The 254,483-nt window shown below is 41.4% G+C and overlaps 3 protein-coding genes and 1 non-coding gene across 12 annotated transcripts in view; 1 reads left to right on the top strand and 3 right to left on the bottom strand.

The window, feature by feature from the left end:
- Positions 1 to 8,619, top strand: part of GMNN (geminin DNA replication inhibitor) — a 15,397-nt gene extending 6,778 nt beyond the window's left edge. For all 4 annotated transcript variants that reach the window (XM_012741396.2, XM_012741398.2, XM_012741397.3 and 1 more), the window contains exons 4-7: positions 2,763 to 2,910; positions 6,656 to 6,738; positions 7,006 to 7,116; positions 8,207 to 8,619. In XM_012741396.2, the coding sequence (XP_012596850.1) occupies positions 2,763 to 2,910; positions 6,656 to 6,738; positions 7,006 to 7,116; positions 8,207 to 8,368 (504 nt within the window). In that variant the 3' untranslated portion in view covers positions 8,369 to 8,619. The remainder of the gene's footprint in view (positions 1 to 2,762; positions 2,911 to 6,655; positions 6,739 to 7,005; positions 7,117 to 8,206) is intronic.
- A 6,335-nt stretch (positions 8,620 to 14,954) lies between these two features.
- On the bottom strand, positions 14,955 to 26,015 carry ARMH2 (armadillo like helical domain containing 2). Its single transcript, XM_012741406.3, has 2 exons — positions 21,823 to 26,015; positions 14,955 to 15,987 (listed from the first exon to the last, which is right to left on the bottom strand). The coding sequence occupies exons 1-2, from the start codon at positions 22,085 to 22,087 to the stop codon at positions 15,560 to 15,562; spliced, it is 693 nt and encodes a 230-aa protein (XP_012596860.1). The 5' UTR covers positions 22,088 to 26,015; the 3' UTR covers positions 14,955 to 15,559.
- A 2,338-nt stretch (positions 26,016 to 28,353) lies between these two features.
- On the bottom strand, positions 28,354 to 236,155 carry RIPOR2 (RHO family interacting cell polarization regulator 2). 6 transcript variants are annotated; one of them, XM_012741349.2, is made up of 23 exons: positions 235,875 to 236,155; positions 82,657 to 82,783; positions 81,143 to 81,298; positions 80,372 to 80,450; positions 78,518 to 78,541; positions 77,356 to 77,409; positions 73,216 to 73,365; positions 69,596 to 69,659; positions 62,190 to 62,233; positions 60,582 to 60,707; positions 60,117 to 60,265; positions 58,645 to 58,774; positions 58,159 to 58,308; positions 54,257 to 54,928; positions 50,802 to 50,983; positions 48,363 to 48,531; positions 45,705 to 45,840; positions 43,835 to 43,996; positions 42,682 to 42,840; positions 41,249 to 41,451; positions 39,875 to 39,958; positions 34,752 to 34,842; positions 28,354 to 30,066 (listed from the first exon to the last, which is right to left on the bottom strand). In XM_012741349.2, the coding sequence occupies exons 1-23, from the start codon at positions 235,948 to 235,950 to the stop codon at positions 29,966 to 29,968; spliced, it is 3,288 nt and encodes a 1,095-aa protein (XP_012596803.1). In that variant the 5' UTR covers positions 235,951 to 236,155; the 3' UTR covers positions 28,354 to 29,965. The 6 variants fall into 6 exon arrangements, with proteins under 6 accessions (XP_012596803.1, XP_012596799.1, XP_012596795.1 ...); XM_012741345.3 differs by lacking the exons at positions 58,159 to 58,308; positions 235,875 to 236,155 and adding exons at positions 104,230 to 104,378; positions 137,168 to 137,343; XM_012741341.2 differs by lacking the exon at positions 58,159 to 58,308 and having other exon boundaries at positions 235,875 to 236,144.
- Positions 187,898 to 187,959, bottom strand: LOC142876790 (U7 small nuclear RNA). Its single transcript, XR_012923608.1, has one exon. It is a non-coding gene; the product is annotated as a U7 small nuclear RNA (small nuclear RNA).
- Positions 236,156 to 254,483: the final 18,328 nt, after the last annotated feature.

A 254,483-nucleotide genomic window follows, 5' to 3' on the forward strand; every position in this document is an offset into this window, starting at 1 on the left:
TTTTTAAAAGATCTAATGATGTCAAAAATATAAAGATATATGAGTTTTTTCTGTTTTTTTTTTTTTTGTAAACATGCTTTATTTCTTCTCCCTTTTTTTAAAAAATAGATTTAGGGTATATAAGTGCAGTTTTGTTAGATTAATGCAATGCATAGTGGTGAAGCCTAGGCCTTTAGTGTAACAATCACCCAAATAGTGTACATGGTACCCATTAAGTAATTTTTCTTCCCACCCTACTTTTCCACTCTCTTATCCTTTCAACTCTCCAATGTCTACTGTTTCTCTCTATAAACGTGGGTACACATTGTTTGGCTCCCACTTATATGTGAGAATGTACAGTATTTGACTTTTTGTTTCTAAGTTATTTCACTTCAGATAATGGACTCCAGTTCCATATGTGTTGCTGTGAAAGACATAATTTCATTCTTTTTTATGGCTGAGGAGTAGTCCATGGTGTGTGTGTGTATCTGTTTTCTGTATCAAGTCATCCATTGATGGACACTTAGGTTGATTCCACATCTTTGCTATTGTGAGTGGTACTGTGATAAACAAATGAGTACAGGTGTCTTTTTTGATATAATTATTTCTTTTCCTTTGGGTAGATACCCAGTAGTGAGATTGTTGGATTGAATGGTAATTCTATTTTCAGTTGTTTGAGAAATTGTCATATTGTTTTCCATAGAGGTTGTACTAATTTATATTTCTACCAAGAATGTATAAGCATTTTCTTTTCTCTGCATTCTCGTCAACATCTGCTATTTTTTGACTTTTTTTTTTTTTTTTTAAGATGGGGTCGTGCTCTTGCTTAGGCTTATTTCTAACTGTTGAGCTCAAGCAATCTCTCGCCTCACCTCCCAGAATGCTAGGATTACAGGTGTTAGCCACCGTGCCCGGCCTCTTAACTTTTTAATAAAAGCCATTCTGACTGGTGGTGGATGATATCACATTGTGGTTTTAGTTTGTATTTCTCTGATTAATGATGTTGAGCATTTTTTCATATGCTTCTTGGCCATTTGTATGTCTTGAAAAATGTTCATGTCCTTTGCTCACTTTTTTTTTTTGAGACAGAGTCTCACTTTGTTGCCCAGGCTAGAATGAGTGCCATGGCGTCAGTCTAGCTCACAGCAACTTCAAACTCCTGGGCTCAAGCAATCCTCCTACCTCAGCCTCCCAGGTAGCTGGGACTACAGGCATGTGCTACCATGCCTGGCTAATTTTTTCTATATATATTAGTTGGCCAATTAATTTCTTTCCGTTTATAGTAGAGACGGGGTCTCTGTCTTGCTCAGGCTGGTTTCGAACTCCTGCCCTCAGGCAGTCAGCCTGCCTCGGCCTCCCAGAATGCTAGGATTACAGGCGTGAGCCACTGCTCCCAGCCGTTTGCTCACTTTTTAATGGGGTTATTTGTTTTGTTGAGTTGAGCTCCTTGTAGATTCTGGATATTAGAGGTTTTTTGCATGCATAGTTTGCAAATATTTCCCCCATTCTGTAGTTTGTCTGTTGGTTGTTGATTATTTCTTTTGCCGTGCAGATGCTTTTTCAGTTTAAGTCCCCTTTGTATATTTTTGTTCTTGTTGCATTTGCTTTTGAGGTCTTAATCATGAATTCTTTGCCTAGACTAGTGTCCAGAAGAGTGTTTCCTAAATTTTCTTATAGAATTTTTGTAGTTTCAGGTCTTACATTTAATTCCTTAATCCATCTTGAGTTAATTTTTGTATATGGTGAGAGATGTGGGTCCAGTTTCATTCTTCTGCATATGGCTATCCTGTTTCCTAGCACCATTTATTGAACAGGATGTCCTTTACCAAGTGTATGTTTTTGTTGATTTTGTCAAAGATCAGTTGGGTGTAGGTATGTGGCTTTATTTCTGGTTTCTCTTTTCTGTTCCATTGATGTATATCTGCTTTTATACCAGTGCTATGCTGTTTTGGTTACTGTAGCCTTTTAGTATAATTTGAAGTCAAATAATGTGATGCCTCCAGCTTTGTTCTTTTTGCCTATGATTGCTTTGGCTATTCAGGCTCTTTTTTGGTTCCATATGAATTTTAGGATTGTTTTTTCTAATACTTTTACAAATGATATTGGTATTTTGATAGGAATTGCATTGAATCTGTAGGTTGCTTTGGATAGTATGGTTATTTTTTTTTTATTTTTATTTTTTTTTTGAGACAGAGTCTCACTTTGTTGCCCAGGCTAGAGTGAGTGCCGTGGCATCAGCCTGGCTCACAGCAACCTCAATCTCCTGGGCTCAGCGATCCTACTGCCTCAGCCTCCCGAGTAGCTGGGACTACAGGCATGCGCCACCATGCCTGGCTAATTTTTTGTATATATATTTTTAGTTGGTCAATTAATTTCTTTCTATTTTTGGTAGAGACGGGGTCTTGCTCAGGCTGGTTTCGAACTCCTGACCTTGAGCAATCCGCCCGCCTCGGCCTCCCAAAGTGCTAGGATTATAGGCGTGAGCCACCGTGCCTGGCCGATAGTATGGTTATTTTAATGATATCGATTTATTCTACTCCATGAGCATGGGGTATTTTTCCATTTGTTTGTGTCATATATAATTTCTTTCATCAGTGTTTTATAGTTTTCCTTGTAGGTATCTTTCACCTTGCTTAAGTATGTTAATAGATATTTTGTACCTTATTGTAAATGGGATTGACTTGTTCATTAGTTCTCTTTTTTAAATACATGAATGACAAAACTACCCAGCTTTCTTCTTCATTAAATCAAAGTAATATGATTGATAAGTGTTTCCATTATAGTTAACCAAAGGCATATCTAAAAGGAAACATTGGAATGACCAGATAACATCTAAGACTTCCAGCCCTGCAGTTGTTATTGACCCAGAATACAGTGAAAATAAAAATCTTGGAGGAGTCACCCAAGAAGCATTTGATCTTATGGTTAAAGGTATGAAAAAAATATATAACTTTTGTCTTAAAATTTTAAATTATAAGGTAAACTTTGTTAATACTGTTAAGAATTCTACCTATAACTTCTTAATCTGGGGATACTATTTGTCAATACTTTAAAAATTCCTATGATTGTAAATATACAAACACTATAAATTTGAATAGGTGTAACCATTTGTTTATTTTATTTTTTTTTCCTCTACATCAGGAAATAAGTAACCAAAAGGATTGTGATTAATATGGCAGCTTTGATATTGGATTGCCTTGTAAGAGTTTATAAGACCTGGAAATAGGCTTTTTAGAAGAAAAGTTTTTATAGAGTAAATTTGAAGTATGAAAGGAATTTGAATATTCCAGGAGAATATGAAGGAATGAAGCCAATAAAAACATGGATGAGGCCGGACGTGGTGGCTCATGCCTATAATCCTAGCACTCTGGGAGGCCAAGACAGGCAGATCCCTCAAGGCCAGGAGTTCGAAACCAGCCTGAGCAAGAGTGAGACCCGTCTCTACTAAAAATAGAAATTAATTGGCCAACTAAAAATATACAGAAAAAATTAGCCGGGCATGGTGGTGTGTGCCTGTAGTCCTAGCTACTCGGGAGGCTGAGGCAGGAGGATCACTTGAGTTCAGGAGTTTGAGCTTGCTGTGAGCTAGGCTGATGCCACGGCACTCTAGCCTAGACAACAAAGTGAGACTGTGTTTCAATAAAAAAAAACATGGATGAAGTAAAGGGAGTGAAGATGAATGAGAAGCATTATACTTGTAATAAATACAAGTTTTTAATGGAATGGTGGTAGAAATCAAAAAAAGCTAATGTTTTATAACCATTATGAAGCTTATTACTTTTGTACTAATTATAGATCTTTGGTTGATGAGAAAATTGATTTGCTCAATGTCACGGTAACATTTGGGCTCGTTCTGAGTTGCCTGGAAGACAGTAAGGAGGAAGGGCAGTAGGCAGTAGGATTTTCTTTTCTTTTTTTTTTTTTTGAGACAGAGTCTTATTTCTGTTGCCTAGGCTGGAGTGCCGTGGTGTCAGCTTAGCTCACGGTAACCTCAAACTCCTGGGCTCAAGGGATCCTCCTGCCTCAGTCTCCTGAGTAGCTGAGATTACAGGCATGTGCCACCATGCCTGGCTAATTTTTATATATATATATTTTAGTTAGCCAATTAATTTCTCTCTATGTATAGTAGAGACGGGTCTCGCTCTTGCTCAGGCTGGTCTCGAACTCCTGATCTTGAGCAATCCAACAGCCTCGGCCTCCCAGAATGCTAGGATTACAGGCAAGATTTTCTTTTCTTTTCTTTTTTTTTTTCTTCTTGAGACAGGGTCTTGCCGTGTTACCCTGGCTGAAGTGCAGTGGCCCAGTCGTAGCTCACTGCAGCCTTTAACTCCTGAGCTCAAGCAATACTCCTTCCTTAGTCTCTACAGGCCTGTGCCACCAGGCCTGACTGACAGTAGGATTTATTAGGCAAGGTTAACTGGATGGGAGGTTCTTTAATAATAATATAGAATAAACAACAGGATTTGTGACACTCATGTCTGATTTGATTAAAATGAAATCAACAAGGATTGGTTAAAAATAACTATTAAAGTTAAATATCAAAAGAAACAACTATATAGTATATTGCTATTAAAACCACAGATGAAAAAATTATCCCTGTAACTTGAACACAAAACTCTGACCACAGAACCTCAGTGGGATATATTATTAAAAATTAAAAGAACTTAATTAAATTTATTGGCAGTAGTATTTGTAGTAATTTTGAAAAAAATTGTGTAGGATTTTAAGATTGAGCAAATGAGTAATATGTTGATGTTGTTGGGAGCTAGGTTCATATAATAATATGGTGAATAGAAATGCAAATATGGAATGGTGAAGGAAATAAGAAGGAACGGTGTTGTTGAATTGGAATTGGGGTTATCAGTATAAACTGATTTTTTTTTTTTGAGACAGAGTCTCGCTTTGTTGCCCAGGCTAGAGTGAGTGCCATGGCGTCAGCCTAGCTCACAACAACCTCAAACTCCTGGCTCAAGCAATCCTCCTGCCTCAGCCTCCCAAGTAGCTGGGACTACAGGCATTCGCCACCATGCCCGGCTAATTTTTTGTATATATATTAGTTGGCCAATTAATTTCTTTCTATTTATAATAGAGACGGGGTCTCGCTCTTGCTCAGGCTGGTTTCGAACTCCTGACCTCGAGCAATCCGCCCGCCTCGGCCTCCCAGAGAGCTAGGATTACAGACGTGAGCCACCGCGCCCGGCCTGATTTTTTTTTAAAGAAGTACTACATTTGTTAGCTCTGCCACTGAAAAATCCTAGAAACAAATGATACACCAGTAGCAAGGAGCATACTGGGCATCCAGGTTTTGGTTTGTAAACACTGTCTTTCAGTAAAGCTTCTTGGTGAAATTGCTGATTGTCTGGGGCAAAGAAATTATAGGGTCATTCTGTAATATCTTATGTCAGAAAATAAGGAAGTACCCAAAAACTGATGGACATGTTGAAAGAACACAAGAGGCATTTTGAAATGATTCCCACTGACTACATTTGGGAAAATTAGAGCATCAAAATGAATAATGAAGGCTGGGCACAGTGGCTCACGCCTGTAATCCTAGCACTCTGGGAGGCTGAGGCAGGTGGATCGCTTGAGATCAGGAGTTCCAACTCAGCAAGAGCTAGACCTCATCTCTACAAAAAATAGAAAATTAGTCAGGCGTGGTGGCATGCATCTGTAGTCCCAGCTATTTGGGAGGCAGAGGCAGGAGGATCACTTCAGTCCAGGAGTTTGAGGTTGTAGTGAGCTATGAAAACTCCATTACACTCCAGCCAGGGGCAGCAGAGTGAGACTCTGTCTCATAAAAAATAATAATGACAAGAATGAATTATAATACATTGACTTAAAAATAAAGGACTTACGAATCCATACTGAAGTTCTTTTTACAGAATAATGCCAACTACTATATGTTAGAAGGAATTACATAAATTAAAATATTGCTGTTTTTCATCCAAAATAGAAGTAATAGTGGGTAGTAATATTGAAGCCAGAAATGTCAATGTAGTTAAAATTGGGTAAAAAGTTGTTGGAAAGCAGAGTATTTACACAAATTCAAAAGATTTTTACTCTGGGCCGGGCTAGGTTGGTGGCTCTCACCTGTAATCCTAGCACTCTGGGAGGCCAAGACGGGTGGATCCCTCAAGGCCAGGAGTTCGAAACCAGCCTGAGCAAGAGTGAGACCCCATCTCTACTAAAAATAGAAAGAAATTAATTGGCCAACTAAAAATATATAGAAAAAATTAGGTGGGCATGGTGGCACATGCCTGTAATCCCAGCTACCTGGGAAGCTGAGGCAGCAGGATTGCTTGAGCCCAGGAGTTTGAGGTTGCTGTGAGCTAGGCTGACGCCACAGCACTCTAGCCCAGGCAACAGAGCAAGACTGTGTCTTAAAAAAAAAAAAAAAAAAAGATGCCTTTAAAAGGGAGTAATATGGTAGATAATATCTTAATAAAATTTAACATCTCTAGTATTGTGACAAATTGATATGTGCTTCCTGATGATACACTGAGGATACAACATGCTTACACAATATTCCTGCCAAAAACATTTAGTTTGAATCTAATCATGGAAACAGTCCAAAATTAAGGGCAATGTACAAAATAAATGATCTGGACTTTTCAAAAATGTAAATGTTAAATACAAATTTGTGTACTGAAAAACATTGCAAAAATCTTTATTTTAGAAAATCCATCCTCTCAATATTGGAAAGAAGTTGCAGAAAAGCGGAGGAAGGCTCTCTATGAAGCACTTAAGGAAAACGAGAAAGTATGTATTGACTATAATTTGTACCATTTTTAAAAATTACAGGATTGTTTTGCTGTTTAGCATATTTGATTAGAGAAATATAAACTAGCTTTAATATTGGCATAGGAAAAGTTTAAGTAGAAAGGCAACTCTGTTCCCAGAATTATTGTACAGAATGAATCCTTTGAAACATATGTGTATCAGTTATATACGATTAAGCATGTAACTTGATTTATAGCATAGCTATATGTATTCTATGGAATATTGAACTTTATTTATGTTATATAGCTTCATAAAGAAATTGAACAAAAGGATAATGAAATTGCCCGCCTGAAAAAGGAGAATAAAGAATTGGCAGAAGTAGCAGAACATGTACAGTATATGGCAGAGGTAATACAGGTAGGTAATTTAATATTCACCTGATATATAAAGTCATCTTTTTTTCTATAAAGTTGAGGCAGTGTTTGGGTTTTGGAATCAGATTTCCTGGGTTTGAGTCTTCTCTTCCTGCCTAACACCATTAAGTTTGTTGATTAGAGTGGGTTATTTATCCTGTCATGACTTCATTTTCCTCATCTATAAAGTGGGAGTAATGAGGCCTACTTTATAGACTTGTTATGAGAATTAAATGAGTTATAACAGTTGGACAGTTGTGAGGAGTACTTGCAGATAGGAGTCCAATAACTGTTAACTATTATTATTAAGCAAAAGAACCTCTATTTTCTTATAGAGTTATTAGAAGTAATTATGTCTGAAAGATAAGGAAAATTATTTCATAGTTGACGTATTTTTATGTAATTTTTATTTTAACTTTAATACCAGCATTGCATTACTGTCATTTATAAAACTGTTAATTGGCACATTAAATAAGTTTGGTGACTTATATGACTTTGAAAAGTTTGTAAGTTCCCTGGTGGTCTAGTAGTAACAATTAAAGGAAAAAAAGTCCGTAAGTGCTAATGTATTTGTAAGAATTAGCCTGATGACTGTTACTTTAGCAGGTTTGGCCTAAAAAAGGTTTTAAGATTTATTTATATTTGCAAAAAATTCATCTTGCTGATAGGAAAACTGTGTACTGAATTGCAGCCTTACATTTTAGAGCTATGATAGAATTAATGTTTGAAGTTTTCATTTGGAAGTACTATGGCAGCTCTCTCTTAACTGCCTTTAAAGTATTGGTCCTCAGCTGATTGGAAATGTAGAACACCTGGTTCTTCACCTGTAGCTCACTAGAGAAGTACCAATTTAAATTATGCTCTGAAACCATTCAGTGCTTTAAAAAAATGAGTAAATTATTTAACACTGTGACTTTGCTGCATATGACCCTCGCATGGTAGAGATTTAGAAATAACACTGTTTATAAGTGAATTTAGAGGAGCAAGATGAAAAGAATCTCATTACAACATCAAAGGTCATCTATATCAGCATACTGATAATGGACTTAGGTTTTAAAGTTTTTACAAAAAATTTTTTGTTTATTCTTTAAAAGAGACTGAATGGTGAACCTCTGGATAACTTTGAATCACCGGATAGTCAAGAATTTGATTCTGAAGAGGAAACTGGTGAGGATTCTGAAGTGGAAGACTCAGAAATTGGCACATGTACTGAAGGAATCGTATCTTCCTCTACAGATGCAAAACCATGTATATGAAATTCATTAATATTTGACTCTTGAGAAATATACTGCCAAAGTTTATGTCCACCATAGTTCTTTATAGTAGAGTACATAGTTACATAATGCAAACCCTGGAATCAAAGGTCTTTGTTTCAATCTCGGGACCTTATTGTATTAAAATACAAATACTATGTATTTTTAATCTCATGTTTTATGTAAATAGCATTTTCTCAGTTGTCAGATATGACTTGTGTATATGGCTTAATAAACTTCAATCTATTGAACACTGTGTATAACTTGGAATAATGAAAGTATAAGAAATCTGTTTGTAAAATTTATATGCTTTTATATTGTTTTCTTTTTAGTCCTTGCTAATTATCTTGAAAGAGACAGGGTAAAATGAACTTATCCCCATTTAGATTGAGATAGCTGAGGGTTTAAATCCCAAACCTGGTTGTACATCATGCTCACTGTAGGTACTATTGAAATTCTTACCAAATAGTTTTTGGAATGGAGCATGAGAATCTGTTTTCCAAAAGCTTCCCTAGTGATCTGCCAGCTAAAGGCTCGACTGACTGGTAGGGTCAGTCTCTTTTTGGAAGCTTAAAATGATGGGTGATGGGCCGGGCAAGGTGGCTCATGCCTGTAATCCTAGCACTCTGGGAAGCCGAGGCAGGCGGATTGCTCGAGAGCAGGAGTTAGAAACCAGCCTGAGCAAGAGCGAGACCCCGTCTCTACTATAAATAGAAAGAAATTAATTGGCCAACTAATATATATATATAAAATTAGCCGGGCATGGTAGTACGTGCCTGTAGTCCCAGCTACTCAGGAGGCTGAGGCAGGATTGCTTGAGCCCAGTAGTTTGAGGTTGCTGTGAGCTAGGCTGACGCCATGGCACTCAATCTAGCCTGGGCAACAAAGCGAGACTCTGTCTCAAAAAAAAAAAAAAATGATGGGTGATGATCCTCTAGAGAAGCAAAGTAGGGGGCAGGTGAAAGTCCAATGAAGAACCCAGGAGTAGCTGAGAGTTGTGAAAGTTTCCTGTTCGCACATTTCACATAGTGGTATAGTACAAAGTATGTAAAGAAATAAGGAAGAGTAGGGTGAGATTAGGGATTTCCCATAAATACTGTGTTTTTTTTTTTTTTTTTTTTAATTTTTTTTTTCTTTTTCCTTTGAGAAAGCCTCGAAAAATACTGTGTTTTGAAGAAAGGACAAAGTAAGGAACATCCTTTACAAAGTATGAACTCAGGAGGCTGAGACCAGCCTGGCCAGCATAGCAAGATCCTATCTCTTTAAAAAAAAAAGTTAATGTAGTAGCTAAAACTATGAAACTTGAAGGAAATATAGGAAAAATTTTTAGTGACTGAGTCTGGCAAAGAGTTCTCAAATAGTGTTTGTTTGTTTGTTTGTTTGTTTTTGAGACAGGGTCTTGCTCTGTTGCCAAGCCTGGAGTGTAATGGTGAGATCATAGTTCAGTGCAACCTTGAACTCTTGGGCTCAAGCAGTCCTCCTGCCTTGGCCTCCCAAAGTGCTGGTATGAGCCACTGTGCTTGGTCCTTTTTTTTTTCCATTATAAAACTGCAAAGTAGGCCAGGTGCCATGGCTCACGCCTATAATCCTAACCGAGGTGGGTGGATCGCTCAAGGTCAGGAGTTCCAGACCAGCCTGAGCAAGAGTGAGACCCCATCTCTACTAAAAATAGAAATTAATTGGCCAACTAAAAATACATAGAAAAAAATTAGCTGGGCATGGTGGCACATGCCTGTAGTCCCAGCTACTCGGGAGGCTAAGGCAGCAGGATCGCTTGAGCCCAGGAGTTTGAGGTTGCTGTGAGATAAGCTGATGCCACGGCACTCTAGCCGGGGCAACAGAGTGAGACTCTGTCTCAAAAAAAAACCCTGCAAAGTATAATGATAATGCAGATTATCAGTAGTTGCCTAAAGATCATGTGTGTGGTGGTGGTTTTGGGGATAAATTTTTAAAAGAAATGGGGTGGAGGTGTTTGTAAGAAGTAGAAACTGACTCTGGCTGACAAAAAATGGAATTCACTGGAAGAATGTGGTGCCTCCAAAGAAGCAGAAGCCAGAGCTGCTCTCAGGACCTACAACAGGTACTAATCAACATTATCTTGGGGTTCTCTGAGATGATTTTTCTATTTTATTACTTTACATAAAATTCAAAGTTCCCTGAAACAATCCGATTGGCATAGCCTGGCTTAGGTTACCACTCTTGGGGAAAGTTGATTTGCAGTTCTCTTAAGACTGTATACCATGGGCAAGATATTCCCCCCAAATAGTTGAAGTGTTAAGAATTATAATGAGCCAAAAAGTGGCAAACATTCACCACACTGCCTTAGGTGCCCTTGCACCTTTGCTTTGTTTAAAAATTCCCTTCCTACCTTACTACCTTCAAGATATTTCAGTTTCATTTTAGGTTTTAGCTAATTGGGTTGTTAGCTCAATCAAGAAGGATAGGAATTGGTGTATAAATATCTGAGCTTTTGGGACCTCTTAAAATAACCCTGAGGTATGTGTTGTATATTTACCAGAATGGTTCCCCATGGGATTAAAAGTTCCATGTACCTATGGTGGTAACTTCTTCAAAACACATCTTTTTGTTGGCTTCCTTCCCTTCTCTGTTGCTAGTTCCTAATATCACCTCTCAGATAACATCTTTGCATTCAAATCTTTATCTCTGATTTCTTCAGGGAAAACACAAGTGTTAGGAGAGAAGAGCTTAGAAGGGACAGCAAGGAAAATAACTTAAAACTTTGGTAAACTGCTTTAAAATTCAAGGCTTAGCATAAAAATGCCTCAGGGCCCCAATCTGAACCTTGTATTTGACCTCCTTTAACTTAAAAAGGTGCCAGGCCAAAATAGAATTTGAATAAAACATTGTGTCTAGACTGTCTTACAAGCTATTCTTCTGTAGATAAATGTTAACCAAAGTTTCTCTAAGCCTGCAGTCTCCAACCCCTGGGCCATGGACCAGTACCAGTCTGTGGCCCGTTAGGGACCAGGTCACAGAGCTCCCACCATTTCCCACTCTCCACCCGGCCTGTGGAAAAATTGTCTTCCATGAAACTTAGGAATGGGTGGTGGGCCCACAGCAGGGGAGCAGAGGGTGAGTAAGCAAAGACATTCCCCATTGCTTGCATCACTGCCTGAGCTTCACCTCCCCACCCACTCCCAGTCCGTGGAAAAATTGTCCCTGGTGCCAGAAAGGTTGGGGACCGCTGCTCTAAGCATTGTCAGAAGAGAGGCCTTCATCAATTTCTTGTTAAACATGTTAATTGAACATAACTAATTTCCCTCTCTCTAAACTCCGTTAAAATGACAGTAAACTATAAGATACATAATCCCATACTGACAAAGCTGGAGTCTACAGAAGATGAGGAAAAAGTACAAGGAACAGAATAAAGAAAGCCAACAATGTGTGTGCTTATATTGAGAAATGTTAAACATACAGAGGAAAGTTTGGGAATAAATTAGTGATAGGTATCCAGAAAATAAAGCAAAAAACAATGCAACAGAATTCCAGAGAAAATAGTTGTACGAGGAAGGAAATATAATCCCCTACTATACCATGTGACTTGGCTATGAAAAATAGTGAAATAATCTGATTGTTTTAATCAACTGTGACATAATTATGTTGAAAGAGGAAGAGGAGGACAAGTGGAGGTAGGCAAGGGGAGTGTTAGAATGCCAAGTCCTCATCTATGTTAAGCAAAAAGAATCCTAAAATTGAAAAATGTAAAGAATTAGTAATATACGTAAATTATTTAGAAATATAGGGGCAAATACCTGAAGAAACTAAAGAATTCAAATGGTTTCCTCTGGAAGTATGAATGAGGAAGGGGCTACCGAGGACTGGTAGCCTCCCCCTCACTTGAGGCTTTGCATTATTTGACTTTTTAAACTATGTGTATAACTTTGAGAGAAATAAAAATTTAATTTGAAAAGCATTTTAAGAAAGTAATCCCTGACAGTCACCCAGTCTCTAAATGGGGCTTCTGAATTCCAGCCCTTAGTCTACTCCTATCAACTGGAGTCTAGTTGAGAAACTGCATTCCACAATTCACAAAATCCATGAAGGATGGAAACCTATGGTTGCTCAACAGAACCACAGATTTTTCTGGTTCTAAGGGCTGAGAAAATCTACTCCCCATCCTCCTGAAGGGGACCCCATAAGATGATGTTATTAACATCCGTCACAACATTCCTACAATAAATACAAGTGAGGATCACGAAACTACACTAATTTCTTTCTTTTTTTTTTGAGACAGAGTCTCACTTTGTTGCTCAGGCTAGAGTGAGTGCTGTGGCATCAGCCTAGCTTACAGCAACCTCAATCTCCTGGGCTCAAGCGATCCTCCTGCCTCAGCCTCCCGAGTAGCTGGGACTACAGGCATGCGCCATCATGCCCGGCTAATTTTTTCTATATATATTAGTTGGCCAATTAATTTCTTTCTATTTTGTTAGTAGAGACGCGGGTCTCATTCTTGCTCAGGCTCGTTTCGAACTCCTGACCTTGAGCAATCTGCCCCTTTGGCCCTCCCAGAGAGCTAGGATTACAGGTGTGAGCCACCAAGCCCGGCCTACGCTAATTTCTTACAGCCCCCTCTGTGAAAGGTAGAAGCCTAACATTAAAGCACAGCTTAGTCAAAGCAAGGCTGTGAAAGATGAAAGTGCATAATCCAATCCTTGGTGGTGCAGTTAAAGCTAGAGGTAGGTGTTAATGTAGCTGAGAAACAAACAGGTACATATCCCTTAGGCTCTTTTACATCAACATTATTTTATTTATTTTTGAGACAGGATCTTGCTCTGTAGCCCAGGCTGGAGTGCAATGGCCTGATTATAGCTCACTGTAACCTTGAACTGGGCTCCAGCGACCCTCCTGCCTCAGCCTCATGAGTAGCTGGGACTACAGGTACATGCCAGTATGCCTGGCTAATTTTTTATTTTTTATAGAAATGGGGTCTTGCTATGTTGCCCAGGCTGGTCTGGAACTCCTGGCCTCCCAAAGTACTGGGGATTCTAGATGTGAGCTACAATGGTTGGCCAATGTTTTTTGTAATAAAACTTGTGATGAGGCTGGTCAATACAAACATTCAGTGCAGGTGTTCTGTTATGTATTCTCTATCAGCCAAATCAGAGTGAAATTCTTTTTATGAAAACCTAAGAACCCACCCAACTTTAGGTTATCTTTATGTGTCTGAACACATGGCATCTCCATCTCCATCCAGACCTTCCTGCCGGTGGTGTTGAGGGCTGTTCCCACTGAGTGCTAATTCCCCTGAATTTCCAGTCGGCTCTATGTGCAACAAGATCATACTCTGGTAACCAGGCAACAACCTCAGCCCAAAACATGGCAACTGCAGCCTGGGCAACATAGTAAGACCCTGTCTCAAAAATAAAATAATATTGATGTAAAAGTGCCTAAAGGGTATGTGTTACAGCCTTCCCAGGTTAACTCTCCGCTGCTCAAGAGGAAGCAAACACACTGAGACAGCGATGTTTCAGCAGAGAAAGAGTTTAATATCACAGGTGCCATGTGAGGATATGGGAGGAAGTTCTCAAATCCGTCTCCCCAAGAATTTGGCAGAAAGGGTTTTTAATGATAGTTTGGCAGGCAAAGTGCTAGGCAATTGGGTCTGCTGACTGTCTAGGTTTGGGGTGAAACCATGGGGTATACAAATTGCCTTGTGCTGAGTCATTTCCTGGGTGGGGGTTGCAAGACCAGTTGAGTCAGTTCCTTGGTCTGAACCCAGGTCTAGGTGGGTCACTCATTCTGGAATGCAGGGCCTGGAAGATATCTCAAAAACTAGCCTTAGGTTTCACAAGGGTGATGTTATCTATGCGAGCAATGAAGAAAGCTAAGAATCTTCATGTCCATCAGCTATATGATTACTGAGTAGTAAGCAATAATAGGAAAGCAAGCTTGGAATAATGGCTGGTTATATGTATTTCCCCTACCACCATTCCCACTTTTTGGCCCTTTGTTAATTTTATAAAGGGCTATTTTGTATGCTGTTTGTTTCTCCAACTATACTAACACTTAAGTTGCAACTTTCATAGATTGAATTATGTACTTTCTCATCTTTCACAGACTTGCTTTGACTGAGCTGTGCTTTTAAGTGTTAAGTCTTATACCTTTCACAGAGGGGGCTACAAAAAAGTAGTGTAGTTTTGTGATCCTTCAATATCTACAAAAATTTAAAAAAACTAGCCAGGCATGGTGGCACATGCCTGTAGCTACTTGGAAGGCTGAGGCAGAAGAATTGCTTGAGCCCAGGAGTTCAAGGTTGCAGTGAGCTATGATTGTGCCATGGCACTCCAGCCTGGGTGACAGAGTGAGACCCTGTCTCTTATAAAAATATATATATAAAATAAATTTAAAAAATATGACAACTGAAAGTCCTGTACTGAAATAGTGGCTATGGGTTGGGCTAGGATTTGGCATTTCTGGGTGCCTTAGCTTAGATTAGTCATCTAATAACTCCCCAAACACACCATTGCTTCTAAGAGTTATATATGTAATGCATCTTCTGATGAATTCCCATTTTATGAATTTAATTTTTTTTTTTTGAGACAGAGTCTCACTCTCTTGCCCAGGCTAGAGTGCCGTGGTGTCAGCCTCGCTCACAGCAACCTCAGACTCCTGGGCTCAAGCAGTCCTCCTGCCTCAGCCTCCTGAGTGGCTGGGACTACAGGCATGCACCACCATGCCCGGATAATTTTTTCTACATATTTTTAGTTGGCCAATTAATTTCTTTCTATTTATAGTAGAGACGGGTCTCGCTCTTGCTCAGGCTGGTTTCGAACTCCTGATCTTGAGCGATCCTCCTGCTTTGGTCTCCCAGGGTGCTAGTATTACAGGCGTGAGCCACCACGCCCGGCCTGAACTTAATTTTTAATGAGAATTTTTGTTTCCACTTTCAATAGATTTTTTTTTAACCACACAGAAGCAGGTAGTATTATGAGAACCTGTTTCAGCCCAACCTTGCTCACCACCCAGTGAAGGCCAATAGACTGAGATAGCAGGTGCCTCTCAGAAGTTTGGTTATTGCGGTTAACTAACTATATGAAAATTTACATAGAACTCTTCAACTACAAAAGAAAACACTGAAAATTAATATATTGATTTTTTATTATTTATTTTAGTTTTCCAGAGTAATACAATCATAGCACAGATAGTTGTATCATATAACTGGATTTGGAGAAACTAATTCTTGTGAAGACCAATTAGGAAATACAGCACCTCTGCAAAATTCTCGGGCCATCCAAACCAAACTTCATAAGCCAACTCATGCAAATAATATTTTAGACTATTGTGCTCTCTAAGCTCATTTACGATAGACAAGTTGTTGCATGTCATGACAGAGAGAGCATAACAAGTCCAAAATTTAACGAGGCGGTTCTCATTTATTTCACGTTGGTTAGTAGAGTTGGATCTTCTTTCCAAAAAACGGATGAAAGTAGGAATAAGTTGCATATGTTGGGCTTTTTTCTGGCTGACAGGGTTTAGGTAACACCAACATGCTATACTCTGGATCAGCAGGATCTTTATTCTTGGTGTGATTTCTTCATTTTGCAGCAAGTTAGCTACTTCTTTCATGTACTCAGTTGCAAATCTCGAAGTAGGTGGTCCTCCTGTAAAACAGGTATTTGCATTTCCAGAAGTATTTAGTGTATCTAGTAATACTTTGGAGTCTCATGTGTTCATAGATTCTTGTTGCCATATAGGCAACATTTTGGATACTTGACATTTTTATTTCTTTTTCCCCACCTCCTTTGCTGCTGTGAAGATGAGAAAGTACGCATTAATAAGCAGAGTGACATGAAAAGCATGGGAAGGGTTCTGCCTGCCCAAGGTTCCTCCCTGATGGACACTTAGCAAATTGCCCTCATGTCTCATTCCTGACTCTCTGCCTTCAAAACTGGAAAAAATGGAAGGATACCAGAGCATTACAGCAAAGAGCAAATCAAGGCAGAGCAGGCTGAGCCTGGGGGCTCACACCTGTAATCCTAGCACTCTGGGAGGAGAGGCGGGAGGATCATTTGAGGACAGAAGGTGGAGACTAGACAGAGCAAGAGCAAGACCCCATCTCCACAAAAAATAGAAAACTTAACTGGGCGTGTTGGCATGTGCCTGTAGTACCAGCTACTTGGGAGGCTGAGGCAGGAGGATGGCTTGAGCCCAGGAGTTTGAGGCTACAGTGAGCTATGATGATGCCAATGCACTCTAGCTGGGGTGACAGAGCAAGACTCTGTCTCCAAAAAAAGAAAAAGAAAAGAAAAAAAGCAGCCAAGGCCGGGCGCGGTGGCTCATGCCTGTAATCCTAGCACTCTGGGAGGCTGAGGCTGTAGGATTGCTTGAGCCCAGGAGTTTGAGGTTGCTGTGAGCTAGGCTGATGCCACGGCACTGTAGCCAGGGCAACAGAGTGAGACTCTGTCTCAAAAAAAAAAGCAGCCAAGCTAAGATCTGGATCTGGAGAGGTTTTCCTGAGTTGCTGTACATGGCTGTCCCATTCTCTCAACAGTCTTCTGGCCTCAAATCTTTTGCAGATTTGATTTCGAATGGGATCTCAACATTTTTTCTTGCTTTGTCTACTGACCGAGCTTGGTTCTAGACTACTTTCACTATAAATATATACTTGAGCCTTGGAGCTTCTTAGTTCAAATCTCAAGCTCCAACGAGGTATCATGTTTCCCCAAATATAAGACCTACCCATAAAATAAGCCCTGGCAGTATTTCTAAGCATTTGTGCAATATAAGCCCTACCCCGAAAATAAGACCTAGTGATGGGCGTGGCCATGCAGTGTATCTGCACAACACATGCATTTCGTCCAGGAGCAGTAAAGAAGATGAGCAGCCCTTCTCATCTGCCCCATCATGACAGCTACTCTCCCAGAGGTGACCGGAAAGGTGCGGGCAGCCCCACCAACAAGGTCAGCTCCCCCTGTCAGGTCTCAGTCATCCCGTGTGTGCTGCAAGCTGAGGCTTTGAGGGGAAAATAACACATCCCCTGAAAATAAGCCCTAGGGTGTCTTCTTGAGGAAAAATAAATATAAGACCCTGTCTTATTTTCAGTGAAACATGGTACTAACCAAGAAGACACTGATAAAGACTATTTAGATGGTGAGGAGTAGCTAACATGGCTGGTCAGATTCTTGCCACTGGTGTTTTGATCTCACTCGGATTTCTCTTACTACCACAGCCCCATAGACTGAGAATATACTATTCAACATTAAAGCTTTACTTGAAGACTGAGCAGAAGCCCTTTCCCTTGCTTCCCACTAGAACAGCTAAAGCTAAATAACATCAAACTAAAGAATTCTGATCCTTTTATAATTAGCTAGCTCTTTCCCCAGATGGTGAATACAGCTAGACAGGGAACTGAGCCTGCCTTGTGTTGAGGGTACCATCTACCCGTCCCTCATATGGGAGTATCTCCTGAGTTTCCCATCTCCTTTCTAGCTCTCCGCCAGTGGTTCCCAACCATCTTGGCACCAAGGACTCCTTTTACTGTTTTCTTTCATGAACACCCTTCTTTGAAAGATTTAGTCTATCAGACTACATCTAAGTAATTTATTTTCCCACTTAGGAAAAAAAAATCAATCTAAGTCACTTATAGCTGCCAGCCAGAACTTTTATTAGATGTTTATTGAGGACTATAAAATTGTATTACATTGTGAAAATAAGTAATTCAAATCTAAACTGTGGCCTGGCGTGGTGGCTCATGCCTATAATCCTAGCACTCTGGGAGGCAGAGGTGGGCAGATTGCTCAAGGTCAGGAGTTCGAAACCAGCCTGAGAAAGAGCGAGACCCCCGTCTCTACTATAAATAGAAAGAAATTAATTTGCCAACTAATATATATAGAAAAACATTAGCCGAGCATGGTGGCGCATGCCTGTAGTCCCAGCTACTCGGGAGGCTGAGGCAGCAGGATCGCTTGAGCCCAGGAGATTGAGGTTGCTGTGAGGTAGGCTGACGCCAGGGCACTCTAGCCTGGGCAACAGAGTGAGACTCTGTCTCAAAAAAAAAAAAAAAATCTAAGCTGTTAGAAGTTTAAAATATTTTGAACCTTAAGGTAATATGATTATGAGACCCGAGTCACATAAATAGGCAGCTGTAGTGGAGGAATCTGTAACCTTTGTTCCTCTGATTATAGATTAGCCTTCTTCCTACCTACATTGTTTTGTAAAATGTTGTAAATGGCTAAAGGGCACCTGGGAAGACCCTTTTCCTCTTCACTGTTGATCTTCATTATAGATTGACTTCCCTCCTTCCTTTCTCAAAGACTTTATGACTATCACATTATCTAAGATGGAATGTTCATGAAACTCTTTTAAACTAGAAAGGAAAGGAAAATGAGTTGTATGAAAAAGAAACTGTAACTGGTTAAATTGTTGTAATTCATAAACCAGCCTTGTATAAAAAAATGTTATAATCCTACTACATTTCTCTGTCTTTTGCCTATATAAAAGCAAGACCTTAATTTTTAGCTTTGGAGCACTGAACCTGTTAGGTAGATAGTGAGGGATTCCAAGCCTCCTAGGGACCAAAGTGAGTGCTGTTGTCCCCATCTGGTCCTGCCCACCCCTGATTCTTCATACCTGGGGGAGGGGCAAATACTCTATGAATCGGCCAATCAGAACTTGGCATGCCAACTGCAAAAGAATGCAGAGGACTCTCTAGCCCATGGGCCAACCCACATGGTTACCATAAAGTCCAGAAAGTGACCTAGAACCCACATACGTAGTTAAGGCTCAGGTCACGTGACTCCCAACTGTCTAATCAAAGTGGTTCTATGGTTACCTCTGAACCACAAGGGAGGTCTCTATCTGGACACTATAAAATAAGATGCAGGCCATAGCCAGCTCTCTCTTTGCCCTTCTTTTTGCCTGTCCTGCTGTGACAATGGGTCTGGTCATCATCCATGGCATGTGTACCATGCTCTGTAAACCTATATGTTGCTCTTGCCCTTTCATCCTATGTCTCCTCAATAAACCTCATTTTCATGCTTGCCTAACTTTGGTGTGTCTGGTCATTCTTGACCATGGGCACACCAAGAACCAATGGTCTCAAACTAAAACCTAACAAACCGATTATACTGGAATCCATATTTTCCAGATGGCCATCCCCAGCTTTGGGTTTGAATAAACTCTATACTTAATCATATATTCCAATCTTGTTATTTAAGGTTGACAACATATCCTAAAATTTATTAGGAAAATAAAGTGGAGTTTGGACTTGACAATCATTAGAGCAGTATATGTTTAAATGCTTTACTACTTTATTTTCTAGCCAAGTACACATTAATTGTTGCCTTTCACCAATGTACCTTGCCAACTGAAGAATAAAGAGGTTCGTAAATTTGGAAACGAAAACTTTATTTCTCATAAAGGATTGCAGCCTGGGTAGCCAATCTGACAGGCTGGAAAGCAATAGCTTCTAACAGAAACCAGAAACAAATACTTCCAAGGAAAGGCAAGGGAAACAGGAATTTATGCTGAGTGGGGTAGCCAAATATACATATTTTGCAAACTATAGGAGGAATCATGAATATTCATTAAAGGAGAAACTTGTACATATGGAATTGAGTTTCATGCCCTTCATAGGTCACAAGTACAAAAATGGCGGCCTTAGCATGACCTTGATAAGGAAAACCCCCATCTATTGGCACATCAGCCACCTGAGACCCCCACCTCTCACAGAAGACCCGCATCAGTATAATACTAACCTATTACCTGGCGGGCATTAGTCACCTGATATCCCACCTTTTGGACCACCCCAACTTAATACAAGTGGAAAAAATCGGGTAGACGGGTCTCAGAATTTGGTGGCGAGGCCCCTTTGATTCTCCGACTCTCCGTGTGCTGCTCGGGTTGTTCTCGGCACCACCCGCTGTAACACTCGCTGTAACAAGCTAAGGGTGGAGTTTCAGCTCTCTGATGTCAAAAGGTGAAGCAGAGGATACGAAAACCCTTCCTGCACATGCTCTGTAGGCTGGTCAGAAGCCCTCCATGGCTGATGGCCCCTTATCAGGAAGCAAGGCCAGTCATTTGTGCCCAAACCACAAAAAGGGAGGAGCAGCATTAGGTGGCTCATTGAAATCAGTGGTGCAGCAAGTCTTCAAAAGGCTAGCTCTGTTTAACTCATAGGGAAGAAATCCTAATGGTGGTTAATGAGGGTACAACGAGGCATGTCTGACCTCCAACCCCCCATCATGGCTGGGGACTCAGTTTTAAGAGTTCTCTGGGAACCCCTGGGCCAAGAGGTGGTTCATTCAGTCAGGTAAGGGGCTTAGGGGTTTATTTTTATTTCTCAACCTATTGGCTTGCCTAGTAGGTGTTTTAAGAGTATTAAGTTTTTATTGATTTTTCTAAGATATTTTCTGTGTAACACATAAAATAAAAAAGTAAAATATCAGGTCATTTTACTCTGTGAGAATCATATCACTAAGTTGGAATTATACCAACTCAGGATAGCCTCTGGTATATATATTTTTTGAGACAGAGTCTCGCTTTGTTGCCCAGGCTAGAGTGAGTGCCGTGGCATCAGCCTAGCTCACAGCAACCTCAAACTCCAGGGCTCAAGCAATCCTCCTGCCTCAGCCTCCCGAGTAGCTGGGACTACAGGCATGCGCCACCATGCCCGGCTAATTTTTTCTATATATATTAGTTGGCCAATTAATTTCTTTCTATTTATAGTAGAGACGGGGTCTCGCTCTTGCTCAGAACTGGTTTCGAACTCCTGACCTTGAGCAATCCGCCCGCCTCGGCCTCCCAGAGTGCTAGGATTATAGGCGTGAGTCACCGCCGCCCAGCCTAGCCTCTGATTTTTTAAATGTTAATGTGAAAGTTGATAAACTGTTTCTCCCTATATATTTTAATTAATATAAATGTGAAACAATTAGTACTTTATTTTATGGGCACATTCTTTTAAAACATGAGATCTTTTTTTTTTTGGAGACAGAATCTCACTCTGTTGCCCAGGCTAGAGTGAGTGCCGTGGCGTCAGCCTAGCTCACAGCAACCTCAAACTCCTGGGCTCAAGCAATCCTCCTGCCTCAGCCTCCCGAGTACCTGGAATTACAGGCACGTGCCACCATGCCCGGCTAATTTTTTCTATATATATTAGTTGGCCAATTAATTTCTTTCTATTTATGGTGGAGACAGGGGTCTCACACTTGCTCAGGCTGGTTTCGAACTCATGACCTCGAGCAATCTGCCGGCCTCGGCCTTCCAGAGAGCTAGGATTACAGGCGTGAGCCACCGCGCCCGGCCTAAAACATGAGATCTTTGAGGAGAAAATAATTAGTAATATCTTTGGTGGTACAAAGGCAAAAAAACTAATTTAATTGAAGGAAATATTATTGTAATTTTAAGACCAGAGGCAAGAAAAATTACTAAATTACAGTGTTAAAACAAGCAGAAAGACTATGAAACACCTATTTTAGCACAGCTGATTAAATCAGTACCTGTGAAGGTCAACAGTCCAATTTTCCGGGCAGCTTGGGCCCTCTGTTCAAGGGGTCGAGATTTGTCCCTCAATATACGGCCGAATACCACAATTTTTTCTTTGTGAAAAATACTGTTAACCGAAGGGACTTGTTTTTCTTCCTTTCTCCCAAAACAGCCCTTAATAATGAGACTCCAGAAATTGCAGAAGTGCTGACATAGCCTCACAAAACACATACATGTGTTAAGGCAGATTCGGACACAAAAACATGATCTATTAGCCATTGTGCTTCAGGTATGCCACTCGCAGTAACTGGAGTTAACAGTCTAGAACTCTGGACTGCATCGCTTAGCAACATTGAACAATACAATATCCAAATTAGGGGAAAGCGGTACAGGTCTAAATTCTTCAGTCTGGCATTGAAGGCCTTCTCCAATTTGAACTAAACTAAGTTTACTTCCACTTCTCTGGTGTACAAAGCCCCAACTTAAAATGGTTTCCCCTAACACACACTGAACTGATTACTGTCTTTGCACCTTTGCTTAGGCAGGGCCTACTTGGATTTTGCCCATTCTACTCTGACGATTCCAACATGAGATGAACTTCTTTCCATTGATCTTTTTTTTTTTTTTTTTGAGACAGAGTCTCACTTGTTGCCCAGGCTAGAGTGAGTGCCGTGGCATCAGCCTAGCTCACAGCAACCTTAAACTCCTGGGCTCAAGTGATCCTCCTGCCTCAGCCTCCCGAGTAGCTGGGACTACAGGCATGCGCCACCATGCCCGGCTAATTTTTTCTATATATATTAGTTGGCCAATTAATTTCTTTCTATTTATAGTAGAGACGAGGTCTCGTTCTTGCTCAGGCTGGTTTCGAACTCCTGACCTTGAGCAATCCGCCCGTCTCAGCCTCCCAGAGAGCTAGGATTACAGGCGTGAGCCACCACGCCCGGCTCTTTCCATTGATCTTTCATGGTATTATGCCTACTCTGTTTATTTGTTGCCTAATCAGAGTTCTCTACATCATAGATTTACCCTATTTTGCTGAGAAAATAGATGCAATCAAAAGAAGACTTCTGGAACTCTCACAAATGCAGCCACCCACCTACCTGTGTCTATACCTGTATGCTTTTTCCTCCTGCTCCTATAGATACCCTGTGCATCTGTGCAGGTTTTCCTGGGTGACAGGGATCCCCCAGAGGAGGGAATAACACTAGCTGTAACACTTGCCGCAACAGTTTCAATGGACTCCCTCACCCTACTCAAAGCTATTGCTCTACAATTCTTCTCTTAGTAATTTTTTCATCTCAACCAAATCCTTTTTTTTTTTTTTTTTGGTCTTTTTGGAAACACAATCTTCTTGCACTGTTTCCCAGGCTTTTTTGTGTTTTTTTTTGTTTTGTTTTTTGTTTTTTGTTTTTTTTGAGACAGAGTCTCACTTTGTTGCCCAGGCTAGAGTGAGTGCCGTGGCATTAGCCTGGCTCACAGCAACCTCAATCTCCGGGGCTCAGTGATCCTACTGCCTCAGCCTCCCGAGTAGCTGGGACTACAGGCATGCGCCACCATGCCCGGCTAATTTTTTGTATATATATTTTTAGTTGGTCAATTAATTTATTTCTATTTTTGGTAGAGACGGGGTCTCACTCAGGCTGGTTTTGAACTCCTGACCTTGAGCAATCCGCGCCTCGGCCTCCCAAAGTGCTAGGATTACAGGCGTGAGCCACCGCGCCCGGCCTGTTTCCCAGGCTTGACTGCAGTGGCATCATCATAGCTCACTGTAACCTCAAACTCCTAGGCTCAAGTGATCCTCCCACCTCAGCCTCCTGAGTAGCTGAGGCTACGGGTGTATGCCACCATGCTGCGCTAATATTTTTAAAAATATTTTTAAAATTTTAAATATTTTTTAAAAATTTTTTTGTAGAGACAGGGTCTTGCTATGTGGCTCAGTAATCCTCCTGGGCTCAAGTGATCCTCCCACCTCAACCTCCCAAAGTGCTGGGATTTCAGGAGTGAGCCACTACTCCCGACCTTATTTCTCTGCTTCCCTTTATACTGCAGTTGTTTAAGGAGTTGCCATCTGGAATCTTTTTTCATTCTGTCTTGGATGAACTCCAGATAAGATTTTTCACCCTATAACTCCACTGAAATTGCCCGTGAGGGTCTCCGATGACCTTGATTCTTCTGAATCCAATACTCAGTCTTTGGCATTTGAAACTCCTTGAAATGCTTTTTTCACCTAGCTTCCGAGATATCATACTCTCGATTTTTCTCCTACTGGCCACTCTTCGTTTTCCTTTGCTAGTTTCCCCGCTTTTTCATGACCTCTAAATATTGAAGTGTCCCAAGACTCAGTCCTTGCATCTGTTCTTTTTTTCCTTAGTTCTACTTCATAGAGGAGGTAAACTAGTCTCATGGCCTTAAATACCATCCACATGCTAAGGACTCCCTATTTTATATGTCCATATATTTTAACTGGACTTTTCGCTTGAACTCCAGACTCATCAATCACCAGCTTGATATCAATATTTGGATGTCTAAGAGGCTTCTCAAATTTAACCAGTCCAAATCAGTTTCTGGTCTTCCTCCCTAAACCTGCTGCTTCTCAGTTTCTCTGTCTTGGAAGTTGTTGTCATCCTTCTAGTCGTTCAGGTAAAAAATTTTGGATTCATCCTTGGCTACTATCCGTCTCACATTCCATTTCCAACTTATCAACAAACCTATTGGTGCCACTTCCAAACATACCCATCTGGGTGCCATGCCTACAATCCAACCACTTTGGGAGGCTAAGGTGGGAGGATTGCTTGAGCCCAGGAGTTCAAGTTTGTGGTGAGCTATGATTGCACACTGCATTCCAGTGCAGGAGGCTATGTTACCCAGGCTGGGTAACAGAGCAAGACCCTGTTTCTAAAAAAAAAAAGAAAGAGCCTGAGGTATGACAACTAAATTAAAAATGTAATCCCTGGTTGATATACACATGTGTGTGTGTGTGTGTGTGTGTGCACTATAAAGGGTAATACTAGAACAATTGGGGAAACATAGACCTTCCTTGTCCTATAGAGTAGCCATTAGCCACATGTGGCTGGGTATCTGAAATGCAGCTAGGCTGAATTGAGATATGCTGTAAGTATAAAATGCACACTGGATTTCAGAGACTTAGTAAGAAGAAAAGAGTGTAAAATATCTCATTAATAATTTTTATATTGATTACATTTTGAAATACTTTAGGTGTATTAGGTCAAACATTTTTTTTGAATGAAACTTTAAAATTTATTAATGTATCTACATAATTTATAATCTTTAAGCAATGGTCTCATAAATACAGACTACAACTTTACATATGCTAAGCAACAGATACTTGTTTTTCCCCACTAAAATATTTGGGTTAAATAATTAACAGCATTTACATACTTTCTTTACTTTTTCTTTTTTTTAAACTCTCACTAGTCAGTTTGGAACATATGCAATTCAATTTATTCCAGGCAGCTTCTCTACCATCACCATCTTGATCATGAGGGCTTATTTACAAAGGTGTCAATAATGTGTCTGGTGACACATACACGACAGGGTCAGAAGCAAACCCAGAGTGAGCTAGGCACCTACTGTTATCATTGTTAATTTACTGTACGCATCCTAGGCTAATATAATTCTATGAAAAGTGCTTTAGAGATGGCAGAGATGAAATTGTTTCCACCAGTCCTATAAATAACCCATTTTAGCTTCAAATAATTGCCATCTCTCCACTTATGATATCCTATCACATTTTAAATGATACAACAGTGATACGTTGTATCACAAATGATACAACCCCCTCGAACCTTGGTAACAGAAACCAAGGAAATTGCAATTTCCACAAGGTCTTTTTTTTCCCTCGACAACCACGAAAGTGCTAATCTTCCCTTTACAAATGTTACATAAAATCTTGATTACAAAACTACTCAACAACTTAATCCTACCATCCATACAATTATACATATCTTTTTGGCAAGGGCAAAAGCCAACGATGTAGTCCTTTGTACACCAGAAAATTCTTTACATAACAGAAGTCCACAGACTGAAATACTGCTGCAGTCTTCAAAGAGAGACCAGAACTGGTGAATTCTGTGAATCCTTTTTGCATGAAGTCGACTCAAGACCAGCTATGTGAAAACTGTGGCAGGGCCCCCAGCCCTCCGGTTAACTTTCAGGACCACCCACTTCATGACTGAGAGCTCAGTCAACAGCAGCTTCGCTTTGGCTCTGAAGGCCGTCTTCGGAGTTTGAAGCCCTTACCGCCAGATGGCGGGTTGGCGTCGGTGGATGGAATTCTTCCTCTCATTTCTATAAAGAGTTCATTTATGTTTATCACGTTTTTTGTGCTGGTCTCTACAAAAATTGCATGAATGGAGTTGGCGCTGTCCTTAGCATCTCTCTCCATGACTTTTCTTACGTCGATAAGGTCACACTTATTTCCAGCAATAGCAACTACAATAGTAGGTGGGCCATGCTGTTGAAGCTCTTTTACCCAATTCTTTTTTTTTTTTTTTTTTTTTTTGAGGCAGAGTCTTGCTCTGTTGCCCAGGCTAGAGTGAGTGCCATGGCATCGGCCTAGCTCACAGCAACCTCAAACTCCTGGGCTCAAGCAATCCTCCTGCCTCAGCCTCCCGAGTAGCTGGGACTACAGGCATGCGCCACCATGCCCGTCTGACTTTTTCTATATATATTAGTTGGTCAATTAATTTCTATTTATGGTAGAGACGGGGTCTCGCTCTTGCTCTTGCTCAGGCTGGTCTCGAACTCCTGACCTCGAGCAATCCGCCTGCCTGGGCCTCCCAGAGTGCTGGGATTGCAGGTGTGAGACACCGCGCCCGGCCACATGGCTCTTTTTGAAGGCCTTTATACATCCTACTTGCGATGTTCTTGCTAGATATTCCACGTGGCTCATCCCATTTGTTCCTTAGGTCATTCCTCAAATGTAATTTTCTGTGAGGCCTTCTCTGACCACTGTCTTTAACCTTGTGGTCTTTGTCCCCCACATTACCTCTGCCCACCCAACCTCGTGTGTCCATTACTTCCCTCCTCTGCCTGGTCTTCCCTTGGGCAGACAATGGCAGCGATTTTTATGTCTTTTTTTTTTTTTTTGACACAGAGTCTCACTCTGTTTCCCAGGCTAGAGTGCCGTGGTGTCAGCCTAGCTCACAGCAACCTCAAACTCCTGGGCTCAAGTGACCCTTCTGCCTCAGCCTTCTGAGTAGCTGGGACTACAGGCATGCACCACCATGCCCAGCTAATTTTTTTATATTTTTAGTTGGCCAATTATTTTCTTTCTATTTTTAGTATAGACAGGGTCTCGCTCTTGCTCAGGCTGGTTTCGAACTCCTGACCTCGAGCAATCCTCCTGCCTCGGCCTCCCAGAGTGCTAGGATTACAGGCTTGAGCCACCACGCCTGTCGATTTATATGTGTTTTGCTTTTTCTTCACTGCTGTATCTCCAGTGCCAAGAACAGTTCCTGGCACACACCTTATTCTTAGTAAGTATGCAACAAATACTTGTTGAATAAATGAAAAGTTAGAGATTAAATTTTTAGCCAAATAATATTCCCTGCACAAGGTGTATTTAGAACTTTTTTGAAATCAAAAAATAATATTTAACAAAGAAGTACTGTCTCCAGGAAAATGTTAGGGATAAAAGGTTTTGTGTTTTTTGTTTTTTGTTTTTTTCCTATTTGAGTGATTTGTTTTTCTGACATGGTGAGAAGTGCTGATGTTTTCCATTAAATTTAGGTTTACGAGTAACTTTATAATTTTGTAAAGTAACTAAGGCAACTCAATTAAACAGTATAGCCAAAATGTATAGGGGAAAATGTTTTTACTGTTGACTCAGTAAATGCAATCACTGATATTTAATGAACCCCTTGGTAAATACTTTTATGAGTTTGAGAGGTAGGGGGTGCTCTCTTGTGAAGACACTGGGCAGGTTTTGGGCTGGGAATGTAGACGAATAAATGAGGGCTTTTTATCCTCAAGGGGCTCACAGACTCTGCTCATAGATGCCACAACAGTGACACACAGCTCTCTTCTGCCCAATTAGTTTGACAACAAATCAGAAGATTTATTATCCCTATTTTTTTTTGAGACAGAGTCTCACTTTGTTGTCCAGGCTAGAGTGAGTGCCACGGTATCAGCCTAGCTCACAGCAACTTCAAACTCCTGGGCTCAAGCAATCCTCCTGCCTCAGCCTCCCAAGTAGCTGGGACTACAGGCATGTGCCACCATGCCCGGATAATTTTTTCTAAATATATTAGTTGGCCAATTAATTTCTTTCTATTTATAGTAGAGACGGGGTCTCACTCTTGCTCAGGCTGGTTTCAAACTCCTGACCTCAAGCAATCCTCCAGCCTCAGCCTCCCAGAGTGCTAGGATTATAGGTGTGAGCCACTCCGCCCCACCTATTATCCCTATGTATAAAGGAATTTCAAAATAAAAATTTCAAGTTGAGCACACGGTATAGGATGTTGTGTAAATACCACTCCAAAAAGGCATGTGAAAAAAAAATACATCAGGCCTGTACATGAGACTAGTAATTCAAAAATAATTTTTATTTTAACTTACATGACCGAAAGTGATGAGTACAAATGCCACAAAACTAAAAGCACTCCGTCAATCAAACATAAAATACAGAATGAATAGAAAAGATACAGAATTAATTACTCATGCAATATTCAAAAAATAAAAACAAACCAAACAAAAAATCCTGTAGGATCTGTAATTTGACTTTCTATAAAGAGAACCATTTCAACCATTTAACATAGACTATAGACTATAATACTACCTATAGACTGTACAATGTACCTTTAAAATGAAGGATATATGCATATATATAATATTTATAAATATACAAATATGTACATTGTAACTTCACAGTTGAAAGAACTGTTTGCCAGAAGCCTGACAAATAATTTTTACTTTAAAATGAGTCCTTTTTAAAAGTCTTGCTAGAATGTAAATATTTAAAACAACATCTAAATGATATTTCATACAAACATGTCCACAGTACAGTTGATATTCCACAGTTTAAATTACACTCACACATATTGTTTTGATACCTTGGCAAACTCCACCCACTTTGTATATTCTTTAGAGGAAGAAAAGTTATTTAATAAGAGCTACTGAATGGTTTTTGTACTTTGTTTAATGAACTTGCTACTCTGATGTTGAGGCAATAATGAAAACGGTTGTTTTAACTATTTGGCCAGGAAATCTTACCTGGTGGTGAAGATTTATCTGTGGCAGTAACTATCCCTCAGGGCATCCTTCTTCCCAATCTTGTGGTCACTTTTACAGAAGCAGGGACCACTCCTACCCCATTAGCATTCCTCCACCTTTCAGGTTATACCTCAAAGAGAATCAATCACAGCTTTGTCTATCCACAACTTTTGGTTTTGGTTTGTCTTAGCAGCAAAATACCTCTATGGTAAGAGTATCATAAAAAATGGCTCTCGTTAACTTGGGAAAACAAAAAAGCTTAAGAATTGAGTTTTTGTTTAAGAGTACGGGTATAATCTCAATAAGGTAGTTCTTCATCACCTACTTATCTTTTTACCATAATAGAAACATGATTTGAGAATTTTCAGGATGGAGGGGAAAAAAACAAAAGAAATAATGAGAGGTTAAAAAATGAAATAAAAAAATTAAATTCTTACAATGGGTCATTTTGCCAGGTTTCACAGGCAAACTTTTATTTGAAGGAATTATTTTTTGTGCTTTGTATTGAAAGTAAAAATTAGGTAGCTAAGGGGGCCACTCAATCCTGAGAACACGACAGAGGAAAAACTGCAAGGCATAGGATATTTATCGAAGTTATCACATGACTATTTCAAGCTTTTAGAAGAATTTCCAAAAAAGTATAAAGATGGCTATTTTAAAATTTCATACATATTAAGATAAACTCTTTTACTGAGTATTGTCAGACACAACCAATGATGTAATCTACTGAATTATACATAGCCCTATTCTATTGGCCAAAGGAAAAGTAGTTAGGTACTGTGAAACCGGAATTTGAATTCTCTCTGTAACATGTTAAATTTCCAGAACTCTTCAAGTTCTAAACACTTTCCAGCTAAATCACAGCACCATCTGGATGAAAAGGGCCAGATATTAAGACAGTTGTTAGGCAGAGTTAACTTGCAATTAAAAAGCTGTGGCAACTTCGGTTCCATGACGACTTCCAACTTTAACACAGTCCCGAGGAAATTTGTCCAACTGTTCATATGCCAGCCGCCCATCTTCTCCTGGATATAGAACATTAAAACATGAACACCAATTCGAACTTAACCTTTTAATTTATGACTCAAATTAATATCAATTGTTTCAGTATGGATTGCTGTAATTGCTATATTAACTTCACGTAAGGAAAAGTCTTCTTCTGTTATTCTTAATTATGTTATTGTTTTCTAAGTAATGTTTAGAACAACCAAGAACTTTTGAGCTAGTACCAGAGACCAAAAGAATGCTAGGATGTGAAACAAAGTAGAAGTCTTATGGCCATTGATGTTGATAATTTCACATAATAGATTTGTTTCTAAGCAATCACATGGATTATATTTTAAATACATTAGGGATTTCAGTGTGGCTGATCCTTGACGTCAGTGCATTGAAGTTTTACAAAACTTTGACTGGTGTATATTATATATTTATACATCTACATGATCATTGCCAAAAGTGAAATTTAGCCTTTCAAACTTCAGTTAAAAAAAATTACTCTTTGCTATGTAAACGCATGGTAATATCTTCTCTTAGCTGCCAGCTAGTTCAGTTTTGTCCATAGCACCATCTTGAACAGCCAGCATGTATTTGCAAATAATTTTAATATTTTGTTCTATTTTTCCTATTTTAATAAAAATGATTAGAAAATGGGAAAATGCAGTACAGAGACAAGTGATAAGCAGGCTTTCATCCATTTAATATAAGTGAGACAAAGAAATAATTAGTTGTGTTCAATCAGAAGTTCACTGTGAAGGAAGACAAGAGTAAAAAAAGATTCATGAAATGCTGGAAATATATAGGTATGAGTGGGTTTTAGAAAAGGAGTGTAATTATGGGTTTTATAATATATTGTAGTCTCCAGAAATAGAAACCTTCCAATAAACCAGAATTCTGTTGAATTTTTTTTTTTTTTTTGCACATTTAACTTTTTCAGGAATATATTAGATACAAAACCAGAGATTTTCCTGTATTTAAAAGAACTTTGCTGGAAAATTTCCTGTAAGCAAAAGCCCACCAATTTAAAGAGATTTTTGTTAATCTGCATGCCTTGACTGTCCACAGGCAAATGCTATAATATATTTTTCCTAGTGTAATACTTTTCAACTGTTTATTACTTTAGGGTAGAACCCTTATTTAAAACAAAATGTTTTTGTAAAACCCTAATATATAAACAGATTAAACCCAGGACCTTTCCAGTTGAGGGCAGAGGGAGATGGAGAGGCAGAGGGCCTGAGCTAGGCTGTTCACACGCTCCCCTTGTGCCCACTCACACGCAGCCCTGTGGATGCCTCAGGGAGCAAATGCCATCTGAAGAACCACTGATACCCACCAGTTCCTACTTTGCTCAAGAAGAGATTCCAGTATTGAGGTCTTAAGTTCTTTCCCTAGAGTCCCACAGAGTAGAATGGCCTAGAGTGTCAGGTTTCCATCTCAGTGCCTGGCTGTATTTGGGTGTCCATCATAAGTTATACCTCCTCAGCATGCCTTAGTGTGCCCCTCTGTAAAATGGGACTAATTGTGCTTCTTCCTTCATGGGATTTTGGGGGGGGGGACCAAATGAGCTAACCTATGCTGATCCTTCAAAACGGTGCCTGGCACAGAGGAAGTCCTCTACGGGAATTACCCAATATTATTAGTGATACAACTGGGGTGGGCTCTCAGGATGTTTCAGTCTTATTAACATTTAGTTTTCAGTGGCCTTTGATCTATGTCTGTTAGTCCTTTAAAAGCTTTGTGAAGTAGGCAGGGTGTAAAAGGAGGAAGAGCCTGATAATTGGGGATTCAGGTAATGTGGTTCCAAGCAGGGCCGAGGTCTAGCCAGGACACACTGGAATGGCCATAGCCATGATGAAAACTGCTCTGTCCAATATAGTGGCCACCAGCCACATGTGGCTATTTAAATTTAAATGGCAATTATAGATAGTCCCCGACTTATGATTATAGACTGTCCCTGACATACATTTTTTGACTTTACAATGATGTGAAAGCCATATAAATTTAGTAGAAATTGTACTTTGAGTATCCATACAACCATTCTGTTTTTCACTTTCAGCACTGTATTCAGTAAATTACCTGAGACAGTCAACACTTTATTATAAAATAGGCTTAGTGTTAGATGATTTTGTACAACTGTCGACCAGTGTAAGTGTTCTGAGCATGTTGAAGGTAGGCTAGGCTAAGCTATGATGTTTGATGGGTTAAGTGTATTAAATGCATTTTTGACCTAATGATATTTTCAATTTATGACCAGTAATATTGGGACATAACCCCTTCATAAGTCCAGGAACACCTGTACTCAAAATTTATTACAATTGAAACTTTAGTTCCTCAGTCATGGTAAACAAGTTGAACAGCTTGATAGCCACATATGATTACTGGCTGCTGTATCGGACGGTGCACATATAGAACATTTCCATAATCACAGAGGGACCTATGGGACAGCTCTAGGTTAAAATATTGCAATAATTCCATGCTGGTTGGTATATAGTTATAGTCCTGAGGTTTTTTTGAGAGCCTGTGATGACCTTCCGCCCTTTGTCATAGCGTCTCATCAATTCCCATTGAAAATAATATTTTCACTGTATTCAGTCATCTGTATGAGAGAAAAATGCATGAATATTTGTGCACTTGAATTAAAGAAGATTCATGATGTTGAGTTGCCTTGGAAGGCTTTGAAAAGTCCACTGCCGAGCACACTTCAGAGCAATGAAAGCGCAATGTCCGGGCGTGGAACCAGGCATGGGTGTGTTTGTAACCTCCCTGGTGATTCCAACGTGCAGCCGATGTGGAGAACCGCGCACTGGTGGTGTGAACGGGCTGGGCCTGGCGTGCGCAGCGCGTGGGGAGCTAAGGAGAGGCAGGTGTGCTGACTGTTTCTGGAGATCTGCCATTTGTTTGCTCGGCTCAAGTGAATCCTGGGGCATATTCCATGGGGATCAACTTCCTTAGGTTACATTGGAAATAGAAGCTTCATTGGCTATGCTTTGCAAACGCCTGGCTTGCCTTTATTGTTATTTTGGAATACTAAGAGATAAAGGAGTTTTTTTTCCCCCTTCCCCCAGCCCCCAATGGAGTTTAAACTAATAATACCCTGGGTATATTTTTATTTTTATTTTATTTTATGTTTTTTTGAGACAGAGTCTCGCTTTGTTGCCCAGGCTAGAGTGAGTGCCATGGCGTCAGCCTAGCTCACAGCAACTTCAAGCTCCTGGGCTCAAGCAATCCTGCTGCCTCAGCCTTCCGAGTGGCTGGGACTACAGGCATGCGCCACCATGCCCGGCTAATTTTTTTCTATATATATTAGTTGGCCAATTAATGTCTTTCTATTTATAGTAGAGACAGTATCTTGCTCTTGCTCAGGCTGGTTTTGAACTCCTGACCTCGAGCAATCGGCCCGCTTCAGCCTCCCAGAGTGCTAGGACCTGGGTATATTTTTAGAGAATTAAATAATTTCTATGCCTTAACACAGCCATAAGGAATAACGGTTTTATCCTTTAAACAAACATATGCTGGCTAAGATTTCTGTGCAATGAATGATATCTTTAATGCAGAACAAAGTCTCATTAAAGCCTCATAAACCTCAATTGTAAGAAAGAAGGCCTAACAATGAATAGGATTTTCATGGTGATTATAAATGCCATGAGATTCTCTTTTATGTTATTAAGCTACTATAGTCAAACTAGGGTGGCTTTTTTCCAAGTAGTATTATAGACTGGATTATATTTGAGGACTTTCGAGAGTATAGTTTTTACATTTTAAGAATGTGTTGTTGTAGTAAAATTATTTATAACAACTATTTATACTTATTTTTGTTTTAAATTTTAGAGATGGGGCTTGCTCTGTTGCCCAGGCTGTAGTACAGTGGTACAATCATAGCTTACTGCAACATTGAACTCTGGGCTCAAGGGATCCTTGAGTCCTCTCAAGTAGCTAATTCTTCTTATTTTTGGTAGAGACAGAGTCTCTTTATGTTGCCCAGGCTGGTCTCAAACTCCTGGCCTCAAATGATCCTCTGGCCTTGGCCTCCCAAAGTGCTAGGATTATAGGTGTGAGTCACTGCACCCGGTCTTATTTATACTTTTTAATGCAGAGTTAAGAAAGGCTTTCCTTCCCTTCCCAGGTCCCAAAAAAGAATAAAAATATGAAACTTGATAGGCATGAACCTTTATAAAGTAAAGTGAAAAGAAAGGGTTATCTGTACATCCTAGAATAAAATAAATACTCCAATTCTTTTCTTTGGTGTCAGGGCTCAGAGGGGCAGAGGCCAGCAGGGCAATCAGAGGTTAATCTTGGGGTTGGGGTCAGGCTGGGGTATTTCAGGGCTTACAGCATTCCCTGGAGATGCAGCCCTGGTGCCTCAACCAGTCATTGTCCTCCAGGAGTTGCCTGCCCCACCCTGACAGCCCAACCTCGATTCCTGCTGCCTCTGCATTGTGGTTTGACTTCTGTGTTCTTGATTCCAAATAATACACAGATAGACTAATCCATATAGAAAGGCTCCAGAGAACCAACTTCACTCTCAGCATCCAAACAGAACAAGGAGTTGTGGCGAGAGGGACACTGATCGGTTCCTTATACTCTGCGTGTGAATACACAGCCTACGGGCGCAAAATTGCTAAAACAAGGTACATGAAACTTTTCCTTACTGCTCTTTCTAAGAATGTCAGAAGCAAACAATCATGTAAGCAAAGAAAGAAAGAAAAAAACTCACCAAGAGACAAGAGGGTTTCTGAGGCCACAGTTCTGATTTCTTCAGTATCAGACTGACACAATGTCACCAGCATTTTAATGCTTTCAGTAGCCTATAGGGGGAAAAACAGTTTCGGTAGTGATCTGACATTTAGGTCTGGAGTTCCATGAGAGTTGGCATTTCCTAGTTGGTAGGGACTGTAAAACCATCTTACCCAGGCGCGCTCCCAACCCTAGCTGAGAGTTGGGATCACTTAGGGGGCTTCCTTTAAAGTGCAGATCCCTGGGTGCTACTCCAGACGCACTACATCGGGATTCCCTGGGGGGGCCCAGGATTCATACTTGCAGGAGCTCTGATGATCAGCTAACTTCCTCCTCTCACAGAGGACTCCAGACTATATGACTAGCCTGCTTTTCTGGAACAGAACCCATTGTCCCTAGTTTTTTCCACCATATTACACTGATTCCAAAAATAGCTCTAATTTAAGAATTCTTAATATTTAGCTTATATACCAAGATAGAGGAGAATAAAGGTCCATGATGGGAATTCTTCTATTTATTTTATTCTACAAACATTTATTGAACACTCTATGAGCCAGACAGTTCACAGGCATGAGAACTTCAGCAATGAACCAGCCGTGGTCCTAGCCCTCGAGAGTTTAGTCTAGTGGAATGACAGACTGCTAAACAAGTAAAGTGATTCTGATGATGAGAGATGGGCTGAGTCAGGGTGCTAGGGCTGAACGTGATGGGAAACAGAGCCTGCCCTGGTCAGGGAAGTCCTCATGGAGGGAGTGATGTCCTAGAGGAGTTAGCCACGTTTGGGCACATGGTAGGTGCATGTGTGTGTGTTGGGGGGACCAGGGGCATGTTTGGGGGTGTGGAGAAGGAAATAAATTCTAGGCAAGGGAAATAGCTTGTTACAAGGCCCAGCATCCAGAGGTGGCCGAGATGTGTTTGGAAAAGGTGGCAGGGACCAAATTGAGGAGAGCCCTGCAAGCTACATGAAGGGTTGAAGGGTTTTGAATGTAATTCTAAGTCCAGGTCTTTTTTTTTTTTTTTTTTTTTTTAGAGGCAGAGTCTCACTTTGTTGCCCAGGCTAGAGTGAGTGCCATGGCGTCAGCCTAGCTCACAGCAACCTCAAACTCCTGGGCTCAAAGCAATCCTCCTGCCTCAGCCTCCTGAGTAGCTGGGACTACAGGCATGAGCCACCATGCCCGGCTAATTTTTTCTCTATGTATTAGTTGGCCAATTAATTTCTTTCTATTTATAGTAGAGACGGGGTCTCGCTCTTGCTCAGGCTGGTTTTGAACTCCTGACCTTAAGCAATCCGCCCGCCTTGGCCTCCCAGAGTGCTAGGATTATAGGCGTGAGCCACCGCACCCGGCCCTAAGTCCAGGTCTTAATTCATATTTCCTTCTTAATTCTATGATCATGAAAGAGTTTTAAGCAGGATTTGCATTTGCATTTTATTATGAGCATTCTGATTACAGTGGAGAGGAGGAGAGTTTAGACAGTAAGGAGGCAGGGAGGTAGGAAGGTGGCTCTAATCCAGGTGAAAGATGCAGACCTCTGAATAGAGCGGGGACAGAGAAGAGCAGACAGATCGGAAGTGGGATCCACAGGATTGACCAGATGTGGAAGATGAGGGGAGGGAGGAGTCACTGCTGACTTCCAGGTTTCTGGCATGAGCTACTAGGAGTGTGGTACCAAACACTAGCAGTGGCAGGGAGGGTAGCTGAGGTTTGAAGTAATTCCCTAGGCAAGACATCTAACAGCAAGCTGGAAAATCAATGGGAAGGGTAGACCGGGACTGGAAATATTGGGAGTCATTAGCGTGTAGATGATGATGGAATCCACAGGAGAGCTTTTCACCCAGGGAGAACACGTCGAGGAAGAAGAGGGCTCAGCATAGGGCCTTAAACACCACTATTTAGGGCAAGTAGAAGAAAGGAAGTTTGCCTTCCACAAGACAAAATTGCTCCTGCTGAGATTCCTGAGGAGGAGAGAATAGCTAACAAATTATGTTGTTGGTCTTTTTCTGTTTTTTTTTTTTGTTTTTGTTTTTTTTTTTTGAGACAGAGTCTCACTTTGTTGCCCAGGCTAGAGTGAGTGCTGTGGCATCAGCCTAGCTGACAGCAACCTCACACTCCTGGGCTCAAGCAATCCTGCCTCAGCCTCCCGAGTAGCTGGGACTACAGGCATGCACCACCATGCTCGGCTGATTTTTTCTATATATATTAGTTGGCCAATTAATTTCTTCCTATTTATAGTAAAGATAGGGTCTCACTCTTGCTCAGGCTGGTTTCAAACTCCTGACCTCGAGCAATTCGCCCGCCTCGGCCTCCAAGAGTGCTAGAATTACAGGCATGAGCTACCGTGCCCGGCCATGTTGTTGGGTTTTTTCTTGGAGGAAAGCTGTGTTTACGAAGCGGTAGTGGTGGTGCCAGGTGCCAGAATGTGGCACACCTGAGTGAGCAGCCTGAGGACCCTGAGGATCATGGGTTAGTCCAGCTCACTGAGACAGACGGGGCGCCCAAATTGGAAGAACACTTGAAGGCCTTGATCTCTCAAGGTTTTCTCCAAGTTGGTAATAGAAAAAATATGTGGGATGTCTGCTAGCTATCATTAATGTTAATAATTATGGCCCCTGACAGCAGTTTGGGTGAATGAAATTGTGAGTCTGCACTGTTTTTCATATCATGGTGCATGGAGACTTTTTCAGGACATAGAGGGGCCAGGGATGGTTTAGAAAGAGTTCTTTTATTTTATTTTTATTTTTTAATTTTTGAGATAGGGTTCCACTCTGTCACCCAGGCTAGAGTAATGGCATCATCATAGCTCACTGCAAACTCAAGCTTCTAGGCTCAAGTGATCCTCCTTCCTCAGTCTCCAGAATAGCTGGGACTACAGGCGTGCACCGCCACACTCAGCTGATTTTTAAAATTTTTTTATAGAGATGGAGTATCACTACGTTGCTCAGACTAGTCTGGAACTCCTGGCCTCAAGTGATCCTCCTTGGCCTCCCAAAGTACTGGGATTACAGGCGTGAGCCAATGTGCTCAGCCAGAAAGAGGTCTTAGCTGGCACCAATGATGCTATCCTATGGAAGAAAAGGAAAGAGGCAAGAATCTAGTGCTCCCAGACTTGGAATACTCCAGAGTTTAAAATTATAGCCTCTACTTTAAACTTCACAGCATGTAAATCCATGAAAACCCATTCAGATCACTGTATCCTTGTGTCTTTGTTTACACTAAGTCTATATCACCATCACTGACATGTCACAAGGTAGCAGGAGAGCACTCAAATAAATAGCAATCATCGCGGGCTTTTTTTTTTTTTTTTTTTTGGCAACCTGAAGGTAATTTTTTGACCAAGTAACAAGGAAGGCAAAATTTCCCAGAGCTGTTTTTGGTCACAGGTCATTAACTTTTTCTTTTGAGGGTGTTAATCCTTTCCTTCATGTGCCATCAGGCCTGCAGGTCCCTGCCCCTAGTCCCAGGAGCCCATCCAAGATTTTGCCAAGTACTAAGGTCTGGCCTTCTAATTTTGTTTGTTTTTGTTTTTGAGACAGAGTCTCACTCTGTTGCCTGGGCTAGAGTGCCGTGGCATCAGCCTAGCTCACAGCAACCTCAAACTCCTAGGCTCAAGGGATCCTTCTGCCTCAGCCTCCTGAGTAGCTGGGACTACAGGCATGCACCACCATGCCCGGCTAATTTTTTCTATATATTTTTAGTTGTCAATTAATTTCTTTCTATTTTTAGTAGAGACAGGGTCTTGCTCTTGATCAGGCTGGTTTTGAACTCCTGACCTAGAATGATCTGCCCGCCTCAGCCTCTCAGAGTGCTAGGATTATAGGCATGAGCCACCGCGCCTGGCCTTTTTTTTTTTTTTTTTTCTTTTGAGACAGAGTCTTACTCTCTTGCTCAGGGTAAAGTGCCGTGGTGTTAGCCTAGCTCACAGCAACCTCAAACTTCTGGGCTCAAGCAATCCTCCTGCCTCAGCCTCCTGAGTAGCTGGGATGCAAGCATGTGCCACCATGCCTGGCTAATTTTTTCTCTATATATTTTTAGTTGTCCAGCTAATTTCTTTCTATTTTTAGTAGAGAGAGGGTCTCACTCTTGCTTAGGCTGGTCTCGAACTCCTGAGCTCAACCAATCTACCCCCCTTGGCCTCCCAGAGTGCTAGGATTATAGGCATGAGCCACTGTGCCTGGTCCGGCCTTCTCATTCTTTTCTCAAAACAGATTAGACTTATTTGTGGTGATGAGGGTAAGTCAAACATTAAATCTCTCCTGTTGAAGGGGGAAACTCTTCCATGTTGGGAATTCTCAGCCTTCCTTGACTTCTTCCTTGACATTCTAGCTCCCTGCTCGCTGGCACCTCCCTCTGACATGATCAAGATTGGTTCGCTGCTTAATAAAGAGAGTTGATGAGGAAGGACAGGGGAATTGAGTGTCACAGTGAATTTCCGCACTTCTTTGCAAATCTTTTTTTTTTTTTTTTTGAGACAGAGTCTCACTTTGTTGCCCAGGCTAGAGTGAGTGCCGTGGCGTCAGCCTGGCTCACAGCAACCTCAATCTCCTGGGCTCAGCGATCCTACTGCCTCAGCCTCCCGAGTAGCTGGGACTACAGGCACGCGCCACCATGCCCAGCTAATTTTTTGTATATATATTTTTAGTTGGTCAATTAATTTATTTCTATTTTTGGTAGAGACGGGGTCTCGCTCAGGCTGGTTTCGAACTCCTGACCTTGAGCAATCCGCCCGCCTCAGCCTCCCAAAGTGCTAGGATTACAGGCGTGAGCCACCACGCCCGGCTTCTTTGCAAATCTTATTTGTCGCTGCTGTGTGTTGTACACTATAAACATTGGTGAAATCCCCATATGATCTCTCTTTTGGGAGACAATATACTTTTCTCATACAGTCCTAAAAGCAAACTGCCATTGACTGACTTTAACAAAACAGAGTCACATATAGTTCCTGTTTAAGGGAAGACCAGGACCCCAAAACGAATACACAGCACAAAGGAGATGAGAAATACCACTAAAAGAGGTACTTTCACATGCAAAAGGAAAGCTGGTGTCTATAGTTGGGTTAGCCTGGCTCAAAGCTGAACTGCCAGGGGGTTCTGAGCCTGGGCTTTACCTCGAGGGTTTTCAGGGCCAGGCAAGCCGCCTTCTGCAGCTGGAGGTTTGTCTTTGTTAGTGCTTCGCAGTAATAGAGCAAGGCCTGAAAGAGAAGGAGGGACATGGTGAAGGCATTTTGATTTGTTCATAGTTTGAGAGGTATATTATCATTTTTACACCCTGAGATAAACTATAGCATGTAACCAGGCATTTTGCACTACTTTCAGAGCAAAAAAATTTTTTTATTAAAATTCATGTTGATGAAAAGAGCTATTTATTCAATAAATTGATTCCTTATATTCTACTAGGTCATGGACTCTGAGGAATATGAAATTAGAGGATACAAAATTATGATTCTGGCTTTCAAGGGGCCCTTAGATCTGATAGAAATGCTAAAGCTATTTAGAAAGAACTGTAGAGAAGAAATGTATTAGGTGCCATGAGAACGCTACAAGAGGCTAAGTGGGTCAGATAGAGAAGAGAGATCTCATGGAATGCCAAGGGAGTTTCACAGAAATGATGTCCGCACTGGACAGGAAACGATGGGGTAGATTTTAGTTGGGAAGTTGGATGAGAAAAAGGCATCCAGGCAGAAATACGGCAGACAGGAGGAGGTGGAAGTCCCGGTGAGAAGGTCTGGTTTCAGATGGGCTAAGTTTGATACATGGCAAATGGATGCTCTGAATAAAACTCTGTCTATAAAAGTAAATTTTCTTATTTTTGCCAAACTCTTTTCTTCCTAAATATTTAATTTATAAAACCTGTAGTACTTAATGTTAACTCAAATGAGTAATAATCACTATAAGTCATGTTAGTTCACAGGAAATGTAACAGTAATTACTTTTTTAAAAAAATTTATTTATTTTTATTTTTTGAGACAGAGTCTCGCTTTGTTGCCCAGGCTAGAGTGAGTGCTGTGGCGTCAGCCCAGCTCACAGCAACCTCAAACTCCTGGACTCAAGCAATCCTGCTGCCTCAGCCTCCCAAGTAGCTGGGACTGCAGGCATGCACCACTATGTCTGGCTAATTTTTTCTAACTATATTAGTTGGCCAATTAATTTCTTTCTATTTTTTTAGTAGAGACGGGGTCTCTGTCTTGCTCAGGCTGGTTTCGAACTCCTGACCTTGAGCGATCCGCCTGCCTCGGCCTCCCAGAGTGCTAGGATTACAGGCGTGAGCCACCGCACCTGGCCTAATTTTTTACTTTTTTGTAGAGATGAAGTCTTGCTCTTTTGCCCAGGCTGGTTCCTTTAGTTTTAATTATTTTACAGAGTATGCATCACTAATAAGCAGAAGAAATCATTTTATAAAAGAATGGAAGTTAAAACAATAGTAGTAGATGACAGAAAATTAAACAAACTTCTCACTTGATGGCCATGATTTAGTGTCCTACCTTTTCCCTGAAATGCTCATTTTTGGAGGCTGCTGCCAAGAAAAGTGTCACAGCCTCACTAACTTCATTGTCCTCTCTGGTTAATAGCAGAGCCAGAGTCCTGAGTACTTCCTGCTGGGCAGGGAGGTTGCCAGGAGCAAGGTCACTCATGGTCTGTAGCAGTTTTTCATCTCTTAGTGATTGCAGAGTCTGAACCATAGAAACTAGAGGGTAAGAAGGAAACACAATTCACATTCAGACATACTAAAGTAACATGCTCATTAGAAATATAAATAGGACTCAAGTATATATGAAAGTATATATATAACAATAGGCCCAAGTATATATGAAAAATTAGTATATGATAAAGGTGGTGTTTCAAATTAGTGAAAAAAGAATAGATTATTCAAATAACTGTATTGAAGTGAGGGGAAAACCATATGGGAAAAAAGTGAAGGCAGGTCTCTATCCCATAATGGCTGTAAAAATAACTTATATATGAATTAGCCAAATGTAAAAATATACAGTGAAGAAAATATAGCTAAACATTTTTCACAATCTTCCATATATATATATCAAAAATTCCATATATATATATATATATATATAGCAAAAATTCAGTTCCTCTTTTAATCATACCTGTTGACAAAACTCTAATCCTGGGTGAACCCAAATCTGCACTGAGGCACCTGAGCTCTGATGGAGAAACCCACTTAGTTGGTTGGAATATGGAGACAATGTGATCAAAATTCAGGTTTTGAGTCTCATTTGGACAAATTGACCATGTTATAAATATATTTTATTTCTAATATAAATATATAGATATATTATAAATATATTATAATATATATTATAAATATATTTCTAATCTCTAACTAAATATCTAGCATGGGCATCTATTAGTCACAAAAACACTAGGATGAGAGTGTGTTTGGTCAGTACAGATGGGAAAATAAACTCTAAAATTCATGTTCCAACAGTAGAGTAACATCCTTTACACAGTGGATAAATTTATGAATTATCTAGATTTTTTTTTTTTACTTTAATTTCCTGTTTTGCTTGCTGTGGATATTCTGCCAATCTCATAGCTTTGTAAAACCCTAGTGCAAAAAAATGGCCTAGTAAAAACCTTGAGACAGTATTATGTTATTATAACATCCAAATAAAAGAATCACAGAAAACAACCTATGTTGTTTAATAATACAACCAACTACATTAGTATACAGGGATATTAATCTAATAACTAATATAATCTAATAAAAACACAAAGAGTATTTAATAACACAGAATATAATGTCAAATAAAAAATGGGATATAATACTCTGCGAGGAATAATTACAGTTTTGAAATTGAAAACCCACATTCAACTAAAAAATACGTTCAACTTTAGAAGCAGGAGAATGAGAGATTCGAATTGAGCTACCACTGCAGTGTGACAAAAGAGCATGCCCTACCTTGCCCGGCCAGCTGGCTGAGATAACTCTCTAGGTCACTCACACCGTGGCTGGTAAAGTAACTGTGATACTGGAAAACGGTGACGACTTCTGAGGAGAGGCTGGAGGAAAGCAGAGGCTCGGCGTGGTCCAGGATTTGGGACACCAGGGTTCGAAACACTATTTGGAAGGGAAAGATACAAAGCAGCTTAAGAAACATAACCTTTTATTCATTCATTCAATCGTTCATTTGTTTATCTTTCATTGTGGTATAAGAGAGGGAAGTACACAAAGTGAGCTAGTCTTCAGTGTACAGCTGGACGGTCTTTGCACACGTGCATACCTGTGCAACTGCCATTTAGATCACATGTAGAAGATGGCCAGTACCCCATAAGCTTTTCTTGTGCCCTTCCCAGTCTATAGCTACCCGCCCATCCCTACCACAGGTAACTAACAATCTGACTTCTATCGACATAAATTAGTTTTGCCTCTTCTTGAACTTCACATAAATGAAATCAAATAGTATGTACTTTTTGTATCTGGTTCCTTTTACCCAACAAAGTATCTGAGATTCATCCAATCGTTGCTTGTGGCAACAATGTGTTCTTTAAAAAAATTACTGTGTAACACTCCATAATATGAATATATTAAAATTTATCCATCCTTTTGTTGTGGGCATTTGGGTTATTTCAAATTCTTAGCTCCTGTGAATAAAGTTGCTATGACTCTTTTGATACACGTCCTCTCTTGTGAACATAGCACTTATTTCTCTTTATATATTTAGGAGTGGGCTTGCTGGATCATAGGGTAGAGGGTATATTGAGCCTTTGTAGAAACTGCCAAACAAATTTTTCCAAAGTGGTTATATCATTTGACACTGCCACTTTGGTGACATTTTGATGAAAAAAGTATACATACAGAAATAGTAATACACAGAAATTTAGTAGCGTTAAAAGTCACTGCTGATATTTTGAATTAAAACCTGCTCAACATCTTTCTTTTCTTAAATCTAACTGAGTGGATGCTGTTTTCCCTGGAGAGGACACCGTTTTTTCAGAGCTGGCCTTTTGTGTGCCTCCCCCATCCTCAGGCTGTGGGGCAAGGGGTGGGGGACCCATCCGTGCACACTCTCACACTAAAGGACAGAAACTCTCTCTCTGCTGCTGTCTTGTACCTGGGTCCGCAAGTCCTGGATATTCTTTGTTGACGGTTCTGGCAAAGCTGGCTTCCAGCTGCTTAATCACCCTGTCAGCTGAGCTGTGGTAGACACCAACTGGGCTGCAGCACTTGGTCCAGAATGACAGCAAAGACAGCTTTTTGTGAAACTCTGGTATAGCTGGAAAAGAAGAGCAACCCCCATCCCATGACACGTGTTAAAGGAAGCAGATGGAGACATGTACCTGGGTGGGGAAGGGGGGAGTGAGATTGGGGGCCTTTGTGGGTTGTGTTTTTCTACAGGTCTGCAGTTTTCAGTTGGAACTACAAGATTCCTCTGTGGTTGGCAGATGGTCCAAAGGGTAAAGAAGTTATGACGAGGAACTCATGGGAGACCAAAGAAAATGGAAGGAAAACACAAGGTTGTTTGCTTTCAGTGATAAGAAACACAGCAGCTCTACCCTTGGGAGACATTCCAATCATCTCATCCCCTGTAACATTATAGCAAAAATCACGCAGAACCAGAAACCCAAACTTTAGCAGACTTTGCTAAGGGGGGGAATGTAGCAGTAGGTGGCCAGAGGGCTCTCAGACTGCAGTGACTGGACAGCATGGTCCCCGGTAGTGCAGGATCAACATTTCACTTGGATGTGGCTGTGATTGTGAGGAGGGGCCTGGAGAAGAGAGGACATAAGTCACTCGCAGCCTGAGTGTCCTGCCCTTTGATATTCCTCGCAGAGACCTGCCTAGGTCACTTGCTTCTAGTAGGAATGGATGCAGGAGGCAGAAATGTATAGGAAAGGGAGTTTAAGGCTTAATCAAAGATGATCTAGAAGATCTTACTTCCACTGAATATCTGATGTGAAAAGAGACATAAATTCTTGTCTTTACAAAAGTGCTCTGTAGACAGACCACACAAATTCAAAGGTACCTTCCCCATGTCAAGTTCTCTATTTAGAACTCTCAGAAGCAGGGACTCTCCTGGGGCCTTTGAATCTATGCATCTCTGCATTTTCCCAGCAAGGTTTGGAAGCATCTTCCATTTGACGGTCAGTATAGGAGTTGCCATAGCCAGGTCCACGGCACAAGAACGGTCCTGACCTTCTGTCCCTGAAGGGAATCACACCACCAGGAAGTCTGTGAAACTCTGCCTGTTAGGTGGACGCTGTCTCTGGGTCTGTGTCTGACTTCTGGGAGGTGGAGGCCCGATAGGAAAAACTATATGGAACTGGGTGCAGTGACGCATGCTTCTAGTCTCAACTATTCAGGAGGATCACTTGAGCCTGGGAATTCAATGAGACTGGCCTGGGCAACACAGTGAGACCCCTGGCTCTGAAAAAAAAAATACATGTATATATGAAAAAAAGAAATAGCTATGTGTCTGCTGTTTTTTGTTTGTTTGTTTGTTTTTGAGACAGAGTCTCAGTCTGTTGCCCAGGCTAGAGTGCCGTGGCATCAGCCTAGCTCACAGCAACCTCAAATGCCGGGGCTCAAGCAATCCTCCCGCTTCAGCCTCCTGGGTAGCTGAGACTACAGGCATGCGCCACCATGCCCAGCTAATTTTTTTCTATTTTTTAAGTAGAGACGGGGTCTCACTCTTGCTCAGGCTGGTCTCAAACTCCTGAGCTCAAACGATCCACCCGCGTCGGCCTCCCAGAGTGTTAGGATTACAGGTGTGAGCCACCATGCCCAGCCTGTGTCTGATGTTTTGACTCAGAAGGCTGAATTGTAGTGTTAACCAGACCAACTAGTATAGAGATCTTACTCTATTCTATGGCCTAAGATTGCTTTTCTGCTTTTCCAACAACGCAATGAACAGTCACAGGCAGCAGATTGGGCTAGGGGCGTCATCGTTTACATGAATGCTGGTGTATTTGGCAGGTACTTACCTTCCACGACAGAACTGATATTTCCTATGTTCTCATCACTGACAGCTGCGAGTCTCTCCATCACTTGGATCTGCCTAGAAAGCTTCTCTAAGAGATTTCGCGCCACGAATGGGGTTTTGCTTGAGAAAACAATTTGCTGATAAAACAAACAAAACCACTGTTTCAATTATGTTGTTGTCAACAGAGCTTTCCCTAACCAGCCTTCCTGAATGTGGTAATGATGCTAAATAAACTCCTACAATGTTTTTGTTCTAGCTCGGTAATGTTCCTCATTCCACGCAGGTGACAACATCTGATGGAATCAGACATGTTTTTGTTGCTTTCCGTTTTTTCATGCCTGCATAAAGTCTGGCATTTTCTCAGTAGTAGAGCTGCAAGGTTACTATGAAGCTGCCTTCCCTTTTATGTACTGTAAATCTGATCTTCCTTTTTGAAACCTCAAGGGCAGATTTAGGCTGTGTCTCGATGTGTAAGCAGAAAAAGATTTGTTTTAGGAGTATGGAAATTTTTCGCAGTATGGTTTTATTTTTTTGTTTGTTTTCAAGCTGAAAATTAAGAGAGGATTGTATAGTAATCATAATTACAGAGCTATCTCATTACAATTAATGAGCGCTTATAACGTACCAGGCATTGGTCTGAGGCTTATGTGATTTCTCACAACCACCCAGTGAGGTAGGTCCTATTGAGATCCCCATTTTCCTGGTGACAAAACTAAGGCACAGAGAGGTTAAGTAACCTGCCTAAGGTCAGAAAAGCACTAAGCAGTTTTACTTGTGTGTGGGTCATAAGAATGAAGAGGGCTGAGACAGAAAAGGATGTAAGTCACTTGTACCCTGAAAGTTCTACTCTTCTCTGTGTCTCTCAGAGATCTGCCCTGGTCACCTGGGAGGCACGGGTGCAGGGTGCAGCCTCAGACTTCCATGCTGCACTGTCTAATGCATGTGAACTCCAAAACAAACAGGATCTCAGACTCAAAAATCTAGTGTAGCAATTATGTATTAACACTTTTCATGTAAGTAAATACAGTAGCAATGAACTGCTTTATTCAAAAATAATTGTAGCTATTATGAGTCTCAGAGGATGCCCATTTTTATCTCTCTGCAATTATATACCAAGTGAATAAGTAAACTCACAGATGCAGGAATGAGTGCAAGTGAGAAATTAAGTTTCTAGCCCTCGCCCTTTCAATCTACATCTTCATATCCATCTCTTTTGTTTGTCTAGAATTGGTGTTCTCTACCAAAGAGCAGAAATGTTATAACCATGGCCTTATTATAAGGAGAAATACTGCACAGATTACTAGATGCCAATTAGTTCTTGGGAGAAAACATTCACCCCTTATGGAAGAGAATTCTCTTATGTCTCACAAAATAGCTACTTTCCTCTAACAGGTAAACCGATGGTTTGCTCAGCGCAGAGTCAGGCTCAGCAAGGATAAAGAGCTGTGAAAGTTGTGTCACTCATATGGTTGGTGAGTATGGAATAGCCATAAGTAAACAAAAATCCTTGTCCCATTTTGGTCAGAGAAAAAATTGCATCTTCCGCTAGATTGGTTTTCAGAATCATGGTTTTTAACCTCAATACTCGATAGAAGAGTTCATCTAGGGTGTTGGCCAACCAAGTGGCAAGAGTTACAATCACCAACCAGTTTGCACTGCATGTAAGTTGTCTGAGGCTACCCTGAGGTTTTTTAGCAGTGGTGGAGAAGCATGCTCCTCTTCATTTCCCCACCAGGGTGTTACCAAGGAAGCAAAATGGCCCCTCCTGGGGCCTCCCTAGGGCCCCCAGGACTCCTCACCCTGACTCTTGCTTTCCAGCTGGTCCTGCACTCTTGGGAGCACAATTCCTCCTCTTTTTGCACCTTTCCTGCTTGGCTGGTCTCCCTGAAACCATTATTACATTTACTTGCACATTTTCTCCCTGTTCTACGCACATCCAAGCAAGCTGGGAGAAGAACAATATTAGGAGAAGACAAGCTACAAGCCAGGGAGGAAGCTTTCAAGTAGATGCTTGGGGAAAAATGCCTTGTTTAAGACAGAGGAAACCTGTGCTTCAACAAAAGAATTTCAAAAGATTTGCTGCACTGTTGAAAAACCGTAAGTGGTAGACAGCTTGAGATGAGAAGAAAAATCAGCTCTATGGTATTCTAGAATGAGAGCTGACTGGTGATGATAATGACCCAGAGAAGTATTTCTTCCCATTGCTAAGAAGAAGTACTTACTCAAGGTCTGGGAAAACAGTTAGGTTTCTTAGCACTCTGCTTTTAGCTATCCAGGGGCAAAAACCAAATTCATGTGACATGAACATTCCTATATGTTCAGTACTACTGACTTCCAAACTCCATTCGCAGATGGCAGAATACAAATACTGTTAAAAAATTTTCTCAAATTACTCTCATCTACTACCACATTAGTCAAAATTGAGAGCTAGCCATATTCCACCTACCACCTTAAAAAATCTAGGTTTTATGATGAAAAACTCAGGGTTGAAGAGGCATTCACATGCAAATCAGAGTTTTTGAGTTGGCTCAAAGCAAAGCGGGACTGTTCTCTTATTCCTGAAATCTCATTTCCCCAGCAAAACTGAAAAATGAAAGCATACTTTCTTGGTACATAAACAACCCAGATTCTCAAACACAAACGCAGTCGCTGATCCTACCTGAACGAGTTGGGTGCAGTACTGCAGGTGCCTGACAATGGTGATGTCCAGGCTCTCGTTCCCTGTGGTCAGTGGGAGAGGGCTTCCTGCCACACTGGTCCCAACTCCTGTGTCCTCAGTCAGTGCTTCACTGAGATGCCCTCTGGCTTCCGGGTGAACTGACCTATAACTGTTGAAGCAGGAAGGTGGGAAAAACATTAGCTGTTTCTGTGCACAAACCACGGGTCAACTCAACATGGCTCACGTCAGGCCTGAATTGCTCCTGTGATGGTCTTTCACTTTCACTTGCCTACCTTGAAAAATAGAGATACCTTTCAAAAATGACTTAATTCAGCCTGGCTGCCAATTTGCCTAGTATTAAAAGACCATGCAAATTGCTTCCAGAATTCTCTGTTTGCTTCTCAAGCACAATGAACCATTTATGAAGTAGTTCACCAAGAAATCTGTGAAATGTGCCCTCATTTTGCATTTGTCGCACTTTCCTGCTCTGTTGACAGAGTGATCTGCCAAATTCTCTGGGATTAAACTGTCCTCTGTATTTGTGGTTTCTCAAGGGCAATACCATTAAGAAATAATCTGCCAAAGCTTTTTCCTGGCTTCAGATCAATTGCTACTTGAGGAAAAGAAAAAAGGAAAGCTGCCAAGAAGAGAGACACTATGTTCTACCCAGACAAAAGTTAAAAGGGGTGTTTGAATATGTAGAGGCATAGCTTAGTTCTGCCTCTCATGCTTTATTTAAATCTCACTGTTGAACTGTCTACAGTTATATCATGATGAGTATTTATGTTTAAAAAATATGTTGCGTATATTATCTAATTTTATTCTTAAATCTGAGAACTAGGAAGGGAGGGAATTCTAGTCTCATTTCCTACAACTAGCAAGGATGTTAATGAACATATCCTGGTTCACACAGCTAGATGGGACAGGGCAGCTCTTGGCTTCTAGCCTCACACTCCCCAGTGTCTACAATTTATAAAGCTCATTCACCAGAGTTTAGAGGCTTTGAATGCTTTATTCTGATTTACATTTGCCTCCAAGGGGTAAACACTCAGTTTGTGTGTTGGCAGTGAACACATGGCAGTCAATACATATTTAAAACACACACACACACACAAACACACACACGCTTTTCTCTAATACCTCTGATGCCATACCATAAGATTGATTGAATTAGACATATTTAATATGAATGTTTTGCAAAATGTACAAAAGCTGTGGTATTTTTGTTGTTTAAAGGCTTCTTGCAGCAAGAAGAGAAAGAGTTTAAATGGATGCCTGACCTTGCTATATCATGTAACAGCTTACGTTAACAAGTATACAAAACAGTTTTTGGTCAAGAAGCATTTCACAAACCCAATCAAGCTAGAAAAATCTCATTGTAGAATGTAGAAGTATAACTTAAGCAATTACATTCATTTAATAAGTTTTCTTTGCTAAGCCCCCAGTTTGTTTGAGGGGTAATTTCTAGTTCTCATGTTTTTTTCCTGGTTCTATTGTGGAAGAAGAAACCCTCCAGGAACAACAAAAACCAAAAACAATACCATCTCTCACAGAAATATTTGTGAAGGATGAATCATCATGGCTACTACAACTTGAAAAACTATTTATGTGGCATTGTGCCATAGGTAAAGATGGGTGGGCAATCTACCCTTTTCTTTGGGAAAGGGTATGTTTAATCTTTTGCAGCAACTGATGGAGGTATGTTCCATTGTGCTTGTTTTATTCATCTATAATTACAACATGGGCCCCAGGCATTAGCTCTAAAAAAGTGATTTGGCTGCCCAAGGATGCCTGATGCAGAAAGTGACGCTATGTCACCTTCACCACCGCCCACCAAGGAGGTCACATTCTTCACCTAGAGGGTTGCAGATCCAGTGGCAGTTATCAGTCATCAATCATCCCTTCTTACATTTCCAAAGAAAATATGTGCCATGGGACTTAAACCTGGCTTTGACATTCTGTTGATGAGCTTAATCTCATGCAAAGACTCACTGGGCTTAAGCCAACTGAGAAACAGGTAAAGGGACAGGGAAAACAAACCTCCCCAAAATAAAGACCAAGGAGAACCAGGTCCAAACTTACCATCCAGTAGGAGTTCTCCAGAAACAGGGTATACCTAATTAATTTGGAATTAGTTGCATGGGGTCCATTTGTAGACCATGAACCCTATAAGATGTATGCAGATACATACATACAAAATTTTCTCCTTTGTTTATAAAGAAGGAAAGAAATTTATTTTCCTTTGAGCAATTCAAAAGAGGCGAGCAATATTTAGATGTTGTACTTGACAATAAAAAGAAACTGTAAGCCAACTGGTCACTCACATAGGGAGTTTGATCTTCCCTGCAGATGTGTACCAGGTCTACTCTAATGGTAACAAACAACTACTGTACCAGCTATGACAGGAGAAATACAAGGAGACACTAACTTCAGACTTACCTATGTTTCTCAGTCTCAGTGTCTGAAAATACTGAGTCAGCACCTCCTCCGACATTACAAACCTCATCACCATCTTCCTCCTCGTCAAAATCAGAGGTGTTCAGGAAATCAAAGCTTTCTAAAGCACTTTCAACTGTAAGACTTAAACTGGAAGACCTGCTGCGGCTTACTGCTGGCTTGCACTGCAAAGGTAGAAGGCACCAAGGAGAGAAGGCATCAACACATTCAGAAGGAGAAGGAGGACACATGACACTCAGTTGCAAATGCGACACTTCTTTTTTTTTTGTTTTCAAGCTTTTATTTTTTGTTGGCATTTTAAAAAATGCATTTAAAAAATATATCTAAAAAAGAAGTACAACCATGGACAAAATGGCACAACATCTGGGATTTGTTTCAAAATAATCCAGAGGGAAGTGAGCAGGTAGAAGAATAGATGAAACAAGATTGGCCATGAGGTGATCACTCCGGAGGTTAAAGGATGGACACACGTTGGGATCCATTATGGGATGTTCTCTACTTCCGTTTAAAATTTTTATGACAAAAAGTTTAAAAAGAAATGACAACCACAAGCTTTGGGAAACAGAAATGCTATATTCCCTCTGCCTAATGCTCATTCTTAAATAAAATACAACCAACAGACAAATTTTAAGAGTCACTGAATCGATGATGAATCTCTAATTTCAAGACACAACATCTTCAGTGTCCTGAGACAGGTGCTAGCTATCTAAGGCACCTGCTTTAAAAGACTAACACAACAAATCCCCGAAATGGAAAACTGCTCATATTTACCTAGCCCACGCTCCCTAGGTAAGAAGTCCTACATTTTCAGGTTATATTCACAGCATAATTTTTCCTTTCAGTATCATGGAGAAAAAATGAATGGCTTGGGCATCATAAGAACTAGCCCTGCTTTCCCTGGAGCTCTACCTTGAAAGGAACAAGTCCCATCACTTCTCTGACCAGGCCCTGGAATTACGGGAGCAAACCCATGCTATGGCCTGGAGCATTCTCTAATGCTGGGCATAAGCTGAAACATTACAAACAGAACAATGCCAGTTGCTGTGGGCACAGAGACAGAGAGAAATATTTCCAAATATTCAAGAGGACGCTGGGGTGGATTGAATGGGATAAGTCCTGCAAGTAAGAAGCACTAAATGTCCTCCATCCAGTTAGGTGGCACTCCTTGCTGAGTTCTTAGCACAAGGCCGGAAGGGCCTTGTGGGGATTTGTCTCTGACACTCAAGGTGGCACAAAATCACACGGGGAAAACGTCTTTCAGTCTTTTATATCACAGTTGTTTCATTCACTCTCAGTGATCTCCGTCCAAGAGGCAGCATCATTTAGTTTCTGATCCTCAAGATGTTTAGCATCCTAGGAATGTGAAGGAGGGGGGAGAAAAAGAGAAGGCTTTGTCCAGCTGATGCTTTAATTCTGGCTGGATACAAAGCTACCTGTCCCACATCTAAACTCTCATGAAGTTTTCAATCTCGGGGGAGAGAGGGAGCCAGTCTGGACTTAACCCACTTCTAGGGTCCTGTTTCTTAAATAGCTAGCCACATGACTTGATCCTGTACAGTATGGGTGTGTTTAAATACTGGTCATAACAAAAAACAGGGGCAGTTGAAGATTTCAGTAGCAGGATAGTTTTGGAGCAACAGCAGACTGAAATAATACTCTGGAAAGAAATCTGTGACCACCAGGTTTTTATAAAACTAACAGATGATGTGCTTTGTGTTTCCCAGTGGATTGAACTACGCATCAGAATCCCAGATGCTTGAAATAGGAGCTACTATCACTACTGATTTTCTTTAAAGCATTCACTTCAGGTGGGATCAATTTGTGTCTCAGCTCTCTGAAATGAATGCCTTTTGCCCAAAGCTGTCAACTGTGCAGAAAAGATGCTCTCTCAGTGGAGTACCAGATAAGCAACCTCCAGGCACAAACCCTGAGCTGATGCTTTTGAACTTCATTTTAAAGAGAGCAGATTCCGAGTGCCCTTCCCTGCTTCTGGGAGGCTCTGCCCACAGCTGAACTAATCTGTCATGAGCATTCAAGGACCTGAAGAGTTAGAGCCTGAATTATCTTAGGCACAAACATCCTCCAGAGCTAGGTCAGCATGACTGAATAGAGAGATAAGATGGCTAGAAAAGCCTTGGAAATGCAGTTCCAGATGCCTTTGGGAACCACATCTTAAAACAGTCACACAAAGGAATGCAACAGCCTTCTGTGGGTTGGCTCTCAGCTTGCCACTGAAACCTTACTTTCAAGCCTTTTTGTAGACCAGGTCCCCTAAAGAATTGCTCTTTCAAGAAAAAGGATCCAAGTTCTCTTCTATGTGACAATATAAATCAGAGTGGCAAGGCAAAGAATACAGTGAGATTTGAGACAAAAATTCAAGTTCTGACTCCTTGTGCAGTTTTCTTTTCTCTTTTTTAGGTGATAGGGTCTCACTTTATTGCCCATGGTGGAGTGCAGTGGCATGATCATAGCTCACTGTAACCCTGAACTCCTGTGCTCAAGTGACTCTCTTGTCTCAGCCTCTGGAGTAGCTAAGACTACAGGCATGTGTCATCATGCCTGGCTAATATTTACATTTTTTGTAGATATGGGGTCTTGCAATGTTGCCCAGGCTGGTCTTGAACTTCTGGCCTCAAGTGATCCTATAGCCTTAGCCTCCCAAAATGCTGGGATTAGAGGCATGAGCTACTGTGCTCAGCCTTGTGCAGTATTTTTAAAAAATTTAATCCATGTGCCAGGTGAAAACAGATGCATTCTGATAGAGCAATAATGATCTCATTATTAGGACCTCCTGCCTGAGAGGCAATCATCCCTCTCATCCTACCTTCCCACTTCCACCCTGCGCTGTCTGATCACCATGGATTGAGGATGATCTCTCTGGTAGAGGCTGGGGTTCCCTAACTGCAAGAGCGGAACTGATGATTATTCTCTGATGATGAATTGGAGATTCTGACTTGCTGACTTGGGCCAAATCCAGAAGGGAATCCTCCGAGCAGGCAGTGCCATGCAGGGTGGGAGAGGGAGAGAAGGCTGCCGGGGGCTCTCACACTGGCGCTGGCTAACGCTGATCCAATCAGGAATGGGGCTCCCTGCTTTCATGATACCGTGAGAGGGAGCCTACTCGGTGACATCTGTGAGACCATGACGATCAAAGTGTAACCATGTCACATTTGGGATTAGGAGGATTAACTCTGGGACTGGAGGAGTTCTTTGGAGCTTTTAATTTAAGTCCAAATCAATGTAGTTAATCTCCTGTTACCGGGAAAACAAAAATGAATGTGCACTATCGGCATAATGATCAATGGCATTTAAATGATGATTGTGTGTTGATCCCGTGATTGAACAGGCTTTAAAAAAAGATACGCCAGTTTAAATAGAATGCTGGTTTAGGATGCCTCTTTCCAAACCTAATCCAATTTTTCTGAAGAGGTACTTACTTTTAGAATATCATCCAAATGCATGACTTCTTGGTTTAGATCCTGAAACTCTTTATACTGCTCTTTATGTGGTTCTAATGCAAGGAAAAGCCCGTTAAAGGCATCCTCTAAGCTTCCATCTAGAAAGGATCTACAGCCTTCCGACTCTCCACTGACAGAGCCCTCAAAGAGCAGCCGCTCTGTGGCCGCTGGCACCTCTGCCGAGGTGAGCCTCTTGACCAGCTGCTTCGTGATGTTGCCCTCAAAAGTGTCCAGTTCCACAGGCTTGAGTTCAGAGGCCTCATCGGACTCTTGCAGAAGCGCCTCCGCGACATCGTTCTGCAGGAACAGGCGCTCAGCCCCGGCACCTGCAGGCTGGGGGCGGCAAGGCTCGGACGTGGCCGAGGCAGGTCTCCCGGGCTCTTCCGGGTCCTCCTTCTTCGGGTGTGACTTTGGCTCCTGGCCTTCTCCCAAGGAGTTCCTGGAAGATGCCAAGCTGGTATCATCCATGCCCTCATTCTGGGAGGACAGGCCGCTGTGGTTCAGCTCTGCAGGGGTGATGGTAATTTCTGGATTTGTTGAGTTGGGGGTGAGGGTGCAGTCCCCATTGGGCAGGTCACTGAAGCTGAGAGAAAGTGGCATTTTCTCCTCGGCTGCCTTTCCATCTTCAAAGATGTCATCAGGTAGATTCGACTGTGGATAAAAGGCACTTCATTACCATTTTTGATACAAATAATGCATTTGGCATGGTTTGTCTCCAGACACAGAATATACAGCAATTAAAATTTAAAAGGCAGAACCTTCATAATATTAGCATTTTATTTCTTGATGTGTGTGTGTTTATGGCTGGCAAAAGAAAACAAGCCATTAAAAACCATTTCCATTGTTGAATCCAGGTGAAAGTTCACGGTACTATTCTTAGCTTTGACATTTTTCAAAAGAAAAGTTTGGGCGGCGATGGTGCTTGTTTTCTAAATCCCAGCATCTCACAATATTTGACAGCCATAGCTATGAATAATACTACTGATTTTTTTTCTTTTCCTTTTTTTTGGCATTTGTCTTAAAAGACTTTCCAACATTCATGCTATTTCACTCCACAGATGTGATGCTTTGTTCTGCTTCAATTACTCAGTAATTATTTTTTTTGAAAATTTCTACCCACAAATCCCAAGCTCTTGAAAATGTTTTATTAATTTAGTAACCATGCCATAAATAATTCAAGGCCAGCAATGCATTTGCATAGTTTCTCTAGAAATAAGAGAAAAAGACTAATACATTGCACATCTATCTTCCAGGGGGCAAACCCCAGGGCCCCAGTGTGTCTGCAAACACTGAGCCTTCTGCCAAGCAGACTCGGCCTGTGTCTCAGGTGTGCTCTGTGCTTCATGAAGCAGAACGCTGAAGAAAGAGGTCAGAAATATCCAGGTAACCAAGATAATTTGTTTATTCAGGCATTACAATTTTGAAGTCAACTTTCCTTGCACTGTGGAGTCTGTGTATAGTGTCTAAATGCCAAATGTTGCTTTGTGGAAATGGTTTTCTAGTTGTTTGAGATTAATTCCATCAAAACCGGCTCATTTTTCTTGGATTCCAGATTATTTTTATTTATTTATTTTTTTCTGCCTTAGCCTCCTACAGGCATGCCCCACCACACTTGCTAATTTTTCTTATTTTGGGGTCTTGCTATGTTGCCAAGCTCATCTGGAACTCCTGGCCTCAAGTGATCCTCCCACCTTGGCCTCCCAAAGTGGTGGGATTCCAGGTGTGAGCCACCGTGCCTGGCCCAGATTAGATTTTTAAAGTAAATGGCAAGTATTAATATCAAGCTAATGCCTATTTTAATCACATATGCAATGAAGAATTCTCACAATAATCCTGGGAATAAGCCAAGCACACAAAAGTGTTACAGCAAGTGAAACGGGTGCAGACAGAAAGAAAAAGTCTGCGTGTCCTCCTCCAGCCATGTCCTGGGTCCCATGGCTGCAGGATCTGAGGCCACTAGATCCCGACACATGCAGTTAGTTCCACCCAAACTGTCCATTCTAGTCTGGTGGCAAGGGATTTACTTCAGCTGCAGGAAGAGTAAAGTGGCGTGTCACTGAGACACTCAAGTAACCTCTATGAGTGCGGGCTCTTCACTTCTAAGACTGAGAATGTTTCCTTCTATTAGCGATTATGAAACTGTGCTCCCCAAAGTCCTTGAAGTGGTGAGTTCTGGTGTTCATCTTCTTTTCCTCCAGCTTGTTTATATTAGTTTCTTCCCTCCCCTACTCGCACACCCTCCCCCTACGCCTGTGCCTCTAGGAGAGAGAAAAGGGGGAACTGCCATGGAGGGATAGGGGAGGCCTGGAGTCCTGTGATCTGAACCCCTCCATGGGGGTCGCTTAGGGATCTCGCAGAACCCATGGGGGCTCCGGGTGGTCCTGCCCAGCCTCATCCGGTCTCCTGGGCCCGCCTCTCATGGCAGCACAGGGGTGAGGTGGGGGGGATGGCGGGGGTGGAGCTGGGGTTGGGGAGGCATTGGTGGGAGGCAGGGGGATTGAGTAGTCACGAGTCTTATTGAAATTCCAAAGTCCTCCCCAGCCAATTCTCTTGAGTTCCGATTCTCAAACCCAAATCTGCACCTACATAAGTGGCGAATATCGGGTTAGAATAAATTGAGTCTGCCCGAGGAGACTCACAGTGTACCAAGGGAAGGAGTCTATCCACAGCGCACGCAGCGGTGCAAGGGCATGTGTGCTGTGGGAGAAGTGTGTGTCGTGAGGGGAGGACCCCAGCAACCAGAGGGCTGCTGCCTGAGAAAGAGCTGGTGCTGGAGCTCAGCCTCAGAGGAGGGTGAGGCAGTGGGAGGAGGTGGAAGGGGAGCTTTCTGGAAGGAACAATGTGTGCAAAGACATGAGATCCTGAAAGCATGTGGTGCCTTTGGAGGACACTGAGAAGCTCGGAGGGGCCGGAGCAGAGGACAAAGAGTGGAAAGGTGAGTGATGGGCCGAGCTGGGCTGTGGCCAGATGGCAATGGCCACTCTGAGGACCTTTGTGTTTACCCAGAAAGCTACGGGAAGCCATCAAGTCTTTTTCTAATCTTAACTGTGTTTAAATTATGCTATTACACCTCTACCAACTCTCCCCCATAACCCTCTAACCTGCGGCATATGAGCGTGAATGTACACATTATGGTGACAGCTACCTATGCAACTGCACTAGCTCTACTATGTTTTGGTATGTGTGAAATTCTATTCGAGTTTAGCCTGGTCTTTTTCACCTGAATTTTTTAATTCAATGAATAAGATGCAATCGTTATTATTATTAGCCAAAGACTTTTAGTCCTTTCTTCTCTGGACATTCAAAGATTACTAAAGTCTGTGAAGAACAGGATATTGTGTGTGTGTGTGTATTCTCTGGTGACATGATGTACAATACATACAGTGTAGGTTACCTATTGTGTTCCTGTGAATTAAGGGTTTCTTTTACCAAGGTAGTATAAAATTAACAAACACTACAAAAAACTAAGACTGAGAACTTCTTCAAATAGAAATAGCTCTAGTGAAACTGGTTGAAATCCTTCTGAGTTCCTTGAGTTTTGGAGAGGCTTAAGCTTATTTACCTTCTGAAATAAAATCTCCTTTGGCCTTAAGTGCGACAGTAGTTTTTAAAAATGAAAATCTTGTTACCATGGATATCTTTGCCACAACGGAGAAAAATCACAGCACAAAAACAGGAATCATTAGAAGAGAAGGATAAACCGCCTCTCTAACAAAGTTGCATGCACGGCCAAGTTTCCCACCCCGAGGACAGGACAGCTGCAACCATGACCCGGTGACCCAGTGAGCAAGACAGAGATGACGAAAGAAGAGACATGCCGAAGCACACATGCCACAAGCCCCTGAAGTCAAGCACTCCACACCCGGGCAGGCCACACTCACATAAAACTCTAGCACGGCCTTGGGCCTCAGCCTGAGGGAGGGCAGGTCACTGAAAGAGCGGCTGCGATGCAGCTTGGCAAGGAAAGTGTCTTGCAAGGCACTCAAGACAGACAGCCGCCGCGGCTTGTCTGGTGAAGGATGCAGCCACCTCTTCAGAAGTCAAAGCAAGAGGGGGAGTTAGTGGGAAGAACCAGGTTACCACGTGCTGTTGGCTTTCTAGCAAGCGTTTCTGATTAAAACAAGCAGGCCATTATTTACAGCCACTTCTTTAAAAGGCTGATCTTAGAGAACGTTGGAAAAAGTCTACACATCATCATCAAAGCAACAGGAAAAGTGGGTGCAGGGAGAGGAAAGACAGAGGAGGCCCCCCGCCTCTGATGGAATTACTGAGAATCCCTGGCACCGTCTGGGAAGCACTTCAAATAACGAGGTGCAAGCACTTGCTCAGACTCATCGATTCTACTCCAGAAATCACACTGAACTTACAAAGAAGGAGTGATCTTTGAAGGTGGGCGTTTCCGGGGTACCCTGGCTGTACATGGACATCCTCCTCTGCAGGGCTGCCGCCTTGTTCCCGGCGCCTGAGGACGGGGTCGTGTCCTCCACGTCGAACGGACTGCAAAACAACAGGTCCCCATGTGCGCACGTGTGTTAAAATCACCTACAATCAGCGGACCGCAGGCCAAGGGAGCACCTCATTATACTAAAGTAAACTCACTCCAGTGGGAACTGGACTGGTTTGGGCTAAATTGGTATGTCAGAAAATAAACCCAGATAAAAAGCAGAAAACTAAGTCTAGACCCACCCAAGGGACCGAAGATGATTATCACAGCTTTAAGTACAATTTATCTGTACACCTAGATGTGTCTGCTTCCTCACTGATATTAGAAACATAAACATATGAATGCCTGCCCCAACAGCACAAGATGTTAGAAAAGCCTGCAAGAAATTCTTTGAGCTTTGTAGGACACTTTAACAATATAAGAGATTAACAGACTATTGTGCAGTTCTAAAGAAAACACTCAAAAATAGAATCCCATTCATTTGAGTTGACAGAGCCTCTTGTGTGATTTAGAAGAGACTAACAGTCTGCCCACAATGATGCCACCTATCACCATGATATCCGATTCATCCAGCAAGAAGAATGATCTTGCATTTGAGATGTCAGCGCCTGCAGATTATGAGGAAGGAAGGGCTGGGCAAAGGGTGCTGGTGTTATTTCAACGACAAGGTGACGACATCTTTGCTGCTTCCACACCTGGCTCCATTGTAAAGGAGACTCTGAATGTTAATACTCAACATGTCATATTTACTTGGTAACATGCCAGGAAAATAATATCAAATGTGAGCTACCAGTGTTAATAGCGTATCATGACCTTTCTCAGAGGGTGACTTTGGAAAACCACTTTTAAATTCATTGCTTTGACAAAAGATGTCTCTTGCCCTTTGGAAATACTCTATTTCAGTAAAGAGAGTGTGGAGGAACTAAAGATATTCATAATTTTCCAGAGCAGCGTGAAGTATATAAGATAAAGAGGGTTAAGCGATTAAAGCACTATAGCAAGAATTAAATTACAGGAGCTTTTTGAGGACAATATATCTCATATTGGACACTTATTTTCTTTCAAGTTAGTTTACTTGAGAAGGCGTATTTCTTCATATATTTAAAAATAGAGAGGGAGGAAAGGAGGCAGAATGAAATATTTTAAAATAGGAGGAAGAGGAGCGTGAAATGACCCAGGTTTCTCCAACTCTCACCCGTGTGCACATCACCTGGTGAGTCCGTTAAACAGATTCTTGGGACTGAGAGATTCTGACGCGGTCGGTCTGGGCTGGGGCCGGACTCTGCCTTCCCGACAAGCTCCCTGGTGCTGCTCTTGGGCTATGCCCCAACTTTGAACAGCACTAGCCTGCAGCATATATTTTCACATGATGAAGTAAAAAAAATGGCAACTTACTACCAGGTGATCTCCAGGTTCAGTTTGATGGTGCCCAGGTCGTTGATGTCGACAGCCACCACCTGAGGCCGGGCCGCAAACAGCTCTTTGGTCTCGCAGGTCACGCTGCCCACCAGGAGGTGAGTTGCCAGCCCTTTGAGCTCCGTGACCTGGCAGAGGGCGAGGGGGGAAGGCCTTACGTCACAGCACAGGAGAAAGCTAGGATACTTTTTTTTGTTTTTTAGGCAGTTTGGTCATTTCTTTCAGAGTCCTATCTGAAATCACAGGTGGATGGTTCAAAGGCTCATCTTACATTGACTTTGCCCACTCTGACGTGACAGCAGCTGTCTTTGTAACAGACTGTACCGCAGACGAGTGTGCAGGACAGGGGGGCGGGCAGGCAGAAGTCACAGGTAAAGTCCCCCAGCACGAACCATCCGCCCATGGTGCCAGGAAAGATGTGAAATGGGAATGACAGTACTGTACCTTGATGGAAATGAACCCGACTATAAGGGGCAGGAAAACCGTTTCTTCTCCATCCCAGCTCTGCTTGCCGTTGACTTCTATCTTGCCCTTCAGTTTCCACCTCTGCCGGCCATACTTCATGAAAATCTGGAGAGGAGACATTCAACGGCCCTCATGTTCCAACGCCTCCCATCCCAACACCAAGGTCAAAAGGGCAAGGACAGGCCGGGCGTGGTGGCTCAAGCCTGTAATCCTAGCACTCTGGGAGGCCGAGGTGGGCGGATTGCTAGAGGTCAGGAGTTCGAAACCAGCCTGAGCAAGAGCGAGACCCAGTCTCTACTATAAATAGAAATAAATTAATTGGCCAACTAATATATAGAGAAAAAATTAGCCGGGCATGGTGGCGCATGCCTGTAGTCCCAGCTACTCGGGAGGCTGAGGCAGAAGGATTGCTTGAGCCCAGGAGTTTGAGGTTGCTGTGAGCTAGGCTGATGCCACAGCACCCACTCTAGCCTGGACAACAAAGCGAGACTCTGCCTCACAAAAAAAAAAAAAGGGCAAGGACACATGCGACTTCCACTTCTCCCTTCTCCATCCCCTCACTCCTGGGTCTTGGGAGAGCTGATGTTAAGAGGGGAAGAGACTTTTCAAAGGGGAGTAAATTCTGCCTCTCTAAGGCAGAGGGGTGGAGGGTTTTCTTAAGGTCACAGCTCTGTGCCCTTCTGCTCACTCATGTCAAATGGTTCTCTTGCTTGTTAGTTCTGCATCAACAGAGCAGCCATTGGGATTAATTCTCCACGCACCTCAGCTCCTTTTGAAAGACAAGGAGCCACAAACTGTAACTTACTTAGCAGTCAGAAGCAAGGAGGAGAAACATCCTTCCTCAGGATGAGAGAGATGGGACTAGACAAGGACTTCTTATCCAACCTACTCTGCGGAGAAGGTGTGCAGTCTTCCCTCGTGCAGACAGCTTTAATGTTCGTGGGAAGATACACCCCCACCCCAACCAAGAGGTAGGATTATAGAAGTTCCGGAGGAGATAGTCAGATGAAATATTATAGAAGTTCTTTTTTGAAGGAGGAAAAGATCAAAGGCTTTATGGAATGTATTTTTTATAAAGAAAGATCTAGATGTTGTTATTCTTTAGTCATGATTCTGGATTGGATCTTAGATCAGAAAAAACCTACTCCAGTGTTGGGACACTGGCAAAACATGGACATAGACTGTACATCAGGTGACATTAACTAAAGTGCCAATGTTGAATTTGCTGGTGTGGAGGACTGTGCAATCTTATGCGAGACAATGTCCCTTCATTCTTAGGACAAGAATGTGGTGGGGATGAAGGGTCAATTGTCTGCATCTTGCTCTAAAAAGGTTCAGTAAAATAATAACAATGACAACAGTAAGAATAACAAAGCAAATGTGGCATAGTGTTAAAAAGTGGTGATGAATCTAGATGAAAGGTATATAGGAAGTCTTATATCAATCTCCAAACTTGCTCATTGGGTTAAAATGGTTTTCAAAATTAAAAATTAAAAAGAAAGAGACAACTTAAGAAGCAAAATAATGACAACCAGCTCCTGTTCTTCAAGTCCTCAATTCCAACACCTAGACCAAGACAATACTCACCTCATATTGGTCTCCAGGACAGAGGCGAGCAAAGCCGGCCAGACCTGCAAGAGCAATTGGAAAATGAGGCGTAGAACACATCTCCCCTCCTTATCCACCCACACCTCCACGTGCACATTTAAAATTCAAGTAAAGCGTCAGACCTTTGTGTGAACTCACACAACATTTTTTGGGGCCATCTGTAGGAAATAGCTTTTTTTTTTTTGGAATTCCATCTATCATAGCTAGAGAGGATATTTCTTTTCTTTTCTTTTTTTTTTTTTTTTTTGAGACAGAGTCTCACTTTGTTGCCCAGGCTAGAGTGAGTGCCCTGGCGTCAGCCTAGCTCACAGCAACCTCAAACTCCTGGGCTCAAGCGATTCTGCTGCCTCAGCCTCCCAGGTAGCTGGGACTACAGGCATGTGCCACCATGCCCAGCTAATTTTTTCTATATGTATTAGTTGGCCAATTAATTGCTATTTATAGTAGAGACGGGGGTCTCGCTCTTTCTCAGGCTGGTTTCGAACTCCTGACCTCGAGCAGAGCAATCCACCCACCTCGGCCTCCCAGAGTGCTAGGATTACAGGCGTGAGCCACCTCGCCCAGCCCAGAGAGGATATTTCTTGATGGGCCCAGGGAAGAGTGGTTTCTGGGGCAAAGAAGGCTGTGCAAATGGGAACTAGTGCTCTGTGCCTTTGGCCAATTCTAGTCCAACCAGATTCCAGGATCAGAAAGAGACACTCATTTATTTACCCAACCTATCCCCATGAAAATGAATTGATCTCCTGGTTTTCTTTCTGTCCCAAGAGTTGTGATTTCTAAGTGCCTCCCCATTGGGTTAAGATTCCATGTTCCCTCTCCCCAGTTCACTCATCCCTCTGTTTTCCTCAAACTTTTTATCTGACATAGTGATACCACCATCTATTGTGTTATGAAATCTCTGAAAATGGATTTTTACACAAAATTAGTGATTAAGGAACCAAATAATATTGAGCCAACCAACAAAATGACAATAACCCAGACCCCCACAATGAAGATGTGACTTTTCTTCCACTGTGCCACCCAGCAAGTCATTTCTAACTGGATCTGCTCAATTTGAGATCCAGGACAATATCCATCTGGTGCATCAGCAAAAACAAATCTAGATGGCCACCATCTTGGGACATCTCGGGAACCCCGGGGTCTGATATGTTTTTTTCTTTTTTTTCAGTAGGTATTTACTGAAAGCCCACTGTGTATGATGGTCTATGCTAGGCACTGGGGTAACAGCTTGGAAATTAAGAAAGATTTTACAGATACCCATAATATAGAATACAATATGATTAAAGCACACAGGAATGAAACAGACAAGGACCTGCAGACAGTAAGATGGAGCTAACCTTGAGGTTGATTTCTGTTTTATCTATCAGCTAGCCTAGAGAATTTACTTAACCCCATTTTTTTTACCTTTAAAATAAGGATAACAGTGTCCACTTTGTGGAATCATTTACAAGGACAACAGAGGGCATTTAACGCATAATTGGTACTTAAAACATAGTAATGATTATATATCCAGGAGTAGGATAATATTATTTATTGAGCACATGCCTGTCTTGAAAGTTTTAATTAAGGAAATTAAAACAAGTTTAATAAAAAGGGGTGAAAAATCTATCACATTTTAATTTTTTGATGAAAAAACCCAATAAAATTTTCTGATAAAATTTCAAATTAAAAGAAAAGGCAGGCCGGGCACAGTGGCTCACACCTATAATCCTAGCACTCTGGGAGGCTGAGGCAGGTGGATCCTTTGAACTCAGGAGTTTGAGACCAGCCTGAGCAAGGCCCCGTCTCTACTAAAAATAGAAAGAAATTAATTGGCCAACTAAAAATATATAGAAAAAAAATTAGCCGGGCATGGTGGTGCATGCCTGTAGTCCCAGCTACTCGGGAGGTTAAGGCAGGAGGATTGCTTGAGCCCAGGAGTTTGAGGTTACTGTGAGCTAGGCTGATGCCACGGCACTATAGCCTGGGCAACAGAGTGAGACTCTGTCTCAAAAAAACAAAAACAAAGGCAGGACCCAAAATATGTAGACTATGACCTAAACTACATATAAACATATCCACAGGAAAAAAAGTCTGGAGAAACATACCAAACTGTTAAAATAATTAGCTCTGGTAGGGTAGGATTATGGAGAAAGTTAAATTTTTGACATTGTTATAATTATTTTTTAAAAGATTACGTATTTATTTTGTAATAAAAAAGAAAAAAAGGCATAAAAAAGATCACATATGCTGAAGGCAGCATACATACAAAGAAAAGCTGGTTGGATATTTTTGATAATTTTAACAAAATTCAGTACTGGGTAGAATGATTATGGATGACTTTATTTTATTTTTTATATATCTCAGTACTATTAAATACTTTCAAAATGCCAAAACAGAGATTCAAGAAGGCATAAACAATCCTTCCCTGTTTACCCAGTGATTTCAGAGAGGCAGCCGAAGAGGAAATAATTTTAATTAGCTGGTATAAAAACAGCCCTCTGATTTTAAAGATTCTTTCACAGACACACAGACATCATATGACAAACTGATTCCTTGGCTCCTCAGCATACTCAAGTTGCCAGAACCTTTGAGTTCTGGGTTGTTTTCATTATATATTCGTTTAAAAAAGATTTTACCCATATAAAGATGAGGGGGATAGTGTCACACAATGTGTTTTTCTTTCTAAGAATAGCCTTGTAATAAGTTGAAAGACTCTGGCATGAATTAATCTGCTTTCCACCTGACTTGATGGACATTGCCAGGGGGAAATGACAGCAAAGGGCCAGGAATGCTTTTTTAAAAAAAAAAAAAAAAAAAAAAAGCACCTGCTGTTACCATTACCTGTCAGTAGATGGCAGCAACTCCTCAGTTCCTCATACCTTCCTACCCACAGACCAGTCCATTTTAGGAACAGCTTTCACTAATAATTAGAACATAAGCCACTTACAACTTACTGAAATAAGAGCAGAATTAAAGAAGCCTATTTTCACTAATAATTTCCTGAAGCATTTAGTCTTTTAAAAATATATTTCTGAATGAAAGCACAATTAACTGGTTTTTATAAACCCCAAACTGGACATGCTAATTCTAATACAATCCAAAATGCTCATTAAAAAAACCTCTGCAAAATTAGTTCAGCATTAATCCATTGCCTGTTTATCTGTGTAATTACAATGGAATGCTAGTTAAAAAGAAAATAATCTGGTGGTGTTGCTGGATAAAGATAAATAAAAGGGAAAATGCTTTGAAGGTTTTTCTTCCCCTTTCAAAATTACCAGAAATTTCATATCTGAAGAACTTAACCAAATGGGGGAAGGGTACTTGGTAATGATGTTTTGAGCTTCGCATTCCATGTTATTAAAGCAAAATTTCTTGGAATTGCTATAGTGGCATGACTGATACTCTCATTATAGCAATCATGTAGCAAAATAGCAATATCCAGCCAAAAACTGTTCGGGGGCTGTGTTTCTTAAAAATCTATCTGCCGTGTAAGCCGCTGTGTGCTGGCCACAGTTAGCACAAACGGGCAGCAATGACAGTTACAGCCTGTCTTTGAGGCCTGGCCAGGTCTGGTCTGGGGGCCTGCTTGCATTTCTCACCAGTTTTGTGACTACTGTTGCATGATCTAGAAAGCTTCCATCATGACCACTCAAGAAACCATCACAGGAGTTACCTCTGAGGGCAGGGTGTGGGAGTCAGGAGACTACTTTTCCCCTGGCGAATCTTCTCATACCTTTTGGATGTTTTCTGGTGCTCACACGTTACTGACATAACAGCCCCTCCACAGCCTCATTTGGAGGGCCAGGTGCCACCTTGTGCAGCTGCCAACCCTTGCCTTCCTTTGCTCAGACACCATTCTGCCAGAAGAATGCCCTCCAACACTTTTTCCAGTTCTGTGATGAGCTTCCTTTCCAAGGGTCACACTTCCTACTCGAAGGAAAACAGCCAAGTAGCTACACAGTCAGGGGGTCCTATTACAGGCCTCACTGATGTATTAACCAGACATAAATCATGCAGGGTGACCAGCTCACAGGTAGCTCTTCCTTCTGCAGAAGCCTGACCTGTCCTAAAAGCCGTAGGGGCCAGCACGAACTTCTGGATATACACACTGCCTGGAACTTAATTTGAACAAAGTAATAATTGAAAGAACAACCAGTTTTCCCTAAGAGACCACATCTCTTAACCTCCATCCTGTTTGACAGTTCATAGATCTAGTGCTCTCTCTTTCGCCTGGTATTCATGTCTTCTTACGTTCAGGCCCCAGCTAACTTCACAGCTCTTCTCCCAACAGCCCTTGAGCCACACCGGTCTACCTGTCACTTTCGGACATGCCTTCCCCTCTTTGTTGAATGCTAGTCCAGTGCTGTTCAATTGCCCCAGTCATTCTAATGCAAAGGTTACAATGGGAAGCCTTTCTTTTTCCTGTTCCCCTCCTCCCCAGACAGGTGAGTGGCCACCTTTTTTCCCTTTCCCCTCAGGTTTCTGCAGCAATCTGGTCATACTACTGGTCCAGGTGGTCATTCATTTTGTTGAATTAGGATGCACTAGTGCATGTGTCCATTTTCTCCAGCAGACTGTGTGACACTCAAGGACAGGGTCGATTCACCAGGATGCAGCCTAGTGCCTGGCCAGTAGCAGGTGCTCAGTAAGCATTCGCTCTGTCTCGTTGTCATCACCACCTCCTCCCCTCCCCCCATACAAGGTTGTTGTTTAGTGTTGGGGACAGGGCAAAAAGGGAAGTGTGGAAGGGTGTGGCAGGCGGAAGTTAGGGGTTGCCAGGTCTGAGAGTATTATGAAATAGTCTGTTTGTCAATATATATGTTGAGAGGAAGATTTACCAGAATAAATAACAGATAAGAATGCAACTAATTGCAAAGACATGCCATTTCTTGGCAGCATGAGAGGGTTTCCCTTTTTATTTATGGAGAAAGAGAAAGATTTCCACAGGGGTGTTACCCTTAAAAGGTTTCACAGATGTCGTTTCTGAGTCTTCACGCTATGTCAGGAAAGTGGAGGTGACAGAAATCTATCAGTGGGATAGGAGAATCAGGTTCAGATCTGAGAGACCCCATGGGAGAAACCCTGAGTTCAGGTGGGAGCTAAAGAAGCAGATCAGGCAGGAAAGAAAACAGAGGGTAGATATAGAAGAGCAGGAACTACAGAAAGTTCCGTCAGCCCATTAGTATAATCCATTATACCCCAGTGCTATTATTTAGCTGGGTGGCCAGGTCCCCCAGTGGATGGCAGGGCCCCCAACGTCATCTCCTCTCTGATCTCCAGGCCAGAGGCTCCAGATCTTGTGGGTGGGCGGTCCCCTTTCCTCCTGCCCCACTTTCAGGGGGCTTGTGTGCTAGGTTGAAGAGGATCCTTCCATAAGAGAGACCATTTTCTGAGCAACAGTTTTTAGTATCAGCTCTGTTAGAACTTCTCTCATAATGTGGGGTTGGAGGGGGGACTGCATTAGGAGCCATGAGCCCTGGAATTCTGTTCCAAGTTTGACTTTAATTTACTGTATGACTTCTGGGACAAGCCATTTAACCTCTGTGGGCCCTCATTTCCCATCTATAAATGGGGAAATTATTACCCCATCAAAAATAGATGCACTTAATGATAGTGAGCATCAAAAACAGAGGAAGTACAGGACTTTTTGTATCAATGATAGATGTACATGATTTGAATTCCTCTTAGGCTGCGAGACTCTATGACTGTGCTAGTCTGCACGGGTGGTGCCTACACTGTAGGCAGAAGAGGGAAGTGTTTTCTGCTAACCATTGATTCAGGGCAGTTATTTTCCAGAATCAGTTTGCTGATAACAATCATTCTGAAAGTTTTAAAGATAAATTCCATGGCTGGGACTGTGGAATAGGGCTTGCTGGGATGGAGGCACAGCCCGAGCAGTTTTGGAACCACTGACTCCAGTGAGAACCCAAAATGATGAGAACAGACTTAAAAAAACTGGAAAAGCACAGATGCCAGACTCCATAGTAAAGTGTTGAGATTTAACACTGAATAATAAACTGATTCCCTACGAGATCTGCTGGAAAAGAAGAATGCAGCCTTTGGGGCGCCTAAGGAGGGTCAAGGCTGGTTTTATTCCAGGTACACTCATTCAGAGAGGCTCCTACATGTCCTGCGTAGTACTTGACAGAATAATTTCCCTCCTGAGTTAGATGACTCATTCAAAAATGAAGCTCTCCTGTTGAGCCCTTTTAAAAAAGTCCCCCTTCTTTACTCCCTTAATTGCAGAAAGTAGACAAGAGGGTAATTAAATCCCCATTAGCAACCCAGGGATCAAGCTGCTAAGAAACCTCAGAAAAAGCAGTGCGTGAGTACCAGCCCTCTTTGCCACTGTCAAATGGGCCAAAGCGGGGAAGAGAAATGCACTTGCTGGACGGCTGCTTATTTGACAGCCCTGCCTGGCCACTGAGCTGTGAATCTGACAGCACCTGCAGGAGGCTCCACTTTCTAAAACCAGCTCCTTTCTGTTCTGAAGATGCTGTGGTATTAATCAACAATGCTTCTAGATTGGAACTTTCTGGAATAAACACCAGAAAGGCACTGGGAAAAAGAAGGGATAACACACAGTATTCTGTGAGTTTAACACCAAGATAAAAAAAAAAAAAAGGTAGGTAGTTTACTAGAAACATGAGGGATAAAGCACAAATGACACCACGAAGACGCCAACAGACAAGTCTAGAATGTGGGACATTCTACACAACAGTGGTTTCTACATCAAGTCAGTGGTAGAAGAAAAAGGGGAAGGGGTTTGTTTTAGATTAAAGGAAACCTAAAAGAGATATGTAACAACCAATTATAATACTTGGGCCTTGTTTGGCTCCTAATTTGAACTCACCAACTATACAAAGCATTTTGGAGACAAGTGGGGAAATCTGATAAAAGGAATGTGTTAATAACAAAGCCTTATTATTTTTGTTAGATGTGAGAACGTGACAGTGCTTGGCATAGTGGTTCTGTAAAAAGATGGCCCTGTTCTTTAAGAGATGCAAGTGAAGTATGCAGGGGCAGATTGACACATCTGGGTTTTATTTCATCCAATGACTTCTCTTTCATCAAAGGAAAAACAAAAGAAAATAGATGAAGCAAATGTGGCAAACTCTTGCTAATTATTAAATCTAGGTGATAGGTTTATGGGGGTTCATTGTAATGTTCTCTCCGCTTTAATGTATGTTTGAGATTCTATCATAATAAATATATTTTTTTAAGTGTGCAGGCAAATCTCAAGATGAGAAGCATCAATAAACTAACTTAAGCAGGGAGGGCTGGGAGTGGGCAGTACGGTGTCTTTGCAAGGAAAATAAAAATAGCGTGTGTTCTCAAACTTTAGGGAGCTCTGTGCACCACAGAGATGGCTCCTTACTCTCTCCTAGCAGGGAAAAGAATACCTTTCATCTTGATGGAGAATTCTCCCAGCAGATTCTCCAGCTCCGCTTCGATGGTGCACATATTCTGTGAAGAGGACAGGAGACGGGCATTAGAACTAGCTTTCTTTTACCCAACAGTTCAAAGCACATGATGTTTTAATAGCGGCACACAACCACTGCATGAACAACAGGAGGCATTTACTTGTTTGAAATGAGTTCCCCAGTATGAGCTATGAAATGTTCTTGACAAAATGTTTAATCCGAGTCTAAGCAAGCCTTCTAGCATACAGGAAATTTCGGGCATAGATGAACACGTTAAATTACATCGAAAATAGTCACACAAATCCAGAATGTGGGATGTTCTGAAGAAGTGGCCTGGAATCTACAAAAAATCAGTATCATGGGGGGGAAAAATTCTAGAGAAAGAGATTAAAAAGACATAATAATCAAATGCAAGGCCTTACCCTTGACGACGTCCTGATTTGAAAGACAAGCAAATAAACCAAAACAGTTATCAAAGACATTGTTGGGCCAAAAATTTCAAAATGGATATTAGATAAGTCTATAGGATGATTATTAACTTTCTTAGTTGTGATAATGGTATGTGGTCATGTAGGAAATGCATGTTATTATAGATTACTACAATATCAGGAGATCCACGTTATATGTTAAATAGCTTGATTTAACCATTGCACAATGTATATATATTTCAGGACATCGTATTTGAACACCACAAATATATACAATTTTACTTCTTAATAAATACATTTTTAAAAAGATCCATGCTAAAATATTTATGAGGTGAAATGTCATGATGTCTACCACTTACTGTCAAATGACTTGGGGGAAAAATTGAGCATATGAGAGAGAGGGAAAGCAAATATGGCAAAATGATGCCAATTGGTATATCCAGATAAAGGCATATGGTGTTTAATATACCAGTCTTTCAACTTTTCTGTAGGTTTGAAATTTTTCTTAGTACAAATTGGGGCCAGAGGAGCACAGGGGCTGGGTTCTGCTCAAGTGAATAAGGTAGACTTCTTGTGCCATGCCATGGCACTCAAAAAATCATTTCTGGGTCTGGCAGGGGTCCTCTCCTCAATCAGATATTGAGGGATCAGTATAGGCAGAAGGAACACCACCATCTACACACATGGGTAGATGCATAACTACCCCGGGCTACTTCCTCACTGTCTGAGGACCTAAATGGAGCCATTGGTGTTAGAAATCAAAAAAGGGAAAGGGCTGGTGGCCAGGGGCCATCCTCAGTGAGGCCCTTCTCCTGTTTGGCCAGCTTACACTTTGGGTGTCGCCTCTGTCATACTAAGCAGCAGTCTCCACGGAAGCCTGATGCAGGGTGGCATCTGTAGGCTTCTCGCTCAGCAGCCAGTCTCCATCAAAGCTAGGGGCCATAGAGTGGCCTCTCTGTCGAGAGCATGCCCAGTTCAGTGAGTGCAAGTGGGTGTTGCTTCTATCTGAATTCTGTGTGCTGAGGACCTCAGGCTTGATTTGTGAAGCTAGAGGTTCTGATTCTTATTTGTTCCTTTGTCCTGCTCCAAATGATCACTGTCTTGGAATGCAAAGAGTACGGCATTGCCTTTTTCTTGGTAAGTTCTTGGTGCCTCAAACAGCTCAGCTAGACTGGGGGAAACTTCCTCAAGTCTGAGCTCTGTGCAGCTTGAAAGCCTTGAACAACAAAGCTTCCGTATTCTCAACTAATTTACTTCCTCAGAGTGTCCGCATCTCTGAAGAACACATTACAGTTTCCAGAAATATCTACTATGTTATTGTCAATATCAAGATTGCTACCAGTATCTCTGAAAAACTTGGGGACAGCTAGTTTAAAAGTTGAGGATATCCATGGTAAAAATTTTCTCACCCACGCAGCCATTGTTGAACATTGCTACACATGCAAAAGTACCCTGAGCCATCTTGTCCTTATTAAATCCTCATTTTAAACCCTCATTGTGATAAAATCCTGGCTTTTGTGGGTATGGGAGGATAAAAAAAAACCACCTGCTGTCAAGTGAGATACGAAGCTACAGAAGTCCTGGATTTCTTTCTTCTCGAAGGCAGCCCTTCCTCTTACTGAGATTGCACTCTGTGTCTTTGAATTTGTGAGCAAAGTCATGATGCCATGCCCTGGCACTTGACCAAGGGTGGCTATTTCTGAAACGAACTGTAAATTATTCCAGGACAGGCAGCTCCTGCATGCTACTGGTCAGTTATCTGCTTTTGTACCATAAACAGCTTCTATAATTAGAAATGCCTCTTTTGGTTCCAGAGACCTGTAGAAATGGGGTCTTGTGAACTAGGGTTGCTTCCAAGCCAGGGGTTCTCAACCTGCCAAGTCCTTAAACTCGTACTGGGGGGAGAGTAGGAAGAGTCTGATCTTTAACCTTTAACTGAAATTAAACATGTCTATGTATCACAAATATAGAAAACAAGCCATAGAAGTATTATTATAGTAATACCTGTGATATTGAACTAATAGAAATCACATGTATGTTCATGTCATATCATTTGGTGCAGATTACTTTAAAAAAATTTTATACTTTTCACTACTTTGAATTATCAGTAGTTATTGATCTACTAGATCTAGATCTTACAATCTGCTAGATCTTATAATTTGATATAATAAAACAGCAGCATAGTACTATATCCCACATTTGACTTTTAAAATATTTTGACAACTGTACTGACAATGTTGAAATAACCATTTCAATATAATATTTGCTTCCAATTCCTATGTATTTTATTTAAAATTTTTTTTTTATTAAAATTTTGTCCTCTTTTTTATTTCCCCGCTTATCATGAAGGACATATTTTATGCATTTTAAAAACATTATTCTGAAAAGAGGAATTTAGATAAAGCAGCCCCATTTTAAGTCACGAAAAGAGACAAACTAGGTTTAGGCAAGAGGCAACACTGGGGTGTACACACAAAGCATCTGAATGCAAGTCATCCAAGAGGTCCCTCGGTCCCCGGGCCAAGACAGATGCTCAGCTCTGGGAATTGTCCAACAGCCCCTCTTGAGATCGATGACTTCATTCATGAAATTTGATCTTCAAACAAAGACTCGTGGGATAGTGAGAAGTGCTGCTTTAATAATTCAGCCATTTCATCAAAGACATTGGTATTAGGTGACCCCAGGAGGAGTGAAGACCTCTCTGTGTCAGATGCTGGGGCCCCAGGGAGTCAGAAACCAGGAAAGCACACTTGTGTTCATGGTTCTTTATCTTGTCCTTTTTAAGATAAAAATTTCTCACACACACACAAAAACCCCCAAAAAACCAAAAAACTGTAGGCAGGAAGGTTACTGATAAACAACACTGACATCCAATGTAGCTATCCGAACCACTGGGTCTCTTCAACTTCCAGGGATAAAACTAGATTGGATCGTACGCTAGAATATTTAGAAGTGCATTCAAATGACAAAAATCAGGGCACTGTGCCTTGCTCATTTTAAACAATCCTGCTGATTGCCTCTCATGCATACTCTTGAGGCTAACAATAAAACTTGTCTCTCTAGAGAGTAGAACGAGGCTGTGGGTTGCTGTTCGCCTCGTTCTTGGCAGCTATGGACAATTCACACCAGGCCAGGTGGGGTTCAGCAAGTGAGCAGGTAAGCAGCTTATACCTCTGTGTACTCCTTGAAGCTCCGATTGATCTCCGACAGGCTCTCCCGGGCGGCTTTGCTGGCAGGCGAAGTTGCGAAGGCTTGTTTCATTTTGCTGGCACCATCTTGGAGGCGTCGTTGGATACAATAAGCTTCATAGAGTTCATCTACCTGCCAGAATCAAAACAGGAAACAGAAATATGAATATTTGTTCTGCTTGAAAGAGGTTACACAGACCGTTGTTATGTGCTTAAGGTACTTTATGGTTTTGACCTCTACAAAAAGAATCTTGTAAAAGTGCTATTCTTTTAGATAGAGACCATTTTTAATTTAGCTACTGTGATCCATTTTCTGTCTGAAAGCAGATTTCACTCTGATCCTGTTTTCACATTATACAAAATGAAAATGCCTCTCTTGCATTTTTTTTTTTTGAGGTTATTGAGGTTTTGTTGGTCCATTGGCGGACTGGTGTAGGACAAATATTAAATAATGAAGACAAGAAGCTTTCTGTGTATTGAGCAAACACTGAAAGAGTTTATATAGTTTCACGATAAGGGAAAACTTTGTAGTGTAATAGGCTATTATCACTTTCTTTTAGGAGGTATTGTCACAAGGTGGTATTTACACATCCAGATTTAGCATTTCTTAAAAGAACTTGGGGCTATTTATTTGTAAAATCTTAGCTGAATAATAAAGACAGGAAATGGAGTTATTCTTAAAATTAGGGTAAAACAATTGTCAAACTTATCAAACCGAATACTTAAATGTGAACTCTTTCTTATGTAAATTACACCATAATTAAAAAATAAAAATGAAGCAATATGAACAAACTCTTTTCCTGCTACATCTCTATACTTATGCTTCTCAATAATATACATTTTTAAAATGATTATTAATTATACTCATCATATAAGCCTGATAATCACTTAATGCCTCTAAGGCAGTGACTCTCTATCAACCCAAGGCCATCTTGATTCCCAGGGGTCCACTGGCATCTCATAGGGGGAGGCCAGGGATGCTGCTAAAGTCCTATAATGGAAGAGGACAGCCCCTACAACAAAGAATTATCCCCAAATATCAATAGTGCTGAAGCTGAAAAAAAAACCTGTTCTAAAGTTATTCCCTCTTTTTTGGAGACAGAATGTCGCTCCGTTGCCTGGGCTAGAGTGCTGTAGAGTGAGCTCAGCCTCTTGAGTAGCTGAGACTGTAGGTGCATGCTACCGCACCTGGCTTATTTTTTCTATTTTTAGTAGAGATGGGGGTCTCACTCTTGCTCGGGCTGGTCTGGAACTCCTGACCTCAAGTGATCCTCCCACCTTGGCTAGGATTACAGACGTGAGCCACTTCACCCAGCCAAGTTATTCCTGATGATATCTATCTCTATGGTTTTGTACTATTTTCCGTTATCAACACACTTAGCTGACTGTAGTAAACTACAGGAATTTTCAGGCAGGATAACAAAGGACAGTGTCATTAGGCACTGACAAAAGCAAATGAAACCTATTGCTTTGGGGAGGCAGTTACCTTCCTAGGACTATTTGAATTTTTATTTCAGTACAAGCTTTGTTTCTTCAAAAAAGGGGGCTTAAGCTATAGATTCAGAAGAAAGTGGAGATGCATACACTGGATTTCAGAGTTTAAGATTTCCTTTTTGTTCTGAAGGAAAACTTTTGGCTCCTCACTAGAAAGCATTACTCTGATGCAATTTAGAGTGATGCAATTTTCCATAATTGCTTTTTCTATGCAGATGTCAATGACACTTAGGTCACGGCCACTTAGAATGTGAACAGTAAGAGACTAAAAATTATTCTCTTGATCAACAGATTCTTTGTTGCTATTTAGTTCAACAATTCACTCAACTTTGCTGAGCGGAATTCCCAAACTCTGAAAAGAATAGTCTTTGATCTTCAGGGTCAATGGATGTATCAATGATTAAGAGGGAGAAATAAGACTCAAGAGGTGGCAAATCTGCTGAAAAAAATCTTTTGGTTGGTGATTGGTGGAGAACGTGATTTCCAGACTTTGAAACTAGCCAAGACTCACCTGGTGAGCTTGTTAAAATGCTGATGCCCAGGCCCCACTCTGGGGTGCCGAGTCAGTAGGTTAGGGCTGGGCCAGGAATCTGAAATTTTAAATAAACATTGCAGATTGCCCTGGTATGGGAGAGCCCCACAAAACTTTTAGAGACACAAGTGCCAATGCCTCATCCAATGCAGAGCAGGCTGTGTCACCCATGTGGGCTTCTGGGAAACTGCCCCTTCAATCCTTTCCCCCACTGTTGGCTACTCCGAAGTCTCTGAGATTATAATCCTCTCAGTAAGGGGTCAGTGCTCACTGGGCCATCAGTATAGCTGTAATGACTTAATCTATTACTTTGCATAGAAAGAAAAGTTTATCCTTTGTTTTCACTTCAATATCAACCTATCCTGGCCAAATGGAGTTAAACTTTAGGATAGAGGATACCTATGTACTTGCCTGAGCAGAAGAAGGTAGCCCGTTTGTAGGCAAGTTTTTGTCTTACCTACTAGTCAGCAAGCAGTGGCTCTCATTAAATAAACTGATTGACTCATTCAAATTATTAATATATAATTTGTTAAGCATCTTGTAGGTAAGGTGCTGCAAATACAGAACCACCAGCCTTTGAAAACAATTAGGATTATTGTATCTAACAACTATAGACATAAGATGGAAAAATAAATGCTTACCTAATACTGATTTTGTTTTCTTGCTGTTTTTTTTTTTTTTTTTAGACAGAGTCTCACTTTGTTGTCCAGGCTAGAGTGAGTGGCCGTGGCGTCAGCCTAGCTCACAGCAACCTCAAACTCCTGGGCTCAAGCGATCCTCCTGCCTCAGCCTCCCGAGTAGCTGGGACTACAGGCATGCGCCACCATGCCCGGCTAATTTTTTATATATATCAGTTAGCCAATTAATTTCTTTCTATTTATAGTAGAGACGGGGTCTTGCTCTTGCTCAGGCTGGTTTTGAACTCCTGACCTTGAGCAATCCGCCCGCCTCGGCCTCCCAAGAGCTAGGATTACAGGCGTGAGCCACAGCGCCCGGCCTTCTTGCTGTTTTTTGAACTAAGCTGAAAAATTTGTCGAAGCTTGCCTGCCACAAATACCATCTGATGAATGTCATTGTTTTATTTATTGAGTTTAGCAGAAATAACGGCAATTTCAGATTTGCCTAGGTAATAAATATGTTTCAAAGTGGGAAGGTACAAAGGCAGAAGCATATACATATGTATACCTACATATGAATCATCATAGAATTTTACACTGGAAAGGATTCTTAGGATCATCTAGATGGGATACATGCAACTCCCCAGCCCCGTCTCACAGAGAGGAAAGCCAAGGTCCACACAGGTGATAAAGCCAGTGAGTACATGGGAGACCTGGGACTAGAACCTAAGGCTGCTTAGTCTAAGGAGAGAGATCTGCTAAAACCCATCTTCCCATTTAGAAGAGAGGCTGATGAATATTGATGCAAAGAGGAATTGCTAATGGTATGATTTAGCTGCCCCCAAAGGAAAATCTTCTTTAGGGAGCACCAACAACTCCTGATAGAGTCTAGAACAGGGAGGTGATAGTCCCATCCACACTAGGCTCATTGGCCCACTAATGAACTATTTACAGAATCCAGGGCTGGATGTCAGGAATGTTGACAAACTGGTGGTCTAGAAGCAAAGAGGATGAAAAGGCACCTGGAAGCCATGTCACAGGAGCAAGAGTAGGAGGAGCCAAGGTCTTTCAGTACTTAGACCTTCATGAAGAAATTTATGGGGCACCAAACTGTATGTGGAACCAGAGTGTAAAGTTAGGTAAGTATGAAGATTTTTGTGGGGTTAGTTTCATTTAATCTCTAGGCATGCTACAGTGAGACCGAGCCCTCCACCAAGCACTGTGCATGCTACTTAACACTTAATACATATTAAGTATTAATATGCAGAACTGAAGTGAGCCCAAACTGTGTTGTATCAGACCTTCCATTCTTCTTTTACTTCCATCTTTACTGCCTGTTTGAGGACTTAATTGTTAATTTACTTAAGAGCCAATTAAATAAGAAATTCTCCATGGACTAGATAGTATGCTCAAGCCAAAGGTATATTGACTAGTAACTAAAAACTTAAAAATGGGCAAAGACAACAGGAACTTCAATTACCTTACTAATGTGAAACTCCAGGCGTCTCATGTATCTTTCAATCGTTTTAATTTGCTGGAATTAAAAGAAGTTTGAAAAGGTACAGTCATTTACATTTCAATTGACTTAGGCTTATGAGAATATTTTTTTTATTATGTCATACTCAAAAGTATCAGAAAATGCTACATATTTCCCCCTTTTCTTCTATCTTTGTTCCTATTTTAGAGAGTCTCTACTATCCATTTGGAAAGTATTTTTTAAAATATTCAGTAAATATTCTGAGAGATGAACTCGAGTTAGTTATGAGAATCCCTGTGTTTAACATCCAGGTATCCAATCCAATGGAATTCATTAGATTTCTGGCAGAACATTATCTATTATATTGGAATATACACAAACTTCTGTATAATAATATATTTAATTTGTCCTAAGATAGGCTTTTTATCCCTTCACATTTTAGTGTCTTTGAAATTGGGGTGCGTCTTACAATGGCTAATGGCCAAGTGGTACAATATAGCTGCCTATACGTGCTCACAGATAGTCACAGTTGTTCGTGTGTCATCTATTTGAATTATAAATATTACATGCATTTAAATTAATTGCCCTTTCAAATATCTTCAAAAAGTCTATATTGTTATTCAGCATTGAAAAAAAATTATTGTCTTCTCAGAAAGGCATAGAAAGAAAGCGGCATCATATATAAAAAAGAAAAAAAAAACTGTGTCTAATTAGGTTTAAAAGAGTTTTCTCAGTAAGTATAAAATACAAATTTCAAGTGAAAAGAAAGAACTGTCAGAGTTTAACTGGAATCATTTTTTTTTTTTTTTTAGTGGCACATAAAGTAATGGCACATTTTCCAATCAATGATGACTTGGAGTTGATGAAGTATGGTACTTAATAGTCAAGAGACAACACAGGCAAGGGCCTCCAAACACTTGGAAAGTTTTTAAACTTTCAATACACTGAGAAACCCTACAACCTAGTGACATTTTAATGGAAACGACCTTAAACACTTTTCTGAATCTATAGATGATAGTACTTATTCATTATCCTCATTAGACAAAATAATGAATATTTCCAGAATTAGAAAAACCATCAGTTCTCTAGGAGTTTACACTGACTTCCACTCAAGGATACACAGTTTTATTTTGTAATAACACCCCAGCACAGAATGATAACTTACCTTGTCTAGTTCATACAGCACACCCTAAAATAAAAAAAAGGAGTATCTGGATTAAAACATCTTCTCTCAAAATATAACCCATCTTAATAGAATGATACACCCCACGATCTGTAAATAATAATCAGTCCTGCAAAGTTCCACTGGATTTTTGACATTTGCTTTACATGAGTAAAAACCTGGATTATTTTAAATAGCAGCAAGAGTACTTTTAAGAGCCAATATTTATTTATGCTCTGTGTTTCCCCAATTAGACCCAGTCTCCTCTGCCCCTTGGGAGCACTAAGGTTTTCATTTACTTTGAGCTCTCCTCTCCTACATATTGAGAGGCACCTAATTCATGCTCATTCAAAAAATTAAAAAAAATAAATGGTACTGACATACAATGTAGCAATGGTAGATATGTTAAAAAATACTTGCCTTCCTCTTTAAATAGATAAAACTGGGATTTTAAGAAGAGTTCTTGAGGATGGAGATATGCTTTTCACAAATTATTTTTAAAGCAAGCTCATTTCCTGTGTGTTCACAGTATCACAGCACAATTAGGGCACCAACCCCACATCCCCCATCTGAAGGATTTTTAAGAAACATGAGGTCCTAGTGGATGTCCTTCCATCAGCCATTCTCCAAGGTGGAACATTTTAGCGCTCAAAGGTCAAGGCCATTTAAAAGCTCTGAAGGTCATCCCAGAAGTAGGTCCACATAGATGGGGCAATTTATATTCTAACCTCAGTACAATATAAAACCTCTTAACCTTGATAACACTTTTAATCTCAAAGCCTTTGAAAAGGACAATATATAAACATATCTCCTAAAAATAAAAAGATTACAGCTATGAATGTCTAGCTGCACCCTCCTAGGTATACATACAGTTTTCTTGGGCTTTCTGATGCCTGGAAACATTAAGGTGTAATATCATTTAGAACTGAATAAAACCATGTAAAATAGTGTAGACACTGGAACCACTCTTCAACCACAAGTCTTCACAAATTCATTAGAATAAAGGAAATTTGCAATATAATTTGTACTCAAACTGGCCTAAGAACTCCTTTAACTTCTCGTGTTTTTTGTTACCTCTTTAAGCCTCCTTTCCCTCTCAGATTTGTTTATGATCTATTTTTAAAAAATTGGAGATAAAGTAAAAGTTCTGGGTCCCCAAATCTGTATGTACTAACAATATGCAAGGAAAATGCCAACTTTTTATTTCCTTATATTATTTGGGATGGGGGTACAGGAAATGAAAAAATATATATATTTTCCTGGCCAGGTGCGGTGGCTCACGCCTGTAATCTTAGCACTCTGGGAGGCCAAGGCAGGTGGATCATTTGAACTCAGGAGTTTGAGACCAGCCTGAACAAGAGCGAGACCCTGTCTCTACTAAAAAAAATAGGAAGAAATCAGCTGGACAACAACAAAAATATATATATAAAATTGGCTGGGCATGGTGGCGCATGCCTGTAGTCCCAGCTACTCAGGAGGCTGAGGCAGTAGGATTGCTTGAGCCCAGGAGTTTGAGGTTGCTGTGAGCTAGGCTGAGGCCATGGCACTCTAGCCCAGGCAACAGTGAGACTCTGTCCCCCCACTCCACCCTCCAAAAATATATATATATATTTTTTCCTAATTATAAAGTTTATCTGTATAAACATGTTTAGAAAATACTGTAAAGTATTAAGAATAGAGCATTAAGAAGAAAACTTAACATTCTTATTCCCAACATACACAGCAGGATGCAGATTGTACTTTGCCCCTTGGATTTACTTTTCTTAAACATTCTTCCCCAGTCCCATGTAGTAAAAGATTATACTTAGCCAAAAAAAGAACACCAGGTTAGCATCCCAATGACTGCACAGTACCTACCAGGCGAGAGTTTCTTTTCATATCTTTTAACTGAGCTGTCAACTTGTCCAGCTCTGTCTGGTGAACCTCCAGATACTCACTGCAAAGATAAGACAAGATGTAACAGTGAACTCGGTGCCTGTTAAGTGGAAGCTGTGGCTGGCCTTCTCCTTCTCAAAGGGCATTAAGAATTGAGCCTTTCTCTGTAGTTGGGAAAGGGAGGAGGAGGCTTTGCATTTTCCCAGTCTTTCAACATTTTGGAAGTTCTAGCAGTCGCATCAGATACTATCTAGCTAGTCAAAAAGGAGAACCCTTGTGCTGCTGAAAGTCCAGAGAGGAAAAACCAATGGGGTCGGGAAAGTGGTGCCAACGGTCAGCCCTGGGTCTGAGCTCTCAGAATTCTACTAGCTAAATATAACACTGACTGTGAATGTCCCACTGCACACTAGGACAGCCTTATTCTGGGCACACAATCCCTATAACATACTCAGGAAGGTTTCAGAACTCTCCTTTAGCAATCTCTAGAATGGATATGCCCATCCACTGTTTAAGTGAAATTCAACACGACGCAGTTTTAAGTTTCCTTCAATGTTATGGATAGGATGTGGAATCCCAACACATTTCGTATCCTTGGGACTCACTTAAGGTTTCCCTGATTGTGGCACAAGAATAAAATACATCCTATAGAAATGGACATTTAAAAAATGATCTCATAATTCTAGCTTTTCTCTGAAACTGCCCCCGCCCCCCACATCATTCCATAAAGTGCATTATCAGGATCAAGGTTCTTACTCAAGTCCATTTTTCAATGCCCTGTAGACTTCTTCCACCCTTTTAGGCTGAGGCTCTTTTGGAAGGTTGTTGTTTTTGTGACCTAAATTGTGCATCTTCTTCAGTTTGGCCTGAGGCTTCTTGAGAGCAGAGGAATTTTCAATGAAGGAGTTACACCTGTGAAAAGGAAAGAAAGAACACAAGAACTTATGAGCCTCAGGCACCCAAAAGGATTTGACTAAAGAAATGTCTTTTTAATCATCTTGTGTTCCTATTAGTGTCTATTGTGGAAGGTAATGTTCCCTCATACACTAATAGATCTGAGCCATCCTTAGTTTCTCAGTATTAGATTTGTTAACTGCTGAAGTCAGAAAGCTTTGCTGGGCAGAGGCTACCCAGAGTCAAAGTCTGGCTTCAGGTAATTGTACTCTGAGTGAAAATGTATTGCTTCTCTAAACCCTAATAGGAAGCCAAAGACCAACAGTTCTAGGTGGACATAATGACTAGAAAGAAGGATATAATCCAACTAAAAAATAAGTGCACTATGCAAGATTAGGTGTAAACAACTATTAAATTCAACTAGGATGGGAAGGAAGCCTTTCTGATAAGGGGCCATGAGCATGCCAAATGGCTCATTCTATATGACATTAAAGAAAAGCACACATATCTCTTTAAAAAGCTTTATTTTTATGGAATAAATTATGATTAGGTATAACATAAAAATTCATCATCTCTAGTAGTGTCAGGGATGCAGCTTGCAGTGGTGAGATGGATGCCTGACACCTTAAACCCAAAGTACTGATCTGATTAGGAGATCCAGAGGCTGGTCCATTCGCTGACCCGGCTATCAGCAGGAAAGCTGAGACCTCCACAGCTGACAGGTGACTGTTGCACCCCTCCCAGGCTGGTTATTTGCTATGCTCCTCTGCCATCCCCGCGTGCACCAAATGGGACAATACAGGTCGAAGCACACAGGGCCCCTCGAAGGGTAAGACCTTTATGAAATCAGAAAAACTGAAGACAAACTTTATTCCATGTTACCTATCCACTATCTGTTCATTCTTTCTTGAGTTCTCCTAAGTCCTGTTTTAGATGAGAGGAGATTCCAAGGAAACTAGAAGACTAACTTTGACAACCCCTGTCTGAATGGCATCTACTTCCTGGAGTCAAACTGCAGAGGCACATTCTTTATGCACTGGATGACTTGGTACCGCACACAGTCTCCCAGATCCAAGTGCAAGGGAAAATGTGTTTCAAAACGGGGTGGAGCTGTGGAGAGGTCTAGACATGCATCACTAGCTTATCCTAAATCCTCAACCATCCTTTTTGCAGGAGGAATTCTAAATGGTAGAAATTAAATTACAGTACTTAATTTTTGGTACATCCTTTCTGTGAAAAAGATATTAATATAAATATATAGAGAGTGTGTGTGTGTTTGTGTTCGGCGAGGCTGCACGCACAGAGACCCTCTTCAGGACATCAAAGCTCACTTCCTTTTCAAGCTGCATCCCAGGGGAGAACCACACGCTACTTGCCTGGATCGCCTTTCCTGAAGGCCGCTGAAACCCGCAAAGGACTGGCTTCTAATAATCCCATTGGGCCCTCCAGGCGAAAAGGACTGGGATCCTACCAACATGATTTCCGGGAGTCTGGTTGGCAGTCCTATAAGAAAGAAGAAAGGTTATGACAGCTTACTTGCAGGCAGATGCAGACAGAAGATAGGCGAAGCTTGTCAACAATGATAAAGAGCTGTGAGCAAGGTGAAGCGAGTCAGAGGCTATGTTCTTTACTATGGAATTCTTTACTATGGATTGGTCTTTACTATGGAATGGTCTTTTTTACTATGGAATGGTCTTTCTAAGCCAGAGGTCCTCAAACTTTTTTTTTTTTTTTTGAGCCAGAGTCTCGCTTTGTTGCCCAGGCTAGAGTGAGTGCCGTGGTGTCAGCCTAGCTTACAGCAACCTCAATCTCCTGGGCTCAGCGATCCTACTGCCTCAGCCTCCCAAGTAGCTGGGACTACAGGCATGCGCCACCATGCCCAGCTAATTTTTTGTATATATATTTTTAGTTGGTCAATTAATTTCTTTCTACTTTTGGTAGAGACGGGGTCTCGCTCAAGCTGGTTTCGAACTCCTGACCTTGAGCAATCCGCCCCTCTCGGCCTCCCAAAGTGCTAGGATTACAGGCGTGAGCCACCGCGCCCGGCCTGTCCTCAAAACTTTTTAAACAAGGGGCCAGTTCATTGTCCCTCAGACCATTGGAGGGCTGGCAAACTTTTTAAACAGGGGGCCAGTTCACTGTCCCTCAGACCATTGGAGGGCTGGACTATAGTTTAAAAAAGAACTATGAACAAATTCCTATGCACACTGAACATATCTTATTTTGAAATAAAAAAAACAAACAGGCAAAAATACCCGCATATGGCCCGCGGAAAATAAAAAAAACAAACAGGCAAAAATACCCGCATATGGCCCTCGGGCCGTAGTTTGAGGACACCTGTAAGCCAAACAGTTCACCTCTCAGGTGAATAAAAAATATACTCACTTGCCCAGACAATAACAAATATAAGTTACACAAAATTATGAATCATTTTAGATTTCCTTCAGGAATGTTTTTTAAACAGAGTTCAACCATACCTTTAAAAACATGCAAACTTTTGCAAGTTTACTTCTGTCCAACAACAATAATAAAAGCACACAAGTAGGTCAAGTCAAAGCTTCAGATAAGTCCTGCATCAAATTCAAAACACAGGTCTTAAGGTGGAATTCTACACTTGGAAGTCATAACATTAAAACACTAGGTTTCTTTAGAGATGAACTTACTTAAACTTGTTCTCCCTTTGTATCCTTAAGTATATTTTGAAAGCTGTGATTGTGTCACTACTGTGACAGTGCCAAATAAGAAGCATAGAGGGAATGCTCACAAAAGAAGTGATAAACTAGGTTAGATAACAATGCAAGAGAGGGAAGAAAAGGTAAGAGGAAAATGCAGCAGAAAGTACACAACCCCAGTTTCAGCTGCTTGCTTGGCTTTTGTGAAGACTCACCCTGATGGACCAAGATGCATTGTCAAAGCACAACTTAAGCTGGACAGAGGCCCAAGACTAGTTACCCCAGAGGATTACCCTAGAACTATTAGGTAATTCTATTCCCTTTAGATCAGCAAGAGTCAAAGCACATACCATTGTCCTAGCAGGGGACTTCGGTCCAGAGAGCAGGATGTGCTAGCAGGAAAAATATGACAGCTACTGCCCAGACTGAAGACTTCCAAAGTGCGCAGACATCAAATTGTCTTTTAAAGACCCAGCAAGAAAGACAGCTAAACAACAGCAGCAGCAGAACTCTCTCGTAGTGCATCCAGATGTAAGGAAAGGCCAACTTCACTAGCCCCCACTCAAAGCTGCATGAAGCAGTTCAGCAAAGCAGGAGATTTGAGTGAGTTACTTCCCCAGAGAAAGAAGGGCAAACAGCCCATCCCCCACACTGCCCCAGGTTTTTAAGTCCCCTCCCTTCCTCCCTCTCCAGGAGAAAGCAGCCCTGGGGTTTGTATGCATTCTTGCAGCCTACAGGTACTGACTCACATGGCCACAGGTCTGGCAATAGGCTTGCTCTTTTATCTGGGTGGGATGCAAATCCCATACCAGCTGGGGAGGAGAAGCTTAAATTTTAGAGCATTCTCTAGTATTTTTAAAGTAATGAAGAATTACGCATGAGCAGTAAATGTAATATGGATCGCACAAACGGCTAGACAAAATGCAGGTGTGGATTCAGCTCTCTCTGGTTACTTCTCCCTACCCCCAAGGCTCAAAAATAACCCTAATTCCTTTAAATCCTTAATGAGGCTCTTCTACATGTTCTCTAAGCACTAAGGGGTCTGTCTACATTTCATTAAGGACCCCTTCCTTGGGTTTGTAAAGCTTGTCTAAAGCTATCACTGTATAACATACAAACTTCTAATAAACATCAAGAAAGCATTGTAATTTATGCTCTTTCTGCACTCAATAATACGATAACCAAACAAATTAATGGAAGTCTCAACTGGACAAATATTATTAGTATTAGATCTCATTGAGTAAATTATTGTTCAATAGGTCTATTGTATCATGGACATTCTTTGATTCCAGAAAAAGACTTTGAGTATTTAAAATATTTAACTGTATTATTGTCTTATACCTCCTAGAAATTACATTTTTTAAAACAAATTTTTTTTCTCTTATCTGTTGAATCATTAGTTTAAACTACTGATGCCTGGCTCCCATTTCAGGTATTCTGTTTAATTAATGTTGGGTATCACCTGGGTATGGGAATTTTTTTAAATGGTCCCCAGGTGATTTTGATGTTCAGCAAAGTTTGAGAGCCACTGCCTAGGAGAAGTTTTGATTGAACAATCAGTTGCACTAGTGATAGGCAAAAAATAAAAATAAAAAATAAAAGAGAAAGAGAGAGAGAGAGAAAGAGAGAGAGAGAAAAGAAAAAAAGATGCCAGGTGCCACGTTGGTTGAAAATTTAAAGCTTCTGTTAAAATAATCTGTTACAATTCATCAAATCCAACTTTCTCATTAAATGAATTAAACGTTTGAGAGTAAAACATATGTACCTGATTGTGAAATAATTTTCCTTCTTCCTCTTTTTCTGTAACAGGTAAGCAAGATTCTCAAGAACAAAACAAATGTTTGTTTGGCGTTCTAAGACTGTAAAATGTTTGGGATGGGGGAAAAAATCTTCAGAAAGTTTTCATTAAATTTTGATGTGGACTATATGGCCACTAGGAACGTGACTGGGGTGAGCATTCTGTCTGCCTTTGAGGTCTTAGAGATGATCATTATCTATCAGGAAAGAATTTGGCCTAGAGCTGGTTTAGGCTGAGATCTCTATCCTGCCATCAATCCCCCTAAAGGCTGACACACCGCCAAATGAGAGTCATAAAGCAAGCGAGCACACACGTAGAGTCAGACTCCTGGAGAAATAAAACGAATGGGTTGGGGCAGGGGAGTAGGGGGTATTAGGGATGAAAGTATACAAAACACCACGCTCCAATCCCAATCCCAGACCCCACAAGTCTGACATAAATATTCTTCCAGTTTCTCTAGCCCGTCCCCAGTTGCAAGTTATCTTGTGCCTCTCCGTAATCATCTTCAATTGTCCTTATGACCACCCTACCCAACTCCTACCTCTTAGTGTCTTAAGTCTTCAGGTCACTCCCTGGCTTCCTAGGAAGTTCCAAGGACCTGCTTTCTTCCCAGCTTCCAGAAAAACAGCTCCTAACATTTTCAGGTTTTAAGGACTTAATTGCTCCTGCTGGAGTAATTTGCATTGCAATAGCAGGTGCTCCAAAGGACCAAAAGCCTTAACCTAAAGAAAGGACTACAGGAAAATTGCAGTAGCACTGCTGATGGGGGGTGTAAAGTGGTATTAAAATTTTGTAGGACAAGTTGGTAGTATCTATTTAAAATACAAGACATACTTCTTTATTTTTATTTATTTTTTTGAGCAGAGTCTCGCTTTGTTGCCCAGGCTAGAGTGAGTCCCCTGGCATCAGCCTAGCTCACAGCAACCTCAAACTCCTGGGCTCAAGCAATCCTCCTACCTCAGCCTCCGGAGTAGCTGGGACTACAGGCATGTGCCGCCATGCCCGACTAATTTTTTCTCTATATATTAGTTGGCCAATTAATTTCTTTCTATTTATAGTAGAGATGGGGTCTCGCTCAGGCTGGTTTCAAACTCCTGACCTCGAGCAATCCGCCCGCCTCGGCCTCCCAGAGTGCTAGGATTACAGGCGTGAGCCACCGCGCCTGGCCGAAGACATACTTCTTTAACCGGGCACTTCTATTCTTTGATATCTTCTCTAGAGAAATACCCAAATGCACAAAGAGGCACATACGAGGATGTTCATTACAGGCAATGTTAATAATAGTGAGAAGGCGGAAAATGATATAAATGCTAGTCATTACAGGAACTGGTTAATACCATGCCGCATAACTATGGTGATGGAATACTATGTAGCAGCTAAAAACAGTATGCCCACATAGGAAGATTCCACAGGACAAGCTGCAGAACAAACCAGAGCAGGATTCCAGGAATGTTAAAAACTATATTACACTACGTACACAGATAGAAAAGTTCTTAAAGTATACGCAGATGGATGGCCTATCATAACTCTATATAGTTGTTTGTAAGTCTTCAGGAAGACAAATATGACTTCCAAGAAATAATGTATTAGGTTTCATAAATTCTGATTACATCAGAACAATTCAGATTCCCTGATGAAGTCCTTATTATGAGTTCTGACTTGTGTAACAATTTTATTATTTTCATCTGCAAAACTTTTAAAGCAGGGCCTGTACTCCTGGTAGTGTGCGCTATGCCCGATACACACCTCTAAGGCTCACCAAATGCCATATCTAACAAGCATGAAATTCCATATAAAAGAAACTTGTCTTTGGATGCTGCTACTTAGAACTGTTGGAGCTTTGAAAAATGTTTCCAGTGTCTAATTCATTGACTCCTCACCTGGTCTTTCCAAAAATTCCAGCAGAATTAACACTCATCATGTGTGTTAAATCCCAGAAAGGTTTCAAATCTTATGCAACCGGTGAAGATGCTATGGTTTGCTTCTAACTTTGCATTGTTGCAGGAGACACTGGCTGTCATACTGGGTGGCCAGCCCTGCTCTGCCATTTTATAACGAATGGGAACAACAGGATCTTTCTGGAAAGAATCCCAAGCACCTTGACCAGGCATCCTCAAACTACGGCCCGGCCCGCGGGCCACATGAGGGTGTTTTTTGCCCGTTTGTTTTTTTACTTCAAAATAAGATATGTGCAGTGTGCATAGGAATTTGTTCATATTTTTAAACTATAGTCTGGCCCTCCAACGGTCTGAGGGACAGTGAACTGGCCCCCTGTTTAAAAAGTTTGAGGACTCTTGACCTTGACTAAGCATTGAACGAACCCTGCTGTTCTGAGCTGAGCCTCTTGGCAAAGAAAACTAGGAGCCTCAGCTGTTTCTCTTCCTGATTCTTCATACAGTGAAAACCGCTGTCTTCTCCCCGGCTATGCAGTGCTGAGTCCCAATTGAACACATCTCAGGGTCTTTTGAAATCATAAGATTTTACATGTCCTGTGGGTGCTATGAGCCACCTCCCAACCTGAATACCATGTGTCTGTTTAAATTAGAAGGTAGTTCACCAAATCAGCACACAGTTGTTTTTTTTTTTTTCTTGAAACAGAGTCTCACTTTGTTGCCCAGGCTAGAGTGAGTGCTGTGGCATCAGCCTAGCTCACAGCAACCTCAAACTCTTGGGCTCAAGCAATCCTGCTGCCTCAGCCTCCAGAGTAGCTGGGACTACAGGCATGCGCCACCATGCCTGGCTAATTTTTTCTATATATATTAGTTGGCCAATTAATTTCTATTTATAGTAGAGACGGGGTCTCACTCTTACTCAGGTTGGTTTAGAACTCCTGAGCTCAAATGATCCGCCCGCCTCCCAGAGAGCTAGGATTACAGGCGTGAGCCACTGCGCCTGGCCTAGCACGCAGTTTTTGGACAAGAACTCTGAGCCTGGAGACAGAAGGGGAATAGGCTGAGGCAGATAAAAAGAAATCAAGGGATCCAGGGATCCTCCACCACCCCCCTTCCTGGTCTCAGGCGCTGATTGGACCAGAAATAAAAGGTGGCATATGATTGCAGTTCAGAGGGAGAAACTGGCAGCTCCCTGGAGAACCTGGAGATAACTTGAGTCTTAAAAATAAATGACAGGAATCAACCTTGGAGGGCTGCTTGGAGGATGGGCAGTGAAGGACACCTGCCACATAGCAGCCCACGCAGCAGGCCCTAAAATGAAGCTTGTGGTAGGGCTGCCAGTGGAAGTGATGGGAAAATGTTTGGCAAATCCAATCTAAGTGATAGTTCTACTTCTCATTATATTTTTATAAACAGGCATCCTGGCTTATGCTTTCTTGTGGATTTGATTAGCTTGAGTTAACAAGCCTTTCTCCTCAAATTTTAGCAATTCCACTATTCCACAAATTTTAGCAATTCCACCTGTAAGGCCAGGCACGCTAAAGGTAAGGAGCTGGGTAGCCCAGCAACCTGCCAGCCTCCTGTCAACACCTGCCAGGTATGACTCTCCAAGCTGACTACTTCAGAGTAAAAGTGCTATTGGCATTGATTAACCTATAGAGAACTGGGCAAACCCACCAGTCAGCTAGAAGGAATGTTAATATTGATTGTTAGAGTTAAGTATACTGAGACTCATGAAAGGACACATGATTCATTAGATTATTTTTAGTTTTACAAGCACAAAAGTACTCTCCTTTATTAGGAAAATACAAAAAAGTAGGTAGAAGGCAGGGGAGGGGAGAGAAGGACCATACTGTTTATACTACTCAAAGACAACCACCAGTAGAATTTTGATGTGTTTAATTTTATTCAACTCTTCTCTTTCCATATAAAGCATAATAATTTGCACATACTGCATGCTACATTTTGTATCCTGCTTTTTCTATCAGATTCTTTTTTTAGAGCTATGCCAAGGGGTTTATAGATTAGCTTTTCTCTTAACCCATCTTTAAAAGGATACACAGGTCTACCCCATATTCCATGTGCTCCTTTGGATAATAAAAGGAAAACTAACCACTCTACATTATAAATATGCTTTTTATTTCGGATTTTCAGATATGGCAGGTTTGGCCACAGGCAAAGGAAACTTCTGCAAGGATGAGACTAGAGCTTTTCTATGGGACACAGAGAGCATGTGAGCATTTGTACATGCTTGAGTTGCAGGACATCAAACATCATGACATTCAAAATATAAGAACACAATAGCTGGATGGTATGGCCTTAACCTTTATGGTGTTTTCCTTTTTTATTTAACCAAATCCTCTAAATAAAAACACGAACAGGTAATTCTGAAAGATCTTTATTGATGATCGAAAATATGAGAGACATCTGAGATTTCTGAATGAAATGAGTAAGGATATCTCAGTTCTTGTCAAGGCCTTTCTTATGGGGGCAAAATGTCAACCTAGAAACCAATAGCTGTCACAGTCACAAAGGTATGCGGTCCGTAAGACAGACTGAGAGGAACCCTCTGAGACAAGACAACTGATCAGCAGATCGGTTGGCAGGTTGCTGGGGCAATGGTGCTGCCAAATGTAAAAAATTCTACAATCAAGGCAAGTCCTTTGTCTGAGGCCAGGGATGGGAGCAGGGAAAGGAACCGGGAGACCTTTTGGGGGGAGGTGGGAGTGTTCCAAAACTGAAACGTGGTGACAGTTCCACAACTGTATAAAAAAATTCAAACTATACCCTTAAGTAATTTTTTTTTTTGAGACAGAGTCTCACTTTGTTGCCCAGGCTAGAGTGAGTGCTGTGGCGTCAGCCTAGCTCACAGCAACCTCAATCTCCTGGGCTCAAGCGATACTATTGTCTCAGCCTCCCGAGTAGCTGGGACTACAAGCATGCACCACCATGCCCGGCTAATTTTTTGTATATATATATATATATCTATATCTATATATCTATATATATATATATTTTTTTTAGTTGGTCAATTAATTTCTTTCTATTTTTAGTAGAGCCGGGGTCTTGCTCAGGCTGGTTTCGAATTCCTGTCCTTGAGCAATCCACCCACCTCAGTCTACCCAGAGTGCTAGGATTACAGGAGTGAGCCACCGTGCCTGGCCGCTACCCTTAAGTAATTTGATGGCATGTGAATTTTACATCAATAAAGCTGTTAAAAAAATCATTATCAATTTTTGGAAAAAGTCACCATTCTTTCTGTAAGAAAAAGTGCCCAGAAATCAGAACTTGGAAAGGAAAAGCTGAATCAACAAGCAAGTTGCTTTTGTGATTTGATCCTTTCTCCCAGGCAGGCCGCGGAAGATGCAGCACCGAGCCCCACTGCACTTTCTGAGTCATTTCTTCAAGCCCAATTTGGGTTTCTCCTTTCTCCTTTCCTAACCATGCCATCCTGTTTGTGCTCCCCTACATCTTGGTCAAGAGCAGAAGTATAATTCAGTTGTCTAGAATAGGCATGTGGGCCAGATGTAAATAGCCTACTAGGATTATTTAAGACAAATCCTAAAAATAGGCATCTGCTTATTATATGGTTATAAGGTACCCATTACAGAGCAGTTGGCTAATCTTTTTTAAAAAGTAGATATATTTAAGTCATTGGCTATTTTTTTTAATGTATGGCTGCTTTAAAATAAATCAAGGCAATGCTAATATTTGCTTCTCAGTTGTCACCATTGTTTGCTAATGAAATGATAAATATATGCATGATACATTATGCTGTTTGACTAGGACAGGTGATGTGAATGGATGAAAAAATTTATAGAATAAACCAACACAGCCTCACGCCTCAGCAAGGGGGTGGAAGAACCAAGGTAAGTTTCTATAACTGTTTTCTTGGGCAAGTTCTAAACTCAGTGAACCCCAGATTCTGTATCTGTAGAATAAAGGTGCTAATTCCTCCCCATTTTAACAAGCAAGCATTGTAAGGTTCAACTGAGACCACTGCGTCATTCAATCTTACAATCACCAGGCTACTTGGACAGCTTCTAAACTGACTTTCCACTATTCGTGTAGGTGGCTGGACTTCTGCTTTAAAACTCACAGAAAATGAGAAAGTACTTTCTAAAAGGTAAAATGCCTGAGAAAGACAAAGATTACTATAATGAAGACCTAATTTCCACTAACTTGAAAGAAAGAAACTAATTTTAAGAATCCTTGGAAGCTGACATCAATGATTTTCTTTCCATGTTTTCTAAGAGTCCATCAATCAACACATAATTATTAAGTACCTATTATAGGATCAGCTCTGGCAGGACACTATGTGTTGTTCAAGATCCAGAGAGAACCTAAAAATGAGCTCTGCTTTTATAAAAACTTTAATAATCTAATTGGAGAAGAGATAATGTGACTGTACATAAAGCAGATGGGAGACAATTTTTGATCTAAGAAATAACATGGAGTGAAATTGTAAGGGGCACCTATTTCCCAATGCTCCAAGGAAAGCAGCAGAGCCAGGATGATAAGAATTTGGACTTTAGGATCGGATAAATCTGGGCTCAGTTTGAGTTCTACATTTCTACAGTTTGAAATTAGGTGCATTATTTAACTTCTCTGAATCCCAGTTTCCTTGTTTGTATAAAAGGACTAATATTTCAGAGGATTTTTGTAAGGTGCAAATAAGGCAATATACACAAGACCTGGTATGTAGTAGCTGCTTAATAAACCTAGCTGTTCATAATAATTTAAAATAACAAAGAGTTTTCTTATAAGAGAGGGAGATAAATGAGACAGAAGCAGCCAGGAAGTTTAGGTAAAAGCAAGGGAACCTAGGAACTAGCATCTTTTTGGAGATAACAATTTTTAGATAATTAAAAAACACTGACCGATAAGGACTATAAACATGAGTACTTTGGAAGCCTAATTCAAAAACAATTAAAAAATTTTTTTGATTTCAAAATACTCATCTACTCTTTACCCAGATTCATCATTTGTTGACATCTGCCACATTTTACTTTGTCATTTCCCCTCCACATATACACAATACATATTATTTTTCTTGAATCCTTTGGGAGTAATTTGCATATACATATTTATATACATTTCCTCCCCCCAACCCACTGAGTAATTTGCAAATATAGGATGGGTGCAGTTCCTTATGCCTATAATCTTAGCACTTTGGGAGCTTGAGGCAGGAGGATCACTTGAGGTCAAGAGTTCGAGACCAGTCTGCCTAGGCAATAGCGAGACCCCCCATCTCTACAAAAAGTAGACAAATTAGCCATTTGTGGTAGTGTGGCCTGTAGTCCCAGCTACTCAGGAGGATGAGGCAGGAGGATCACTTGAGCCCAAGAGGTGGCAGTGAGTTATGATGATGCAACTGCACTTTAGCTGGGGTGACAGAATGAGACTCTCTCAGAAAAAAAACATTTTTTTGCAGATATGATGCAAATTTACTCTTCAATAATGTGTATTTCCTAAGAACAGGGACATTCACTGACATAACCATAGTCCAGTTGTCCAGTTATCAATATCAGGTAATTTAACATCAATACAGTACATTATCTAATACACAGACCTTATTTAGATTCCACTAATTGTTCCAATAATGTTCCATATACTGCCCCTTCTCCCCACATTCCAGGAGCCAATCCAGGATTATACACTGCCTCTTTTGTCATGTGTCTTTAGTTTCCTTAATCTGGAACAGTTCCTTGGCCATTCTTTGTCTTTGACATTGGCATTTTAATAAAGTTCAGGCCAGTCGTATTGTAGAATGTCTCTTGATTTGTCTGCTGCTTTCTTATGAAAAAATTCAGGCTATGCATGTTTAGCAGTGACACCACATAAGTGGTCCCGTCCTTCTCTAGCCATTGCATGAGAAGCACAAAGGGTTGGCTGGTCCCATTACTGGTGACATTAACTTTGATCAGTTGGTTAATGTGTTGTTGGCCAGTTTTTCCTTTGTAAAGTTACTATTACGTATTTTTGCCTTTCTAATTGATAAGTAGTTGGTAAGGAGAGTACTCTGAGGCCGTACATATACCTCATTTCTTTGACCCAGGAGTTTTAGCATCCATTGATGATTCTCGCTTAAATCAATTATTACTATAATGGTGGCAAAATGGTACTCTGAACTCCTATCATTTCTTCTACTGTAAGAAAGAGCTTTCCCTAATCCTTTTATGCATTCAATTGTGTATTTCTTTATTATTACTATGGATTCAAAGATTACTATTGTATTCAAGGGATTATAATCCATTATGATTATTTGGTGCAAAAGCTGGCTGTTTCTTGAAGCATTTTCTGAGCAGCACAGCTAGAGGGATCTCACCGTGTGAACTACAAAACATTGAATTACTGGTGGGAATCAAGATCTTCAGGGACTCACTTGTATTACAGTTATTTTACTAAATGTCTCATTCCTTTAACCAAGCTATACCTTTCTCGAAGGTACCAGCTGTCTTTTGAAACTTCTTTGATGCTCAGGATGGGGTAAGATAGCAACAGCACTGGCTCTGGAGCCAGGTTGGCTTAGGCTTCACCCAAGTCACCTGTCCTCTCTAAGCCCCAGTTTTTGTTGTGAATAACATGATAATAATACCTAAGTCACCAAGGTTCTTTCAAAGAACCTTGAGAAAATGAGGTAACATGTAAAGGGCTTAGTGTGGAGTAATGGTCTTTCCTACTAAAACTAGATCTTGCAATTTGAAGAGCTATCTGACTTTTATTAATCAAATGGGATGTACTAATTATAAACTCATACACATTTTACAGGTTAGGAAATACGTAGAGATGAAATAATTTGACATTACTGCTCTCCCCTTTCTCTGTCTTTTATTCTCCCTCAAAGCAATGACAGCAGAGTATGTTGGAGCTATTTTAAGGATCTGGCTGAGTCATTTGAAGAGTAAGGAAGAAATGTTAATAGCATGTCTATTCACTGGGACAGTCAATTGTAGAAACTTCTAGATAATTGACACCGTTTCAGCCCTGGGGAAAATGAAAACTCTGTTTCTTCTTCCATTCTGGTGGATTAAATAAATGCAGGGAGTAGCAGCTGGCCTCACGATAATTAGAAGAGAAATGATTCAGGACATAAAACTCGCTGAAATCTCATGAGGGGTAGGGTTGATTTTTGACTAATGTTGTCGTAACTCATTTTAAAATTCATAGTCTAGAACACTTGTAGGCCTTCATTTGGTGCACACTACACATCAAACCAGGACCAACTGTTTCCTGGTTAGAAGGGAAAAACATTTTGCACTTAAACGAAGGTTGAGGATGTTTGCAATAATAAGTAAATATACCTATTTTTTAAAAAACCAGCAAAACCCATGCATATCAAAAGGGGAACATTTCTTGGGAACATGATCTTCGGTGACAGCTTGGCTGATCCTGCTGAGAGAAATATACACCCACCAGGAGCCCTCATTTTCTGATCACCAGATTCTAAAAGAACACTCCAATATAGAAGAAAATGGCCCCTCGCCTGGCATTATCAACTCCTTCAGGCATATTTGCATGCAGGCTGTTTATTCCTAGAGCTTGGCAAATCATTTCTAGCTAGTAGTGATTGTTGCATCTTTATTTCAAAACAGCATCAAAATGATCCTGACATTCTCTCTTCTATTGCTATTTGACTTTACTAAAATTACCATTTCTATAAGCTTATATTTTTTATTGTTCTCACTAGAATCAAGCTACATCTTTGGAAATCCGAAACAGAAAAAGCCATGAGGTTCTAGGAAAATGTACCCAACAGTATGCTGGGAAGTATAATTACACACCATGTGTCTGTTCCCTTGCCCATGATGTGTGACTAATGCTGGTATTTATTAGTGGGCATGAGAGCCAGGTAGCAAATGGAATTGAGTCTTATAAATGAAGCTACATGCTGTATTTTATCTTAGAGAAAGAATAAGAAATTATCTTAAATGAAAGCTTTTCAGATATGGCCTATGTAATTAAACTAACAGATTTTTCATATGGCTCGTTAATTTCTTTCTGTCCATCCTAACAAGTAAACTGAAGTCATCGAGAATCGACTGGCAATTATGTGATGGCAAAGATAGCTAAAAAACACTGATTCAATCAAGGCAATGTTCTATGATCATGGCCTTTGAGCTAGGTCACAGTTAAACCCTTGCAACACGAAGGTAAAGCCATGGACTTAAAACTAAGTCAGGGAGTCCTTTCAAACTCAAATTACAGTCGTCATTTTATTCCTGTTGTTATGACAACACTTTTAAAAGCAGCACTTCAAATGCTTAGCATTCAGGCATCTTATTATAGACTTGAAAATAATACACGAGGGTATGAAATGCTGTTCCTAGGGGCTTAAAAATGGGCCTGGTGATCTTTAAAAGATGCAGAGGTAGAACACCTGGACTCCTTTGTGGGCTTTGGCCCCACAGTTCCCTAACTTTGCTTTTTTGTACCCTTGAGGGAGTGAGAGCTTATCCATGGGAGGGAAGCTGAAAGGATTTATGTGGGAAGACACATATCATTATTCACTAATCTGTGGCTGTATGTGGACACAAGAAGTTTCTTCATGACCTTATGTATTTTATGGTCTTGATTATAGCCTGTGTCACGTAGTTTTTAGAAGTCTGTGAATGATGATGTGTTCTGATTGATTTTAGTTGTTTATTGTTGGCTATTGGAAAGATTCATTTATGTAAATATAATTTTATAGAAATATTTCAGAATTATTATGAAAATTAATCATTGATAAAGGGATACTGGTGTTGGAATGGACCTGTTACATGAATCAGTGACTGGTTGTGTTTGTACTGTAATCTGATAAAAGCATAGAAATGTTTGTTAAATTTAATATTTTAATTTTTTAAAGCAACATACACACAGGAAGATGTTTTTACTAATGAAATGAACTAGATGAATGTTGACACTTTTCAGTCATTATGTATTAATAGGTTGAAATTTATCTGTTGTGTTTAATTCTGTCTGCCTTGAAGTAAATTTCTCTGATAATTTTACCTTGGTCTTCCTAAATCTGTGGCATTTTGTATGATATCATGTGAATTATTACTGAACAAAGTATAACTGACCAAAAAAAAAAATTTAGGAAGGAAACATTGACAAATGGATTCATTGCAGAATAACCCAGTGTCAGAGTTATTCTAGAATCCTAACAAAGTAAAGCGGTGCTATATATGCATGTGGCATCATAGCCAGCAGTTTCAAAGTTGAGTGGCTTCCCAGAGGCCTGTACACATGTTCTCTGCATGGTAATTTTAGCAAATTAAACTGCCATAGTAGGGATAGTGGTTTCATTACTGGTCTTAGCTGCTGCATACCAAGAGGTGGCCACATGCATAACATCTGCTGAATTATTTTTGGTTGCCAAAACCAAATAATTTATCATCGGAATGCAAAGCAGTTAGATATAGCTAGACCTAGATTATCAACAAAGCAGAATTATATTCCTTTTTACTATACCTCAAGAATTTTTAATAACTTCTTACCATCCTTTGCTTCAACCAAAGGATTTGAAGCTATAAAGGCAGTAATGATGCAAAAAGTCCACCTAATTCTTAGCTTTAAGTACAATTCAGTGTAAAAAAAGAACAAATGTTTAATTATCCAACACTTGATCCATCAACATATGGCAAGTTCTCAACACCAAAGAGAAGGGAATATATTAGAGGCTGATTTGTACACATGTGAAATGCCATATTACTTGTATTCTGAGCCCAAAAGGCACTGTCACACTGTTTCTCCTTTCAGCTGCCCACATAACTCCTGTGATCACACCAAGCTCTCTCTCAGGCTAGTAAGTGAGCTTCCACGCTTAGCTGTCTATGGCCCTTTTGCCTGGTTATTGTTCTTAGCTAATTTACCTAGAGTGGAGTCATGTCCATTTTTATAGAGCTGGAAAATGAGGGCTGGAAGACTTTTCCCAAGACTCTGGTTTCCCTTAAGGCATCACTCCATCACCTTGTTTCCACCAGTTGTAAACCCTGTTCTCTTCTGCAGCATTCTTTAAGATCATGCACAGAGTGTACTCTAGCCTCTGGGTCCACCAGAATTGCTTGAGGGCCACTTATTATTTTCTGGGACTCAACACCCCACAATGTTTGGCCTTGTTTTAGTGCTTGTATTTTCAATATTTTCTATAGTTCACTGGGGAGAAAGTGGTTTTTACTCATTTTCTTGCATCCTCATCCCATCAGCCTGGGTGAACGCATAAACAGCAGAGTGAGAGGTGTTGGTTCTTTGGACAACCTGGGAGAAATCAGGCAAGGAAGAGACCTTCTCTGGACAGATCTTCACAGGGCCTTAAACTCCTTATTCAGCAAATAATTTATTCATGGGAAAAAAGGGTAGAGGAAGGACAAAGAGACTCAAGAGACACATCAACCAGATGCAATGTGTGGACCCTGTTTTGATCATGATTACAAACCAACTGAAAAATCATTTTTGAGATAGTTGGGATGTTTTAATAAGGATTGGATAGATGATATTAATGAAGTAGTTGCTAATTTTGTTAGGCATGAAATGGCACTAGGGTTATGCAAGAAAATGTCCATACTTTTGAGATGCACATAGAGATGAGTGAAACGACATGAGGTCCGGACTGGGTTTAAGATGCTTCAACAGCAGCGATAACCAATGAGATAGATGAAGAAAATATGGAAAAATCTTGCTAATTTTTGCAACTTGGTGATGGATATTCAGGGAGTTGTTGTTCACTCTAGTTGTGTGTGTGTTTGACCATTTTATTTATTGGGTGTCTACCAGCCCAGTGCTGATAGAAGAAGGCAACTGCCAAAAGCTTATGCGTACCAGGGCACTCATCTAGCATAAAGCAGACAAATATTGCCTCAGAGACAGTAATTCTTAACCTTTACCCCCTTTATGGAGCCCTTTAGGATGCAGTGAATGTAAGAGTGGGGGATGTAGAACGAAGGCAATACATGAAAATCCTTGTCCTCCTCAGATCTTGGTGCAGATAAAGGTGGGATTATAGAGAAGAGAAATATGGCTATTTTCTCTAGAAGAAGGAAATTTGGTTTGGCTTTTAGCTTGGTGGGTCTACCCTATTCCACTTCAAAGCAACCAAGGAGCTTATAATTTGACCACACTGGTGCTCAAATTAACTTGCTTTAATAAGTTCCAGATCTACCTAATTTTCCACTCCACTCAGGCCAACATCTGTGTAAACACAGAAACCCCAAACTGGGGACTCTCTCTTGGACATGGAACAGACCAACAGGGAGAGGGAACTGTCTTGTCAGGGAGCCTCAGATTGCCTCTGTCCTCTGGTTTATGGGGAGACGCTTGTGGGAGTATTCTGGGAATTTCACCATAGACAAGGGGACTGAGAGATCTCGTGCTGTCAGGACCTGAAGAAACAAACAAATACTTTGAGCAAACTGGAAACATTAAGCTAGGTCACGTTAGTCCTGCCAAAATGAAAAGATGAAATAACCTCCATGTAGGGAAGTCAGGTGTTCAAGGCAGTTGGACAGAGGCCTTCTTCACCATATGGCACGTCCAAAGAACTTAGTAGTATCAGGTGCTACTAGGAGCAGGTGACTTTTTAGAGATCAATATCCACAGAAATAATGCTTCATATTTTGGTGGCTACATAATTGTTTGTATCTCAAGTATCACTTAGGCACCTCAAAGAAACACCTTTATTGGTGAGGGAGATTCATAAAAATATTTCATGTTTGCAGATTGCACTTTTCCAAATGCTTTGACATCTACTCTATATCCTGGTAGCAACCCTGTGAGTTAGGTAGCACAGTGATCATCATTCCTGTTTTGTAGGAATAAGATGAGGTCATAGAGATGGGAACTTTATCTCTATTCTGAAACCGACCTGTAAGCAACTGTTCCAACAAGATTGTTGGCAGAGGTGGAGAAGAATCAAGGTTTCTACCTCCCAGATGAGGTCTTGTTACTACACGTCTCTGTTCTTCTTTAGCTGAGAGAGCAGAATTCCCCTACTAGTTTCCTTTTCCTATTTCTTCATGTGACTTTTCATAGCTTAGAGTGGAGGGTCATCAGTACTCAGAATGCCCCATGGCCACACAGACACCATCAATCAGTACTAATTTGGTGCTCATAGGGTTTAAGAAGATTAACTGGTGTCTCACCATCACTCCCATTGCCCTTTCCTTCCTTATTTTATAACCATTCCTTACCCTGAGGTGCTCATTAAGGGTCAACAACACAGCATAATGATAATAACATTTTAGATTCAACAAAAATAAATGGGCAATCACTGCTATTCAGGGAGTAACCCTGTACCTATACCCTTGTGGTTAAATCCACAAAGTCATGGCCGCTGTTAGAAATTCATTGATTGGATTGATCTGAAGACATCTACTACATCAAGATAAATATTTATCCTCCTTCCAGCCTCTGCATCTTCCTGTTGATTAAACTATAAATAACCTCTAGAAAGAGCCTAATATAATGCACTAATTGTGGGGTTCTAAAACCCAGTTGCATACTAGAATTACCTGTGAAGTTTTCAAAAAATGTCATTGTCTGAGATTCATACCCAGAGAGTCTGACTTAGTTGATCTGGTGGGGCCCGGCAGTAGGCACTTTTAACAAAAATCTTCCTAAGGTTTAAGTTTCCTGCATGCACACAGTATGCAGTATTCATTTGTCACATTTGCTCCCTATTCTTCTGATATATATATAGCAGAGTCATTCATGTTCTTTTGTTGCTTGACTCCAACTTTGCTACAAAAAGATAATTAAAAATGGTATTGTAAGTCTTTACCAGAAAAAACAGGATAAAACTGTATCTCTAGTTTAGTGGCACACAAGAAATGAGAACCTTTTCCATTGCATCATTGACTGTGGAGACTTAGAAGTAGCCACATGTCAAGATTGGAATTTGTGGTCATCTGTTCCTCTGTTTTCCAATACTGCACTAACACACAATGTATGCCGTCCACTTCAGGGGTGTTGAAACCAAAGAATCCAGCCTGCCTGGGTTTGTGGCCTCACGGCACCATTTTATCTTGTGTGGTTCTCACAGGTTGCTTAATCTCTCCAGACCTCAATTGCTTCATCTGCAAAATGGGAATTATAAAAGGACCAAACTCATAGATTGCTGTGAAAATTAAATAGGTTAATGAATATGAAGTGATGAGAATACTGAAAAGGTTCATTGCTCTTCCTCACACATGAAGATGTATTATCAAGTCAATCCCAGTTTACTAAGGTCTGGATTGAGACTTCTTGTGCATCTCCCAAAGGAAGAAAGTTTGAAAGAAAGGTGATTTCATGAGTTTTATAATGTACTCAACTCTCTTGAAAGTCGAATTAGTAAACTGAGCTAGGTTTCAAGACCATATAATATCTGTAGAGAAGGTTGAAATGGTTCTTCCTACTCAAAAAACACAGTTGCTATTAAATGTGGTGCAGGATCCCAGGGTATTTTACCACCAAGTAGGCATTTTTAAGAGTTGATTTTATATGGTATGATCTGTGAGCTTTTCAGCAAACACCCTCCAGACAATCAGCTGCTCTGAACATTTTCTTTTGTGAAGGATGCTGTTCACACTGGATGTTTCTCAAACCTCATCGCAAGACTGGAATTGAAAGCACAGAGAACGTTGAATGTGGGTGTTGAGTATAATCAAGTGGGATGAGCAGAATTCAAAATGTGAACTAGGCAATGTCTTTCAAAAATGACATGCATTCACATAAGAATGTATTTTGATCCCAAGGAGGGCTAGGATTTTTCTCTGCACCAAAAATATATCATTTGGCAGGACGGGTCTATTGTCTGTGAGTCAGCAGTGCGGGTGTTCCAGCCCCAAGAGCAGATGCCCTCCAACTGTTCAGACTGGGTATTCAGGGCGAAGGGAGAAGGGGGCCACAGCGTGGACAGGTGGCTGGACACAGCCAGTCACTGCATCCCTCCCCTTCTGCCACTCTTTGGAGTTGGATTCCGGATTACACTGTGTGCCACAATTAATATTCACAGCAGGAAACAGCAAGTATCAAATTTACCAGTTATGTTTCTGTTAGCACTTCCAGAGTCAAGGAAAATTGTTTAAGTAAAAGCATTTGTCTTAGTAAATGAAAGTCCTTCTAAACTTTACACGTGTATGTATTATACGTTTCCTGGGAGGTGACTGAGAGACAATTTCATGCCATCACAGCTCTAATTAATAGAGGGCCTTAATTTACATAGAATCTTAGATATTGTCACAGCCAGTGTTTTTAACAAGGGGTAGCAAGTAAAGGCAAGGAAGTAGAAGGATCCAGAAGCTTAAACACACACACACACACACACACACACAGACACACACACACACACAGACACACACTCAAATACGTAGACATACCAAATTGTGTGGAATGCAGTCAGATTACTAGTTTACAGTCACACAATGGGTATGAATCTCCTCTTTGGAACAATGACCTCTGCTTGGTTTCCTCTTCTGTAAGATGGGGATCATAACATTTGCATCCCAATATTGTGAGGATTAAGTGACATCAAGCCTATAAAGTATAACGCTAGACACAAAGTATGCACCCAGTTAAACCGACACCTTATATTATGTCATATTATATTTTCCTCCTCATTATCAAGGTCAAGGATAAAAAGACAAATGGCCTCACCTAAACAATGAATGTTCTGTGTTCTTATGCTTTACTACATTTTGCTAATCAACCTAAAATCTGAAGTGATAAATTCTTACACAGTAATAAGATTATTATAAAGTTATGGCTCAACTGTCTAAGCTGTACTCCCCTGAGAGGGGGTGTGGGGCATGGGGTAAGTCATTCCCAACTCACCCTGCTAGTGTTTTCTAAAGACAAAATCTGACTATGGCATGGAACCTTGCCTTAGATAAGCTGTATCACTTTTCCCCCCAAAAAAGGACAATTGAGGGCCAAATATAGATGTTTCTTTTTTTCTGCATGAAATCACCTTTGGTTGTTCTTTTTGGATGTTTAAGAGAACTTGATGGAGGGACAAGAAAATAAGAAGGAAGATCAACTTGCACAGTATTGCCTTTTGAACATCGCTGCAATGTTTTGGGTTAACTAGCTCAATTTAACCTCCTGTGTATACATTCCCATATAAGACATATTTTTATATATATAATTCATTGCTAGGGGAATTTTCCCTTTGAGGAACTGCTGTATTTTGTACATCCATCTCTATGATAGCAATAACTTAGATGATAACTTATTATGTTCCCATTTTTGCCTGGCTACAAGGAAGCTCAGAGTAAAATAGTGCTCAGTCATAGCAAGAACACTGATTCTTCAAAGTTAGCATATTTGCTTTCTCTGGCTCCTCCCTTTGATACTGATTTTCTCTTTTTTAAAATTCTGCATCATTGTAACCTGTCTCAAATCATCATGGATAAAATGTTTTCAGTAAACTTTACCCACGTCTTAGTCTTCTCTCAACTACCACGTGTGAGTTCAAAGAGGCCTTAGTAGCTATCTAATGCTCACAAAAGTCATGAGCAAATTTTCATCTAGGTCCATTCATTTCCCCATAATTCGTTCCAGATGCTTGTTTTAGCTATACTTTTTGAAAGCCACTGAATCATGGAAGTTCAGGGATAATGAAGGAACTAGTAATGTGATCATTACTACAGATCGCCCATAAAGCTTGACAAAGGAAATAATCATCATTCCCACTGAATTATCTCCATAAAAGAAATTATACTCAGGCTGACATGGGGCCCATGAAGATGACTTCGCTTGCACTGATTTGAAAAATGGGCACTTATGGAAGAGATCAAACATGAGTTAAGTCAGTGAATCACAGCTATTGTTCTGGAAATGACATTCAAATCTAGTCAGTCCAAATCTGAGAACTCTTTGTGATGCAAATCAAAGGGAAAAAATACCTTGGCTTAACAAACCAATGCAATTTTGCTTATCATTCAGACTGGTTACTGCTTTAAATCTTTTCCGATAGCTAGATAGAAGGGTAAACCATGCGTGGATTAACCAAATCTGACACTGTTCATTTTTCTTTCACTGCAGGTAATTATCCTGTATAATTCGTCTATGAATAAATTAAAACCATATGAATTGACAATGATCTTGTTTTCCTATATTCAGTAATTAAGACAAAATTGATCAAGGGATGTTTTACATGTGGGTATGGACCAGACAATAGTCCTCCCAAAAGAAAAAGAATGATTCCTTTTATCTCTCAAGTTTGTTTTTTCTCCATCTCCTTCCCCTTCCGTGTGGTTGTTCAGATCTCTGAGGCATTGTAAGAGACAGTCGTTTGCAAGAGGAAGAAGGAGAAGGTTTGACATGGTTGTTTATCAGGATGCATTGCTTACTGAGAGGAAAAGCACCCATTTCATTTCCCAGCGATAGAGCACCTTTGCAGATATAGTGCTTACTCGGCTGGAATAATGAACCTTTTGGACAGATAATGTGAAAAAGCTTATTCTTGACTATGACAGTCCTGAAGAGTCTCATTAATGCCTCGATATCAACTGAAAAAACTCAGCCTGCATGGACAGTCCCTGAGTCACTAAGCCAAAAGATCTGGCAGCCACAACCCAGCTAAGTTACGTGGGAGAACGCAGGCTTATTGAACATGCTACTCACTGGCAGTTGCTGTGGGAAGTGTGGCTCTGAATCTGGAGTCTTTGTGTGTTTACATCCTCAGCCACAGCCAAGACTCCGGTGCCAGACGGCTTCGGTTTAAAGCCGAGTTCTGCCTCTTACTAATTTGGCATGGGGCTCGATTCTCTCATCTATAAAATGGAGATGATAAAACTAATTACCTCAGGTTGTTGTGAGGACTCAACGAATTGCTACATGTGCCTGGCACATTAAAAATGCCAATGAGTGATAGCTATTATTATTATAATAATATAAAAAGGTTTTACTTAGCTAGAGTGTTTTACTACATGAGAGGCTTTATGACAATATGCAATGAGAGATATATGTGTACATAACTGTCATTCAGAATTTGCATTTAATATTTAAAAAATTTAAAAAACTGCAATGACTTCAGACTCCCCTTGTGCCCAGGAAGGCCTTGCCTCTGTACCTGCACTCAGGATGCCATGATTTCCCTAATGGGAGATGACAGAGAGAAGGCCACTTTTGTCATATGTGGAATCTTACGTCTAGGGCTTGGCCAGGTCTATTTTCCCCCAGTTGGGTTATGAAGGAGTGAGACTAGTCACTTACATGGAAAACTATGCATCTCCTCAATATGCATTTTTTTCGGTACCTCTAGCTGGATAATTGTATATTCACATTCATGAAACATCTTGAGCTAATGCAGCCCCAGCCTCTCCTTGCTTTGGCTATTTTCTTCCATCATGGGGAAAGAGTCATTTTGTGACAACCAGAGAGCCAGAAAAAAAAAAAATTACATCTGGAAAACATCTTAATGTGAAGAAACACGCACTAAGGATCTAAAATAAATAAATAAACAAATAACCCTTGAAAAAGAAACGCCACATGTCATCTCCATCCTATTTTAGGCCAAAGAGCATTATGACAAATTTCAAAGGGCAAACTTTTTTTGGAATGTCATGGGAGCCAGAAAGAGGAACAATTCCTGACCTTTCTTATGTCATCATAAGCAAATTACTCAACTGAGGGCATTAGTCAGGTAATAAGAGAAAATAGTCACGCTCAGGCCCCCTAGTGAATTTTGCCTTCCGATAGGCCAAACTTTGGTGATGGAAAGGGAAGGGTGGGCAGGACAAATCTCCCTTCCTCTCGGGCTCAACACTGCTTTTGCTGCAAAGGCTATTGGAGAACACCTCCTGGGGAGTAGAGCCGGGAGGGAAGAGTCAGAACACCTCAGTGCTAACCTAGTCCCATACACACTAGCACAGCGATCTTGGATAAACCAGTTAATCTCCCTAATTGGTGAAATCAGGGACATGGATGTTACATGGCAGGGTTGTTCCGTGGTTTAAATGACACCATGGTTGTGAAAGTTGTTGAAAACTGCAAAAATCCACAGAAATAGGAGGTACCATCACGTGGACTAAAGTATTTTTATATACTTTTCCCAATGAGACCTAGACCTTATACTTGAGGGAGGAACAGCAGACTCTAGGTGTCAAGGAAGGAGGCGTGTGCAGAAGAACAGTGGTAGAAAAGGAAACACCAGCAGTCGGTCAGTCAGCTGGGGAAGTAAGGGGTCTCCAGCTATGGCCAGCTGTGCTTCAGGTGCCAGATCATGGTTGTTGGTCCAGTTACTTCCTTCTCTTTTTCTCCACCTCCTAAGTGGGCCTCCGATTTGAGGACACTAAAGGTTTGCATTACCTATATTTGCTACAATGAGACACCTCTGCTTTAAAAAGAAGTTCTTTGGGCCGGGCGCGGTGGCTCACGCCTGTAATCCTAGCACTATGGGAGGCCGAGGCGGGCGGATTGCTCGAGGTTGGGAGTTCGAAACCATCCTGAGCGAGACCCCGTCTCTACTAAAAATAGAAAGAAATTAATTGACCAACTAAAAATATATATACAAAAAAAAAAAATTAGCCGGGCATGGTGGCGCATGCCTGTAGTCCCAGCTACTTGGGAGGCTGAGGCAGGAGGATTGCTTGAGCCCAGGAGTTTGAGGTTGCTGTGAGCTAGGCTGACGCCACGGCACTCACTCTAGCCTGGGCAACAAAAGTGAGACTCTGTCTCAAAAAAAAAAAAAAAAAATAAAAAAAAAAAAAAATAAAAAGAAGTTCTTTGGATTTTTGCTTATTCACATTCCAGATTAGCCAGTTTGAAAATCCTTCTTAATGCTCCCAATTCCACATTCCTAAATCCTTCCTCAACAAACAAACCAAAATGTGCTACAGTTTGCTTCTGACGTAAAATTTAAGAGTGCACGTCTTTGGCCTCTACAGGAGGATGAGGTGGGCTTTAGACTAGCTCATTCTATCCCCAACTATTGTCATGTTGTTTACCTCACAGTGAAGAAATTTGATAGGAATAACACAAGGCTGTGGTCTTCACTGACCTTTTGCTGTGTCTGACTATATAAACCAATCTAGTTATTTATTGCTTTGTGACAAATCATTCCAAAATGTAATGGCCTGAAACAACAACAGTGAGTCAGGGATTGAGAAGGGCTCTGTGGGACAGTTTTGGCTCAGGGTCTCTCATCAGACAGATGATGGCTGGCCAGACACCTTTCTCTCCTATAGCCTCAGTTCTCTCTGTGTGGTCAGGTAACTTGGGCTTCCTCACAGCATGGTAGTCTCAGGATAGTCAGACATTTTACATGGTGGCTGATTGCTTCAAGAGCTAGCATTCCAGCCAACAAGGTAGACTTGAGTTATCTTTTATGATCTAGCCTTAGAAATAACATTCTCTATTGATCAAGAAAGCCACAATTTTGAGGGGAGGGAACACAGACCCCCATCTCTTGATGGGAGGAATATCAGAGTTACTTTGTAGGAAGATCATGTGTGGTGGGTGATGATGTTGAGGGCATCTTTGGGAAATATAATCTGCCATACAGAAGTTAAGAGTTAAGCTGTAGAAAGTTAATGTTTATCCCTGATACTGATACTTAATATATAATCTTATATATACTTAATATATAATCTCTCCTTAATCTCCAGATAGTAACATCTTTTCTTTTCTTTTCTTTTTTTTTTTTTTTGTTTGAACTGTTACCCAGGCTAGAGTGCCGTGGTGTCAGCTTAACTCACAGCAACCTCAAACTCCTGGGCTCAAGCAATCCTTGTGCCTCAGCCTTCTGAGTAGCTGGGACTACAGGCATGCACCACCATGCCCGGCTAAATTTTTCTGTGTATTTTTAGTTGCCCAATTAATTTCTTTCTATTTTTAGTAGAGACAGGGTCTCGCTCTTGCTCAGGCTGGTTTCGAACTCCTGACCTTGAGCAACCCGCCCGCCTCGGCCTCCCAGAGTGTTAGGATTACAGGCGTGAGCCACCACACCCGGCCCAGATAGTAATTTCTAATGTGGTAAAACAGGCAGCTATCTTGATGCCTCCTCCTCCCCACTTCCCCTGTGCCTTAATGAAAAACACTTGTTAAAGTTCCTAAAAATCTCAGGCAGCCACTTGTGTTCTGCCACATGCCCTGTCCCTCAGCAAAAGATAGCTGAGTTCAATGTGCATGTGCCTGTGGCCCCCCAAGTGCCTCATGACTTCCATGGCAGCAGCTCTGGATACACTTGACTGGCATTTGACGCCAACACCACCCCCTTGGTTGCCCTTCTGTCCTGACGTTGGGAAGCTGAACACCACAGACCCCAGAACCCCTGCAGCTAGGATTCCACATGTGAGGCGGGAGCCTCGGTCAAGTGCTCTTCCACAAGAGTTGAAGGTAGAAGAGCTGGGGAGGCTGTGTGTACTAGTTTCCTATGGCTGCTGTAACAATCACCACAATGTTAGTGGCTTAAAGCTTACAACAACATACATTTGTTACCTTATGATTCTGGAGGACAGAAGTCTGAAATGGGTCTCACTAGACCAAAATCAAGGTGGTGTTGGCAGGGCTGTGTTCCCTTCTAGAGGCTCCGGGAGAAAAACGGTTTCCTCGTCTTTCCTAGCTTCAAGACGTCACCCACATTCCTTCCCTCGTGTCCCGTCCTCCATCTTGAAAGCCCGCAGTGTTACATCTCCCTGACCCTTCCTGCACGGGCACACGTCCTTCCGACCACAGCGAAGGAGTGTTCTCTGCCTTTAAGGACAGATATAATTAGACTGGGCCCAACTGAGTAATCCAGGATACTGTCAAGTCCTTGACTTAATTATATCTGCAAAGTCCCTTTTGCCATGTAAAATAGTATATTCATAGGTTCTAGGGATTAGGACATGGGCACCTCTGGTGGGGGTGAGTGGGAGTAGACACTATTTTGCCTGACACACTGGGCTTCTGCTTCTTTTCTTGTCACTGCTGGCAGCCACCTTCATGCAAAATCTGGGTTTTTTAATTTTATTTTTATATTTTGGTGGCTTCCTGGCTGGCTGTTTCCTGACCATGGCGGTGGTAGCCTCATTCTGAAGCCAGTAGCTTCTCCAATCAGCAGGCAGCTTCTTGACTATGTATTGGGCGGTGGCTCTAGTAGCCCAGTTTTACAATGTATCCTTCAAAGTTGTTCTAGAAAGTTCAACCTAGAGTGTGTTTCCTTAGCCTTCAACCTAGGGTATGTTTCCTTGGCCTTCCTGATGCAACAATTCTGCAAGCCATTTTATTTTATATGCTTTCACTGAGTGGATTCTGTTCTTTGCAACTGAGCCCTGATGAATGTTGGATTTCTTGTGTGTGTCCATTACCTTGGTTTCATCCCTCTCTTTTCTAAGCTCCACTTATTTTTGAGAAGGAAGCATCACCAAGACAACACTAAATTAGATTCGAACTTGGGAGGATGCAGAGCACATCAAAGCAGCTAAAATACTACCAAACCCTGCAAACTAAAATTATGGCATTGCTATTCGAGGGTTGCCGGCTGGTGGTTATCCTGGAATCTTCACATAGGGTAGGTTAACCTTGAACTTCCTCATATCAGCAGAGCACCTAGTGTGGGTATGTATTGATTGGAAGGTAGACTGTCACAGTAGAGGCCAAAGCCAAGTCATTCTAGGACTTCATACGTAGCAAAAAGTGGAGAAATCAAATGTCATACTGGGATTAACCTCTTGGGAATTGAACTTGCTCCAGGAAACTGTCACTTTGAATTTATTCCTCCTAGTAGTAGGAGGGAAAAAGCATGTGCTCTTTGTGTTTACCTGCATTGCTTTGTATTTCTAAGGTACTTTACCCCCATTCCTGCCTTTGCCTTCCTTCCAAGAGCTCTCCTGGAGGGACACTTTGAAGCAAGAGACAGGCTTGAAGAAAATGGAGTCATTGTTTCCTTAGTTCCTTCCTGAACAATGTGCTTGAGAAGGAAGAGATCGCTTCCAGGGCTAAAGGTGAAGGTCAATAGCATTGAACTCAGAAGATAGGAGGCAAATATAAGAAAGAGCCAGAGACATTCTTTTTCTGTATATAAGTTTGTTTTTTGGTATGGCTATTGGCCAACCTTGTTCTAGTATCGTCTTCATTAATAGTAGCCTTATTTCACAATTGTTGCTATTTGATCTTCCCTGCAAGGCATGCCTCTTCACGTCAGTCTTGAGTTTAAATCTAGGTTCACAGGCAGTTAGTTGCCTGGTAAGTCTTCCCTTTTCCTTTCCATTCATCGGTTATCTTAGAATAGGCACATGAATGAAATCTTCACTGACTACCCCAATCACAGCCTTTGTCCTATGACCTCCCATAGCCCTTTTTTCTAGGGTGACCGTATGACTTATAGTCCAAACCAGAACACTTCTGAGTTAAAGGGGGTGCTATTAATATGGATGCTACCACAATAGATGTATCCGGGACAAGCCAGGACATGTGGTCACCCACAGTACACTGTCTAAGACAGTTGGGTGCCTCCTGCATCTCTAGCAGACTGTGCTTCCTAGAAGGCATAATCAATATCTTACACTTTTATGTTGAATGAGAAATCTAACTTTGGCCAGATCCTGGAATAGTTGTTCCATGAACACATGCTTGAGTTGAAAAAAAGTGATATTCTCCTAAATTATATAACACTGCAGACTTAGACTTAAAATCCACTTCAGAATTAAAAATGATTGTTAAGCAGTTTATTATATTTTAGAATGCTGAACAGTGTCAAAAATATTTCCCTTAAGACTCATCCCTCCTTGGGCTGGCAGAGAGCTCATTTTGATCTTATGAAACACAACATATAAATATTACACCTCATTTGCTTTCACTGTAGAAAAAATCTATTATAATTTCCTTTTTAATTAATGTAATGAATGTGTGAAAACATTCATCTCCTCCACACAGCGACCATCAGTGTCATGTAAACAATTCACAATAAAACAAATGGGAGCAGCTTCGTTTTTTAATGGTGTCCTGGGTTTCCTTCGAGGGAAGTGATTCCAGCATGGGGCCATGTGTAAATGATCTTTTCTAGATAGCCTGCCACACTCAGGAAAATATCTATTATTTCTGGGGAACATTTCCAACCTAAGTGAGATAAGCTCACTGTGACCAAAGAACAAAATGAAACAGACAAAAACCTGGACCATTAACCCAGAGAGGAAGTTGGTGGCTGCACAGAAGGAGTACAGAAGAGGGAAGAGGACATGTGGGTGTTTCAAGATTAATGCATTGAAGGTACTTGATGTATTGAGTGATTTCCTTAAGTCGAATCGACCTCAAGCCTTCCATGTACAAAGCAGTGATGCTTTCACTTTTAGGGGGAAAATGTTGTTTTGAGAAATTGCCTATAAGAATATGAAATGTAGAAACAAAGCCAAAAGAAGGATCCTTTCAGATGAAAAGGCACATAATGATAATTGTTCTTTTCTGAACAGATCTTCCTGATAATCACGTTGTGGGGTGTTTCCATGACGCCTGCTTTATGACACCATTCTACACCTAGGTTCTCCTTTGGGGAACCAATTATGCCCTGCTGGGCTATCCATATCTCCTCTCCCCACCCCCACGCGATTCCCTTGCTCCATTGTCTGTTTTCGGCTGGTATTCTTTTCTGGTTGAATGGCCACAAACACAAGCTGTCTATCTATCTCCCCCAGCTCACAGAGCTCAGCTTGGCGGATGAAAATAACCCTGGAAAAGGAGCTGTTCACAAGCACTAGGCCCTGCTCATGGGCCACCAGAGCAAAGGAAGCCCAAGTGGAAAGTCAAATCTGCCATTGCCTCAAGGGGCACACATTGTGTAAATAAAACAGACTTTCACTTCTATCACCACTTCCTCCTAAGGAACTGTTTTTAGACTTCTTATTTCTTTTCAGAATAAAAACAGACAACTTTTTATTTTTTTCCAATCTATTGAATGCGATAAATGATTAAATAAAACACTGATTTGCAACTCTTCAACACAGAGGACTGTTGTTTGCAGGATCTGAGCATTTAAATAGAAATCTGAAAGCCGTGCCGTTTACTCTCCACAGCTGCCTTTGTCTGTGTTTTAGTCTCTTGACAGAGGAGTGAACCAATAATCTGTGAATTAACCCAAAATGCAACAGAAGTGGCTTGGTTCCATCTAAAGGTGGGTATGTGGTTGGTATCACAGGTGGGCTGTGGGGTTTTACATAGTAGGGCTGTTTTGACTTCAGTTACCTCAGATTTAGACACTTGGCAGTTATCAGCAGGGCCCCAAGTCAATGGGCTTTAATACTAAAGAATAGAATTTTTATGTGAGTTTAGCTACCAAGATCCACAGATATAAATATGCCTTCCATAGCCTCCTTGGCTTCTCCATGTAACTCTTGAAATGGGACAGATCCCCTCTCTGCTAGAAATTACTTTGCAGATACCAAAAAAAAAAAAAAAAAAAAAAGGGAGAGCATTTTTTAGAATTGTGTTTGGATAATCAGAATTCTATGCAAGTCCTTAGTGCATGCTTTCAGTTTCCCCCTCTCTAGTTTGCTATTTCTTTATATTTATACTGACGATAAAATATTCAAAGCAAAATCTCACATTAGAGTGTCAGAGGAAGAGGGAAGCAACACCACTTGGGGGTCTTTTGGAAAAGCAACATATGCAATATGTTTTTACTAAACAGATTCTCCAGTGTTCAAGTTTTCAGATGTCTGGATGCAGTACATTTTTGGACAGACAAATGCATTACCTTCCTGGGGAAAAGCCATGATTTGCCTTTATCTTATCTGAAGGGGCAGCTGAGCACAGAAAGCTGATCCTGAGGGGGGGGCTCCTCCTCAAGCCACTGTTACCCTAAGTTGACACACCCCTGCTGCAATTTGTTCCTACAGAAAGAGGGTAGCTCCTGCTGCCTCCTAATTAACCCCTGGAGAATAGCCGTGATGATGCCGGGTCTTGGAGAGTGCATGGCTGACATGCCCTGCTTGTGACAGCTGCTAAAATACAGTTTGATGGAGGTAGATGGTGTGAGTGGTAAGCTCAGAGGCTGGTCCAAAAGGCTGGAGGTAGCAAGGGGCAGAGGGGAAGCTTGGAGAAAGAATACTGGGGTGAGGGTGGGAAGGAAGAAGGGACATTCTCAGAGCCAGACAACCCTGACAGAAAATGAAAAGGGAGAAATGATTATGTGTCAGGACACAATGGAGCAAATGCTCATGCGAAATACCCAGTCCCGTAGAAAGGGCAACATACAATTTTTTTGGGAATGTGGGCAACGATTAGTCACAGTCCCAGACCTTCTACCAAGTGCATGGACATGAGAAGTGGAGAGCAGGGAGAAAAAAACAACGTGTTTTCTGAGACAATCACAACTATTTTCCTGGACAAAAAGCTTGAACATTTTTCCTCTGTCACTCAAGCAACATGCAGGTACCGCCGAGGCTAGGACCCAGGAGGCTGCCAGTCTCACTGCACCCCCCCCAGAATCAGCCGGGTTCTCTTGGTTTTCCACTTGCTCTCCTGCTCCCAAGGGAGCTGTCACTTGGCACAGTGCTTCTGCCACCTTAACACTTGGATGGCTTCCTGGATAATTTCTGTTTGAAATTACTTAATTCCACACAGCATCTACTTCTTACGAAAGTGAGGTGTCTCTACCCTCCGCCCACACCCGTGAGAGGGGGCTAAGAGGTTATAGTCCCAAGCAACAGAGCCGCGGACCCTTCTCTTCTCAGCCCCTCCCGCCACACACCTGCCAGGGCGCTCCTGTCCTCAGGTGCCTCCCGTCCCCTGCCTTTCCTGACACAGGTCGGACAGCAAGGCAACATATTTCCCATTTTTTGTCCCTTCTCCCAATTCTCATCTGCCCACCCCACTCGGCCAATTTGGAATCAGACACGCTGAGGAAGACGCTGGTTCACAGCCACGCTCAGTAGGGCAGCCGGGGGCAGGTTAAGACCTTACAGACCTAAATCCCAGCCCTGAGCTGGATTCTCCACCGGCGCCCAGGGTCGTTCTGTAACAGGGGCCACCCGGGGCCCCACCTGGACGCGTTCGCACGCACACCCCTCCTGGACTCCCGGCACGGATCCTCTGGCCCAACCCTTCCTTTCCCCAGAAATGCCCCCACCCCCACTGCCGGGGCTCCTCTAACCTTGGCCGGTTCCTCCACTCTCCAGGGCATCCTTCAGCCCTGTCAGCGAGCAGTGCGCGTGCCCCTTGCTCTCAGCAACTTCCCTTCTCTACGCTGCGAGCATCAGCATCGGATGCCCGAAGCCCCCAGGGTGGAGGAAACCGGGGACGCTCCAGTCTCCACGGCTGCTTAACATGCAACGCTCATTCAAGTCGCGGACACCCCTCCCTACACAGACTTCGCCGGGTTGTACGCAAAATCAGAAGCAAAAAAAAAAAAAAGAGAAAGAAAGAAAGAGGTGCACCTACCTAAAGACGAAGGCTCCTTGTCATGTCAGGGGACACTCCGTGCTCTCTGGCATGAAAAGCCTCGGTACCAGCGCAATGCCCGGGCTGCCGGCACGCCTGGCTCTGCGGACAGCCTGAGCTCGCTCACTTGGGTGGAGGGGGAAAGGGCTGCAGGAGGCCGGCGGGTCCCCGCGCGCTGTCCCCAGCGCGGCTGCCCTCCCGCGTCGGCTGGCGGCGGCGGCGGCGCGCGGGGCGAAGTTGCGGGCCGGCGCGCGAGGGCGGCGAGCGCGGAGAGAGCAGGGCCGCGCGGGCGGAGGGGCGGGGAGCGCGAGCAGGGGGAGGCGCGGGCGCGGGGGCCGGCGGCGTCACTCGCGGGGAGGGGAGGGCGGGTGGAGACAGCTGCTTGACAGTCACTTCAGCCTGGGTGCGTGCCTCCAGCTGACCGCCGGCGCGCCGGGCTCCTTTGCGCTAGCTGGCTGCGCAGCCTTGGAGTCGCGCCGGGGAGCGAGCGTGGACCCGGCGCGCTGGAGGGAGAGGGCAGGGGGAAGAGCCGAGGCAACCGACGGCCCTTCCAGCTAACACTTTGGGATCTCTGATAGAGAGCCTGGGCTGTGCACTGGAAACAATACGGTGGTGGGGTGCGGTGGGGGAGGGGGCGATAGGGGGGGCGGGGAGGGTGGCTGCCCATGGCAAGAGTTGTGCTGGACCCCTCCCTCCCGCCTCCCCCCTCCCCGCTGCTTCCCGGACACTCTGCTAGGCTTATTTAGACACAGCTCTCATAATGATGGGGAGAGTTGTTTTTTATTTTGTTTTGCTGGATTTGAATTATACATAAAGGTTTCCTCTGGGAAAGCATGGGTTTGCTTGATAGACAAAACATTCCACAAAAAACGGTCTTTTAAAGTGGAAATTGTATGGAACTGGGACTCTGCAAGGACCCAGGGACTAGGTATTGACTCTGCTTTCATCCTTAAATAGAGAATCCCTGCTATGCCTCAGTTTCCTCATCTATAAGGTCACCATACTGAGTAAACTGTGCATTTAGAATAAGTTAAATAGTACAGTATGGCACGGTGTATCCATGCCTCCCCCCACCCCCGAACTTGGGATTCAGTCACTCTGTGAAGGAGTTAGTAAGAATCATTGAGGCTGGACGTTGATGAAAAGAGGACATCCCGGGAGAGGGTGTGAACACCGGAAACACCCGCATCCAGAGGTGGTGAGGGGACTGCGTCGTCAGGCCTGGAATATAAGCCGCGAGAACCATCGCCCCATCAGCCCCGGCATAGCCACCTAAGGACACAACAAAAAGATGCCTAGAGAGAACACCCGGGAGCAAACACCAGTCGCTGTGTTACTGTCATAGACCACGAGGGTGGCCCGAGCTGTGCCTTGACAGTCTGAGCCCTTCTTTACAGCTGGACTTTTCCAGAACCCTCCCCCACCCTTCTTCCATCTTAACAAAATGATTTCTGACAGCGCCCAGTCCTTTCCTGTAGGCATTCCTTCAAGGGAGAAAATGTGTTGAGCACATGATGTGGATATTCCAGCCTGCCTGGCAAGTTATTCTTCGTATGTTTTCAATATGGGGAATCCGGTCAATACGTAAGTCTCTAGTGAGTTTGATTGACTTGAATGGGTCCTACTCGCCAAGGGGCCTTCCCTGACCACATCTTTAAGTTCACCCCCCCCCCCCAGTTATTTTCTTTTTCAATACTCTGTGTTTTTATAGCATCGATCGGAAACTATAAAGACTTTATCTGCCTTTTTGCTTGTTTCTTGTCTCTCTCGGGACCGTTCCTGCCTGATACGCTGCCTGCCCAGCACCGAGCAGGTACACCGCAAGGATGTATTGAACGAAAGATGGATCACCCTGTCATTTTGCAGCACCCCTTTACTCTCCCATTGATCCTTTTATTTCCCTTGTCAACCCCCTCCCAGCCTATCTCCAACTACATAGACTTTGCCCAGCTCTGAATAACCACATCTATTCAACAAAATCCAGCATCAGTACCCCAGTCTGCATCCGTTTTTCCCCATACCCTCACCTCTTTCCTTGCCCTCTCACTTCAGAACTTTTTATAGTATCTTAGCTTATTCTCGAGATGCCTGGCACCTTCCACCAGGTATCATGGCTATTTGTGTGGAAGCTGATAGTTTCAAACATTTCTCCACTTACTACATGTTGGAGAAAGAGACCTGGAAAGAAGCATAGATTTATGCAGCCGAGGTGTGGGTGCAAATGGGCAAAGAGCTACGGGGGATCAGCACCAGTGCTAACAGGCTGCACGGGACAAGTGTGGAGGGAGGGGCAGGGCCTAGCACCCACCCTGGACAGAAGCAGCCTTTCCACTTCCCCACCTTTCCACCTCCACTGCCTTCCTGACTCAGTAACGGGACAGTTGTGATGTATAAGTTTTATGGGCGGGAGGGGGAGGAGGATGAAAAGAGAGAAGACGTGGATGATGTTAGGTATTTTACAGGCATTATCTCACTTAAGCTTACAAGCTCTGTTTCGATTAATGTCCCCATTTAAAAGATAAGAACAATCATACTCTGATAAACTAAGCAAATTACTTGCTTATGATCACAGAAGTGAAGCTAGTATTCAGTCAGGTAGGATTCCAAATTTAATGCTCTTTTTAAGGTAGTATAATCCACTCCCCACCCCAAATTCCCCTTTTGGCTGAAGGGTATCTTGCTGAGGCTTGGGCATGACTGGGGGTGGGGAGGAGGAGGTGTGTGTGTGTGTGTGTGTGTGTGTGTGTGTGTGTGTGTGTGTGTGTAGAGAGAGAGAAAGAGAGAGCAGAGACCAGAGACCAGAGAGAAGCATGGAGTGGCTCCCTGGATTGCCACCTTTGGGTTTTCATTGAGTTTGCCCCACTCAGCATCCTGGATTGAGGACTGTAGCACTGAACAGGAAGGAAGGGGGTGTAATGAGCTGCATCCACATACACCTCCCACACCCCTGCTGGAACTAGCCCCCTCAGGAAGGGAGCACAGCGTGTGGGGTATGGAAGGTGAAGGGTCAACACAGGCCCAATTTCCCTCGTTAGACTCTGAGCTCCTGGAGATGAGATCTGTGCTGGGCGACTTTGTAGCCCCCACAGTTTCTTGCAGGAGCATTCCTAGAGAGCAAGCACATGCGCGAGTGAGGGACCAGGCAGCACAGGTCTAAATCTTTATCGGATTGTCTGGTCCAAATTCCAGAGAAGTAAGTGATTTGTCCAAGCTCACGTAACCAGATAAAGAGAAGAGCCCACACCCATTCTCCTGGTGCTTGGTCTTCACACTGCCTCTCAAATCACTGCCTTTGCTGTGGTCACTGAAGTAAGTCTTCATTCCTGAGTGGCCAATTTCTCCTTGTCTCCATTCTCTCTCTTATGACACTGTTTACTTCCTTCTAGGTTCCTACCACTTTCTAAGCAGGATTCTTCTATCCCTAAAACTTCACTGAGCAGAGCATTCAGAAGCCTTGGCTGAGTCCTTGTAATCTCATCCAGGGAAACCGTGAAGCCCAGAGCTTATCAGCACTGGGGGTGCAGATGCTATAGAAAACCCCCTGGTATGAGATTCTTGCCCTGCTCTTTCATGCCAATGAAAAGGAATGGTTCCTTCTAAAGAAGAAACAGTTTACCATACTAGAGTTTTTTTCTCCTCCTCACACATCAATCTTAATTAATAACATTTATCAGGTGTTGGGTGGGTGGGAGGGGGAGGAGGGGATGGGTATATACAAACAATGAGTAAGAGGTGCAACGTTTGGGGGATGGACACACTTGAAGCTCTGACTCGAGGGGGGAGGGGGGCATGGGCAATATACGAAATCTTAACACTTGTACCCCCATAATACGCTAAAATAAAAAAATATATAAAATAAAATAAGTGCGAAATTAAAAATAAAGAAAATACAAATGGATTCCCTATGTCACCTTCTGCCAGTCTATGTGCCACAAATTTATTACAGAAAAAAATTAAACAAATTGTTATTCTCAAAAAAAAAAAAAACAAACCCAAAACCAACATGCCTAAGTGCAAATGATAGCTATTTCAACACATAATTGAGTGCAACTCAGGTGCCAGGCTCTCTGCTAAAGGCAGGAGACAGAGGTGAGCTCAGTAGTCATGAAACCTGCCTTGTGGAGTCTGGCATTGAGGACAATTGTAAATAAGTGAGGTGTATGTTGCAGAAGAGGAAGTATTATGGGTGCCATGGGAACTGTGGTTATTTTGTGTTATTTTGAACTTCAGCAGCACTGAAAATGGTCTCTTTCAATCAATGAGCTGTATCCTATTCTCCTGTCATGGGTATTTTTTAAATAAGTCTTTGGTTTAAGCCAGTGAGGAACATAATTGGCCAGGCTGGCCCAACTGTTCTTGACTCCATCAATCAATCCTAGTAGATACACAGTTCATCAGAAGAAAGCAGAGGAACATCCAAAATGCAACCAATTTAGTTTCCTGACTTAGAGCTTCAGATATGTAATATAGAACTTCGAACATGCCTGAAGAATCACTGCTATGAAGAAGTGAAATTGATGCTCTAATCAGATGGTCTCTTAGAGATTTGGTTGTATCTACTGACTGCCATGTATTCATATTTCTATATCTACCCTGTGCTTATGATGCTGGTGAATTCTGGCTTCTACTCTTGGCCTACTTGACTAGTCCTGGAGAGAGGTAACCAGATACAACTGAGATCGAATCTCTCTTCATAACTATGATGTTCATATGCATATGGATGGCGGATCTAACACCCTGATTTTGAAGTACCTTCTCTACTCTTATGACCGTTCCCTATAGGTAGGTGGCCACCCAAATGCATGGCCAGATTCTGGCCTGGAAGGCTGCCAGTTGTAAGATTTTTGGACTCCTTTCTCATACTATAACGTTTTGCCCTCCGCCTTGCTCACATCTATTGACTTCTTGCCCTCCATTTGCTGCTCTGACCAATCTTTCTCCCTCTTTCTTTATTTTTAATTTTCTAGTTCATGAAGTGCATAAGACTCACTCTGGGAAGGAGTTTAACACGCAGATTTTCAGGTCACTTCCTCCCCATGTCATTTTAACAAGCACACTGATGGTTCTGGCACAGTCATCTCAGAACACACTTCGGGAAACACTGGTCTGAATAAAGTCCAAAGAGGCGTCCAGCCCCTCAGCACTGCGGTGCGGCTCCAGCGGCATCACCACCGCTCTGCCGCGCGGCTCTGAGCTCTGGCCCTTCCCTCTGTGTATCCAGGGAACAGCCCTGGAAAGAGTCCTGGATTCAGAGTCGAGACGTGTGGGTTTTTATTTTCATGATGCCAATAAAGAACTCGGTGCAAGTCTCAACCTTTGTGGATTTCCTCATTTATCAGATGAAGAGTTTGGATAACCTGACCGCCAAGCTGCCTTTTGGCTTTAACATTTGACAATTTCTGCTCCAGTGTTTCTGCTCAGGCCATTTCTACTGCCTGGAAATTCTCTGCTGTGCCCTTGCCTGCCACTTTTTCTTCTACCTTTGTGAGTTTGTCTCTAAAATTCCTGCCCGGCCTATGAAGCCTTGTTCAAGCACTACTTCCTTCAAGGCACCTTCATTGGCCATCCCTGAGTCCTCCTATACATCATCTGTTCCCCTAATACAGACCCAATCAGACACCTTCCTTCTGTGGTAGATATTTAATATACTTCTCTTCACTAGTTTATAAGCTCCCTGATGTCAGGACTATGCTTTGAACTGTGTATATACTATAGTAACCTCTATATTAATGAGTGTAGATAGAGGATCGTAAATAAATATTGACTGAATGAGAAATGAGAGCACATAGTGCCCCTGCTGGCTTCTGCCACCTTTTCCCCTGGAAAAAGAGCATAACATGCCTGCATTTATTGGCGTCTTAGCTGCAGCCAGGGAAGCATGTTTCAAATGACAGCTGGGCCTTGCTCACCGCTTGCTGAACTGCTGAGAGCAGGACCCCATTATCCTTTGTCCGTGTCTGGTACCAATGATAAGGTCCTCAGGGGAGTAGACATCTCAGGCTGTTTCCTTGCCATTGTCACACATATCTGCTTGCACAATGGGAATCGTGTTTGGCCAACACTCTTAGCATTTTAGTATGTCCCAAGAATGAATGTCCCAGAGGTGCTGAAATCAGGCCTCTGCACTTGGTCAAATTATCCCAATCCTAAACCCCATCTCTACCTCTACTTTTAGCTTCTGCACCAAGTGACCTGGAAGGCTGCATGGATAGAAGATAATCATTGAAACATTCCGGGGTTGATGGGAAATAAAATGAGCTCTAAATGTAGCAAACAATTGCTGTCTCTCCAGAAATTTGAGATTAGATTTCTCATACATTATTATTATATTACATATAGAGGTCCTTTTCTGCAATAACATAAGCCAGACCAGTAGTACCCAATATTTTTTAGACTTAAGACCCATTTATATAATACCATAATCTAGACCAGCTGTTTGTGAACTTTTTGGTCTCAAGACCATTTTACACTTTTAAAAAATATTGAGGACCTTGGGGACCTCCTGAAAGGTCTTGGGAAACCCCAGGAGTCCTTAGATCACATTTTGAGAACGAGTGATCTAGACTGACAAAAATTTTGGCAAAATGTTCACTTTACAAATTCTTATAGGTCTAAGTCCCATAGGCTGAACACAAATGGCATATATTTAATCAATATGTGTTATTGCACAAAGATATTAAAATGAGTTTAAAAGAATTCAAGGTGAACATAGAAGCAACTGGAAACTCTATGTGAGCACAATGCTAAGTACTTGATATGTAGGCTTTTTAAAAAGTTCTAAATTGACTTGTACTTCCCAATAAATCCCTTCCTTTTTCTCTCATTACCAGGGGAAATGTTAAAAGAAGAGATTCTTCTGTGAGGTTCTCCAAAGTGATTTATTTATTTTGTGTCCCTGGGCCTGATGCAGTCCCTGGCTTGCAGGCTGCCCCATGCTGCACCTTCCTGTCCACTCTCCATCTTTCTCTCTCTGCTCCCTGCCCTGGGGGCTCACCTGTAGGGACCACATCAGTGGCCACCCTGCCCAGTGATGTCCGGTTGGGTCTGGCCCATGGGGAGCTCCAATGGGAGATGGGAGTGAGGTCAGGGTGTGAATTCCCTGGCTCCTCCCTGTGACATCACCTTGGGCTGGCTGTGTCCTTTCATGAAAGAGGACTGCTTCTCTCCAGACAACATAGCTCACTCTCTCCTGGCAGGTTCTGGCAACTTCTTCCTTTCCCATCCTTTGGGCCAGCGGTGATTGTACTGCTGCAGCAGCTGACACCACCATCCCAGTACCCTCCCACCTTTGTAATTCACCTCTTTGTAAATAAATTGTATTTGACTTCTTGTAATTTGAGAGAGCCATCAATTTTCTGAAGTCGGCCTGATGGATACTCATTAATAATTACTTATTGATTATTAAATTTTTTTTAACAATCTGTTTTTATCCAGTCGTTCATATTTTGAAAATATTTCTTCTCGGCCGGGCGTGGTGGCTCACGCCTGTAATCCTAGCACTCTGGGAGGCCGAGGCAGGCAGATTGCTCGAGGTCAGGAGTTCAAAACCAGCCTGAGCAAGAGCGAGACCCGTCTCTACTATAAATAGAAAGAAATTAATTGGCCAACTAATATATATAGAAAAAATTAGCTGGGCATGGTGGCACATGCCTGTAGTCCCAGCTACTTGGGAGGCTGAGGCAGTAGGATCGCTTGAACCCAGGAGTTTGAGGTTGCTGTGAGCTAGGCTGACACGACAGCAATCACTTTAGCCTGGGCAACAAAGCGAGACTCTGTCTTAAAAAAAAAAAAAAAAAATTCTTCTTCAGGTACCTGCTTTAATTTAATTTAATTTTTATTTCTCTTTCCATTTTAGGCCAGGGATATTGTTGCACGTAATCCTGTTTAATTCCTTTCCCTCTCCCTGACCTCAACTATGCAAAGATCTTGCTAAAGGTCAGTTCCTCCCTAATTCATAAAGTTGAGACCCTTAACTTCAGGAGGTGATTTTAGGAGGAATTATAGACCCAGAAGCCCTATCACTTACAACTTTGTCACCTGGCTGTTCATCTTCACAATCTTCACGGACACCATTTTGGAGCTTAATTTACATCTGGAACTGAGGTTCCAGTGAGGTTAAATGAACTGTCACTACTACTCAGACAAAGCTGGGGAGAACTCTAGAGAGTGTCAAGACAGCTTAAAACACAGGGAACACCCCCCTGTCTAGAGGTTCCTCCCGGCTCTGCGCTTCTTTCTCTCAGCAGGGCTCACATTCCTGCTCCTGGCCTCTGAGTCCAGCTGCATGTTAAAGAGGCCCGTGCTTCCTCTGCAAGCCTGGAAACCATTAGATACCCCAGCAGCTTCAGGGTCTAATGCCTCTTTCCTCCCTAAGTCACTCTTTCACAGCCTGCACCTCCCCCAACTAACACATATTTTATGCAAAATCAGGATACTGGATACAAGATCCATCCCCATGGGCCCTGCACAGTTTCACTTTGCAGAGGTAAAAGTGGAAATCTAATTCCTGCAGCACAGCTCGCTCGGCCCACAAAGCCTTCTTTGGCAGTGGGAACCAGGCCCTGGCCCCATTTCCCCTCTTCCCTTCTCTGCTCACACACAATCCTCATCGCTGGCAGCTTTGCATAGGAGCTGTGACAACAGGACAGAGCACTGTCATCCTCCATAATTAGCCAGGCGAGCAGGACTGCTGTAATATCACTAGGTTGACAGTGCTCTCGCACCTAATAAATTATTCACGCCACTGAAGTGTAATCAGCTGTCACGTTCAAAATAGGTCATTCACGCTAAGGCTGCTGGAGGTGAAAATTTCACAGCAATGATAATAAATCCATGTGCTTTGGTTTAAGCAAATCTCCAAAGAAAGTGGCTTCTCTAAGCAATTCCATATTAAATATCTGTTATTGAATCCCAGCGATGTTTCCATTAGCAGCAGCAGGAAGAGGCTGAAACAGCTGTCTGCTGGCAGGACGGGGAGTTGGGGGTGGGGGGCTTCATTTCAGCCTCTTCCTTCACTGACCCTCCCCCAAGAGCCTCAAGGGGCCACTTGAGGAAGATAAATGTGAACACCTGCTCTGGTTTGTTCTCTGCACACAAGACGATGGGTAAGTCAGAGTGAGGATAAGCACCAGACGTTGGCAGGTTCTAGAAGAGCAAATGTACACAAGCCTCTCTGAGATGCGCCTCTCAGCCCTGGGTGCCACATTCACAGTGGAATTCAAGTTCAACAGCTGTAGGCCGTGTGCCCCTGCATCTCATATTCTAATTCACAGACATTTGGGCCTCTTCACTCGCCCTTTTGTTGGCAGCAGATACGTTATTCAACTCAAGTGCCTGGTGGAATACAAATATTAGGCTGGCTATGTCCGTTTTTGGAGAGTTACTGTGTGTTAGTATGTTCTTTTAATGGTCTTTGAGGATACAGAGGACTATCTTATAGAAGGAAGAACAAGTTTTCCCTGGAATTAGAATAAAGAGAAGTGATTGAAGACATAGCTTGTGGGGTTTGAGTTAAAATAAAAGCAAATGTGCAGCCTGCTAGCTACTGAGTGTTAAACGCATGTGTGACTGATGAATACTGATAATTCTCCTCCCTGAAGGGAAAAGGGGAGGGAGCTTAGAAATGGGATTGACTCCTTGCCTGCCTTCTTTGGGGAGCATAGACCAAAAATCTCTTTAGGTTTCTTCCTGCTGACACTCTATGAATGTACAGCCTTGGAGCAAAAGGCCAAGAAATGCAAGCATTGCATGTAGCACCAAATGAAGAAAAGCATGTGAAGATGGAGAGTTCATAGATGTGTTTCCACGATCATCATATTTATCATGTTAACACTGCTCCAAGCATGTCAAGCTCTCACCATCAAATATTAACCTTGGAGAAGCTTGCCCAGATTATTCCAGCCCTTCCCTTCTGATTTTTCCTTTAATCTCCCCAGAGTGTTCTGAACAGTTTGCATTATTGAACTCCTGGACTTACGAAACAGTCCGTATAGGTTACATAGTCGAATCCCCATAAGCTAGAGATAAATGAATAATTTTCACTTATATATATATATATATGCTGCTTTATAGTCAATGTTTCAACAGTTATTTCCTGAGTTCCTGGGTGCTTAGAGTGGGACTTTGTTAAGTCAACCACGATTGATGTGTATGCAATAAACTTTGCTGTCCAGAACTGGGATCCTGATTTCCCATCACAGCAACCCCCTCCTCACCCCAGCCTGCTCCTCTGGGAGTCTCCCCATCTCAGTGAAGAGCAATGTCATCCTTTCGGAATCTTAGGCCAAAGCCTTATTATCATCTTTGCCTATTTTTCCCTGTACCCCTCATATTCAGTCAGTATCAGGCCAGGTAAATATCCCATTAGCTGTCCCTGGACTATGGCAATAGTCTCCCACCTGGCTTTTCTGCTCCAGCCTCCATCTTTCTTTTCCAGACAACAGTCAGAATGATGCTTTTGTAAGGCAAATCAGATTACATCACTTTGCTCAACTGTGGCCGATGGCTCCCCTTCTCACATAGAGTAAAAACTCAAATCATTATGGTGGCCAATATGGCTTTGCAAGAGCTGACTCCCTCAAAGCCTTTCGGATTTCATCTTCTACAACTCTGCCCTGCAAACTCTGTGCTGCAGACACACGGCCTCTTTGCTATTCCTGGAACATTCTCCCCAGACATCCATATGGTCAGACCTTGACTTCCTTCAAGCCTCTGGGCATTTGTCAGTAAAGCCTCCTGACCACCATGCCCTATCCTTCTCAGCCTGCACTTGACTTTTTCCCATATCACCTATCTTCACCTGGCACACAGTATTTTCACATGTTTGCTGATTTTCTGTCTCTTTCCACTGCAATATAACTTCATGAGGGCTGGGACTTTGTTATATTCATTGCTGTATCCCAAGAGCCAGAATAGAATTGAATTTAGCACATGGTAGACTTCCAATAGATACTCTTGAAATGAATGAAAAACTAAATCTTATATCCCCAAATAGTTCATAAGCTCCTAGGGGGACCACATCTTCTAATTATGCTACTCGTCTCTAGAGAAGCTTCAGTAAGTGCTAATCTCAAAGCATTTATGCAGAGATCCTAAAAGTGATTCCCAACTAGACAGAAATTAGTAGCAAGAATCCCGTACTTATCTCTCACATGTGCTGTTATGAAGAAAACAGTCTTTCTAAGATGGTGTCAGATATACCCCATCTTGGTCAGAGAAAGTTTTCCTGAATGACTTGTATCTTTTGTGGAAATCCAGTTCCCTATTGTTAAATTTACATGGCTCAAAAAAAGCAACTACTCTGCACATTTTCAGGAATTGTCTGGTTTTTTCTTGTATTCTGGGTATCCATTCTGAGCTTTTTTCTTCCTCAATGTAGAGATATAGACAATAATTATGATAAAAGATAGATAACATAAAATTTACCATCTTAACCATTTTAAGTGTACAGTTCAGTGGTGTAAAATACATTCACATTGTGCTGCAACCAATCTCTAGAACTCTTTCATTTTGCAAAACTGAAACTCTATGCCCATTAAACAACTCCTCATTCCCTCCCCCCATCCGCAAGAACCATCTACTTATCGTTTCTAAGACTTTGACTACTATAGGTACCCCATACAAGTGTATTCACATAGTATTCATCTTTTGTGACTTATTTCACTTAGCATGATGTCCTCAAGGTTCATCTATGCTGTAGCATCCGTCAAAATTTCCTTCCTTTTTAAGGTTGAATAATACCCTACTGTATCTATATGCTGTGCCATACTTTGCATATCCATTCCTCTCTGTATGGATACTCCACCTTTTGACAATTGTGAGTAATGCTGCTATAAATGTGGTATGCAAGTATCTTTTCAAGACTGATTTTTTGAGACAAAGTCTCACTCTGTTACCGGGGCTAGAGTGCAGTGGTGTCAGCATAGCTCACTGCAACCCCAAACTCCTGGGCTCAAACAATCCTCCTATCTCAGCCTCCTCGAGAAGCTGAGACTATAGGCACGTACCATCAGCCCCAACTAATTTTTCAATTGTTTGTAGAGACAGGAGCTTGCTCTTGCTCAGGCTGGTCTCAAACAATCCTCCCACTTCAGCCTCCCAGAGTGCTAGGATTACAGGTGTGAACCACCGTGCCCTGCAAACACTCTGCCTTTAATTCTTTTGGTATATATCCAGAAGTGGAATTACTAGATAATATGGTAATTCTATTTTTAATTTTTTGAGGAGCCACTATACTGTTTTCTATAGTGGCTGTACCGTTTTACATTCCTACTAACAGTGCACAGAGTTTCCTAACTCTTTTTAATAGTAAGATTTTTCCCCCACAGCAAGTTAAAACTGCTCAGAGATGCCTAATAGAGCTAAACATTCCTGCTGCTTCGAATGTTTAGCAACCAGGAGCCAAGTGGTATGGGTTTGTGTGGCAGTGCTTTTAGATCTTTCCTATTGTGTCTGTTTTGAAAAGCCTTCCTTGTTCTCAAATTAACATGCAGGCTGAGCAGACACATGCTGATCTGCCTTATAGATGCAGGGCAGTGGGCAGGAGCCAGCACTTTTTGCAATGATCAAAGGTCTGCTAATCCCGTGTAATCTCCTACCATAAAGATAATGTAGTTCCAGTTTGTGGTTTCTTTGGGAGATGCTCCACGAGGCCTGGCACTATCACTCCTTGATGAACTGGGAGACTTGTGTGTGTGGAAAAGCCCAGAAGATAGCTTTGAGTCATGCTTACCTATCAGTCACTCATTAGGAGTAGGTCTAAGTGCTTCTGATCTTGGAGATGTGTGCACCCAAAGAGTCAAATGGGGAGAGGGATCCCTTGAAATGATGCAGAGGTATACATGAGAAGGACCCTGGCCACTTCCTGTGTACTATCTTTTTTCACTGGATTTATTGTTGGGCTGGGAGTATAGATCCACAGTCCTACTTTGTTTCTCTTTTTACAGGATGTTGCCTTCATTCCATCTTAGACCACCAATTTTTCATCATCCTTCCAATTGGTATTACAGAGCAATGTAATGTGATGACATGTATTCCCCTTAAAAGAGTATTAAAATAACCATAACAGGGGATAAGTCCCCTCTTACATGGGGATTTAATAATGGTAAGATCCTCCCAGCAGACACGAAAAGGGGAAGGGCAAGAAGAAGAGAAGGTAACAAAACTCTCAATGACCCTAAGACTTGCAAGTTGATGACCTAGACCAGGGGTTGACAGGCTTTTTCTGTAAAGAGCCAGACAGTAAATATTTTAGGCTTTGGGGACCGAGAGGTCAAAATGAGGAAATTATGTTAATACATATAACAAGAGAGAAAACAAAATTTCACATCTTTTTTTAATTGACAGAATTCAAAATATAATAATTGAGCACTTTTTAAAAAGTAGTCTAGTAAGGAAAAGAATGTAGTTCTTTTTCTTTGGAATAGCATTTTGCTTAATTGGGGTACAAGGCTGGTGATCCCCATCACCAAATCTATTGCAAATCTTCCTCTGTAAATACCACTCTTATCTTGCAGGCTGTCTAAACACAGGCAGTGGGCTGGACCTGGCCTGCAGACCATGGCTTGCAACCTCTGCCTACACCAAGAATGGTGCTGAGAGCCGGAGGCTCACTCCGTGCAGTTCTCAGCAGTACCTGGTGGGTCATAAGGGCATAAACACCTGTCTTTCTGGGCATATACTCAATGTTTAGAAGACAAGCGGGGCTTTTCTCTGTCTTCTGTATTATAATCCATGTTGTAAATGACAAGATGTGGTCTTTTCACATACAGAAGACCATGTTTCTAGCTCGTTATCACTTGTCTCTCCAGGAGTGGAGGGTTTGGGTGGATCCATTCCTGGTCTACCCTGCCACAGCTGGGACCGTTTCCAGCCTAACTGACAAGTGATGTGCCTGGTTGTAACTCTTCTGAGTGGTGCTCAATAAATACATGTTGATTAGTTCACAGAGGTTTGATTCTATTCACGTTTTCTCTGCCCCATTTAGTAATATTACTAAGCAACTGAGCTAATATTTGTCCTCTTGTACTTTTTTTATGAAATTGATATATTTACACACAAATACACATAAATCATGCTTTCCTTCAGGAGGCTTTTACCACTGAAAATATTTAACAAGAAATGGAAGTCAAAACAAAAACAAAACACCACTAAGGGGACATTGTAGGGGCTTCATTTAAAAATCTTAATTACTGTCCTAAAATACTGTAACTATATGTACAATTAAAGTTTTCAGTGAGTGCTGTCTTTAAATTAGGAATGTTTTAACAAATACAGAAAGTTCAGCCTTTATCAGATTACCTTTTCTAAAGAACTCTGTAAAGTGGTGAATGGGGATGTGATGTGTTTACCACCAGTAAATATTTACCCAGGAAATAGGTCCTGTGTAAAGAAACTATTAGAGATATGATTCTTCACCTTTAGCATTTCTAGATAAGGCAAGGGCCCCTTTCCCCAAGAAACGTGCCATAGCATGTGTTGCTCTTTGATACCCAAAGAATTTTCAGGTGGAGACCAGATTGATTAAAGTAACAGAACACAGGTAAGAAATCATGTACTTATTCTGGGTCAAGCAGTGGGGTGATTCTGAGCCCTGCCTTGGTCACATGGTGGAGATCAGATAGCTACAAGCCTTGCTAACTCATGAGCCAGAGGTACCTCTATATTCCCAGGAAAGCATTTCAAGTGAGCCGTCTCAATAGCTCTGCTCTAATCAGCTTGTGTCTTTAATTAAGCCAACCCTGCCTGGTTTGTGATTAATGCCAGGAGTAGAAGGGGTAATTGTATAGACGTGGGAGGCTGGGACAACTGAGAAAAATCACAATTAAATAGTAACTGACATTTATGTAGTAAGCGCTTATGATTTTCAATTATCTCATATATTATCTCCTTTAACCTCAGCAATTTTTTGAGTGGACAGTCATCATCATCATCATCACCATCACCACCACCACTATTATCACCACCATCATCACTCTCACCACCACTGCCACCACTGCCACCACCGTTATCATTGTCATTATCATCATCATGACCATCACTACCACCACCATCACCACCATCATCATCAGCATCATCACTATCACCTGCCACTGCCATTATTATCATTGCCACCACCAACATCACTACCACCACCATCATCACCACCATCATTACCATTGTCATTATCATCACCACCACCATCATTATCATCAATTACACGTGAAAAAAGGAAATTGAATCTTTTGAGGGCTTAGATAATTTGCCCAAAGTCAAATAACTAGTAAGTTGAAGTAGGTCTTTTGAGTTCAAATATTTTGTTCATTCTGTGACAAATATGCTACTTTCCCTCAGTTTGGAAATCTGAATAATAGAAAAAGCAAAGATTTGAAAACAACAGTGGCTTTAGAATTTCTGTAGGCAAAGTACTTAATACAGCAATATGGTTGGGAAAGGGGTCTGGTTCTCCTCTGGAAGCTGTTTACAGAGCAAGCACGTGATTTTTAATTCAGATTGTAGAGTGCAGATCACTCAAAATAGTAATGTTTTCTATTTTTAAAAAGCCTTTTACTATGCTTTATATTAAGATTTAAAATTTTAATGTATTTTTCAATTTTTAGAGATGTTAATGGAGATTAATAGGGGCTTGAGGCACTGCCTACCACAAAGACATCCTTGGTACCCTTCAGCATGCAAACTCGAAGTTGGTAGAGAAGAGTTTGCTTTTCCTAATATTTTAGTCATGTGGTTTACCTGAAGGCAGTAAAGAGTATCTTTCACAAATCATATCTGCTTATTTGAATCTTTAGTGTATTTTAAAAACATCATTCTGTCAGTGCATTGTGGTGTTAGAAATAGAAAGAAAAAATCCCATCATAGAAAATGTTTTCATATTTATCCTTTCCCAGAGATTTCTGAGGGCTACTTTTTAGAAAATTAAAAAAATGATATTCAACAGCTCAGCCAACTGACTTGACTTGTGATCCAAAAGGCAAGTTATTTTCTTCTTGTTTATTAGCTCATTACCACTTACACTGAATGAACAGTTTAGAGTGAAGGCAAGAGGGAGAAGGGACCAGCTGGTCTGCCCCTGTTGCTGTTTGAGTTGTGTAGTATAAATATTTAAACTTTTAACTCCCAATAAGCCAAAGACAAGAATAAAAAAATTGCAGTGAAAAGGTGGCCCTATAACTTCACCACTTTCCAAAAGGCAGTAATGTATTTCTTCTCTTTATTTTTCTTAGAAATGATTTTTTTTTTTTTTAGGGCTAAACCTATAATACAGCAGAAGATGAAATATCTTTAGGATCTTTTCTCTGTTTAGTAAGTTCTGTATTAATGAAAGTCCTTACAAAGCTTGAAACAAGTGTTTTTTTCTCTTTTTCAATTGGAAAAGAGAAACCTTGCCCTCCCTAAAAGTTCACATTTTCCTCACGTTTATATTTTAAGGTCCAAGATTTTTACCTTGTATCCATCATTGTCTCCTTAAGTATCTTCCGCCTAAAACGTTTGTTAAATAAGTTGAGGCATTAAAAAGCTTAAGATATAGAAAGTCCACATGTGAAAGAACGATGATATAAATTATTCTTAATTTGCCTTCTGGAGTGAAACTGGACTTTACATCTTGCTTTTGATTACTATCCCAGCGTTAAGTCAAAATCTTCCTTTTAAAGATACCTGAAAAGGGGCTGGGCGCGGTGGGTCACGCCTGTAATCCCAGCACTCTGGGAGGCCAAGGCAAGAGGATTGCTTGAGGTCAGGAGTTTGAGACCAGCCTGAGCAAGAGCAAGACCCCATCTCTATCAAACATAAAAATTAGCCGGGCATGGTGGTGTGTGTCTGTAGTCCCAGCTACTTGGGAGGCTGAGGCAGGAGGACTGCTTGAGCCCAGGAGTTTGAGGTTGCTGTGAGCTAGGCTGATGCTACGGCACTCTAGCCCAGATGACAGAGCGAGACCCTGTGAAGGAAGGAAGGAAGGAAGGAAGGAAGGAAGGAAGGAAGGAAGGAAGGAAGGAAGGAAGGAAGGAAGGAAGGAAGGAAGGAAGGAAGGAAGGAAGGAAGGAAGGAAGGAAGGAGAAAAGTTTCAAGTAGTTTGTTCTTTTTATCTTGAAGGGCACAAAATGAGGTGGTTTTTCAGTTTACATGACCTGATTTGTCTACAACAAGGATTGAGTAGTTGAAGTTGTCGAGGCACCCCTCCTTCATTCCGGGGTGTGCAGATGCTATGGAATCATCACCCTCTGAAACGGTTTGGGTATTTGTCCCCTCCAAATCTCATGTTAAAGTCTGACCCCAACGTTGGAGCTAGCGCCTAGTGGGAAGGGTTTGGGTCATGGGGGCGGGTCCCTTACATCGGGTTTGGTGCCCTTCCTGAGGTAAGGAGTGAGTTCTCGCTTTACTGGTTCACACGAAAGCTGGTTGTTTAAAAGAACGTGGACTCTCTCTTGCTCCCTGTCTTGCCATGTGACATGCCTGCTCTCCCTTCGCCTTCCATAACAATTGGAGACTCCCTGAAGCCTTCACCAGAAGCAGATACCTGCACCATGCTTCTTGTATGGTCTGCAGAGCTGTAAGCCAAGTAAATCTCTTTACTTTATCAATTATTCACCTGCAGGTATTCCTTTCTGCAACGTAAAATGGACTAAGACTCCACCATAGTGAGCCAAGCATATCCACATTCCAAGCTCCCCAGAAACCGGCTCCTGCTACGGCCTGGGATATACTGAAAGTCAAGGCAGTACAAGAGTGTTTAGCATCCCACTAGCACCTGCATTTCTGGTTTCATTTTCTTCTCTCCCAGTGAATGCTAGGACCATTCACTAGTTCTTCATCTTTCTCTCCAACTTTTCTTTGTCCTTCTTCTAAGACTTGAAACAATCACTTGAATTTGGCTCAACTAGTACCTTTTCCATTTTACAAACCTCTTCTGAAATCAACTTAATTTTAAACATCTTAGTTAAACATCACAGCTTTTGGCAAACAATCGATAAACAAAATTTAGCTATCCAAAAATAAATGAGAAATTGAAGAAGCTGACATTTGCTTAGCACAGTAAAATACATGAGGCTTAGTTAAATGGATAAATCACATCTCTTTAATAAATATATTGGCTTGAGTAAGTAAAGTGGCTTTTATCAAGGGAGGGTAGGAGGGCAAAATTCCCAATATATTTCAGTGTTTTGGTAATAAACATTATGTATCTCTTTTTTTAAAAAAAACTGCTACACATACAATGGGTATACATTTAAAACTTTCAGTTTTCAACTTAAGCCTTATAGAAGACACACTGTAGTATGTCTTACACTATTCCTAAAAAGTTAAGACTTTACTGGCTGCTCATAGTGATACTAAAATAAACATTTAAAATGTTTTACTTGTGATATTGGGCCCCTTTTGGCATTGGCTTGATCTAAGTAGGTTACTCTGAGGTCACTAGAGGCCGTAAATCAGAGGGGTGGGTTGGTGAGACAGCCTGCATAGCTTTAGTGCAATGTGCTATTTTAGTTTATGCCCCTGAAATGACACCATCTCTTTGGCACCAGCCAAAGAAAGCTTCCTAGACATCTATGGGAAGAGAATGTTTTGCAGTAATCCAAGGCAGAGGTCACACAGGCATGAATTACTGTGGGGAGGTCTGTGTCTGCTCCAGACCCTGTGACAAATACAGGAGGGAAAATCACTTCCAACCAAAGCATTTATCCAGGAACCCAGGGGTAGAAATTGATCCAAGAAATCTTGGCAAATCGTGAAAGCAAAGAGTGACCAATTCTTTTCAACCTGGGAAACCAGGCCAGCCTCTTCCTGCCCCTTTTCCAATACCATTACTTGGTTTCACTTGAGAACTCTGGATATTTTTTTGAGAAAGATTCAACATAGTTAAATAACACTGCTTGCATTTATTTATGTGATATAAAATGTGGCATAACCAATCAAACAAAAGCTCCAACTCTTTCTAGCCAGGGCTCATACACTTTTATGTTCTATTTCTCTTACTCTTTCCATGGAGGGTCTGACTTTATCAGTCTGAACTTCCAGTATGTATTGGGTTTGTTCATAATCTTAATTTGATCTCTTTTCCTTCTTTTCTCTCTTCTTTTTTTAATTTTGGAAGGGGCAAATATAATTCGGGAAACAGTATCAAAATATACCAGATTATATAATTATTTACTTATTTTTGAAATAAAACACTACCTTGCTTTTGTAAACAGTCTACACTGAAAGACAAAAAGCAGGCATCTATCCTAATTACATGTTTTTAAATAAATGTATTGCAATCTTTTTGCTTTCTCTGAGCTGAAGTTCCCTTTGAAAGGGAAAAAGTGCTAACTTATTTGGTCTGGGGAAAGGTGAGAAGTTTGGTTCAAAAGTGAGTGGCGTATTTTCCAACCAGCTGTTGGTCTCTTGAAGAGCAACAGGCAGCTAATGGTTGAGTGGACTTCCTTTTGCCAGTTCATCTTCATCTGAGAGAGTTCCTCTCCTTTGGGAAGGTGGAAACAACTTTCCTAGACATAGTCATTTAGGATAGAAGTATGCTCATGCTGAGCCGCACTGTGCCAGCTCTGGGGGCCATTCAAAGATCTGGCAAAAGCTTTACAGTTTCTTATGGTCTTTAAGCGAGATCTTAAAAGGCATGTAAGTGTCCGGGGAATATAAAAGCCTGAGAAATACTTTGCACACACACTGTGAACTCATGGTGTTTTATTATTCTAATCATTGTGCTTGACAACAGATTACTGAGCAGAGCTGAAAATGGAAGCATTGAGGGCTTGTGTTCTAAGGAAAGAAGCGACTGTAGTTTTAACATGTGCCAAGGAATAATTTTGGTCAGTCAAAATATTGACTGACCACCACCTGGTGAACCGTTTCTTTCCACACATGAATTCTGTTTTTCTTGAAAATATGTTAAGGACCTACACTGTGAGTGGTCCTTCTTTGTTTCTTTTTTCAATGATCATCACCACCATCATCATTATTGTTATGATTACCATTACCATTATTACCCATCCAGTTATTCCCACTAACATTCACCAGACTGGCTGTCAGGATTGCACAGTGACAAAACAGTTGAAAGCTCTCGAATTTGATCAGTTGGAAACAACAATGGGAAAAGAGTTTCTAATTCTAACTACTGGTTTTTCAATACTTTGATAATCAAATAAATCATTTCCCCAGGAAAGATTAAGTCTACTTGATGGTAACCATTTTCTAAATGACATGATGATGTTGTTGATGTTGTCTGCAAAGCAAACTTTGGGTGTGTATGTGTGTGTGTGTGTGTGTGTGAGAGAGAGAGAGAGAGAGAGAGAGAGAGAGAGAGAGAGAGAGAGAATAAATATTGGGGTTTGTGGTGTGTGGGTGGATGGCTGTTTCTCTCTCTCTCTAACCATATGCAACCCTACTCTAGAACAAGAACAAAGTTATGCACAATGCTTCTTAGTTCTATTTTCCTTAACCACAGAAAACAATAAGCTGAAGCAAACAGGATCTCAGAAAGACAGTTAAAAAAATACATTAAGACTATGATTCATTTTGTTTTCTTCCCAGATCTTTATGTGGCCCATATATCTAAATGGATTTTATAAACACTTTTAACCCAATGAACCTGCATTCTAAATATGCATTGCTCCAGGGGGAAAAGGGACCTTTAAAAATGTGTCCATTGCAAGGAAATATAGTTGCCTTCATAATAAGCTTTTGGGCATTTTCCTCTCTTTATGTTGGAGAAAATTCATTGTACCAAAAGCTTTCTGTTTCTTAGGCATAAGCGGGCTGAAAGCATAGATGAAACCTAGAACAAGCATAGATTTTTCTAGGTAGATATGTGTCACTATGCAGAAAAGACTAGTAGAATGCTGGGGTTTTTAAGAATAAGAATGTGTAATCAACTATCTTTTTCAGATGAAGAATGAGGCTCAAAGAGGTTAAATGCCTTGCTCAGGATCCTCAAGCTACATAACAGCAGAGGCAAGGCCACCAGCCAGGCTCCTAACTTGTCCCATGCTGTTTCCATCACATAAAACCTCTGAAAAACTGAAGTTCTATAAGCAATCCACTAGGTTAAACAGACATGTGAAAAAAGTCACTATCCCATAAATCCATTTTTGTAAAAACACAGTAGGAATTAGTATTTATTGAGCACTGACCATGTTTTAGGCACTATTCTAAACCATCTCCCTGTAATAGCATTTAATCTGCACGCAGTCCTATGAGGTTCATACTCCATTTTATAGGTGAGAAAACCGAGGCTTAGAGAGATTAAGTAACCTGCTTAAGGTCACAAAGTGAAGCTCTTGACTTTTACCCTATACAGAGCTTGCTTAAAATGAGGCATTGGCTGGATAAGCTTTCACATAAATTGTCAAACATAAGCCATGACTCTGAAAACTGAACAAAAACACACTGGATGTGTTGGCCTTGCAAGGATTTTTTCTCTTTAATCTTTGGGCATTAAATTAAGTGAGACGATCAATTTGGAAAGGATTAAGCGCATGACATTGAAGCGTGACATAAATATGATGAATCCACAGTGAAGATAAGCTGTACAACCCGATAGGTGTTACTGTCCATTTCACCACTGAGGAGACCAAAGTTATGTGGAACAGGTAGTATGAGGCGGAAGCGGAATTTGAATCTGAATCTTATCTGACTCCCAACTCGACTCTACCCCATGGTTATTGAGGTTAAAATAATCGTGTTGATTATCATGAAAGCTCAGGAGAGAGACCCTGCAGCTTCTTCCAGCCCTGCTTTGTCTTAACTCTTCTCTTCAGGGTGTGGCCACACGCTTTCCGGGGTGCAGTGTGTCAGTCTGTAGGTGGCGCTCTTGGCACCATAGCTGGATGTCAAAGAGGAAAACACCTTTGGGCAAAGAAATGTGGGCTGGGCATGTAGGAATGTCATTCCTGGAGAGAGGGGTGGACGAATAATTACCAAATTGTCTAGTCTAGGCTTATCTTCATAGTTGTGAACATTTTTGAAACCCTAAAGGGAGTTAGTATCTAAGTAGGTATAACCAGAGAAAACATCTTCAAGTAGAAAAGAAAATTGAAGAATGAGGCCCAAGATCAAACTTCAAAGTAATGGTGGCTCTAAATGCCTGTCATCAAAGCACAGCAACAGCTTGATAATTCGGTAAACAGCAATGGAGCTCAAATATTTTTCAAACTGATTAAAGTTGTGATAAAAACCCAAGCTATGATTTTAAATATTTCTGTGGGTAGCACAAAATAATGGAAACACAGACATGAAAACATTAACAGTGGTTACATCCTAGATGAGTCGATTATGAGAGATTCTTATTATGTGATACTCCTTAATTTTTTTTCAACATATTAAATTACCTGGGTAATCTCACACACACACTCCTTACTATTGATCCTTTAAAAAATTACTGGATAGAGTTTTTTGTTGTTGTTAAAAATTAGTAGACATAGTTTCCTATGGAAGATAACCAAATTCCTGAGGTACCTGAGTCCAGATTCCCATTTGTTTGGGCAGTTCCACGTGCTATAAAAGCTCCTGCCTATGGCCCAGTCTCATAGGCAGCTTATGAACAAGACATCCGTCAATTACTAGATGAGTCATTTCAAATTGCAACCTGGACAGTCAAATCCCACTGCACAGGTCAACTCAGGGAAGGGCAGTGAAGTGAGAGTAGAAAACTAAGGGGTGTCAGGGCTGCAGCATCCTCACCTGGGAGAAAAAGAAAGGGAAAGGGGAATGGAGAGTTGGGGTGTCAAATAAGTGTGATGAACAGTAAGAGAGAGTCAAACCAAGAGAGAGGGAGGGAGAAGGAGAGATGGGAAGTGCAGATTAAAGCAATATGGTCCCGCAGAGAACCCTTCCTGGTCCATTTGGTCCCACTCCAATCCTAGCAGCCCTGCTGTATACAAAGCACTATGACGGGCTTCCCTATGGTGTTAAGACAGGAGATAGCACAGAATAGGGACAAGGAGAAAGACCTCCTATTATTTTCTAACCTAAACTAAGCCTTCATCTAGTCAGGACTTAAAAAAAAAAAGTATTTGGAGGAACCATGCAACTCCCCTTCCCACCCCTTCCCTTCCTTTGGTGCCCAAATTGATACCAACAGCCACTATCTCATTCAGGATGTTTCACTTTCCTCATTTCAAAACACTCAAGTTTTTGCCCAGGCCAGGCATAAGTATCCAGTAGTCTCAAAACAAAGCAAAGCAGATCAGAATGGCTCTTGCCAAAAAGATGAGTTTACCTTCACCAAAAATGTCATCCTCTTCATCGAGCGGGAGCTCCTCAGCATCAAGAAACTGCATTTTGAGGAGGACAGAAGCGCAGACGGCAGGTGCAGCCCCAGCAGTGCCAGCAGCCACACTACCGAGCTAGCAACCGACTGAGTGACCGAGGTGATTTCCTTTCCTGGGGTTGCCCAAGCCCTGGGGAGGGCAGCTTCCGCATCTGCCCTGAAGAGAGCAGTTTCATTCATATGAATAGGCTTCTGGAGCCTTTTGAAGAGTGAATCCCAGGTGGGGTAATTCTCACCCCTGAGAAGAAAAAAACTCTTTGGAAGGGGGCTGTGGATCCGGTTGGATCTGAATACAGATATCACTCAAAGTCGGAGTGCAATGAATTCTATTTCAAAGCGACAACTTTCATATTTTCTCAGGGAGGAAGGTGGGCTTTAATGCTCTTGCTTATGAATTTGAACACAATGGGTAGTGTTGAAAGAGAGGGAGTTCACATTTCTCATATCTTGGTTTTGCTTCAATGACAATTTATCTGAAAGTAAAGCAAGCCTCTCTGTTAAACCAAAGCAAGCATTTGGAAGACAGAGTTTTCATTTCACTCAGTAATAGTTGCATTTTTGTTTTTTTGCAAACCTCTTGTATTTGAGGATTGGAAACTTTACAACATTTAAACCAAATGTAACATAGCTCTAGGATTTCAGTGCCTCAATTAAATCTATAGTCAATGAATAGATAACTGGTTTGGGCCAAACGACTTCCATTTCACAATATTTACTGAGCCCGATACTTCAGACTTTATCATTAAGGGAGAAAGAAGGAAATGAAATTCGAAAAGCCACTCCTCCCAACAGGAGTAACCATTGGGCTTCCACGTGAGTAGCAGTGGCTGGCATCACCATATTGAGATGCCCAAAGTGTGCTAAATTCTGGATGGCTGTGCAAACACGAATCTCTCTCAGTGGGACTGGCACTTCATTTGGGGGTTTCCCAGATGTTTCTTTTGTGTTTATCTCTCAGGCAGTCAGAAGCTTAGAAAATTCAAATGGAGATGGTGGGGAAAAGCTGTTGACTTAAGGCATTTATTTTTGCCACCTTATTTACTGCTTGGTTTTGTTTTGTTTTGTTTTGAGTCAGAGTCTTGCTCTGTTGCCTGGGCTAGAGTGCCAGGGTGTCAGGCTAGCTCACAGCAACCTCAAACTCCTGGGCTCAAGTGATCCTGCTGCCTCAGCCTCCGGAGTAGCTGGGACTACAAGTATGCACCACCATTCCCAGCTAATTTTTTCTATATATTTTTAGTTGTCCAGCTAATTTTCTTTCTATATTTAGTAGAGACGGGGTCTCACACTTGCTCAGGCTGGTCTTGAACTCCTGACTGTGAACAATCCTCCTGCCTCAACTTTCCAGAGTGCTAGGATTACAGGCATGAGCCACCATGCCCGGCCTACTGCTTGGTTTTGAAGAGACTTCCAGTGCTACCCTATAAGCTGAGAAACTGTCACCTCCTTCTGTAACTGAACCCCTGAAATTACACCAGTTTCTCCCAGAGGAGAGTATGGATAATGGGGCTGGAGAAGTCCAGCAATGAGAAAGGATCATCCTAGAGGAATTCAAGAATCAGTCACTAAGGGCCAACTGAGCACCAGCAGTAGGTTCATCCCTGCACTGGTAGTTATGGGGATTCCAAAGACAGTGTAAAGCCTGGGTCCTGCTGGGATCTCTAATCACTCTCAGCCAGGGCTAGAACCATCTTTAAGGGAGAGCCTGGAAAGGTATGGGGTATTTTGGGTTGCACAATGACTGGGGGTTATTGTCTTGGTGCCCAGGGGTGGCAGACTTTCTGCAATGTATGTGAGAGTGGCTCAAAGAAAGAACTGTCCAGCCCCAAATGCCAATAGCACCCCCCAGCTGAGTGGCAGTTAGCTGGAGCTGCCCATTTCTCTTGCTCTCCTTTGCATGCCTCCTTTCTGACCCTTCTATCACCCCTTACCCTGATCTCCACCAGAATGTTTTTCTGGTCAAGGGTTGCACTTAATTAGATAAATCAAATTATTTAAAATGGGCCTAAATATAGGGAAGGTATATGTGAACTACAGGCCCATTTTGTGCAGTTGGGATGAGAGGATGGGTGTCAATTTTGATCACCACTACATTTCTCAACCATTGTCCTGTGTCCTTTAATCTTCACAACTTCCTTCATCCTATCATCCCATTTTACAGATGAAGCAATGGGGGCTCTGAGAGCTTGAATAACTTTCCTAAGACCATATAGCTAATGAGTGGCAGATCTGACCAGCTGGGAGCTCACTTCATTACCTCTTGTCTAGACAGCTTTTGGGAACAAACATGGACAATTTGGGCCACTGTGGCATCCCTCCTCCCCACGTTGGAAGCATCAGTTACCATGGAACCTGGGGCCCAGCTATTCTACTTCAATAAGTTAACATAACCTCTCTAGGCCTATTTTCTAATCTTTAAATGGGTGGAATTGTGTCCCCCATCAAAATTCATATATCAAAGTCCTAACCCCTAGTACCTTATTTGGAAATAGGATCATTGAAGATATAAATAGTTAAGAAGAGCTTATACCACAGTGGAGTAGGGTGAGTTCTTAATCTAATATGACTGGTTTCCTAATAAAAAGGGGAGATTTAGACAAAGACACACACATGAAGAACACCATATGAAGATGAAGGGAGAGATCTACAAGCCAAAGGACATCAAAGGTTGCCAGTAAACCATGGAGCTGGGGGAGAGGCCTGGGACAGTTTCTCGCTCACATCCCTCAGAAGGAACCAGTCCTGCCAACACCTTGATCTTGGACTTCCGGCCTCCAGAACTGTGATGCAATAAATGTTTGTTGTTTAAGCCACCCAGTTTGTGGTATGTTGTTATGGCAGCTTTAGCAAACTAATACACTTCCTCATCTGGCTTGTTTGAGGATTAAATAGGATAATTTATATAAAGAAACTGACATAGTGTGTGGTGCAAAGTAAATACCCAGTTATAATTGTCCAACTAAATCCCTCACAGGGCAGTTTAGTTCATTTCTCTGCTCAAAGCCTTGGTGAGGATAGAGAATGAGCAGTCATCATGCTCTCTACAGAATCTCAATAACCCTTAGGAAGTTCCTCTCAGTCTCCTCTTCTCCAATTTAGATACCATCAAAACACAGTTAAGAATGTCAAAGAACAAATCACAAATGCCACCAAAAACTCCTTTAGAGTAGGGAATATAGAAAATATGGTGCTTGCTCTCCAAAGTTCATAATCACCTTAGAGGGATAAGGCATGCATGCATGATGTGTTAACTAGGAAAGGAAATTAATAAACTATAAATATATGCCTCAACATGGATGCATTTCAAAAACAAAATATTGATTTTCAAAAGGTCTCAGAAAATTATAAATAGTATGATTATATTTACATAAATGTCCAAAATAGATAAAATGAAAATAAATATGTAAATTATAGCTAATACTTTATAGTGCCAGCAACAGTTCTAAATGCCTTGATTTACCTAATTGTTACACCAATCGTATGATACAGGATATTTAATAATTATCTCCATTTTACTTAAGGACCAACAGGTGAAATGACCCCACCAAGGTCATGTGTCTGGTAAACAGTGGAAGAGATGATCCAGGCCTCAGGATAAAGGAATGCCAAGCTATTTGTAGCTCCCCAGCTGCAAGTACTCCAAGCATGGCTCCCTATGCCTGGAAGGCACCCTTCTCCCATCTGGTCCTACCACTAATCTTTTGAGCTCGATCTAAGTAAGGGCTTTCTCCTCCACGAAGCCTTTCTTTTATCCCCAAGTAGAAATACTTCCCACTCCCTTGGGCCACTTATTTATTTATATATCTCTTTCCACTCCTTCCCTTCACTTCTCAAGGGCAGGGGCCATTTCTTCTCAAATGTTGTATCTCTAGCCCCTCAGCATAGTGCCAGGCAGAAAGTCATTGAGCAATGTGCATTTTTTAATGAGTGAATCACGACTAAATGAATGGCATAAAGCTTTGGTGTGAATTGACTATGAGAGAGCAAAAATTCTTACTTAGGAATTACTCCTAGAAACTGTAGGGGAGAGAATAAAAATTTCCCCTTCTCTTAAGTTCTGTAATAGGCACCTGCAAATTAAACTGACAAAAGACAGATTAACAGGAAAAAAAGTCATACAAATTTTATTAATATTTTTACTTGCACAGGAGCTTCACAGAAAAGAAGTGAAAGCCCCTAATAAGTTTTTAGACTTGGGGGCTTCTATGCCATTTTAACAAAGGTGATGAATTCTGAAGAAGTGACTAGACAAAGGAAAAGGGGTGGAGGAATGGGCTCCTAGGGGTGGTAAATTGTGGAAAGGTGATTAGAAATGTATGGTAGATAAGGATTGTTATGCAGATTAATCTCCCATACCAGGAAGAGGAGAATGACTCTTAACTACCAAAGATGGGAGAATGGAACACATTTACAAATGGAAATTAATGTCATCTTTACAAAGGGAAATTTATACCTTGCTTTTAAGCAGAAAGAGGAAGGGCAGAGAGTTCTTCCTCAAAAATAGCTCAAAATAGTACTTATGCGAACGTAGCATATTTTGGGGCTGTAATCTGATTCCCTTCAAACCTATACTAGAAAGGAAAGACTAAAACTCAGTGCTTAGTTAAGGGGGATGAAGGTTACAGAAAATAGTTTTGACTAAGAAGTGAGGAGTGAGTCAGGAACAACAACCAAACGACCTTGCTTTTTAGTGATTGAGGCAAACAGCTCCAATAATGGGATTTGGGAAAGAGAACAGAAGTAAGGATGAATCAGTATGAGACAACTATTTTGATCAAAGGCTGATTTGTGACAACCTGTGTTAAGTTTAACAATAGAACTTCATCAAGGACATACACACAGGAACATGGCAAAGCTTTTATATTCTAAACAGTTGGTGCCCACTTTGTGCCATACTATGTTTGTGAATAACAAAGATATACGAGGCCTTGGCCTTGCTTTGGGGCAATTTACTCACCCATTCCCATGTACATTCATTTGAAAAATAATAATGAGTACCTATTATATTTTAGATACATTGGAAAACATTTAAATAAATTTTTAAGTGACTGTGCGTGTGTTGTGTTGAACATACGAAAGTCAACATAGTAATATTATTTTGTGGTATGAGAATTGAGGTTATAATGATCATTGGTTTATTTCATATTAATTTTAAACATTTCCGCATGTTGCGCTTTTTCTTTTTTTAAAAAAAAAAACAAACCCATCTGTGAAGTGCTTAAAGGGAGAAACCATGCTGGTGGGAAAACATCATCATCCAATATGGTGGGCTTTCATTCCAACAGAAGAGCTTCACAGTCTTCTCTCTGTACTTCTGGAGAACTTCCCACATCCTTCAGAAAGTGTTTTTAAATACTTAATTTCAAGATACATGAACTTCAGAACAGGAGAAAGAATATGAAATATTTAGAGGTAAAATGCCCAGAAACAGAAAGGAGAACAAAGTAGGAGAGAGGAATTGAAACTGTGAGAAGTGGTTGGAATCAAGAAAGAAAAAGAAGGTGAAAGAACCACAGAGCCAGAAATAATCTTATCTTTGGGTAACTTTACCACCAGCAAAGATGCACACAAAATGTGTCTAACTGCAAAATACCATGTCCAAAAAGCTGGGACTAAAGGAACATGATTTTGAAGTGTTTCTGCTTTCATGTTACAAAGAGAAGGTATTAATCCCACAAGATGACAACCCTCCCAGAGCCTTTGGAAGTCTTCCTGCTCACCTCCCCAAGCTTTAGGGCCATTGTTAGGCTGCAGGAGCCACACTCAGGTTCTGGGGAACCCCGTAGGACAAGCTGACCAAAGCTCTAGATGGTTTTCTTCAATGGGACAAAAGGCAGTGAGGGTGAATGCATCTGAATACATCCATTCCTTCCACTTAGGAAAGAGGGAGAAGAGCCAAGCAAGAAAACAGTCCCTGTGGCAAGACTCATCTTGGGTCTGGTTGGCAAGATCATAACCAGGGGCTAAGGGTATGATTGCTGGGAAGGGTTAGTTTGCAGCTCGGAACTTTTTAATGGCATAAAAAGGCACTGGTTCTGAGATTTGACAGGCTGAATTTCACTCCTGGCTTTGCTATTATCCAGATTTTTGACTAAAGTTATTGAATCTGACTCTAAATCTATAAAATAGAATAATAATCAGGGGCTGCGTTAAGGGATGGCTCAGCCCTTTATCCCTATATTGCCCCAAATCAAAATATAATCTATATCAACACATTGTGCTAGCTATATAAACACAATTTCAAGACCTAGTTCCAGTCCTGTATCCTCTATTCCAACCACAATGTAATCCCAAAGCCTATGCAATAAAGAAATCCTATGACTGTCACTGATAACTAAATTTACCTCTTACGGTTTGGTGACATTAACTGAGATGGGAATTGTTCCCTGAAGCAGTACCATCAGCTTTAGAATAGTTCCCAGGGATTATTGTGTAGTCTTCTTCTCATTCCCCCTTTTAACCTCAGGATTACTTTCTTGGTATGGGAGCCACAGAAAGTGACAGAAGGGTTGGAGAGAAGATACATAGGGAAATAAACTTTGGGAAGGCAGAAAGAACACAGTTCTATGTCTGTGAGAGATCTGGGGAGAGTTTAGGGAGAATTATAATTCTTCCTCCCAGCCTGTGACCCTAGACCCAAAAGAACATCTCTGTCCACAGAAAGAAGACCAGACGAGAAGGGATAACTTTTCAATTTTTATAGAAAGGCATATACCTCACCCATCCTAAATCTTATGATGTGAGATTGCTCTGTGGTTTATAAACCACTGGATGCCAAAACAGGGGACAATATGACATATTGTTATTGAAAAGCAAATGACATTAAATGACTGGTACTTGATCCTTTAGCAAATCACAAGCTTTTTAATTATTTGTATTCAAAGAATTGAAGGAAGATCTCACTGAGTTGTTACCAATAGATCACTAAGCTTATTTTTTGGTAATAATTCATTATGCAATTTTTGGCATGTGATTGAGAAAAAGTTCAAAGAATCAGGTTGGATATCAGAGAAATGTGATATAAGAACCTTTAAAAAGCCTCTCTTCCATAAAAATAATAAGAAACACTGGAATAAATGGTCAGTATCAACTTTTTCAGAACTCTGGAAATTAACCAAAGGTTTGTAGCCATCCAGGAAGCATTTATTCAAGAAAAATGGCTAAATCTCAATAGAATGGTGAGTTTTGTAGCATTTTAACTTACTTCCCCACATCTCCCTATAGCTCTGTGGTAGCCTCAAAAACCAACATCTTGCAATCCTGGTGAAAACCAGCAGCCTGGCAGCCACTGGACTGGTTGGAGAATGAGGTTGGAGCTTCTTCAAAGCTCCATTCCCAGAAAATTGTCATTATTTGACCTGTCTGGTGGTTCCCTGGAAGACTTCACTTGTAAGGCTGCCTTTATTTAATCTGACTTAGAGCTACCCAGTGTGAACTGTCTTTACCTGGGGGTGTTTGCTGAAAACAATCAGAGGTGATTTGTGAACATTGCAGCTACCTGAGGCAGTAAAATAATAGTTGAGGGCAAGCAATAGGCTAACTGAAAAGCTTAAAAGGAAGAGCTGGGGAAAGGGTGCCAAAAAGGGGCTTTAAAAAGCTCCAATATATTCCTGGGAATCTAGAAGGCCAAAGATGTGTAGATCTGCGTGCGCACCAGAGCTGTGCACATGCTCAGAAAAGACCTGGGAAGGCCTTAAAGTCTGACCACTGGCTAACCTTGAGGCTCTGCAGAAGCAGAAAGTAAAGGTTACTAAGGCAGAGATATAAGCTGCTTAGCTGAGTGTTAGAGTGTGTCTCAACATGCATACAGAGCCATTTGGCAAAGACTGGAAGATTTACTGATTAAAAGTATCTGAAGAAATTTCTGTCTAATCATTAGCTGACCACTAAGCTAACTTAACAGAGATTTCAGTGCCCACACATGACAGAGAGTATAGACTTTTCAGAACTATTTCACAAAATTCACTGAACAAACAACAAGAACAACAAGAGCAGCAATAAACCTTTGGGAGTAGAGAGAATCTGATTTCCAGAGATGCCATATTATATTATTTAAAGTGTCTAGTTTTCAACAAAAAAATGTGAAACATGCAAAGAAGAAAGTATGGCCTGTACGCAGAAAACAACAGCAGCAACAACAAGAAAACACCTCATCAGTAGGAAGTAGGAACTCCCTGATGAAGCCCAGATGTTTGGACTTACTAGAAAAAAACTTCAAATCATCTATTTAAAATATGTTCAAAGAACTCAAGAAAATCATATTTAAAGAACTAAAGCAAAGTATGAAAACAATGTCTCAATAATAAGGGATATCAACAAAAATAAATTATAAAAAAAAAAAAAAAGAAGAACCAAATACAAATTCTGGAGATGAAAATTATAATAACCGAAATGAAAAATTCACTAGAAAGGCTCAACAACAGATTTGAGTTGGCAGAAGAAAGAATCAGCAAACTTAAGAAAGATCAATTTAGATTATTCTACCCGAGGAACAGAAAGAAAAAAGAATTAAGAAAAATGAACATAGTCTCTGAGAACTGTGGGATACCATTAAACATACCAATATATATAATTATATTAGGAGTCTCAGATGAATAGTAAAGAGAAAAAGGGGCAGAAAAATAACTAAAGAAATAATGGTGGAAAATGTCCCAGATTTGATAAAAAGAAAAATTAATCTATACATCTAAGAAGCTCAATAAACTCCAAGTAGGGTAAACTCAAAGAAATACATACCTAGACACATCATAATCAAATTGGTGAAAATAAAAAACAAAAATGGAATCTTAAAGTATCAATATAGAAGTGACCCACCACATACAAGGGATCCTCAATAAGATTATCTAGTGATTTTTATTACAAACTATAGAGGGCAGAGGGATGAAGAGAAGTTGGTTAAGGGGTACAAAAATACATTTATTTAGAAGGATTATGTTCTAATATTTGATAGTACAGTAAGAAAATTATATTTAAAAAATAATTTATTGTATATTTCAAAATGGCTAGAAGAATTGTAATGTTCCCCAAACAAAGAAAAGATAAATGTTTGAGGTGATGGATACCCCAATTACCCTTATTGGATCATTATACATTGTATACATGTATTAAAATATTACATGTACTCTAAAAATATATGTAACTATGATATATCAATTTTTAAAAAGAAAAGAAAAAACACAGAAGGCAGAAGGCAATAGAGAACATATTTAAAGTCCTGAAAAAAAAAAAAAGACCTGTCAACCAAGAATTCTATGTCCAGCAAGCAAAACTATCTGTCAAAAATGAAGGAGAAATAAATACATTTCCAGATATACAAAAGCAAGGGAAATTCATTACCAGTAGATCTGTCTTGTAAGAAATCTTAAACGAAGTCCTTTAGGCTGAAATGAAAGGATACTAGACAGTAACTCAAAGCCATAAGAAAAAGTAAAGAACACTGGAAGAAGGAACTGTACATAAAAGACAGTATAAATGTATACTGTTTGCAACTCTTTTCCCCCATCTTCTTGAAAAGACAACTGCATAAAGCAGTAATTACAAATCTGTGTTGATGGGCATATAATGTGTGAAGATATAATTTGCATGTCAACAATAGCACAAAGGAGAGGGGAATAAGTAGAGTTATAGAGGACAAAAGTTTTTATATACCGTTGAAATTAAGGTAGTATTAATCCAAACTAGATTGTTATAAATTAAGATGTTAACTGTAATCCCCAGAGTAATCACTAAGAAAATAAATTAAAAATGACATTAAAAAGTGACAAAGAAATAAAATTATATACTAGAAAATACCTATTTAACTCAAAGAACTGGGTGATACTGCTATAACAAATTTCCCTTTATTCTCATTTGTTTATTTATGTGAACTTGGCTTCCCATAAATAACAATTTATGCTTTGTGCTTACACCTATGAAAATAAAACAAGACTATATATAACTAATTCCTGTCTCTCTATAGCAAAAGTAATAGTTATCCATGGTATATGAACTCATTGAAAGAAAATCAACCCCATCTATCTTATTAAAAGGTAAATTCCCAATAAAATTTTGATTTGATGCTGGAAGATGATAATTATTTATTAAAATGTATAATATGTTTATGTTGTTTTGATGAACTGTGTATCAAAAATAATTGTAATTATAATTGTCTGGATATAAATTTTAATACTTAAAACCATTTAGTCACAAGAAAAATTTTTATGAATATACACATCATTTTTTTTTAGAAAAATATGATAGAATACTCAAAAATACTTCTATGTATAATAATACATTACATTATGAGAAGGGATATTGTCCCAGACCTGAGCTGAAGGAGAACTTTTTGGTGTGATGGTATAGTGGTGCTTTCTGGGATGTATCTAGCATTCCTAATAAAATGTATCAAGCACCTAAAAAGTTCATATCAATTTTCTAATAGATTTGAGTGAAATTACAGCCCTTCTGGAATATCGATTTATCCCACTTACCTAACTTTCAGTCTTACACTGAGTCTAATGATCTTAAACTAGAAATTCTTTTTGAAAAAGTCTAGTTTCAAAAAAACAAACTCAAAGTTTGTTCAAAGAAACATACTCATGTTTCTTTCCCCTTAAATGTCTCTATCAATAGATAATATTTACAATGGCTTTCTCAGGAATCTTTCTCTTGTGTCGAGTTTAAAATAAAACTTTATCTGAGAAGCTGCCTTAACTAGGATAACATTCTGTGGGAGAATGAGAATGGAAATATGAATTTGACATGAAAAGGAGTAATGTAAATTTCCAAATCTCAGAGAGCATGTCCATGTATTTCTGATATGGATAATGGTGATTTATATATATATATCACTCCATAAATTACATCCTTTATAACTTTTTTTTTTTTTTTTGAGACAGTGTCTCGCTTTGTTGCCTAGGCTAGAGTGAGTGCCGTGGCGTCAGCCTAGCTCACAGCAACCTCAAACTCCTGGGCTCGAGTGATCCTTCTGCCTCAGCCTCCCAAGTAGCTGGGACTACAGGCATGTGCCACCATGCCCGGCTAATTTTTTCTATATATATTAGTTAGCCAATTAATTTCTTTCTATTTATAGTAGAGACGGGGTCTCACTCTTGCTCAGGCTGGTTTCGAACTCCTGACCTTGAGCAATCCGCCCGCCTCGGCCTCCCAGAGAGCTAGGATTACAGGCGTGAGCCACCGCGCCCGGCCACATCCTTTATAACTTTTAAAACTTATGATAAAAAATTTTAGATATGCAAGGGGTACGTAGTTTTCAAAATTTACTTGGGGTTTTAAAAATGAAACAGTTAAAGACCACCAATACAGATCTCACATTGGGCAGAGTCAGGACCTGAGCAGGCCCTGTAGGATGGTCCTGGGATCAGGGGTCCCTGCGGAGCCTAAGGAAATTAGGAGCATGTGGGGTCTGGCACTGCACATGGCAGGCCTCGTAGCGCCAGGCCTCGTAGCGCCAGGCCTTTGCACATACTCGCTTTGTGGGCTGTGACCCATTCATCTCCTGACTGTTTATTCTTGGCCTCAAAATTTTTTCTCCTTCAGGAAGCAATGAAACAAAAATTTGGAATTTGGGACTTTTTATATTCCGATTTTGGCCAAATGTTTTTGAAAACTCTTCCCAGTGCAGCTTCTCTTCAATATATGTGTCTCAATGACCTTTGACTAGATAGAGGACAGAAAAATAATTTGGAGATCTTTTAAAGACTATATGAAAGTAAGAGAGAAAGAGAAAGTATGGTGGAAGGACAGATTTTTCTGTTGGAAGGAAAATACTTCCAGATTGCATCTGTTTTTTCAAGATTCCAGGGGACCATATACAGAGATACTCCTTGAGTTAAAATGTCAGCCCTCCTGGGAAATTTTGCTATGAGTACCTGTCAATTCTGCAGGGCAGAGGTGGGCCGTGGATAAGGCTAAGAACACACTTAAACTCTCATTTCCAGGTTTTCGGCTCCCCTTGGATGAGCTCCAAGCCTGCTTCGTCAGGCCTGCAGAAAGATTTACATGCATTTGGGTCAATTTGGGTGGAGGAAATGGGGAATTATAGACTAAGAAATCACTATTCCTTCTTTGTGTACAGGCTGGCTTGATCATGAAGGCTCCTTCCTCCTTTAAATGTTTTGTTTTGAAATGTAAATCACAATAAAGACTGGAACAGTGAAAACAAAACTCAGGAGTAAAAGAAAAGGCCAATGTGTCCTACGTACAGAATTATGGAACAATCCTGCCCAGAAGGGAATAAGGTCCTGTGTTTCCCTGATTTTGGCTTCCCAGTATTCCCAACCTATCATTAGCTTGACAATTACTTTCTCAGCTTCTACCACTAAAAAACAGGAGCAATAAAAGCTGCTTCCCAGGCTGGGCGCGGTGGCCCATGCTTGTAATCCTAGCACTCTGGGAGGCAGAGGAGGGCAGATCGCTCAAGGTCAGGAGTTCAAAACCAGCCTGAGCAAGAGCGAGACCGACCCCCCCCCCCGCCCGTCTCTACTAAAAATAGAAAAAAATTAATTGGGCAACTAAAATATATATATATATATATATAAAATAAGCCAGGCATGGTGGCGCATGCCTGTAGCTACTCGGGAGGCTGAGGCAGGAAGATCGCTTAAGCCCAGGAGTTTGAGATTGCTGTGAGCTAGGCTGATGCCACAGCACTCTATCCTGGGCAAGAGAGTGAGACTCTTGTCTAAAAAAAAAAATAGCTGCTTCCCTCCCTGAAAATAATGCAGCCAAAACACACCACCTCGCTGGTGGAAAAAAAAGATGACCCAACTCTTCTCTGATTTTTTACAGCAGACTTGAATTTCAGCAGAAAAGGAAGCTCCCTTTTCTTCTATTCCAACTAAAAGAAAAGGCTACCAAAGAAAGGAGTAGGAGGAGGGGAGGGGAAGGCAAGGCAAGGCAAGGGAAAGGAATAGAAAGGAAGAGAAGGGAAGGGAGGGAAAAAAAATATATATATAAGATGTTGCCTTGATTCTAAAGGTGATAGTTGACTGTGGAGAAACCCTCCAAGCATTAAGGTGATGAGCTCAGATTCCTTTTGTTCACCACTCTCTTTGTTCCTCTCAGATGACTGCACATGGGCGTTTGTATTCATAGCTCTTAATCTCTCTCTCTCTCTCTCTCTCTCTCTCTCTCTCTCTCTCTCTCTCTCTATATATATATATATATATATATATATATATATATACTTTTTTTTAAAATTTTTTCCCCTTTTAAATGTGAGCTCAGGTTGCTGACAGAGAAACATTAGGACTGGCCCCCTTTCTTCCTCTCCATCATGTTCACCTTGTTCCTCTGATTTCTCTTCAGCTGATAGGTGTGAAAAACAAGCTGGGGTTTGTTTCATCTCTGTATATCCACGTCGGTCTCTCCTACCTACCTCTTCAAAACAAGACCTTTGGTTTTTTTTCTTTTCTTAGAACAATATCTAGTGTGATAACAGTTTGAAAAGCGCCACCCATCCTCTCTGCGACCACAGAGCTGAACACAGCGAACCAAGACTTACAAACAAGGGTGTCGACCCAGAACACGCTGGGGCCAGGGGAGGAGACAGCAAGAAGAAAGCACCGTAGCTCAAAGTGGGAGGGGAGTGGAGAGCAACCAAGTACAAGAAGCAAAAACCAAAACTCAGACCTCGTGAAACTATCATGAGGTTGAAGACTTTAAAGTTGCTTTTACTACCGATTTTAGAGACTTCTCCCCTTACCCTGAGGGGCCGGAGAGTTATAAACCCAGATCCTTGCAAGTTCTGTAGTAGAGTCTAAGGGAGGCATTCAATTGTTTTCTCAGTCTCTACAGGGGGAAGGGGCTCAGTGCTGTTCAAGACATCCCTCAGGTCAGGTTTTGTGAAATATTAAGTTGGGCAAGCTTTCCAGGGGCTCTGAGCAAACTTGGAGAAAATGGGGTACTAGCAAATGGCCAGTTGGTTGGTGTGTTTTTCCAAGCAGTGTGAATATCAACTCCGCCCACCCCCATCCCCCAGTATCATGGAAACCTGTGGAGGTGATGGGGCAGGGGGCTTACTAACCACCCTGAGGTGAAGAAGGGGCCCCTCAGAGAGGAAAAGCTGGTTAGCAGAATTCAGGAGGGGAAAGTGCCTGGGGTGCAGCAGCCCATGCCCTGGAAGAGGCAGCCACTGGAGAGACATTAGAATGCCAGTTCAATTATCTTCTTAGACCATTTCATCCACTGTTTTATCAAAGTACCAAAAAGGAAGGTGACAAGTGCGGTGAGTGGGCGGAGTGGAGAAAGCAGAGGGGGAAGGGGCAGTTCTACTCTGCTTCTGTATTCACTGCACATCCTAGATATGACCTAATGTCAAGAACTTTGCAAATGCAACCAGCTGCCTGTGGCACCCATGTGGTTCAGTTGTTGCTATTTCTGGAGTAGTATAAATGTCCCAGTGCTAGTATGAACCGGGGTGCTGAGTACTAAATGTTCCTGAAAGGGCACCTAGGAGTGTATCTTTCACTGGATGGTATGTAATAAAAACTTTATGCAAAAGTAACGTACTGTTATTGGTTGTAGATATTATCTGATAATAATCCTGTCAAGTTCTTGTTTGGACCAGATCACTCTGTGAGGCAAGAAAGTTGGCATGCCTGTCTTAAAAGCGATATTCTTTCTCTTTTCTTTCTCCCTCCTTCCTCTCCAACAATTCTTTCCTCACCCTCAGGAAAATTTGGGCTCTGCATTTGCTCTTGCGCACTCCTGGGAATCTCATGGTTTACTTTATGATGATAACATTTATACCAATAACGACACATTTTTCCTAAGAAACTTAGGAGTATGTGATGCTTGTTCTCTTGTGTTCCTTATGAGGTAAGAGTGTGTCTGTCCTCATTTTACCAACGAGGAGATTAAGGACAGAGGGAGGAGGTGAACAGGCTGTAGAGCACATGACATGACGGGGTCTTTGGAGCAAGCAAACACTTTCGAAGAGCCAGTGAGTCAAAACTGTGGAAACCCATGCCAAGGGAGTTCTTGCAGGGATGACAGAACTAAATGAAAAGAATCTAAATGAAAAGAAAATACATTCATGTAAAAAAAAAAAAAAGCCCCCAAATGCAGGTATCTAACCAGCAAAGTGGGTGGGATTGGGTATGTAGGGGTGGCTATGTTGGGGTGATTTCTCAAATCTTTTCTTTTCTGTGCTGACTTCTGTGCTATGAAGACTGTGTCAGTCTCACAGAACACAGTGCAGGCATTAGATGGCAGCTACAGGATTTAGGTCTTGTTCATCAGTTTTTAAGCCAGTCTGCCCTGCTAGACTGTGAGATCCTAAAACACAAAGGTCAAGCATGAGGCTTGACCTTTGCATGAGGCTTGATGGGAATTAATGTTCCACAAACGTTTCTTAAATGAATGACTAACTAATTCCCAGCAATTCTCTGGGCAACAGCGATCAGAGACTTTGGGAGGCTCCTATCACCGTGGGAGTGGTGGGAAGGCCCCTCCGACAGTAGTGGGTGGTCACCAGGTCACAGGTGCTAGGATGGGTGGGAACACTCCTTTGTCCTACAGTAATCTTTGTCCCACCTCCCAATATGAGGTGGAAAAACCATCACCACACAGGGCCTGATTATGGTTTTTATGTTTGGCAGGACTTGTGCTGTCTTCCAAGAGCTACAGCCCCCAGATCTGAGTAAGAGAGGGGCAAGCAGACATTTTCTCATGTGAACGAATCAGCTAATCCATGAGTTTTGTCCTTGAATAGCTGCCTGTACATGGTGTCCTCCGCCAGCAAACAGAATAGGGGTCTTTAAATTTTATGGACAAAGATAAGGCTTCAGAGAAGGATCCCATTGAAAGCAGCTTAATAAAGAATTCCAAAGCAACATGTTGATAACAATACTAAATGTTTCTCCACCACTTTGTTTACAATTCCTTTGCCTCAGGCTTTTGCCACTACAGTTCTTTTTCCCAGCTCCTCTCCTGTTTTTATGCACTAAAAGGAAACTGTGTAAGACACTTAATAGAAACATTAAAATCTGATAGAAGGGAAATATCAGGGTATGGAACTTTATAAATGTTTAGTGAGAAAAAGAAGTCCAAATATGGCCTCTGGCATTTTCTGGGTAGGATTTTTGCCACTGATCCCTAACATAGAATAATCAGCTTTGTTAATAATATTTAGTTCCCTTTTCTTTAAACTCACTGGGATGAGGGCACATGGGAGCGGAACTTGTGGTAAAGACTACCTTGCCACAAGAGAACCCCACCCCTGCTTACCTTCCGCTGGATCGTAAATATGTAGTGAATGGTAAATGTGGGGCTTCCTGTATTTTGCAGTGGACGTTGCCACACTACTCTCTCCCGTGGAATGTAAAATTTACACCTCTTTTGAAACGTGATGAAGCAACGTAGAATTCAGAAATAGGCTGACCACATTTTTCTGCACTATATTGCACTCTTTTGCACAATGTGTGAGAACACAACAGGAGAAACCCACACAAGAAGGAAACAGAACAATTAAGGTCCTTGGTTGGGCAGGCTGCGAGGTCAAGGGCAGAATAGGAAAGGCCCCACCTAGTCAGCATCCTCTGGCAGCTGTTATTCCTTTCTCCCAGTTTCCACTGCTCTCTCCTCTTCCATCGTCCTCTCCCATCATCCAGCCAGCCAGCCCGGGCACCCTGCCATGCCGGCTGCCGGGGATACTGACTGTGGGTGGTATGCTGGTGAAGAATAAATAACTAGCTCTTAGGTGGGGGGGGTGATTTGTTATGTGCTATGGTTTGGATATGGTTTGTTTACCCTGGTCTCATGTTGAAATTTGATTCCCCGTGTGGGAGGTGGCATCTGGTGGGAGGTATTTGGGCGGATCCCTCATGAATGGCTTGGTGTCATTCTCAGAGAGTGAGTTCTCACTCTTAGTTCCCAAAAGAACTGGGTGTTGAAAAGAGCCTAGCACCTCCTCCTCATCCTCTCTCTCTCTCCCTTTCTGTTCCTCTCTTGCCATGTGATTTCTGCACACGAGGCTCCCCTACACCTTTGCCATAAGCAGAAGCAGCCCAAAGCCCTCACCATAAGTAGACGCTGGCACCATGCTGCTTCTTTCTTTTCTTTTTTCAGACATGGCGTCTTGCTATGTTGCCCAGGCTGGTCTCAAACTGCTGGCCTCAAGTGATCCTCCTTTCTCAGCCTCCTGAGTCACTGGGATTATAGGCATGAGCCACCACGCCCAGCTCGATGGTTCTCATGCAGCCTGCAGAACTGTGATTCAAATAAACCTCTTTTCTTTATAAATTACCCAGCCTCAGGGATTCCTGTACAGCAACACAAGCAGACTAAGACACAATGTCTTGATTTTCACAGTGCACATACCCCCACCATGGTTAATTTCAAGCAACTAACATGACATCATTGAACACGGAGTTGGGAAGAGATGCACAGTAGCTCACCATTCTGTAGTGTTTCCACCAAACGGATACAATAGACGTAAATAGCCTCCAGTGCACAGAGAATAATAAACTGTACTAATTAGGAAAAGAGAGATTTTGAATATTTATTAACATTGTTTAAATATAATTTAATTGCACATTTATATAATTTAATTTTCAATCACAGCTGTTTTAACCAACAGCTCACAACATTTCTGAAACGTTAACAACTGGCTCTCCTAAGCAGGTATGTGGCAGCTCCGGCATATCACTGGACAGAGATAAATACTGCGTGTGGTCTGCTTTGTGAACTTTTTTTTTTTTTAATTTAGAAAGAAAGACACATCTGTGTGTAAAACTAAGTGGTAGTGAAGAGTTGATGTGATAATGCAGTAGAGAAGTGCTGGGTGTGGAACTAGTGGAGAAGCACAGGGAGACCCTGTTATGGACCGAGTGTATGTATCCCCCAAATTCACATGCGGAAGCCCTAATCCCCAGGGTGCCTGTATTTGGAGCAAGGAAGTAATCAAGGTTAAATGAGGTCATAAGGGTGGGGCACTGATCCGATAGGACTAATGTCCTTAAAAGAAGAGCCACCAGAGAGCCCTCTGTCTCCCCAAGTGTAGGCACCAAGGCAAGACCATGTGAGGACATAGTGAGAAGGCAGCCGCCTGCAAGCCAGGAAAAGAGCCCTCACCAGCAACCCAGTCAGCTGTGATGCGGTTCAGGCTCTGCTATGTCAAAATACGGCACCTTGGCATTTGAGAAAACAGCAGAAGCAGGAAGGTGGTCTTCACATTCCCCCTGAAGCAAGTCATGAGACCCTTATTTGAGACATACCTTCCCAATACCTGGAGGAAAGGAACATCCTTTTTTTCTTAAGACACAAGGACAAAGACAAGAATCTGAGCAAGCAGTCCGTGCTACATTTGTTACCATCAGATCATCCCTTTGTTCAATCAATCCTAAGGATAAAAAACACACAGGTTTCTCTATTCCCTTGGGTCTTCATTTCTGAAGGCTCCCATGTCACATAAAACTTATATTCAATAAATATGCATGCTTTTCTCATGTTTATCTGTTTTTTGTTATCGGGCCCTCAGTCACGAATCTAATATGGGAAAGAAGTACCCCACCCCACACAGCCAGAACCTTGATCTTAGACTTCTAGTCTCAAGAACTATGAGAAAATAAATTTCTGTTGTTTTTGCCACCCAATCAATGATACTTTGTTATGGCAGGCCAACCACACAAATATAGAGCCCTAAACTAAAATTACTTTGAGAAGGGACTGATAAATTGGACTCAACAGAAGCACCTGGGAATACACAGAGGTGAGCTGGTTTGCACTCAGCAGGTGGCCCTACCTATTCAGGAATATTTTCTCTTATCACTAGTCAGCTTCTGCAGATGCAAATACCCTGGAACAATTGTCATCCTTGGCAGAGTGTTGGCTGGGCAAGAGAGAACTCTCACATTGGAGCCCAAGCTAAGACACATAGCAGTGTGGGGAAGAATTGGGTGAATCGGGACTGCTCACTACAACAAGAGGACTCATCGCACCTGTTGAACTTTGCAGGCCCAGTCTTTAACAGTGACTTCTTGTGGCACAGAAATAAATAGCACAAATGGGGTTAATAACGTTTTTTCATTCTCAGAAGTCCTAGCATTGATAATAAAATGTATGCCCTTTAGAATGAGAAAGTCTTTGAGATTCTTAGATAATTTGCTGCCTGTGGAGAGCTTAAGGGAGTTCTTCCTAATGTAGTAGATGTGGACATGAGCAAACAGTAAAAAAAATATTAACAGTTGTGATCATTTATATTCTGATCTGTTGAACAGGTAATGACATGTCTACCAAGTATGTGTATAAGTGCTTAGAGAAAAGGACATTGGCCAAAATGTGAGAAGTGTTTATCTTTGGATGATAAGTTTGGGGGGAGAGTTTACTTCTACATATTTGTACTGTTTGCATTTTTAATAATTTCATCTTTTTGCCAAAAAATTAATAAATAATAGCTGTCAATAGTAAAAAAAAAAAAGGCTAGTACATTTAAAGAAGGAAATTAAAAATCTGTCAGGTGTGGTGGTACACACCTGTAGTCCCAGCTACTCGGTAGGCTGAGGCAGGAGGATCACTTGAGCCCACGAGTTCTAGGTTGCAGTGAGCTATGCCAATCAGGTGTCTGTGCTAAGTTTGGCATCACTATGGTGACCTCTCAGCAGTAAAAAAACCACCAGGTTGTCTAAGGAAGGGTGAACCAGCCAGGTCAGAAACAGAGCAAGTAAAAATTCTCAAGCTGATCAGTAGTAGGAGTGTGGCTGTGAATAGCCACCGCGCTCCAGCCTGGGCAACATAGCAAGACCTGGTCTCTTTAAAAAAAAAAAAATCCAACCATGGTCCAAGAGCCAGAAATAACCACTGTTAATATTTTGGTGTAAACCTTCCAGAACATCCGCTCTGTATGGTTTATTTCTTTTGTAACCTCTCATCAGCCTTAAATTAATCTGCCTCCATTTCCTAGACCTGGGCATCTGAGCCCTTGGGGCCAAAAGGCTCACAGCTCACACCATTAAGTTTTTAGTAGGCCCTTCATCCCTGCTCACATTTTTTTGGTTAAATAGGTTATCTCTAAGTAGCTCTTTTCCATTTCCCACAACTATTTCAAAGCTTAAATCATCCTCTGTATCTCACCTCCAACTTCAGGGAACATATAGACCACCAGATGTGACTCTCTTACTTTCTTCTCTTCTACCTTTAAATCTATACTTTCTTTTCTTCCTCCTCTGTTTCAGATGAAAACCCCTATTATATTTACTCCAAGGTCCATGCTGTTTCTTTAAAATAAAAATTATAATTTTTTTTCTGGCTTCGTTAGGAAATATAAAATAAATAAGAAAAAAACACACATAACTCAAACACTGAGACAATCACTCCTGACATTGTAAATTCTTTGTTTTTTACATGTATGATTGTATATATTTGTACATTAAGTATTTTTTACACAACTGAAATTATTCTGCTTATGTTATTCCATAAATCTTTTTCCATTTACAATGAGTCATGAATATTTTTGCATGACCTCAAATATTCCTCAATGAGATTTTAAAATAACTTTTTTGAGTTAAAAATAGTTTAAAAATTTTTAAGTGGTATATTCTTATTGTAGAAAATTAGAAACTTTGCTTAAAAGGAAGAATACTTATAATCTTATGTCTGAGATATAACCAGCTGACAATTTTTATATAAATCTATTTTATAAAAATATGTTTAGCCAGCTATCTACCATTCTATATCATTTGTGATATACAAACATCTCATTTAATCCTCATAATACACTGTGTAGTTGCAATTATGATGATAATCTCCACCTTCTAGATGAGGAAACTGAGCCCAAAAAAGCGAAGTAATCTGTTCAAGGTTTTGTAAGTGGCAGAGGTGGGTTAGGCAGTCTGCTTCAAGAGGCTGGATTCTTAACAACTCATCCCTGCAGCTTTCAATTTATAGAGAACATCTTCCTGTGTCAATAAATATCACTCTCTGTGCCATGCTTGCAGAGAACTACTCTACTCCAGTATCAAATAAATATTGCTTTGTTTTCTTGTGGTTCTTTTTATAAATTTCAAAATATTAAGGGGGTACAAGTGTTTTTGTTACATAGGTGAATTGTATTATCCTGAAGTCAGGGCTTTAAGTATGCCCATCACCAGAGTAGTACGTTGTACCTGATAGGTAAGTTCTTATCCCTCACCTCCAAACCCTCAGATTTTCTTTTTTAATTACAAGTTGCATGTGAACTTACTTTTGTTTATGCTGTGAGTGGATTCTCATTTCAGTGTTTTCCAAATGGTTAACAAATTATCTAAGTTTTATTTACTGAATGACCTATCATTTGTCCACTAACTCAGACTGCTGCCTTTGTTTTTGCTTTTATCTTCTCTTTCCTTTTTTGGAAACTTGTTTCATTTATTATCCACTGTCTCTCCTGAATCTTAAATATATGAAGTAGCTTTGAGTTATTTGTACATTTGCTTGATTAATTGATTGATGCACTTATTCATTCAATAGCATTTATAGGGAATATAATAGTGAATACGATTAAAAAAACTCTCTTGGGACATAGAGTCTAGAGATGTATAAAACACTTTTTAAAAACATTTATGTTGCATTTATAATGTGCTAGGCACTGTTTTTAGTGGTTTACAAATATTATCTCATTTAATTCTCATAGCAAGACTATGTTGTAATTTCTATTTTTAGCCCCATTTTTCATATGAGGCAATGAAGCACAGAGAGGTCAAGTTACTTAGCTGGTAAGTGGAGGGTTGGGGAAAGTTAATGGGCAATTCCAATTTTATGCAATAAGTGTCATTTACCATAGAGGAAATACAGGGTTCTGCATGGGAGCACTTGGCAAGGGCATTTGATGGAGCTATGGGAGTTAGGAAAGACTTTTGCAGGGGGTGGCACTCAAATGATTCCTAAAGAATGAGGATGAGGCTGGACACAGGCTCGTGAGAACTGTAGTGGAAAGTAGGGGTTAGGGGTAGAAATATTTCACCTAGAGACAGGCCTAGAGAAGAGAGAAAGAGAGAATGTTGCATACTACAAACTGAAAGATGCGAAATGTGGCTGGAATAGAGTATGGGGTGAGGAGGGAGGGTGGAAGATGGAAAGTCCCAGAGTTGGAAGGGTCAACAGAAGCCCATCATCCTGGGCCCTGGGAGGAACTTTAAGGAATTTTAACCATAGTCTCAATATATGAGGAGATACTGAAGGGTTTTAAGCAGGACAGAGATTACGCCAGGTGTTGGCTGAGGATGGATATCAACAGGGCAAAGCACACTGTTGGGGGCTGTTGCAATGATCTAGGTGAGAAATGATATTTCTAACAGCAACAAGAGTGGTAGAAATGGTAGAAATGGGATGGAGAGAAACAAGTGGCTTCAGGCGCTTCAGAGGAACTTGATTGGACAGCAGGTGAAAAGGGAGGAGTCATTGATTAAGACCTGGCTCTTGGCTTGACTGATAATGTTTCCATATTAACATCTAAGGTATCTTAGTCCATTTTCTGTTGCTTATAACAGAATCCATGAAACTGGGTAATTTATAAAGAAAAAGAATTTATTTCTTACAGTTATGGAGGTTGAGAAATCCAAGGCTGAGCAGCTGTATCTACTGAGAGCCTTCTTGCTGGTGGGGACTTTGCAGAGTCCTGAGAGTGCACAGCACATCACAGGGTGGGGGTGCTGAGTGCGCTAATGCACTAGCTCAGGTCTCTCTTCATCTTCTTACATAACCCATTAATCCATTAACCTAGTAACTTATGAATGGAGGAAATCCATTCACAAGGACACAGCCCTCATGACTCAGTCACCTCTTAAAGGCCCCACCTTTCAATTCTGGCACATTGGGGATTAAATTTCAAGAGGAGTTTTGGAGGACACAAATATTCAAACCGTAGCATAAGGCTTTGATAACAATGTTGATAGTAAATAGATGTAATATCTATATAATACACAAAGGAGAAAGAAAGCTTTGCCTACAGTCTAATCATAACATTCCTATGGCTTCCTCCTTCACCACTCACTAAGCCCTCATTAAGGAAGGTCTACAAAGTTTATAAATGTGGCAAATGTTAAGAGTAGTATTTCTGGGTGTGCAATTAATTATAATTATAATAGTTATTTTATTTATAAACTTACTGAGATATATTTCATATACCATAAAATTCACCAATTTAAAGGATATAGTTCAGTGGTTTTTAGAATGTTCATGAAGTTGTACAACCATTATGACATTCTAATTTTAGGACATTTTCAACACCTCAAAAAGAAACACTGTGCCCATTAGCAGTCACTTCTCCTTCCAGTTTTCTTGCCTAACCCCAGCTCCAGGCAATTATTAATCTACTTTCTCTCTCTGAATTTGTCTATTTTGGACATGTTACATAAATAACATCATACAATATACAGTATTTTGTGACTTGCTTCCTTCACTTAGCATAATGTTTTCAGGTCCATGCTCGTTATAGCATGTAATAGTACTTCGTGCCTTAATGGCTAATATTCCATTGTATGGAGGTAGCACATTTTGTCTATGTAGTCATCAGTTAATGGACATTTGGGTTGTTTCTATCTATTGGCTATTATGAAAAAAGTTGCTATGAGCATCCATGTATGAGTTGTGATAGCAATATGTGTTTTTCAAAGTGACTGTACCATTTTACAGTTCCACCAACACTGTGTAAGGGTTCCAATGTCCCTGCATCCTCCTTAACACTTGTTATTGTCTGTCCTTTTTATTTTAGCCATCCTAGTGGGTATGAAGTGTTATCTCATTGTAGTTTTGGTTTATATTTCTCTAGTGACTAATGATGAGCAAATATTCCTGTGCTTACTGGACACTGTACATCTTCTTTGGGTAAATGTCTACCCAAGTTCTTTGCCCATTTTTAAATTGGGTTGTCTTTGTAAGAGTTTCTTATGTATTGTGGATACAAGCCCCTTGTCAGATACATGATTTGCAAATATTTTCTCCCATTCTGTGGTTGTATTTTCTTGATTATGTCCTTGATACACAAAAATCTTAACTTTTTATAAAATCCAATTTATGTATTTATTTTTGTTACTTGTACTTTTTATGTCACATAGAAGAAACCATTACCTAACTCAAGGTCATGAAGCTTAACTTTTATATTTTCTTCTGAGAATTTTATAGTTTCAGTTCTTACATTTAGACTATTATCCATTTTAAGTTAATTTTTGCATATGGTGGAAGGTAGAGGCCCAAATTCATTTTTTTTCATGTGGATATACACTTTTCCCAGTGCCACTTGCTAAAAATACTATTCTTTACCCCATTGAATTGTCTTGGCACACAAAAGTTAAGTTTTATTGTTTATACTTTTTCTTCCCAAATTACCACCCTTCAGAAAGAAAGAAAGAAAAAAATGCACATTCTTTTCTTTTTTTAATGGAAGAAACAGTAGATCATCAGAAATAGTGTATGTACCAAAAATTTCTGTTGAGTTGACTTAGCTGGGTTTCTATTCTGACACAAATCAAACCATTCCTTTTTCTTCAGCTCAGTCAAAACAGCCAGTTTCTTCTCAAGCTCGACTTTAGTTCGTGACAGCAGAACTATTTGGTAAATTTTGCTGCACAGGTGAAGTGAAAGCCTCATAAAAGTAGTAAACAATTTTTCCAAGGACTTTATGTGTCAGGTATGCTTAAGATGTTACCTATGTGCTGAAGCAAGAGACAAATGTAGTTTAATAGCATAGGTTATTTGAATATAATGCCAGTTTCAAAAATGTTTTTTTTTTTTTTTTGAGACAGAGTCTCACTTTGTCGCCCAGGCTAGAGTGAGTGCCATGGCGTCAGCCTCACTCACAGCAACCTCAATCTCCTGGGCTCAAGCAATCCTCCTGCCTCAGCCTCCTGAGTAGCTGGGACTACAGGCATGCGCCACCATGGCCGGCCAATTTTTTGTATATATATTTTTAGTTGGTCAATTAATTTCTTTCTATTTTTGGTAAAGACGAGGTCTCGCTCAGGCTGGTTTCGAACTCCTGACCTTGAGCAATCCGCCCACCTCGGCCTCCCAAAGTGCTAGGATTACAGGCGTGAGCCACCGCACCGGGCCTCAAAAATGTTTTCAAAGTTTGTGAAGCAGTGCCTAATGTTTAGCAGTATACATTTGCCAAATGAAACTTTAACTTAAATCCTTCTGATAATGTTGGTGGTGGTATTGCATATTGGATCAGTCTTTTTTGAGACTATTATGGTGACATGTTAATATACTGTTAATAGTTTGATTCGGTAATGTCTTTTAGGAAAATAACCTAACAGAAGAAAAAACGCATATAAAGATGTGTTATCTATAACAGGCAAAAATAGAAAAATATTCCAGTGCCTCATAATCAGGGAATGAATAAACAAACAATTTTACAATGGAATGTTATAGAACCCTAAATAATAATTATGGTTATGATAGTACAGTATGGTATAATGGTATGTACGAATGCATTTACTAAATAATGTTGACATGAGCAGAGTAGGATTAATATCTACACCTTAATTGAAAATGCTCTAAGGATGGAAGTACACTGACAAAGCTCAAAATTAATTTAGCACAATATGAATATCTATTAGATCCATTTTCACACTCCCCCCAAAAGGCTACTTAAAAGTAACCTAGGGATGGAAGTTAAAATAAACCCGTTCTGGCTGGGCGTGGTGGCTCACACCTGTAATCCTAGCACTCTGGGAGACCGGGGCGGATGGATTGCTCGAGGTCAGGAGTTCAAAACCAGCCTGAGCAAGAGTGAGACCCCGACTCTATTATAAATAGAAAGAAATTAATTGGCCAACTAATATATATAGAAAAAATTAGCCGGGCATGGTGGCACATGCCTGTAGTCCCAGCTACTTGGGAGGCTGAGGCAGGAGGATTGCTTGAGTCCAGGAGTTTGAGGTTGCTGTGAGCTAGGCTGATGCCACGGCACTTACTCTAGCTGGAGCAACAAAGCGAGACTGTATCTCAAACAAAAAAAATAAACCCCTTCTGAAAGACAAAAATAAACATCTTTTTTTTTTTTTTTTTTTGAGACAGAGTCTCGCTTTGTTGCCCAGGCTAGAGTGAGTGCCGTGGCGTCAGCCTAGCTCACAGCAACCTCAAACTCCTGGGCTCGAGCGATCCTTCTGTCTCAGCCTCCCAAGTAGCTGGGACTACAGGCATGCGCCACCATGCCCGGCTAATTTTTTATATATATATCAGTTGGCCAATTAGTTTCTTTCTATTTATAGTAGAGACGGGGTCTCGCTCTTGCTCAGGCTGGTTTTGAACTCCTGACCTTGAGCAATCCGCCCGCCTCGGCCTCCCAGAGAGCTAGGATTACAGGCGTGAGCCACCGCGCCCGGCCAAAAAATAAACATCTTTATATTTTTTCAACACATTTTTTTCTTAGTTATTTCCCAATGCATTGAATCCTTATTTCAGTATCTGGGGAAAAAAATAAATAAACACTGAGCATAAATTAAAGATTTCCTAGAATTTTGCCATTAAAATTATTATTCCCGAGAAGTTAATCAACATTTAACGAGGTGTTATTTCTTCGATGCAGGATGAGCTACATCGGAAATGTGTCTGCACATAATTTAGGGTGAGAAATAGAGCAAACTTTCAGTCTTGGGTATAGGGTGGTATATTAGTTTCCTAGGATTGCTGTAACAAAGTACCACAAACCGAGTGGCTTAAAACAACAGACATTTATTCTCTCATTGGAGGCTAGAAGTCTGGAATCAAGGTGTCAGCGGGGCTAGTTTCTTCTGAGGACTCTGAGGGAAAATCTGCTCCATGCAGATTTCCCAGAGTCTTAGCTCTGGGAATGGCTGTCAATCCTTGGTATTCTTTGGCTGGCAGAGGCATCACTCCAGCCTCTGCCTCCACCTTCACATGGCATCTCCCCGTGTCTCTGTGTCTTCTTATAAGGACACAGTCATATTGGATTAGGGGCCCACCCTACTCTAGTATAACTTGATTTTAACTTAACCAATTATATCTTCAATGATTGTATTTCCAAACAAGGTCAGCTTCTGAGGTCCTGGAGGTTAAGACTTCAATGTATCTTTTTATTATTTTTTTTTTATTTATTTATTTTTTTCTTCAAGTGCACTGGAAGGTACAATGTATCTTTTTAGGGGGACAAAATTCAATGCATAACTGGTGGCCTGGGAGTGAATTTAATTAATATACTATTCTGATGGATTTCTGAATTTCCTCAGAGCAAGACCTGTGACACGAATGACAGGTCCTAGGAGGAACCCCACAGGAAATGGGGTAGATGATGGGAAAACAGTTTCGTGAAAGTAGGACAGGATTGCTCGGATAGACTGCTGACCTTTCTGCCCGGGAGGGTGGCCTCGCTTCTGGCTGACTATGGATGGAATGGTTAAGCCCAGTGGATGAAGACAGCTGGAGACTATTGCCTTGAGTTTATGTTTTCACGTGGAGGAACACACTTTAGAGAAATGCTCCTGTCCTCATCACTCTCTTATTCATCCTCCTCGCCTAAGGGTGACTTAGCCGATTTATAAATTTGGAAGAAGGCTGTGAGCATGCCCCAATCAGGTGATATTTTTATTTTCTTCTCCCTATCTTCTTGTCTAAATCTCAATTGGTTCAAATTCAGGGAGAAAAAAGGAGTGTCTCCTTAGGCTTCCTTGAACCCTCAGAAAAGGATACAGTGAGTTTATTTTTTTGATGCTTTACACTGTAAAAACCAGATATGGAAGAGATACCAAAAAAAGTATGGGGGAACACATATTTTTGTAGCTGTTTATGCTGCTACAATAAAATACCCAAGACTGTGAATTTATAAACAATAAAAATGCATTTCTTACAGTTCTGGAGACTGGGAAGTCCAAGACCAAGGCACCAGCACATTAGGTGTCTGGTGAGGGGCTGGCCACTGCTTCCAAGATGGTACCTTCAATGCTGTGTCTTCAAATGGAGAAGGGATGGAAGGGCCTAGCTGGTTCCAGCCCTTTTATAAGGCACTAATCCCATCCGTGAGAGCCCAGCCCTCATGGCCTGATCACCTTCTAAAGGCCAGACCTAATACTTTTGCATTGGAGATTAACTTTCAAGACGAATTTTGGAGGGGACACAAACATGGCACATGTTATTAATCTCCAACTCCCAAGACTCTTCCCAGAGTCATAAGAATGAGGGGTGGAACATGCTGCAGCAGGAAAAGAGGCGGTGGTGGGAATTAGGGCTCACTTTGTCCATTTCTAGCTGCTTTTGTTCCTATTTATTAATTAGCAAACGTTTGAGGAGTCCACTCTGGGCAAGGCGCCACGCTGGTCCCCGCCGAGAACACAAGGAACCGTAAGGCAAACACAGCCCACCCTTAGTGGATTTACAGTCTTGCTGGCAAAACAAGCCACATAAAAAAGACAAGTTACGATACAAGACAGGATATGGCCAGTGCCAATGAGTTTTATAGGCAATTGAAGTGCCATAAAAATTCAGAGGAGGAAGAGAATACTTTGTGACAGTTTGAACAGATAAGAAATTGGGGGCATACTTGTTGGAGAAGGGAGTATTCCAGGCTAGGGGAACAGTGCGTGGAAAGGACGTGGAGCTAGAATGTTCAAGATATTTTAGTAAGCAATTTGGGCAACATTTACAGAGTCCTATGTGTGAAAAGCCAGGGGATGGATGCACACAGTGTGATGTGGTGAGCAACAGGGCAGCTGTGAAGTCAAACATGTAGAATGGAACTCCAGCTCAGGTTCTTATCCTTGGTGTGCTGTGGGGCAAGCCACTAACTTCTCCAAGCTCCAGTTTCCTTATCTATGAGGCAGGTGCTGTCGTAGGCAGTAAGGATAGAGCAATGAGTAAGAAAAGTCCCTATTTAATTCTGTGCTTACTGTAGGGCACAGGTAGCGTTCTGAGCACTTTATAAATGTTAACTTATTTAATTCACAGGGTAATCCAGTGAGGTAGCTACTTTTATCGTGCTCATTATGAAAATGAAGAAAGTGTGTTCCAGAGAGCCTAAGCACCGGGCTCTAGGTCTCCCAGCTGGCAAGGAGCAGAGGCAGGATGCACACTCAGGCCGTCTGACACCAGAACCTGTGCTTTTCAACATCATGCTGACTGGCCTTGAGGTAGAGGGCTCACGCAGGTGTGCGGCAGTGGGAGATGTCATTGGGGATGTGTGGAGATGACCCCGAACACCAGAGTAAAGAGAATAAGAATATCTTGCAACTGGAATTCTTTTCGGTTTACTGCTTTGCCGCTCGAACAAGTTGTCTGGACTTAAAATTATAGGTTTCGGTGGCCATGGAAGTCTTGCAGTAAAGATAAGTTAAAAGCTATTTTAAGAAAATTATTCTTCTTGTAACATAAATTATGGTTTGAGGAAGAGAAAGTTTGGAGGTAGGGGAGACTAATTAAAAGGAGATGATAAAATCTGCATCTAGGGTAGGGGCAGTGGGAATGGGAAGGGAGGAATAGGTTTAAAAGACAGTACTGAGGGAAGCCTAATAGCTCCATTTAAAAATAGTCAATATTCTAGTCTGTCTTGGTATTTAATGTCATGGATATATCATCTTTTTATTTGGTTTTCATGGTAATATATGCGAATAAATGTGAACCTGAAAGAGCCAATCCTTCAAATAGGATCCCAGTGGCTAACTGAGCATAAATTTAAAATAGAGGCAAGGGGTCATTTACTGATTAGCTGTCACACACAAACTCTGAGTTCTCCCAAAATCCTCACCTTTATCTTTGGGTCGTTCAGAGCTCACCTGAACCAACCAATCAGAGCTTCCCTTTCTTAGCCAATTAGGGCTCAGCTTCATTAACCAATCTGAACTCAGTAAGTTTCAAGTATTTATTTGCATAAACGGACCTGATTGGGACCCTGGGCTAGAAACTTTGCTATAATAATATAAGATCTCCTGCCATCACTATTCTTAATCTCTGGCAACTACTAATCTGTTAAAAAATGTTTTACAACATTTGAGAATGTTATGTGATTGGAGCCATACAGTATATGTCCTTTTGACATTGGCTCTTTTCACTCAGCAAGTTGACCTTAAGGTCCATTCAAGTTTTTGTGCATATCAATGCTTCCTTTTCATTGCTGAGTAGTAGTCTTTGGTTGGATATAGCACAGTTTGTTTAGCAATTCACATACTGAGGGACATTTTGGTTGCTGCCATTTCTTAACTATTATAAATAAAACTACATGGAAATTTGTGTATAGGTTTTTGTGTAAATGTAAATTTTAATTTCTGTAACATAAATGCTGTGATGCGTGATTGGTGGACTGTATGGTAAGTGAATACTTAAGGTTTTGAGTAGATGCCAAGCTAATTTTCAGAGTGCCTGCACCATTTCACATCCACATCAGCAATGTATGAAATACCCAGTTTCTTCACATTTTCACCAGCATTTGGCATTGTCAGTATTTTTTATTTTACCTGTTCTAATAGATGTATATTGATATTTCATCTTGGCCTTAATTTGCATTTTCCTAATAACTAGTGATGTTGAACATCTTCATCTGTTTATTTGCCATCTGTATTTTTTTTGTAAAGTATCTGTTCAAATTTTTGCTCATTTTTGAACTGGCTTTTTATTTTATTTCTGAGATTTAAGAGTTCTTTATATGTTTTGGATTGTCTTTGCCTTATTATCTTTTCTTTCTTATCTATCCTCCATATTGCTTCACTTTTCTTTCATATTTTCCATTTCTTTGTCTCCCTGAGCTGCATTGTTAATGTTGTCTTCAGATCTACTTTCTATTTCACTGATTTTGTTTTCAGCAGTACCTAAGCTACTGATAAACACATCCAGTGAGTTTTTAATTCTATTATTATGTTTCTCATTTCCAGAAGTACTTCATTCTGTTTGATATTTTCTTGGTTGTTCTCTATCGTTCCTGCTTTCTTCCACATATTTTCAAACTTGTGTATTTCTTTAACCATATTAAACATGACCATTATATAGTCTGTGATAATTTTATTATATGAAGTCTCTGTGGGTCTTTCTCTACCATCTATAGTTTCTTTTACAATTGTTTGCAGATCAATGATTTTAAAATATTATAAAAACTTACATAAAGAAAAACACACAAAACAAATGTATGGCTACTGAATTATTATAAAGCAAACTCTATTGTTAGTTACACCTAGGTCTAGAAATTGAATTTTGACAGCCATCCTCCATGTGCTCCATCTCAATCCCAATCAGTAACTTTCAAGATTACTCATCATATGGTGCACACAACTACAGACAAATGCATTCCCTCTGTCTTGCAAGTGTTTCAAACTCTGGAAATCTGTAGGCTGTCAGATGATCACAACTGAATGAACTGAGTCTTCTCAAACACATACAAAATCAACTGCAGCAGGAAACGAAATGATTGCCTCATTAGAAAAACAGAATGGGATTGGGTGAAAAGCATGAAAGAGAGTATATAATCTCTCTTTTGGCTCTGGTACAATTTCTTCTCTTCAGCTATAGAGAAAGAACAGAGGCTATCTGAGCATACTTCCCATCTGAGCCTCTCCTTGCTTTAAATGTGATGCTCAGAGATCTCAGTTTATGACCCCAGAAGTATCAACCAGCACATACTATCAAGCTCTCTGCAGGACTGAAGAATGCATCTTGCAACGCTCCTTTTATAACTATAACTATATATTTCGCTATCACAATATAAAATTTTCATGGAGTATTATTATGTTTCAGCATCCTTATTAATATGGTATTAAGTTTACAAAATTACCTATCCCTTTCCCAAATGTTTTGTTTAATACTGTGTTTTTAATTTCTGTATCAGACAGCTGTGATGCCACATGTTGAGGCCCTGCTGAGTCGGGAAATTATACATTTGACGATTATGAAATTGGGCTTGATTGATTTAATCACTGTAATCATTGGCATTGTGCAGATATGCAACTAGGAGGTTTTCATTCCAACAATTATGCATGATGAAGTCATGTTACGTGGGCGGCTCATCCCTGTGTTTATTTCTGTCTAAATGGGAAGGACAACGAAGAGTGAGACATGATCCAAGGTACAGCACCGCTGGGTGAACCCACATTATGCAGCAGGGAAAGAATAAGGTCGAGTAATGAGCGTAATGAAGTTTCTGCACTGTACCTGGCTCTTTCTGAACTTGGCCATGCAAAGACTTTGTATCTAATTAAATATGTATTTATGCCATTATCCTTCAAAGAGTATTAAAAGGCAGAGTATCTGGCACATGGTAAGACTTTATAGATACTCGTTTCTTTCTCCATAACAAGTCCTTCAAGGGGGTCTGGGAAGCTGTGGAGGGGTGGAGCTACCTCAAACCCATCACTCTCTCATAATGACCCTCAATATCCTGGAGGCAGGGCAGACAGGACAAGAATGTTTTTCTCCCCCTTGGCTCTGTAAATTGATTTGAGTTACTGGCCAGACAAGGGAGTGTCTTCCCATTGGGAAGTGGTACATATTTAGGAGGGCTAGTCAGTCAATCTTTGAAGAAGGGTTTGAAGAAGGTCATCAGGGCCTACACTATTCTTATCTTTATGGAACTTCAGAAGCTGTCTGGGGAAGGAGCATGCTGTGGCTCGGGAAATCATGTGAGTCACTTCCACAGAGCTCTGCGGGTGTGGATTGGAAGGAGGCTGTGTGTGCCTGTGTGGAGGCAGGGAATAGGAAGGACTTTGGGTGGAAGTTTGGTCCAAGATATTGTTCAAGTGCAGTATAAAAGATAAAGGCACGTTGTTGTCCCTGGCCATCACACAAAGAATCACAGTATGGTAGACGGAAGCAGGATCTTGGTACCATCTGCTCCAGCCTCTTCGTTTTGCTGATGGGGAAATTGAGTCCTGGCAAGAGTGATCAAGATCACATAGCTGTGAGAAATTAAGTGGTCCCTACAACTCAGCCCCCCTGACATGCTCTGAGCACCCTTCCCACAAGATTCACTCACTGTCCCTGAGAAATCTGAGAATATGTTTATGACACATAATTGGTCCCTCTTGTAACTAACACAAAGCTTCCATCAGGGCAGAAGTTATAGGATGAATTAAACAATGTATTTGTTGTTTTCCTGTGTGATAATACATAGTCTAATCCTCAAAATGGCCCTGAGAGGTAGGTGTTTTCAATATGTTCTTTTGTGGACAAGGAAATTGAGGTGTAAGAAATTATGTGACTTACAGTCTAAGTGGCTGGGACTTGAGTTGTGGCTGGAGCCCAGGTCTTCAGACCCCAGACTCTGGGCAACATGTCCTGGCTGCAAGACCTCAACCCTATATGCAGTTAACTTTTATGTTAGCCTGTGACCCCTTGACACTATCTTTCAAATGAGAACTTGATTGTCTTTCATACATCTAACAACCAGTGAGCTATTGCTGCTACTAAGAGGGTGGAAAGGGCCTCTCTGCTTGGGGCAGCATCTTCAGGGGCATTTCAGTGTCTGCTCCTGACAGTGTCACTCCCCACTGAGTGGAAACGCCATCTACATCCAGCCTCTGCTTAGAGGTTTTACGGATGAAAACTTGAGTCAAACCCCATGCTTTCCACCAGCCAGTGGTTCTCAGCTGGGACAATTTTGCTCCCCGGGGGACATCTGGCAATCTCTGGAGGCATTTTCCATTGTCAAAAATTGGGGAGGTTGCTATTGGCATCTTGTAGGTAGAGGCCAGGGATGCTGCTAAACAGAGTCTGGATTGGGGTGAGGCACCCAGGGTGAGTGATTTAAGGAGGATTTAAGTGATTTTCAGAGTCCTGAAGATGCCAAAGCTATATTTGCAGGACCCTGAGGGTGAGCGCTTCCTTAAATTGTCTGCCCTAGCTGCCTCCCGGCCTCACCCCAGTCTGCTGCTGCTAAATATCCTACAATGCACAGGACAACCTCCAGCAACAGAGAATTACACAGCCCCAAATGTCAATAGAAACCCTGCACTACATCGTGCTGTTGGTTGTCTGAACTATGTTGAACTGGCTACACTTTTCAGGCACTGTGCCTTTGACAACTGGCTCCTCTGCAGGTGGCTGGTTTAATCAGCTCGTTTGCTTCCCCTGTCTTTTCATTACCTTCAACCACCGTCCTGTCATTAGACAAACTGTATAAAGTGCTTGTGGGAGGGCCATTAGGTACTCACTGTAGGGCAGTGTTTCTCGAATGTTAGCTAGCAGCAGAACCACCTGGAAGGCTTGCTAAACCACAGCTTTCTGCACCCCCCCACCCCAATGTTTCTGATTCAGTAGGCTTGGACTAGAGCCTGGGAATCTGCATTTTGCATGTGCGTCCACATGATGCTGTTACTGCTGGTTTAGATGAGAACCACTGTTCTTTGGCCTAGTTATTCAGAGTGGTCCAAGGATCACTTGGAAGATTGTGAGAAATGCAGTCTTAGTCCCATCACTCCTGAGCCACTGCGGGTGAGAATCAGAATTTGCCATTTAACAAGATCCTGGGGTGATTCATGTGCATGATAAATTTTGAAGAGCTGGGCTCTAAACCAGTGGTTCTCCATTCTGGTTACATCTTAGGATAACTGGAGGAAGCTCTTTGACTTACTGAGTTGAAGAACTTTTTACTCACTTATTCTTCATGAGGAAAGCACTTTCATGAGCCTCTTGCTGTGATGGGGTGTGAGACCCTAAGTGCACACTCGAATTGCCAAGGGGCCCACTAAGCCACTAGGCTACCAACTAAGGTGGGTAAGCCCTGGTAGCCCTGGTGACCAATGCCAGGACACAGGATGAGTTTGGCTGACAATGCTCTTCCTGATTGGTCCTGCTGGGCTCACAGTGTCTCAGAATCTTTATACCTGATGCCCTCCCCATCTCATCTTCACCTGGCTGATACCTTATTGATTTTCAGTCTCAGCCAGATGCTACCTCCTGGAGAGAACTTCCTATAGCCCCTTCTGCCCATCTAGAACAGCTGCCCCACTCCTTTCTCTCTTTCTGTCTATCCCACTGTCCTATTTTATCTTCTTGAAGTACTCCTTCCTCCTCCTACATGAAATTGTCCATTGGTCATGTGTTTGTCATCTGCCTTGTCTACCACAGCACCTTGTGTGTCTGTTCACTGCTCTCTCCCCAGTGCCTAGAGACTTGCCCCACATAGTAGGTGCTCAATAAATATTTGTGGATTAAACAAAGTACTAACAAGTTAGTTTGGGGATAGGTTTTGGGACAGGCAGAATTCAAATGTTCTTTATAGGCGAGGCAAGAGGATTTTGAAGTTCCTGGTGGGAAGTCTGGAAGAACAAGGGACCATGAAAAACAGACATCCAATCTGGATTTTCACCTTGTGAGGTATGAACTCCTTACCCTTTCTTCCCAACAAAGTCTTCAGTGAAGTCTACATCACTCAAGGAAAATTTTGAGGGGTACAGGAAAGGGTTATTTAGGGGGAACTCAAAGAGGTTCTGAATTCTGCATACAGGTTGGCACAGGGCTGAAAATGGAAGGGGCAGGTTTTACCAAGCAAGAGTGAGAACAAGGGAGTTCCACAGCTAGGTGACTTCAAATACAATTTCCTGTGCCATCTCTCACCCTAGCTTGCTGAGCTGGAGTCTCCGGGGGAGGAACCTGAGAACACATGTAACTAAATGTTGTATTGGTGATCTGTGGGGAATCCCAGGTCAGGTTCACATGAATAACATCCTGCTGTATTGAGAGTGTAGGAAGAGCCACTATGGATGGTGGGGGGTGGGGGGGAGGTAGACATTCTGAAACCAGGGAAGTGTCATGCTGATTTTCAATAGAGGGGAAAAAAGGGAAATTTCAATTGCATTTATGTTGTTATTGTCCAGTGGTTAGGAGTCTGCACTCTGCAGTAAAATAGCCTGAGTTTGAATTCTGGTGTCAATACTGATGAGCTGTGTGATCTTGGGCAAATTACTTATTAATAACTTCTTTAAATCCCAGTTTCCCCATCTGAAAGGGGGATAATGATTGTACTTACCTTATAATGTGCTAGTGTGCAAGTTTAAACGAGAAATCCATGCAAAGTATCCAGAACAGTGCCTAGAACATGGTCAAGGCTAGCTATGACATTATCATTATCATTATTATTGTGGTGGTGGTGGTTGAATAAAATACTAAAGTAGACTACTAAAGGGGTGATTCATAGGGACGTAGAAGAGTAAGTGAAGACCACTAGCGGGGAGGAGGGGACTCACCATATCTAATAGCAGTTTCAGCACAGACTCCTTCCATTCAGGGTGGACACTGGCCACAAGCCAACCTGCCATCACTGCTTTATTTGCCAGGGAGACTTAGATCAGGGTGACATGTTGTGTCTGCATTTAGCAAAGTCACTGACAAGCACTTTTAGGCTATCCCATGGAGAAGATGGAGACATAGGTGCTGGCTCTAGGATGAGTGAGCAGATTGTGACTAACCAGCTGAATGCCTACCTGGCAGGGGTCCTCTGCCAGCCTGCTGGACTCTTTTCTGTCACTGGCGCTTTCACAGTTTTGATCAATGGTTTGGGATGGGTGTTTTGCAAATTTATTTTTGGCACCAATATTTTTCTTCCTGTGCATGGTTAATAGAAAGCCCAGGATATGAAACATGAAAGCAGAGCTGCTCTGATTGAGGGCTGGATGACAAGAGCACCCTTCATCTTCTGAAGCAGTTGTGGAACCTTTAGGACTCTGTGGTTTGAAAACTTCAGAGCTAGATGGAACCACGGAGGCCACACTAGCCAGAATCACAGCTAGAAATGCTGGCAGGCTGTCACTTGTTGGGCTCCGTCCACAGCATGCACTGGGCTCCAAAGCCAAGGAGGCAGCGTGGCCCAACACCTGAGAGCTTGGCCTTGGAAGTCAGCAAATATGAGTATGACTTTGAGCAAGTTTATGAACCTTGCCAAGTCTCAGTTCTTCCACTATAAAATGAGGTGGGTGATTGTACCTACCTCATAGGGTGTTTGTGTGATCCAAAATGGAAAAATGAACTTAGAGCTTTTGACACATTGTTATTAATACTATTACCACTAATCATCTTTACTTGATAGAGACAAATTCAGCAAGATGACATTTAGTGGGGTAAATATTAAGTTTTATATCTGAATCCTACAAGGATATGCAGAAATACAAAGATGGAGTTTATTAGCAGTTTATGTAGGAAAGAAAACGTAGGCATTTTAGGTGACAATGAAACTCAGTGTAGAAGTCAACCATATGTAGTCAGCAACAGTGACAGAACAGGGCTAATGCAATTCTATCCTGCATAATCTAGAAAATTTCCACCTTACTTATTCCTGGTCAGTTTACATCTCCCACCTTGGGAGTCACACACTCGTAGGGAAATAAAGGAATTGGACCATCCAGAGAAGGTTGGTGAGGGCCCTGTATGGGAACCATAATGTTAGAAGAACAGCTGGAGGCATTATGATATTTATGCTCAAGAAGAGATGTCTCAGAGGAGGGTAACTTGACAGAGGTTTTCAGATATGTGAGTAGACCTCAGGGGTTCTACAGGGTCTCAAGGGATATTATAAGGCCTCTCGGGGTAGAACTAGGAGGTGGAAGCTTCAGATAGGTAGATTTAAGCTCTCTATATAAAAAACTCTCCAGAAATAAAGTTCTTTGTTCAGCAATACAATGATTGCCTTGGGGGCAATAAATTCCCTGTCACTGGATGTCTGCATAATTTGGCAGGGTATGTTACAGAAGGAAGTCATGGGTGGTTAGGCCTGGATAATTTTTAAAAGCTTTTCCACCCTTGAAAAATCTATGTTTTACTAATAAATTATAAAATGCTGAGTAATGACTTTTTGGGTGGAGACAGGGCTAGAATTTCTTTATAGAAAACATCTGTTAATGTGAATCCCGGACCATTCCCCATGCTAGAGATGGCCTTGCCCACTGCTGAGCAACACAGGCGCATCCGAGCTCTTGTGTCTCTTTCCTTTACTTTATTTGAAAATAAAGTAATAAAGAAAATAAAGTAATGGAAAGAGAGGAAAGAAGGAAGGAAGGAGGTGGGCAGGAAGGAAGGAAGGAAAGAAGGAAGGGAGGAAAAAAAGAAAACATCTGTCAATATATATTCATTATATCTGAATAGACATTTCTTCAAAGAAGATATTTAAACAGCCAATTAGCACATGAAAAGATGTTCAACACCATTAGTCATCAGGGAAATGGAAATCAAAACCACAAGATAATACTTCACACCCACCGGAAGGCAGTAACAAACACCCTGATAATAACAAGCGTTGAGGCAGATGTGGAGAAATTGGAAACCACATTGCTAATGGGAAGGTAAAATGGCACGGCAGCCTTGGAAAACAGTTCGGCAGTTCCCCCAAAGTTACCACAGGGCTTAGCAATTCCATTCCGAGGTGTATACCCCGGCAGGGGTGGCGAACTTGTGGCCATCCGATTTCAAGATTGTTCTTTTTTAAAGCACCAAAGGAGGCAAGAAAAGCTTCATCTTTCTCTGCCGCACCCCTTTTAATAAAAGGATTTGTTCTGTAAAATATGGATTCAGTCAAAAGGCCGCACGTAAGGCCACAGGTTCCGCCCCCCCGCAAGAGAAATGAAAAACATCCGTCCACACAAATACTTGTATGTGAATAATGCTGCTACACAAAAACTTGTGTAGCATTATTCTTGTAGCAGCATTATTCTTTATAATAGCAAAAAAAAAAAAAAGGAGATGACCCAAATGTCCATCAACTTATGAATGGATATATAAAGTGTGGTATAGTCATGCAGTGTAAGATTGGCAATAAAAAGGAAAGAAGTACTAATATATGCTACAGCATTGATAAACCTTCAAAATATTACGTTAAATGAAGGAAGCCAGTCACAAAAGACTACCTATTGTATGATTCTATTGAAACGTAAAGAATAAGTAAATCTATAGACAGAAAGTAGACCAGTGGTTTCCAGGGGCTGGGGAGAAAGAAGAAGTGGGAAGTGACTGCTAATAGTATAAGGTTTCTTTTTGGGGTATGAAAATATGCTAAAATTGATTGTGGTGATAGCTGTACAACTCCGAATATACTAAAAATCATTGAATTATACACTTTAAGTTGGTGGATTGTATGATAAGTGAATTCAATCTCAATAAAGCTAAAATCAATCAATCAATCTCTATCTTCATTTGGAAATTCCACCAAACTACTAACTTTTAACTGTGACAGTCTAAACAAAGGATTTAGAAATATTTACAGCAAGTATAACAAAGGATGGGAAATATCCTTTAATAAATAACTCTTCCAAAATAAATAAATAAATAAGAAAAAGATAAACAGCACAGTAAAAAACTGGGCAAAGGACACAACATGCAGGAGAAGTACAGATGAACTGAAAATTTAGAAAAGCATGGAGGCGTGGGGAAAAGGGGAAATATTGATCAAAAGGTACAAATCTTCAGTTATAAGATGAATAAGTACTGGAGGCCTAATGTACAGCATGGTGACTGCAGTTAATAATATAGTGCAAGCCAAGCTACAATATAATCACAATGTGTTACAATATAATAATATATTGTAATCTTAGCTACTCCAGAGACTGAGGTGGAGGACTGTTTGAACCCAGGAGTTCAAGGCCAGCCTGGGGCAACACAGTGAGACCCCCATCTCTAAAATAAGAATAAGAATAAGAATGTATCATATAATTCGAAATTTGATAAGAGAGTAGATCTCAAAAGTTTTCACCGCAGAAAACAGTAACTATGTGAGGTGATGAATATGCAAATTAACTTGATTGTGGTAATTATTTTACAATGTGTACATATATCAAAACACCATATTATATGCCCTAAATATATATAATTTTTATTTGTCAATCAATAAAGCTAGAAAAGAAAACTTCTGGAGATTGGTTGGTTGCATAACAATATGACTATACTTAACACTACTGAACTGTCCACTTAAAAATTAAGATGGTAAATCTCATGTTATGTGTATTTTGCCATAGTTCAAAATTTGGTAAAAGGAATAAAAGCAAAGCCGAAAATTCATTAACAGCTAAAGAAATGCTAGTGGAAGGGCTAATTGGTCCAGCCTTTTTGGAGGGCAAATTGGCAATATGCTAAACAACTCTCGAAAACATTCATCCTGCAATAATTTTACATCTAGAAAATAACAAGGAAACAAAGAATATGTACAAACATACTCACTATGGCATTACTTATAATGACAAAAATAATTGCTGACAACCAAATGTGCGACAACAAGGAAATAGTTACGTGTATTATAGTACATATATACTTTGATATATTGTGCAACCATTTAAATTATGTTTTTAAAGATGACTAAATTATACTAGAAAATACAAAGTTAAGAAAAAATAATTTAAAACTCACTGCATATACTGTATTTAGCATGGTACCAATTTTGTGGCAAATAAAACCATATATATTAATTTAAAAAATATACCAAAAAGCATGGCAGGATTACCAATGTTTTCAATTTTTTTCTTGAAACTTCTTTGAGAATTCTAAAAGGTCTTCAACAAATAGGTATGCCCCCCCTTTTTTGGTATGCCTTTGTAATCGTAATAAAGGTAAATGTTTAATTTAAAACAAAGAAATTCGGAACACAAGCCACCTTCATTCTTACGTAAGAGCTGGTTCTGATACATTAAAGGAAATCGAGATCAAATATTTATCTCCAATATTGAAATAGAGCATAGCAGTTTAACAGTTTATTGTTCAAATATAAGAAAACTCAGCAGAATCGTATGTTTCATGTGTTAATTAATCAAATATTTACATTTTCTAGTTTTGATAAAAATCCCGATGGGAGGAAGGAGCAAGTTTGGGCACTGGCACATCATTGGTGGGAGGGTAGCTCTTGCTCCTGTGAAAGTCTGCTCTGATTTTTTGTTGGTTTCTAGAAACATCTTTGTTCTTGAAAGCCTAACCATTTAGTATGTAAGCATTTTGAGAGCTGAAGTCATCTGCATTTCAAAAAAGCTAGAAGTGTTTATTCAACTGCTAGGAAACTTCCCTCCTCACCCCCATGTATTAATCTGAAGTGTGTCATCAGCAGTGGACTTTGGGTGGCCAGCCTGAACGTCAGCCAAACCCCACCGACATATGGATAGCATAAGGGCAGTCAGGGCTGCCTGTTTATGTTGAAATGAGCCCATGAAGGGAAAGCAGCACTCAAGTCTGTTAAGCTGTGAGAATCCAAGCTTTGCTGCAACTGCCAAGAAGATATAAGACATAAACTGGGGTTTTGCTATCTCATTAGGATAAGAAGACCTTTTAAAGTGAAAACTGCTCTGAAAACAACTGTATTGCCCAAATATGACTCTAGTGTGAGTGAATCTTTTCCCTTCTGTGTGCTCTGTTTTTCAGGCCAGCATATTGCAGTTTCAGAAATATTTTTGTTAAGCTGAAGGCTGCCACCTGCATGGTTTTAAGCATATCCCTTAACTTCTCTGAGCCTGAATTTCTTCATTTTCAATATGAGGGTGTTTTCAATTTTGAAATTTTATAATTCACTGAAACTACCACTTTTATTCATACCCTCCCCACACATGAATATATGAATATACATTGCTTTAAATAACTAGCTTAGAGTCAGGTTTTTTCTCTCTTTTTGAGACACTCTCTCCCTCCCGGGCTAGAGTACAGTGGTGTCATCATAGCTCACTGCAACCTCAAACTCCTGGGCTCAAGCGATCCTCTTGCCTCAGCCTCCCAACTAGCGGGACTACAGGCACGTGCCACCACGCCTGGCTAATATTTCTGTTTTTTGTAGAGATTGGGGGTCTCATTTGTGTTGCTCAGGCTGGTCTTGAACTCCTAGCCTGAAGCAATCCTCTCGCCTCAGCCTCCCAAGGTACTAGGATTACAGGCATGAGCCACTGTGCTTGGCCAGAATTAGGGTCTTATTTATATCAAAGATCTTCTCAGATTTTAAATGTCAATTGGCTCAACCAAATGACCATGAAAAAGTGGCTCCTTCTCTCCCCATCTTCCATGTATGTCTTGATCCCAGTTAATGCAGTCTCTGAAATCCCTCTTTCAGAGATTTATTCTTGAGGGTCAAGTTTGATCCATCTGCTGTCACTAGTGCTGCACAGTCAATGAAATTTGGGAGTACGTGCTCTGGGATCAGACTGCCTGCATTCAAATCCTAAATTCCACTTAGCTCTGTGACCTTGGGCAGGATCTTTAATCACCTTTTTCTTTAGTGTCCTCATCCATGGAATGGGACAAATATTAGTACCTTTTTCATAGGGTGGTTATAAGAATAAAATCAATAACATATGTGAATTCCCAATGTTCACCATTCTTTCTTCCAGCAGGAGAATTTCAGAGTGATGTGAGCATCTCAGGACGAGATGTGAAAAGGACCCAGAATGGAACTGGTGATGTGATGAAGCTGACATAAACCTTACCTTCTAGATACATTTGCTCAGGCCCGAGGTGCATGCTATTGAGATTTATATATTTTTGGAGAAAGGTTTCCTATGATTTTCTCTATTTCAAACTAGTTCCTTCCCATGCCCAACTCCCTTTTATAATTGACCTCAATATTTTCTATCACTTCTTGTTGGATAATTAGAAACAAGGGGCTTAATTTTCCTCTTTAAGCGGCTGTGCCTCCTACCCATAGGTTGCAAGGATCCTCTCTCTTTTCTATTCCCACTCTATTCCTGGGCCAACCGAGGACCACAGAGGGAATGTGCAATGGTCTGCTAGTTTGAAATGATATAGAATTTTTTTTTTTTGCTGTTTTTGTAGCCCTAACATGACATCTTTTTCTTTGTTTATGAAAGTCACACTGTACATTGACTGTCCTATGGGAGAGACCGTGCCGTCTTCCATCCAAGTCATCCCAAGCCACGTTCACTACCAGGCAGAACTGTCTCCTGCAAACCTGACACAGAGAGCTTCCCCTTTTGAAAAGGTCCTGATAAAATTAGTATGAATGGATCTTGTTCTTCTTTCTGTAACCAGCTATCTGGAGATATGAAAAAAAGACTTGTGCAGAATTCTGGGCAAGAACTAAGATTAATGCGGGTTGATGTTGATGAGAAGCCTCCAGTTCTGCTTTCATTTCTGGGGAAAGGAAAGGCCAGCTCTCTCGACTTCCTCCACAGCATGTTGGGACCCAGAGCCAAAGAAACGGTCCATCTGTCATTTATAGGATGAGTTTTAATTTGGAAAATTATAAGTCTAGTTTGAGCACTGGAAGCCAATTGGTGGTATAGCATGATGATTAAAAGCACAGGTTTTAAAACTGACAGATCTGGGTTCAAATTTCCATTTAGCCACTTACTAGCTTTGTAAGTAACCTGTCTCTTAGCTACGCTTTCCTCCTCGGTATGATGGGAATAGAAACACATGCCTCACAGAAGTTAAATGAAGTTATGTAAATAAGGCATCTGGCATACAGTAGGAACTCAATAAATCATATTGCTGTTGGTTGGCCAGTGACTATATTTTTAGGGAGCAAGTAGAAGAGGAATTGCCCACACTCACATAACCAACCACACCCCAGGCTAAACCCCTCTGCCAGGTCACACTAGAGAACCCCATCTCAGACAGGCTCCTTGGCCTTGAATATTTAACACAATCCAAGTCTTCTCTGCTATTCCACGGTCTCAGCATTGTTGATCCTACAGCCATTGAGAAGCTGCTAAGAATCTCAATAAACACCATGAATTACTCTGAATTATTTTCCCATCAGCTTTGCCCAGATTCAGAAATTCACAAAGCAAATAAAGTGCTTCCTAATTTACCTACCAGTATGATGTGAGTTAAGCCTATTATAGTGGGAAAACTTGGACATCTATACACCCTTTACATGTCACCAGTAGTGAGCAAAATCAGAACACCTGGGCATCTTCAATGTGCCCCACCATAATATTTTACAAATACATGCATTTTTATATAAATGGATTTTAAAATGTAGTATTGCGTATTTATTTCCTGATGGGAAAATAAGATCGTGGCTAAGCCTGTGGTGTCTGTCCCTTTTTCTTCCCAGCCTCTAGCTATAGTCACAAGTGCAACTACAGTCTGTGAATACCTATATGTAAAGTATGAATGAGGAGTGGTGGGTACACAGAGCTCTATGACTCTTCAGGTGCACAGAAGTGCCTGTCCCATCCACAGGTGCACGCAGGGATAAAGGCAAGGGAGTTGTGGAGTCCCAGAGTGCGGAGGGTGTGATGGGCATTGGCGTTTTCCTGCATTCGTTTAGTCTGTCTCTCTGCCCAAACACATCAGGGGCTTCCTTGGCACCATGCAGCTGGGCTCTGGGGAGCTAATGAGGTGAGCTAGGAGCAAAGCAGAGAAGCAGAGAGGCGCTGGGCAGGAATGGGGGGTGGAGAACAGTGCACATCCTTTCTCCTGCCCTCTGAATGAACACATTCATTCATTGTCCCAGTCTTCTATCTCAAATTCCTCTGCTTCACTTCTCTGTGGGATAACTTTCTCCACCTCTGTAGGAGATACAAAAACAGGGGTGGGGCTCAAATAGTTGACATTCTTTTCTATTTTGCCACTGCCTTTGCTCTCCTCCATTTGAACAAAAGGGTGTAGAGTTTGGACGGAAACCAACAGGGCTATAAAGAATTTTATCTTTGGATAAGGCTTTCAATGGCTGCTTTCTATGTCCTGAGAGCCAGAGTTGCCTGGTGAGTAAGTAGAAAGCACTTAACCCAAACAAATATTTTCCCAGGTTTCCTTCCCCATAGAGCCACGGTGGATTCTAAAATGAAAACAGTCAGCATAAATTCTTGCTTGCCCTGCACACTTTTTCTCTGCTAAAGCCGAAGGAATTCTGAATTTAGGGGAGGAAAGAGATAAGGTTGAATGACAAAGTATGAAACCTAAGGGAAGGAAGGGCATTCTCTCTCCACCTCTAGGGAACATGTCCCTGCCTTTGGCTTCCAGCGAACCAGTGGGGGCTTCCCTGAGCTCGCTGTGGTTGCAGAAGTAGGAGTATACATCTGTACTCAGCGGGCCCGGGACCCCCTGGCCAGCCCTGCAACCCCGGTTAAGCGTTTGTCACATGCCCTCCAAACGCAGTTAAGCCTGTGGTATGTTTGGCCTTTGTGGATAACGCTGTAGACTCTGGAGCCATATTGTCTGGGGTCTAACTCCTGCCTTCACCAGCTGTGCAATCCTGGGCAAGTCGCTTCCCTCTCTGTTCCGTGGTTTTGTCATCTACAAAATAGAGGTTATTGTAGTACCTACTTCAGAGGCTTGCTGAGAGGATTCAATGAGGTAATAATTGTAAGAGGTTTAGAAGGGTTTCTGGCATCTAGTAAATGCTCAATAAATGCTACTTTTATCTGAGCCCAAGGTAGCATAGAGAGGAAGGGGGCTCACCTCGCCCCTCGGCATTACTAAAGCAGAGAGTCTGGCAGACCCTGCACAGACTCTGCGCTGGGCCTCAACTGTTTGACTCATGAGGAAGGGACTAATGAAAAATGACCCTAATCCAGGGTATTTGCCTCAACCGCAACCTTTCAAAGATTAATAATGTTTAGCAATCTCTAACTTCCAAAAGATCTTTTCCTCTTTAAGTAGCAAAAGACACACATATTTGTGGTAAAAATTCATATAATTCTAAAGTATAGAAAACAAAAACCAAAAGCATTCCTCAACAAATCCCATTTTCCAAAGACTGTTAACAATTATTGGCTTCGTACCAAGGGGGCAAAAAAAAGAATAATAGCTTTGTTTGGTTGTTGCTACTTCCAGGATCCAAATTCTTTTAGTTCTGCTGTCTATTCAAATAAAATGAATTATTCAGTAGTTTGTGTGACTAAATGCAAATGAAACTAATGTAGTGAAGATTTCTTTTTGAGTCCTATTTTTAGGTGACTGAGCTTGCCTTGTTACTTTTGTCCTAGTGAGATCCATTCTCTACTAATGTTGCATTTTGCTAATTGCATATTTCTGAGGCCAAGAGAGCTTATCATTTATGTGGGCACTAAATTTTATTAAGCAAAAAAAATTTTTTTTGTTGTTTTACATTTGAGCCTAATGACTTGCTTACTTTGTAGCTTCCTAAGAATCAAATAAAGTAGTTGGCTGATGTTCCTGTGTTTCTTTACTTACATCATCAGTACAATATATTAGTTTGTCAGGTAGTCATAATGAGGTCCTAATAAGTATGAAATACTGCCATTAAAAACTAGTTAAGATTGAGAAAATAAAAACAGCTCAGAGCAGTCTGCATTATGTGAGGCATGCAAAATTTATCAGGCCCAGAGAGACAGAGCATGAGACTTCAGTCATGTTGTACCCTCCATGTCTGGGGGACAATTGTTTAAAGGCATTTTGTTCTTTCTTTTCTTCACTGTAGTTTCCTGACTAACTACCTCACCCATTATCTTCATGTTGAAATTTGTGTTACAAAGAATAAAGTATAGCCAATCAGTAGCTTATTGGAGCATATATCGGGGCAACCTGAATCTGGCTCTTGGGTTGTTGCAGGCCTCAAATTTGGCCCCAATAAACCCTCTACTTATATTAATTTTGCCTCAGTTTTTTCCTTTAGGTTGACTAAAGGAAACACACATATTTATATAGATGACCTCACTGCTGAGGCTGTGTTTCCAGAACTACTTCATCTTTTTAAACAACTTTATTGAGGTATAATTGACTAATTGTAATATATGTATTAAGATGAAGCAAATATGCTCATAGCTTTGGAATCTGTTTTGGGTTCTAATTATGGCAAAGACAGCTGGTTGTCCCCTAATACCTGTTCTTCCCTTATCCCTTAATATTAAAACCCTAAGTATTAGTTGAGCACCTAGCTGCCTGGAATAGACTATACTTTTCTGACTCTCTTTTCTGCTAGGTGTGGCCATGGTCCAGTTCTGTCCAATGGGATATAAGTAAAAATCTTATGTGTGACTTCTGAGAAGTATCCTTAAAAGGTGGGGCACACCCTTTGTTGGTCTTTCTCCTTTCTGCTGGCTAGAGCAAGGATGTGATATTTATAACCCAAGTGGCACTGTTGGACCATGTGGAAGAAGCCACATGGGGACAACAATGGGTGACAACATGGAAGGAGCCCCAGACTCTGACACTTGAGAGCACCAGATCAGCCCTGCACCATTTACTTCTAGCCTTTTTATAAATGAGAGAGAAAAAGAAAGAAACTTTTACATTTTATTCGTCTCCTGTTTTCTAACATGCATAGCTAGGTCTAATCCTAACTGGCATATTAGACAAATTACAATGTCCTAATCTGCAAAACTGGAATAATAATTCCTATCTTAAAGCATTGTGAGGACTAAGTGACATAATTCATTTAAAGCGCTTGGAGCTGGGCATGGTGGTGCATACCTGTAGTCCCAGCTGTTCAGGACACTGAGGTGGGAGGATTGCTTTGAGCCCAGGAGTTATAGACCAGCTGGGGCTGGTGAAAGACCCCATCTCTAAAGAAAGAAATACAGAAAACCTAAAAAATAAAGCACTTGGCATTGTGTCTGGCCCCACAGTAAATGCTCAATAAAGTGTAAGCTTTAATTATTATTATTATGTACATGAATTCATCCATGATTTAAGAAATAAAATCAGCCCAAGAGCTCAGAGGATGTTTTGTAGTAAGACAGGAAAGGAGGGCCTCATGGTACCCCAGTGCCCCAGTACCCTGGTGCCCCAACAAGGAAGCCTGGTTGGGTTTCCTCGTGCTGCTCTGTGCATCCTATCACCGTTGCTGAGGCTGAAACTGGAGCCTTAAGAAGTCCTCCCAGCCACGCTGCCACCTGCCAGATCAACTAAATGGACACACCTCTCTGAATGGAACGAAACAGCACTGAACTTGGAGTCCCCTTCTCAGGAAACACTTCCTATGCACAACACATGGGATTGGCAACAGTCTCCTTTGTTGTGAGCAATTCCAAATTGGAAAGATCTTAATTTTTTCCAGTTGGTAGTGGAGAAGTAACAACCACGAGGAAACAGCTTAAACTACTTAAACCATTATCATCCTCTCAGTATTTTCAGCAGGGCCATTCATTCCATGGACACATTAGTCTTCAATTTAGTAAACATGGGTGTGCTGGTTTAAAAGGCTAGAAGGAAGTTTTGCTGGGAGAATTCGAAAGCTTCCTCTCTGCTAGCATGGCTCGAAAATAGCCAGGAGCAGCTGCTCAGGTAAGCTCCACGCTGAAAGGCAAGGGGTGGGACCAGGTGCTCCATAGGCCAAGTGATTTTTTTTAAAACACTAAAATGAAAGAGAAGGCTGCAAAGTGATCAAAATCTCTCGACAATAACAAGTTGCTGACTGGCCCTGAATATCTCAGCAGGAGCACATTGTTTCTGGAAACCCTAACCCAAGTGGATTATAAACTTGAGAAAGGAAGGCAGTTGCTTAGAGCATCCAAGCTGGCTCTTGCACCTCCAGCCCTGATGTGTTCTTCATTATGTGATGAAAGGGCCATTGACAAGATGACTTTGTGACCCTGCTCCCTCACACTTTCCATTTGAGACAACTTGAGGATGAGAAGTAGGGTCTTCTGGGACCACCAGACTTCCTGGTTAATATAAATCCAATAACCATCCTTAGGTCCTCGGTGAGGAAGTGCCAGGCTGATGCAGAGGAACTTGCAGATAGCTAACTGCAAACTAGTCTTACCGATAGCAGTAAGTCAATCAGGGAAACTTCTAGTTTATTTATATGATTTGGAGTGGTAGTTAATAGAATCAACATTTGAGGGGTACAGAAAGGCTGGAATAACATACTAAAAACAGAGCAAAATATAATAGCTACAGATGATAAAGTCCTGCATTTAGTTCCAGATAGCAGCTGCATGAACGGAGCATGGGAAAAGTCTTGATAATAGTTCAGTGTGATAAAGACCTAGGGAAGCATTGTCCAAACCCTCTTCCAAAGGATTCTCTTTCAGGAGATTCATAGTGTGTGTTGCATGATATTAATTAATATTTTCCTGAGCATTTATTATATCCTGGCCACTGTTATAAGGCCTTCATGTATGTATATTCACTCATTTAATCTTTATAACAACCCTCTGTGATAGGTACTATTATTATTATCCCAGTCTGTCTACATGGAAACTGAAGCACAGAGTGATTAAGTCATCTGCCTAATGTCACACAGTTGGCAGAACTGGGATTTAAACCACTGTCCATGCTCTTAACCGCTGTGTCATAATGCTTCGTGGAGGGCTCATTAACTGGTTAATTTTGAATTAGAATTTCAAATATTTGTTTGAGCACCGAGCACCCAATAACATCTGGTAGACTAGAGTTTCTTAAAACAATTTGGGAACTAGTACTAAGCAGATTAGTTGACTCTAATAAAGACCAAGAAAAAAATGATATGATTGCCAGGAATAAACAAACAAACAAAAACAAAACAAAAAAAACACTGAAATAGTGCTGTTTGATAACAGAAGCAGCGTTCTGTTCAAGAGATATAGACGTCCTTCTGTGTGCCCTGTGCTTGCCTGACCTCACCTGCTCAGTGCTACAGATCATGTTTTCACAGAAACCAAAGATAATTAAGAATTTGAACCTAACTATCACGTGAGGCCTAGCTGGTATTGCTGGAGATATGTGGTCTGCAGAGGAAATGAGAAGATAGGATTAACTTCTTCAAATATATGAAGGACTTGCTTGTATTCCCTTAGAGGACAGAAGTGGGATCAACAGGCAAAAGTTACGAAGAAGCAAATTTCAGTTTAGGATCAAGGATTTATTTTCTAGAATATAATAGGCTGATTGTGAAGTCTTGAACGCCCAGCTCTCTGAGATGGCCGAGCAAGAACCGTGGCTGGCCGGAACAGCTGGAGAGACAGCTGTGGCGTGGTCGAAAGGGCATGCATGGTCAGAAGACCACATTCGAGTCCTGTTTCTGCCTCCTGCTGGCTATGTGACTTACGTTCCAGCCAGTCTCAGTTTCCTCAGCAGCTAAATAGAGGTAAGGAAATATTTCATAGGGTTCTATAAATGGAGTCTAGGACAGAAAGATATTTCATGATATAGCGACTGATGAGTAGTACTGTATGAGAAATTATTGTATGCAAAGAAAGCCTCCGTGTACACCGCCAAAAAGGCTACCCCAGAGGTCAGGGAACAGAGAGGCTCACAGGCCAAATTAAAAGGCTCAAGTCGCATATTTGATTAAATCATTTTAAAACACACAAAGAGATATAACGGGAATAAGACGGAGTTCATCAATATGCTTTCAACAAGGTTACAAGTGAGGTAGAATGTCCAAGCTACATAAAACCTGGAATGTGCAGTGTTCACAGAGCAAAGACTGATACTAAGCTGCCAACAAACTGATTTTGTCCCTAGGTATGTATGCCCTGTCATTTAGTGGCAAATTTAGCATACACCTTATGGGATAGATCAGAAGGCCCCAGAGGTTTGTCAATGTCTCTTCACTATCCATAGTATCATATCTAAGTAGATGATTCTACCCATACTGATAATGTTGATTAACATAATCAATTAGCCAGATTTATCCTGTCTTGTCATCAACAGGTGGTTCCTGTTTTTCCCTCCTACTTGTCTAAGAGCTCTCACTATAAAATGCAGCTCTAAAATTGAGTGTTTTAGAAGAAGTGTCAAAGAATCTCAATAACATATGATACCTAACACCTGTCAGACTCCACCCAAGGACTGAATTGGGATTTTCAAGACTCTTTCAGTCCAGAAGTAGACTTTATGAAAGTGGAGCTTAACCAAAGATCAACAAAACAAGAACTCATTACCTAGGACTGAAATAAATGATTTGATTGTGACTTCTTAATCTTTATCTCTCAGTTGAACACTTTTTGTTGTTGTTGTTAGCATGGGGGTCTTCCAGCAAAGACTGGAAAACCTATTAAACAAATTCTAAAAGAGCTGTAACACCTGAACACACTTTTAATTGGTATCTTGTTCTAACTGACCCCTCAGATTTCAGAAAAATATGTTATAAAAGATTTGGTAAATTGTCAAGAAAACCCAAAGAATAATGATTGTGTAAAAAAGTCATATGTTGATTGATTTTACTACTTAGAATAGTATTCAAGTACTCTGCCAAGTGAATTTATTAAGTTTGTTTACTTTTTGTTGTGATATAGTTATTTGCCTAGGTTTAATACTCAATACCTTTTATTGTATCTGTATAAATAAAACAGGCCAAGCAAAACAAAACTTATTGTATCAGGAATAAAATCTTCAGTCTGGGTTTCTGAACATTTTCTTACATGAAAGAGTAGGCTTATCCAAAAATGAATAATGCTTATGATCATATTGTACTATGTGCCTTTAGACCATAATGTCTCAATGTGCTGAAAAAATAAAGGTCTTAGCTTCTGGACTTACAAGGGATAGGACCAAATCAACTTTAATATGTAGATATGAACAAAAGCATCACAGACAATGCCTCTGATGAGGAAGCACAAATGATAAACCAACAAATAAGAAGTTGACACCAAAAGAGGAACTTTGACATTGTGAATAAGCAGAGCTGATGACAAAGATGTGACTCCTGGATGCTTGGAGCTTCATATAGCCTCATGGTCTGGAGAAGCCACAACTATGAGTCACACCCTGGGACTTCTGAAAAGACTGGACTCATTGGACTCATTGATATGGGTGAATTGTTTAAAATATGCTGTTTCTATATTGTTTACTATGATAGTGATGGCTTATAGTTTAAATTTATCTGTACGATGTGTTAGAATGAGAGAATAGAATATTCTACAGGTGACTTGTAGTGTGCATTGTTTGAGATTTTGCATTGTTTGAGAACACTCAGCCATGCTGTAGAAGGAAAAAAACAAAATGGGATGCATCATAAACTTATAAGATGTGTTAAGATACGTAGTAAGTAGGGCACGTGTATGTTAAATATCGATAGAAAAGAATGGGCGAGCCAGGAGAATCCTAATATTTTATGAGATAATAAATATACATGAAGCACTTAGGCACTAAATATACATCAGACATGAAGCACTAAATATGCAAAATCCTTCAAATACTCAGGATACACAAAATATGCATGGACACTCAGTGTTCACAGGGCCTTAATTTGGCCAACGATTGGGGTTATCCATCTCGACCTATGTGTTCTCTGCTAAGATACACACATAAAACCCATGGCTGTTCAACAGTCTAATCAACAAGCTACAGCTGTGGCCAAGCATACTTGCTTCTGTCCCTGTCTCTCTGACAAGCATGTGTCATTAACCCCAGGCACCTTCTGCCTGTAGAACCCTTGCTCAAACCTCAGTTCTGATCTTTATAACCATGGCATCAGAAGTAAAGGCTGACATGGCAGAGACGGGGTGGGAGGCTAACATATGAACTTTGTACACCCTAGGATTTAGATAATGTGGTCCTCCCATCTTACTTGCACTCTATCTTATGTTATCTTGCAAGTTTTGTTTATATCTTTCTCTACTTGCATCTCACTATATATTTTAAATTGATTTAATAACCTATGTGATATGAGCATTTTAATTTGGTCTGTGAGCCTTTCTGTTGTGTGACTTCTGGATAGCGTACCAGGAGGTGCATTACATCAAGGTAATTTCCCATAAGACAGATGGGATGGCAGATTCTGAAAATGTCGACCAGTTAACTATTATGATCATGTCCCCCTGCTAGGGAACCAAGGGACATCTATACACAGTGGCTGAAAGCTATCCATGAAATCCCACCTGTGGGTTTTGGTCCATGGAACTCACAATCAAACCTCATTGTGGGCTCCCAGTGTGCTGGGCCACTTGGAGCCACAAGAAGTCCTTCTCCTTAGGGTAGGTGGCCACCAAAACTGGCTAAGTAGCCTCCCTATCCCCAAGGTCCATATCCAGATCTCAACTCAAAGAGTTTTGAGGAAACTTTCAAAGGAAAAAAAAAATAACGTCCTATAGAGACAGCTGGCCAAGGGAAGAGTTAAGTGAGCTGATTTAAGCTCCTTACTCCAGACCTTCCCAGGAAAGCTGCTTCCATCCAGGGAAGGAGGCAGCTCCACATCCCTCATCTTGGACCTAATTTATGGGATACAAGAGGATTCCACAGAGATAATTCACCGTGTGGACTCAGAGTTTCCATTCATTTTGCACCCACCATCACATTTTGAAAGCTCTGGCTCTTAGTGGCAAAGCCCTGGGGAGCTGACACCCCACCTGGTGGTCAGAGTGTTGTATTGACAGATTTTCGCTGAGAATCCACGCACTAAGAGTTAGGAAAGCGCAGGGCAATGGTTCGTTTTCTCAAGGGCTCGCCTAATGGCCACAAGATAGGATACTACATGAGATCTTTCCTTCTGAGACTACTTGGGCTGGTGACCTCTATAGTTCGCTCTAAGTTTTAGATCTTATGAAACTCTCATAATTTGTCTTATCACACAAAAGACATCACAAGTGCTCCTCACTTTGCACCGTTCCAGCAGGCACAAATTTCAGTTTCCATGATGTAGTTAGGAAACAGCAGTCCCCTAACGACACAGTTCCCTTGGCATGATATATTAACTGTGCGTGACTGTGTGAAGTACGAACCTCACCTCCAGCCCTACGGGCCCCGGATCGCTGACAGAAATGGCAGGTGTGCCTTACGACCGGTCACCTATCACACCCCTTCTTTCGAAGTCTATTGGTGATGGGGCCCTGTGCAGACTGTTACTCAGTTCCCACACAGACAGGAAAGTGTGCAGTTTTGTCTCCTCCTTATCTCCAAATGGGAAACCCATGTGGCATTTTACAAAAATGATAACTGAAAGAGGGAATTGGCCAACAAAGATGAAAGTGCAAAAGAAAAAAAAAAAGAAACAAAAGGGAATAATGCTGAACATGACCATTTGAACTGAATGTAAGTGGTGTTACAGAAGTCACAGCTGGCTGCGAGAATATTGCCACTGCCACATTGGAGAGACTCTAGGCATGCAGCCAGAGGAACTCAGGGAAGGGGAACTTATTGACATAAGTGAGGAAAAGGATGATGGAGTTTCAGAAGAAAGGACACTAGCAGAACCGTGACATTAAAAATCTCTCAGAAAAGTTTCATGATGTTGAAAACACAATATAAAGTGGTGGAAAATGATCCATACTTAGAAAGGAGTATAATAAATTTGCCAAGGTGTCAAAAATATGCTTGGTCTAGATCATGAGTTATATAGAAGCCAAGCAGAGTTTAAACTACTTTTGATAATTTTTTTTTACAAAGAAATAAAACTTTAATTCTCGATGTTTCTAATATTTTAAATTATAGTGTACTAACTAACTATTAATTTACTATTTTTTCATTTCCCTGTACATTTATAACTGATAGTAAGAGAGTTTTTAATGTTTTGACAAACATTTTTAAGTTTATGGAATGATCACCACTTTCCCAGTTGATTTTTAAGATCACTTTGCACAGTTTCAGCTTGCATGATCATTTTTACCATCCCACATGACCAAGCAAAATGGCCACTGTCCGTAATCTTTAAAGTTGGGTTGCAAATTCAAATGCCTTCAGGAGCCAGGAAGGGAAGGTAAATGAGAAAAGCAGGCAAGATATAAGACGAGCTATGACCACAGACTCCTGAGCCTTCGTGGACAAATGGTGGAAATTCTACCGCAGAAAGCACTGTCCTGTCCAAACAGGGTGGTCTCTGCTCGACTCTACTGGAGACACCCAGGAGAAGTGCTGCTCAGGGTTGCCAGGTCTGATTCTTCAGGAGATCACTGAAATCTGGATTTACATGTAAAACATCACAGTTTTTAAATAATGACAGTGATTCAGACTTAAATATCCTATGAGTCAAACAAACAAAATGCCACCAGGTAATGGCCCTCATTTTAAAACGCCTGCATTAAGAACATCTTTGAGTGGAAGATTAGCTGTCAGAGGTCTAGTTCCAGGAAGAATGAGAAGTCAGATGACTAAAAAAGTGTTAATGCTTCTTCCTACTTCCTTGCCTTATCTGTGGGCAAAGTAAACCCGAGATTATACCATTGCACCTTGCTATCAAGGAATCAACTTTGGAAGACACTTCACCGTTTGAATGCACGCAGCCTACCCGAAATGGAGAACGCCTGCCTAGCACAAGTTGCTTGTTGTTACATTAGCTAGATGAAAAAGAAAACAAGATTCTTAGAGGATAGGAAATAGGTAAATTTTGCTGAATGTATGAAATAGAAGATACAAAAATAAATGTTTGCTGCTAGGGGTAAAGTTAGGCAAGCAAGGATAGGGAACCCCAAGGCTGCCACCACATGGAAGACTGAAGGGTCAGAGCACAAAAGTAAATTTCATCTACTTCATCATTGCGGATTATTTTTTTCTGTTCTGTTTCATATATATTAGGTCATATACTGAACCCCTGAACTGTCCATAGACTTGGCAAACTGCAGCTCAAATGTTTAACACATTGACTGCCACACTACAAAAAAGTTTTTTCTTTGGTGTTTTCTTTGGTGTTTTATTACAAAAAATAGAATAAAAACTTTGAAAATAAAATGATCTTTTCTAATTTAATGAAAAATTTGTTATATTTTATTGTTTTCTGTGCATGAGTTATATGCAATTAAATAGTAAATATTAATTGTAACAATATGAACATTAACAAATAAGATTTTCACAAACCAACTATAGGGTTTTGCCTAGGGGGCCACTTATCATGTACCATGTATGCTACAGCATGGCAGCGTGAGCTGCCTGTACACCATGTGGCTCCCAAGGTAAAGAGACACCTGAGTTACATATGCTTCACAAAGCGCTAGGCTCAAAACTAGCATGAGTAAAATACAACTCACATGGCAGTTAATGTGTTAAATAAGACTAGAAATTATCAAATCCACTTGTAGAACCATCCTTCCATATTGGAGGGTGATTAGTCATGTGGAATTTGTATTTAACTAAACAACAGCAACCTCAACTCATACAAGTAAGGACTCTGAGTTGGAGGAAATCCTAGAGGCCCCTTAGCTAATCCCTCAACCAAAGCAAGAATTTCCTCTTCAAAACTCTTGACTAGAGACCAGTTGGGCTTCTGCCTACAACACCCCAGGGACTTGCCTCACCTTGTGTAAATCTAATTGGTATCCTTTGGTACATACTCTGACTTGCAGGAATGAAACAAACACTAAGCCAAGGGTATGACCACCATCTTGCTCAATGAGAATAGAACAGTTGCAAAAAGGAAGGTTTGAGGTTTATACAGCACAATTGCAAAAAGAGGATCTGGAGCACAAATGTGATTGAGCCATACAAACATATCACTAATTTCAGTTTGAAAAGAATGCCCACCTTATGAGGAATCATTTGCTAGCTCTGAGAACCAAAACCAGTTTTTGGTGAAGGTGAACACGTATACAGAAGGCCACTGCTTTTTTGGAGTAGTTTTTTCTGTGTGTTTGATTTTAAACCAAAGCATTGCTTCCTTTTTAGAAATTATATTGACAATGTCACAGAAAACGTGGGGAAAATATGCATAACCCTATACCAAAATAAACTTTTATTTTTGCATCTTTCCCTCTGGCCAACCCTTAATCAAATGCACACATAGTTTTACACAGCTGTGATCATAGGATTCATACCACTTGGTTTTGAGAAACACTGTCACTTTCTTACTATCCATTCTATCATACTTTCTTGCTAATAGAACCTTGATTTTGCTCCAAGTGGTAATTGTGGTCCGTCCCAGGTGATGACTCAAGTTTGGCCAACCAATCATGATCACCTATGGCTCATCTTCTCTTACAGCTAGGGAGTTATCTGTGAACTAGTAGTTCTGGCCAAAGACACATAAGATGTCTGCTGGGGGTACTTTCAGGAAAGCTCTCACTTTCATCATAAAAGAGATTTCCCTTGCTCCTCGTTGCATTGATCACAGACTTGATGGCTGGAGCTTTTGCAGCCACCCTGTGCTCAGGGAGGAAATCTCAAGAGAACAGCAGAGATGTTTGCTCTGAATCAAGAGGCTGGATTTCTTGTTTTATGAGAAAAATAAACCCTTTTTGCTTGAGCAACTGTGATCAGATTGTTACAACTGAAGGTAACTCTAATTGATTAAAAGCATTTTGTTTGTACTTAATTTCTTAATTATTCTCTGCAGTAGATCACATTTAATTCTGTTGATATGTGACAATTTAAGCTCTTCTACTGCTGAGAGTTTAGGTTGCTTTTAGAAATTTTGTGTCACAGATCACGTTTCAGAAAACATCTTTGTGCATTTTAGCTTTTTCTTTTTATCAATACTGTGTTGAAAGTCATGAAAATCTATGGTTCTTAAAATGTTTTGCCAAATTTCTTTTTGAAAAGTTTATATAAATGTATAAGGTTGCCAACAGTGTATAAATGAATCAATTTTGTCATAATTTCATCAGCAATGGGTATTGCCATTATTTTTTGGCTAGTTTTTTAGATGTAAGATGCTACTTCAAGTTTGTTTTAATTAATAGCTTAGTTTTCATGGAAGAGGTTAATCATGTGCATGTGTATATATGTGCTTTCAGGAATTCAAGGATGTATCCTGAATTCTGAAGTCTTCAAACAGTGACCTTGGGGTTAAATCCAGTCTGTCACCTGTTTGTTTGTTGTAAATAAAGTTATATTGGAACACAGTCATGTTCATTTATGAATGTATTGTCTATGGTTGCTTCCACACTACAACGGCAGAGTTGAAGAGTGCCAGATTGTATAATACATCCCTCAAAGACAAGATCTTTACTATCTGACCCTTTGAGATAAACTTTGCTAATGGCTGCTCTAAATGTGTGGTTATTTGATATCATTTAAAAATATGAATCGATTTTTAATAGACTGCTTGATCAGTTAACTTGTAGTTGAGCCCAAGATAACACTGATTCTTATGCTAACTGGTACCTAACACTCCAGTTCAGAGCTCCATTTCTTTGGCTAAATGTGTTGTTCTTTGTTAATATGCAACCCCCCAGAAAGAGGTATGACAAACCTATCAGGAAGTTTTGACTTAGAGTAAATGGTAACCAGGTAATTTCTGAAGAGAAGGTCTTTGGAGAAGGTAGGAATAAGAGGAAATGAGGAACAGGATGCGTTGAGACTGAGGCGGTTACACCAAGCAGGCAGGTTAAGGGACAGTAAAGTGGATGTTAAGGGCAGAGAAGACTTAACACTTCTATTTCGTCAATTAGTGGAGGTCTGGCCCTACCCAAATCAAAATTTTCTTTGTTAAAATAAGTCAGGTATTATTGGTATAAAATCTGAGCATTCTTTTTTTGAAGCTCCTTAGAGTGCATCACAATATAGCACCTTATTTCCATCAAAAAACCCTTGCGTAGGCTGGGCACAGTGGCTCACGCCTGTAATCCTAGCACTCTGGGAGGCTAAGGCGGGTAGATAGCTCAAGGTCAGGAGTTCGAAACCAGTCTGAGCAAGAGCGAGACCCTGTCTCTACTAAAAATAGAAAGAAATTAATTGGCCAACTAAAAATATATATATAAAAAATTAGCCGGGCATGGTGGCATATGCCTGTAGTCCCAGCTACTCGGGAGGCTGAGGCAGAAGGATTGCTTGAGCCCAGGAGCTTGAGGTTGCTGTGAGCTAGGCTGATGCCACGGCACTCTAGCCCGGGCAACAGAGTGAGACTCTGTCTCAAAAAAAATAAAAATAAATCAAATAAAAACATTTAAAAATCCTGTGTAATCAGCCATGAGGAAATTGGGATGTTGAAAGCCATCTGCAGGCACAGCGGCCCTGAAACCATTTCTGATTTGTTGTAAGGACCCTTCTCACCATAGCTGCTCCCTAGCCACTTTCACTCTCCCTGCCTTCATTCTGTGCTGTGGAAGAGGAAAGAGCAAGGGTCTTGAAGGAATGTGGGAGAAGAGAGATGATGGGTGCTCATGAGAGTGATGGGACATGGCTCGAGGTGTCTGTGGCCACTGTGAGGCAAGGCTTTGGGTTCTGGAACCTGGAGTGGAGCAATGTTTCCTAGCTCTGGGCCAGTGCCAATGACCAAGGACACCCTGACACCTTGCATACCAGAAACTTGAGGATCCTCGCCTGGGCCATACTCGCCCCATCTCTACTTGAGCTTAAATCCTTTATCTCAAAACGAGGGTATCTCACTCTCTCCCTCTTCCTGCTCTTTAGGTGTGTTGCTCACAGTGCACCCTGACAGCCAGCTGAGCTCACATTTGGTCTAGACAGGGTGCTGCCCCCAGTGTCTGTGGCCACCGTGCCCTCCGCCACATGGCCTTTGGTCCCTGAGGCCCCCAGGGGATACCCTCAATCCAGGGGGCCATCTGGCTCTGAGGAAAGAGGGCTGGGAACTAGGTGCAAGCTCTCTGTGTGGGGCTTTCTGCTCCCTCTCTGCATCCTCTTCTCTTCTTATCACGAGGGCTTGTGCTGGAGCAGGACCCCTGGCTCCGCTGTCTGCATTCCCTCTGAGGGGGCCTCAGCCTGGATGCACAGAGAACTTCCCCAGGGGGGATGTGGCTGCAGAGGAAGGCAGGGCCCAGCAGTGGGGGCTGCTGAAGGAGCGATGAGTTATCCCAAAGGATCCACCAGGATGGAGGAGAAATGGTCCCAGAAGGAAGCCATTTGGTAGGATTTGTGCAGGCAGCCCTGGGGAGGGAGGGCTCTGGCCAGCCAGGCCTCAGGAGCGTCAGGGAAGCAAGTTTGCAATGAAGATGGCAGGACCACGGGCATGCACAAGCCCACGGGGCTCTGCTCACATAGAATGCAACATGCAACGCACTTCTGGATCATCGCTTAGTTACAACTCCCAAGTATGGAAAGGAGGCGGATAAACACAGTGAATTCACCTCCTCATATCACTTCTCTGCTTAAAAACCACCACTGGCTTCCTCTTGTCTGTATAGTCCAAACCTGTTCCTCAATAGCTTATGCCCTTGGCCCTGTGCCACCCTTTCCCTCTCTCCCACCTCCTTTTCTGCCTCCTTTAACACCAGCCAGTCCAGCTGTGTCCAGCCATGTACAACCGTGCTGATATACTCAACTTTCCCAAGCAACACTGTTTACTTTTGACAGCCAGCTGAGAGGTTGCCTTCATCTGGGAACCCTTTCTCCCATTCCCCTGAGCTCCCAGGAAGACTAAGCCACTTCACGTGACACTTCCTCAGTGCAGCCCTGGCACTTTGCACCTGCTCCGATCACAGCACCTACTGTACTGGTCACAGCCGACCTGGCCACTGTACGGGAGGCCTCTGGAAGGTAGAACTCTTAAACTGTTCAATTTTGTATTGCTAGCACATAGCATCATGCACAACCTACAGGTGGTACACAACAACTGCTTGCCAAATTAACCACATTTTATGTGTTTAACTTGTTTTGGAATAGGCTTTCTTCAGCTGTAATCGTATATCTGATCAAGAGCTTACACGGGTCCCTACTTACTCTCACAGTTTCAAGTGCTGGGTTACTAACGAGTGAGGAGAGATCCCAGTGGTTTACAGCTTCGTCTGCTCATGGGATCCACCTGCAGGGTTTTTAAACAATCCCAGAATGCGGGCCTCGGCACAGAACCATGAAATCAGAATCTCTGCAGGTGGGATGCAGGTATTTGTGTTTTCAAAACTTCTCAGGTGATTCTAATATACAGTTAAGGGTGAGAACCACAAGTTTAAATAATGTGAGCCAGTTAATTTAAAAAAAGTGTTTTCTCTGTGCCCACTATGTAGTAAACACTGTGTTAGTCATTTAGAGGGGAGGCACCTCAGAATCTCTATATTAAACATAGTGCTTGCTCCCAAGAAAACAGCAATCCTTACAATTGCCACGTGCAGTAGCAAACCATCACGGTATCTAAACTGAATGGTTTAGATCAGGGTTTCATAACAGTGGCATTTTGTGCTAGATAATTCTTGGTTGTGGGAGGCTGTCCTTTGCATTTTAGGATGTTTGGAAGCATCTCCAACCTCTACCCACTAGATGCCAGTACCAATCAACAGTCCCCACCCCCACCAATTATATCAACCAAAAATGTCCAGACAAGTGCAAATGTCCCGTGGGAGTAAAGTCTGAGAAACAAGCCCTGGTCTGGAGCAGGGGTTCTCAATGAGTGGCCCCCAATCAGCATCTGTGTCACCTGGAAATGTGTATTCTCAGGCCCCACCCTAGATCTACTGAATCCTAAACTTTGCTTTAATAAGGCCTCTGGGTGATTCTTACCTGTGCTCAAGTTTTGGGGCCACTAACTAGCCTAAGGAGGAAAAGGAGACTGGGTACATTAGAGCAATTGGAAAATTCTTAGGAGTAGAGCTTGATTTGAAATTTAATAGGCATCGCAGGTAGGGGTATTCCAGGTGCAGGGAACAGCATTAGAGAACAGTATTAGAGAAGGATTTTGAGATGTAAATTAGCTTAGACTCTTACACTGCCAAGTCCCTCTTTTTCTCCTTTAAGTTTTTTCCTTAACTTCTGTTTGTTTTCTTGTGTTTTGGATAGAAAGCAATTTCCTCCGCAATTTATACTCTGTGTTCATCAACATGCTCAAGTAATTATCTGAGAATCTCAACAAAATGATCACTTGCAAAAACACAGGAGTGTATTTTTGAAAAGTTATACATAATCACATTTACCATCAGACATATGTACAAATCAGTAACTATTTACAAATGTATTTCTCATTTACAGTGATTTTGTATTGTGAATCATTTTTATAAAGTTAATGAACCCCCTAATTGATATTTTTGGTGACTATATAAATCCAGATGTTTCTGTGGAAGAGCTAACATCCCAAATCTACCCTCAAACATGCAGCTAGAATGATATTTCTAAACCAGAAAATGTGATCACTTTATTCCCATGCTTACAGACTTTTAATAGTTCCCCATGGCCCCAGACAAAGTCCAAACAACTTAAGCATTTTTCACAAGATCTTTCACTACCTGGATCCTACTTATTTTTCTGATCTCATCTACAGACTAAACTATGGGCAAAAAAAAAAAATCCACAATAAACAAAATATCAAAAATTTACATAAAGACATGCTGCTATTGTTTATGACCCTGGGTTATTGTGTAACAGAAATTTCAATCAGCCCAAAGTTGGTCAGGCCAGTTTCATGAGGGTTAACAATGGCATAGGAACAAACTGACCAATGTGGGACTTTATCTGTAGTCATGTGTTTTGATTCTAGATCATTTATTAACATTCTTATACTAGGTTCAACCTATAGGGGCATTTTTGGGTAAGTGTAGAGTATAGGGGTACATATTTTTCCTTTTGCTGTGGGCTCCCATATGGCTCCACATAGCACTGGATCATGGTGTCTAATCCTCTTGATTGCTCTGAGAGATCCAATGAAGGCTGGTCAGGGAACCTTGCGGACATTGCTGCCGCTGGTGGTGACAGGTCTGCTGGCTAAGTCTGAATTTCTAGCTTTAAGTAGCCTTGTACCACCCCTTGCCACCCCTCACCCTTTGTCTTCTAGGCCTCAGCTATCCAGAACCATTTGCATATCCCAAATACCATGATCTCTCTCAATTCTAGTCCTCTGCACACATTGGTTCTGCCTAGAAGGTTCTCACTGGTATCTTTGTGTCTGGACAACTCTTACTTTCACTTCACTCTCGATTGAAGGTTGCTTCCTGTAGGAAACTTACCTGACTCTTGAAGCCTTCACCACTAGGTTAGGCGTCCTTCCTGTTTGCTCCACGGCACCCTGCCCTGACCACTTGCTGACCATTGGTGAGTCATTCATCTCTCTGCACCACAGGTATTTATGTTTTAATCTACGACAAATGCTGCACTTCTTCCCTCCCAAACTAGAATTAGTTAACCATATTGTGCTACATCATTTGTGTTTTAAGTACAGCCAACCTCTGTTTTCTTCCTGTGCTGGTTTTCCTTTTGTTTCCTTCCTGTGCTGGCCTTCCTTCTTGCCCTCTGTGGGGCTGTGAGTAACTGTGGGCGGGCAGCAGGTCCTCACCGAGGAACCCAGCGCTGAGCCTGCCGCTCGTAAGGCCCCCAGCTTTGCTGCTTTTGTCTTTCCCCAGACGCCTGGACCAGCGGCAAAGAAATACTGGCTCAAGTTCTGGCCTGTACACAGCCCTGTAGAAATGCTTTCTGCAGAGACAGACCCCTAAACGAGAGACAGCACAATTTCTATATGTTCATCAGGCACTATTTCCCTCCTCCATGAAGGAGAACTTGGACAGTGTGTTCAGGAAAGGGGCTGCTGACTTCAAGTTTTTTTCGGGTGTAATTAAAGGTATCATTCTCTAGAGATGGCCTGCCCAGAATTCAATTAATTTTGAGCACATGCACACACATACACACATGTACATATATGCTCATGTGTATCTATATATGCTTATACACATATTTGTGTATATATTTATACAGGTATATTCAAGCATGTGCATATATGGCTACATATAGATGTATTCATATATAGACTAAACTCATCTATAGACTATATACTGTATTCATATATGTAATGCAAATACAGAGATTTTATATATATTTATAGTCATAACATTTTAATAACTTAGGTCAGGGGTCAGCAAACTTTTCTTGGTAAAGAATCAGACAGTAAATATTTTAGGCTTTGTGGGCCTACCTTCTCTGATGCACGGTTCAACTCTGCCTTGTGCTGTGAAAACAGCCATAGACAATATGTAAACAAATGAGCTTGGCTGTGTTCCAGAAAAACTTCATTTACAAAACAGGACTGGGTTGGATTAAGCTTACCAGCCATAGCTTGCCAATGCTTTTCTTAGACTATAGGTACGATTGGAACATTTAGTAAGTGGCATTTAACACAAAATTACCTAAAGTTTAGGATAACCAAATAATGTAGTTATTATGGGGTAGTCTCTTTTCAAACATTATGGTAAAGTATAAATTCTGTGGACAAGAACACATCATGTGTCCTCCAGCTAGTAGAAGCCAAACTCATAAAAATTAGAACAACCACCTGTTATAGGAGGATGTATCCAAACTGGATGTATTTCTTAATTTTTTATCTTTTTGTTGTTTAAGTGTGCTTAAACATGTTTAAAATGCTCTAGGAAATAAGGTCCACTGTGATTCATCCATACTTCCTTATTTTTCAGGGAGCTCTCAAGGAGTGGATGCTTTTCCACGTCCTGCATTTTCCCAGAGAAAACAAAATCTGTATTTCATGTTTTCCCCTTACAAATACTGACAGAACCTCCAGAAGCAACAGTGCCTTTGAAGACAACCAAAGCTTTTAAACATATGACATTTTATTCCTTTCTGGATCACATTTAACTTTTTGCCACAAAATCCCTGGACAGGAATGAAAATAGGGCCCCAGCTCCACTTGGCATGATATCAACCAAGAACACCCCAAGTAGAAGTGACAGCAGCCACAAGAAACTCTCCTGTGAGGCTGAGGTGAATGAACATCATGGCAAGAATTGCCTGAGCACTGTCCAGTCTGAGGAAGGTTCAACATCCGTCCTGTAATTGAGTGTGTGGTTTGTCTGCAGTTACAGCCAGCAAGGGCTTTTGCAATTTGCAAAAGGTTCAAGTTCAAAAGTGACTTGTAGTTCCTGTAAATTTTTCTATGGTTAAAACATGGAACATTTTTATGTTTTATGTTCCCTGGAACATTTTATGGCTAAAACATGGAACATGTCTTATGGAACATGTTTACCATTTACTTTTATTGTTACCAAGCAGATTAGATTATAGAGACAAAAGACTGGGAAGTCACTTTTTTTTTTTTGAGATAGGGTCTTAATCTGTCTCCAGGGCTAGAGGGTTGTGGCATCATCATAGCTCACAGCAACCTCCAAGTCCTGAGCTCAAGTGATCCTCCTGCCTCAGCCTCCCAAGTAGCTGGAACTACAGGTAAGCATTACCATGCCAGCTAATTTTTTAATTTTTTTGTAGAGATGGGGTCTCGCTCTTGCTCAGGCTAGTCTCAAAATCCCAGCCTTAAACGATCCTCCAGCCTCAACCTCCCAAAGTGCTAGGATTGCAGGTGTGAGCCACCACACCAGCCAAGAGTCACTTCTTGACGTTTCATATAAAGCTGAATCTTTAAAACTTTCTAAACAATCTTTCCCAGGACATGCATTTCTAAAACAAAAGACCAATCACTCAGCAATCAAGGAAGAAAACTCAGGAAATATATTTTGGCTTCTGACTTTGAGAGTATCATTGGCTAAGAGATAGTTCAAAATTTATTTTTATTGAACTCTGCCCTCTAATTTGGTTGACAGAAACTATCAGTGTTTCAGAATTAACATGGCATTATTATTGTCACCTTCGTTAAATGTAGTATTACGTGTCATTCCAAGCCTAACTTTTTTATACCTTCACTAGAATGCATTTTCTCTAGTCTTAGCTTTTCCCAACAGATAAATGCAAAATGCTGACATTTATTAGTTCAAATAGTATTTCTGAATTTACTTGTTAAAAACAGTCTAAAAAAACTGACCTCAGTGGTGTTATGACCATTTACCACTATTCGTTCATTTGCAATGTCACAGTGAGAATAAAGTGCACATGGAGGCAGCTGTGGTGGCATTTTATAACTCTCAAACATACAATAGTGCACTTGGAGAGCATCTGAGCAGCACACATCAGAAAAGAGTAACTGAGTAGAAACAAACCAAGGGAAATCACATCAGTGATGTGTTCATTGTCTCAACCTCCCGGGACTATAGACAGTTTCTGAATACCTTGAGAAAGCAAAAAAATTGGCTAAAATAGCTAAAACCACAGTGATACCCAAACTCAATGAAAAGAACTGAAAGATGGAAATTAAAATGGAATGACTGATAGGCTCTGGTTGTTGAATGATGGAGAGGAAAGAGAAAAAAACAAACTAGTTGGTGAGCACAGACAGGCTTTAGACAACCAAAATCTTGTAACTAAATATCACATAATCAGATGCAAGCAAAAACAAGTTCCTTTATACTTCATAATACCTGCTTCTTGGTCCAGTGCAGTATTTCCATAGCGGCTTTGTTTGGCCCGGGTAGGATAACAGCTTCTCCCTCATGTCCAACCATTCACCACTTGTGTTGGATTTTTCTCCACCCCATCTCCTCCCCTCCAGATCTCCTCCTGCCAAGAGGGTTGATGAGTGCCTGCAAACAGTGCTGATTTGACAGCAGCCAGCATCAGGACTTAAGGAAATTGACTGGGTGAGCCAGGCATCCCTGCTCAGCCAGTGAATCAGAGAGATACCATTATGCAAGGGGCCACCGAGGGCCCATTTCCCCTGGAGCAGAGGCAGGAAACTGAAGGATGCCCACTTAGAGTTTGCATGGGTTGTTTTTGGAGAGAAGGCGTGCCATTTTTTGACTGGTATCTAGTTTTTGTACATGTGTATGTGCACGTGTAGATCTTGTCTTTGAAAGGAGACAAAGACTTTTCCAGTTCCTTCCTTAAAGAGCTTTAGTAGTTTTACAGTTTTTAATTCCCCTTTTTGGGTTGGTATACCTACCATTTAAATCTTATATACCCCAAATCATAAGCTGATTCCCCAAACATATTCAAATGGCCTACACACAGGTGCGCACACACACACACACACACACACACACACTTACTTCTGAATCATACACTCCATTAACTGCAACATCATGGTATTTATTAGTGAATTCTTCCACCCTTAAGCCACACAGTGGATAGCTTTGCACCAAGAGAATTTCTCTGCCTGCTTCCCTATTTGGTGGCACCAACAGGACATGGAGGGCCTTCTCCTGTAGTAACACTGTTCTGGTCACCAGAGGTTGAAGGAGGCCCTGGGATTTTCATCTGTAAAGGCTGATTCTGACAGGGTTGTCCATAGATTCAGACCAGGTTCTACCTTAATCAAACCAGATATAATTCAAAGTGCTTCTTCATTAGATTAGAAATCAATTGATTAGACAAAACTCCCCATTCATCTGTTAGCATCATAGAGCCACCTGCATAGAATTCATACAGCAATGACATTTTGTGCTATGATTTTACTACCTGTGCAATTGCAAAATATCCCCCCAATAGCTAGTGTTTATAATTTGTTGTTCGAAAGAAGATAAGAAATCTATGCCTCAGCTTAGTCAATGAAAACAAAATTATTCTTAACTGTGAACAAAGTCAGAAAACACAGCCTCTCGTAAGAGGAAACGAAGAAATTATGCAGGACCAACTTAGCTTCTGGGGAATGTGACAGGTATTTCCAAAGGGAATTTAAAAAATTAAATCTTTATGGACATGCTTTTTCACCAATTAAAAAATAGACCACAATGCAGCTCTTCACTATCTCCTCTTTACTTTGACCTTTTCATGGTCAGGGAGCTCTAGGATCCCAGCCCTTATATATAGTGCTCTTTACCATGGTGACTCACTAACTTGCTCATTTCAAAAATGTTTTCAGATGATGAAAGCAACAGAACATTCAGAAAATGAACAAAATAAGACTCTGTAATTCTATGCCCAGCACAAAAGCTGCTCTAAGGTTTATATATTCCCTTCCAGACTTAAAATTTTAAATCCTTACTTGAAAATATTTCTATTAAACAAACATGAGAATTAATTATAGAAAAACAAGGATAGAATAGAAAATCATAAAAAGAAAACAATTTGAATATTCTCTAATCCCTCTATCCAGCAATAAACACTGTTAGCATGTATAAATCCAGTTTTTCTTTCTCTTTCCATATACCAATATTTGTTTTTAGAAGGGTTACTTTTCAATGCTCTTATGCCTGTGTTCTGCCTTCATTCATTTATTCATTCAATAAACATTTATTGGCCAAGTGCGGTGGCTCATGCCTGTAATCCTAGCAGTCTGGGAGGTTGAGGCGGGAGGATTGCTTGAGCTCAGGAGTTCGAGACCAGCCTGAGCAAGAGTGAGACCCCCATCTCTACTAAAAATAGAAAGAAATTGGCCAAACAACTAAAAATAGAAAAAAAAATTAGCTGGGCATGGTGGCGTGTGCCTGTAGTCCCAGTTACAGGAGGATCACTTGAGCCCAGGAGTTTGAGGTTGATGCCATGGCACTCTAGCCCAGGCAAGAGAGTGAGACTCTGTCTCAAAAAATAAAAAATTAAACATTTATTGAACATCTACTATGTACCAGCAAGCACTTTACTGCAGTTAAAACAATGAACAAAAGTGGCATAGTCCATCGTGGTTTTCATGATGCTTACAGCCTAAAGGAAAAGATAGATCTTAAATAAATAATTACTGATTTTTCTTTGAGGAATACATTATATTTGTCTTTTGGCCTTAAAGTTTCTTGTGCCTTTCCAAACCTCTCCCACCACCACACCCCCACAAATTCCAATCTCCCTCTACTTTTTGTTCATTAAAAAACCTTCATCATAATTCAAGTGAGAGGTGGCCTGGAACTCTCTGTTCCTTGTTGTACAGTTCACCCCCGAGCCCTCTAAGCACAGGTGAGTCACCGAGCTCGAGGCAGCTCTGTGCAGCACGGACTGTACCACCAAGGGGCCTTGCTCAAGTTTCTGATAACACCAACAAGAGCCACGAGAAGTTCTGAGAATTGTACCACCAGGAAGAGAAGGAATTTAGAAAGGGAAGTCAAACAGAGCTGTTAAATATAGCACAGCTATATAAGAAGCAAGGCTAAGAAAGAGGAAACATGTACTCTCTTGGTCTGGCTACTGGACAGCACTTTGTGTTGAGGAAAAACAAACAAATTATGCCATGGCTGAGAGCCTAGAGGAATTGGAAAGCAAATGCTGTGTGCTGTGGCTACCCCCAGGGCTGGACCAGGATGCCGTGTGAGTCCCAGTGCCAGGCTCTGAGTGTGCCTCTTGCCCATCTGGAAGCCAGGTGGAATTCTCCATCACCAATGGCCTGGAGTGATTATTTGATTAACTTCGCCAAGTTTCTACTCTGAGTTGGCTACGGAGACATGACCCTTTTTTGTTTTGTTTTTGGGTCTTCTTAGCACTGCTGGGGAAAATGACCAGTATCTCAAAATTGTCAATAGATAAAGACTATTAAATGCAAGACCATGAACAAAGGATATTCTGTACATGGTAAGCTGGATTGTCTGCTCCTCAGAGGAAGTTATTTATATGATACCACTTTTCTCCCCATAGATTGAAGGACTGGGCACAGAGGACCTGCCCATTCATTTTCATATCCTTATTACTGACACGGTGCCTGGTCCACCGTAGGCACTCAATACTAAGACAAATCCTTACTTGATAAGTTTGTAAATGTGTCATACTGAAAAGCATAATCATAGATGAACTGAGTTTCCTGTATATACATAAGAAACAAGATATGATCAAATAAGGGTTTACTTTATACATACACAGGCTACTGTTATTTTTGTAATTATCATTTCATTTTCCTTTTGCCGCTGTAAAAGTCCTCTGCTTTCTAATCTTATTCTTCCTTTCTACACAACTTTCACCTGTTGTTCCTTTCTCTCTGCCCTCCTCCATCTCCTTCCTTGGTGCTCTTAAGCACTCCATGGCTTCAACTGCATACCCTCCTAAATTTATGTCCACGCCCAGGCTGTTCTATCAGGCCCCAGACCTGTTCTTTCAACTGCTCTAGACATTTCCCCACTGACCTCCTGGAATGACTGCAGATATAGCATGCCACCAAATGACCACACTATGTCCTACCTGTCCCTCCCCTCCATTTGTTCCTCTGCCTCCATTTCCTGTCACATCCGGTGGCATCATTTCAGGCAACCAATGCTAGAAACACTGGAAATACCTCCTATGGAAATGTCAGATGAGACTGTGCCTCATTGTTTACTGAGGTACAAGACAAGTATAGTAGGCTGAATAATGGTACCCCCAAACACGTCTACATGCTAATCTCTAGAATTTGTGAAACTTCCATGGCAGAGGGACTTCGCAGATGTGATTGAGTTAAGGATCCTGAGGTGGGGAGATTGTCCTGGATTATAAGGGCGGGCCTGATGGAACCACAGGGCCCTTATATTAATAGAACAAGAGCTCAGTCAGAGGGGGAGATGTAAGGACAGAGGCAAAGGTTGGAATGACACAGCCACATGCCAAGGTGGCTGTAGAAGCTGTAAAAAGCAAGGAAACAGACTCCCCTAGAGCGCTCAGAGGAATGCAGCCTTGGATCAAAAAGGCTGAGGCCCACTGAGGCCTGGTCTGATGCCCAGGGATGTCGAGAGGCCCGAGGGTCTGGAACTCCAGGGACAAGGGAAGGACTCACACCACCTGATTTGGGGGCTGCAGGACCTTCCCCCCAAAGGGAGTGGGGGGCAAGGGATGACCAGGTGTGGGTCATCCAGGAGGAGGAGGTGTGGGGTTGTCTGTCCAAGAGGGTCACCGGGAGGCAGGGCAGAAAGTGGAAAGTGGCTGCAGATGTCCTGCTGAATGGCCAAGGGTTCTGGAAAGAGCCACAGGTGTGGCAGAGAGACGCCCACGTGGGATCCCGGAAAAACTCGTGAATGAGCTGCACAGAGAGAGCTGAACTCATGCTCCAGCCTAGGAAAGGAGAAGCCCAAGTAAGAACCACCCCCGCCTTTATCTCCTCTGAGATTTGACCATTCTCCAGGACTGGACATTTTAATTCCTGAATTGATTGTGTTTTTGTAACTACAAGTCACTAGAGGATCTGTCTGAGGGTGACCAGAAAGGTCACAGGCTGCCTTACCTTTATCTAGGGACAAATAAGAGCCCCTCCCCACCCCCATAAAGTTTAAAGGGGCAGTGGGAGAAAAAAAAATATCTTTGCATTTGGACACAAGTCGAGGCGCACCTCTTGCTCGCTCAGCACACCTGCCCCACCTTTGGATAAGCTTTTTACCCTTGGCCCAGTCCCGCCTCTGCCCCTGCTCCTGCTCTCAGACCCGAGTGGCTATTTTCCACACTCCTTGGTCTTCCACGTTCATCTCTCTGGCTTCCAGTCCACCTTCACTCCTGCGGCTCCTGAAATCTCCCGCAGCTCTCCCGTGGCCCTGTGGTGCGTCGCTCAAAACCTCCTGGCACCTCCTGCTCCCCAGTCTAGAGAATGGGGCTCCAGCTGCATGGCGTGACGCCATGGGGCCTTCAGGATCGCACGTCCTGTCATCCACACCACCCACCCTGCCTTCTCCACACCGGGATTGCCTGCCCGCTGCCCGCCGCACAGCCCGTGCACCCTCGCCCCTTTGCTCTTCCTCCTCCTCGGCATCCCCTTCCCCATCCCGCCACGCCCCTTTCTTTGTGAAAGTCCCCAATCCAATCATCCTCTGGAGGCCCAATGGAAGGTCAGTTCCTCTGTGACACCCTGGCCAGTCTTCCCAGGCAGACATGACCCTTCCTCTCCTTTGGGCCCCACTAGTGTTATTCATCATTTTACTTTTTTACATTCATCATTTTACTTTTTCATTTACAGACTCTCTGAAAGTTCCATATTTATTTTTTACAAAGACTCATTAGAAAGGAATAATTTGTCAGTATTAAGGAACACAGTTCCTTATTATGTATTAAGGAACACAAAAATATGAAAATGTAAATACTGAGAAACAATCAGCTTTGTTCTGATTTTCAATGTAATGCAGAAATGATACCATTCAGGGCCAGGCACAGTGGCTCAGTTCCCAGCCCCCGGCGGTGATGCAGGGTAGAGAGGACACAGCCTATGTCCTGAGGACCTTCCGGACGCTCAGTCTACTGAGACACACAGAGGCGCTTACAGCACCGCAGCGATCATTTATAAGCCCACAGTGACCGAGGCGGTGATGGCGGTGGGAACTGTTGACCTGACTTGAGTTACACCTTTATAATACACGCTTGTAAGAGAGCTGAGAACATACCTCTCCTAAAATTCCCGAGCGCAAAGATCAGCCTTAGTCCCTTTCCTCCTGTAGGACAGTCCCTTGCACCTACTAGGCACTCTGCGGGCCAGTTTAATCGAAGCAAAAGATAAGCATTCCACTTTTAATTTGTGCAGTTCTTTATGGGCATCAAAGCACTTTTCACACGCCCATCTCATTTACTCCTCCAGGACAGCGGTTCTCAAGGTTGGCCACTTCCAAAAAATCCTACTGGCCAAGCTCCTCGCCCCGAGATGCTGATGCTGTAATTACTCAGCAACGGGCTCAGGCATCAGTTTTTTTTTTTTTTTTTAAACACTCTTCTTGGGTGATTCTACCAGGAAGTGAGAGTTAGGAGGCACCATTCTCGGTGCTTCTGCAGGTGCTACTTCCACTTGGTGTGTGGGGAATCCAAAGCAGAGGGAGGTTAAGTGACGTGCCTGAGCTCATGCATCTGTGAGGATGCAGTCAGGACGCTGATTCAGGACGGCTCTGCTCCTTGCCGGCTGCTGCCTCACCTCACGGAGGCAACAAAGCCAGTGACTGGGGCTCTGATTGATGTGCAGGGTCTTGCAGGTGGCATCCTGCTGCTCTTGGCTTCAAAACCATGAGTAACGTTGCTCTTACGGAATAAGTCACACCATTAGCAGGAGGGAGCCCAAAGGGAAGCGTAGCCTACTGGAACCAGTAACCAAGAGAAGACCTGCTTCCATGTGGCAGGTCAGACAAAACACAGCCTTCTTTCCTTTTCCTTCTTTGCCTGTCAACTTTTACTTAATAGTTCCTCCAAATTCACTTTCTCCCTTCTAGTGCCTTAGTCCTAGATACCCCAACCCGAGGTGTTAATTGGTTAATTAAACAAAAGAATCTCTTAGAATTAATTTCTCTAGAAATATTTACCTCTGCCAGATCACCAGGTTCATGAAAATATCAATGCATTAGTAGGAAAAGTTTCCTCCATTGTAACTTTCATTGAACTTTATTCAAAGCCATGAAACCAAAAGAAGAGTAAGAAATCATGTAGCTAGTTGCCACCAGACAGCTTCCAGCTTAGAATAAGTTGTATTCCAAAAGTGGTTTATTCATAAACCAGCTGCTCAGAACGCCCGATAGACTTTCCCACAGAAACCATGTTTTAAATAGTGGTACAGCTCTCAAGCTCTCCCATAAAGTCTGTCTAACTCATGAGATAACAAGTAATATTAACAGAGTGGGGAATTCCAGAAATTCTTCATGATTATTTTCTGGGAAAAAAGCAGAGTAAGGACTATACTTCTGGGGGCAGAGGAGTGGGCACCCAACTGTCTCCAAGCCAGCAGGAGGAAAGGGGCACAGCCTTTTCTTGCCCTGGCCTGGGTGGAGTTTGTGGGCAGGCACGGAAGGACGCATGGCGGGTCTGGGGCAGGAGAGCCTGGGAGGGTGCAGGGGCTGGAAGAGCTTCCAAGAGAGATTCAGGAGAAAGTAGTTCAGAAAAAGGGAGGATCAAGAACAGTTTCAAGATAAGAGAAAACGGGAGAGAAAGCAAATGGGAATTTTTTACAGTGTTATGGTAGGTTATGAGTTTAATCTCTTCTGATGTTTACTACGGTTTGGAGGTTTGCATACACTGGGCTCCTATCCCTTCTGCGTGAACAGAAGCAGCCTGAGGCTCTCATCAGATGCAGATGCTGGTGCCAAGCTTTTTGTACAGCCTCCGGAACTGTGAGCCACATAAACCCCTTTTCTTTATAAATTACTCAGCCTCGGGTATTCTTTAAAAGAACACAAAATAGGCTAACACAATGTTCTTCAAGAGATTCAAGATTCAAGGTTGGAATTATTTTTAAATTACTTTTTTTTGACAGATTGCATTTTTTTGGACCAAAATTCTATATGGGACTGGGCTATAGGAGCTCCAGGATTTATTCGAGCTTTATAAATACAAGTTTGTGTTATACATTTTAAGGCAAGCAATTATATTATTCTGGCAAATAGGAAAGAGAAGAAGACAGAGAAAAAGAACATTTCCTTCAACTTCCACTTAGTAAACATTTATTAAGCCAGTATTTCTTTTCTTTTCTTTTTTTTTGAGTCATTGCTATGTCTCTGTCACTATGAGGGACACTAGGTAGGATAAGATACAAAAACAAATAAGATAGAGTTCTTGCCTTTGAGGAGCACATAGGTTAGAGGAGAAGACATCATTGTAGACAAATGATTACCGACATCTGGTGCTGTACGTGCTACAGTGGAAGTGTGTACAAGTAGCACAGGTGCACACACAAGGAACGGCTACCTCTGCCTGGCTGAGCTGGGAAAGCTTCAAGGAGCAGGTTGCTCTCTCCAGCTGGGACCCTGCTTAAGTCTGTCCCTCTGTATCTTCTGTCTTCAGAGATCCTTGCATGTTACTTCATCTTGATTTTACTTTTTCATCTACAGACTCTCTTTAAGTTCCATTTTTATTTATTTATTTTTTACAATGACTCATTAGAAAGAAATAATTTGTCAGTGGGGCAATGGACAGAGAATGGGAATGCCAACAGAAATGGTGGCTACATGATCTGATATTTTATAAGTTAGGGATTGAGTTTCTATATACACATATATGTGTGTGTATATATATGTGTGTGTGTGTGTGTGTGTGTGTGTATAAAATGATATGAATTTAAAAATCAAAAGGATCTCTCAGAGAGGAGCAGTTTCCCAGGATCCAGTCTTTGGGTGAGGCACTGGGGATGAGATAGGGATGGCCAGGACTCCACACATCACTGCCACATTATTTTGGATCTTTTTATCTGAACTCGTGAATATATCGCATAGACTTTGAGCCACATTTTAATTTGCTCTTCTGCAAGGTAAAACTTTATCAAGGAACTTTGTCAAGTTCACCTATGTTACACTATAATCTGTGAGGTTAATTGAATGGTATCATTTCTTTTTTTTTTATTTTTATTTTTTTTAGAGATGGGGACTTGCTCTTGCTCAGGCTGGTCTCAAACTCCTGAGCTCAAGTAATCCTCCTGCCTCAGCCTCCTGGAGTGCTAGGATTACAGGCGTGAGCCACTGTGCCTGGCCCTGAATGGTATCATTTCTGCATTACATTGAAAATCTGAACAAAGCTGATTGTTTCTTAGATCTACATTTTCATATTTTTGTGTTCCTTAATAAAGCATAGGCTGGAGCATAAGTCAAACAAAACAAGTTTTTAAGTACAGATTGCATGGCCCTATCTCACACCATATACAAAAATTAACTAAAAATGGACAACAGACCTCAATGTCAAAGCTAAAACTCTTAGAAGAAAACATCAGAGTAATTCTTCATAACCTGCAATTAGGTAATAGTTTCCTAGATATGACACTAAAAGCATAAGTGACAAAAGATAAAACAGATAAGTTGGACTTCATCAAAATCCAAAACTTTTGTATTTCCAAAGACCCTATTAAGAAAATAGGAAGATAACCCACAGAATGGAAGAAAATATTTATAAATCATATATCTGATAAGAGACTTGTGTCCAGAAGATAACTCTTACAACTAACAACAAAAAGACAAATAACCCAATTTGTTAAATGGGCAAAGAATTTAAATAGATATTTCTCCAAAGGAGACCTACAAATGCACGATACTCACATGAAAAGATACTCAAAGTCATACACCATCAGGGAAGTGAAAATCAAAACCATAATGAGAACCTAGTTCCCACTCACTAGGATGGCTAAACTAAAAAAGACAGACAATAACAAGTATTGGCGAGGATGTAGAGAAATTAGAGCCCTCATATATTGCTGGTGGGAATATAAAGGCCACTGGGGAAACCAATTGGGCAGTTCCTCAAAAAGTTCAATACAGAATTACCAATGATCCAGCAATTTCGCTGCTAAGTATATGCCAAAGAGAAGGAAAACATATGCATATATAAATATTCATAGCACCATTTTTCATGATAGCCAAAAAGTGGAAGAAACCCAATGTCCAACAACCAAAAAATGGATAAACACAATGTGCTAGATCTGTACAATGAAACAGTATTAATATTTGGCTATAAAAAGGATGGAAGTACTGATACATGCTATAACATGGATGAACCTTGAAAACATCATGCTAACTGAAAGAAGTCAGACACAAAGGGCCACTTATGGTATGATTCCATTTATATGAAATGTCCAGAATATGCAAATCCATAGGGATAGAAAGTAGATTAGTGGTTGCCTACAGTCAGGGGAAAGGGAGGGAGGATGTTTCTGTTAATGGGAATGGGGTTTCTTTTTGGGATGATGAAACTATTCTGCAATTAGATAGTGATGATGGCTGCACAACTTTGTGAATATGCTAAAAAGCACTGAATTGCATGATTTGAAAGGCCAAATTTTATAGTATGCAAATTTAACTCTCAATAAAGCTGTTTTATAAAACCAAACTAGATTGCACAATTCTTGCATCCATAGAGGGGGAAGGCTGGGACCACCAGAGGGTATCTGATTAAGAGCAGCACAACATTGCCAATCACTGGAAACCTTTGATTTTTTTTTCTCTCTCTCTCCTTTTCTTCCAGAGAGGTGAGCATCTGCAGAATGCTCTCTGGCACAGAGTGAGGTGTTCATTAGAACAAGCAAAAATAGCATCCCACCTACCGAATATCTGTCATTGATGTTCAGATTACTTTTTTTTCTTTTCCCTTTTCTTTAAAAAAATCATCAAGTAAGTACAGATCCCCAGAAGGAGCTCTAACTTTTGATAGGAAAATATTCAGGTTGTATTTTCTGAAAGGTCAGTGATTTTTTTTTCCCCCTAGAACAGTGATTCTTCAATGGTGGTCTGAAGACCATGGGTGGTCCTTGAGGAACCGATAAGTCAAGTGCCTATGACTCCCCAGTCACAGGGCAGAGCAGGGGGATGAATAAGGCTGTAGTAGGGTGTGGACTGTGGTGAACTGGGTGGACAGCGTCTGCCCTGCCTGAAGGGGCAGCCCCTCGAGCACCAGGCGACTATGGGATGTGAGCCCACTTTCACCAGCTCTTCGTGTTTTAAAAATAGAACCTGGACACCTGAATTTTTTATGCAAAATCTTTAGATTTTAAATCCTCATAACCTAACTTAAAAATATATTAAATCACTTGTGTGGGCCAAACAAAACAGTCATGGGCTGAGTTCCAACCACAGGCCACAAGTTTGTGACCCGTGCTAGAGGTGGTCTCTGGCCTGGTTCTTTTGCACAATGAACATCCAAATCAGAGTGGGAGTGTTGAAATGGTGCTAGGAGTTCATTTAGTTCAGCCCCTCACTCCATGTTGCAGTCTGCTCTATAACAGGCACTCTGAACTCAAGGAAGCTAATAATTCAAGCTAGAAACTTGCAGTTTCTTTGTTGGCTTCTTATTAAAAAAAAAAATTGTCCACTGAGGAGTTAGATAAGGGGATGGAGAGAGACAGGAGTTTGGGGGAAAAGGCCTAAGATATGGGACTGGAAGGGGTTGATTGTGATTTTTTGGATGGTTCTCCCTTATGGCTAACCCTGGTATTTTTTAACCCCAATTTATTATAATACATCACCAAGGTTGGGGCTTAGGTCTCAATTCCACCATTTACAGATGAGGGAACTGAGATTCTAAGTCTTAATTGTTTGCTTGAAGACATGTCTGACATTTGTGACTGAATCCTAATGTAGTCAATTTTCCTTTCAATGGGTCAAGTTGCAACTCATGGGATCCAAATGAAACTGTGATCAACTTAAGATTTCTTGTAGACTTTTTTTTTTTTTTTTTTTTACCTCTCTCAATAGCACTCACTTTTTGAGAGATACAAAGATTTAAAAATGACTAATAAGAAACTGGTATTTATTTGACTTTCTGAGCAACCTAAATGGAATAATGAGATAACTAATAGAAGTTATTTCTAAACAGAGCCAACTACAGATGACTCATGATTCTGGAGACAGGGTTGGCACGAACTGCGGATAAGCCCCACAACTCATTTCACTAGTTCCCATCTTCCTAGTAAAACCCTTTTGAGGGCTACTAATAAGTGTTGAATTAGCCAATGTGTGTTTCACTTCCTCTGTTCACCCCCTCTGAAGAAGGAGCTGGCAAAATGGCAGATGCAGTAGTAGTGGGAAGGACAGGAGGAGGAATTTAGACAGACCATCATCCCTAAATAATTGAAAGTTGTGTGTAATTTGGCACAAAATATTATGAGTTGAATCCTTTTGGTCACTAGGGACAAAGAAAAGGATCCAGCAAGCATGTGGAGAAGAGCCTGAGGGATGATGCACTTGGCTCGCATTGTCGCTATTGTTTTGCTCTTGGTACAGCACCTACACACAAACTTGACAGCCAAAAGAGGAATAAGAACACAGGCAGTTAACAATGACCTCTTATTAAATGCAGAGAGAGTTATGCGTCACATGAAAAGTCAACAAAAGCCTCAGTTCCAGTAATCCTCAAGATTTTTTTGCTGCATTTACACTAGGCCTTTTTCTTTAATTATACAGAGTTGCCCCCAAAGTATGGAAATGATAGACTGGAACACGATTACTTCAGCAGGAGATCAGAGCTTTAGAGCATTATCATTCATATGAGCCAAGTGCTAAATTTCAGCCTGTCTCTCCTCTCAATGCAGCTAGGAATCTTCTAAACCTTTTGTGTGAATCCAGGAGGGAAAATAGTCTGGCAAATTCCGACAAGCATCGTTTCAAGAGCACATTTGTACTCTGGTAAGAAGCCCAGGCCAATTGCCGCTGGGTTGTCATGGCAACAGACATACACACCATTTACACATCAGCTTCTGAAATGAGCACAAAGTCACAAAACCTTTCCTAAAGGAGGGGATGTGAAGGGAAGAGCTGCATCATCCACCCAGCCAAATGGAATGGTGTTTTTGGTTGTCTACAGCTGTGGTCCCCAACGCTGGTCCAAGGCTTGTTAGGGACTGAGCCGTAGAGCTCTGCCATCTTACCTCCCCCAACCCTCATCCCCCAGTTCATGGAAAAATTGTCTTCCATGAAACTGGTTCCTGGTGCCAAGAAAGACTGAGGACTGCTGGTTTACAGGGCTCTAGCGGGCACGCTGCCCGCGTGGATTGTGTCGTAGTTCTAACCCCGTGGAAAAGTCATAGGGTCCTCCCTACTTTGTATAAACTTCGGGGACAATTCAATCAGTCACTTTTACCAAATTTTCATTGACTCTTCAAACCCTGTTTACTAATTGTTACCAAATAGTATTATAGCAATCGGGAAATAAGAAAGTTCGCCTTATTTCTCCAAAAAGTAAATTTCTCTATTTTTCCATGGAGGTTTTGCGAGGTACTCTGATATATTGAAGAGAGAGGTGGAGGAAGAGGAAGAGGACTTTCGTAAGCCTACAGAAAATGAAGTTTATCATGGTTGCAAAGCCTTTCCCTGAAAATGCAATTCTAATCCCTGAAAATGCAGTTCTAAAAATAAATAATAAGTAGCTATTCACCCCAGTGGTTCCTAAGGCATAGGGCATCAACAGTAGAATGGAACCATATGGAATAAGCACACAATGTTGGAAAATTTAGACTTGAATGGGAGCTGAATCCCTGAAGGTAAATCTCAGCGATTTAAAGTAGAGAATAGGATGGAATGCATTCCCTCCATTAGTCTTGAAGTGAAACCACAGGAACTCTATTCATGAGAAGTAAAATTAGCTGTATGTTCAATTTTCATGACACTTGTTATTGCACTAAGCATTCCACAGCACGACTTAATTGCCATTGAAACACCTAAGAGGAAAGAGAAGAATGGAAAATAAAGAGTTTGATCGTTGAATGACAAAATATTCACGAACCTGGGAACATTTAGTAACGAGAGATAGAGTTGGCGTCACAAGCAACACATGACTAAAAGTCCCATGTCTGATGATAATAAAGTTCCTTCAACTGATTCATCTTTTTTCCCTTGCTGTAATTATGAACAGTCAACAAATAAGCTCTGACATTAACATTTCGAACTCTCTTTTTATTAAATAGTTTTGCTTTTCTGTCTTATAACTGGAAAAATGTACTAATTCTAATTTTAGTTCTGAGTCTCTAAAAAACAATTCCATGAAAAACACTTAGTGAGAAAGATCTTCTCATTGTATATATTAATATCTTCTTGAGGATTCAGGCTCTGGGTGTTGTATTAATACCTAGACATGGCAAATAGATAGGATATAGGGAAAAAACAGCTAAAGAAAGTAGCCTGCTTCTCCCAGAGACTGCAAACCAGCATCGAGCCAGCTGGTAGACATTTTGTTTTTTGGAGCTAGGGGCTGGCACAGTGCTAAAAGAAATGGCATAAATGCCTTTTAGGCAGAGCAAAAGCTCGGTTCATTGCCCCAGTCCTCCCTATTCCCTACTGTCTTATGTTTAAACTACGGCCTTATTTATGTTGCCTGCTCGCAGGCTTTGAGTTGGCAGTCCGTGCACACATTTGCCAATGTTCCCCAGCTTTTCTTCCTTTTGATGTGTATTCAAATCAAGCCCTTTCTTCAAGACTTAACTCAGGTGCCCCTCTTTCACAAAGCCCTTCTGGCCCACTGGTCTCACCTGGCCACACCCACCACCCCTATTCAGTGCCCTTTGCTTATTTGCCCAGTGCTTATTTGTTCTCTAATTTGGTCATGGTGCTGGATAGGAACCAGGCAGTAAACTCCCAGAGGGCCAGGTGGGGATTTGCTGTTCTCGCGCTTTCAACCAGGGTAGAGGTAGACTCAGTGTGTGAACTCAGTAAACCACGTCAGTTTAGCAATAGGTAGGAATGCAGGGACTAACAGAGTGAGGGAGTGTGGACCCTGGCACAGCTCCATGGATTTGCACTGGTTTCAAAAGAAAAACTAAAAGTTCTGTAAAGTCATTAAAACTCCTCATGACAGAAATAGTTTTTTGGGGGGCTCTGAATTGATATTTTGATTCTTAGTAGAATATTTAAAACACGTTTCTGTTTAAAATCTCCAAGTAATGAGGGGTTATCAATAAGTAGAAAGAGGGGGGTGTGGTGGCTCACGCCTGTAATCCCAGCACTCTGGGAGGCCGAGGTGGGCTGATTGCTCAAGGTCAGGAATTCGAAACCTGCTCTCAGCAAGAGCAATACCCCGTCTCTACTATAAATAGAAAGAAATTAATTGGCCAACTAAAAAATATATAGAAAAAATTAGCCGGGCATGGTAGCACATGCCTGTAGTCCCAGCTACTTGGGAGGCTGAGGCAGTAGGATTGCTTGAGCCCAGGAGTTTGAGGTTGCTGTGAGCTAGGCTGACGTCACGGCATTCACTCTAGCCTGGGCAAGAGAGTGAGACCTCTGTCTCAAAAAAAAAAAAAAAAAAAAAGACAAGTAGAATGAGCATACAGATACACATAATTTCCCAGAAACCATGAGATTTCCGTTTTCTATAACCGCTATTATATCCTTTCTTATTTCAATTAATGTCTGAAATGTTTTATGTTGAGTTTAGAAAAACTATAAAGTGGCACCACCTGGTGGTTACTACCCAGCGTGCTTGACTTAACCTTGCAATGTCAAACATAATAAGTGATGTTGGCTAGCTTAGAAGGCTTCTTACTAATGTTTTACACAAAAGGAGCAAACTGAAATATGTTTTTCTTGGAAAATGTGAAACACAAAGGAAAAATTTCAAATGTTTGCCAGCAAACCCAGCCATATCTGGAATAATCTACCACCAAAAAAGAGTTTGTATATGATATTCATTGGATAATATTAGATTTCCAACAGATAATAAATAATATTTTATTCTGCTTTTCTTTCTCCATTTTTTTAAAGCAGGGATTCATCTACATATAACTTGCCTTCACCAATCGTTTGATTTGTAATCTCACCCCACCCAACAAACTCTATATTTGTTGAAAAAATTGATCACTTGTCCTATAGAATGTTCCACATTCTGTTTTGTATTAATTGCTTCCTCATAGTATTGTTTAACTTGTTCTACTATTCCTTGTATTTCCTATAAACTAGTAGTAAGATCTTTATATGAGATCTTGATTAAATTTCAGTTCGGTTTTTTTTTTTTTGGCAGAGCTATTTCATAGGTAATGCTATATGTTTTTTAGTCACCAAATCCTAAAGCATATGCCTAGTCATTCCATCGTACTGATGTTAAAATTGATTGGTGGGTTCAGGGTGATGTCAGTTGATCCCTCTATTATAAAGTTCCCCAATAACCCTTCATTGAGAGTTTGGACATCCACTGATGATCATTGTCTCCATCCACTGTTTCATAAAGATTGCAAAATGGTGACTGTATAAGTTCTATTATTCTTTATACATCTGTTAGCTTGGGTTCCCTCATCATCTATTTAGAATATTGTTATACATATTTATATATTATTATTATAATATTTGATTAGCTTGAAATACAGTTCAAGTAGGAAAGGACAAATGTGTGATTAAGCTCTTTAAAAAATATTTTAAAATCATAAGTTAGTGTTTTGACAATCTCCAAAGGTGATCAATTTTTATGTGTTTCATTTACAAATTCATAGATTTTTTATATATTTATATATTTAATGTATTTCAATGCATTGCAGGCATTATCTTTTTGATGCCCAAATTATCACGTTTGACCAGTGTGTATATTTTTAACACAAATACTCTACTATGTGACATAGTTGTTAAAAAAACAGAAATATTGTTTACACAGGAACATTGTTACACTCTCAGGGTAAATTATTATCACTTTCAAGGAGGGCTATTTAGCAATATGTATCAGGAGCCTTAAAAAATTTATGCCCTTTGATTTATACTCTGCTATTACAAACAAAAAAGTCATTTGACCAGGCACAGTACCTCACACCTGTTATCCCAGTATTTTGGAAGGTTGAGGCAGGAAGGTCACTTGAGGCCAGGAGTTGGAGACCAGCCTGGTCAACATAGTGAGACACCCATCTCTAAAAAAAATTGTAAAACTTAGCTTGGTATCATGGTGTATATCTGTAGTCCTCGCTTCTGAGAGGCTGAGGGGAGAATATTCCTTGAGCCCAGGAGTTCCAATCTGCAGTGATCTATAATTGTACCACTTCACACCAGCCTGGGCACAGTGAGACCTTGTCTCTTAAAATAAAAATTTCCTATGAAAATAATTAGAGATGTGGACAATAATTGTATAAAGATGTTAATTCTAGTGAAAAGTTAGAAAGAGATGTCAATGGGTTTTGAAACATTTGTATGATGATACTTTATAGCTACTATATTAAAAATCCAGTTTTTGAAGAATTTTTATTATCATAGGGATGCTTTTATAATATTATACTGATTGAAAGAATCAGACTACCAAAATTGAATATATAGTATGACCTCAGTTATTATACATAATATCTGTGTAAACAAACGACTAGGAAGTCATGCTTTAAAATATTAATAGTTATATCTAGATAGTGGGATTATAGGCTATTTTTATGTCCCATTTACATTTTTCTTTATTTTAAAAATTATTTCCAATAATGTGTACCACAATAATCCTCATTAAAAATCAGCTAATATTGAAAGTTTTTGGGGATAATGTTAATTGTTGGAATAATAAACCAAAGTAAAATTTCTCCTTTTGAGTTAGTGAAAATTGTGCAAGAAAGAAAGAACACATTCCCCTCAACCAAAAGATCCTTCTGACTAAGTTAAAGAATGAAAATAGAACTAATAAAACATGTGGGAGCTTTTCTGAGATACGTTATATTTTTCTTCCTATGATGTGCTCATTGCAATTAATCAGGCTTCTCCAAGAGTAAATTTCCCCTGTGCTATCCAATTAATCAGTCTGATCTTTCAGCTTGATTCTTACTGTGAATGAGAGCGTCAGCATAGATTTAGATGGATGTGTCTGCCATTTGTAATGGGATTCCACTAAGCATCTCCTCCCACCAGTTCCTTTCTGATGCTATTTCTAATTTTTGACATCCTAATGTCTATTGCCACTTCCAAGAGTCTGACAACCTCGAGTCCAAACCACTTATTAGTCCTTTAATCTCTGCCTCCCCCTCTTGTTAACCAAAGTAATAGTTATTCAATGTCCAAAAATTAGATAACCCTGATGCACCACAAGAAAAGTCACGAATAATTCTGTCAAAATAACTTTTAACATGTTGATATAAATCCTATCTCCTGGATTTACAGGGCTAGTCTGTAAAGTCTTTGGGGATAAGATTCATATCTAGTTTAATTTTTGCTTCTTTTTCATGTGGGACAGAGTTTATCTCATGGGTGTTTACTGGGGATGGGGGTGAGATGAGGAGGAGGAAGCAGCAAGGAAAGAGGAATGAACTCCTGGACAGGGAGACGGCATGAAAAAGGCATGAGCTTCGAGTGTTACAGAAGAAGCCAGGAGACCAGCCCAGCCCAAGGAGAGAGATCATGCAAGAGAACTGTGGAAATTTAGGTTGTGGCAGACATGGCAAGACTATGGAGGGTCCCGATGTCTGGCTGAGGTCATGTTTATGGCACGAGTCTGTGAGGGACCAGACTGAAATCTATCCTGTGACATGAAATAGTCCTAAATCCATTAGTTCTTTGAATCAAATAATTGGTTCATAAGAGAAGGTTTAGTGCCGGGGGAAAGCTAAATGTTAGACTTAAAAAAAATGCTCTGTAACTATGTAAAAAAAAATCCATAAATTTGATGGCATTAGATGCATTTCTTTTTTTTTTTTGAGACAGAGTCTCGCTTTGTTGTCCAGGCTCACAGCAACCTCAAACTCCAGGGCTCAAGCAATCCTGCTGCCTCAGCCTCCCGAGTAGCTGGGACTACAGGCATGTGTCACCATGCCCGGCTAATTTTTTCTGTATATGTTAGTTGGCCAATTAATTTCTTTCTATGTATAGTAGAGACGGGGGTCTTGCTCTTGCTCAGGGTGGTTTCGAACTCCTGACCTTGAGCAATCCGCCCGCCTTGGCCTCCCAAAGTGCTAGGATTACAGGCGTGAGCCACCGCGCCTGGCCAGATGCATTTCTTTTTTCAGGTATAATTTACATGGAGTAAAATTCACACTATTTAGTGTATAATTGTGACTTTTGACAAATGCATGCAGTAGTGTGACCACCATCACAATCAAGAGATAGAAGAGTTCCAGCACACAAAAACAGTTATCCAATGCCTCTTTATAATCAACCTCTCTGCCCAGCCCTTGGCAGCGAATGATTTGTTTTCTGTCTTTATAGTTTTGCCTTTTCCAGAATGTCTTTTAAGTGGGATCATATAGTATGAGGCTTTTTGAGTCTGGCTTCTTTCACTGAAAGGAGAAAGAAGGTGATTGCATGCATCGGCTCATTCCTTTTTATTGCTGAGTAGTGTCTCATTGCATGGATGTACCACCGTTTGCTTAATCATTCACCATTAAAGGACAATACAAGTCTTTTTAACATAACACACATAACTAATATTGTACCTTCAATCAGCCAAAATGCGATCTCTAGGTTTAGGGGATTTAGGAGAGCCCTCCACTTTGCTCCCCACTCTAAGACCTCACTGAAACAGTGGAACAGCTGGGCGTGGTGGCTCACGCCTGTAATCCTAGCACTCTGGGAGGCCGAGGCAGGCGGATTGCTCGAGGTCAGGAGTTCGAAACCAACCTGAGCAAGAGCGAGACCTTGTCTCTACTATAAATAGAACGCAATTAATTGGCCAACTAATATATATAGAAAAAAAATTAGCCGGGCATGGTGGCGCATGCCTGTAGTCCCAGCTACTTGGGAGGCTGAGGCAGCAGGATCACTTGAGCCCAGGAGTTTGAGGTTGCTGTGAGCTAGGCTGACGCCACGGCACTCACTCTAGCCTGGGCAACAAAGTGAGACTCTGTCTCAAAAAAAAAAAAAAAACAAAACAAAACAAAAAACAAACAAACAAAAAAAACAGTGGAACACTGGACTTACTAATAGCTAAAGTGGATGTTGTCCCTGGGTTCTGCCAATCCTGTGTTCTAGGTTTTGCCAATGCTTTGCCTCTAATTTCCTCTGTGTGCCTATATTAATCCACTGATAGCGTTCTCACCACGGATGTCTTTCAATAACTTGGAAAGCTCTTTTCTCTGTTTCTTGTTACTTACTAAAAGTTGAAGTTACCATCCTATGAGCCCCACAACATTCTCCGAAGCCAAATTTGTAACTCTGGGCTGAATATTGGTGGGTGAGTAATCAGACATGTGGTCGTGCCCAGTTAACCTCAAAATATTCACAATAAAAAGAGGGAAGAGAGCCCAGAAAGAAAGAGAGGAGAGGGGAAAGGAAGGGAAAGGGTCAGGGGAGAGAAAGGGAGAGAGAGGACAGAGGTGATATGCAGAGGTGTCATTCTTTCATTTAACTGTAATGGGAGCCCCTCTCTGCCTCACGCCCACTCCCACTCATGGTCCCGGTGTTCATGTAGGTGGTGGGAGTTGTAAGAACTTGATCTAAGATATAGTTAAGGGGGGAAAAGGTAATTTAAAAGCACCTACTTATTTAGCTTTAGGATTCTTCCAGACAAAGAAATTCAAGTAAGTGCCTGTGGTGTTTAAAGTTTCTGCTACTTAGAATACTTTGGATTTATGTAGAAATTCTCTATTGAATAACAGTGCTCTGGAAGCCCAGAGCTGGGGGAACACTGGGATCATGACAATGAGGCTTCTTTTAGGGTTAGAAATGTAAAAACAACAGGATATATATATTTTTAATGGCAGGGACAGATAAGGAAGCTTATCTCTACCCCTCCACTTCCAGTACTGTTTGTGTCTTAAAAGAAAAGTGAAAGTGTTTTTTAGAAACACTTTCAAAAGCGTTTAAAAAAAAATTTTAACTCTTTTCAGAATACAACTGGTTAAAATAAAAATTGGATGCTGAAATTGAGAAAACTATACAAATTAAACTAAAGAAATGCACACAGCATTAAAAAAATACTTCGTGTAATGTGATGAATGTGCATATTCCAACATGGCTTTGGAAACATTGTTTTTGCACTTTAAGGGGCAATCATTCCCTTCCCTGAGTCCTCTAGTGAGCAATTGTTAGGAAGAGTAAGAGGTCAAGAATCGGAGGCTTACGAGATGGAATACCGGCTTGACCAGAAGGCTGTGATACATTCAGGAGCTTCTTCATGACTCCAGGAGATGCTTAGTTTGCACTTTAATACATGGTAGTTCAAAACCAAACTCTAAGCGAATCCACCAGCAAACGAAATTACATGGAATTAAAAGTTACAGACATTGTTGGTTGTTCTGAGTCATAAGCAAGTCATTTTTGAAAGCACTGTGCTCAGCAAGATGGTTTTATAAATGCATGCTATTCCACAGGTAAAACTACAGAATGAATGAAACCATTAAAAGCTACATAAAACGTTTCTTATTTTTCAGTGCTCTGTGATTAATCAGGACTATTGTGTGAAGAAAAGAGGGAAATTGCTTCCATTTGTTGTATTTAGCTGTGAGGGTGCTTTTATTAGATATTTATGTAGGTGTGCATTTTGCCACTTGTATAAAGGACAGCCAAGTAGTTGAGGTCTCACTAATTCAGATCTGTGATAATTCACATAAACATAAAATTCAACTTCAATTAGCCAATGAAAAATAAAGCACTAAAGGGCAGATTGAGGAGAGTCCTCTTCTAAAGCATTTTGGAAGCTCAACATGCAAACAATGGAGACACTAATTATAAATCCTTGTTTGTCCTTAAAAACAAGAGTATGAGCATTTCTAGAAGGCAATACTTTGTTACTCTATTTGAGTTACTGTGCATTTTTCTTTTTATTTCTGTACATTTTTAAGGGAAAAAAGTTTATATATACTTTTTTTTCTTACCCATTCCCAAGTAGAAAATATATATACTTTTTAAAAAATCACTTATATGAGGCCGGGCGCGCTGGCTCACGCCTGTAATCCTAGCACTCTGGGAGGCCGAGGCGGGCGGATTGCTTGAGGTTGGGTGTTCGAAACCAGCCTGAGAGAGACCCTGTCTCTACTAAAAATAGAAAGAAATTAATTGACCAACTCAAAGTATATATACAAAAAATTAGCCGGGCATGGTAGTGTATGCCTGTAGTCCCAACTACTCGGGAGGCTGAGACAGGAGGATCACTTGAGCCCAGGAGTTTGAGGTTGCTGTGAGCTAGGCTGACGCCACGGCACTCACTCTAGCCTGGGCAACAAAAGTGAGACTCTGTCTCAAAAAAAAAAAAAAAAAAGAAAAAAGAAATCACTTATATGAATTCTAGAATCTGAATTCTCCACTTTCTTTGAACTGGTGAGCATTGGCTGTCACATGGGGATTACAGTGGTCCTAAATGCAAGAACATGATGATTTTAAAGAGGGTAAACAGGGAAAATCTTGAGGTATGGAGCAGAAATTGCCTCTGAAAGAAAGCTGGCAGGAGATAGGGGGAGGCCTGGAGGAATAAATAACTCTTGTGTTCTCCTGTCCAGAGGAGGCTGAGAGGGGCAAGTCTGTCTTGCACAGCCCCTCGGCCACCCCACTGCTGCTAAGGTGTGAGTTACAGTCTGTTTGCCAACATCAGCAGCCTCACAAGTCCTTTGGCACAGTGAGGCCAAAGGAACCACTTAGCCAGGCGTCCTCAGACTACGGCCCTCGGGCCACATGCCGCCCGCCAAGGACATTTATCGAGCCCGCCGGGTGTTTTTGCCACTGCTGCCTGTCCTGCTTAGCAGCCAACTCATCCCCCGACCCACAGTGCGCACTCTCCAACGGTCTGAGGGACAGTGAACTGGCCCCCTGTTTAAAAAGTTTGAGGACCCCTGACTTAGGCCAAGGGCACATTCTAGGATCTGTAAGTGTCCTATAAGCAGTTGTTCAAATTTTCAAATATTAAAACAAACAAACAAAAATAAGCCCACTAAGAACGTCCTGATACATTCTATTTTTAAAATAATAAAAAGAATTCGGGTGGTTCTACACAGCTGACAAAATAGTTCCATGTGCACTACCTCACTTAATACAAAGGACCACTGCGTGGGGTAGATTCGACTTGCCTAGCTTTGCTGACAAGGCAGCAGAAGCCCAGAGAAGCAAAGTGAAGCACACAGGGCTGCAGAGCTACCCAGCCTGCCGTGGGCTTCAAAAGGGAAGGAGCTCAAGGGTGAAGTGCAAACTCATTCCCAAGGTTAGAAAGGAAAGTCCATGAGCTCTGCAGGAGGGTCAGGGCCCAGGACTTAAATATAGACGTGCCATGCAGTGGTTTTTCTTTCTCCATGCACATCTCGAAACAGGTCACCAGTCTCGTGGTGGCCCCCTTGGGTATGGAGGGGGCATCTTCCAGTAGATGTGGGCACGGCCTTGAGTGTGATTCCTGCTGGGGAGGAAAAGGGCCCAGCTCCCCGCCACCCCCTTCACCTCACCCCCCCACCCCCACCCCCGCGCCGCGTGAGTCACCAAATGCTAGCGCGGCTGCACCTGAGCCCAGGCCCTGCAGAGAATGTGGTGGTCAGAAGCCATCCTCATGTTGGGAAAAAGATTGAACAATTGGGAAAAGGCAAGCTTCGTGCGTCAAGAGATCATTGCACAGGAGTCTCCTGGGACACAGACACTGGAGCCCAGTAGAGTCAAAGGTGCCCCGGTTGTGACACTGAGTGGCTGTGGGGAGGCCAATCCTGCTCGCACTCGGCTCTGGAGGAGAAAGTAGAGTGGCAGCTGTCTGCTGGGTGTTGGCTGGTTGCCTAAGACTCCCACCAGCTCTGCCCTGGAGGGTGCTGTGTGTTCAAATTTCTTTCTGAGTGGTCCTCACCACCCCCATCTTGCATAGAAAAGAATTCAGGGACTCAGAGTAGACATTCCATAGAGATTTTAACATTCGGTTAGACTTAGAGTTTTCCTTGTGCTGTATTCTCTCATACCTGCACATCCAGCACAACACAGGAAGATATGGTTTCCAATAAACACCAAATATCTCCTTTACTGCTGCCAGACATTGCCACACCTGGTTCTGCTTCTAGGGGACTCCTAGAGCTGTGAGCATTTCAACTGGGCTCAGGTTTTGAGATCTGGGGAGAGGTGGTACTGCATTTTCTGAAGAGACAGTGTGGATGCCTGGAAGAACCACGAGATTGGGAAGTCAGTTGATTTGAGTCTTGAGTCCTGCTTCCAGCAGTGAAAACTGCTCTGAACTTGTACACAAGTGTCTCTAAATCTTGGCTTTGTTCTGCCACTCTATGGCTGTGTGACCTTTACTAAGTCCTTTAACTTCTCTGAGCCTCAGAGTCCTCACCTGCCAAATGAATACAATTACCAACCTCGTAGGGTTGGACTGAGGATTAAGTGAAATAATGCCTAATATTAAAAGCAGCTGGCACAGTGCCTGACGTAAATACTGCCCTCCAAAAGTGACAGATGTTCCCTCATATTCATTTCTCTCTGAGCTTCGGTTTTCACACTCAAAAAAAGGAGGAGAAAATAATACAGATCCTTCCAATTTCACAGGGTAGTTGTAAGCCTCTGATGAGATCATGCATGTGAAATTACCTCTACCCCTAAGAATGTAAAGTTGTTTTTTTTTCCTTTTTTAAGAATGTAAAGTTTTAATCATTTTTATTAAGTTGATACGTTTAGACCCATCATCTGGTCCACACTAGCATCAGAAGTATGAGGAAGACGGGGTTTGATTTGATTTGATGTGGGAAGAGGTAAGGAAAGGCCCTGAGAATGGGGCTCTGTCTAGGACCAAGGGGAGACACCATTGATCCACACAACTGGAGGCAGTAGAGCACTGGGAGATGTCACCTTCAAAGAAGCAATGAAAAAAAGAGGTGGGAAGGAATCCACAGACAAACTTATGGCTGGAACAAAGTGGAATGCCTATGTATTGACTGAACGGAGAGGGTGAGTGCCCTAAATGATCTCAGATGATTAGGGACAAGACCAGGAAACAAATCCTATGCCCTGAGCTGGGGCCCTCAATGCACCCACATCACTTTCTCAGACAATACAGAAATAGAGACTCCATTAGGAGCGAGGGCGAAGAAAAAGATACATTGTCTCACCCTGAAGATTAAGTTTCTGGTTCCCCAAACCAGACATCTTCATTTTAACTGCTGGGAAGACATAGAAGAAAATTGATTTTTTTGTCCTTTGAGGGAATTATAACAATGTCTGGGCTACTCAGTTAAAAGATGGATTAAAAGCATGAAGTTAAACTAGATGACTTCCTTAAGAAATCAAGATAGTCTTTCACTCATTTCCTTCTGTGTGCAAGAATGTTATTGATTCAGATGAAAAACACAGAATTGTAACTTGAGGTAGGGAAAGAAAATGGAATGGGAGAACTAAGCAGCAGAAAGCTTTTCAACCCTAGCCAGACGCCAGGCTCCTCCATGACCAGATCCAAGCTCGTTAGAGCCAGTACAGCCGCCACTATAGAACAGCTCTTCCCTCTCCCCCATCTTTCTGCATCCTCTTGTCTTTGCCCTTCTATGTCAGCCTGGCTCCAGATCTCACACTAGGGAAAATATTTCTGCCTTGTGTACAGGTTCTTCAATCACATATGGTGTGAAAGAAAAAATTTGTAGGGTTGACAACTGGTCTAATACTTGTGAACCATAATCACTTCCTGCTGACTGAAGAAATTATACCTGAGTGGTTCCCACTGGTGATATTCCCAGGGTACAGATGAGGTGGAGTGGGACTCAGAGAGGTTCAGAGTCCCTGATTTGCCTGGAGCTTCCTCTGAGAGGGGACCAGAGCCATGGATAGAATTGAGACACTCCAAACTTCAGGAGTTGTCCACTCTGATGATTACTGTGTGCCCATGCTTTTCGGGTATTAGAAATTTTGCCACCTGCATATAATTACACCTTATAAAAAATGCATCCAATAATGGATACTACTCAGCAATGAAGAGGAACAATTTGCATGCAACATCATGGATGAATCTCAAATGTATTACGCTAAGTGAAAGAAGCCAGATTCAAAAGGTTACATACTGTATGATTCCTTTGATGAGATATTCTGGAAAAGCAAGAACTATAAGGACATAAAACAGATAGATCATTGGTTGACAAGAGCTGGGGAAAGAGACTGACTACAAAGAGGCATGAGAGAATGTCTGGGGTGATGGAACACTTTATATCTTTATTGTTGTGGTGGTTACACAACTATAGGTATTTTCAAGACTCACAGTAATTTTTACTTATGGAAACTCAATAAGTCTGATTTAAAATTTAAAAAAACCTATTTAATATTAATAAAGATTGACATATATGTTGAAGCGTTTAGAATAAAGTATACAGATAAAGTCCTTTTTGAAAACATTAGAAAATAAGATTTATCAATGGATTGATAGAGGGATGGATACATGGATACGTATGTGATAAAGCAAGTATAGTAAAATATTAGTGGTAGAATCTACTTGGTAGTTATATGGATGTTCACTGTATACTTCTTGCAACTTTTCTGTTTGTGAAACTTGTTAATAATAAAATGTTGGAAAACATTTTTTAAATACATGTAATGCATGTCTTTCACCATCTATACCATTTATAAGGTTGCTTGCAGACCCACAAAATTGCTTTCATATTCTCTGATGAGTTCAAAAGAGCACCCTTCCTCTCCCTTTGAAACCATCCTGATAGTAAAGCTCCCCCTCAGTGCAGAGGGGAAGAGCTCTTAGTGTTTTTTGTTTTTTTGGGGTTTTTTTGTGGTTTTTTTTTTGCCAATTCATTGATTTGTATTTACTGTCTTTCCTTTGATGTAGTATTAGCAAGCAAATCCTTCAGGGTTCTTTTCACTTGCTTGAAAATTGAAGGATTGGATTAATTTGACTCTATTTGTAACATCTTCAGGGAACAAGCTTGGGGCAGCGGCAAGTCATAGCATTAGCAAATGTCTCCAACTGTGTTTTCCTTGGTCTTGCCTGGCTCTTCTTTCTGTAGCCTCAGGCCTTGGATTCCTCTTTCCACTCCATTCTGTATTGGAGATAAGTGCCAAGCCACCCTCTCCCAAGCACAAGAACACCTCTGATGCCTCAGAAACCAGACACCAATGGAACCAACCCTTGACAGGATTGGGAATGGTCTTGCTTCCAAATCACCCTCCATTTGGTGGGGAAGGAAAAGATCTCTCCTTCAAAGGATGCATGAGGAAAAGTTTTCTGAAAATAGATACACATACCTTCTCCCAATTGCCCTGACCTTTTAAACAGGCGAGTTTCTGTCTGGAAAGAGACGGTCAGTACAGCACGGCCCGAGAGTCATAGACATCCGGCATATGTAAATAATTATGTGGATGTTTCAGTTCCCACCCAATACAATCCACCTGATAATTATAATCATTTCTTAAAATATTTAAGTGAACCAGATCAGACACACTTAAACTACCCTAAACTCTGCAAGCCTTCATTTGGATTTGGTTGTACAGATCCTGTCTGAGGATATTTATTGCCATTGAGTGACATAAAAAGGTACTGAAGTTATGTTGTCAAATGAAACAAGCTAGTTGCAGAACATGCCATTAGTCAGATCCTATGAAAAGAATGTATTAATTATATTTTAGAAAAAGAAATGGGAGTGCTATGCTGTATGGGGTGGGGTGTGGGAATTCTAGATGACTTTCTCTCTGTTGTATGTTCCTGTATTGTTTGATTTTTATACAACACAGACACATTAGCTTTGTATCAGATCAAAACAGAATCAATACTTTTATTTTTCCATGCTACAGCCCAAGCTCACAGTTTTGACAATCGGGGGATGGGATATGTGTGTATGTGTATATATAATTAACATGCTTTTATTCAGTGAAATTATTTCTTGGATTTTGCTATTCCAGAGAAAAAAATGCTATTCACCTAGTGGCTTGAATTCAGGCTAACATATTTCATGATGGTTTCCATTCCCTAAGGTTATCCTTACCCCCCAACTTGATACACTAGCTTCATGCTTCTTAGAAAATTTTCTATTCTGCTATTCTTCTTCCAATCAGAGACCAAGTTGTCACTCTATTGATTACTTTGGGGTTCTTTAGATCCCTTTACAAATGACCCATCTGAGAATAAAAAGTTTCAAGATCCAACCAAGCTCCTAGTTCTCTAATCCCTCTGTTATTTTCATTTTCTTTTAAATGTTTGTTAGCTGTATTTGTATTTGCTGCCTCTTCCTCTTCCTTCCCTTTTCTCTCCACACCCTCTCTTTTGGCCATCCGTGGCTGGAGACAGCTAAAATATCTGTCCAGATCAATGTGCATACAAAGAGAGCACTTTTTCAACCAACAGAAGCCCCTTGAATTATTCAAAGTACCTCCCATTCTCAAGTTTCCCATTGTTGTTGTTTTGTTTTGTTTTTCTTGACAGCATAAGCTGGAATTGGACATTTGGCAATGGCACCCACAGATTCAATCATCCAGGCAGGAAGGAAGAGGGAAAGGCTTCTACAGAAGCAATTATTCTTTTGGATGATGAGAAAATAGGTAATGCCATATTTGAAGGTATATAAATAATTCTTATGCCAGTATAAATACTAGGGTTCCCAAACAAAATACAGTCGCATATTCTGTAATTGGCAGAGAAGTGGTAAACAAGATTCAGAAGTGGGGAGAAACCCAGCCACCTGTTGTCTGAGATGAGGCTGTTAATAAACAAATTGAGCAGGTATCTAGACTGGAACCCAGGAGAATATGTAACCTATGAATTATAGAGAATGTTCTAAAAGGCTTCTTTCTTCTTTTTTTTTTTTTTTAATACTCAGGGTGGCCCCCTCACTGACCTCCTCCGAAATCTTTAAGCTTATGGCTTTAAAGGAAACAGGAACCGAGAGAGGAATGCGCCCGGTATTTAACGGAGCAAAGAAGTCAGGTCTGAACCCAGCAACTGCAGCACAAGGAATTTGCCATTCAGTAGCAATTCTGATGGTCCAAACAACAAGATACCAAATCAGCAGGTTGAGAGAGGCGGCAACACAACTTCTGCTTTGGTCTAGGACATTTTGGCGTCTGCATTCAAGAAAAGCTAAATCTGCAACCATAAAGCTTCACCATGCAGGTGCAAAATCCCAGAGGGGAGGAGCCCAGGGCAGAAACATGAGTGTTGTCAAGGCCAGACACTTCTGCCCGCCCTTGCCTGATAACAGGTAAGCCAGGACAGAAAGCCGATAGTAAGCCGGGCTGCTCTGTAAGGTGATGCTGGATCTTTCAGCAAGCAGGGCCATCTGCAGAGTGGGCGGCCTGTGCAGACACAGGCTGCTGGGAAGGGTGCCCGCACCCTCCTCCTACCCCAGGCCCCTCTGCCTCCCTGGGGCCTGCCCAGCACTGGCTCTTGCCCTTTCCTTCTCATCTGAAGACTTAGAGGTATTTAGAAGAGACTCAAGACCCTTTCCATGAATGAGGGTATCTTCCAGAGCCCCACAGGGGACAAAGAATAACCAGCTAGATTCTTACCTCCTCGCGTAGAATTGTCTACCCAGGACGGCCGCAGACAAGGAGGGCTGTTCTTCAAAATCACACCTGCAGCCCTAACCACGGTCAGGGGTGTGTGGAACTCAGACCACTGCCTGAGCAGACCCCTTGCAATGAAGAATACCACCACTCTGAGTCGGGAGAACGGCCAACGAAGCAGAACAAGACGGTTAAGCCACACTGACACTGGGAAGGAAGTCACCAGTGGTATCCTGAGACAGCAGCATCCCCTGATCTCAAGTGCATATCAGCTTTGTCACTGTTGTCTTTTCAGTGGGACAGAGAAACGCCATTTCCACTCCTTTGATTGGAGTCCACAGAGGGTGCTGCCCTGCAGCCTCTCCCACCTGAGCTCTGCCTGGACACAGAGTTTAACTTTTTAAGGAGGCAAAGCAATAAGTTCCACATGGGCTCTGTCGCCTGGTTGCATTTATTAATACTTGTACTGAAAACAGCCTGGGGATCCACTGTGGGGACAAACACTCATCCCATCTTCCCAGAAGAGCAGGAGTGGTCCCCTCAGGGTCCAAGAGTGGTTATCCCCTGGCATGTCTGTGTTGCCTCCTGCCTGGTGGGGTACAAGTCAGCTGAATGTGGGGGTGAGGTGCGAGGCTGAGCAAGACTGCTGCTTTCTCCAGTGCAGTATTTTCCCCACTGTTTTGGGGAAAAATACGGTGGCGACAATGGTAGCACCTTCACATTGTCCCAAATGTCACCATTACCACTTTTAGGCTCTCAGATTCCAATAGCTACTACCTCCATATGCCAGGCACCGTGCTAGGCATGTGACTATTTTATGCCTTTTAATTGATATGTTCTGTGAAATGAGTTGTTAGGCTGTTTCATTGTTGTATGAACATCATAGAGTATATTTACATAAACCTAGATGGTATAGCCTACTATATACGTAGGCTATGTGACATAACCTATTGCTCCTAGGCTACAAACCTGTTCAGTCTGTTACTGTATTGAACACTGTAGGCCATATATTGTTTTAAGACAATAAACTTGTGGTCATTTGTTATAAAACAATAGAAAACAGGCCGGGCACGGTGGCTCATACCTGTAATCCTCTGGGAGGATTGCTCAACGTCAGGAGTTCGAAACCAGCCTGAGCAAGAGCAAGACCCCATCTCTACTAAAAATAGAAAGAAATTAATTGGCCAACTAAAAATATACCGAAACAATTAGCCGGGCATGGTGGTTCATGACTGTAGTCCCAGCTACTCAGGAGACTGAGGCAGCAGGATTGCTTGAGCCCAGGAGTTTGAGGTTGCTGTGAGCTAGGCTGACGCCACAGCACTCTAGCCCGGGCAACAGAGTGAGACTGTGTCTCAAAAAAAAAGAAAACAAATACAGGTTTCAACAGATGAGGCAATTCCGATTGATTAGAAATAGCAGCCTAGGGCACCGTATTGGGAGGATTCTACGAGGGGCCTGGCTGCCTTGGGAGAGAAAGAGAGAGCTGCGGCTTGTTAGCAATGTCTGCGTGGGCATGGAAGGAGGTAGACCGTCACAGCACATGTACTTCCTATTGCTACGCAAGGTCCCTTTGTGTGTTTGAGGAAAAAGGAGTTTCTTAACTTATTTTTCTCAAAGACAGAATAACCCTAAAGAGTAATAAAGTGGGGGGGGGTCCCACTTTATTGGAGGGGATGCATGCTGACCTATGAGAAAAGCCTCAGAGAAAGAAGACAGGAAGAGCTATCGAAGCAGATGTTAGCAGTTGCAAAACACTGTGGAGGGCTGGCCTTGCAGGCTGGTGTCTGCGGCGCGTGCGAAGCTCCCCACTGTTCCTGCCCGTGTCGGTGTCTTCGCTCTTTCCTCCCCTTCCACTGCCTCTAGTTCTCTGCCTTCAAACATGCACAGGTCTCCCGTGAGTTGGAAAATCACCCCCCCCCCCCAAAAAAAAACCCGTCACTTGAGCCTGCTCCTTTTTCTAGCTCACAATGACTCTCACACAGCAGGGCTCTGGACTGTCCTGGAAGGATGTCAGAATTCCCTCCTCCCTCGGACACGTGTGCCAAAGAGGTCGGGACTGGTCTGCTTAACACTGAGCTTGGATTAAACGCCTATTAGCATTTCATTATAAAGCCATACAGAAATCCTAGCTCAGTACCCAGATGTTAGTCTCATAATTTAAGTAAAATATCCAAAGTAAAGCAAGTTTTTCCCACAGTCCTTGTTTCGAAAGTGTAGGCGACTTCCCACTCATCCTAGCGAAACCATGAAGTTCCATAATCCACGTTTCCTCAGGGACACATCGCACAGCAGAGGTATTGTCTTAAAGCTGTAGGATCACAACTATTTTCTTATGGCTGCAGAACTGAAGTATCACAACAACTGGAATTTGAATTCAGGGTAGGTTCACATAAAAGAAACAGATGATCAAGAAGGCAAAGGCTCTGAGAAAATTACTGATGGCTTCAATTATGTTAAAGAAAAAACAAAGAAGTATTTTTCTGGGTGCAAAATATTTCCTTGTATGTGGGTTGCCACTGGGGATCCAACCAGCCCAGCTTGGCTCCTAAACTGGTAGACTGTGACTGTGCTTGACACTTATGTTCTGAAACCACTCATTCATCTTAATTTAACTGTCTACACCAGAGGCTTTTAACACATAACAAAAAACTTGCCAACGTATAACTAGGCATAAATAACACTGTGTGATGGACTTCTAAAGAGAACAACACCCAGCGTATAAACCAGGCTTGGTTACTGGTGCTCCACGGTTGTCATAGTTTACATCAGAGCATTGGTTGTTATAGTAGTTAAAATTTAAAGAATTACCAACATTTAAACTTAAGAGCTTTCACTTAGAAATCAGTATTTTTAACTTTTCTTGAAAAGGTGGAATATCTGGCACCCTGGGAGCCATTCCACATTGAAATGACGTGATGGCGTTGGATGTTAGATGTCCCCCCGTGGAGGGACACATGCTTTCCTATTTGCCATGCTCTCCACCACTCCCTATTGCCTGCACACACTGAGGCCAACTGTTAGTTGTAATTTACCATCATGGTTTCACTGTTGTTTTTCTCATGACAGAGATAAGAAGAAAGTGAACTATTTTTTACCCCTGTGAAAACAGACCCCTCTCACTCACTCACCTGGACAGCCCTGCCCCTACAGCCATTTGAATTTGCTGACACAGGACACAAATAAACTTCTCCAGTAACACACACGCTAATCTGTTACCTGTTGATGGGAAACAGCCTTGGCATATAAGAAAAGCTTTGCTTTTTTTTCTCAGACTACTTCAAAGCTAAGATCTCCCTTTTGCTTAGAGTTCCTGTCGACTCAAGTGTGGGTTTGATCTTTTAAGAAACTTACCACTGGGTCCTTCATAGGAAATACGACTCACCGATCCTTGAATTTTACCCCATTCTGGCTACACCGCTGATAACCTGTTTGCATCAGACATTCCACTTTTCTCCCTACTGTCATAAACAAAAATTCCAATTCACCTGACTCCCTGAGCGATGTAAGTATTTATTTGTATTCCCCATGTAGATGGAGGAATAAAGAAAAGCAACCCTGTCTTGCTCGCCACTTGAAACAAAGTGTATCCGGTTACCTCTAATCAGGACAGGTCTGGGAAGAAATAGGAAGAGAGTGGATGGAAAGTAAGACGGTCCGCCGGAAGAGGGTGCACAGGGAAGTGGAGGAGGGGAAGCGGGGGCCGATGTGCAGGCAGGAGGAAATGAGGCTGCTGGGGAAAGTGTGGAAAGCAAAGGCGGGCGTGCGGTGTGGAAAACGCTCCTGGGGACACTCACGGTTGAGCTGCCGCCTCCGGATTCTGTCCCTCCATGGCCTGTTCCGGATCCAGTGTAGCCGCGAAGGCAGCACCATGGTCCCAGGAGAGCGGCCTAAAGCCTTCTCATGGCAGAGGAACAAAAGGGTCTCGCGGCAATCCCGGAAGTTAAGTCCAGACGTATAAAAATTAAAAAGAAAAAAAAAAAAGACCTCTTCTCTCTCTCTCTCTTTTTTTTAATGTCTGAGGCTTCCGTTTGACTTCTTTTATCTTGTAACTCGCCTTGCCTTTCCTTCCCTTAACTGCTGACTGGCCCGAAGGCAGCTGCAGCGCTGGGCTGCCCTGGCCCAGCCTCTCTCTCGGCCGCCTGTGCCATGTTTTATGCATGAAGAGGATGGGGCGGTAATTTATTCGAGCAGAGACGGTCACCGGGCTCCTGTGTCTGCCCCGCGTCAGAGGAGCCGCACGCGCGGGGGAGGGCAGGTGTATCTGCGCCCACGGGGAACGCCCTGGAATGGCAGTCCCTCTCCGCGGGCAGGAATCGACGGCAGGTCTTGGCTGCAGGATCCTGAATCAGGGTGACACCTCTCACATTTTTTAGAGTACACAAGTTATTTGCTGCTGGCTCCCTAGCACCTAGAATAATGTCCAGCACTTGGTAGGCTGGCAATAAATATTATTGAATGAATGATTCAATAATTCACACAAATGATTTTCTGCACATAAGTCAATGCTTTGTGCCAGTTAATCTGCTTAATGTGCTGTCTTCAATATGTTTATTTGAATCTTCTCACCCACCCTTTTCTCTCCACCTAAGATCACACTCAAGTCTCATTTTTCGGTGAGGCTTTCCTGAAGCCATAGAGATGGGGCCATCCTCTTTGCATCTTGCTTCTCACCTGCATCTGGCCTGTGCCCAGACGGCCTGAATTTGTCAGGCTTTCTGTTTACTCTCTGGTTTGTTTTAATGTGCATGTCCAAATAGTGAGTAAGCTGCTCAGTGGTAAGAACTGTGTATTCCTCTTCCCAAACTGCCGTGGTTTACATGTGGAATTGGTGCACCAGGCATGGCTTGGAGCAACTTTATTCTGCCCCCTAAATCTCCATCAGCCCCTCCTCAATCTTCCCCAAGTAAATATACACTCTAACTAAATACATTCTATTAGCTATAAAAACACAGCTTCAATACACGACCCTCAGGTACTACAACCTCTTCCAAACAGGTTGCTGTGCTGAAGCCCCTCGTTTATAGGCATTCTGGAGCTGCCCCTGGGAGGGGAAGTTCTGTGTACTGACTGCTTACTTCATTCCAAGCTCTTCCTTTTGCAATGTCAGATTGCTCCAGAGAACAAACAGTTATTGATCAAGGCTTCAGAAATGGTCTTGCCCTGAGCTTAGGAACTGAAAAAAGTGACACCTGAGTTACCAAATCTAGCCCAAGATAATCCGTAAACTTGATGATGGCAGGAACTCTGTCATCTGCCTTTTATGTCTCTGCTGATGCCATAAGCAGGACTGGGGAAAACTGCTGAGAGAATGGAGTTACAAGGCTTGTAATTACCAGCTGTGTGCTTCAGGCACATCCCTTAGTCTCTGTGTCTTGTTTTCTTCATCTTAAAATGGGAATAACATATAGACCTTGGAGTTGTCAAGATGAAATGAGATCAAATAGCTCTTTAGGGATTGGTAGCATAGGACATTGGCCCCCAGGGGCTGAGGCTCATCTCCTAACTAGTACTATGTGTGGTGGTAAAAAAAAAAAATTTCATTTCAGAGCCCAGATGCCTAGGTGCCAAGTCCTAGCAACCTACTTAGGGATCTTCATGAACTTAACATCCTTGTGCCTCAGTTTCTTCAGCTGTAAAATAGGAGTAAGAATGAGAGCTGCTGCCTTAAGGTCATGTTGATGATTTCTTGAGTTAATTCATGCCAAGGGCTAAGAACTGTGTTTAGCATAGAGGGATTGCTCTGTGTTGTCAGCCGCTGTTATTAACTAGCCGTGGGACTTCATGAAATTTGGCAAATTGCCTGGGCCTCAGTGTCCTTATCCGGAAAATGAGGGAGTCTGGGATACATTATAAGAGTCCTGTGTATCAAGTTCCCTCTTGCTGCAATAACAAAGTACCACAAATTTAATGGCTTAAAACAACATAGATTTGTTATCTTACAGTTTGGAGGTCAAAGTCTGAAATGGGTCTTATGGGGCTAAAGTGATGGTATCAGCAGAGCTGCATTCCTTTGGAAGGCTCTAGGGGGAGAATCTGTTCCTCACCTTTTCCAGCTTCTAGAGGCTCCTCATACTCCTATTTTTTTGTTTTGTTTTGTTTTTCTTGAGACAGGTTCTCACTCTGTCCCCCAGGCTGAAGTGTCATGGCATCATCATAGCTCACTGTAGCCTCAAACTCCTGGGCTCAAGTGATCCTTCTGCCTCAGCCTCCTGAGTACATGGGACTACAAGCATGTGCCACCATGCCCAGCTAATTAAAAAAATTTTTTTTTTGTAGAGATGGAGTTCTCGCTATGTTGCCCAGGCTGCTCTCGAACTCCTGGGCTCAAGTGATCTTCTTGTCCAGCCTCCCAAAGTGCTGGGATTATAGGCATGAGCCACTGCTCCTGTCTCCCTGTATTCTTTCAATCTATTGTATTTCTTGAGGGACCACCACTCTGAGCCTTTGCATGAACTATAGTGACATGGCAATTGTGGGTTACATGGGGCTTTGCTAATCTAGACAGTTGCCCTGGGACCCTACGCCTCACAGTGTGCCTGCTCCCCAAGCCTCATTTTCTGAACCAGGGGGGAGGGTAGAGACAAAGATTAGGATAAAATCTCTGTAAGGCAGCCAGTAAGGTTTTCTTGACTGTTGTAACTGGACACAATTCCCTAGAATGGCAAATGCAGAATAAGAAAACTATATTTGAGAAACCTAGGAACGGCTGCTATTCTAACAGTCTCTTCTGTTCTGCATTTTTACAATCGTTAATTGCAACACATTTCTGCTCTATGCTGCAGTTAACATAAATCAAATCAGGTAGGCAACCAGGCAAATCGGAGATGAATTCTCAGGGAAGTTGTCAGGGTGCTGTGGCCATGTTCCCTCCATCACCTCTGTCACTGTTTGGCTCTTGAACTTCTGTGCCCTCAGTGAACTTGAACATGAAGAATTTGATACGAAAAAAAAGCACTCTTTTTTTTTTTTAGCAATCAGCGTCAGACCCTCTTTCTTCCTCATTAAGCCACACATTTCCTAAGCCTCTACTGTATGAGTCACCACGTTTCTGATGTACGTAATTTACAACAGCAGATGAGAGAGAACAGCAGGCCAGAGGGGGCGGAAAGTACAGTTAGCTCTAAAATGAGAGGCAGTTGAAAAGTTTGCGTTTCCTCTTCTCTTGTGAATTTAAATACAGATCTCTCCAGTTTCCTCATTAGAATCATGGAAAGACTCAGGGATGGGCATGTGGAACAAGAAGCAGAGGACTGGCCGCTGACACCTCTCATTGTTCTTTCTGGTCAAATTGGCAATGCTGTAGATCCATGGCTCGGACTACACAGTGTCCCCTTTTCTGACTCTTCCTGCTTTATCTTTTCTTTTATCAGCTACACGCTCATACAGGCCTGGAATAAATTGCCGCGTGGAGAGCTATTCTCTCAAGGAACATTTTCACTTGTGTTAAGTGTAGAATATCAATTTTTACTCTTCTTTGGGCTTGTGTGGCTATTAAATTTTCATAAGTCGCAGAATTTCGTGGTGGAAGCACATAGAGTCTGCTAGGAGCCATGTGTTAAAAAGAATATGGAGGAATAAAAGCATAATTACGTGATCCGTTCTCCATTTTTTCTTCAACTTACATTCAATAAGTAGAAGCTGGATGTTAGACTCAAAAGAAAGAGCACCAGCATGGTTGTTTCTACTTTAAGACCATAGGGAGAAATAGACCTTAAATTACTCAGTGGAGAATGACAGCTGCTGAGCCAAGGCCCAGTGCATGACTTTTAAGGAAAGCTAGCAAGGAAAATTTGGTATTATTTTTAAATGAAAGCTTATTAAGCACCAGGAGGAAAATGATAGCACAGCACCGAATTTATTTCTCTCCTGGTGTAAGTACACATACAAAAAAACATAAAGGCTCAGTTTATTCTTTAGAAACTGAAAAGGGGTTGGGACTCAGGTTCTAGTTGTGGCTAACTGGCTGTCTACCTGCACACACTTATCGAGAGCATTTCGGAAGAGATAGGCTGTGTGTTGTGTGTTGTGTGCTTTATGTAGATATATGATTTTATTTCATTTCCGTTACATTCTTATGAATAAGTAGTTATCAGCAATCCTATTTTACAGATAAAAAGTGAAAGTCAAAAATTACTCTAAATAATAATTATCAAGAACATACAGTAGCTTACATATGTTGATTCATATGTAGAAGTCTCATTCCCATTTTGCAGACAGAGAAACTGAGGCACAGAGAAGTTCAGGAACTTGCCATGGTCACACACCTAGCAAGTGTCTGACATGGGATTTGAATTCAGGTAATCTGGCTCTAGAGCTCATTTGTTTAATCACAACTTATAGTAGCTCTTCAAATTAGGTTAAAACAACAACAACAACAACAATAAAACCCCACATTGCAGTGTGACTATATGCTATCCACTGCACAGTCAGTGTTTCTTAAATTCAGCAATAACATTTGATTTTTAAAATATGTATCATGTAGCTTTGGCAAAAACAATTCTTGAATGATAAAGAATTAGAAAAGTGGATGACTATGAAAGAATTACCTTACACAACATCACATCCAAATGTCTCATTTTACAGAAAATGAAACTGATGTTCAGAGAGATTAGAAACACAACCAAGTTTGCACAGCAGGTTGGTGGACCAGTACCAAGTTTTACCTGACCCCATCACCAAACCTCAATACAGTGTACTTTCCACTGCTGCTCAGATAAGATTTCATGGGATTTTTTTAGGCCTAGAACATTTTTGGAAGATGGTTTTTGTGGAGTAGAGACAATTTTGAGTTGGACTATGAAGAAGCAGCTATAAAGCTAGAGAGAGGACAGTCCCAAGTTTATCTGCTCTAGTCTAGTCAGGTTCAGCCCGTTACTGCCCTCTCTCTTTGCCTCTCTTCCTCTCTCACAAGCTGGCTTCTCCACCAGCATGGCCTGTCTCGGTGAACAGTCCCACCTCCTACCCAGTTGCTCAAGCCAGAGACCTAGGTGATCCTCCTTGCTCCCCAGCCCTCTTGTCCCACGTTCAAACCAACAGCATATACAACTAATTCTACCTCCTAGTTACCTCTCGGATCATCTGTCTGTCCCCACAGCTGGCCCAAACCACCATCACCTGCCATCAGCACTGCCTTGGCAGCCTTGTAATTGAATGTGATCATGTTCCATTTTTGCCACTCATCCCAATCCATTTTTTATTTACAGCCAGAGTGATGTTTTGAAAATGCAGATCAGACTATATCCTGCCACCACTTAATACTCTTCAGAAACAGACATTACTCTCAGGAAAACATACTAATTCTTTAACCTTGCTTTCAAGCTAACTACTCCTGCAAGGATGAAGAAGAAGAGATAGGCAATGAATGAAGATGTTAAACCAATAGGACTGGTGATTGATTTGCTGTAAGGCAGATTAAAAGAAGCTGTCTGGGAGATGACACCCAGGAGTCTAGGTTGAGTGACTCACCACCTAGGCAGGAAAGAAAGTGCCATGCATTAAGTTTAAACTTCAGAAGGTAGAGACCCAGACATTGCCCACAGAAACAGATATAGGAGCAACTACAAGAGCAGCTGGATGTGAACATGTTAATTTAGCCACCCAATGGCTGTCCCAAGAGCCCTCTAAATTACGATCACTTCAAGACCTCAGCCAAGAGTACTATTGCCTTTCATAATTAAGGGCCCAATGATATTTTAAGTTTTAGAGTAATTTATTTTGCAAATAGTAACCAAATGACATCAGTGGAGCAGAGTTACCTTCATGTTGTACTATAGTTGAGACAAGAATAAAATCAGTTTTCTCTGTTGACTCCATCAGCCCAATGCAACAGCCTCAATTTAGACAGAAGAAAAATTTTAAAGTAGTAATCTATTTAACTTGTTTGATGGGCTTCCTCTGGAGATACATCAAAATGAGGAGGAGAAATATTCCCTTATTACACCTAGTTTTAGAAGACTTAACTTTTCTTTGATTTCAATACCATTGGATTTAGATGTCTCCCAGCCTTGGCAGAAGAGAAGGGGGTGGATGACTTCACCATCAGAAGGCAGCTTCTCTTCTTTTTCTTATAAGTCAACCATGAAGTCAGAATCTCCCAGAGCTTTAGAGCCAAAGAGCCCTCAGATGTCACTGCCCCATGCCTTCATTTCACGGAAGAGAAAGCAGAGTCTCAAGAGGTTAAGTGTCTGGTCAACGGCCACAAAACTAGTTAGTTCCTAAGGCACTATTAATAGTTCTTCTGATTCATAGCTCAGGGCTCTTTCCATGTTCACAAGCCATTGCAACTCAGACTTCTCGGCTATAAAATGTATGTGTTTTCCTGCAATGTTTTCAACATTATATTATATGTGTGAGCAAACAGCGTAACAAAGGCTATCTTTTAAAAGATTGTGCTATGAAACCAGAAAATCTCAAAAAGTTTCACGCAGCTTGCTCCCAAAGGGACATTTTATCAGATTTGGGTAACAAATACTCTTATACATTTTTAGAATGAAGGAGGATGTGATTGAAAGGAGATTTTAAAAAAGAATGGTGCAGGGTCCTTTCTCCTTGCCCTCTCTGCCAAGGGTCCTGGACTCAAGAGAATTTGTCTAGCCTGCTTGAGGAAGATTTTCCAAGAAGCTCACAAGGTTTCTCCTTATTAGGCTAATCCATTTCATTTTTAACAAATGTAGCAAGCCCCAGGCATATAAAGATGAATGATCCCCTTTACCCTGAGAGCTTAAAATCCAGTGGGTGAATGTAGACAGATGCACAGATACGGCTGGCCCTCCATGTCCATGGGTTCCACATCCATAGATTCAATCAACCGTAAATCACAAATATTCCAGAAGAGCCAGGTGTGCTAGTGCATACCTATAGTCCCAGCTACTTGGGAGACTGAGGTGGGAGGATTACTTGAGGCCAGGAGCTCAAGGCAAGCCTGGGCAATATATATATAGAGAAAAAAAGAGTCAATTAACCGTAAATAAAAGGGTTTATTTTAAAAGAAGGAGAGGAAAACAATACCTGAGGAAAAACAATAATATCACAATAAAAATACAAATAAAAACAATGCACTGATACAACTATTCACATAGCATTCACATTGTACTAGGTATTATATGTAATCTAGAGATGCTTTAAAGTACAGGGGAGGGTGTGCATAGGTTATATGCAAATACTACACCATTTTACATAGGGACTTGAGCATCCACAGGTTTTGGTATCCACGGGGGTGCTGGAACCAATCCCCCATGCATACCGAGGGATGACTGGTAACTATTTTCCAGACCCAATGTGACTGGTGTGTAGAACAGCAGCATTGAGTCATTGGGAGCCCAGAAGATGCAGAACCAGTTTTGACCAGAGGGGGGAAATCAAGGGTGGTGTGGGGAGAAAATGCCATTTGAGTTCCGCCTTGAGAGTCAGGCAGCCTATCAAGGGCTGAAGGGGCGGAGAAAGGCATTCACAGCCACAGTCTCCCAAGAGAAAGGCTGTGAGGGAAGATCGAATACATTCCGAGTGGGCTGAAAGAAGGAGGGAAAGTTGGGAACGGAGTGCAGCCTGCAAGGGGGGCCTGCGGGGAGAGACCACCCCTGGAGGGAGAAGAAGCCGTTCTAGACGCAGCAGAGAAGGGGAAGCTTGTTCTGGCATTCTCGGGACCTCCCTTACCACTTGGGTGCTCTGCCTCTTCCTCTGGCGTTCACAGTTCTCACACCTTCTCGCTTCGTCGTGGCTGGCTCGACCGCCAAGTATGGCAGATGTTCATGTATACCACACGTGTTGCCTCGTGGGTGGCTCAGAGCAAGGGGATACCCGAGAGAATAGCAGCTGCCACTTAGAGCCTCAGAGAGGGGGAAACAGCCTGAATAGAGTCTTCAAACTCCGAGGGGTGGCATTGAGTTCCAGAGCACACCTAAGCCCCAAGGCATGAAGAGGAGACCTGCCTCTGGGAACGACCTCACAATGAGAAAAATTTCAGCATACATATGTATAATGTATATACATACACACCAGAAAGAAAATATGTAGATGTGTGAAGAAGAAGAAAAACTACCAAGAAAAATAAAACATACAGGTTAATTGGTCACCATATTTAAAAATGAAATACATTTTTATTTTATTTATTTATTTTGAGACCTGGTCTGGCTCTATTGCCTGGGCTGCAGTGCAGTGGCATCATTGTAGCTCACTGCAACCTCAAACTCCTGCCTCAAAGCAATCCCCCTACCCTAGCCTCCCAAGTAGGTAGGCCTACAGGTATGCATCACCATGCCTGGCTAGTTTTTCTATTTTTCGTAAAGACGGGATCTCACTCTTGCTCAGGCTGGTCTCAAACTCCTTACCTCAAGTGATTCTCCCACCTTGGCCTCCCAGAGTGCTAGGATCACAGGCCTGAGCCACTGTGCCCAGCCTTAAAATAAAATAAACTTTTAAAAAACAAAAAATATAAGCATTTATCAAGTGCTTATTATATGCCAGACTTTGTGTTAAATGTTTTGGGGCATTATCTCCCACACACGTGGAAAGCCAAATTAGAATCTGAAATTTGCTTGATAAGAGTAGAATCTGAACCAAGTGAGCAAGTTTGTTGATGCTAGTGGTTCGTCTCATAGAGTTAGGTAACCAATTCATCCTGGTTTGCCCAAGACTTTCCTAGTTTTAGCAGTGAAAGTTGTACATCCCCGGAACCCCCTGAAAACTGGGATAGTTGATCACTCTACATCAAGTTATCATGGCCCAGAGTTTCTCGCCCTTCTTTTTAGCGTTTACTTGTGGAGAGGACTGCACCTCTGTCCTATTAGGTCACTGTCTCTCCTGGATAGCATTGGGTGAATCTTGCCAAAGAACAATTTTTATATCTTACGGCCCTTTCCAATTATCCCGTGCTTTCTTCCTATAGCTAATGCCATAGATTCATCTTGAGATGGTGACACAGAACTACAGATTGGCTCACTGGATTCCATTCCCTCTTCTCCTGTGTCTTCCTGCTCTGATATGGTGGAAAGCTTGTTCTCCAGAGGCGCTTGCAACTGCAACTCCGCATGTGACTTAGCGTCTGCAGAGCAGGTGCAGTGATGTGAGTCTCGGAAGGAGCGAGTGAACCAAGCAAGTTATTGGTCATGTGAAGGGAGAGCAGACTTGCTGGCGAGCACAGTGGCAGCAGCCAGCTAGGGCAAGCTTGTGGACCCAGCAGCTTTCTGCTCCTGGCGGAGGCATGGGGTTTCTGCAGCCCTCCTGGCAACAGCTCCCTTCGCAGGCCAGTTCTTCTGAGAAATCAGGCTAGATTGTCTACTTTCAGCCCTCCCAAAGATTTTTATGAGCTGTTAGTAGCCATTTATAACTCCCCCTTTGCACAAGTTAGCCAGAGGATCCTGTCATTTACAACAAAAAACACAGACTGACACAGATAGTATATAGGATGCCATCACCAACAGCTTAATAGTGGCTTCCAGGAATGCCACATTGAAAATAATCCTGAGACCTCATCCAGGCTCAGTGAGAAAGATGGCTCTGGTGGGTTGGGACCTCTGTTATGGTCCCAGAGAGAGAATAATTGCATTCGTGCCAGACTTTTGCCATCTGTGGTTGAGACTATTGACTAGATCGTGTCTTTTTTCTTTTGTTTTACAACCATACTGCTATTTTTAAGGTACTGTCTGCTAAGGTGTTGATATTATAAGTTTAATTTTGGAAGTCAGAAATTTTAGACATATGTCTTCAACCTTAATTTTAGGCTACAATGTAAGCTACAATTGTCTTTGATACGAAGAATTGAATAATTGTTTATGTAAGTTCTTGAAAAATGTAAATGCACTGTTGAAAATTTCTTGCTCAGCAAAGATAAAGAAAAGATTAAAAGATATTTACATTCTAGTGAGTATTATGTATTCACTATATAGAGCTATATATTACAGTATGCATATGTTACATTTAAGGAGTGCTATAAACAAAGTGACTAGACAGAAGGAACAAAGATCTTATTCAAGTTCAAATCTGTATATACTCTATTTGTTATGATTATAACTTTCCTTTAATATTCAATAGTTTTAGAATAAAATTTTGTTTAATCCTCTATAAAAGTTGTAACATGCATTTGTAATAGGAAATTATGTTTGTCCAATTGGGCTATAGAATATGACCATTATAGGAAACTAAATCTTCTCAAAATCTAAATGAAGTTATCAGCCTTGTGATATTTTCTTTTCCACTCTGTATGTTGTTCAGTTTCTTCTGTGAGAGAACATTTTGGCTCTTCTTATGGTTGTAGAAAAAAAATAAATAAAACCACCTTAATTTAGTCTAAATACAACATAAAGCATGACTTTTTTTGACAATCGTTAGAATTTGGGGTTCCTCATGGTACCACCTACACCTAAAAAGGCTCATCTCTCTTGAGGGAATTTTCTCTACTGTAGGGATTTTGCCCTCACAGGGCAAAAGGGTGAGGCTGTAGCAGAGATATTAGAGGCCATCTAGCTGCTAACATCGCATTGCCCAGGCATTGCCTGTTCTGACCCTAGAGTCTACCCTCGGTGAAATTCCTGTGCACCAAATCTGGGGCATGGGGGCGGGAAAGGAAGCTTTTGAAGTCAGAAAGGGAACTGAAAACAAATTTCAGTTTCTTTCTCATTTCATTAAGAGCAAGTGTCCTCACTAAGAGTCTTTCAGTTGCAAGCAATAGAAATCCACTATAACTATAAACTGATTAAAAATAAAAGTTGGGGGGAGAAAAGGAAATAAAAGGTATACAGATTTGGAAGGAAGAAATTAAATTGTCTTTTTTTTACAAGTGACATAATTGTCTATGTAGAAAATCCAAAAGAATTGACAAAGAAAAATAAAACCCTGTTGGAACTAATAAGCAATTTCAGCAGGGATGCAGGATACAAGGTTAATACACAAAAGTCAATCACTTTCTTACATACCAGCAATGAACAAGTGGAAACTGATATTAAGAACACATTACCACTCACAAACACAACAACAGGGGAGGGTTGGACCTTGGATGAGAGAACTATCATTCCTACTTCACAGGACTGTGCTGAGGATCCAATGAGCTCGCCCATGTGCAAACAGTGCCTGGCGCATTGCCAGCACTTATTATTATTAGCAATTCATCTGGTTCTATGCTATTTTTTTCCTCTCTGTGGCTTGGTTTTCTCTGCTTCACTGGACCTATGTCCAAGTCTGGACCTCTCACAATGGTGACCTCACTTTCTAAGTCCACACCACTCCAGTCCCAGCTAGTGGCCAGATGGAATATGATTCCCTCGCTCTCCAAACCAAATTCTCAGGAGAAAAACATCTCCTTGGCCTAGCTGTGGTCATGGAGGCAAAAGAACTCAGCTGTGGAGAGTTGAATTGTGTGTGTGAGATAGAGAGTGAAGGATGGTGGTAGAGGTGGTGTGGTCCTCAAAGAAAGAAAGGGTGTCTTTATGGAACAGTTAATCCTCCCCAGATGGGTGAGTCAACAACCCTGCCTTTTGTAGTCTTTTGTGGTAAGTATTTGATAAGCACTTGTGATGGTTAATTTTATATGTCAACTTGACTAGGCTTAGGGATACCCAGGTAGCTGGGAAAACATTATTTCTGGGTGTGTCTGTGAGAGTATTTCCAGATGAGATGAACACTTGAATCAGTAGACTGAGTAAAGAAGGTCACTCTCACCAAAGTTGGTGGGCATCCTCCGTTGAGGGCCTGAATAGAACAAATAGGTAGAGGAAAGGTAAACTCACTCTCTCTGCTCAACCTGGGACATCAGTCTTCTGCTCTCAGACATTGAGCTCCTGGTTCGCGACCCTTCAGGCTTAGACTATACTATACCACTGGCTTTCCTATTCCTCCAGCTTGCAGATGGCAAATCAGCCTGCATCATGGCATGAGCCAATCCCTCATAACAAATCTCTATCTCCCTGTCATCTATCTCTCCCATTGCTTCTGTCTCTCTGGAGAACCCTGACTAATACAGCACTGCTGGTGCTCATGCTAGATACCTTCCATCCTTCCAGTACCACATCTGTGCGTTGCTTCCCCGCTCAAGCCCTTCTGCGTGCTCTTGCTCCTAACTTCCCTCAATCACTGAAATCGCCTTGCTCACAAGTGCAGAGAGCCAGAAGGGCCCCGGAGGTTTGTCTTCCCTTCCCCCAGGGCAGCCCTGAACCACAGACTGCCAGCTGCCAGTGAGGGTGTCTGAACGCACAGCTCCCTTGCCCTGAGTGGGACACTCTGAGGTGTAATTTGCACTCCAGGCTTACCCTGCGGATGGGGCTGAGGCTGGGACTTTGCCTGAGCTGGCACTCTGCCTGGGTTCGTTCCTCTCTCCACCTGGCTTCCCCTGGGAGTATTTTCTTAATAAATCGCTTACCCATGACTCCCAGTCTCAGGGCCTGTTTCTGGAGCTCGAAGTAAAACAATACCACAAATCAAAAATGGGCCTGCACTGATTTGTGAGCCATTAATGAATGTAACTGATGACCACGTGAAAAGGATTATTTCAGTCCTCTGAGATTTGATTTTGTTTCTCATCCTTGCATTCTTCCATGGGTCCCACCCACAGAGAGAAGCTGTTTGAGAGCCCCATCTCTTGGCCTTCAGGAAATGATCTCTCAAAGAAAACAAGGAAGACAGCCGTGTTTATTTAAACACACACATGCACACAAACAACACGAGTTTAGTCTGGATGTGACTTGATCTTCTTTGCTGCTCCCCCAGCCACCTGTCCTCCAACCCCACACCCCCCTGTCATCTGAGAGAGCCTTTCTTTTGCTTTTTTGCATTGATATGTTTATTCCCAGACTTTGTCTATGCATATGCAGATAGAAATATGAATATATATGTTTAAAAATATGTAATCATTCTGCAAATTGCCTTTTTAATTTAACCACATATCATGGACAATATATCTATTTTTTCCCTCATCTTTATTGAGGTATAATTGACGACACTGTATAAATTTAAGCTGTATAATGTGATACATATATGCTGTGAAATGGTCACCACAGTCAAGTTAGTTAACATATATGTCACCTCACATGGTTAGCATTTTTCCCCCGTGTGATGAGAACACTTAGGATCTACTCTCTTAGCAAATTATCAAGTATACAATTCAGTATTGTTAACTATAGTCACCATGCTGTACATTAGATCCCCAGAACTTATTCATCTTATAGCTAAAAAGCCATTTTAACTTTCAGAAAAATAGACTCTTCCTGCCAAGTCCAGCTGCCTGCCTGAAGTCTAAACATGGGAAAGTGGCAAGTGAAGGCAGGATGAGATGTGACATTTCTAGGGCGAGCTGCCACCTTAGCTGATTCTCGCTCAGGGATACTCCTCATTCGCATTGCAGGGGTCGCTCCTACTGGTCATAAGGACTAGCACTGAGAATGGATCTCAGTGAGGAATGTCCTCTCACGGAGGGATCACCCAGAGCTGGCTGTGCCCTCAGACCTGGAGCCAACCAAGGACTCATTTGGGCCAACGGGGTCTGTGCTTGGAGCTGGGTGTGTCTCTGTGCCAGACAGTCGGTGGGAGGGCATGGATTGAGCGTCTCCAGTTCCTTACCCCACTTCATAATATTCTGGCCACCTCAGCTTGACACTCGTGACTGAAATTCTACCACGTAACTTCATCTCTTTGGGCCGAAGACACATCTAGTGCTAAAATAAAAACCTTCTGAGAGGGACCACACATTTCCTTGTTCCATTAATCAGGACCCTTTTGGTTATAAGTGACAGAAACTAAACTTGAAATGTCATAAGCATAAAACAGGATTCGATTTGCTCAATAATCACAGTAGGTGGCCACAAACACTGGTAGATCAGGTGCCAAAACAGTGTCATCAGCAATCTTTTTTCCATTTGTCAGCTCTGCTTTTCCCTGTGTTGGCTCTGTTCATGGGGGCAAAACAGCCTCCGGTTGCTTCCTACTCACTTATCAGCCCCAAAGAGGGGAGTGGCTCTCCCTGTCATCCCAGCCCACATCTCAGGACTCCTTCTCTTTGGCTTAAATGGATCACATGATCTTCCACGAACCAATCACTGCAGCTCTGATGGATGAGGCCTCAGTCATTTGCTAATGCCTGGAGTGGGGAAGGGAGGTCAGCCCCACCCAAACCACATATACTGAGAGGAGGAGGGGGTGGTTCAGCAAAGAAAAGTTCAGGTGCTCTTACCAAGAGAAGAGAGAATGGGTATTAGGAAGGCAAAAGCCACACCTGTCCACCACACTTATCAGTTTTCATACCATCAAGGTAATAGCCGGCAGAAAGCAGCTCCCTGCAAGATGAAGCACAGCAGAGATTGTGAAGACAAGTCCAGAGCTAGGGGCCCCCACAAGGAAAAGAAGGCAGGGTGGTGGGGATACGGCATTAGGGCTTCTTGAAGAGCGAGGGGAAATCAAGGGCTCTGAGATTTAATAGTTCAGTCTGAGTGGCTAAAAAAAATTCAAGAACATGCAAAAATAGCAGTAGAATCCCAGGTAGTATGCCAGGAGTTGGGCAGGGGGCTGCAATGCCACTCATAATTCATACCAATAGGCTTCCCCTGCCTTATATGGTAAGCTCAGCCTTCAGCCTTGTTTAACAGGAGCGAAATAGCCTATTAATGCTTTTCTGTATCATTAACTCAAGGATCCTTAGTCATGCTTCATGTAGCATATTGGTGCCTAACAGGCACAACGGTGATAAAACTGGGAAGGACGCTTGTCTTGTTTGCTGGGCTATTCCATTCTCTCTCTCTCTCTCTCTCTCTCTTTCTCTCTCTCTCTCTCTCTCTCTTTCTCTCTCTCTCTCTCTCCTTGACAATGGGATAATAATATGACCAAGGGCAGCTAACATTTTCCAAGCACTATACTATCATGACCCCATGAGGTCCAGCCTGTTCTTTCACTCTGCAGATGAGGACACTTGGGTTTGGGAAACGTGAAGTGATTTGCCAGCCCGTCAGTGGTGCAGCCAGGCTACCGCCCCAGCCATGGGGCTCCAGAGCCCACGCCTTTAAACCCCACAAGGCAACTGATTATCTGAAACCAGGAAGAACTGGGGAAGTGTGGAAGGGAGAATTTCAAGGAGAAAAGATTGAAGTTTAAAGCAAGCCATAATGAGGGGTAGGGGGAAAATCCAGGTGTATAAGCTAAGGCTGTTGACAGTTTGTGAACAGGAGCAAGAGGCCAACAGAGGATGAGAACATGCTGTTTTTTATTTGCTAAAGATGCTACAACCCTGATAGAGTGGTCATATAATTGTCCAAATCAAGAGCTTTTGAGAGTGAGAGGGCACTGCTAATCATTAAACTGAGAAGACTGTGATACACCAAGACTGGCTTGGGCATGCAGGACAAGGGGCTCCCTAACTAGGGCTACTAACAGTGGAGCTGGGTCCATACTAATAGCAGTGATGGAGATGCATGGCTTCAGCCACAGCCACTCCATCCACCACCCTGGTGGGCTGCAGGATGGCCAGTGAAGGATGCATTAACAGGCACTGATCTTTGCATCCCTTGCTCTAACCAAGTGAGTTTATCTCCAGACACAGTATACCCAGGGGACAAAACACACAATTTAAATAATTAATTAACTTATTTAATGAAATCAATAATTAGCTAAGCAAGGCAGTATAGCAGAGTGGTTAATGGATTTTACTTTGAGGTTTAGATCTCAGCTATGTGACCTTGGGCAAGATTCTTAATTTCTGTGGGTCTCAGGTTCTTGATCTGTAAAATAGGGACAAGAGCAAACATTATTTGAGCTTTTACTCTGTTTTTGGTGCTGAGCTAAGCACTTTATGTGGATTATTTGATTTCATCATCATGATACCCTTATGAAGGAGGTACTATTATTCTCTTCATTTTGCAGACCAGAGAACAAAAGCTTAATGGGATTAGGTAACTCACTTGAGGTTGCACAATTAATAAAATATATATTTTATGGGGGTTGGTGATTAAATGAGACAATGCTTATTAATAAAAGTTTTGCATATTATATCTGGTTAAATTTATTGATTGTGGCTGCTTTTATGAGAAGTTCAACATCAGACACTGGGAACAGCCTACAGCACTCAAGGATTTTTCTGATCCCTGTACTCTTGTGTGTTCTGCCAAGAAGAGGGATGTATATATTCATTTTAGCATGAGAAAATATGTTTAAGCCATCTCTAGTAACTTAGACTGATGTTTCACATAACCAAGGCCTCTGTATGACCTACCGAAGGACAGCTAGCAGCCACACTAGTGGGTGAGGTGAAAATGGCACAATAGTCAGTATATGAAATCAAATGACTTCAGATTCCAGTCCTAGTCCATAACCAGTGTGGTTCTGGACATGTTACTTAGCCTCCTTGAGCCTTCGTCTATAAAGTGGGTTGAATAATACAAGTCTTTCAGGGTTGCTGTGAGGATTAGAGATAATATATGCAAAATAGTGCAGTCCACCTCACATAAGAGACACTCAACAAACACGAATCATTACTGTTAAAAAAAAAAAAAAGGTTTAGCATATTGACTGAAAGCCAATAGAAAGCCCTGAATATTAAGTCCTTAATAATAATAATTTCATATTCAGTATTATTGTTATCTTACATTCATAATTGGATGGTACTAATTTGGATCATATTTCTAACCTACCATACATATGTCAGGAGGATTCTCTGAGTAAAAACCTCTAAATGCTCTTTAATATCCTAAGAGGACAGTATTATTGACATGACCCATCTTTGAAAGCTCCAAGAATCTGAAACATCCAGGCTGTTCTTGTTGCAGCTGGGAAAATAAAATATGCACATGTATCCTTAAACCCAAACAGTTATTTAAAAAAAATAAAGTATCCTCAGTGGCGAGAAGGCAACAGATACAGGGTGGGGAGGGAGTGAATAGCTGTTCAATCATCTGCCCCAATTCCTCCCAAATCCAGGCTTGTGTGCTAAGAACTCATTCCTGGGTATCCCATGCCCTTCCACCCTCACCTAGATGCTCTCCTATCTCCGGAAATGCCTTTAGCATTGCAGAGCACTAGTTCTATGGGCACACAGGGACCACACTATGAACTTGCCTCCAACTCTTGCAAAGTTTCTGGGGCTGGATGAGATCACTTGAAACACCTCCTCCACCCCAGAGTTGTGCCCAGGTGGACTGCACAAGAGAAACCTGCTTCCTGTGCAGGAAGACACCAGTGCAAACTCCTGGATCCCGATGGATGGTGTGACCTTGGACAAGGTAGTTAACCAGCTTTTTGAGACTTGGTTTCCTCATTGGTAAAATAGGGATAATAAAATCTCCATTGTGTGTTAAAAGAAACAATGTATGTTGTATATTTGGCAGAGTGCCTGATACATAATAAAGTTTAATAACTATTAGCTGCTATTGCTAATAAGTGTTAATTGAAAATGTTACTGTGTTAGGCAGTAGGACCAGAGAAAATAGGACATAGTCTCTGACCTCCAGAGCTTACAGAGGAGTCAAGACTCACCTTAAATGACCAGCCATCGAGTAGTTGCTCAGTTGTGTGGTGTGACGCGGGTTTGGAGAAGAAGAGACAGGTGCAGACAGGTGCAGGCTGGAGATGCCAAAGAGGTAAGTATGGAGGATGATTGGGGTCTTGACAGATGCAAAGAAAGAAAAGGCTCAGTGGGAATGAGAATGAGCCCAGAGGACAGGAGTGCTTCAGAAACAGGGCATTTGGCACTCTGGAAGGAACAAGAGCCACTGCTTACTTCACCTGATCTGCCCCATCTGTGACTCAGAATCTTGTCTCAGGGATCAGGCAGAGCCCCCTAAAGAAGTCATCTCATCTGCTATCACCCAAGAGTTCAAATCTCAAGCCTATAAAAAAAACCAGCACAGAGCTGAGAATGACTGAATTCACACTCTGGAGTGAGAATCATTGCAGATTTCCTTAAAGTTACTTTGAATATTATATATGATAAACTGTATATGATACCATGAGTTTCTAGTATGAATTGCTCACTCATTTCCAATATAAGTTGATGGAAACCTTTAGCTGAGTGTGGTGATAAACTCTGTTCTATTCTGATTTGGGTTTCTATTTTCTCTGGCTATTCAGTTCCTACCTCCTCTACGTCCAAAGTTATATTTATTCTACAGGAGGCTTAACTCAGAGAAATGCTAAAACTACCTAATTATGCATCAAAGAAAATTCCTCATTTTAGTATAGCACTGTACATTCAGAGTGTTTTGCAATTATATTCCTAAGGAGTTTTTGCTTTTTCTATTGCTCTGCAAAATATCAGCTCAGGATGAATTTTTATTCTGGGAAGGATTTCTCCCTTTCTTTGCCTAATTTTGCAACACTGCTCTTTCTCCTTAATCAGAACACTTTTTTCCTTTCCAGGTTGCCTCTTTCCTGCCCCAAGTCATGATTGAGAAATGAGAGTGAAGTTTGGTATTTTGTCCCCTTGATGGGAAGAATCA

Source organism: Microcebus murinus, chromosome 15, assembly GCF_040939455.1.
Source record: "Microcebus murinus isolate Inina chromosome 15, M.murinus_Inina_mat1.0, whole genome shotgun sequence".
Taxonomy (NCBI): Eukaryota; Metazoa; Chordata; class Mammalia; order Primates; family Cheirogaleidae; genus Microcebus; species Microcebus murinus.

Coding starts and splice junctions, on each gene's coding strand:
- ARMH2 (XM_012741406.3), bottom strand. CDS start 22,087: ATGGCTAATAGATCATGTTTTTGTGTCCGAATCTGCCTTAACACATGT. Junction 15,988..21,822: donor TGGACTGTTGACCTTCACAG/GTACTGATTTAA, acceptor CCTGTTTTACAG/GAGGACCACCTACTTCGAGA.
- RIPOR2 (XM_012741349.2), bottom strand. CDS start 235,950: ATGGTGCTGCCTTCGCGGCTACACTGGATCCGGAACAGGCCATGGAGG. Junction 82,784..235,874: donor CCGGAGGCGGCAGCTCAACC/GTGAGTGTCCCC, acceptor TCTTTCTTATAG/GACTGCCAACCAGACTCCCG. Junction 69,660..73,215: donor GCTTCAAGGAGTACACAGAG/GTATAAGCTGCT, acceptor TCCTCTTCACAG/AATATGTGCACCATCGAAGC.